The sequence below is a fragment of the Monodelphis domestica genome, chromosome 7 (genome assembly GCF_027887165.1).
Source record: "Monodelphis domestica isolate mMonDom1 chromosome 7, mMonDom1.pri, whole genome shotgun sequence".
NCBI lineage: Eukaryota > Metazoa > Chordata > Mammalia > Didelphimorphia > Didelphidae > Monodelphis > Monodelphis domestica.
Genome location: NC_077233.1, coordinates 7,598,381 through 7,886,738, shown reverse-complemented (window position 1 = coordinate 7,886,738; position 288,358 = coordinate 7,598,381). Strand labels below are relative to the sequence as shown.

At 43.2% G+C, this 288,358-nt stretch overlaps 2 protein-coding genes and 5 gene segments (V, D, J or C); all 7 read right to left on the bottom strand.

Annotated features, from left to right (window-relative positions):
* Positions 1–9,451: 9,451 nt before the first annotated feature.
* Positions 9,452–10,247, bottom strand: LOC130455582 (probable non-functional T cell receptor gamma variable 10). The segment is given in 2 exon segments: positions 9,452–9,942; positions 10,039–10,247. Coding segments are annotated over 2 exon segments (534 nt in total).
* A 7,640-nt stretch (positions 10,248–17,887) lies between these two features.
* On the bottom strand, positions 17,888–18,688 carry LOC130455581 (probable non-functional T cell receptor gamma variable 10). The segment is given in 2 exon segments: positions 17,888–18,375; positions 18,472–18,688. Coding segments are annotated over 2 exon segments (531 nt in total).
* Positions 18,689–37,676: 18,988 nt separating this feature from the next.
* TRGV1.5 (T cell receptor gamma variable 1.5) lies at positions 37,677–38,234 on the bottom strand. The segment is given in 1 exon segment: positions 37,677–38,234. A coding segment is annotated over 1 exon segment (558 nt).
* A 5,657-nt stretch (positions 38,235–43,891) lies between these two features.
* Positions 43,892–45,580, bottom strand: LOC130455580 (nematocyst expressed protein 3-like). Its single transcript, XM_056806257.1, has 3 exons — positions 45,516–45,580; positions 44,969–45,369; positions 43,892–44,880 (listed from the first exon to the last, which is right to left on the bottom strand). The coding sequence occupies exons 1-3, from the start codon at positions 45,578–45,580 to the stop codon at positions 44,534–44,536; spliced, it is 813 nt and encodes a 270-aa protein (XP_056662235.1). The 3' UTR covers positions 43,892–44,533.
* Positions 45,581–56,114: 10,534 nt separating this feature from the next.
* Positions 56,115–56,906, bottom strand: LOC103103840 (T cell receptor gamma variable 8-like). The segment is given in 2 exon segments: positions 56,115–56,653; positions 56,775–56,906. Coding segments are annotated over 2 exon segments (582 nt in total).
* A 12,702-nt stretch (positions 56,907–69,608) lies between these two features.
* On the bottom strand, positions 69,609–73,815 carry LOC130455573 (T cell receptor gamma variable 4-like). The segment is given in 2 exon segments: positions 69,609–73,332; positions 73,421–73,815. Coding segments are annotated over 2 exon segments (399 nt in total).
* An 8,622-nt stretch (positions 73,816–82,437) lies between these two features.
* On the bottom strand, positions 82,438–277,709 carry AMPH (amphiphysin). Of its 3 annotated transcripts, XM_056804142.1 has the most exons (22): positions 276,215–277,709; positions 183,751–183,831; positions 161,275–161,329; positions 152,973–153,067; positions 145,421–145,516; positions 141,879–141,986; positions 141,158–141,243; positions 140,214–140,289; positions 139,462–139,544; positions 134,399–134,537; positions 132,277–132,405; positions 122,470–122,586; positions 120,900–120,923; positions 118,183–118,206; positions 117,424–117,912; positions 115,142–115,174; positions 113,408–113,464; positions 112,247–112,357; positions 97,325–97,537; positions 91,103–91,363; positions 88,664–88,765; positions 82,438–83,994 (listed from the first exon to the last, which is right to left on the bottom strand). In XM_056804142.1, the coding sequence occupies exons 1-22, from the start codon at positions 276,878–276,880 to the stop codon at positions 83,887–83,889; spliced, it is 3,153 nt and encodes a 1,050-aa protein (XP_056660120.1). In that variant the 5' UTR covers positions 276,881–277,709; the 3' UTR covers positions 82,438–83,886. The 3 variants fall into 3 exon arrangements, with proteins under 3 accessions (XP_056660120.1, XP_056660121.1, XP_056660119.1); XM_056804143.1 differs by lacking the exon at positions 117,424–117,912; XM_056804141.1 differs by lacking the exons at positions 82,438–83,994; positions 88,664–88,765; positions 91,103–91,363; ... (2 more) ...; positions 113,408–113,464; positions 115,142–115,174 and having other exon boundaries at positions 115,182–117,912.
* Positions 277,710–288,358: the final 10,649 nt, after the last annotated feature.

The following is a 288,358-nucleotide window of genomic DNA, read 5'->3' as shown; positions in this document are numbered from 1 at the left end:
ACTCATGTCTTCTTGGCTCTGAATGGCCAGGAATTCAAATCTGGACTCAGAGACTTCCTAGTTGTGTAACACTGGACAAGTCACTTAACTCTGTTTTACCTCAGTTTCCTCATTTGTAAAATGGGCTGGAGAAGGAAATGGCAACCCACTCTAGTATCTTTGCCAAGAAAACTCCAAACAAGGTCACAAAGAGTCAGACATGACTGAAAATGACTGAAAAACAATAATAACAACTTCTTGTTCCAAGGCTGATGCTCTCCCCTTTATACTAGGCTGCCTTTCTAACTAATATTCCATGGTGCCATAATTATAGGACACTATGTGAGAAGAGCTCCTTCCTTACTACCACCACAGGGTCTGGTTAGAAATAAGAAAAATAGGGGGCGGCTGGGTAACTCAGTGGATTGAGAGCCAGGCCTAGAGACAGGTGGTCCTGAGTTCAAATCTGGTCTCAGACACTTCCCAGCTGTGTGACCCTGGGCAAGTCATTTAATTCCCATTGCCTAGCCCTGAAGGTAGGAGTTAAAAAAATAAGAAAAACATGTCAGCTTCCTGCTAAAATATACTGACCTAGTGGCTAGATGGAAGTCATTCATTTAAAAGATTAGTTGGCTAGTTCATTTGGAGTGACCAAGACCATTTTCAGTGCACACAGGATCATAGATTTGGAGCTGAAAGCAGTCATAGAGTTCAACCCCTCATTAAACAGATAAGGAAACTAAGGCACAAAAATATTAAGTAATTGACCCAGGGTCATAAAACTTGGAGCCTCATATACACTCTTTCTTCCGGCATTACTTTCCACCTTATAACCTCCTAAACCCTGAAGAGCTCTTGATTCCTTAAGAGCATGCCTAACTTTATTGAGGATCTGCTGTCTCGCCTTTTTGCTGAAAAGCTTCGATCTGCTCCCATCTTTCAATAGAGTGGATTAGAGAGGGTTCATCCATGACATCATGAAAGATGCAGAAACACTGACTAATCACCTTGTATGGTCATTTTTAGCAACTTGGTCCAGTCCATAAGAAAACTGGAGGCAGGGCGTGAGCCTTCACCCTTCTTTTCTGTTGGACCCTCAGTCACGTATATCTAAATTCTACACTTCAAGTTTCTGCCCCAGATAAGGGGCATCATGGGTGACACAAAGAGTACAGCAATAGCCTCAGCCCTGGTAAAGCTCCCCATTATCATCAGCTTAGTGCCACTGCTAATTTGTTTGGTGTTATGATCATTAAAACACTACAGACAAATGGAAAATGCTTGAAATCACTTTTAGTTAGAGAACTACACATCAAGACGGCCTGGAGATATGAGTTTTCAGACACAATAAGGAGTGGGTATGATTAATATGAATTTACACAGATATCGCCTCACACCCACAACACTGGCTAAAATGCTAAAAGGGGAAATGGCAAATGTTGGAGGGGCTGTAGGAAGATGGGCACAGTAATTCGCTGCTGGTAGGACTGTGGCCTGACCCAGCCATTCTGAAGAGCAATCTGGAATTATGCCAAGAGAGTTGTAAAACTGTAAATCCTTGGACCCAGCAATATTGCTGTTGGGTCTGTTTCCCAAGAAGATCAGGGGAAAAGGAAGGAATGTGTGTGTTCCAAAATAGTGACAGCAGCTCCCTTGGTGGTAGTAAAGACCTAGAAAGTGAGGGGACGTCCATCCACTGAGGAACGGCTGACCGAATCGTGGCTTATGACTGTGACGGGATACTCCTGTGCTGTAAGAAATGATGAGCAGACTGGCTAAAAAGAAAACAAACTTGGAAGGATCTGCATGAAATCATGAAGAGGAAAACAACTCGAACCAGGAGAACAGTATACCCAGCTACAGAATTCATATTTGAAGAATAACTTGTGAATGTCCACCACCAGAGAAAGAACTGATAAGCGAAAACATGAAAGATATCATTTACACAAACATTTTTTCTATGGTGCGGGGAGAGGAAGGGGCAGGGGGAGCTGCCTGGGAATGTTAATGTAACCAACCAACAAATAAATGAATACAAATTAAATAAAGCTACCCTCTCCTTATCCCCAGGTGTGTCTGCCTCCCTCTCCTTTATATCCCATGTCAACATATTATTCAAAATCGTCCAGTCTCTCTGGAGTAATCTGATCTCTTAGGAATGAGCAGTCTGTTTTGGTATAGTGGAAAGACTGCTGGACTGCTTGACTGCAGTCAAGGTCTTTGTTTGAGGTTCACTTTTCAGCTCTGAATCTGTTTTCTCATCTGCCAAAGGAAGGGGTTAGTTAGTCCTCATGTCCTCTTGGGTCCCTCTTTAGCACTGAATTCTATGATCTAATAATCTGGTAAATGAGGACGGTCCCTGTGGAACTGCTGGCCTCAGTGTATGGGACAGGGCTTGGGAGAAGGAGGCGTCACTCCTGAAGCCCAGTGGAGAAGGGAGCTAGCTGGCACCGTTGTTCTGTGAGACGTCTCCTAATCAGCTTACAAAGTAAAAGGAGCTCAATTACCTCTCCAGGGGCCATATCTGCCCACACCAAACTCTTTAGGTCTTCTGTTTTGTGGAGTCTCAGTGTTCACAGAAGGCAGTGGGAATTCCAACTGTGGATCCTAGCCAAGAACCAGGGAGTCAGGAGAGTGTGTGTGTGTGTGTGTGTGTGTTTAAATCAATCTAGTTTATGTGAAGTCCTTTCTCTGTAAAAGTATTTCAAAAGTGTGGATTTGTCAGGGATCTCAGGAGTCACTTAAACAATCCTCTTGTTTTATAAAGGAAGAAACTTAAGGCTCAGAGAGGTGACCTGACTTGTCCAAAATCACTCATATAGTAAATGGCAAACCAGAATCCAAATCCATATTCTGGGCTTTCAAAGTCAAAATTTAAACCCAGATCTTAGGACTCCAAAGTCAGGCCCTGGTCCTATAAAGAAAGCAGAAAAAAGCACTCACCACTCTGAAGAATTACGAGCTGAGTTCCTTCTCCAAAGTTTTTGATCCAGTCATTGTTATCACAGTGATTACCTGTTAAACAAAAATATTGTGACCACTACAAGACTCTTCCTTGGGCATGAACAGAGGCAACACTTCATCCAAGACTTCAAACCATGAGTAGGCAGAACTCCCAAACATCTTTACCTTGGTAATGCAGTGGCTAGGTCATAGGGCAAGTCCAGAGACTTATCGTTTCTTGGAGTCCATATGACTGCAAGCAAGTCTTCCTCAGATGGATTGGATGGATTGTACTTTTCTCAATAAATGAGCTGGTTCAGAGCTCATGTGGAGGGAGGGAGGAAAGGAAGGAAGGACAGGCCAGGTGTGTGTGTGTGTGTGTGTGTGAGAGAGAGAGAGAGAGAGAGAGAGAGAGAGACAAAGACAGAGACAGAGACAGAGACAGAGACAGAGACAGAGACAGAGACAGAGACAGAGACAGAGACAGAGAAAGAAACCACATAGAACTTTAACAAAGAGAAGATCACATTTGCTCTTACCAGTAGGCAATGTGGGAGAATGGGGACAAAGAAAATGGAAGATACTTAGATCATGGGAAAAGATTACATTGTTATCATTAGACTTAAATACTTCTGTTACCCATCAAGCAAACTTTGAGGTTTCTTAATTGGTTTGTTCTGTTCCTCTTCTCTGGCATTGTTCTGCCATATGGGAAGATCTTCCTGCAACAAAGTTTTATTTTTGGTTTTGTTTATTCAACAGTTTAACAGTAACTTCAGTGTTCCTTGTTTTCTGTAAGTAGACTCTTCACCATCTCTGCTCTCATTTATGATCAGTTACAAAGTTGTGCTGATTCCAGTTCCATGGTCCCTCCCCTAGCCACCTATCCCTTCCAATGCCATTGCCACCACCCTTGTCTGACCCTCATTCATATTCACAACAAACAGTTGCCTCTTTTCATCTTTACTCTTCCCAAAATGACCTTGTTCAAATGTTGTATATGTAAGTGACCCATCAAAATAGGAATCCACAGTCATTGGGCTGACCAAAATGAAGTCTGTTAAAGACAGAAATTTCTCTTCCTTTTTAAAAAGAGAAACCCTTTGGTGAGAGATTTGAGACTTGGAATTTGTACCTGATCTAAATAAAGAAAAGAAAAAATTGCTTCATCAAACCTGGAATTCTAACAATTTCTATATTGATCCTAGTAACATAAAGGAAAACAACTGCATAAACTTCAGACTTATGATCAATGCAGTTATCAATCATGACTTCAGAGGACTGATGGTTAGGCATGCCTCCTGCCTTTCATTTGAGAAAGTGGTGAAATAATGATTCAGAACAAGGCACACTGACAAATCAAACATAGCCAGTTCTTCTTAAATTGAATCCTTTTTTAAAAAACAAAACAAAACAAAACAAGGATCAGTCCTTTTTGGAGAGAAATAGTAATTGGGAAGTATCAGTGATGTCCAAAGTAGAGTATTAGTAAGACTTTTATTTTTTACTTTATAAAGATATTTTTATCCATTACATGTAATAACAAATCTCCACATAAGTTTTCTAAAATTATATGATTCAAATTATGTCCCTCCCTCTCTTCCCTCCAACTCCTGGAGTTGGCAAGCAATTTGATCTGGTTTACACATGTATTATCATGCAAAAAATATTTCCATATTGTTCATTTTTGTAAGAGAATAATCATGTAAAACCAAAACCCCCAAATAAAACAAAGTAAAAAATCATCTGCTTTGATCTGCATACTGATTCCAACAGTTCTTTCTCTAGAGGTAGAGAACATCCTTTGTCATAGGTTCCTCAGAATTGTCCTGGATAATTGTATTGCTGAGAGGTCAGTCTATCCCAGTCGATTATTCCATAATATTGTTATTACTGTGTGCAATGTTCTCCTGGTTCTGCTTTTTTCACTTTGCATCAGTTTATGTAGATCTTCCCAGATCTTTCTGAAATAATCCTGCTTATCATTTTTTATAGTGCAATAGTATTTCAGCATCATTATTATACCACAATTTTCCAAAGCCATTTCCCAATTGATGGACATCCCTTCAGTTTCCAATTCTTTGCCACCACAAAAAGACGATATCCATCCATCCATCCATCTATCTATCTATCTATCTATCTATCTATCTATCTATCTATCTATCTATCTATCTATAACTGTCTGTCTATCTGTCTGTCTGTCTCTCTATTCATCTATCTATCTACCCATCCATCCATCCATCCATCCATCCATCCATCCATCCATCCATCCATTGATCTATCTATCTATCTATCTATCTATCTATCTATCTATCTATCTATCTATCAAATATATATATGTATATATATAAGAAGGTCTTCCACAGCCCCTTTTTTATATCTTTGGGATACAGACCTAGTAGTGCTATTACTGGATCAAAGGGTGTGCACTGTTTTATAGCCCTTTGGGCATAGTTCCAAATCACCCTCCAGAATAGTTGGGTCAGTTAACAGCCACATCAACAATGAATGTGTCCCAATTTTGCCACATCTCCTCTGACACATTATGTTCATTTAATGCCATATGGGCCAATCTCATAGATGTGAAGTGTTTACCTAAGTCTTGTTTTAATTTACATATCTCTAATCAAGAGGGATTTAGAATATTTTTATATGGTTATTGATGGCTTTGATGTCTTCATCTGAAAATTGCTTATTCATATCCTTTGACCATGTCAATTGGGGTATGGCTTGTTTTCTTATAAATTTGACTTCATTCTCTATATATTTGAGAAGCGAAACCTTTATCAGAGAAATCTGTAGAATCGCTTCACACACACACACGCCGCCATTTGTTGCTTCCCTTCTTATCTTGGTTGCATTGGTTTTGTTTGTACAAAATCTTTTAAATTTCATATAGTCAAAATTATTCATTTTATCTCTTATGCTGTTCTCTATCTCTTGTTTGGTCATAAATTCTTCCTTCCTCCATAGCTGTAACAGGTAAACTGGTCAATGTTCCCCTTATTTACTTACTGTATTACTCTTTATATCTAAACCACATACTCATGGTAGAGGGTGTGAGATACTGTTTCTGCCACGCTGTTTTCCAGCTTTCCCAGCAGTGCTTGTCACACAGTGAGTTCTTATCCCCAAAGCTGGGCTCTTTGGGTTTATCAAACACTGGCACAATCTAGTCCATTGATCCAGGAATGTACGTCTAGGCCAGTATCAGATTGTTTTGCTGACTACTGCAGTCTTCATGGTAGAGATCTGGGACGGCCAGGCCACTATCCTTAGTAAAATAGATTTTAATTTAAAAAAGAAATTAGTATTCAAAACAGTGTTTTAATTCATTCCTTTGGTCTAGCATATGCATTTTTTAAATATTTTATTTGATCATTTCCAAGCATTATTCATTAAAGACATAGATCATTTTCTTTTCCTCCCCCCCACCCCCCAGAGCCGACACATAAATCCACTGGACATTACATGTTTTCTTGATTTGAACCCATTGCTTTGTTGATAATATTTGCATTAGAGTGTTCATTTAGAGTCTCTCCTCTGTCATGTCCCCTCAGCCGCTGTAGTCAGGCAGTTAGCATATGCATTTTTAAAGCATTTTCTGTGGTCTGGTGCTGGGCTAAGGGCTAGGAATCTACATTTTCAAAAAGGAAAGGGGGAAAAATCATTGTCTCTACCCTCAAGGAGCTCCGAGCCTAACCGAGGGACAATATCCAAATAATTACCTTCATGGGCCACACACAGTGGCATGGAAGGCTGTCTAAGAGGGAAAGCTGGGGGATCTAGTCAGCATTCGGTAAGGGTCTCCTTTGTGCCGGGCACTGGGCTAAGCAAGCAATTCTGGACAAACCAACTTTATAGCGGATTATTAGGAAGGAACCCACAGAAGGAAAGCACTAAAATGAAGAGGGCTTGATGGAGGCTTTGGAGAAGAGGAGGGTTTAGCTGGCACTTCAATGAAACCAGGGAAGCCCAGAGGTAGAGACTGGGAGGGAGAACATGCCTGGCAAGGATGGGGGCAGCCACCTAGAATGCCCTGAGTGGGGGGTTTGGAGTTCTTGTTTAAGGACCATCAAGGGAACCAGTGATGTTCCCCAAACAGGTGTGACTCCCTGTTACCATTAAGATAAAATGAAAACTCCTGCTAGGCATTTAAGAGCCATCATGGCCTGACTCTAGCCTGCTTCTGCAGACTTATCCCACATGATCCAACTTGTCTTTGGGCACTGGGAAGTCCAGCCAGACTGGCCTCCTTACTGTTGCTCTCCACACACAATACTGATGTCCCGTCTCCATGACTCCATGACTTGGTGACCCCTACTCCACCTCACCCCACCCCCAACCATGACACCTTTTCCTCTAGCTCAGTGATAGCAAGCCCATGGCAAAGATGGCATGTAGAACAATCTCTATGGGCACACGGCCACTGCCCCCCCCCATCCCTCACCCCCAGAGTTCATTACTAGAAAGGCAGAGGGACTCGAGCAGAGCTGCTCCCCTCCCCATCTCCACCACACCTGATGACATTTTTTCACATCACCCACCCCTCTGCCTAGCAGCCCAATGGGAGTGCATGGGGGGAAGGTGGGCAGCTCATAGGCAGCAGAGCTGGAAAAGAGCAAAGCATTCAGGCCACTCCCCTTCTCCCTCTCCACTGGGCCTGAGGACATTCACCTGCCCCTCCACCCAGGAGCCCAATGGGAGCGCTTTCTCCCTTCCCAGTGTGGGGTAAGGAGTGGGGGCATGCCCAGTACTCAGTGGGGGGGCAGGCATGGGACATGGTCTGGGGGGTGGTTGGGGGTAGGGCCTGGCACTCCATCTCTAAAAGGTTTGCCATCACTGCTCTAGGAATTCCTAGTATTCTTCAAAGATTGGTGCCAACTGTGTTGTCTTAGAGGCTCTCATGAATACTTCCCACTGCCAGTGCCTCCCAGAAACCCCCAACTAATTTGCATTTCCTTTTTATGAGAGGCAGCCTGCAGGAAAGGAGAGAGAGAGCTGTTCTCAAAATCAAGAAGACCCCAGTTCAAATCATGCTTCTGACATATGGCATCCGAGACAGGTCATTTAGCCACCCAGGAACCCAGGTAAATCTCGAAGGCTAGATGTTGCAGAGAAGGCTCGGAACTCTTTTGACAGGAGTTTCCTTACCTGAGAGTTCCTGATAGAACTGAGACCAAAGGGCTAGTCTCTGTGTCATACTTTGTACATATTTCTGACTCTCTTAGTGGTTTGCACATGTTTCCTCCCCCCAGAACAGGAGGTCCTTCGGGCCAGAGAGGGCTTCATTTTGGTTTTGAATCCAGAGCTACTCCCAGAGCCTGGCAGGCATTTTTAACTAACTGGACCTTTGATTTCACTGTGATAAGGAATTCTCAGTGAGGAAGACCCTTGGCTAATGTAGATCAATGTATTGAAAACCTTAAGATCTTAGAGAATTACCTGGGACATCGAGAGATTGCCTAGAAGGTGCCCTAGTTAATGTTTGCTGATAAATGGAAACGGTGAGAGTTTTGTTATTAGAGAAATGCTTTTAAAAGAACAGATGGTCATGGGGAGGGAGGGGGGGACTCATTTCCTGCAGAGAATACTAACGGAGTATTTTCTCAAGGAACTTCCCTGATTCTCCCTTGTTTTAGTTGCAGCTGTACCAAAAGGGGTGGGGGGAGTTTGATAGCATTCTTGTTCATTTCCACTTTTAACTTCGATCCACGAAATCCTTAATTTTGCACAAATCTCCCTCCATGAAACCCCCTTGGTTTCCATTTGATGACAGATCTCCCTCCCTCCTACCCCAGCTCCAAACCTGTGGTGTCTATAGCCTTGGGATGATCTCTTTCAGTGATGGAGGTCTGATTTCCCCGAGGCTTTTGGTAGGTTCTTCTTTCATCTGTCCCACAGCACTGGACACATTCCACCTGAATCAATACTTGTTGACTGACCACAGGTAGTGAAAAATGCCCAACTGCACTAGCACCAGCAGCAGCAGCAGCAACACCATAATTAATGTTGACAAATAGGATCTCACAAATGGAAGGTATTTCCCAGGGCATTTATTCAACATTCTATCTGCAAAGGCTTTCCAGTTGGTTGAGAGATTTAAGGAACCAAGAGATGCAACTAATGGCTTCCTTCTTCACATTTCTCTTCTTTTCTCATGAGGAATAGTGGATCCAACTACCAACTTTGGTGCAAGACTATCTGGGTTCAAATTCTGCCTCTGGCACTTGCTCTCTAGGTAATGCTAGGTAAGTCACTTAATCTCTCTTGGTTTCTCAGACTCTGGTAAATGGGAATGCAGAGAACCTATTCCAGAGGATGCTGGAGAGGGTGAAGAAACATGATAAAATGTAAAACTCTCTGCTAAAAAATAGAATGACATAATCTGACTGTTGAAAGGAATCTCAGCAGCAATCTAGTCCAACTCATAAACCTAGTGAGAACCTTAAAGCCTTTGAGACGTGTGAATGATGCTGATGGTGATGAAAGAAGGTTGGAAACTCTATGAGTTGGAGAAGAAATGTGCTCAGCTGTGGACAGCGGCCATGTTGGCTTGAGAAGAAATGCAGGAGGAAGTGCTGCAGGCAGGCTGAGGATGGGAGCCAGAATGGAGGAGGAGGTGGCCCCTTTGGAAGAGGATGTGGGGAGGGACTGATGAGGGCAGGATTCTTGTATGTGGGGTCACGGAGTGTTCATTGCTGTGGTATTCCCAGATGGCACAGTAATAGGTGGCCTCGTCCTTATGTGTTATGGAGTTTATTGCCAGGACTGAGGTGCTCTGAGCATCATTCTTTTCCCCCACAAATTTGTTCTTTTGATCATCTAATGATTTTTTGGTGGGGACCCGGTTCAATACGACATAGAGAAGATGCTCTAAAGGCTGGTTTGGTTTCTGTTGGTACCAGTGTATGTACCTATCGGCAAAGTTGCTGCTGGACACCTCACAGATCACGCGTGCTGTTGTGCCCACATATGCAGTGATGGAGCTCTGAGGCTGCTTCAAGGCTGCGTGTCCAACTGGAAAGAAGAGAAGAGAACAGGGGAGCCATGAGCTTATCCTTTTGTGAATTTCTTCTGGCTCCCACCTTATCTAAAAAGAAGAAGGTAACTCACAGGCACAGAGGGCAGCCACAGCAAGCACTTCGTGGAGGCCCATTTGGCTGGGCTGGTTGTCAGCCTGAAGAGAAGACAAGGAAACAAGGAGGCTGTCTGATGGAGAGAGCAGGTCAGTGGAAAGAGTGGTGGGAGGTGGCCTGTTGAGGTGTCAGCAGAGGAAAGGAGCTGCTCAAAGACTGAGGCTCACTGAGTGCATTTGACCTTTCTAAGAGGAGCAGACCAGGGCTGTCCCCGTGGGTGTGGGCCAGGCGTGGTGATGTGAATGGTGATTGGCCTTCCTGTTTCCTTTGCCCCCAAATGAAGGTAGTGAGATATTGCCTTGACACACTTCTGCCTCCTCCACCCCTAGAGCCCTGAGAATGTCTGCTGATGGCTTCTCAGACACCACTGAGCCCTCTAAAGAACAACTTGCATTTCTTTAAGGTTGTCACTTGCGTGGCCTTGTAGTGGCTACTGAGAGCTAGACTCAGTCAAGAAGGCCCAGACCAGTCCAGGGGCTGTTTGATTTCAGACAAATGGTGACCTCTCCATCTTCTTGGCAGCTCTCCAAGACACCAAAAGTCAAGGAGAAGGTTCCAGCTTGCTTTGGCAGAAGGAGAGTCCTCCTCTGGGAGGCCCATAAACTAGTGCAATGCCAGGGCCAGTCCCCATCCCCTTCCTCTCAATAACCATGTTGGACAGAAGTGGAAGGATTCTATCCTACATTGCACAGATGAGAGAGCTGAGGCTTAGAAAACCGAGATCACTTGCCCATGGTCCCACTGTTAGCAAGTATAGATAAAGTGTAGTAATTTATTCCTTTTTCTTTATAGTTTGTAAATTGGATAAATCCCATTCCACCCACGCTTATCTCAGTCTATAGGGGCCATTTCTATTCAACACTGCAGAGTTTATCATTGGATTATTTACCATCCTCTGGTTTCCTACAATATTTTCATGTGTATCACTCAGGTCCCCAAGTAGACTACGCTCCTTGAGGGCAGGGACTCTGCCTCCAGATTTCTTTTGTTCCTCAAATAGCTTTTATTACCAAGACCCAGTTGAGTCTATTCATCTATTGTCCTTTCATGATTCCTCCATCAGCATTACTGGGCTTCATAATTTCTTTGGGCTCTCTGGAGGGATCCCATGTTTAGAGACAATCTTCTTCCCTACGGAAAGAATACAGACATTGACTGCCCCTCTTGCATTTACGGGGAAGATGGGCTCAATTCTTGGATTATGAGTGAGGGCCTATTTAGTTTCCTGTCTGGATCTTTTGCAATCCAAGAGGCTCTTCCCTCCTTCCTGACATGGCTTAGGCTTTGGTTTTGGTGTCCTTTTCTAATGATAATAAGAGTGAACATTTATTAAGCATCTTAGAACTTACAAAGTGGCTTATCTCAGTAACCTTATTTGATCTCATAATGACCCAGTTAGGTAGATGTTATTTTTGTTTACATTTTACAGCAACTGAAAGAAATTAAGTGACTTGTCCAAGGCCACACAAGTATTGGTTAGAGTACTGGACTTGGCATCAAGGAGATCTAAGTTTGTGTTCATTTTCACCCATTGACTAGCTGCTGTGTGACCACTGGCAAGACACTTAAACTCTCTCAGCTTCAGTTTCCTCATCTCTAAAATGGGGATAGCAATAGCATCTATCTCTCAAGGTTATTGTGATGTTCAAATGAGCTGATGTGAAAATCCCTTCGTACAACTTAAAGTATTATACATCATATTAGTATTATATTTGTAGAGCAGTTTGTGAACCTCAAAATGATAAAGAAATGCTTGTCAGTATTATTGGTGGTGGTGGTAGTGACGCTTTTGTTAACTTGGCAATCTCAAAAGAAAGAAGATTTCAGGGATCCCAAAGAGCTTTGGAGAGATGCCTGATCAGCCTGAGTAATAATAACCCCCATTTAGGTTACATTCTAAGGTTAGCCAAGTACTTTCTTCATGACTGCTCTGAAAATATGATTCTTCCCATTTTTTACAATTCAGGAAACTGAGGATCACAGAGAGGAAATGAGTTGACCATGGACAAACATTTCAAATCCAATGGATCCAGACTCATTGCCAAGGAAGACACAGACAGTAAGCAGGCACTTAAAGGACACACTCAAGCATAGGAATGGTCAGAAAAGGAAGCTGGCTAATCACAAAGCAGGAGGGAATGATGGTAGGTGGGAACTCCAAGGACTGCACTGGTAGTCAGGGGAAATCCTATGACCCAGAGAAAGGGTATCCCACTTCTTGACTGAGTCCCCTAAGAAATATTTATTGTAGGGCACAGATAGGTGCTGGGTGAGTTGAGAAAGCAAAGAGGGTCCACAATCAGCATCAGTGAAGTGCGAAGATCATGTATCATCTGTGAAAATCATCCCAGAGCTCAGATAGCTGTGTACAGTGTTCTCCTGTTTCTGTTCCTTTTGCCCTGCATCAATTCCTGGAGGTTGTTCCAGACTCCATGGAATTCCTCCACTTTATTATTCCTTTGAGCACAATAGTATTCCATCACCAACATATACCACAATTTGTTCAGCCATTCCCCAATTGAAGGGCATCCCCTCATTTTCCAGTTTTTGGCCACCACAAAGAGTGCAGCTATGAATATTCTTGTACAAGTCTTTGTGTCCATTATCTCTTTGGGGTACAAACCCAGCAGTGCTATTGCTGGATCAGAGGGCAGACAGTCTTTTAGTGCCCTTTGGGCATAGTTCAAAATTGCCCTCCAGAATGGTTGGATCAATTCACAACTCCACCAGCAATGCATTAATTTCCTGACTTTGCCACATCCCCTCCAGCATCCATTACTTTCCATTGCTGTTATGTTAGCCAATCTGCTAGGTGTGAGATGATACCTCAGAATTGTTTTGATTTACATCTCTCTGATTATAAGAGATTTAGAACACTTTTTCATGTGCTTATTAATAGTTTTGATTTCTTTAACTGAAAACTGCCTATTCATGTCCCTTGCCCATTTATCAATTGGGGAATGGCTTGATTTTTTGTGCAGTTGATTTAGCTCTTTATAAATTTGAGTAATTAGACCTTTGTCAGAGGTTTTTGTTATGAAGATTGTTTCCCAATTTGTTGCCTCCCTTCTAATTTTGGTTGCATTGGTTTTGTTTGTACAAAATCCTTTTTAATTTGTTGTAATCAAAATTATTTATTTTACATTTTGTGATTTTTTTCTAGCTCTTGCTTGGTTTTAAAATCTTTCCTTTCCCAAAGATCTGACATGTATACTATTCTGTATTCACCTAATTTATTTATAGTTTCCTTCTTTATATTCAAGTCATTCACCCATTCTGAGTTTATCTTGGTGTAGAGTGTGAGATATTGATCCAAACCTAATTTCTCCCATATTGTCTTCCAATTTTCCCAGAAGTTTTTATGAAATAGTGGATTTTGGTCCCCAAAACTGAGATCTTTGGATTTATCATAGACTGTCTTGCTGAGGTCACTTACGCCAAGTCTATTCCACTGATCCTGCTTTCTGTCTCTTAATCAGTACCATATTGTTTTGATGACCACTGCTTTGTAATATAGTTTGAGATCTGGGACTGCAAGGCTTCCTTCATTCACATTTTTTTTCATGATTTCCCTGGATATCCTTGATCTTTTGTTCTTCCAAATGAACTTTGTTATATTTTTTTCTAATTCAGTAAAAAAGTTTTTTGGAAGTTCAATGGGTATGGCACTAAATAAGTAAATTAATTTGGGTAGGATAGTCATTTTTATTATGTTAGGTCATCCTACCCATGAGCAGTTAATGTTTTTCCAATTATTTAGATCTAGTTTTAATTGTGTGGAGAGTGTTTTGTAGTTGTGTTCATATAGTTCCTGTGTTTGTCTTGGCAGATAGATTCCAAAGTATTTTATATTGTCTAGGGTGATTTTAAATGGAATTTCTCCTCCAATTATTTTTTGAAGAACATCACTCAGTGATTTGACCCAGTCATCCATTCAAAGATGCTTCCTGTGGTTTGTAGTAGCCTTAGTTGAGTCAGAGACTTTCCAAGCATTTGGGCAGGTGTGGGAGAAGGGAAGGAAGATAAGAAGAGACCCAGAGCTAGCTCTGGCACTCATGCTAACATTGATCAGAGCCCAAGAACAGTAGCAAGGCTTCCTGTGCTGTTATGCACCAGCCACTGCAGCTGGTATCTGGATGTTGACCCTGCTGCTGACAGTGAGGGTCTTCCAGGTGATGGAAATGCCCAGTAAGAGGGTTTTTGTTCAGCATCTCCATGATTTTGTCTTAGAGTGCCATCCCAGCAGGCACAGTAGTATAGACCCCCATCTGCCTCTGTGACTTGGTGGATCCTGAGGCTAGCCGAGGAGTCACTTTCCCTCTTCTTGGCCTCATACCTCTCCTCACTAACGCCGTCCTCATGGATGACATTATCATTGGACGAGAGATAGAGAATCCGTTCCAGGCGCTCTCCCGGCTTTTGGCGATACCAGTGGATGTAAGCATATTCAAAGGGATTCACGGTCACTTGGCACTCAAGAAATGCCGTGTTACCCCTTCTCTTAGTGTTGGAGGGCATGAGCTGGGCCAGCATGGGTTCTGCACTTGCACCTACAAGACAAAGAAATTGATGTCGAATTGCAAAAGACTCAAGAACTCCCGAGTCCCAGAAATCACAATAAGGAGCTGCTCACGTTGACCAGGAGATGGCCTTTAATAGGTCCACAGTACAAGTTTAAGCCATAAGAGTGGTTAGTGAGAGTATTGAAAATGATCTTAGAATACATACTTCAAAATGTTGGCCAAAGGAGGCTCCAAAAAAGCTTTTTTGAAGGAACTCATTGACTACTTTAATCAGTTAAACATGGTTAGCATTAATTACACAGAAAAGTCGTTGCTAGGCTAATGATTGCCATGTTCCTTATTCATTAAATGGACTTCCTTGGCCTTTTTACTTGCCATGGTTTGAATGGATGAAGGGGTTTCCTTACACTGGTCTGACAGTGCTTAGAGACCCAACCTTCGAGCACGGAGGGAGCTGAAAGGGACATGTATGTAGGTTTCTGTCTCTAAGTCTGCACAGTAACTCAAACAAGGCTAACAAAATCCACTTTTTCATTCAGCCTGAGGCTCGGAAATGGCTTCCAGGGACCCTTAAGCCCAGCCAGTGGTCTCACGATATAGATGGAGGCCCAGACAGTTAAATGGGCCTTTGCCAGAGCCAACAGTTGGGTTAGTGATCTCAGAAGCCAGGTGCCAGCCCAAGTCCTCAGCCCAGCACACCTCCCTAAATCTCTCAGAGGAAGAAAGATGGCATTGCTTTAATAAGAAACTCCAATTCAGTCTTGTTTCCCCACAGATCCCAGTTGGCTACCTCTGGGAAGAAAGTATTAGGTTTTTGACCCTCAGCCCCTTTTTGGCACCTCCATGAATGGATACCAAGCAAGTGACAAAAGAAAGAACTCACAAATCCCAAGAAAAGTCAAGGTGAGAACTGGAAGCAGTAACACTCTTGTGCTGCCCATAATGGAGAGGACGAGGGCCTGAAGTTATGCGTGAGAGGGGAAAGGATGCCTGTGCTGGAGGGGAAGGAAATGACTCTAAGCAGGCAGCAGCTAATCAGAGATAAAACCCCTTTTGGCCTCAGCTGTGCAGACACCCCCGGAGGAAGAGGGATCTAGGTTAATTCATTAGTGATGCCCCATTGAAGAGGACTCATTAGCTGTTTACAAGCAGCAGCATTGTATAGGAGTCTCCTTGATAGGAAAAAGGGGTTCTTCTAAAGAAAGTGAGGTTCTTCTGTTGGTCCCCAGAGCTTCATTGGGAATCATGAACCTAAGTATAACCTTTGCCTTGTATCATGCCACATCTGGAACAGAGCTCTGATGCATGCAGGCTGCCTGTTTTCTCATCACATCTGAGAAGTGCCCACAGGTTCCCCCAGCACCAGTACTAGAACATCTCTCTCTTGAATGTTAGCAACGGCATCTCGGCTGCAAACACCTGATGGTTTTCTCATCCTCATCCTCACAGCCACTCTGCAGAACGGAACACAGCTGAGCACCCTCTTCTTATATGTGGGGTTAAATAGAACAGAGGTAGATCGACAAGGGGAAAAAGATGAAAAGCAACCCCATCTGGTTCCCCCACCCCCAAGAGGCTGAAGATTCAAGGGACATTTTAATTATGCAGAGAAAACAAATGGGAGTTTTTTTAAAATGTGTGCTTTTAGAGAACTACCTGGAATATCAGGAGGATAGGAGATTCTGCACAGAAGATGCCTAACAAATGGTCATTGATAAATGGAAACGATGTGAATATTTAATATTAGAGAAATGCTTTGAGAAGAACAAATGGTGATCCCAGATGCCTCATTTCCTGCAGAAAATACTAAGATTTTCTCAAGGTAGTTCCTCTCTTCTTCCTTGTTTCAATTGCATCTGTTGTACTAGAGGAGAGAATAGATAGCATTGTCATTATTTTGCATTTTTAACTTTGGCCCAGGAAATCCTTATTTTGTTTAGATTTCCCTCCATGAAACTCTCTTGGTTCCCCCTTCCTGACCACAGATCTCCCTCCCTCCTTGGCCCTGCTTTGGGCCTGGGGCATTTATAGACCTGTGTTATTCTCTTCCAGCACTGGGAGGTCGGGTTTCCCCAAGACAATATTGGTAGGCTCTTGAAGGGACCCATGTCTTGTACACCTGTCATTTGTCCCAAAGCACTGGACATACTCCACCTGAAACAATACTAGTTGAACGATCAAGATGAACAACCAGCACCATAACTAATGCAGAAAAATATCACCTCACTATTAGAAAGCACTTCCCTGGGTATTCATTCTGAATTCCACCTGAAAGAGCATTCCAGTTGGTCCCATGATCCAAGGTATTAAGAGATGTAATCGTCTTCCTTCTTCATGTTTCTCTTCTTTCCTCATGAGGAACAGTGGATCCACATTTGCCAACCTTAGTGAGATTAGGACAAAAGGTCAATCCTGTAGTCAGGAATACCTGGGTTCAAATTCTGCCCCAGACAATTGCTCTCTTGGTGATGCTGGGTAAGTCACTTAATAGTTCTTGGATCCTCAACCTGTCAAATGGGAATGGAAAGAGAACCGATTCCATATTTTGACATAATAAATAATTACTGTAATTAATTATATTCTTCATTAGCCATTACTTACTATTATCAGTGGGAGTTGCAGGTTCTCACCTAAAAGCCTATGGGATCTATACCTGGAGGGAAAGTCCTATCTTCCAAGATTTGGAATTTTTCCAGGAGTTCTAGAATCTGATGGACATAAAATCTCACTTAGGAATAGTCTATCTGTGAGAAGTAAGGGACTTTTACCTAATTTTACACCTGCACTGTTTTGATCAAGCAGACTCAAATTGCAAATACAGATTAGCCTTTCAAAGATATTTGACCTTGAAAAAAAGATATTTTTTGGTGGGCACATGGACTAGTTTAACATAAGTGATAAACTGAGTCTTGAGAACAAATAGGATGACATCGAACTGGGTGACATGCATTTGAATTGCAGAAGCCAGGCAAGGGGTATAGTTGAAGTAATGATGCTGATGACACAGGTCCCAGGGCTTACTTTCAATATCAGGGCTTACTCAGATGTTGCCTCTGCCTCATTACCCATCATTACCTCTCTTCATTCCCTACCTAAACCAAATTAAATAACGTGATTTCTCCAGCTAACACCAAGATCTCTGTCAAAAAAGAGAATGCAGAATTTGAGAGTTGGGATGGACCTCAGCGCCTGCCTATTCCAACCCATAAACCCCATGGAAACCTCAAAGTCTGTGGATATGTGAATGATGCTGATGGTGATGAAAGGAGGTTGGAAACTCTATGAGTTGGAGAAGAAATGTGCTCAGCTGTGGACAGGGGCCATGTTGGCTTGAGAAGAAATGCAGGAAGTGCTGCAGGCAGGCTGAGGATGGGAGCCAGAATGGAGGAGGAGGTGGCCCCTTTGGAAGAGGATGTGGGGAGGGACTGATGAGGGCAGGATTCTTGTATGTGGGGTCACGGAGTGTTCATTGCTGTGGTATTCCCAGATGGCACAGTAATAGGTGGCCTCGTCCTTATGTGTTATGGAGTTTATTGCCAGGACTGAGGTGCTCTGAGCATTATTCTTTTCCCCCACAAATTTGTTCTTTCGATCATCTAATGATTTTTGGGTGGGGACCCGGGTCGATACGACATAGAGAAGATGCTCTAAAGGCTGGTTTGGTTTCTGTTGGTACCAGTGTATGTACTCATTGGCAAAGTTGCTGCTGGACACCTCACAGATCACGCGTGCTGTTGTGCCCACATATGCAGTGATGGAGCTCTGAGGCTGCTTCAAGGCTGCGTGTCCAACTGGAAAGAAGAGAAGAGAACAGGGGAGCCATGAGCTTATCCTTTTGTGAATTTCTTCTGGCTCCCACCTTATCTAAAAAGAAGAAGGTAACTCACAGGCACAGAGGGCAGCCACAGCAAGCACTTCGTGGAGGCCCATTTGTTTGGGCTGGTTGTCAGCCTGAAGAGAAGACAAGGAAACAAGGAGGCTGTCTGATGGAGAGAGCAGGTTAGTGGAAAGAGTGGTGGGAGGTGGCCTGTTGAGGTGTCAGCAGAGGAAAGGAGCTGCTCAAAGACTGAGGCTCACTGAGTGCATTTGACCTTTCTAAGAGGAGCAGACCAGGGCGGTCCCCATGGGTGTGGGGACCAGGCTTGGTGATGTGAATGGTGATTGGCCTTCCTGTTTCCTTTGGCCCCAAATGAAGGTACTGAGATATTGCCTTGACACACTTCTGCCTCCTCCACCCCTAGAGCCCTGAGAATGTCTGCTGATGGCTTCTCAGACACTACTGAGCCCTCTAAAGAACAACTTGCATTTCTTTAAGGTTGTCACTTGTGGACTTCCAGTCAAGATGGCAGCTTAGAGAAAGCTAAAGTTCAGATCTCCTGAAACCCTTCCTTACCAATCTCAAACTGAATGCTCTTAGGGCACCAAAATTCAAAACGATCAACAGCATAGACCCCAGGAGTCCTCCTCCTAGACCTGGACCTCGATCAAAAGGTATGGCCCCCCCAAAAGCCAGAACCTGAGACCACTCGGACCTAAGGGGTAGGCAGAAGGAAGGTCCTAGGACCCATCCCCCCCAACCCAGAGCGCTGAGTCCAAGTCTGAGGCAGCAGAGGCAACCTCAGAGCCCCATGGCCTGCTATTCTGAAGGCTGCTTCCTGAAAACAACCTAACCCAGTCGAGGGGGCACCCAGACAGCAGGGAAACAGAGAGAGAGGGGGGAGCTTGTAACCCCCTGGCTGGATCCTTCCCTCGGAGTCTCACGAAAAAAGTCCCTGCCTCAAGGCATACTAAATTCAACCCAGGGAAAGCTAATCTCATTAGGAGCCCTCAGAGCTCCGGGAAGCCGAGGCCCCTCCCCCCCGCAGAGTGCAGGAGCTGGCCAGCTAAGGCACAGGAACAAGGGCCAAGCTAGGCTTAGAGCGTGGAAGTAAGGCAACAGAGAAGCATCAGGAGGGTGCCGAGGAGAGGAGGGCAGTAACAGGGACACACCAGGAACTCCTGGCTTCCCGGGAAGACAGAACAACAACTACATAGAAAGGACAATCTGCCTAGGGCTAAAACCTCTGAACACCAGACAGAGATAAGAAAAGCTAATCCCCCCCCCCACTCAGATAGAGATGGCAAACTCCACAGAAGCACAAAAGTCCCAAAATTAAAAAAAAAAAAAAACAAGAAGAAGGGGGCAACTTTGGACACATTTTATGGAGCAAAAATACAAAACACAGAAGAGATAGAAGAGGAAACACAAGCAAATGCTCCGAAACCTTCCAAAGGAAATGGAAACTCTCCACAAACCCATGAAGAATTTGAATCTGAAATGATCAAAAAGATGGAAGCCTTCTGGGAGGAAAAGTGGGAAATAATGCAAAAGAAATTCACGCATCTACAAAACCAGTTTGACCAAAATGTAAAAGAAAACCAGGCTTTAAAGCAAGAACTAATAAAGCAAAGCCAAAAGACCAAGAAATTAGAAGAGAACAAAAAAATATCTCACTGACAAAGTGACAGATTTGGAAAATAGAGGGAGAAGAGATAATTTAAGAATAATTGGACTTCCAGAAAATCCAGAAATAAACAGCAAACTCGACATCGTAATACAAGAGATAATCAAAGAAAATTGCCCAGAGATTCTAGAACAAGGGGGCAATACAGCCACTGACAGAGCTCACAGAACACCGTCTACACTAAACCCCCAAAAGACAACTCCCAGGAATGTAATTGCCAAATTCTAAAACTCTCAAACAAAAGAAAAAATCCTGCAAGAAGCCAGAAAAAGACAATTTAGATATAAAGGAATGCCAATCAGGGTCACACAAGACCTTGCAAGTTCTACTCTAAATGATTGTAAGGCATGGAACATGATCTTCAGAAAGGCAAGAGAGCTGGGTCTTCAACCAAGAATCAGCTACCCAGCAAAACTGACTATATACTTCCAAGGGAAAGTATGGGCATTCAACAAAATAGAAGATTTCCAACTTTTTGCAATGAAAAGACCAGAGCTCTGTGGAAAGTTCAATATCGAAAATCAAAGAGCATGGAATACCTGAAAAGGTAAATATGAAAGAAAGGGAAAAGGAGAAAAATGTTATCTTCTTCTTTTACTCAAACTCTCTTCTATAAGGACTACATTTATATCAATCTATGTATACTAACATGTGGGGAAAATGTAATGTGTAAATAGGGGGAAAAGAAAGACCAAATACAATAATCGTTCTCACACAAAGATTCACACAGGAAGGGGAGGGGAAGCAAACTCCTATAAGAAGGAGAGGAAGAGAGTTTTTACTTAAACCTTACTCTCAGGGAAATCAATTCTGAGAGGGAAAAACATCCAGATCCATTGGGATCTTGAATTCTATCTTACCCAACAAGGGTAGGGAGAAGGGAAAACCAAGGGGGGGAGGGGGAGAGGGAAAACAAAAGGGGAGGGAAAGAGGGGGGAAGGGGAAGGAACAAAAAGGGAGGGACTAAAAAGGGAAATATATCAAGGGAGGGGACAAGGGGGACTGATTTAAAGTAAATCACTGGACTAAAAGGTAGAGCCAAAGAAGAAAAGGTTAGAACCAGGGAAGGATATCAAAATGCCAGGGAGTCCACAAATGACAGTCATAACTTTGAATGTGAATGGGATGAACTCACCCATAAAACGTAGACAAATAGCAGAATGGATTAGAATCCAAAACCCTACCATATGTTGTCTTCAAGAAACACACGTGAGGTGGGTTGACACCCACAAGGTCAGAATTAAAGGATGGAGTAAGACCTTCTGGGCCTCAACTGACAGAAAGAAGGCAGGAGTGGTAATCATGATATCTGATAAAGCCAAAGCAAAAATAGACCTGATCAAAAGGGATAGGGAAGGTAATTATATTTTGTTAAAAAGGATTTTAGATAATGAGGAAATATCACTAATCAACATGTATGCACCAAATAATATAGCACCCAAATTTCTAATGAAGAAACTAGGAGAATTGAAGGAAGAAATAGACAGTAAAACCATATTAGTGGGAGACTTAAACCAACCATTATCAAATTTAGATAAATCAAACCAAAAAATAAATAAGAAAGAGGTGAATGAAATCTTAGAAAAATTAGAATTAATAGACATATGGAGAAAAATAAATAGGGATAAAAAGGAATCTAACTTTGTCTCTTTCAAAGTTCTGCAAGTCCTAGAACTGAGGCTAGTATTGATGTAACTAAATTATGAATCAAATAGGCTTTTGTAATCTAACCTAGGAAATATAACCACCACTAATTGAATGCTTCATTGGGAAAAGGTATTCTGATTCTTTTAAAATCAACTAACAAATTTTCAAAAGTAGATGCATTCCTAAATTGAGGACTACTTACACTAGAAATCTAATGCCAAAAATAAAGTAGTGCAACTTTTTTAATCCACCCACACTCTACTGGAAGACAGATAAGATTAAGGGTTCCATTTAAAAACCATCCCAAAAGATGTCTATAAAAACATCATTAGAAAAAGATGTGTTGGATATGAACTTGTTCACAAAATTGCAGAAAAACAAAATGATGAATACTTTTAAGTTCAAGAGAGTAAAATTCAGTATGAAAAAAATTTCTTCTTCACATATAGGGAGTACAGTTCTGACCTAGGAGAGAGACAAAGTGGAGAAGTCCTCGCCTTGATCTCTTATTACTGACTATACTGCCTGACAATATAGAATATGGAACTTATAGTCACAGATTCCAGAGCCAAAATGAGTAATAATGAAAACATGGAATTTGGTATAGGATCTGATCATGTCATTAATCTGCCCCAAATCTTCAGTATTAGGTTTATATATCAAAGAGATTAAAGTAAGAAGAGAAGGACCCATACATATAAAAATATTTATAGTAACACTTCTGTAATTGCAAAGGGAGTGCCCTTCAAAAAAAGAATGAACAAATTATGGCACTTAAATGCAATGAATACTAATATGCTATAAGAAATAATCAAAAGGAAGATTTCAGAGATTTATATGATTGAGAGACATAAGTTAGCAGAACCAGAAATACAATTTAAACAATAACATTCTAAAGATAAACAATTTTAAATACTTTACAAATAACTAATAAACACAATGATCAGCACAATTCCAGAGGATCAATGTTGAAGCATGATACTCATACCCTCTGCAGAGAATGAGACATATTTAGATACGGCCAATGCAGGGATTTGTTTTCTTTGACTGCACATTTATTATAGGGGTTTGTTTCAAGTTTTCCTCCCCGAATGGGAAGAATAAAAGAGACGAACAAATAATTTTTATTTGAAAAAATAAAACAAAGTTTAAAAAAAAAAGGTTTTCACTTGTGTGGCCTTGTAGTGGCTGCTGAGAGCTAGACTCAGTCAAGAAGGCCCAGACCAGTCCAGGGGCTGTTTGACTCCAGACAAATCCTGACCTCTCCATCTTCTTGGCAGCTCTCAAGACTGAGTCAAGGAGAAGGTTCCAGCTTGCTTTAGCAAGTTGAGTCAATCCACAAACATTTGTTAGTCTTCCGCTCTATGCCAGGCACTAGATGCCCTGGAAATAGGATTTGGCTTCCAACATAGGTCTCTCTGACTTTGAGTCTTGTGCCCCTTGTCCTGACTCCAGGCTACTCCCAAATACGAGTCAGTTTCCCCATGGTGGCAGGTGGGGATGATCTTCCATTCTGATAGAGACCAACTGTGACCTGGTCCCAGCTCTGGTCTGGAGGGGCAGCACACAATTGCTTGCCTCAACTTCAGTCTTGTCCTAATCTTAGGCAGTGAAGCTGCAGGGAGTCCATGGCTAGCCCTGGATTTTTCCCCAATGTCTAAGTAGGCCACACCATGGTCCTTCCATATCATGCCCAGTTTGGGCTAAATAATGCCAATTATTTCAAAATATAAGTTGAATCTCCTGCCAAATCTGATTTCCTACAACCTCATTAGCATAATTTTTGCCTGTCTCATGCTTTATTTGCATATGCAAATCACATTCAGATGAACGCAATAATGTATAAAGAAGCCCCAGCCAATTTGCATGCTTCTGACAAGGGTTTGCAGGCACATCTGATTCCTTTGCCAGGACCTGGCTGGTCCAGGTATAGGGAAGACTGTGAGCAAAAATACAGGAACCAGAAAGTCTAAGGGCTCAGAGGGAAATAAAGAAGTACTTGGAAAGGCATTAAAGGGAGATAAGCCTTCAAAAGGAGGGAAGGTGCCAGAATGTGGAGGAACATGAATGCCAAGTTTAGGAGAATGAATTTCAGTTGAAAATAGTGAGCCATTACAGGATTTTGAGCAAAGGAGTAGCTCAATCAAACCTGACCTAAAGAAGGGATAGAAAACATTATCTCCACCCCCTTCCCAGTAGTAATCTAGACCCAACTCACAGTTCTCTTTGCCCTGATAAATAAGCTTCTTTTTTCTTTTGCACAGAATGAGACCCCTCTAGTGCTCTCTAGCCTCTATCTGGATCACACTGCTTCTATCTGGTCCTTCCCTTCTAGATATCCTTTATATGTTATCTTGCCAACTAGAAGGCAAACACTTTGTAGTTCAGGGATTTCTTGATGTCAATGTAGTATTTGTACCCATAGCACTTAATGCAATGTCTGCTACTGTAATGGGTGATTATTTGAGTGATAAATAACTAAAGATCAGATCTGACAATCTTCTTCCTTCCTCCCTTTACCCTCCCTGGTTTTCTTCCCTCCTCGTCCTTCCTCCCTTCTTTCCTGCCCTTCCAGTTGGTTACTCTACTGGTCTCTCTAAATCAACAGGGTGAGTTTTATGATGTCTCAAATAAAATACTATTTCTCTTCTTTAAGATTAAGTAAGGGTTTGGGGGGGGGAGAAGGGAAAGATAAGGAAATGGAAGGAAAGAGGGTTTTAAGGTTTCCCTAAACACTAGAATAATTCCTAGGTTGGAGAATGGTGAAATATAGTTCAGATTGAGAAAATGGGTTAACAGGTCTGGAAATTCAGTCACTGTAACACAGCAGAGCAATCAGAGAGAGCTGGACTTTGCCCTTCTTTCTTTCTGTCCCCAAGCCAAGAGACCCTTCTCCCTTTTGTCTCAAAAGCAAAGAGACCAAGATTTCAGTTTGTTCTGATGCTTCTCAATAGTCTTTTCTGGTCCCCATTCTAATTAGAATGTTCTTCTTGAGTGACAGCTCTGGAGTCTTTGCTTTTCCAGCCTTTTCTGCAGACTTCTTTTTCTCTCCTCCACACTACATGGTAAGCATTTGATAAATATTCTGTTATCTCTCCATCTGTCCAACTCTCCTATCTCTCCCTCTCCCACTCTTTCCCTCCTTCTCTACCTCCCCCCTCTTTCTTTCTCTTCCTTATGCCCTCCATGTCTCTCTCCCTCCATCCCTCATCCATCATCCACCCATCTACCATCTATCTATCTCTTTATCTATCATCTCTATCTACAAATATCTTTAATCTCTATGCATCTAAGTATATATGCATATTTTTCTCTATCCATGATCCATCAATGTATATCTCTACATATATACTTATTATCTATGCATAGCTATCTTGCTATCTGAAGGTTTTGCTCTCTTGATCTCTCTCTCTATGTATTTATCTATCTCCATCTATCTTTGTATCTGTGGAAATAGGTGGCAGAGTGGATAGAGAACATAGGCCTGAAATCAAGAAGACTCATCTTCCTGAGTTCAGATCCAGCCTCAGAAAATTTCTAGCTATGTGGTCCTGGCTAAGTCACTCTACCGTGTTTGACTTGGTTTTCTCATCTGTAAAATGAAATGGAGGAGGAAATGGCAAACCACTGTAGAGTCTTTGCCAAGAAAACCCCAAAGGGGGTCATGAAGAGTCAGACAGGACTGAAAAATAACTGAACAACAACTTGGTATATATCTCTCTATGCATTTACCTATGTATCTATCATCTATGCATGAGTGTAGGTTTCTAGCTTTCTCTCTCTCTATTCATATTTCTCTCCATTTCCCCTGCCTTTGGATCCTGACATTGGGCTTTGAATCATAGACTTTTAATAACTCTGACAGGCTAGTGCCTCTGATGGGAGGTAGTAGAGCTCCTATATGGCATTTTTGGCTCTGGTATAAAGACTTGGCCATCCTATTCACATATGTTCTCTATGTGAACACCCTCATCACCAGCCAGGCATCCTGGAACTGCCATGGGATCCCCACCTACCTTCAGGGGTCCTCCTCTGGGCCCTTCATGATTTCCCCAATTGCTAGTATTCTCCTGATGCCCCAAATTATTTAAAATATACTTTGTTTATGTATCCATATACATTTTTGGGCACCACTTGGAGTTAGAGGTATGACTCTTACTACTTTGATGACCTTGGGAAAATCATTTATTCTTTCTCAACCACCCTCAGTTTCCTCATCTGCAAAATAAGGTATGCTCTCTGAAGTCCCAACTTTGAAATTCTGTGGCAAAAATTGTTTTGCTTTTCTCTCTGTAGTCTTCATGCCTAACCTAGCACCGGGCCATCAAGCAACAATAACCATTCATTAAGACTATCCTGTGTATTATATCCTTTGTTAAGTGGTGGGAATATCCAGAAGAGTGATAAAACAGTATCTACATTCAGGAAGCTCATATTCTAGTGAGAGAGAAAGCATGTAAATAATTAAGTTCACACAAGATATATACAGAACACAGATGGATGACAATTTGAAAGGAAGGATGCTAGTGTGCTGGGGGGGGGGGTATCTAGAAAAGACCTCCTGTAGAAGAAGGGATTTGAACTAAGTCTAGAGGAAATTCAGGTAAGTTGGGAGGCAGAGAAGCATTCCAGGCATTCCAGCTAATGAAGAGGGAAAGAATTCTAGCAAATGCAAGGAGGTCAGTGCCATTGAATTCTTAATATATAGAAAGGATTAAAGTGCAAGAAGACTAGGAAGGCAAGATGCATTATCTATCTATCTATCTATCTATCTATCTATCTATCTATCTATCTATCTATCTATCTATCTATCTATCTCTGTCCATCTCTGTCTCTATCTATCTGTCTGTCTATCTTTCTATCCATCTACCTGTCCATTTCTCTGTCTGTCTATTTATCTATCTACCTATCTATCTATCAATCCTTTCATCATTTATCATCTCTCAATCTTTATCTTTCACTTTATTATCTCTCTCTATCATCTCTTCATTCATCCACCCTTCTATCTTTCTTTCTCTCTTTCTGGCTCTCATCTCTATTATGTATCATCCCTCTATATCTCTCCCTATATAGACATATTATGTATAAAATGAAATATATGAAGATTACATTTGTCATTGATTTAGAACTGGAAGAAACCTCAGAGACTGGTAAGTCTACACCTTTCACTGAACAGTTGAAGAAACTGAGATAAGGGAGGTGAGATGATTTGCCTGAAGTCACAGAACATAGATGGCAGAGCTGCACTTTGAATCCGTGTCTCAACAGTAATTTCAGGGCATAAGAGTGCTTGGTCAGGAGGTCTGAACTCTCTCTGCCTCTCTGGTAGATAATGGAAAGAACTATACCATTCTCTTTCTCTCTCTCCCTCTCTCTCTCTCTCTCTCTCTCTCTCTCTCTCTCTCTCTCTCTCTCTCTCTCTCTCTCTCTCTCTCTCTCTGATGGGAAGGAGGGATTGCTTTGTCCCCTAGAGATGCAGGAAGCTTAGGAAATGAAATGATTGGGAGTAGATGTTGAGGCTGGACCCTTCTCTTCCAAGATCACTTGCTGAGCTTCCTGTTTAGATGGGAAAGGAACAGCAGCACATCCTGTTCTGTTAGAAAGAGGATGCTGGTGGCTTAGTAAGGTGGGAACAGGATGGAAGGACTTTGATAAAAATCTGACATGGCAGCCTGTTTTAACCACCAACTGGCTCTGTGTCTGGGGGCAAAGCTCCGTTATTAATACTACATCAAGAGCAGAGATGCCTGATAAGAATGAAAACTGCTGTTTATAACTCCTGCCTCTCACCCAGACAGCATCAGGATCTTCTCCTCATCTTCCTTTCTTATGTAGGAATGTGGACAGGACATCACATGGGACTGGACAGCCAACCTGCCTAGGTCACTATATTTAGCTTCAAGGATCCATCTGGTTCCCTGGATCAGGGCTCCCCTTTCTATGGTTGGAAGTATAGAAGCCTCCCCTGTGCCTTCAGCAAAGATGCACAGGACAAGGCAGATGCCAGGGGTCTTTCCCCCTCTTCTTGGCTTGTAGGTGGATGCTTTGAAAAGAGGAGCATGATAAGTCATGAAAACATGATATTCTATAATTTGGTTTTGTCAAGTCTTTGATGGCCTTTGTGTCATAGAGGAGGAGGCAGAGAACCCCAGAGCAGGAAGGTTCTTGACTCCAACAACTGAGTCCAACACATACCTGAACAAGAATCTCTGCTACAACATCCTTAACACGTATCTGTCTAGTCTCTCTCTGAAGACCTCTAAGGAAGTGAAGCCTACCACCTCCTCAGGCAGCCCAGTCAACTTTGGGATGCCCTCATTATTGAGAAGTTTCCCCCAACATCCAGCCTTAACTAACCATAGCAGCTTCTCCCCATTGCTCCTGGCTCTGTTCTTAGGGTCAGGAAACATGGAATCCTTCCACATCTTTAAAATCCCCAAAGATAGCCATCAAGTCCTCTCTCTATGTTGCAAGCTCCCAAAGGACATGAATTCAACTAAATGAAACTCAAGTCAAGTTAGCAAGTCAACAAACATTTGTTAAGCAACATAGCAATCATTCTGTCTCTTACCACCCCGCACTCCCCTCACATCCCAGGGGATGCCAAGGTCTGTGGGTTTCACCTCTGGAGTATCTCTCAAACACCCCCTTCTCTCCTCTGACACCACCTTTACCCTGGTAGAGATTCTCTTTCCTTCATCCCTGGACTGTTGTAATACCTACTGGTGCTTATTCCTGCCTCTAGTTTCTCTGCACTCTGATCCACACCCCTAATTCATCCACTAAAGAGATTTTCCTAGAGTGCAAGTCTGTTCACAACAGATTCAACAAAACCCAGAGGCTCCCTATTGCCTCCAGGAGCAAATACAAAATGTTCTGTCTGGCATTCAAAGTCCTTCATAAACTGGCCTCATCTTACCTTTCCAGTTTTCTTAGACCTTATTCCCAGACAAGCACTCTTTGATCCAGTGGCACTGGCCTCCTCACTTTTCCATGAACAAGACCTTCCATCTCTGGCCTCCAGGCATTCTCTCTCACTGTTCACCATTCCTGTAACAGTTTTTTTTCCCTCTACTCTGCTTACAGACCTCTTTGTTTTCCTTTGTCTCAATTAAAATCCCACCTTCTATAGGAAGCCTCTCCCCAACTCTCTTACTTTCAGTACCTTTTCTTGGTTAATTATTTTCTATTTCCCTGACTTTGTACATTTCTATTTGCATGTCATCTTCCCCATTCTACTGTCAAACCCTTGATGGCAAGGATTGCCTTTTGCTTCTTTTTGTATCCCCAGAGCTTAACACTTAATAAATGTTTGTTGATTTATTAATAGTTACTATGTGCCAGATACTGGGATAAGTCAGGGGATACAAGTTAAATTAGAAAGGAAGACAGATCCTGCTCCCAAAGAACTTATATTCTCATGAGGGGAGACAATGTATAAAAGGGAGCAGAAAATCCATCCATCCATGCATCCATCCACCCATCCATACATCTACCCACCCACCCACCTACACATCCATTCATCCGCCACCCATCTACCTACTTACCTGCCTAGTTACCTATGTATGCATTTATGTATCTTATGTTTTTTTTCTCTCTCATTCATTTCATTTACTAGCTCTTTCTGAAAGCTGATGTCCCCTTGAAGTATTATCAGGATCCTAAGTGTCCAATAAAAGGCAGATGTATCACACTGAAGATTAGCGGTCTTCTAACAACTTAATGTGAGTCCTGAGGTAGATGTTACATTCTTTTATTCCATAAACTTTGGATACATTAGAATATTTTTTCGTTATTAGGCAGCAAGTTACACAAATTGGTTTTGTATAGAGTGACCCTCTACATGCAAGAGGGGCTGAAATGATCTTGAAATTGAATTGAATTGGGTGAATTTGTCCCTGTTCTCTATCATGAAATTTTCACCCTATCTAGGCCTCAATTTCAATGAGAGCAATAATATTTATGCTACAAAAGGCACAGGGAGCTTGTCAGGAAAGAATAAATGAATAGAAAGTATTAAGTGCTTACTGTGTGCCGAGTACCCTACTAAGTGCTGGGGATACAAACCTGACTCAAGAGAAGTAATTAAAAATTTCAGTATGAATATTTACTCTTCTAGACAAACACTGCAAGTCAGGGCTTGATTTATTGCTTTGGTGATTGTCTAGACTCAAGGAAATGATGGAAAAGATGTTAATAATGCAAATTATTACGAAGCATGCTGTATGCACTTTTTTTGAAACTCAGCTGTTAAACATTCACCAGTGCATCATTGGGTAGAGATCACATCTTGAAGAGAGGCAACAAGGGGAGAGAATAGGAGTTTGATACAGTTTTATTAACCAGGCACTATGGATAGGGTGTCAGGCCTCAAGTCAAGAAGACTCGAGTTTGAATCTGGCCTCAGACACTTACTAGACTGGGTGACTCTAGCTAAGTCACTTCACCCTGTTTTCCTCAGTTTCCTCATCTATAAAAATGAGCTAGAGAAGGAAATGGCAAATCACTCTAGTATCTTTGCCAAGACAACTCCAAATGGGGTCATGAAAAGTTGGACATGACATGAAAAAATGACTGAACAACAACAGAATCATAATAGAAATGCATGATTGGGCTCTTTCTCCTCTTTAGTAAAATGAGAGAATTCAAAGAGATCATCTTTAACATCCCTTTTAGTTCACTCTTCCATTTTGGGACTTATCTTTCAATCTAGCAGTCGATCAATCTGTCTGTCTGTCTATCTATCTATCTATCTATCTATCTATCTATCTATCTATCTATCTATGTCTGTCATATTGTCTGTTTTTCTAGCTATTTGTTTATTCATCCATTTATTTATCAGTTTGTCATTTTATCAGTTCTAGCAACTCTTAAGCAAACAGGAATTCTGCCTGTTTCTTGTGTGGACACCTGCATGCTGACTTTGCATGTGGCTTCCCTAATATCCCACAATTACTTTGTTTTCAGGTTATTTTTTTTTTAATGCCAGGAAAAAGTCCAGAGGTTAAAATGAGATAGGTGTGGATTTCTTGCATATTCCCTTCATAGTGAGATGACCTCATACACTTGTGGGTTTCTCTAATCTTACACTGTGTCTAAAGTTCTAAAGTAAGAAATTCAGTAACACTCGCATGTTGGGTGAAGTATGTAAAAGGTGTGTGTGTGTGTGTGTGTGTGTGTGTGTGTGTGTGTGTGTGTGTTAAGGTGAGGACATGAGAGCTAAGATTATTGGCGGATAATTCTGCAAAGACCATGTTGCTAAACTAATGAAACAGGAAGCAATTATTTATGAAGAGGTGGGGCTGAGGATTACAGGCAACAGCCATTCCAGGACCTTGGAGAGCTCAGCAGCCTTACCAACATGCTCTCTGGGATTTGGAGAAGTGGACCAATGTCCCTGTTTTGATGATGAACAGAAGTTAGATAGTGGCCAGCAGGGCCCAAGGGGGTTAAAGTGTTATGGACTGAATTTTATCCCCGAAGTAAAAAAAGTCATCACATTTTTTGAATAATAAGGTTTTAAAGATCATAGAAAATGAGAGTGGCATCTCATTTTTTTTTAAGGAGGAGGAGACTAAAGCCCAGAAAGGTGGGTACTTGTCCAGGGTTTTATGTGTAATCAGATTGGCCAGTTAGATGAAAGCAAGGGCTGGACATGATGATGATCATGATTTGATAACAGCTAACTTTATTCGAAAGCTTCCATATACATTGTGTTTGGTCTTTAAGATATCCTTGTAAAATAGTCTAGACAGGTATCATCCCCATTTCACAGATTAGAAAATTGAGTATTAACGATGTTTAAGGACTTGTTTATGGAAATACTGAATAGAAAGCAACAGATTGAGGACTCAAAGACAAGTCTATAAGCCTCACAGTTTTTTTTTCTCCTGAGGGTGAAGGAATATGACATGTACAAAAATAAATATTCTACAAGGTGATAGGAGCTTTTAATTTAAACCTTCAGACAAACAGGACATAATTCACAATAATCTCCTTTCTGGAAAAACTCCCAAGCACAAAACAATCTGAAAAAAAAGACAAATCAGCTAAGGTGGCATGTGCCCACCTTATGAGAGGGATAGCAGATGACCCAAGGAAAAATCAGGCTAAAACTTAGCTCCAGCTTGAGTAGAGACAACTGATTGATGGGGAAGGTAGTGCTCAGCATGAGGCTTTAAATATAGTGTGGGCTTACGGAATGCTTGTCAGATTGCTTAGTGTAATATTTTTAGTATGAGAAATATGGAGTAGCTAGAAGGGCCCCCAAAGACCAGAACATCCAACCCCTTCATCATATAGATGAGGAAATGGAGGCTGGACTAGTGGAATACATCATCCAAGGTGCTAGAATACCTCAAGTATCCCTGGAAGAATTTGAATTCAGGCTCTGATTTCAAAGTCAGGACTCATGGTGCCTCTCCAGTAAATGGCAGCTCTGAGTTTTGAACTCAGGCCTTCTAACTTCACCCCTAGTGCTTTTCCCACTCAGCACACTGCTTCACTGTCCTTTAAGCAGTGGCCATTAAGCTGAAGGTAGAAGATGCTTGGGTCTCTCATTGTCTACCTCAGTTTTTTTCTGAATGGACTATGACTCAGCAGTCAGTCCCTGCTGTTCTCTTGGGGAAGGACCTTTGAAATCCCTTGGTCTGCTTCCTGGGATTCAATGGATCTTTATTAGGTGATTCCTCTGTGCCTGGCACATGGACTTGGGCCTCAGGCTTAGAAGCTAAAAGAGCCAGTCCCTGCTTGAGGGAGTTTGCATGCTCCTGAGGGGAAAGAAAGCATGAAATACACAGATGTACACACATGGGGAATCTGAGGAATGGGAGACCATTAAGAATTAGGGGGATCATTAAGAGCCAGTGTGTGGAGAGCATTAAATAGCAAGCTGAAAGGTTTGTATTTTCTCCAGGAGACAAGAAAAAACCACTGGAACTTCTTGGGCAGGGAGTGTGACAAGGGCAGAAATGGGAAATTTTGAAGAAAATGACTTATTTTTCTATAGAAGCTGAATTGGAAAAGGAAAGACTTGCTAGCAGAGAAACCAATTGGGAGTCATTGCAACAATCCCATTGAAGGTGATGAGATCTTGACTTACTCCAGACACCTGGCAGGAGGAGAAGCGACCAGGGAAGGGAACTAGGGTTTGGGGAGGCTTCGGAAACTGGAAAGTGCAATAGAACTGTGAGTTTGTGCTCTTTATTCTGTGTCCTCAGGAGGAAAATGAGGCACTTGGAAGGGATGCTCTCCAATATCCCTTCCAATTCAGCCATTTGCAGATTTCTCCTTCCATCTCCACCAGCTCCAGGGACTCTGAAGACAGCAGCAATTATGCCAGTTTTCTTTTGCTCTGATTCCTGCTGACTTTGCTGTGATTTCCCAACTCTGCTGACTTTCCAGGGCTCGATTCTGGCCTCACCTTGTGTAATGCACCAGCCTCCACCCTGTACCTTCTCCATTCCAAGTTTGACTGTATGGGTGGCCTTCATTTGGGGATGGAATGAGTGTCCACGTCCACAGGCTAAATGATGTAGTCATCGATAAAGGACTGGGCGCATCTCCTCTCCAGCTTCCCCAAAGCCAGTCTCTGGATTTATCTGACACCTGGGAGTGTTCCTCAGGCAACCCAACCGGATTCCCTTATTCTCCATCTCTCGATTTCCCATGATGCCACCTGCTGCAGAGTTATCCATTGGTCCCGCCTCCTCTTCCGGTACTGTAAACGGTACTGTGTTTGAGTCACACACACTGGCACCAGGCCTCACTAATGATTCTTGGACCCAAACTGGCTGTTCCCTGGTGCTGCCGATGGGACTAGGCAGTGAAATGGTGCAGTTGGCAGAATGTGGACTTGGAGTCAGGAAAACCTGAGTTCAAATCCTGCCTTAGCTATTTATTAGCTATGTATTTGGACAAGTTGCTTACCTTCTCCTTTCATTGGTTTCCTCTTCTGTAAAAGTGTTCATAATAATTGCTACAAGATCAGGCGAGATATTATTTGTAACATCCTTTGTGAAACGTGAAGTGCTATATAAATGCTAGTTATTGTTAGTCTAGTCCTTTATTCCCACTTAGTTCTGACTCTCTTGCGCCCTCTGGTGGCTCATTGAAGCACTACATAGCCTAGACTGCAAGTTAACTCTGTGTGTGTGTGTGTGTGTGTGTGTGTGTGTGTGTGTGTGTGGCTGGAAGTATCTTAAACAGGTGATCCTTGTTGCACCACTTCATTTCAGCCCAAGAAAAGATATTGATCTGAGCTGAAAGAATGATATTTACTGGAGATCAATATGGAGACAGAACCACCGGATTTCCGAGCTGGAGGGGATGGCAGCAGCCTCTAGGCCAGCCCCCAAGCACAGGGAATGGCCCTCTCTGAGGCATCTTCAAGGGTTTTCCCTGGTTTGCCTTGAAACCCTCCCATCCCGGCTCTATCCCTGAGTCTTCGCTCCTCCACTACGGCCTCGTCCCGTACAAGGCACCGACTCCCTCACCTTCACCTCCCTTCCAGGTTTACCTGTCCAGCTGGGTCTGCCTTTGGGAGGAAATAAGTGTTCAGAGTTCCCAGGTGAAATGATGTCATCATAGGCAGGAGCTGACAAGCAGTCAGGAAAGGACCAGAGCTCAGATCATGCTTCTGATTCTCAGGGCTTTGGGCACAGGGACCAGTCCCGTTTCTATCCCGAGCCTCAGTTTCCTCATCTGTCAGACAGCACGTGCCTCCCCCACTCGATCGCTGTCTTGACATTTTCCCCACGTAGATGCTGACACGATCTTTAGTAATCATCTCTGACATCTTGGGATCTCTGTTCTCTCATCCCTCCCTCCTCCCCGAGATGGCAGCTAATATGTTGCTGCTTATACCTGTGCTATTACGCAACATGTATTTCCATGTTCATCGTGTTGTGAAAGATCACAGAGTGCTTATGCTAGAGAAAAATCTGTGCAGGAGATGACACCAAAGTAGTTTGCTTCCATCTGCATTCATCCAGACTCTATGCATTCCTTCCAGGGCAAGGGCAGAGTCTTTCACCACGAATGTCTTGGAGTTGTCCTAGATCCCTGCATTGCTGATAATACGTGAGCCATGTAAAATTGAGATTTGAACTCTGGACTCCATTCCCCAGGAGTCCTTGCTAGCTCCCAGAATGCCCTCTAATCTCACTGAATTCTCACCTGGGACGAGAGCAAAATTTTATTTAAAGGGTCTTCCCCATAGGCAGGGCTCGCTTGGACTTCCCTTTTGGAGCAGAAGCGTCTCTTCCATGATGTGAGGTTATCTTGTCTAGGCCACTCTGGACTAGGCACGTGTTTCTTATCCTGACTTTTCTTTAATCCTTAATCTTCAATAAACCTCTAAAAATATAATACTCCTTGCAAAGAGAAACTAATATCTACCTGCCTCAGGCTCCCCATATCCCTAAATTTTAACCTTTACAGCCACACACAGTGGATCGCCACACATTTTGCTGTTTCCATGTCCAGTGTGCTCCTAGTTGTGCCCATTTCACTGTACATCATTTCATTTGGCTTTGCAGGTTTTTCTGAAATTGTCCTATTTGTCATTTCTTGTGATGCAAGAGCATTCCACTGCAATCATATTCCACACCATGTTCAGCCATTCCCCAATGATGGACATCCCTTCAGTTTCCCATTCTTTGCCACTACAAAAAGAGCTGCTAGAAATAATTTTTGGGGTACAGGTAGGTTCCTTTCTGCTCTCTTGGATCTCTTGGGATACAGAACCAATAACGGAATTGCTGGGCCAATGGGCATGCAGAGTTTTATGGCCCTTTGGACATGTTTCCAAACCACTCTCCAGAATGATTGTATCAGTTCACAGCTCCATGAATGGTGCCTTAGTGTCTCCATTTTTCCACATCTCTTCTGACTCTATTATCTCCGTTTTGTCATATTATCCAGTCTGAGGTGGTATCTCAGAGTTATGTTGGTTTACATTTCTCTAATTCATAGTAATTGGAACATTTTTTCATGTGACTAAAGATAGCTTTAATTTCTTCATTTAAGAACTATATTTTCATATCCTTTAACTATCTATCTATTGAGAAATGAATGACTTGCAGGCTTATAAATTTGAGACAATTCTCGACAGATTTGAGAAATGAGAGCTTTGCCATAAAAATTTTTCCCCATTCTTGTGGTTTCCCTTCTAAACTTGGCTGCATTGGCTTTGCTTGTGCAAAACCTTTTAAATTTAATATAAGTCAAAGTTATCTTTTTTACATCCCATATTATTCTCTGCATTTTGTTTGGTCATAAATTCTTCTCTTATCTGTTAGTCTGATGGGCCTCTAATTTGTTTAAGATATCCACCTTAATTTCTAAATCATGTATGTATTTTGACTCTGTCTTGACATATGGCATGAGATGTTGGTCTAAGCTTCATTTCTGCATACTATTTACCAGTTTTCCCAGAAGTTTTTGACAAATATGGAGTTCTTATCCCCAAAGCGTGGTCTTTGGGTTCACTAAGCACTTGATTATTATGACCATTTGCCATTCCATGTTGAGGGCCTAATACATCCCATTCACGCACTACTCATTTTCTTAAGCAGTACCAGATTGTTTTGAGGGTTGCCAGTTCATAATAAAGTTTGAGATCTGGTACAGTTAGGCCACATTCAGGCTGTTGTGAGTCTTAGAGAGCCCTCAGCAAGTTTACTTTGAAAGGAGACATTAGTTGTTTTTTTTTAATCTTTATTTTATTCCAGTAACACATTTACATATAGGTTACATGATTCATGTTGTTTCCCTTCCTTCTTCCCTCCCATATCCCAGAGCTGACAAGCAACTCCTCTGGGTTATACATACATTATCACACAAAACCTACTTTTAGATTATTCCTTTTTGTAGGAGAATAATCAGATAAAAGCCAAAACCCCCAAACATACCCCCAAATAAACAAGCAGTAAATCATATGCTTCCATCTGCATTCGTACTCCAACAGTTGCTTCTCTAGACATGGAGAGCATCCTTTTTCATGAGTCCCTCACAATCCATCCTGGATCCCTGCATTGCTGTTAGCAGTAAAGTCTGTCACATTTCATCATTCCACAGTATTTCAGTTACTGCCTAAAATATTCTCCCAGTTCTGCTTACTTCATTGCACATCAGTTCATGGAGGTCCTTCCAGCTCTTTTTGATATCAAGGAGTTCATCACTTCCTACAGCACATTAGTATTCCATCACCATCATATGCCACAATTTGGTCAGCCATTCCCCAATGGAGGGGCCTCCCCTCAGTTTGAAGGGAGGCACTAGTGAAGGAGTAGCTGCTCCCTGGATCCACTGGGCTGGTTGTTTCCAGGTTGTGGCATTTCAGCTGATAGGCCAATCCACCATCAGGCTGACTTCTCCCTGGAAGTGGATAATGTTGTTCTTGGCATCAGCCACTCTTGATGGCTTTGATGGCTCTTCCAGTCTCACCAGTCACTTGGGTACTCCCTTCTTGGAATATTCAATTGTCCAAGACCAGGAAAGAAGAAACACATACCAAAAGAGGTGCTGTGTGTTCAAGGACACGTGGCAAGAGGGTGGGAATCAGGACATCCACAGCTCCTCTCCCACTTTGCAGCTCTAAGGAGTTCTTGGGTCCATCAAAGTCAGGAAGTAAACAGACAAAGGAGCCAAGGGAAGACTGTATCCATCTTTTGGTGTGTAAGCTCGCTTCAGAATTTAGCTCCTTTGGCATTCCTCATGTAATCCATGAGAGGGGGCAAATCCAAGCTTGCTCCAAGGACTCTCCCTCCACTGGCCAGTCTTCTTATTACATTGTGACCTTTAACCTTACCTTAGAGAGTTGTCCAAGCATAAACACTTGGTGTTCAGTTAGCCTTGGGGAATTTGAGGATGGACTTGTACATCCTCAATGAATTTTCTCAAGGGTTTAGATGAGAGGAGGGTGGTGGGGTATGTTGGGCTCAAGGAAGGACTTTCCCCATCCATGGAGGGAAGATTGGCTGAGGTCCTGCACAGGCTGAGGAGAGTAAGGACAGGGTAGGGTTGAAGCAGAAGCTTTCCCTGCTTTGTTCAGCACTAGCTGCTCCAAGTTGTTTCCAGCAGGGCCTTTTGTGTGGGGAGGAGATGCATCCTGGTGCACTGTGGTAGTCCCAGTCCCAGATAGCGCAGTAATACGTGCCACTGTCTCTCACTTCCAGCTTTTTGATTAACAAGATAAACTTCTCACCATTAAACTGATCCTTAAAAGCATGAAATTTATTACTGCCAAAGCCCTCATCAAAACGCAGCTCGCCTGATACCCGGGACAAGTAGAGAAGGCGCTGTGGGGGCTTCCCATCCTGAAACCGGTACCAGTGTATCCAGCTGGAAGCAGCATTAGAGACCTGACAGGTCATTCGAGCTGAGTCTCCCTGAATGCCTGTGACAGAGACCTCCTGCTTCATGTGGGCACAGGACAGGTGAGCTGCAATGAGAATTAAACCATCAGGAGAGAAGAGGATAAGGAAGCCTTGGGTCATCACCCAACCCCAGTCAACCAATGTGTCATCATCCAAACCCCATCTCCAATGCCACAACAGACTTACCAGGAAGTAGGGAAAGCAAAAGCAAGAGAAGGGTTCCCCCCATGCTCCTAGCTGTAAGACACCAGAGAGATTCTCTCTTGACCCTTTCTTCTGGGTCCTGGTTCTAAACTTGCTCCAAAGACTCTCCCTCTATTGATCAGTCTTCATATTACATTGGGATTGGGATGGGAGGAGCCTTGAAGGTTGGGACCAAAGAGCAGAAAGGCCACTCCCAACTCTGCTTTCTTAGAGGCACTTCCTTTTGGGCTGGGGGTGGGCAGAGATGCAGGTGCTGTGGTCCAGGGGCCCACACTGAACACAGGCCAAGAGCCAGCAAAAGAGATAAAAGAGAGAGAAACCAAAGGGTGGGTAGACCTCCTTCAAGAAGGCCCAATTGGAAAGGATAAAACACCCCTCTGCTATCCATGAAGGGAAATAATAATGGATTGAGTTTCCAGAGTGAGTCCACAGACAGTGAACATCCATTAGTTAACAAAGAAAATGACCCCCTTCTCACTTGATTTAGTGCATATTCCACCTAAACTTGGCCATCTGCAAGCCTTCTCATTCCCACTTTCTCCATCCTTTCTCCCTTAACTCATTGCCCTTTCATAAGCACTCAACTAAGGACCAGGCACTATCACTGATCCTTTAAATGTATCCATTGGGGGGCAGTACTGGGCTTTCTCACATTCTTCTAAGGGCATCTGAGTGTATTAGAATATTAGTGATAAAAGGCCTCTTTGAATTCAGCTTCTTGCTCTATAGACTCAGGAACAGAGACACAGAGGGATCTGTGTGGCCTTAGGCACACAGTGAGACAGCAACAAAGCACTGGGCACCATGAAGTCTGATGGCCTTTTCCTTACACAGAGCCCCTCTCGTGAACCTGCTGCATGCCCAACATCTTCATAAATCCCCAGCGCAGAAATGGGGCTCATTTGGGGTTCTTTAGTTTGAGGGATGTGGGGAGACTTGACCAATGGCTCAGAGGACCTCTGAGCGTTCTTATCTGTGTAATGGGCACCCAGGGTGCCTTCCCCACAGGACAATTGTGTAGGATCAAGCTAGCGACGCTGTGAGATACTCAGCAAATGCCTCTTCTGCCTTCACGTCCTACATGCTTAGTTTAATGGACGTGCTTGTGGTGAACTCTTCATTCGTGATAGCTTTTTGTGGTGTCATTGTGTACTGGTATTGCTGCTGAGTTTGGGCTAGATCCAGAACTGCATAGAAAGGGAACTAAGCTGCCTCCAGAAGGAAGTCACAAATTGGAGGCCGCCTGGTTCACTCAATCCCCACATTTAACCACTTGCTCTCTCTCCAAGTCTCACACAAGGGGGTAAAAGAGTGATTGTCGAAAGATGCCCTTGTGGACGCCCCAGAACTCACTAAGCACCTTACATTCTTTAAAGACACATAAAGAAAACATAAGCAAGAGAAGGCAATGGAGAAAGAATGCCACCAACAGGACGGGATCTTTTATGGGAAGCTTTGAGGTGCTCCAGCTGAGAATGGAGTGGAGGCTGCTGAGAAAAGAAAGATAAGGATGACAAATTGGTTTCTTAAAAAGCTACGTTGGGGGAAAGAGATCAAAGAATAAATAGGAACCCTTCTGGAGGGAGGGATAGACAGTAACTGATAACTCTGACAGCAGAGGTGGATAACTAGTGTGTGTGTGTGTGTGTGTGTGTGTGTGTGTGTGTGTGTGTGTGTGTGTGCATGCACGGAGTGCGTGAGTGCGATTCCGCCAGTGAGAATGACCTCTGAGCAGGAAAGGATCAACCACTAAGGAGTTGTAAGGGAGCACTAAACAATCCCTTGCTACCTTTGGTGAGTCTGTAAGCTCTCCTAGCTGAGTTACATCCTTGGGTACTAAAAGTATAGTCAGACATGGCAGGGGAGCCATTAGCAGGGATCTCTGAGAGATCATAGAGAATAAGAGAAATACCATCAAATCAGAGAAGTTCCAATTAAAAAATACCATAGCCCAGAATATGATCTTCAGAGTATAGGCCAGTGCTCCTTACTTCAATTACTGATACAATTCTAGAATGTATTATGATGGTTTTAAATCCTTACCTTCTGTCTTGTATCAGTTCCAAGACAGAAGAATGGTGAGGGTAGGTAACTGCAGTTAAGTGACTTGCCCAGGGTCATACTACTAAGAAGTGTCTAAAGTCCGATTTGAACCAAGAACATCCTGTCTGTAGACCTGATTCTCTGTCCCCTTAGCCACCCAGATGCCCCTAGAATGTGTTATTAAAAAGATCAATGAATGAATGAAAGGAAAGGAAGTGATGATTTAAAGAAACCAACCAGCTTCATTGATTGCACTTATATAATATTTTAAGATCGTCAACACCCTCCACATGTATTATCTCATTTGATACTCATGAAGACCCTGTGAAATACATGCCATTATTACTTTCCCCCCTTTTTCATATGAGGAAACTAAGACTGAAAGATGTTAAATTACTTGCCAGGGGTCACATGACTAGTTTCTGAGGCAAAATTCACACTCAGGTCATCTTGACTCCAAGCCCAGCACTCTCTCCATTGGACCACCTAAATTCTTCATCAAGGAGAGATCAAGCTGGGGAAAACTAGTTGATTTAATGGATGGAGAGCCAGGCCTACAGACAGGAGGTCCTGGGTTCAAATATAACCTCAGATACTTCTTAACTGTGTGACCATAGGCAAATCACTTAACTTCCATTATCTAGCCCTTGCCATTCTTCTGCTTTGGAACCCAGGCACAGTATTGATTCTAAAATGGAAGGTGAGCATTTGAAATAACATAGACCACACTAAATTAACTTCATTTCCCTTCATGACAAGACTGCTAAATTGCTAAAAACAGGGCCACTCTATAGCTATAATTTATCCTTATTTTCAGAAATTATTTGGTAAAATATTTCATACTGTTCTTATACTTATTTTAAGATCTTAATACAAAAAGGTGTTAAGTAACTATGAAGGGTAAATTAATCACAAAACGGTTAAGTAACTCACAAAAGGTGAACTTAACAAAGAAGTGTGAAGTAGCTCAAAAGATATAATCTAATCAAGGAAGATGAGAACTAAAAGTATGGGCAGTCCTGGAGAAAAGCCTCTGATGTGATTGGTAGATGTGAAAATTCAGAGGAGGGAATACAAGAGTAAAAGGTCTATATATTTTGTGTCACTTCCTCTCTCCACTACCTTTTGCAGCAGAGAGGTGGCTGGTGGCAGTATGCTGGGCCTTTCAGCATCTTGGCTTGGCTACAGCTATTGTCCAGTTCGGTGGTGAGTTTCTGACTGAGTTTTTTTCCTCCTTTACTTTCCAATCATTATCCTCTTAGATGCCTCTAATCTCCTTCAAAGACCTAGCAGTGGCAATCTTGAAGTCCCCCTGGAACAGGCCAGGCAGGAGAAATCCTATACCCTCTTCCCTCTTTCTCCTTAAAATCCTTCCCTCCACATTAATTAAAATGACCATAAATTTCCAGACTGACTTGGGGATTTTATTTGGGATTATTCCCTGGTGAACAATTAATTTAGATTTTAAGTCAGAACCCTAAAATTATCTCCACAATGATCAGGCACAAATTGTTCTTTGGAAGGAAGTCATCATTGGAGTCCTCAGGCCTTTGTGTATGGCTTGGTGCTGTTTAACATTTTTACCCATTGTATATAAAGACATAAATTGCATGTTAATTAAATTTGGCGATGACACCGAGCTTGGAGGGAGAGCCAACATATTGGCAGACAAGATCAAGATTCAGTAACCTCTTATGAAGTTTATATGTAAGGCTAAATAAAATAAAATGTATCTGGATGAGATAAACAAATCGTTATACTTGGGCATAAACAATCAGCTGTCCAAGTATAAGAGAGACAGCCAGAAAGCAGCTTGTCTGGAAAAGGTTGGAGATTTTTAATGTACTAATGTCCACTGAATATGAATTAATATAGTAGCCAAGGAAGGCAATTTGAACTCGGACAGCATTAAGTGAGAAAGTGGATCCAGCAATAAGAAGAGATTTGCTCTTTCTACTTCTCTGGCTTCAGCACTTAGCATAATAAACAATAAATGCTCTCTCTCCCCCCCTTCTTCTCTCCCTGTCTCTGTCTCTCTCCCTCCCTCCCTTCCTTCTTCTTCTTCTCTCTCTCTCTTTCTCTCTGTCTGTCTCTTTCTTTCTCTATCTCTGTGTCTCTGTCTCTATCTGTCTCTCCCTACATATGTATATCTGTACCTTTGAGGCTGTGTATCTGTCTCTCCAGATTGTTCTGAGTCCTCCATAATCTAGCCCAGCTCCCCCATGTTGCCCCATGGACATCTTCAAAACTTGCTGCCACTGTTATACCTGCTTAGTCTAATGAAAGCCATGATATCCTTAGAAAATTCATCAGTTATCTATCCTGTGACTCCACTCATCATCTCCAGGATTCTCAGCCCAAAATATCCTCCCCTCCTCTCCTCTATTAGTCCCCATTGGTGGGGGCTCAGAATCCATATTGTTCGGTGGATTTGGACTCACCCAGTGGGTGATAATGCCAACACCCTTTTCTGTGAAGCATAGGTGTCGTCCCCAGGGACATACATTTATTGTCAACTATACACATATGATTGTAGCTTATCACATAATTTACCAAGTGAATTTGAGATGTGCAGAGCAATTTACCATGTAAGGTTCAAGGAGAAGATTGTTATCTACAGAAGAGATTGGGGGGACTTGATGGAGCAGGTAGTATGTGAGCTGGGCTTCAAAAGATGGGTAGGAATTCAGGAAATGAAGGAGGCAGGGGCATGGGGAGGGTATGAGAAGCTATAATTTTTGGTGGGAAAAAGAGAGAAAAAGGCCTCTCTCTGCCCAAGTGATTTCCATCTCCAACTTCTAGTGCCCACAGACCACTCCCCAGAGTCAAGCAATCTCTCTTGTGGTGGGTGATAAACAATCTACTTTTGAGCACTAGATCTAACCAGGGAGGGACGATGCAGAAAAAGACATCTAGCCTCCTCTGTGGAGAAGTTCAAAATCTCAGGATTTGAGACTGAGAGTTGGAAGGCACTGCAGAGGTCATCTGGGATAGCTAGATTTGAAGTCAGGAAGACTAGAGACAAAATCCTGTTTCAGAAACTTATAAGTACAGCCACCCTGGGTAAGTCACTTAACTTATATCCATCCCAGACAGAATGAGCAGAAACCTCCCAGGGATATTATGAGTATGAAATAAAATAATGTATTTGAAACATGATATAAATGTTAGCTATTATTTTTTCTAGTCCAACTCCCTCCTTTTACACATGAGGAAACCTCATGAGGCTCAGGGAGGTTGAGGAATGTAGAGATATAGGCTTGCAAAGCAAAGATCTAGATCAAGAAAGAACCCCCCTGGCCATTTCATACAACCTCCGTATTTTATAGGTGGGGAAACAGAGTCCTGAGTTTAAGTAGTGAATTATAGTAGACATATATTATTTAACATGATTACATAGGTAAAGTCTTCATTAGATTACTTACCATCTCAAAGGAGTGGGGAGAGGTGGGAGAGAAGGTGGGACAAAGAGAGAATTTGGGACTCAAATTTTTTATAAAATGAATATTAAACTTTTCTTGTACATGTAATAGTGGGAAAATAAAATTTTATTTCATTTGTATTTTGTTAAACCTTGACCTTCTATCTTAAAATCAATACTGTTTATTGGTTCCAAGTCAGAAGAGTAGTGAGGACTAGGCATTGGGGGTTTAGTGACTTATTCAGGGTCACACAGCTGGGAAGTAAAATATTTCTTTAAATTACCATTCATTAAGTACTTAGGTGCCAGGCATCATGCTAAGCACTTTATAATTATTAACTCATTTGATCCTGACAACAACCCTGGGAGAGTGGTGCTATTCATATTCTCATTTTGAGGAAACTGAGGCAAACACAGGTTAAGAGACTTGCTAGTCAGAGTTGAGTCTGGGTCTCTCAGACTGCAGACCCAGCCCTCCATCCACTGTACTACCTGGCTGCTCCCTCCTCCACAAGGAGTACACATTAGGACTGGATTTGAACCCAAGTGCTTTGAATTCAAAGGCAGTGCCATGCAGAGTGTAAGCGGAGGAAGGAGTGGGTTCCACCAACCTCGGGGACGCCAGCTCTCCAGCATTTGGCCAACGTTCCCGGGCTTGTCCTGGGGCTTGAAGTGCAGTGAAGGCTCCGGGGGCCCAGCCTTTAGTGACTTGGGGGCTTGGCTGGAAGCGCCAGCTATCGCGGAGGAGATTTTATGCTGGGGGGCTGCGCCGCGCGTGCCGCTGTGGTCCGTCCCAGCTGGCGCAGTGATACACCCCAGAGTCGCTCACCTGCAGGTCACTCACTATCAGTCTACAGGTGTCGTCCGCCCCCTTGTAAGCCCGCACTTTGTCCGCGCTGAATCCTGGGTCCGGGACGGACTCGGACTTGCTCCTGGAGTAGACGAGCAGCCGCTCGGGGGCCCTGCCCTCCTGGGAGCGGTACCAGTGGACGTAATCGGAGACGGGGTTCAGAATCTTGCAGTTCAGACTGGCGGACTGCTTGGCATTTCGGGTGAGGGAGATGGGCCTCTGCTCCAGGGCGACGGCCGTCCGGCCAGCTGCAGGGGCGGAGAAAGAAGTGGGGCAGGCAGGAAAGCAGCTGCGCCTCTCGGCAGGCTTCCCTGCACGCCCCCGGAGACAACTTACCAGGAACCAGGGCGGCGGCGAAGAGGAGAACCGGGACGAGGGAGCCGGACATCTCGGCCTTCGGGAGAGAGGGAACAAGCAGAAGGCCCTGGGGAAGCTGGGGCTGGCTGGGGAGCCGCCGTGGGCCGGACCTCTGCTCCGTTCGGGGAATCGCTTCATCTTTATCTGCGGTGGGGCAGGGGGCGGGGGGCGGGGCTGGCGGCTGGGGGCGGCGAACCTTGACAGAGCCCGCAGGGCGGCTGCGCGCAGGTGCTGTCTGGGGGCTCCGCTTGTGCGGCGTCCCAGAGCTAAAGGCGGGGGACGCTGCTACTACCGGCCGGGCACTGAGGTTGCAAGCGCGGAGGGAGGGAGCGCTCCTGCCCTCTAGCAGCTGCCCCACCGGGCGAGCCGCGGACACAGACCTTTGTTAGGGGCTGATCACGTGCAGACGCTGAGCTGGGCACCGAGACCACAAGGGGACGGCCCTGGCCTCCAAGAGCCTCCGTTCTAGGGGCATCGGGGCGCTCTCACACACGAGTCCCCTCGGCTTCTGCTCTATTTTCCTGACTGAACCCCCGCTGTGCGCGCTGTAGCCTTGCAGCCAAAGGCCAACATCTCCAAGGCATAGACCATTTCGGTTTAGTCTTTGGATCTCTGTCAAAATTATTTATTTTACATTTTGTGATTCTTTCTATATCTTGCTTGGTTTTAAAGCCTTTCCCCTCCCAAAGGTCTGACATGTATACTATTCTGTGTTTACCCAATTTACTTATGGTTTCCTTCTTTATGTTTAAGTCACTCACCCATTTTGAATTTATCTTGGTGTAGGGTGTGAGGTGTTGATCTATTCCTAGTCTCTCCCACACTGTCTTCCAATTTTCCCAGCAGTTTTTATGAAATAGTGGATTTTTGTCCCAAAAGCTGGGATCTTTGGGTTTATCGTATACTGTCTTGCTGAGGTCGCTTTCCCCCAGTCTATTCCACTGATCTTCCTTTCTATTTCTTAGCCAGTACCAAATTGTTTTGATGACTGCTGCTTTGTAATATAGTTTTAGGTCAGGGACTGCAAGGCCCCCATCATATGTGTTTTTTTTCATTATTTCCCTGGATATCCTTGATCTTTTGTTCTTCCAAATGAACTTTGTTATGGTTTTTTCTAAATCAGTGAAGAAGTATTTTGGTAGTTCAATGGGTATGGCACTAAATAGATAAATAAGTTTGGGTAGGATGGTCATTTTTATTATATTGGCTCGTCCTATCCATGAGCAGTTAATGTTTTTCCATTTGTTCAAGTCTAGTTTTAGTTGTGTGGCGAGTGTTTTGTAGTTGTGTTCATATAGTTCCTGTGTTTGTCTTGGGAGGTAGATTCCTAGGTATTTTATTTTGTCTAAGGTGATTTTGAATGGGATTTCTCTTTCTAGTTCTTGCTGCTGAGCTGTGTTGGAGATATATAGAAAAGCTGATGATTTATGTGGGTTTATTTTGTATCCTGCAACTTTGCTAAAGTTGTTGATTATTTCAATTAGCTTTTTGGTTGAATCTCTAGGATTCTTTAAGTAGACCATCATGTCATCCGCAAAGAGTGATAACTTGGTCTCCTCCTTGCCTATTTTGATGCCTTCAATTCCTTTATCTTCTCTAATTGCTACTGCTAGTGTTTCTAGTACAATGTCAAATAGTAGAGGTGATAATGGGCATCCTTGTTTCACTCCTGATCTTATTGGGAATGCATCTAGTTTATCCCCATTGCAGATGATATTAGCTGTTGGTTTTAGATATATACTGTTTATTATTTTTAGGAATGACCCTTCTATTCCTATGCTATCTAGTGTTTTTAATAGGAATGGGTGTTGTATTTTATCAAAGGCTTTTTCTGCATCTATTGAAATAATCATGTGATTCTTGCTAGTTTGCTTGTTGATGTGGTCAATTATGTGGATGGTTTTCCTAATGTTGAACCAGCCCTGCATCCCTGGTATGAATCCTACTTGATCATGGTGAATGATCCTTCTGATCACTTGCTGGAGTCTTTTTGCTAGTATCCTATTTAAGATTTTTGCATCTATATTCATTAGGGAGATTGGCCTATAGTTTTCTTTCTCTGTTTTTGACCTGCCTGGTTTTGGAATCAGTACCATGTTTGTGTCGTAAAAGGAGTTTGGTAGAACTCCCTCTTTTCTTATTATGTCAAATAGTTTGTATAGTATTGGGATTAACTGTTCTCTGAATGTTTGATAGAATTCACAGGTGAATCCATCAGGCCCTGGGGACTTTTTCTTAGGAAGTTCTTTGATGGCTTGTTGGATTTCAATTTCTGATATGGGATTATTTAGGAATTCTATTTCCTCTTCTGTTAGTCTAGGCAGTTTGTATTTTTGTATATATTCATCCATTTCTCCTAAATTGGTGTATTTATTGCCATATAATTGGGCAAAGTAATTTCTAATGATTGCCTTAATTTCCTCCTCATTGGAGGTGCTGTCCCCCTTTTCATCTTTAATGCTGTGAATTTGCTTTTCTTCCTTCCTTTTTTTAACTAGATTGACCAGTACCTTGTCTATTTTGTTTGTTTTTTCAAAGTACCAGCTTCTTGTCTCATTTATTAAATCAATAGTTCTATCACTTTCGATTTTATTAATTTCTCCCTTAATTTTTAGGATTTCTAATTTGGTTTTCTGCTGGGGGTTTTTAATTTGATCGCTTTCCAGTTTTTTCATTTGCATTTCCAATTGATTGATCTCTGCTCTCCCTTGTTTGTTAATATAAGCATTCAGGGATATGAATTTACCTCTGATTACCGCTTTGGCTGCATCCCAAAAGGTTTGGAAGGATGTTTCGCCATTGTCATTTTCCTCGATGAAATTATTAATTGTTTCTATGATTTCCTCTTTAACTAAACGGTTTTGGAGTATCATATTGTTTAATTTCCAATTGGTTTTAGATTTGGTTTTCCATGTACCATTACTAATCATTATTTTTATTGCCTTGTGATCTGAGAAGGCTGCATTCATTATTTCTGCTTTTCTGCATTTGTGTGCTATGTTTCTGTGACCTAATGTATGGTCAATTTTTGTGAATGTGCCATGTGGTGCTGAGAAGAAGGTGTATTCCTTTTTATCCCTATTTATTTTTCTCCATATGTCTATTAATTCTAATTTTTCTAAGATTTCATTCACTTCTTTTACCTCTTTCTTATTTATTTTTTGATTTGATTTATCTAAATTTGATAATGGTTGGTTTAAGTCTCCCACTAGTATGGTTTTATTGTCTATTTCTTCCTTCAATTCTCCTAGTTTCTCCATTAGAAATTTGGGTGCTATATTATTTGGTGCATACATATTGATTAATGATATTTCCTCATTGTCTATAGTCCCTTTTAACAAAATATAATTACCTTCCCTATCCCTTTTGATCAGGTCTATTTTTGCATTGGCTTTATCAGATATCATGATTACCACTCCTGCCTTCTTTCTATCAGTTGAAGCCCAGAAGGTCTTACTCCATCCTTTAATTCTGACCTTGTGGGTGTCAACCCGCCTCATGTGTGTTTCTTGAAGACAACATATGGTAGGGTTTTGGATTCTAATCCATTCTGCTATTCGTCTACGTTTTATGGGTGAGTTCATCCCATTCACATTCAAAGTTATGATTGTCATTTGTGGACTCCCTGGCATTTTGATTGCCTTCCCTAATTCTAACCTTTTCTTCTTCCTCTCTACCTTTTAGTCCAGTGATTTACTTTGAAACAGTCCCCCTTGTCCCCTCCCTTGATGTTTCCCTTTTTAGTCCCTCCCTTTTTGTTCCCTCCCCCTCCCCCCTCTCTTACCCTCCCTTTTTGTTCTCCCTCTCCCCCTCCCCCCCTTGGTTTTCCCTTCTCCTTACCCTTGTTGGGTAAGATAGAATTCAAGATCCCAATGGATCTGGAGGTTTTTCCCTCTCAGAGCTGATTTCCCTGAGATTGAGGTTTAAGTAACCCCCCCCCTCTCTTCCTCTCCTTCTTATAGGAGTTTTCTTCCCCTCCCCTTCCCATGTGAATCTTTGTGTGAGAATGATTATTCTATTTGGTCTTTCTTTACCCCCTATTTATACATTACATTTTCCCCACATGTTAGTATACATAGGTTGATATAAATGTAGTCCTTATAGAAGAGAGTTTGAGTAAAAGAAGAAGATAACATTTTCCCCTTTCCTTAATATTTACCTTTTCAGGTATTCCTTGCTCTTTGATTTTCGGTATCAAACTTTCCACAGAGCTCTGGTCTTTTCTTTGCAAAGAGTTGGAAGTCTTCTATTTTGTTGAATGCCCATACTTTCCCTTGGAAGTATATAGTCAGTTTTGCTGGGTAGCTGATTCTTGGTTGGAGACCCAGCTCTCTTGCCTTTCTGAAGATCATGTTCCATGCCTTACGATCATTCAGAGTAGAACTTGCAAGGTCTTGGGTGACCCTGATTGGCATTCCTTTATATCTAAATTGTCTTTTTCTGGCTTCCTGTAGGATTTTTTCTTTTGTTTGATAGCTTTGGAATTTGGCAATTACATTCCTGGGAGTTGTCTTTTGGGGGTTTAGTGTAGAAGGTGTTCTGTGAGCTCTGTCAGTGGCTGTATTGCCCCCTTGTTCTAGAATCTCTGGGCAATTTTCTTTGATTATATCTTGTATCACCATGTCCAGTTTGGTGTTTATTTCTGGCTTATCTGGGAGTCCAATTATTCTTAAATTATCCCTTCTCCCCCTATTTTCCAGATCTATCACCTTGTCGGTGAGATATTTTATGTTCTCTTCTAATTTCTTGGTATTTTGGCTTTGCTTTATTGATTCTTGCTCTTTTACACGATCGTTGTCTTCCAGCTGCCTGATTCTGGCCTTTAAAGCCTGGTTTTCTTTTACAGTTTGGTCAAACTGGTTTTGTAGATGCGTGAATTTCTTTTGCATTATTTCCAACTTTTCCTCCCAGAAGGCTTCCATCTTTTTGGTCATTTCTGATTCAAATTCTTCATAGGTTTGTGGAGAATTTCCATTTCCTTTGGAAGGTTTTGGAGCATTTTCTTTTATATTATCTTCTGTCTGCTCTGTATTTTGTATTTTGGCTCCATAGAATGTGTCCAAAGTCGCCCCTTTCTTCTTATTTTTCTTGGTATTTTGGGGCTTCTGTGGTTCTGTGGAGTTTGTCATCTCTGAATGTGGAGGATTAGTTTTTCTTGTCTCTTTCTGGTGTTCAGAGGCAGTCCTGGGCAGATAGTTCTATGGGCTTTCCCTGGGTTAAACTGAATATGCCTCACTGGAACTGGAATGGAAGGGTCGGACCACGAGGTCACACTCTCCCCCCGGCTCGCTTTCCGGAAGTTGCCTTCAGAATCGCTGGCCGTGAGGCTGTTTCGTCGGCCTGCGGGGGGATGGGCTGCAGCTAACCCAAGCTCTAGGGCAAGGACTTTCACTGAGACTTGGATAGCAGGATCCAGCCCGTGAGGCTGTCTTGCCCGCCCTGAGGGTTGCTGTTGTTTTGACCAGCTCTCTGCAGCGGAGGCCCCAGGCAGTAACTTTCACCCGGACCGACAGGCTCTTTGCAGCGGAGGCCCCAGGCAGTAACTTTCACCCGGACTGGGACTTGGGTAGAAGACCCTGAGGGTTGTTGTTCCTCAGACCCTGCTCTCTGAGCCCGGCGCGGCTGCCGCTTCCGGGAGCCTTGGACTCTGCGCTCCTACCCCTGAGGTCCGAGGGATCTCGGGTTCTGGCTTTTAAGGGGAGCCGTACCTTTTGAACCGGGTCCAGGTCCAGGAGGAGGGTTCCCAGGGTCTGTGCTGTTGATCGTTTTGAATTTCGGCGCCTTAGGAGCTTATCGTTTGAGATTGGTCGGGAAGGGTTTTCCGGAGATCTGAGCTTTAGCTTTCTCTAAGCCGCCATCTTAACCGGAAGTCCTCTAGTCTTTGGATCTCTGGAACCCAGCAGATTAACAGCCTTTCAACAAGCACTTATTCTGCACCCACGGGTGCCCGACCTGTAGTGTCTGTGGAAGGGAACTTCCAGTGTGGAATTTCTTCTATGAATGTTCATCAGCCCCTGATCTGCCGCTTAGAAGGTTACCTGCAGTACTGAGAAGGGAAGTGACTTGTCCAAGATCATCCAGCACTATGTGGCAGAGGTGAGCCTTGAACTGGGGTCTTCCTCACACTGACTGCTATCCACTGAATCATATAGTATACAGACAGAATGAACTCAGAGTAATCCCAATTAGCAGGAGGGAAGGATGTGTGGGTGAAGTCCTTCCTCCTGAGGCATCCTGCCCCAGGGCCTCCCGCAGACAAATGGTGGATACCAGATTCCCATAGAGAGGGGTTAGATGCCCCCCTCCAGGGGACTCAGTTCTCTCCCAGTCACCCCCTGCCACAAAGTACCAAAGTCTGTTTGGGGCCATTTTCCACCTGGCTCTCCACTCCCCACCCCCTACCCCCAGTGCTCTGAGTCTGAAGGAAGGATGGGAGTAATAAGTAAGCTGGGACAAAGTTCTCTATGTGAGTGGGGGTGCGGGGGGGGGGGGGGATGGGGCCAAAGAGAAAGTAGAGCCCTCCTCTAAGCCTCAGGGAAAGGCATCCACTGTGGGCCACCTGAATGTTCTGACCACCCAAAAGCCACTGAGGGTAGAGACAGTCTGCTCAACTGTAAATGTCTCCCTTTGAAAGGAGGCTAAGACACTTTGAGATCCAGCCCCAAAGGAAAGCATGAGTAGAAGGGAGAGAGTCAGAAAGAGAATGATAGTGAATAAAGAAAGGTGTGTGTGTGTGTATGGGGGGGGGGGAGGCTGGAATTACCAAAGATTTTGGGGCACATGTACCATGTCTTCCCCAACATGGGAGTAGGGGATGGATCTCTGGCACAGGTTGTAGGAGGAATACTTGGAATAACCAAGGGGTGAAAAGTGTTTTTAAAAAATGAGTGCAAGTTAAAGACTCTCTTAATACACTCTCTAGTGGCACAATGGGTAGAGGATTGAACTTCTCAACAAATTCTGTTTCATATTAGCTATGGACAAGTCATTCAACTTTCTGAGCCTCAGTTTGCCCTGTCAGTGTCAGTTTCCTCATCTGCAAAATGATTTGAGTAGGGAAATGGCCAACCACTCCAGTATCTTTGACAAGAAAACTCAAAAGGGGTCATGAAGAATTGGACATGATTGAAATGACTCAACAAGGACAAGCACATAAGGTGGCTTTGTTACTCCTGACTGTTGGACCAAATGCCTCGTCTCTGCAGAAGGGATTGCTTCCATTGGTGCCGCAGCCAGTAGGTCTAAGTAGTTTTCCTTCTGAGCTCTGACTTCTCTTTCTTGACCACAGACACCTAGACCAGACATATTTGAGGTGCAGCAGAGACAGAGAATTCTAGCCCAATGCCCTTCCTAGAGACAGATGCTCCTGTGCCTTCCTGACTCAGTGGGACCTTCCTGTCTGGTGTGCTGATGTCTCCAGCCCAGTTCTTGCAGAGAGGAGGCTTCAGATCACATCTCTGCTTGCCACCCACAAGTCATGTCTATACATTTAGTCCTCCCCCACCATGTGGTCAGGCCTCTCTTACAATATAGCATTGTTTCCCCAAGTTCTGCTGGGACATTGTGTCATCTGAGCCTGACCACAGCCTTGCCAGACTGGTGCAGGGTCAGAGTCCCCCTGATGAACGCTCAGCCTCATCCATCATCTGCAGGGACATTTAGCATCACTTATTGAACAGTCCAGGTCTTTAAGATATCCCTGTAACAGTCTGGGCAGGTATCATCCCCATTTCACAGATTAGAAAATTGAGTATTAAATATGTTTAAGGACGTGCTTATGGTAACACTGACTAGAAAGCAACAAGTTGAGGACTGAAAGACAAGTCTATAAGCCTCACAGTGCTTTTTTTCCTCCTGAGGGTGAAGGAATATGACATGTACAAAAACAAATATACTACAAGGTGATAGGAGCTTTTAATTTAAACCTTCAGACAAACAGGACATAATTCACAATAATCTCCTTTCTGGAAAAACTCCCAAACACAAAACAATCTGAAAAAAAAAAGACAAATCAGCTAAGGTGGCAGGTGCCCACCTTATGAGAGGGATAGCAGATGACACAAGGAAAAATCAGGCTAAAACTTAGCTCCAGCTTGAGCAGAGACAACTGATTGATGGGGAAGGTAGTGCTCAGCATGAGGCTTTAACTATAGTGTGGGCTTACCGAATGCTTGTCAGATTGCTTAGTGTAATGCTTTTAGTATGAGAGATCTGGAGTAGCTAGAAGGGCCCCCGAAGGCCAGAAGGTCCCACCCACTAATCATATAAATGAGGAAATGGAGGCTGGACTAGTGAAATACATCATCCAAGGTCCTAGAATACCTCAAGTATCCCTGGAAGAATTTGAATTCAGGCTCTGATTTCAAGCCGGGACTCATGGTGCCTCTCTAGTAAATGGCAGCTCTGAGTTTTGAACTCAGGCCTTCTAACTTCACCCCTAGTGCTTTTCCCACTCGGCACACTGCTTCACTGTCCTTTAAGCAGTGGCCTGTAAGCTGAAGGTAGAAGATGCTTGGGTCTCTCATTGTCTACCTCAGTTTTGTTCTGAATGGACTATGACTCAGCAGTCAGTCCCTGCTGTTCTCTTGGGGAAGGACCTTTGAAATCCCTTGGTCTGCTTCCTGGGATTCAATGGATCTTTATTAGGTGATTCCTCTGTGCCTGGCACAGGGACTTGGCCTGGGGCTTGGAAGTTAAAGAGCCAGTCCCTGCCCTGAGGGGGTTTGCATGCTCCTGAGGGGAAAGAAAGCATCAAATACACAGATGTGCACACATGGGGAATCTGAGGAATGGGAGACCATTAAGAATTAGGGGGATCAAGGAAAAGTTGTCCTCAGAGGTAGCACCTCAGCCAAGCTTGGGGGGAGAAGGCAAGGCTACTGAGGTAATCATGAGGAAAGATGGCATGACAGGTCTGGGGCACAGTTTGCACAGAGGCATGGAGATGGGAGAGGCAATGAGGAGTTGAGGGGTAAAGCAAGGGGACCAATTAGACTGGACCATGAATGTATGGAGTGGAGTCATAGAAAACCTGGAAAAGTGAGAGGGAGCCAGTGTGTGGAGGGCATTAAATAGCAAGCTGAAAGGGTTGTATTTTGTCCAGGAGACAAGAAGAAGCCACTGCATCTTCTTGGGGGGAAGGTGTGAAATCAGAAATGTTGAAGAAAATGGCTTTTATTTTTGTATAGATGGATTGGAAAAGGAAAGACTTGCTAGCAGAGAAACCAATTGGGAGTCATTGCAACAATCCCATTGAAGGTGATGAGATCTTGACTTACTCCAGACACCTGGCAGGAGGAGAGGCGACCAGGGAAGGGAACTAGGGTTTGGGGAGGCTTCGGAAACTGGAAAGCGCAACAGAACTGTGAGTTTGTGCTCTTTATTCTGTGTCCTCAGGAGGAAAATGAGGCACTTGGAAGGGATGCTCTCCAATATCCCTTCCAATTCGGCCATTTGCAGATTTCTCCTTCCATCTCCACCAGCTCCAGGTACTCTGAAGACAGCAGCAATTATGCCAGTTTTCTTTTGCTCTTATTCCTGCTGACTTTGCTGTGATTTCCCAACTCTGCTGACTTTCCAGGGCTCGATTCTGGCCTCACCTTGTATAATGCACCAGCCCCCACCCTGTACCATCTCCATTCCAAGTTTGACTGTATGGGTGGGCTTAATTTGGGGATGGAATGAGTGTCCACGTCCACAGGCTAAATGATGTAGTCATCGATAAAGGACTGGGTGCATCTCCTCTCCAGCTTCCCCAAAGCCAGTCGCTGGATTTGTCAGACACCTGGGAGTGTTCCTCAGGCAACCCAACCGGATTCCCTTATTCTCCATCTCTCGATTTCCCATGATGCCACCTGCTTCAGAGTTATCCATCTAGAAAACCAGTAAAACTCTTTTTCTTAACCAGTACCAGATTGTTTTGAGGGTTGCCAGTTTATAATAAAGTTTGAGATCTGGTACAGTTAGGCCACCTTCAGGCTGTTGTGACTCTTAGAGGACCCTCAGCAAGTTTACTTTGAAAGGAGACTTTTTTTTTATCTTTATTTTATTCCAGTAACACATTTACATATAGGTTGCATGATTCATGCTGTCTCCCTTCCCTCTTCCCTCCCATCTCCCAGAGCTGACAAGCAACTCCTCTGAGTTATACATACATTATCACACAAAACCTACTTCTGGTTTATTCATTTTTGTAAGAGAGTCATCAGATGAAAGCCAAAACCCCCAAACATACCCCCAAAGAAACAAGCAATAAATCATATGCTTCCATCTGCATTCTTACTCCAACAGTTGCTTCTCTAGACATGGAGAGCATCCTTTTTCGTGAGTCCCTCACAATCCATCCTGGATCCCTGCATTGCTGTTAGCAGTAAAGTCTGTCACATTTCATCATTCCACAGTATTTCACTTCCTACAGCACATTAGTATTCCATCACCATCATATGCCACAATTTGGTCAGCCATTCCCCAATGGAGGGGCCTCCCCTCAGTTTGAAGGGAGGCACTAGTGAAGGAGTAGCTGCTCCCTGGATCCACTGGGCTGGTTGTTTCCAGGTTGTGGCATTTCAGCTGATAGGCCAATCCGCCACCAGGCTGACTTCTCCCTGGAAGTGGATAATGTTGTTCCTGGCTTCAGTCACTCTTGATGGCTTTGATGGCTCTTCCAGTCTCACCAGTCACTTGGGTACTCCCTTCTTGGAATATTCAATTGTCTAAGACCAGGAAAGAAGAAACACATACAAAAAGAGGTGCCGTGTGTTCAAGGACACGTGGCAAGAGGGTGGGAATCAGGACATCCACAGCTCCTCTCCCACTTTGCAGCTCTAAGGAGTTCTTGGGTCCATCAAAGTCAGGAAGTAAACAGACAAAGGAGCCAAGGGAAGACTGTATCCATCTTTTGGTGTGTAAGCTCGCTTCAGAATTTAGCTCCTTTGGCATTCCTCATGTAATCCATGAGAGGGGGCAAATCCAAGCTTGCTCCAAGGACTCTCCCTCCACTGGCCAATCTTCTTATTACATTGTGACCTTTAACCTTACCTTAGAGAGTTGTCCAAGCATAAACACTTGGTGTTCAGTTAGCTTCGGGGAAATTTAGGATGGACTTGTACACCCTCAATGAATTTTCTCAAGGGTTTAGATGAGAGGAGGGTGGTGGGGTATGTTGGGCTCGAGGAAGGACTTTCTCCATCCATGGAGGGAAGATTGGCTGAGGTCCTGCACAGGCTGAGGAGAGTAAGGACAGGGTAGGGTTGAAGCAGAAGCTTTCCCTGCTTTGTTCAGCACCAGCTGCTCCAAGTTGCTGCCAGCAGGGCCTTTTGTGTAGGGAGGAGATGCATCCTGGTGCACCGTGGTCGTCCCAGATAGCGCAGTAATACATGCCACTGTCTCTCACTTCCAGCTTTTTGATTAACAAGATAAACTTCTCACCATTAAACTGATCCTTAAAAGCATGGAATTTATTACTGCCAAAGCCCTCATCAAAACGCAGCTCGCCTGATTCCCGGGACAAGTAGAGAAGGCGCTGGGGGGGCTTCCCATCCTGAAACCGGTACCAGTGTATCCAGCTGGAAGCAGCATTAGAGACCTGACAGGAGATTGGAGCTGAGCTCCCCTGAATGCCTGTGACAGAGACCTCCTGCTTCATGTGGGCACAGGACAGGTGAGCTGCAATGAGAATTAAACCATCAGGAGAGAAGAGGAGGAAGAAGCCATGGGTCATCACCCAACCCCAGTCAACCAATGGGTCATCATCCAAACCCCATCTCCAATGCCACAGCAGAATTACCAGGAAGTTGGGAAAGCAAAAGCAAGAGAAGGGTTCCCCCCATGCTCCTAGCTGCAAGACACCAGAGAGATTCTCCCTTGACCCTTTCTTCTGGGTCCTGGTTCTAAACTTGCTCCAAGGACTCTCCCTCCATTGGTCACTGGTTTTATTATATTGTGATTGGGATGGGAGGAGCCTTGAAGGTTGGGACCAAAGAGCAGAAAGGCCACTCCCAACTCTGCTTTTTTAGAGGCACTTCCTTTTGGGCTGGGGGTGGGCAGAGATGCAGGTGCTGTGGTCCAGGGGCCCACACTGAACACAGGCCAAGAGCCAGCAAAAGAGATAAAAGAGAGAGAAACCAAAGGGTGGGTAGACTTCCTTCAAGAAGGCCCAATGGGGAAAGATTAAAACACTCCTCTGCTATCCACTAAGGGAAATAATAATGGATTGAGTTTTCAGAGTGAGTCCACAGACAATGAACATCCATTAGTTAACAAAGTAAAATGGCCCCCATCTCACTTGATTTAGTGCATATTCCACCCAAACTTGGCCATCTGCAAGCCTTCTCATTCCCATTTTCTCCATCCTTTCTCCCTTAACTCATTGCCCTTTCATAAGCACTCAACTAAGGACCAGGCACTATCACTGATCCTTTAAATGTATCCATTGGGGGGCAGTACTGGGCTTTCTCACATTTCTCACATTTTAGCCCTACAACACTCAGCATCAGAATCTCCTCGGGTTTGATGGGAACCAGGGATTGCCTTAACCCTCGCAGCCATCCTTGGATTGGCAGGGACAGGTACAGGTATCACCTCCCTAGTCCTTTGCCAAATCGATATGACAGCATCACATCAGGCCATAAATACTGATCTTAGGAGGTTTGAAAAATCATTGGAAGACCTGGAAAAGTCCCTTATTTCCCTTTCAGAAGCCATCCTGCAAAATAGCCAAGGTCTTGACGTCCTCTTTCTAAAAACTGGGGGGCTCTGTGCTGCCCTTCTGGAGGAACGTTGCTTTCACGCAGACCATACTGATAGAGTTAGGGAATCAGTGGCCGCAATTAAAAGAAGCCTGGACTCCAGTGAGAGGGGGCGAGCAACAGGCCAGGCATGGTATCAGCAGTTATTTCAGTCGTCCCCTTGGCTCAACACACTCATTTCTACCCTCCTGGGTCCCTTGGTGATTCTTATCCTCTTGCTGCCCTTTGGGCCCCGTATCCTTTAGCGCTTGGTTCAGTTCATTAAGGATCCTATCAGCACTGTCCAGCTCTTAGTGCTTAGGCAACACTACCAACCCTTGGACATCATCCCTGAACTATGTACCAACAATATGGCCATGAGGAAGATTCCTCATCGAACAACCAGAAGTGGGGAATGTTATGTAATAAAAATCAACTGACCCTCCCTCTGTAAGGGGCAGCAGAATGTCACACAATGGAGTGTTCTGGGCAAGGTCCCAGGAGTTATGGGACCCCAGTATGCCAGTAGTCACCTAGTCACCTACCTTTCCTGTCTTCCCGGCATCACCCACCTGTTATGCTAACTTAGCCAACAGTAGTAACAGAATGTTCTCTTTTCATGTAACTCAACTATGCCCACTATAACCTATATAGACCCTACTCAGACTGTGCTTCGGGGGAACTCACCTTGCTGAGTTACCCCTAGTGCACTAGTAACAAAGGCTTCCCTTTGCCTGACTTGCACTGCCTCTGTGTGGTCCTTGGCTACACTCAGGCCCTAACAACAAGAAGAAGCCCCTGGAACTTCTTGGGGAGAGGGTGTGAAATGGGAAATGTTGAAGAAAATGGCTTTTATTTTTCTATAGAAGCTGAATTGGAAAAGGAAAGACTTGCTAGCAGAGAAACCAATTGGGAGTCATTGCAACAATCCCATTGAAGGTGATGAGATCTTGACTTACTCCAGACACTTGGCAGGAGAAGAAGCAACCAGGGAAGGGAACTAGGGTTTGGGGAGGCTTCGGAAACTGGAAAGCACAATAGAACTGTGAGTTTGTGCTCTTTATTCTGTGTCCTCAGGAGGAAAATGAGGCACTTGGAAGGGATGCTCTCCAATATCCCTTCCAATTCGGCCATTTGCGGGTTTCTCTTTCCATCTCCAAGAGCTCCAGGGACTCTGAAGACAGCAGCAATTATGCCAGTTTTCTTTTGCTCTGATTCCTGCTGACTTTGCTGTGATTTCCCAACTCTGCTGACTTTCCAGGGCTCGATTCTGGCCTCACCTTGTATAATGCACCAGCCCCCACCCTGTACCATCTCCATTCCAAGTTTGACTGTATGGGTGGGCTTAATTTGGGGATGGAATGAGTGTCCACGTCCACAGGCTAAATGATGTAGTCATCGATAAAGGACTGGGTGCATCTCCTCTCCAGCTTCCCCAAAGCCAGTCGCTGGATTTGTCTGACACCTGGGAGTGTTCCTCAGGCAACCCAACCAGATTCCCTTATTCTCCATCTCTCGATTTCCCCTGATGACACCTGCTTCAGAGTTATCCATCCGTCCAACCTCCTCTTCCTGCCCTGTAACCATGGGCTGTGTTTGAGTCACACACACTGGCACCAGGCCTGACTAATGGTTCTTGGACACAAACTGGCTGTTCTCTGGTGCTGCCGATGGGACTAGGCAGAGAAATGGGGCAGCTGGCAGAGTGCTGGACTTGGAGTCAGGAAAACCTGAGTTCAAATCCTGCCTTAGCTATTTATTAGCTATGTGATTGGACAATTCTTTGGTTTCCTCTTCTGTAAAAGTGGTCATGATAATTGCTCCAATATCAGGCGAGATATTATTTGTAACATCCTTTGTGAAACGTGAAGTGCTATATAAATGCTAGTTATTGTTAGTCTATTCCATTATTGCCACTTAGTTCTGACTCTCTGGCGCCCTCTGGTGGCTCAATGAAGCACTACATAGCCTAGACTGCAATTTAACACTGTCTATGTGTGTGTGTGTGTCTGTGTGTGTGTGTGTGTGTGTGTGTGTGTGTGTGTGTGTGTGTGGCTGGAATTATCTTAAACAGGTGATCCTTGTTGCACCACTTCATTTCAGCCCAAGAAAAGATATTGATCTGCGCTGAAAGAATGATATTTACTGGAGATCAATATGGAGACAGAACCACCGGATTTCCGAGCTGGAGGGGATGGCAGCAGCCTCTAGGCCAGCCCCCAAGCACAGGGAATGGCCCTCTCTGAGGCATCTTCAAGGGTTTTCCCTGGTTTGCCTTGAAACCCTCCCATCCCGGCTCTATCCCTGAGTCTTCGCTCCTCCACTACGGCCTCGTCCCGTACAAGGCACCGACTCCCTCACCTTCACCTCCCTTCCAGGTTTACCTGTCCAGCTGGGTCTGCCTTTGGGAGGAAATAAGTGTTCAGAGTTCCCAGGTGAAATGATGTCATCATAGGCAGGAGCTGACAAGCAGTCAGGAAAGGACCAGAGCTCAGATCATGCTTCTGATTCTCAGGGCTTTGGGCACAGGGACCAGTCCCGTTTCTATCCCGAGCCTCAGTTTCCTCATCTGTCAGACAGCACGTGCCTCCCCCACTCGATCGCTGTCTTGACATTTTTCCCCACGTAGATGCTGACACGATCTTTAGTAATCATCTCTGACATCTGGTGATCTCTGTTCTCTCATCCCTCCCTCCTCCCCGAGATGGCAGCTAATATGTTGCTGCTTATACCTGTGCTATTACGCAACATGTATTTCCATGTTCATGGTGTTGTGAAAGATCACATAGTGCTTATGCTAGAGAAAAATCCGTGGAGAGGATGACACCAAAGTAGTCTGCTTCCATCTGCATTCATCCAGACTCTATGCATTCCTTCTAGGGCAAGGGCAGAGTCTTTCACCACGAATGTCTTGGAGTTGTCCTAGATCCCTGCATTGCTCATAATACGTGAGCCATGTAAAATTGAGATTTGAACTCTGGACTCCATTCCCCAGGAGTCCTTGCTAGCTCCCAGAATGCCCTCTAATCTCACTGAATTCTCACCTGGGACGAGAGCAAAATTTTATTTAAAGGGTCTTCCCCGTAGGCAGGGCTTGCTTGGACTTCCCTTTTGGAGCAGAGGCGTCTCTTCCATGATGTGAGGTTATCTTGTCTAGGCCACTTTGGACTAGGCACGTGTTTCTTATCCTGACTTTTCTTTAATCCTTAATCTTCAGTAAACCTCTAAAAAATATAATGCTCCTTGCAAAGAGAGACTAATTTCTGCCTGCCTCAGTCTCCCCATATCCCTAAATTTTAACCTTTACAGCCACACACAGTGGATCGCCACACATTTTGCTGTTTCTATGTCCAGTGTGCTCCTAGTTGTGCCCATTTCACTGTACATCATTTCATTTGGCTTTCCAGGTTTTTCTGAAATTGTCCTATTTGTCATTTCTTGTGATGCAATAGCATTCCACTGCAATCATATTCCACACCATGTTCAGCCATTCCCCAATGATGGACATCCCTTCAGTTTCCCATTCTTCGCCACTACAAAAAGAGCTGCTAGAAATAATTTTTTGGGTACAGGTAGGTTCCTTTCTGCTCTCTTGGATCTCTTGGGATACAGAACCAATAACGGAATTGCTGGGCCAATGGGCATGCACAGTTTTATGGCCCTTTGGGCATGGTTCCAAACCACCCTCCAGAATGGTTGTATCAGTTCACAGCTCCATGAATGGTGTCTTAGTGTCTCCATTTTCCACATCTCTTCCAACTATATAATCTCCGTTTTGTCATATTATCCAGTCTGAGGTGGTATCTCAGAGTTATGTTGGTTTACATTTCTCTAATTCATAGTAATTGGAACATTTTTTTATGTAACTAAAGATAGCTTTAATTTCTTCATTTAAGAACTATATTTTCATATCCTTTAACTATCTATCTATTGGGAAACGAATGACTTGCGGGCTTATAAATTTGAGACAATTCTCGACATATTTGAGAAATGAGAGCTTTGCCATAAAAATTTTTCCCCATTCTTGTGGTTTCCCTTCTAATCTTGGCTGCATTGGCTTTGCTTGTGCAAAACCTTTTAAATTTAATATAAGTCAAAGTTATCTTTTTTACATCCCATATTATTCTCTGCATTTTGTTTGGTCATAAATTCTTCTCTTATCTGTTAGTCTGATGGGCCTCTAATTTGTTTAAGATATCCACCTTAATTTCTAAATCATGTATGTATTTTGACTCTGTCTTGACATATGGCATGAGATGTTGGTCTAAGCTTCATTTCTGTCATACTGTTTACCAGTTTTCCCAGAAGTTATTGACAAATATGGAGTTCTTATCCCCAAAGCGTGGTCTTTGGGTTCACTAAGCACTTGATTATTATGACCATTTGCCATTCCAGGTTGAGTGCCTAATACATCCCATTCACCCACTACTCGTTTTCTTAAGCAGTACCAGATTGTTTTGAGGGTTGCCAGTTCATAATAAATTTTGAGATCTGGTACAGTTAGGCCACGTTAAGGCTGTTGTGAGTCTTAGAGAGCCCTCAGCAAGTTTACGTTGAAAGGAGACATTAGTTGGTTTTTTTTTAAATCTTTATTTTATTCCAGTAACACATTTACATACAGGTTAAATGATTCATGTTGTCTCCCTTCCTTCTTCCCTCCCATATCCCAGAGCTGACAAGCAACTCCTCTGGGTTATACATATATTATCACACAAAACCTACTTTTATATTATTCATTTTTGTAAGAGAGTCATCAGATGAAAGCCAAAACCCCCAAACATACCCCCAAATAAACAAACGATAAATCATATGCTTCCATCTGCATTCTTACTCCAACAGTTCTTTCTCTAGACATGGAGAGCATCCTTTTTCATGAGTCCCTCACAATCCATCCTGGATCCCTGCATTGCTGTTAGCAGTAAAGTCTGTCACATTTCATCATTCCACAGTATTTCAGTTACTGCCTAAAATATTCTCCCGGTTCTGCTTACTTCATTGCACATCAGTTCATGGAGGTCCTTCCAGCTCTTTTTGATATCAAGGAGTTCATCACTTCCTACAGCACATTAGTATTCCATCACCATCATATGCCACAATTTGGTCAGCCATTCCCCAATGGAGGGGCCTCCCCTCAGTTTGAAGGGAGGCACTAGTGAAGGAGTAGCTGCTCCCTGAATCCACTGGGCTGGTTGTTTCCAGCTTGTGGCATTTCAGCTGATAGGCCAATCCACCACCAGGCTGACTTCTCCCTGGAAGTGGATAATGTTGTTCCTGGCTTCAGCCACTCTTGATGGCTTTGATGGCTCTTCCAGTCTCACCAGTCACTTGGGTACTCCCTTCTTGGAATATTCAATTGTCCAAGACCAGGAAAGAAGAAACACATACCAAAAGAGGTGCTGTGTGTTCAAGGACACGTGGCAAGAGGGTGGGAATCAGGACATCCACAGCTCCTCTCCCACTTTGCAGCTCTAAGGAGTTCTTGGGTCCATCAAAGTCAGGAAGTAAACAGACAAAGGAGCCAAGGGAAGACTGTATCCATCTTTTGGTGTGTAAGCTCGCTTCAGAATTTAGCTCCTTTGGCATTCCTCATGTAATCCATGAGAGGGGGCAAATCTAAGCTTGCTCCAAGGACTCTCCCTCCACTGGCCAATCTTCTTATTACATTGTGACCTTTAACCTTACCTTAGAGAGTTGTCCAAGCATAAACACTTGGTGTTCAGTTAGCCTTGGGGAATTTTAGGATGGACTTGTACACCCTCAATGAATTTTCTCAAGGGTTTAGATGAGAGGAGGGTGGTGGGGTATTTTGGGCTAGCTGAAGGACTTTCCCCATCCATGGAGGGAAGATTGGCTGAGGTCCTGCACAGGCTGAGGAGAGTAAGGACAGGGTTGGGTTGAAGCAGAGGCTTTCCCTGCTTTGTTCAGCACCAGCTGCTCCAAGTTGCTGCCAGCAGGGCCTTTTGTGTGGGGAGGAGATGCATCCTGGTGCACTGTGGTAGTCCCTGATAGCGCAGTAATACATGCCACTGTCTCTCACTTCCAGCTTTTTGATTAACAAGATAAACTTCTCACCATTAAACTGATCCTTAAAAGCATGGAATTTATTACTGCCAAAGCCCTCATCAAAACGCAGCTCGCCTGATTCCCAGGACAAGTAGAGAAGGCGCTGTGGGGGCTTCCCATCCTGAAACCGGTACCAGTGTATCCAGCCGAAAACAGTAGAGACCTGACAGGTGATTCGAGCCGAGTCTCCCTGAATGCCTGCGACAGAGACCTCCTGCTTCATGTGGGCACAGGACAGGTGAGCTGCAATGAGAATTAAACCATCAGAAGAGAAGAGGAGGAAGAAGCCATGGGTCATCACCCAACCCCAGTCAACCAATGTGTCATCATCCAAACCCCATCTCCAATGCCACAACAGACTTACCAGGAAGTAGGGAAAGCAAAAGCAAGAGAAGGGTTCCCCTCATGCTCCTAGCTGTAAGAGACCAGAGAGATTCTCCCTTGACCCTTTCTTCTGGGTCCTGGTTCTAAACTTGCTCCAAGGACTCTCCCTCCATTGGTCAGTCATCATATTACATTGGGATTGGGATGGGAGGAGCCTTGAAGGTTGGGACCAAAGAGCAGAAAGGCCACTCCCAACTCTGCTTTCTTAGAGGCACTTCCATTTGGGCTGGGGGTGGGCAGAGATGCAGGTGCTGTGGTCCAGGGGCCCACACTGAACACAGGCCAAGAGCCAGCAAAAGAGATAAAAGAGAGAGAAACCAAAGGGTGGGTAGACCTCCTTCAAGAAGGCCCAATGAGAAAGGATAAAACACCCCTCTGCTATCCATTAAGGGAAATAATAATGCATTGAGTTTCCAGAGTGAGTCCATAGACAATGAATATTCATTAGTTAACAAAGAAAATGACCCCCATCTCATTTGATTTAGTGCATATTCCACCCAAACTTGGCCATCTGCAAGCCTTCTCATTCCCACTTTCTCCATCCTTTCTCCCTTAACTTATTGCCCTTTCATAAGCACTCAACTAAGGACCAGGCACTATCACTGATCCTTTAAATGTATCCATTGGGGGGCAGTACTGGGCTTTCTCACATTCTTCTAAGGGCATCTGAGGGTATTAGAATATTAGTGATAAAAGGCCTCTTTGAATTCAGCTTCTTGCTCTATAGACCCAGGAACAGAGACACAGAGGGATTTGTGTGGCCTTAGACACACAGTGAGACAGCAACAAAGCACTGGGCACCATGAAGTCTGATGGCCTTTTCCTTCCACAGAGCCCCTCTCGTGACCCTGCTGCATGCCCAACATCTTCATAAATCCCCAGCTCAGAAATGGGGCTCATTTGGGGTTCTTTAGTTTGAGGGATGTGGGGAGACTTGACCAAGGGTTCAGAGGACCTCTGAGTGTTCTCATCTGTGCAGTGGGCACCCAGGGTGCCTTCCCCACAGGACAATTGTGTAGGATCAAGCTAGCGACGCTGTGAGATACTCAGCAAATGCCTCTTCTGCCTTCCCGTCCTACATGCTTAGTTTAATGGACGTGCTTGTGGAGAACTCTTCATTCGTGATAGCATTTTGTGGTGTCATTGTGTACTGGTATTGCTGCTGAGTTTGGGCTAGATCCAGAACTAGATAGAAAGGGAACTAAGCTGCCTCCAGAAGGAAGTCACAAATTGGAGGCTGCCTGGTTCACTCAATCCCCACATTTAACCACTTGCTCTCTCTCCAAGTCTCACACAAGGGGGTAAAAGAGTGATTGTCGAAAGACGCCCCTGTAGACACCAAGAGAATTCAGTAACCCTCTTAGGTTAGAAGAGGTAAGCAGGAGAAGGCAATGGAGAACGAATGCCACCAACAGGACAGGATCTTTTATGGAAAGCTTTGAGGTGCTCCAGCTGAGAATGGAGTGGAGGCTGCTGAGAAAAGAAAGATAAGGATGACAAATTGGTTTCTTAAAAAGCTACGTTGGGGGAAAGAGATCAAAGAATAACTAGGAACCCTTCTGGAGGGAGGGATAGACAGTAACTGATAACTCTGACAGCAGAGGTGGATAACTAGTGTGTGTGTGTGTGCATGCACGGAGTGCGCGAGTGCGATTCCACCAGTGAGAATGTCCTCTGAGCAGGAAAGGATCAACCACTAAGGAGTTGTAAGGGAGCACTAAACAACCCCTTGCTACCTTTGGTGAGTCTGTAAGCTCTCCTAGCTGAGTTACATCCTTGGGTACTAAGAGTATAGTCAGACATGGCAGGGAAGCCATTAGCAGTGATCTCTGAGAGATCATAGAGAATAAGAGAAATACCATCAAATCAGAGAAGTTCCAATTAAAAAATACCATAGCCCAGAATATGATCTTCAGAGTATAGGCCAGTGCTCCTTACTTCAATTACTGATACAATTCTAGAATGTATTATAATGGTTTTAAATCCTTACCTTCTGTCTTGTATCAGTTCCAAGACAGAAGAATGGTGAGGGTAGGTAACTGGAGTTAAGTGACTTGCCCAGGGTCACAGTACAAAGAACTGTCTAAAGTCCGATTTGAACCAAGAACATCCTGTCTGTAGACCTGATTCACTGTCCCCTTAGCCACCCAGATGCCCCTAGAATGTGTTATTAAAAAGATCAATGAATGAATGAAAGGAAAGGAAGTGATGATTTAAAGAAACCAACCAGCTTCATTGAGTGCACTTATATAATATTCTAAGATTGTCAACACCCTCTACATGTATTATCTCATTTGATACTCATGAAGACCCTGTGAAATACATGCCATTATTACTTTCCCCCCTTTTTCATATGAGGAAACTAAGACTGAAAGATGTTAAATTACTTGCCAGGGGTCACATGACTAGTTTCTGAGGCAAAATTCACACTCAGGTCTTCTTGACTCCAAGCCCAGCACTCTCTCCATTGGACCACCTAAATTCTTCATCAAGGAGAGATCAAGCTGGGGAAAACTAGTTGATTTAATGGATGGAGAGCCAGGCCTACAGACAGGAGGTCCTGGGTTCAAATATAACCTCAGATACTTCTTAACTGTGTGACCATAGGCAAATCACTTAACTTCCATTATCTAGCCCTTGCCATTCTTCTGCTTTGGAACCCAGGCACAGTATTGATTCTAAAATGGAAGGTGAGCATTTGAAATAACGTAGACCACACTAAATTAAATTCATTTCCCTGTATGACAAGACTGCTAAATTGCTAAAAACAGGGCCACTCTATAGCTATAATTTATCCTTATTTTCAGAAATTATTTGGTAAAATATTTCATACTGTTCTTATACTTATTTTAAGATCTTAATACAAAAAGGTGTTAAGTAACTATGAAGGGTAAATTAATCACAAAAAAGTTAAGTAACTCACAAAAGGTGAACTTAACAAAGAAGTGTGAAGTAGCTCAAAAGATATAATCTAATCAAGGAAGATGAGAACTAAAAGTATGGGCAGTCCTGGAGAAAAGCCTCTGATGTGATTGGTAGATGTGAAAATTCAGAGGAGGGAATACAAGAGTAAAAGGTCTATATATTTTGTGTCACTTCCTCTCTCCACTACCTTTTGCAGTGGAGAGGTGGCTGGTGGCAGTATGCTGGGCCTTTCAGCATCTTGGCTTGGCTACAGGTATTGTCCAGTTCGGTGGTGAGTTTCTGACTGAGTTTTTTTCCTCCTTTATTTTCCAATCATTATCCTCTTAGATGCCTCTAATCTCCTTCAAAGACCTAGCAGTGGCAATCTTGAAGCCCCCTGGCACAGGCCAGGCAGGAGAAATCCGATACCCTCTTCCCTTTTCTCCTTAAAATCCTTCCCTCTACATTAATTAAAATGACCATAAATTTCCAGACTGACTTGGGGATTTTATTTGGGATTATTCCCTGGTGAACAATTAATTTAGATTTTAAGTCAGAACCCTAAAATTATCTCCACAATGGTCAGGCAGAAATTGTTCTTTGGAAGGAAGTCATCAGTGGAGTCCCCCAGGCCTTTGTGTATGGCTTGGTACTGTTTAACATTTTTACCCATTGTATATAAAGACATAAATTGCATGTTAATTAAATTTGGCGATGACACCGAGCTTGGAGGGAGAGCCAACATATTGGTGAACAAGATCAAGATTCAGTAACCTCTTGTGAAGTTAATATGTAAGGCTGAATAAAATAAAATGTATCTGGATGAGATAAACAAATCGTTATACTTGGGCATAAACAATCAGCTGTCCAAGTATAAGAGAGACAGCCAGAAAGCAGCTTGTCTGGAAAAGGTTGGAGATTTTTAATGTACTAATGTCCACTGAATATGAATTAATATAGTAGCCACGGAAGGCAATTTGAACTCGGACAGCATTAAGTGAGAAAGTGGATCCAGCAATAAGAAGAGATTTGCTCTTTCTACTTCTGTGGCTTCAGCACTTAGCATAATAAACAATAAATGCTCTCTCTCCCCCCCTTCTTCTCTCCCTGTCTCTGTCTCTCTCTCTGTCTCTCTCCCTCTCTCCCTTCCTTCTTCTTCTCTCTCTCTCTTTCTCTCTGTCTGTCTCTTTCTTTCTCTATCTCTGTGTCTCTGTCTCTATCTGTCTCTCCCTACATATGTATATCTGTATCTTTGAGTCTGTGTACCTGTCTCTCCAGATTGTTCTGAGTCCTCCATAATCTAGCCCAGCTCGCCCATGTTGCCCCATGGACATCTTCAAAACTTGCTGCCACTGTTCTACCTGCTTTCACAGCACTCATGCATAGGCACTCCACTTACATCTCTTAAAATAACAATCAAATGAAAGTGATGATATTCTTAGAAAATTCATCAGTTATCTATTCTGTGACTCCACTCATCATCTCCAGGATTCTCAGCCCAAAACATCTTCCCCTCCCGTCTATTAGTCCCCATTGTTGGGGGCTCAGATTCCATATTGTTAGGAGGATTTGGACTCATCCAGTGGGTGATAATGCCAACACACTTTTTTGGGGGAAGCATAGGTGTTGTCCCCAGTGTGTGAATCTTAAAAATTCTCAGACCCAACTTCAGAACACTTGGTTAAGACCATTCTCCATTTTAAACAATGAAGGGACTTAGTCAGAAATGTGAGAACTCTACTCCACCCATACTTAAGCATACTTTAGGGGAAGATAAAGTTGTAAAACTCTTTACTGGACAATGAAAAAGTACTTAACTCATACTTATAGTGAAGCAAAATTCTTAAGTTAAGTCTATTTTTAGGAAGGTGCTAAGTACCTATGAAGGTCAGGCAACTTGCAAACTTATAAGGGACAAGCCTTAACAAAAGAGATGTGAGGTTTTAGTCTACTCAGGTGTGAATTCCTCAAAAGTTTAGTCTACTCAGGTATGAATTAAGAATGGTCTGTCCTTTGGAAAATGTCTACTGTGATTGGTAGATGTGAGAACTTAGGAGAGGTGACATAGGAGAAAATTCTCTTTAAAAGGAGGTCAGAAGCTGAGAGAAGAAAACTCTCTCTGAGAAGGACTCTCTCTGAGACCACTCTCTGAGGAGGAATTCAGCCTTGGAAGCTGAAGTGGAGCTCAGGAGCTGAACTGGTGGGTTTCTCTGAACACTAGAATCTTGCTTGGGACAAATCTTGGGGTGAGTGGATTAAAGACTGACTGATGTCTCTCTTAGGGCTTGGGCCTAGGCTGGCCTAGCCCTTATCTCATTGTTTCCTCTTACTCTCCGTTTTTCACTAATTACTTATTTGTATTAATTAAAATCTCCATAAAAACCCAGCTGACTTGGATATATTTGATATTTGGAAATTTTTCCCTGGCGACCACTTTATATTTGATTTAACTCAAGACAATGTCTTGAAACCATATTTCCACGGTCACAATTTAAGGCAACCACTCTTTTAACTGTTACAGTTTATGCCAAACAGTACTTTAATTGTTACAGTGACACAGATTTATTGTCAACTATACACATATGACTAACTTATCACATAATTTACCAAGTGAATTTTTGAGGTGCAGAGCAATTTACCATGTAAGGTTCAAGGATAAGATTGTTAACTACAGAAGAGACTGAGGGGACTTGATGGAGGAGGTGGTATGTGAGCTAGGCTTCAAAAGATGGGTAGGAATTCAGGAAATGAAGGAGGCAAGGGAGCATATAAGGAGCTATAATTTTTAGTGGGGAAATGAGAGAAAAGGGCCTCTCTCTGCACAAATGATTTCCATCTCCAACTTCCAGAGCCCACAGACCACTCACCAGAGTCAAGCAATCTCTCTTGTGGTGGGTGATAAACAATCTACTTTTGAGCACTAGATCTAACCAGGGAGGAAAAATGTAGAAAAAGACATCTAGGATAAAAGTCTTTTCCTTGTCCTCCTCTTTGGAGAAGTTCAAAATCACAGGATTTGAGACTGAGAGTTGGAAGGCACTGCAGAGGTCATTTGGGATAGCTAGATTTGAAGTCAAGAAGACTCAGGTTCAAATCCTGCTTCAGATACTTACAAGTACAATGATCCTGGGTAACTCACTTATCTTATGTCCACCCCAGAAAGAATGAACATCTTGGCGTGGCTACAGCTATTGTCCGGTTTGGTGGTTTGTTTCTGATTGAGTTTTTCCTCCTTTACTTTCCAAACTTTATCCTCTTAGAAACCTCTAATCTCCTTCAGAGACCTAGCGGCAGAGATCTTGAACTTCCCTTGGCACAGGTCAGGCAGGAGAAATCCTACACCCTCTTCCCTCTTTCTCCTTAAATCCTTCCCTCTACATTAATTAAAATTACCATAAATTTCCAGACTGACCTGGGTATTTTATTTGGGATTTTCCCTGGAGACTAATTAATTTAGATTTTAAGTCACAACCCTAAAATTATCTCCACAATGGCCAGCCACAAATTGTTTCTGGGAAGGATGTCATCAGTGGAGTCCCCCAGGCCTTTGTGTAATGATTGGTGCTGTTTAAGATTTTTACCCATAGTATATAAAGGCATAAATGGCATGTTAATTAAATTTGAAGATGACACCAAGCTTGGAGGGAGAGCCAACATATTGGTGAACAAGATCAAGATTCAGTAACCTCTTGTGAAGTTAATATATAAGGCTGAATAAAATAAAATGAATCTGGATGAGATAAACAAATTGTTATACTTGGGCATAAACAATCAGCTCTACAGGTATAAGAGAGACAGCCAGAAAGCACCTTGTCTGGAAAAGGTTGGAGATTTTTAATGTACTAAAGTCCACTGAATATGAATTAACATGGTAGCCAAGGAAAGCAATTTGACCTTGGGCAGCATTAAGTGAGAAACTGGATCCAGCAATAAGAAGGGATTTGCTCTTTCTACTTCTGTGGCTTCAGCATTTAATATAATAAACAATAAATGCTCTCTCTCTCTCTCTGTCTCTTTCAGTCTCTCTCTGTCTCTGTCTCTGTCTCTCCCTCCCTCCCTCCTTCTCTGTCTCTGTCTCTCTCTCTGTATGTCTTGTCTCTTTCTCTCCTTACATATGTATGTCTGTATCTTTGTGTCTCTGTATCTGTCTCTCCAGATTCTTCCAAGTCCTCCATATTCCTAGCCCAGCTCCCCCATGTTGCCCCATGGACATCTTCAAAACTTGCTGTCCCTGTTATACCTTCTTTCATAGCACTCATGCATAGGCACTCCACTTATATCACATAATTTACCAAGTGAATTTGAGAGGTGCAGAGCCATTTACCATGTAAGGTTCAAGGGGAAGATTGTTATCTACAGAAGAGATTGGGGGGACTTGATGGAGCAGGTAGTATGTGAGCTGGGCTTCAAAAGATGGGTAGGAATTCAGGAAATGAAGGAGGCAATGGAGGGTATGAGAAACTGTAAGTTTTAGTGGGGAAATGAGAGAAAAAGGCCTCTCTCTGCACAAGTGATTTCCATCTCCAACTTCTAGTGCCCACAGACCACTCACCAGAGTCAAGCAATCTCTCTTGTGGTGGGTTATAAACAATCTACTTTTGAGTACTAGACCTAACCAGGGAGGGACGATGCAGTAAAAGATATCTAGGATAAGAGCCTTTCCTTGACCTCCTCTTTGGAGAAGTTCAAAATCACAGGATTTGAGACTGAGAGTTGGGAGGCACTGCAGAGGTCATCTGGGATAGCTAGATTTGAAGTCAGGAAGACTCGAGTCAAAGTCCTGCTTCAAATACTTACAAGTACAGTGACCCTGGGTAAGTCATTAACTTATGTCCACCCCAGACAGAATGAGCATCATTATAGCACAAACCTCCCAGGGATATTATGAGTATGAAATAAAATAATGTATTTGAAACATGATATAAATATTAGCTATTATTTTTTCTAGTCCAACTCCCTCTTTTTACATATGAGGAAACCTCATGAGGCTCAGGGAGGTTGAGGAATGTAGAGGCTTGAAAAGTAAAGATCTAGATCAAGAAAGAACCCCACTGGTCATTTCATACAACCTCCCTATTTTATAGATGGGGAAACAGAGTCCAGAGTTTAAGTGATGAATAATAATGGACATTTATCATTTTACATGATTACATATGTAAAGTCTTCATTAGATTACTTACCATCTCAAGGAGTGGGGAGAGGTGGGAAGGAAGGTGGGACAAAGAGAGAATTTGGGACTCAAATTTTTTATGAAATGAATATTAAACTTTTCTTGTACATGTAATTGTGAGAAAATAAAATTTTATTTGTATTTTGTTTAACCTTGACCTTTATCTTAAAATCAATACTGTGTATTGGTTCCAAGTCAGAAGAGTAGTGAGGACTAGGCATTGGGGGTTTAGTGACTTATTCAGGGTCACACAGCTGGTAAGTTAAAAATTTCTTTAAATTACCATTCATTAAGTACTTAGGTACCAGGCACAATGCTAAGCACTTTATTATTATTAACTCATTTGATCCTGACAACAACCATGGGAGAGTGGTGCTATTCATATTCTCATTTTGAGGAAACTGAGGCAAACACAGGTTAAGTGACTTGCTAGTCAGAGTTGAGTCTGGGTCTCTCAGACTGCAGACCCAGCCCTCCATCCACTGTACTACCTGGATGCTCCCTCCTCCACAAGGAGTACACATTAGGGCTGGATTTGAACCCAAGTGCTTTGAATTCAAAGGCAGTGCCATGCAGAGTGTAAGCGGAGGAAGGAGTGGGTTCCACCAATCTCGGGGACGCCAGCTCTCCAGCATTTGGCCAACGTTCCCGGGCTTGTCCTGGGGCTTGAAGTGCAGTGAAGGCTCCGGGGGCCCAGCCTTTACTGACTTGGGGGCTTGGCTGGAAGCGCCAGCTATCGCGGAGGAGATTTTATGCTGGGGGGCTGCGCCGCGCGTGCCGCTGTGGTCCGTCCCAGCTGGCGCAGTGATACACCCCAGAGTCGCTCACCTGCAGGTCACTCACTATCAGTCTACAGGTGTCGTCCTTCCCTTTGTAAGCCCGCACTTTGTCCGCGCTGAATCCTGGGTCCGGGACGGACTCGGACTTGCTCCTGGAGTAGACGAGCAGCCGCTCGGGGGCCCTGCCCTCCTGGGAGCGGTACCAGTGGACGTAATCGGAGACGGGGTTCAGAATCTTGCAGTTCAGACTGGCGGACTGCTTGGCATTTCGGGTGATGGAGATGGGCCTCTGCTCCAGGGCGACGGCCGTCCGGCCAGCTGCAGGGGCGGAGAAAGAAGTGGGGCAGGCAGGAAAGCAGCTGCGCCTCTCGGCAGGCTTCCCTGCGCGCCCCCGGAGACAACTTACCAGGAACTAGAGCGGCGGCGAAGAGGAGAACCGGGACGAGGGAGCCGGACATCTCGGCCTTCGGGAGAGAGGGAACAAGCAGAAGGCCTTGGGGAAGCTGGGGCTGGCTGGGGAGCCGCCGTGGGCCGGACCTCTGCTCCGTTCGGGGAATCGCTTCATCTTTATCTGCGGTGGGGCAGGGGGCGGGGGGCGGGGCTGGCGGCTGGGGGCGGCGAATCTTGACAGAGCCCGCAGGGCGGCTGCGCGCAGGTGCTGTCTGGGGGCTCCGCTTGTGCGGCGTCCCAGAGCTAAAGGCGGGGGACGCTGCTACTACCGGCCGGGCACTGAGGGTGCAAGCGCGGAGGGAGGGAGCGCTCCTGCCCTCTAGCAGCTGCCCCACCGGGCGAGCCGCGGACACAGACTTTTGTTAGGGGCTGATCACGTGCAGACGCTGAGCTGGGCACCGAGACCACAAGGGGACGGCCCTGGCCTCCAAGAGCCTCCGTTCTAGGGGCATCGGGGCGCTCTCACACACGAGTCCCCTCGGCTTCTGCTCTATTTTCCTGACTGAACCCCCGCTGTGCGCGCTGTAGCCTTGCAGCTAAAGCCATCCCCAAGGCATGGACCATTTCGGTTTAGTCTTTGGATCTCTGGAACCCAGCAGATTAACAGCCTTTCAACAAGCACTTATTCTGCACCCACGGGTGCCCGACCTGTAGTGACATTGTGGAAGGGAACTTCCAGTGAGGAATTTCTTCTATGAATGTTCATCAGCCCCTGATCTGCCGCTTAGAAGGTTACCTGCAGTACTGAGAAGGGAAGTGACTTGTCCAAGATCATCCAGCACTATGTGGCAGAGGTGAGCCTTGAACTGGGGTCTTCCTCACACTGACTGCCATCCACTGAATCATATAGTATACAGACAGAATGAACTCAGAGTAATCCCAATTAGCAGGAGGGAAGGATGTGTGGGTGAAGTCCTTCCTCCTGAGGCATCCTGCCCCAGGGCCTCCCACAGACAAAAGGTGGAGACCAGATTCCCATAGAGAGGGGTTAGATGCCCCCCTCCAGGGGACTCAGTTCTCTTCCAGTCACCCCCTGCCACAAAGTACCAAAGTCTGTTTGGGGCCATTTTCCACCTGGCTCTCCACTCCCCACCCCCTACCCCCAGTGCTCTGAGTCTGAAGGAAGGATGGGAGTAATAAGTAAGCTGGGACAAAGTTCTCTATGTGAGTGGGGGTGCGGGGGGGGGGGGGGGGGGATGGGGCCAAAGAGAAAGTAGAGCCCTCCTCTAAGCCTAAGGGAAAGGCATCCACTGTGGGCCACCTGAATGTTCTGACCACCCAAAAGCCACTTAGGGTAGAGACAGTCTGCTCAACTGTAAATGTCTCCCTTTGAAAGGAGGCTAAGACACTTTGAGATCCAGCCCCAAAGGAAAGCATGAGTAGAAGGGAGAGAGTCAGAAAGAGAATGATAGTGAATAAAGAAAGGTGTGTGTGTGTGTATGGGGGGGGGGGGAGGCTGGAATTACCAAAGATTTTGATCATAAAGAGATAAATGAATACAAAAAATGGCAACAGAAGGAAATATGGCCTCCAGATTTAGAAAGTGGGTTCAAGTATCTATGGAAAAAATACAGCCAAGCAAAAGATGATGATCTAATACTTGATGTAGCAGAGGATGCTGTGGAATTTGAGAAGAATGTGGAACCCCAACCTACTCTTCCTGAATGGCTTAAGAGAAATGTGAATTATGAGATAGAATTGATGGTCTGCATAGCAAAAATAAAGGGCAGAATAAAAAAAAATTAATTCTTCACCAAGGAAATAAAAAAGAGAAGAATGAATTAGGAATGCAAATCTACAAAAATGAAAGAGAACATAGAAGAAGAGATGCAAAACAATAACATCAAAAGAATCTATGCAAGCAAAACACTGACTTTGAAGAAAGGATGTTTAGAGATTACTTAAGGACTATAGATCGCCCAGAACAAGACAGGTCAAAGATTTCAGCATCAAAATGAAGGTAACTATACAAGAATTAAATTCAGAAACAACAAATTCTGCAAGTGATCAGAAGAAAGACTTTCAAATACAAAGGAAAAGTCAGTTGAATAACATGACTCTTCTGCACTCACTAGAAAAGGTAGATGGGAGGAGAATAAGGTGATCTAAAGAATAATGAATCTAAGAATGCATGCCAGGGTGACCTCTCCTGAAAATCTGAGCTTAACCACACAGGAAAAAAGATGCACATTCAGGAGTAGGAAATACTTTGAAATATTTTTAGCAGGAGAACCTGAGCTGAAAAGATTATTTGCTTCTCCACACTCTGAACAACAGAAAGGCAGGCATTGTGAATAAATGCAACAGGCAAGGATGATAACAACCACTACAGAGTGACCACAGAGTGCAGTAAGAGGCTTCTTGGTAAATAAACACAGGGAGACAGAGGTAAACCAGAGAAGATAGAGCCTACTGGTGAATCATATTTTTGGGGGAGTTAGGGGGTTGCTACTTTACAACAGGGGAGAGTAAATGAAGCAGGGAGAGAGGGGAAGGCAGAGAGGAGTATGTGATGTGTTGGGATCCAATCAAGGGCTAGTATAGGGGGGAAGGTGACCTCTGTGGTCTCAGAAAGAGAAGAAACTACAGGGGGCTGGAGGAGGAGGAAGAAAGGAAGGATTGAAAAGGGGAGAAGGAAGGAAGAGGCCTTACTTTGGTTGTGGGAGGATGTTCCATTGATGAACGCTTCTGTGGGTGAAGAGAGATGTTTCCTGTTCAGATATGTGGACCTTTTACTGGGTGTAGCCTGGGGAATTTGGTGCTTGAAAAGTCTCCTTCTCTTATATTTGGAGGGGCAGTTGGAACACCAAGGGACACCTGGCAGCTGGGGGAATGGAAGAGTATAGACACAGGGAAGACATTTTGAGGGAAAAATGGCAGGAGAGAACAGTAACCAAGGGAGAGAATGGAAATCAGTATGGGTTGGATAATCAGGGACACAAGTGTGAAGGGCTCTACCAGTTTAAGAAAGATGAAAATTACTGAAGAGACAAAATATTGTATTTAGATCGGAAGAGGGAAAAGCATAACATGAAAAATATTGAATATTAGAGTCATGGAAGAAAACCCAAAACCAATCCATAACTTGTAAATGGGTTAAACAATCCAATAAAACAACAACAACAAAAAGGGTGACAGATTGGATTTAAAAAGTCTTAGAATCTATTGCTTAGAAGCACATTTAAAAAACAAAGACATACAAAATAAAAATGAGAGGATATGGAAAATTTTAGTATACATCAAGAGAACCCCCTGCCACGCCCCCAGCACAAAGCAGTATTTGAAATCATGCTATCTGATAAATCAAGAACAAACATTAAAAAAGATAAATAAGGACCTTATATTATGCTGAAAGGAACTATAAACAATAAATCAGTTTTTGTAATAAGCTTATAGGCTTCAAATGTCTTAGCATCTAAATTCATCAAGGAAACATCTGAACTTCAAAAATAAATTGTTAATAACAGAATAGTGACAGGAGACTTCAATATTCCTTTATTCATTTTGGATAAACCTAAGAGAAAGAAAAATATGGAATGGAACAAATTGCTAGAGAAACTACAATAAAAATAATTATATTTTTGAAATAAGTTAGATATTTTTCAGTATCACATGAAACTTTTACTTAAATTGACCATGTATTAGGGCATAAAGATATTTTAAACAAATATAAAAAAGGCAGAAATGGTTAATATATCTTTTCTAGACCATACAACGATAAACTGAAATTTATTCAGGGACCACAAACAGAAGATGCAGAACAAAATGAAGAATTAATAATGAAATCTTAAATAATGAGTCCATCAAAGAACAAATAATAGAAAAAATAACTATTTAAAAGAAAATTTTAATGACAAAATAGCATAAAATTTCTGGGCTGCAACTAAAATAGTTCCCAGAGGGGAAAATAAAATTCTGAGAAATATATCTGAACAAAATTGAAAAAGAGGATTAGTGAAATGAATATGGATTTTAAAAAATCATAAAACCAACTAATAAACAAGATTAAAATAAGCATAAAAGAGGAAATATTAAAAATTAGGGAAAAATTGGAAACAAAAACTCTCATTGAAGTAACAAATAAAATTTAAAGCTAGTTCTTTGAAAAGATGAGTAAAATTGACCAACCCTTAGCTAATCCGATGAAAAGAAGAGAGCAGAAAATCCATTCAATAGAATAGTAAATGGGAAAGGTGAAATCACAAAGAATCAGAAGAAAGTAAACATAATCAGAATGTAGTATAGTATGCACATTAATACGCTAACAAAACTTAAAACCAAAAAATCAAGGAATCAAGGAATAACCTCAAAAATAGAAAATATCTAAACTTTCAGAAGACTAGATAGAAATCGTTAGTGACCCAGTTTCAGAAGAAAACATTTAGTTGTAAAGAAACTACAAAGAAAAAACTCTTAATTTTGATGGATTCACAGGAGAATTCTATCAACATTTTAAATAAATGCATGCTCGATAGATTATTTTGAAAAACTGAGAAAATGGCCTTCCAGAAATTTTTTGATACAATTATAGACAATATCTAAAATAGGGAAAGATGAAAGACAGAAAGAAAATTATAGGCCAATATCATGAATGACTATTAACTTAAAAACCTTAAACAAAACTCAAAGAGACTAGAGTGACTTATCCAAGAAATCATTGATTATTATCAAGTGAAATGTATACCAGGAATGTAAGGATGATTAAATATTAGGAAAACAATGAACATAATCAATCATATTAAAACCCCAGACATCTAAAACAAGATGATCATGTCAGTAGATATAAGACAAGCCTGATTATATGCAACACACTTTTAGGCTAAAAACTCCATAGAGCAACCTTAACCTAACACTTTAAAAATATCACTAAAAGCATCTATCTAAACCTCCAATCAAATATATGCAATGGAGATGCCCAAGAAACTTTTCTAATAAATATGAGGGTGAAGCAAGAATGGCCACTCTCCAGGCTTCTATTTGATATAGTTCTGGAAATGCTAGTAATAGCAAAAAGAGAAAGGAAGTAAAAGAATAAAGATACATAAAGAAGAAATCTTAATCTATCTTTATTTGCTGCTGATGTGATGGTTTACTTGGACGGTAATTTCTACAGGACTGCTTTCCGGTTTTCCCAGCAGTTTTTATCACATAGGGAATTTTCCCCTAGGTGACATATTTTCACTTGGATTATTAATTTCATTTTTTCTGCTTCTCTCTTGTTATTGATGCACTTTCAATTATTTAACCAAGACCAGATGGTTTTGATGACTGCTGCTTGATGATATAGTTTGAGATCTGGAAATGCTATTTCTCTTTCTATCTCTTTCTTTTCATATTTTTCTTTGCTATTCTAGATCTTTTGTTTTCCAAATGAATTTTGTTCTTATTTTATCTGTTTCTATAAAGTATTTTACTCATTTTTCAGTTGTGTTTTTCTCTTTATGACCCCATTGGAGTTTTCTTGCCAGAGAAAGTGGAATGATTTGCCTTTGTTCATTTTACAGATGAGGAAACTGAAGAGAAATAGGGTTAAATGACTTGGTCACAGAGCTAGTATGTGCCTGAGGGCATATTTGAACTCAGTTCTTCACATATCTGGGCCAAGCACTCTATCTACCATATCACCTAGATGCCCCCAAAGTATCCTTTTGGACAGCCACAAAAACAAGAGAAAATGAATATACAAGAAAAACAAATCCAAAGGGAACTCAAAAGCAGATGGTGTCTATATTAGCACACATATACGATCTTCATATTTTAAAACAAATTGTAAACAATTTGGAGTTTGTGGTTTTGCACATGATTTTCTTTATACATTTGTTCAGTTAAACTTTTTTGGTGTTGGCGATGGTTACTAAATATATCATTTTAAAAAAGAACTTAAAAACAGAAAGTATCTTCTGGTACTCCTGGTGACATCCTGGTGACTGCTCAGCCTTATCCATCATCTGCAGGGACATTTATCTTCATTTATTGAACAGACCAGGGAGGGATAAATGGAAGTAAGGCACCTAATCAATACTGGGTGGCTGGGTGGCTCATACATTGGTCCCACATAGGTGTGTATGTGCTACGTCAGGAAGAACTACCTGCTTCCAACAAAGGTTACGTGGTGGTGAGTCTCTTGTACACATTCCTATACAAGCTGTGTGCCACCCACCTGGCCTGAGCACCCAGTGGTTTCAAGCTTTGGGAACATGGTTGGAAGTTGAGAAGGAGCCTTCACAGATCCCTCTGTGTGGGTTGAACGTCTCAGAGAGGTAGCCTATGATCATCTTGCTGAAGCTTGACACATTTCTTGTCCCCCCTCCTTTTTCACAGACCCTCAGAGAGGACCTCAAGGTGGTTCTGGAATTTGGGGAGACCATAATAAGAAAACTCACATGTGACTTTTATACATCTTCCCTCTTCATGTTCCTTCTACTGATTTAGGCTTCCAGAGCTCATGGTCCACGCAATGGGTTTGAGACTCTTTCCATCAATACAGGTTTGAGGTGAGAACTGTGGGCACCCAGGGCCATCCTGACTTGGAAAGGGGACTACAGCACCCCTCCCCCAGATAACGAACAGGCAAAACACTGGCCTCAACGACCACCCGAGGATACCCAGTTGCTGTGCTCTCTGGGGAACCAATCGTGTGATAATGAAGCACGTGGGTCGGAATGGTGCCTCTGCCTCTGGGGGATGCCGAACAGGTCAATCCCCCTTCGCAGACCTCAGTTTCTTTATTTTATAAGCAAGAAAAAGTGGGACTGGTGAATCTTAAGGACTCGTCCAACTCTAAGTCAATTTGATCTTTTGTTCCAAATGGGTCGAGTGAGAGTTTGGGGGAGGGAGGAGAGAGTATAAGGGAGTGGTTGTAGGGTTTCCTGGGCTCTCTCAGAACACAGGCCCTTTGTCTGGGGACAATAAGTCACAGAGATTCTTCAGAGTGTAGGGAGGAGGAGGCAGGCATCAGATGGTGCTTCTGAAGTCACCAGGACTCAAGGGAAAGAGGGTTGGTAGTTCACCAGCAAAGCAGGGGATACAGTGCCAGCTTGGGGGCCCCAAGCTTGCTCTTAGCTGTTACTAACAACAGAGCAGAGGAAGAGATTGTCCTTTGTAGCAGAGGAAACAGCAAAGAGAAGGAAAGTGGTAACACCTACCTTTGGAAAACTCATTTAGTGAGTCAAAAGGAAATGCCATTCCATGGTCCTCCTGGACTACTCCAATATTCAGATGAAGCTGTCTGGGATGAGCCTCCCAGTGATGCTCATCCCTATCCGCCCACCCTGGGTAGCTCTGCTCTCCCATTAATTCTTCATGGGGTCGGAGGCTTCACACACCTGGGGTAGACATCCCCCTAACTCTCCAATGGCTTTGAGGCCTGTTGGTTACCCTCAACCTGGTTTAGGCTGCCTCCTCAGGCAGTTTTATCAGTGTGACCATGTCACATGCTACAACTTCTTAAAGCCACAGGTGAGAGTTGGGTGAAAGATGGACACCAAAGGTGGATGAGCGTCTCTGAAAATGGCTCAGGAATTTCACACCACAGGTGCTAGTCCTGCTTGGGCCGCTGGGTGGCACCATAGTGCACAGAACCCTGACCCTCCAACCAGAAGTGTTAGTCCCCCTTGGGCAGCTAGAAGGTGCCACAGGTGCACAGAACCCTGACCCTCTCACCAGAAGCTGCTGATCCATTGGCTCATTCTTGTGAAAATCATCACCTGGCCTTGAAAGTAGCCAGGCAGCCTTCGGGACCTTGGAGAGCTCCAGGGAGAGGGATTTCCAGGCGCCCCTGACAGTCCCTGAGAGTAATAGCATGGCTTCTGGTGGCTTAGGGTTGGTAACCCCTGTAGAGAACCCAGGAAAATCTTTGCTACTCCAGCTAATTTTTCAATGCTGGCTTTTAGGACCCACAGTGCATTGCCAAAAAGCCGAGGAATGACTTCGGACCTTAAATCTCCCTTAATTCCATTTATGCAGAAGAAATAATGCTGTTCTGTGTGGCATGTCATTATCCTTCTCCATTCTCACCATATGTGATGCCCTGCCCCTATCATAAATTAGTTCCAGGAAAGAAATTGACCCTAATAATAGCTATTTCCCTGCACCCCATAAAGTACTGGAGTCATTGCACAGGGAGTTCTAACCATGAATCATGGGCACATACAAAGCAAACATGTGGCAAATACAGATGCTTGGTCACTGTATATCCTGGAGAGAGTGCTGTGAGATTAATACATACTCAATCACCAGAAAGTCCTTTTGCTTGGGTGAAGAATTATCTTCTGCAGACAATGGACCCACTAACTGACTTTCCTATTTCCCTTGATCTATTTATCTATAGAGCCAGTGACATAAAAATGCCAGAAAGAAATGTGGTCCTGAATGGGGCTGGAATGAAAAGGAATTACTGATTATAAGGCAGTAAACCCAGATTTGCCAATGATATCCAGCCTTGGTGCTCACAAAGAGAGCCTTGGAGAGGGCCCTTCCTCTCCAGCTGGCATCCCAGTGCTGCTAAAGGCTGTTGGTCAGGAAGGCAAGAGTGGATCGAGGTCTCTGTCAACCAAAAATGGATCTGAGCTCCCTTCTTTGTCCTCTGTGCCCTAAGGAGCAGAACTGAGTCCCCACTTTGAATGTTTACAAGAGAGTAAAATAGCAATTTCTAGCTGGAAGGGATGCTGAAGGCCATCTATACCAAACTCTTTTGACAGATGAGAAAACTGAGGCCCAAGGTCATGCAAGAAGCAGAAACAGGCTCTAGAGCCAGGTCTTCTGAATTCAAATCCAGCCCCCTTTCCATTGTACCACACTTCAGATGGGTTCAAATCCTGATTCAGAGACACAGATTACGCTGAGCAAATCCCTTAACCTGAGCCCCAACACCTCACTCTGTCAAATGGAAATTTTCCGCTTCTCACGTGATCTGACTTCAGGACTGAACCAAGCTTTCAGAAACATCACTCCTCAAGAGGAACACGGCTCACGTTTAGAGGATCAAAGGTTTATTTGGAATGCCACAACACTGAAGAACATAATCATACAGATGACTTCTGATACACGATACATCATTGATTTTTTAAAAGGATCTGTGAAGGCGAGCTGCATGGATATCAGGAATGAAAGGAAATGGGAGATTTCATTTTCGGAGAGGTGTCTTTGGGGCTCCGTTCTTTCCCCCAGCTTTCAGTCAATCTCCTACAAAATATACTCTTTAATGTCACATGAATGATAGGGAACATCTTAGGTCCTTAACCAAGACTCGCTCATCCCCAGCAACAGGAGTCACTGACGCCAGGTCCTTTTGCAGCTTCAAAATCACGGTTCATCATCTCGCCGTGAAAAGTGCACGTTTCACACACAGACACTGTCTAATGCTTTGGCAACGGAGCAGCTGGTTTTGCTCAGAAACAAAACCATGTACTGTAATGCCAGACGGGATAAGAGCAATACACGTCCCCATGACACACAGAGGCAAAGAACCACAGGGGAGGCAGAGCAAAGGATCCAGGGGAGTCTGTGCAGCTGGATGTGTGCACAGAGGGCTAGGAATCTCAGGCTGTATTGGGGGGGGGGCTCAGTGTGTTTGTAGATATATGAGATATAGAGATATGGCAGAAAAGAACATAGAAATCATTTGCAGCAGTTAAGGTTTAAACTCAGAAAACCCAGAGTGAAAGATAGACAGGGAGAGAGCAAGAGACAGAAAAAGAGAAAGAAAGAGAGGTAGAAAGACAAGGGCAGGGGAAGAGAAACAGAGAGAAGAGAGGAAGACAGGAGGGAGAGATAGAGGGGGAGAGACAGAAAGAGAGAAACATAGAGAATGGGTAGAGAGAATGGAGACAGAGAGAGAAGAAGAGAAATTGTGAGAGCAAGGAGAAGGAAGGGGATAAGGAAAAGGAGGAGAGGGAAGAGGAGGAGGAGGAGGAGAGGGAAGAGAAGGAGGAGAAGAAGGAAAAAAAGAAGGAAGAGAAGGAGGAGGAGGACTATTACCGCCTTACTATAGGATTATTCATCAGACCTTCTGCAGCACAGCAGCTCAATACAATACACTTAGTGCAGAGAAATTAAGGTTCTGGTCTTGAGGAAGCTAATTTAGACTTTATGGGGGCAGGATCAAGTATAGGATTCACCATAGCTCAGAGAAAGCACAAACAAACCTGTTGTCACAAACAGAAGGACAAAGGAGGACGCCCTCCCTTGCTGCTTTGGAGGAGTTCACTTTACTTTTATAATTTTACTTAATTTCACTTTTTCAACACATGCTCCTTGAATACATCTCCTCCAGCTTTGACGGACACCAGCCAGTAAAGCGTTAACAGCGGAGCTACCAAAGCGGGTTCCTCATTGTCCCGTTGGTTTGGAAAGCCACTGGCCAAGCTCTTGGTGGAGCAGCTTCACCTCGCCCCATGGGGGGTGGGGTGGAGGGAAGGGTGACTAATCCAGGCGGTGGGTGAAGTTCTCTGGGAAGAGGCCCTTGTAGGTGTCCAGGTCTCTGTACTGAAGCCAGTCTGATTCCTTGACGCCTATGAGCCAGCCCGCATCCTGTAAGGGAAAGGACAAGTTTCTCAGGGTCACTGGAGAGGGGGAAGGAGAAAAGAGTATCTAGAAATGGGAGGGACCCCACAAGCCAAGAAGTTTGCCTCCTTCACATTCTCCTAAGGTAACTAAGAGCCTGGGAAGTTGAGGAAGCATCGGAGGCAAGATCTAAGCCCTTGTTTTCTGACTTCAGTCGAGGCGCTCGCCATTTGAATTATACAGAAAGAGGAGGAGGAGGAGCTACAGAGATGTTAGATGTCATCCAGTTCAACCTCCTCATTTTATAGAGGAACAAACCCAGAGATGCTAAGAGACGTGGCCAAGGTTACACTTCAGGTATGTGGCAGAGATGGGATGCAAACCCAGATTTTTCTGAAGCCAAATCCTGTACTTTTTTTATTAGAACATAGGAGGAGAAGGAGGAGGAGGAGGAGGAGGAGGAGGAGGAGAAAGAGGAAGAAGAGGAGGCAGAGGATGATTCTTTATTATTTGATAGAGTGGTTTTGTGATCCAACAATCCAACAAGCATTTTTAAAGCCCCTACAAAGTGTCAAGCCTTGCACTAGGTTCTGGGGTGCAAAATAGGAAACAAAACATTTCCAGCTCTCCCAGAACCTGATTCTTCTAGGGGAAAACAACTCCTGTGTATTCAAGTAAACACAGGCTAAACCCAAAGCCAATTCTCATGGACTTTCAACAAGGTAGACAGTGAACCCTCAGTGCCTGGCATATAGTAACTGATTAATAAATGTTTGCTGACTTGATTCACCATAAGGTAAAACTTCACAAGCTAATTGACACTCTCATAAGATTGAGAGATCAATCCCTAAACAGGCCATCTATCCTTGCATTAGCAAAAAATGGAAATGACAAGAGAAATGGCCTGAGAATCATGGAAGCTGGGTACTAGTTTGGGTTTTACTACTATCTGTGTGACCTTAGATAAGTCATTTAACTTCACTGGATCCTCATCACTGTTTCCTCATCTAGTAAAAGAGCTAGTTGGACTACATGAAACTTTTTAGAAGTTGATAAAATAACAACAAATTCTTTTGGAAAACCTAAGTTCTAGAATATTAAGAGAAACGATAAGAGGAAGAAATGATGAGGGAATGGCACTCCAGACTCCAAACTATATTATGAAGCAGCCATCATGAAAACCATCTGATCTTCATTAAAAAAATGGACATAGGTCTATGGAATAGACAGGGAGAATCAGAATGAAGGGGGTGGTGGGGCTTGATGACCATAACAGTCCCTTCAGGTTCTGAACCCTATAGTATTGTATGGCTTGTTGGAAAAACTCTTGGATATCAAGTGACAGGCGTCAATCAAGTCTTCTTCAACATTCCATCCTCTCCCTTGCACCCTGCTCTTACACAAGTCAAGGGACTTTGGTGAGCTGAGAATGAAAGTGGATCTTGTTAGGAGACATTAATCTTATCAGCCAAGTTGACCTCCCTTCAATCCTCAAAGGAATGGCAGGTTGGGGTGAATAGATTCAATCTGAGCCTGTCCCCCACATAGCGCAAGCGCATTAGAAGGGAGGGCAATGGAAAGATAAACACAAAACTTCATTCATTCGCATCCCTGATAATAGGGGCATATAAATAGAGGCTCCCCAGCAGACAAGAAATGCAAGCCTTCAGACAGGCTAATTTTGAAGGAGGAGAAAAGGAGGCATGGAGATAAAAGATTCAAAAAGAACTGATAATATCCTGGGTGGTGAGAAAAACACCCTTCGGGAAATTAGGATGTTATCCATACAAAGGACAAATATGTGTTTTGAATAACAGATGATGGGGAATGTATTCTGACCAATTTTCCCAAGCATATAAAAGGTCCATTTTTCTCACCAATGCCCATATCTAATTTCCCCAATGCTCATGGGATACATAAAAAGAAAAACAAATAAAAATGGTGGTCAAGGCTAAGGATTTTTCTTAAATGACACAAATGAGAAAAAAGTCAGGCTTGGCATAAATATGTTTTCAATAGACTCTTACCAATAAATTCTCCTGACCAGCTGATGGTGGGAAGACGTGAGAAGCATTAGCCAGAATGCTTTCCTCATGTGAGAAGGCCCCGGGAAAGCAAATATGCCCTGGGCAAAAAGGTGGCAAAGAAACTCCTGGGTCATTTGCTACAATTGGACATATTTCTTTACCCACAATCCTGCATGTGGGAATGGGGTTCATCCATTATTTCAACTGTTCTTTTAAAGGGGCCAGAAACATTTCAAGAATGCCCTTCCCCTTGAGTCACTCCCTCCCCACATCTTTGGGAACAGAAATACTTTTGTCCATTCTTTGACTCCCCAGCATCCAGACCAGGACCTGGGACACTAAGTGCCAAATAAATATCTGTTGATTGGTTGCTTGTCTATGTTGTACCTCAGAGGCCTGGCACACAGTAGGCACTTAAGGAATAGTTGCTGATTGGTTGCTTATCTTTGTAGTCTAGTATCTGGCACAAGACCTGACACATAGTAGGTGCTTAAAAAGTATTTACTGATTGGTCGAGTGATGAAAGGAAGTGGGCAATAGAGCTCTGAACTCCCAGAGAATATTACTTCTTAAAAAATGGAATCCTGGGGTCATCTTAGCACATCATGGCAGGGTAAGTGAGGTTTTCCTCTGCCAGGAAGACCTTGTTGGCTTCCAATTATGATACCTATATGTAACCCATTTCTAAGGGACTTGGGTTCTGAGCCACAAATTCTGTGGCAGCTCGAAGGTATCCTTTTTTATAGAGTGGTATATAGGGCATTGCTCAGTCTCTCCTGTCCCAGCCTATTGCCATAACCTTCTCTTCCCTTCCCCTCTCCCCCACTCCCAGTTCTTGCAGTACTCAGAAAACGTTCTTTTTGAGGGTGTTCAGCAGTTTCTAAAGGCTACATGCAGCAAATTTAATCAATAATTGTTGATCTCCCTCCCTCCCTCAACTCATGCAAAGTCCTCCTGTCTCCAAAGATGAGACAAGCTGTGCTTTCCTGCCTCACGATCACACTTTTTTCATAGTTCATAAATGACAGGGTGGGCAAGAGAAGAAATGCCATATTTCTGTACCAACTTCTCATTCAAGAAGGAATAGTTGTGCCTCATTCAATTCCTAATGAAATTAAGAGGGATATTTCGGATCAAAAACAGTTCTGGATAAGAAAAGTTCATCAGTATCCTAGAAGATTCTATCAGGGAAAGGAAGGAAAGGGGAAAGAAAGACAACACAGCCACTGGTCACTGTTCTTCATTTTTACTTGTCTTGCATTGTCCTGTATTTATCACAGTTTCTGTTGAACAGGTTTTTTTTTGTTTTTAAGTATCTGGGAGGGGTTTTTGCTTGCCATCTCCCCTCTTAGTCCTCTGCACTCACCCGTCCCAGAACAGATTATTCTGTGTCCTGTGACTTTAGGAAAGAGAGGGGAACTTTTTGTTTTATTTGTTTTTTCTCCTTAGCAGTAGGACTTGATATTTTCAACTTTGGAAGAACGAAAAGATGAATAAAATGTGTTTTTTGTAAGTTTTATTAAGAAACACTTTCAGGGTTATTTTGAAGTCTACAGGGCTGACAGTTCCAAAATGAAGCTGTTCCTGGCCTGGTAGGTGTTTACACCAAAACTAGGCTCAGGAATCAAAATGAAGAAGAGAGGGGAAATTGGAATGTTTTCCCTTTGGATTCTGAGCCTCTGGCCTGGGAAGCATGGTGGGGCAGGTGTGTATCCAATCAGGTTAATGCTTTCCTCCCATCTGTCACCATTGCCCAACTTGTGGTGAGACAGGGGAGGAAAAAGAATAGGAGACAGGAGGGGAGGAAAAGCGATTGTGAGAAGGGGACAACTTGCCTTTGGAGCCCTCACACTGACTGGTAGAGGCTGGGACAGCCTAGCAGACCCTGGAATTCTACATCTGTGCTCATGGACAATGTCTGCCTGCCTGTCTGTCTGTCTGTCTGTCTGTCAGTGTAAATGCTCTGTTTCAGAAAAGGTTCACATGCTCTAAAGGAAGGCTGGGGCCCAGTAGAACATGAGCTGCTTGAAGGCAGGGGCCACGCTCTTTTCCAAAGGCTCCTACATAGGGTTAAAAGCTGAAGGAACCTTCAGGGGTATCCAATTCTCTCACTTTAAAGAGGAGGAAACCAGAGTCCTTGGTTTGCCCAAGCTCACCTTGATGGCCTCTGAGGTCCCTTTGAATGCCACGTCTATGAGACAGAGCAAACACAAGTCCAAGTGATCACTTCTGGGATCCCAGAACTTCTGAGCTGGAGCTGTCCATGGTCAACTGGACAGGACTCTTCTTCAGTATTCTGGAAACACGGCCATCCAGTCTCCACTGGAAGACCACTGGAAGAGGAGGCCACTTCCTCCTTCCCAACATAGTCTGTTCTATTTCTGGACAGTCTTCCTGGGTAGGAAGCTTTTGCTTGAATGTGGAAGCTAAAGCGCAGCCTTCTGTCATGTCTGTCTATTGCTCCCCCTTCCGTTTTAGAAAAACACACCCGAAAGAGACTTTCCAAAGTCTCTCCTTCAGCCCAACCTCCTGCCTTCTAGAGGACAAATGGATGAACTCTGGGGCTATTCCCTACATGAAAAGATTCAGGGATGGAAAAGAGCCGTAACCACAGAAGGAGGATTAGGTGCCTGGAAAAGCCAGCATGCCCAGCTCTGCCTGGGCTTTACCTGTTCAGCCTCTGCCTCTGCTGGGATCACCAGGACCACATCACCCCGTTTCAGGTTAAGCTCATCAGAATTAGCTGCCTCAAAATCATGGAGAGCTTCCACCTGAAAAGAACAGATGAAAAACAAGCAGGTCATCTGGGAAGGAAGGCGGGAAAGGGAAATGAGGTCCTTCCAAGTTCATTCTCCAGTCTTTGAAACCCACAGTGGATAGAGCACCAGACTCAGAGTTAAGAAGATTTGGATGTGATACCCAGTGGAATTGCGCGTCAGTTATGGGAGAGGTGGGGGGGGGGGGAGAGGAAAAGAAAATGATCTTTGTCTCCAATGAATAATGTTTGGAAATGATCAAATAAAATATTGTTAAAAAAGCATAATTAAGGAGAGTTGACCACTGGGATCAATAATTTCTACTTTATCAATTATATAGTGTGTCCTAAAAGGTTTTAAGTTGGGGAGTAAGAATGATTAATTGGGGAAAAGGGCAGATTTAAAGATATCTTTGTCTTTTTCCTTAAACCCTTACCTTCTGTCTTAGAATTTATATTAAGCATAGGTTCCTAGGCAGAAGAGTAGTAAGGGCTAGGCAAATATGGTTAAGTGACTTGCCCAGGGTTACATCGCTAGGTAGTATCTGATGCAAGATTTGAACTCAGGACTATCTCTAAGTCTTAATGAAAATATCACAGGGGACAAAATTTCCCTCCTAGCCATTTATTGGTCATTTATTAAGAACCAGCTAAACTGCAGTGCTCTGTGTAAAATACTGCCAGTTTCCTTCTAAGTTCTGATCATACTACATGCCCATTTTTCTTCCTTCCCCCAAAAGACCTTGCATTGATTGTATAATTCATTTTTTACATGCAAAATAATTTGTTACATTTCTGCCTTTGTATCCTCAACACCTTTATACAATATCTGATCCATACTAGATACAAAATAAATGCTTTCTTTAAATAAAAAAAGAAGATTTGGGTTCTGATCCTGCCTCTGACAACCTACAAGCCGTGTGATCCTGGGCAAATCGCTGAGCCTCAATCTCTTCATCAGTAAAATAGATGTAGCAATATTTCTGGTACCTTCCTTACTGGGTCTCTAGAATCCATTTAACCTTCAAAGTGCTTCTTAGAACAAACGAACCATCCCATAGTGAAGTCCAGTTCATAGAGCAGAGAGACAACAAAACCCGGCCCTAGATGGGGCACTTTGAAGGATCAGGATTTGCCGAATCCCTAAAGGCTATGTCAGTTTTCTAGGTGTTGTGTCGTCTATGACTAAAGTCACATTTATGAAAATGATAATTCAAGCCATTATTTTTGGCCAGTGACTCATCCAGCCTATGTTACCTCCCTGCTTTTACCAGATTATAAGCTCCATGAGGGCAGGGACTGGGACTTAGTGCCCTTTTCTTTCACCGCTAGTTCATAATAAGGATTTGCCAAATAAACATTGCCTTAATTTTGAGTGTCAGAGACCCTGCTTTGGAATCCCATCTCAGCTCTGTGGTTGTTGGCATCATTTTCTAGACTGCACTCAGTGATCTGATTGTGTAAAATGAAAGAGTTCAACTTTCTGGTTTAGGCATCTAGATAATGTAATGGAGAGATCCCTGGGCTTAGAGTCAAGAAGATGTGAGTTCAAATCCTGCCTCCAGCTCCTGACTAGCATTGTGACTCTGGATAAGTCCTTTAACTGCTCTCAGCCTCAGTCGCTGCATCTATAAAATGAAGCAATTAGACCAATGAATTCTACAATCCCTTCAAGCTATAGATCCTAAGAATCTCTCTGAATTCATTCATTCATTTGTTTATTTTGCTAGGTAATATAGATTCAGATAGATCCTGCTCTCAAGAAGCTCACATTCCATTGGTAGAAATAACACATGCAGAAATGAGCAAGTATAAAATACATAGGAAGAACATTAAAAATAATTTGGGGGGAGGTTGAGGGGTTAGCTATGACAAGGAAGATCAGGAAAAGGAGGGGAAAAAGCATGGAGGAGGGGGCAGCTTAGCTGAGTTTTGAAGGCAGCTAGGGATTTTAAGAGTTAGGGGAGGAAAGAAGTCTAGGTCTGGAGCCAAGCAAAGCCACTTCTTTTTTTTTTAAACCCTCACCTTCCATCTTAGAGTCAATACTGTGTATTGGCTCCAAGGCAGAAGAGTGGTAAGGGCTAGGCAATGGGGGTCAAGTGACTTGTCCAGGGGCACACAGCTGGGAAGTATCTGAGGCCAGATTTGAACCCAGGACCTCCCATCTCTAGGCCTGGCTCTCAACCACTGAGCTACCCAACTGCCCCCCAGCAAAGTAACTTCTGATCTGAGGTAGGTGGGAGCAATTGCTGAGGGCCAGGTGATGTTCTGTGTCCCAGGGGGCTCTTAGGGAATAATGCTTTAACTGGCTCCTACTCAGAATGGTTGTTCAATTGGAAGGCCATCATCCCACCTTGTAGAGAAAGCCTGGAGGTACTTGTGCAGCTTCACTGCTGGGTGGGAGGGGTGTGGCCCCAGTGGGAGCCACAGTCTGAGCATCCTCCAGTGTCTTCTGGTCACTGACCAGCACTGAGGTCTCACTGGAGTCGCCTTGAGCAGACATGGCTTCACTTGTCTCCTTGACCTCCCCAGCCATTCCCAGCTCAGGTTCCTGCTCATCCTCCCCTTCATGGTTCGAAGCTGGCTCAATGACTACTGAAGGGATGACTTTCTCCTGAAAAACAAAAGAAAACTCTTAGAAAATCCCAAACCTATTATTTAGCTAGGGAAAAGAACAGTTCAACAAACATTTATCACAGAATTTCTGGGGTTCAAGGGGGAATCTCAGAAGCTGCTGATTTTACCTTTACTGAGAGATAGTATTCCCTCTTCAGGATCCCCAAAGGGAGTCAGGACCTGAAAACTTGGAGGGAGGGTGAGCCACAAACTTCAGAGAAAGCACAATAAACTCAGCCAGAGGTGTACTCACTGTGACCCCCCCCCCTCCACAGAATTAAAATCAACCTTTTTACAATGTCTCCTAGCTCAGCCCTTTGGGACTAAGAAGGATATGTTCAAATAATGGAACTCAAATTCTTAAAGTCAGCTATCAACCTAAGTTTCCCCTTCTCTTCTGAAGAAGGAAAAGAATTTGTTTAGATAAAGGAGTGATGGAAGAAGTTCCTTCCCACTCTCTCTCTTTCTCTTTATTCCTTTCTTTTCTTTCTTCCCTCCCTTTTCCTCCCTTTCTCCCTCCCTCCTTCCCTTCCTCTTTGTGCCTTCCTTCCTTCCTTCCTTCTTTCTTTCTTTCTTTCTTTCTTTCTTTCTTTCTTTCTTTCTTTCTTTCTTTCTTTCTTTCTTTCTTTCTTTCTTTCTTTCTTTCTTTCTTTCTTTCTTTCTTTCTTTCTTTCTTTCTTTCTTTCTTTCTTTCTTTCTTTCTTTCTTTCTTTCTTTCTTTCTTTCTTTCTTTCTTTCTTTCTCTTTCTTTTCTTTCTTTCTTCCTGACAATTTGGTGATTTAGTAGATAGAGTGCTACCTGGAATTAGAATGACCTGAGCTTAACTATAGCCTCTGACAGTTAGCTTGTGACTGCGCAAGTCACTTGACCTCTGTATGCCTCAGTTTCTTCATCTATAAAATTGGGATAATAACAGAACCTATCTTACAAGATTGTTGTGAAGATAAAATGAGAAAATATTTGTAAAACATTTATGGCAGCAAATTCACAGCATTAAAGATGAAAAGGGGGACAGCACCTCCAATGAGGAGGAAATTAAGGCAATCATTAGAAATTACTTTGCCCAATTATATGGCAATAAATACACCAATTTAGGAGAAATGGATGAATATATACAAAAATACAAACTGCCTAGACTAACAGAAGAGGAAATAGAATTCCTAAATAATCCCATATCAGAAATTGAAATCCAACAAGCCATCAAAGAACTTCCTAAGAAAAAGTCCCCAGGGCCTGATGGATTCACCTGTGAATTCTATCAAACATTCAGAGAACAGTTAATCCCAATACTATACAAACTATTTGACATAATAAGCAAAGAGGGAGTTCTACCAAACTCCTTTTACGACACAAACATGGTACTGATTCCAAAACCAGGCAGGTCAAAAACAGAGAAAGAAAACTATAGGCCAATCTCCCTAATGAATATAGATGCAAAAATCTTAAATAGGATACTAGCAAAAAGACTCCAGCAAGTGATCAGAAGGATCATTCACCATGATCAAGTAGGATTCATACCAGGGATGCAGGGCTGGTTCAACATTAGGAAAACCATCCACATAATTGACCACATCAACAAGCAAACTAGCAAGAATCACATGATTATTTCAATAGATGCAGAAAAAGCCTTTGATAAAATACAACACCCATTCCTATTAAAAACACTAGAAAGCATAGGAATAGAAGGGTCATTCCTAAAAATAATAAACAGTATATATCTAAAACCAACAGCTAATATCATCTGCAATGGGGATAAACTAGATGCATTCCCAATAAGATCAGGAGTGAAACAAGGATGCCCATTATCACCTCTACTATTTGACATTGTACTAGAAACACTAGCAGTAGCAATTAGAGAAGATAAAGGAATTGAAGGCATCAAAATAGGCAAGGAGGAGACCAAGTTATCACTCTTTGCGGATGACATGATGGTCTACTTAAAGAATCCTAGAGATTCAACCAAAAAGCTAATTGAAATAATCAACAACTTTAGCAAAGTTGCAGGATACAAAATAAACCCACATAAATCATCAGCTTTTCTATATATCTCCAACACAGCTCAGCAGCAAGAACTAGAAAGAGAAATCCCATTCAAAATCACCTTAGACAAAATAAAATACCTAGGAATCTACCTCCCAAGACAAACACAGGAACTATATGAACACAACTACAAAACACTCGCCACACAACTAAAACTAGACTTGAACAAATGGAAAAACATTAACTGCTCATGGATAGGACGAGCCAATATAATAAAAATGACCATCCTACCCAAACTTATTTATCTATTTAGTGCCATACCCATTGAACTACCAAAATACTTCTTCACTGATTTAGAAAAAACCATAACAAAGTTCATTTGGAAGAACAAAAGATCAAGGATATCCAGGGAAATAATGAAAAAAAACACATATGATGGGGGCCTTGCAGTCCCTGACCTAAAACTATATTACAAAGCAGCAGTCATCAAAACAATTTGGTACTGGCTAAGAAATAGAAAGGAAGATCAGTGGAATAGACTGGGGGAAAGCGACCTCAGCAAGACAGTATACGATAAACCCAAAGATCCCAGCTTTTGGGACAAAAATCCACTATTTCATAAAAACTGCTGGGAAAATTGGAAGACAGTGTGGGAGAGACTAGGAATAGATCAACACCTCACACCCTACACCAAGATAAATTCAAAATGGGTGAGTGACTTAAACATAAAGAAGGAAACCATAAGTAAATTGGGTAAACACAGAATAGTATACATGTCAGACCTTTGGGAGGGGAAAGGCTTTAAAACCAAGCAAGATATAGAAAGAATCACAAAATGTAAAATAAATAATTTTGACTACATCAAACTAAAAAGCTTTTGTACAAACAAAACCAATATAACTAAAATCAGAAGGGTAACAACAAATTGGGAAAAAATCTTCATAGAAACCTCTGACAAAGGTTTAATTACTCATATTTATAAAGAGCTAAATCAATTGTACACAAAATCAAGCCATTCTCCAATTGATAAATGGGCAAGGGAAATGGATAGGCAGTTCTCAGATAAAGAAATCAAAACTATTAACAAGCACATGAAGAAGTGTTCTACATCTCTTATAATCAGAGAGATGCAAATCAAAACAACTCTGAGGTATCACCTCACACCTAGCAGATTGGCTAACATAACAGCAAAGGAAAGTAATGAATGCTGGAGGGGATGTGGCAAAGTAGGGACATTAATTCATTGCTGGTGGAGCTGTGAACTGATCCAACCATTCTGGAGGGCAATTTGGAACTATGCCCAAAGGGCGACAAAAGAATATCTACCCTTTGACCCAGCCATAGCACTGCTGGGTCTGTACCCCAAAGAGATAATGGACACAAAGACTTGTACAAAAATATTCATAGCTGCGCTCTTTGTGGTGGCCCAAAACTGGAAAATGAGGGGATGCCCATCAATTGGGGAATGGCTGAACAAACTGTGGTATATGTTGGTGATGGAGTACTATTGTGCTAAAAGGAATAATAAAGTGGAGAAGTTCCATGGAGACTGGAACAACCTCCAGGAAGTGATGCAGAGCGAGAGGAGCAGAACCAGGAGAACATTGTACACAGAGACAAACACACTGTGGTATCATCGAACGTAATGGACTTCTCCATTAGTGGTGGTGTAATGTCCCTGAACAACTTGCAGGGATCCAGGAGAAAAAAAAAAACACCATTCATAAGCAAAGGATAAACTATGGGAGTGGAAACACCGAGAAAAAGCAACTGCCTGAATACAAAGATTGAGGGGACATGACAGAGGATAGACTCTAAATGAACACTCTAATGCAAATACTATCAACAAAGCAATGGGTTCAAATCAAGAAAACATCTAATGCCCAGTGGACTTACGCGTCGGCTATGGGGGGTTGGGGGGGGGAGGAAAAGAAAATGATCTATGTCTTTAACGAATAATGCTTGGAAATGACCAAATAAAATATATTAAAAAAAAAAAAAAAAAAAAAGATTCAAAAAAAAAAAAAAAAACATTTATGGCAGTGACTGGCATATAATAAACATAATATAAATTTAGCTATCCACTAATCCAGCAATTCCCTCATTGAACAAGCACTTATAAATTCCTACTAATGTAGTATCAGATAAGAGAATAGAGGCAATATGATATAGTGGATAGAAAACTGGTTTCAGAGACAGGAACATTTTAGCTCAATTTCTGCCTCTGATACATATTTGTTGAGTAACTCTGGGCAAATCATCTGCCTCATGGTACTCCCCAACAACTATGGAAGACCAGAAGTTGAAGAGAAGGTTCACTCACACTCGCACACACACACACACTCACACACACACTTGCACACACACTCACACACTCGCACACACTCATGAACACACACTCGCACACACACACACACACATGTCCTTTGTTTCAAAGAGCTGATCTTCTGCTAGGAGAAAAGAGTATATTAGCCACAGCAAATGAAACACCAAGTACCCACAGAAGCACCGAACAAGAGTTGGAAGGTGCCTCTGAGGTCTCCACTTGCACTCCTCCATGAAAGGACTAGCCATCACAATACACCAGTCTTTGCTTCCAGACCCAGAAGGCAGGACCCCACTCACTACAGGGCGGCTCTCCTGGTGGATATTTTCCTGATGTTCAACCTGAATGACCCCTTTGTACTTTTAACCCCATTGTTCTTCCTTCTCCCTTCTGGTCCTAGACAGAACAGGTCCTTCCTCCCAGCCCTTCAAAAATACTTCCACATCTATCACACACTGCTTCCCCTCTTCTTCTCTTCTCCATGCTATGAATCCCCAGTTTCTTTCATCAGCCCTCAAGAGGCATGGACTCTAGACCCTCCACCATCCTAGTAACCATCTTCTGGCTTATCCATGTTCTTCTTTAGCTATGGTATCTAGAACTGGTCATAATAGTCCAGAAGAGGTCAGACTGAGGAAGAGTATAATGAGAATCTCACCGCTTTGTTCTTAGAAGCATTTATTCCTCCAAAGACAGTCTAAGATTGCATTCGTTTTTTCATTTCTTTTTTATCTTTTTTGGCTCTCATATAACACTGCTGATTCATATTGAGCTTGGGTCCACTAAAACCTCCAGATCTTTTTTCAGAACAACTGTGGCATACCATGTTTCCCTCATATACTTGCAAAGTTGATTTTTAAAAAATCTAATGACAGATAATAGATAATTCTATAAATAATAATAGAAGACAAAATTTAAAAACCCTTACTTATCGTCTTAGAGGCAATACTGTGTATCGGTTCCAAAGCAAAAAAAAATGGTAAGGGCTAGGCAATGGGGGTCAAGTGACTTGCCCAGGGTCACTCAGCTAGGAAGTGTCTGAGGTCAAATTTGAACACAGGACCTCCTGTCTCTAGGCCTGGCTCTCCATCCACTGAACCACTCAGCTGCTCCCGCAGATAATTTTTAATAATCCCTGTTGACATCCATTCCAATACTTTAGCCCATTGGTTAGCAAACCATTTCCCTTGGATCAGACCTGATTTTTGGTAGGATCCTTGAGCTATAATTGCTTTTTAGATTTTAAAATGAAATTATTTAAGAAACAAAACAAAACAAGCAACAGGCTGAAACTGGCCCTAGGCTAGAGTTTGCTGACCCTTGCTTTTTTCCTGTTAAGATAATTTAGAATCATAACTTTGTCATCCTCTGGTTTAGATAAGCCTCTCAGCTTTGTGTCATCTGCAAATGTGATTAATATTCCATCCATGGCTTCATCCAAGTCCCTGATAAAATGTTAACCAGCAAAAGGCCAAGTCAGGTCATGGGTGAGACTACCAAGCTGACATTGAATCATTAACCATCACTCTTTGAGTCTGACCCTCCAGGCAACATATCTGGGAATTTACCATCTGCAGGGATTCTTGCTATTTCACAATACATGATGCTTTGTCTTACCACACTGGGTTGCCATTTTCCACCAGAGCCTTTACCTGGATCCCGACTGCTTCCATTTCTTCTGTCCCAGCTCTGTCACTCTCTGTGGCCTCCCTAGTCTCTGGAACAGCTTGGGTCTCGACAACACTCACTCCTTCAGCCAAGGGAGGGGCCTCCCCTTCTGTGACAGCCTCTGAGGCTCCCTCAGCTGCCACCACTGGGGCTCCAGCAGCTGCAGGGGCTGTATCAGTATCCTGTGCAGGCACCACCTACAAACAAGAAGATGCCCAAAAGGTCACATTTGGCCATTTGTGTGGGTGCAAGTTCAAATTTGGCTGAAGACTGCTTCCTATTTTTATTCTACTTCAGAGAACTCTTTGGGGCCCTAAAACTTGTTGGACCCTAATGTCCAGTTGAAATAGAAATGGGTAGATTTGTAATAAACAACAGGTTTTGGGAATGACTAGGTGGCACAGTGAATAGTGTGCCAACTCTGCAGCCTGGAAAACTCATCTTCCTGAGTTCAAATCTGGCCTCAAATATTTACTAACTGTACAACTCTGGACAAGTCACTTAACTCTGATGGCCTCAGTTTCCTCATCTGTAAAATGAGCTAGAGAAGGAAATAGAAAACCATTCCAGTATCTTAACTAAGAAAGTACCATATAGGGGTCACAAAGAGTCAGACACAAATGAAAATGATTGAACAACAACAATTGGGGTTGGCTCCCAGGGGATGCAGTGATTACTTGGAACAATTAGGTCTTCTAAATTCTTAGCCACAACAGAGACCAAGTTCCTCTGGGCCAAGGTTACCATCATTGGTGGGGCAGACAAAGAATGAGTTGGAAGTGGGGAAAGATGCTTTTGGATGGTGCTGTTTATCCCTTCTCACTTTATAGCCATGAGCAAAGATCCAATGGCCCTCCCCTTGTTATAGCTTTGGAATTAGGTCCTTTATGCACTCAAATCAATTCTTAAAACAACTCTGGTATTAACTTGTCTTCCTTGGTGCTTACCAAAGTGGTTGGTATGCTACAAGTACTTAATAAATGTTCATTGAGTGATTGAATGGCAGACTAAATAAAATTACATATATAATATATTTACATAAGCAATATATTTATTCCATTTTGCAAAACTTGAGGCCTGCAGAAACATTAGCAGCAGCAGCAGCATCATCATTATTTCTGGTGTCCCCAGGTATTCAGTTGCACTCATTGCAAAAAATACTCAACTTCCTATTAAAGGGAAGAAGCCGAAGATCTGAGCTATTAGATACTAAGTCTCTGTACAAAGATCATCAGTGAAAAGACTCAAGGCAAGGATGTTGATCTCTTAATTAGAACAAGAACAAAAAAGAAGAAACAGCAGAATTTGCTTTGGAGGATTGGGAGGAAGGACAGTAACTCACATGTTGGTTAATGTATTCAGTTAAAGCAGAACTCTGTAACCTGGATACAGTAAGATATCACCTATTCAGAACTTTTGGGAGAGGAGAACTTCTTAAGAGAAAAGTTTTCTGGATAACTGAGTATATTCCTTTAACTTGAACTTTTGGGTCACATGATCCTTATAAAATGATAACATCGGTTTGTGCTGGCAAGGCTGTGGGAAGATAGGTACATGTTAGTGGAGCTGTGAAGTGATTTTAGTATTCTGGGGGAAAATAGAGATTAGGTAAAAAGTCTTTTCATCCTCTTTGATTTCCGGTGTCTCCCTAATGGGCATAAGACCCCAAAGAAGTCAAAGATAGAAAGGCAAACCCGATAGATCCCTGAATACTCCTAGAAATGTTTTTTAAATTAAAAAAAAACTGAATTGGGGACCGGTTGAACCATTTGTGTTCTATGAATAGAGTATGACTAAACCACAGGGAACGGCATCTCGAAGGAATTCAGAGAAGCATGAGAAGATCTGTGTGAACTGGAGGGCAGACTGAGGAAAGAAGCAGAACAAAATACACCATGACCGCAACAATATAAACAAGCCCAACAATGGAAGACACCTACCATCGGACAAAGTGTTATAGCCATGTTGGCTCAGGACAACAGGTCATGGAACACAGGCTCCTTCTCTCAGGACAGAGAGAGGAGAGGGTTGAGTGTGTGAGTCGGGCATCGCTTGGCAAATATGGCTACCAAGATATCTGGTTTTATTGAATCCTTTTCTGTTTCAGGGGATGATTCAATGGGGAAGTGGTAGCACATGCTGGGAAAGAGTTGTGATAGAGAAACGAAAGGCATCGGTACAGCTTTTAAAAAATAAATTAACTTTGCCAATGTGAGAAATGTAGTTGAAATCCTTTTTAGTTGGTTCAGGGTTTTATTGTTGTGATGATGATGATGATTTATTATCATGAACATCTTCAAACACTTCTGTTTCCTTCCTGGTCTACAGGAGCAGCTGCCCCCCAAATCCCAGAGACTCAGTTTCTCCAGCTGTAAAGTGAAGGATCCTTTTTTAATGGGAGTGTTTGGATTTGTTCTATAGGACCCCAGCTTGGCTGCCCCTCCATAGGCAGCAGTTGAGTCAGCATCATGGAGACCCCTGCAGAGCAGCATGAACTCATTTCCCCCAGAAATGAATTGGCTGACCGATGGCCCATTTAAGTGGCCAGAGCGGGAGGTTCACGAAGGGGGACTCGGCTTTTCGCAGGTCCGGCCACCCCAATTTAAAAAAAAGGAACTAATGGTCAGTGGTCATTTGGCTGCTTCACGGAGCTCTGGGTTCGTTGAGTGTCAAGAAGAACGATCATATTTTCAAACAAAGCAGCCTCTTCCCGTAGTGTGACTTAAATTGTGTGTATATGTGTGGTGCGTGCGTGTGTGTGCGCGCGTGTGTCTGTGTGTGCGTGAGTGTGTCCGTGTGTGTGTGTGTGCGCGCGCGCGCTAAGCCCGGGTCTCCTGATCCCTCCCAGGTGGGAAGCGCGAGGTCGAGGCTCCGTCCCGCTGCCATGGGAGAAGCCCTGGCCTTGGAGCCTGAGGACGCGGCTTGGAGCCCTTCAGCTCCCCGGGGTGCCTCCGTTTCTCTTTGGTAAAACGAGGCTGGTGGAGCTGGCGGATCTCTCGGGTCCTTCGCAGACGCTCCCCAGAGCAGCACCTGCAAAACTCGGCTGGCTGAGGTGGCTGTTATGAAGCCGGCAGGCCAGCAGAGGGCGGCCGTGGAAAAGAACTTCGGGCTCGCTGCTGGCCTGAGGCCTGGGGGCGGGACTTCCTTCCGTGGGGTTGGGGCGGCCGGAGCCCTACCAGGAGGAGGTGGCCCAGGAGACGGGGCGAGCGGCCGGGAAAAGGCTGTGGGGGGAGATGACGGGCTCGATTTCCTGGCCGCGTCCCTTTGGGGTGACTGAAGGGCTGCACGCTACAGCCGCCTTTTCCTATGTGCCTGGAGGCTGCTGTCCATCTGGGCTTCTGCCGGCTTCTTTGGGTACTTCCTCTATCCAGCAGGGGTGCTGGGCCCCAGGAGGAGCGAGCTCTCAATCCTGTCCCGGAGACTTTCTGTCTGTGTGGTCCCGGAGAAGTTGCTTAAGCTCTCTGGGCTGAATCCGTTGCAGGGCTCGGATATGGAAGCCAAGACAGGATCCATTTAGTAGTCTTCATTTTGGTCCAAAGGACGTGGGGTGGGGGTGGGGGTGGGGGAAGCTGGGTGGCTCAGTGGATGGAGAGCCAGGTCTAGAGACAGGAGGTCCCGGGTTCAAATCTAACCTCTGACACTCCCTAGCTGTGTGACCCTGGACGAGTCACTTAACCCCCATTGCCTAGCCCTGACCACTCTTCTGCCTTGGAACCAATACACAGTATGGATTCCAAGATGGAAGGTGAGGGTTTAAAAAAATAAAATAAAGGACCGGAGTGATTTGAAGAGCCTTTCCTAGACCCGCCCCCCCTAATCTGGGGCCAAGTGATAATAACATCCCCTTATGTTTACTTGATATAAGCATTTCTATTTACAATTATAACAAATCAGTGCAAACCAGTATGTGCAAAGAGCTTACACACATATTCAGACACACTCACAGACATGCTCTCACTCCCATCAACATGGCTTGGACTTAGAATGAGACAGCTGCTGTTAAAATCCCTCCCACAGTGCTGCCTAGCTGTAGAACCACTGGCAAGCAAGTCTCTTAGCATCCGTGAGACTCAGTTTCTCCAGCTGTCAAATGAAAGAAGAGAGCCACAGGGTTGTTGTGAGCAAGTACCTTGTGAACATTAAAAACCTGGCACAAGCCCAGGCTATCATCCCTTTAACAGATACAAATCTTGAAGAAGTTTATCATTAAGTTGTTGAGAAGAGAAGATAATGGCGGACTAAAAACAGGAGCACATTGGTTTAGATTAGATTCGTATCAGGATCCTAAGTCGAGGGCTCGGGAGGACCCTAAAGATCACTTAGTGAACCCCTTTGGTTTGTTGTTCAGTCAGTTCAGTTGTGTCTGACTCTCCATGATCCCAGCTAGGGTTTTCTTGGCAAAGATCCTCCAGTGGCCAGTCATTTTCTTCTCCAGCTCTTCTGGACAGACCAGGAAATGGAGACCAATAAGGTTAAGTGACTTTCCTAGGGTCACACAGCTAGTAAGAGCCTGAGGCCAAATTTTAATTCAGGTCCTCCAGATTCCAGGTCTGGTGTTCCACCTAATTGCCCTCTCAACCCCCTCATTTTACAGGTAGGGAAACTGAGGCATGGGGAGGCTAAGTTATTTACTCAAGGTCATGGAATGGATGGTGGAAGGTTTTATCTCATAGATTAGGCTGCAAAGATTTTCACAGAATCTCTTAAACTTTTTCAACAAAATAAGAAGTTAATCTTAAATGTATTGCTATTGTCACTGCCATTATTATTGTGATCACTATTATTCTTCTTCTCTGGGTCTGCCGCTTAGGGAAAGAATGCTGCATTCTAGTCCCAGCCTGCTTTTATTAGAAATAATCCTAATAAAAGATTCTACTCGTTGTTTTAAAGAACAGAGAAATTAATCTGCTGAACACATTTCAGCCTTTGGGAAGCCACATTAACATATTTTTCTTTTATTTATTTTTTATTAATGGCATTTATTTCCAAGTATCTCAACCTTCTGTCCCCTCCCTGCATCATAGAAGGTGCCATCTGGCATTTCCCCTTTATTTTAAAAGTCAAAAGAGATGCCTTTCCACCCACTCCTGCCTTTAATTGTGTTGTTTGGAGTTCTGAAACCTTTACACTAGCATGGGGACTCCAGTTTGAAGAGGATTCTAAAATGGTCCCCATTGGAGGCAGAGGAGGTCTATTTGGGAGATCCCTAAGCAATCAAGGGCTCCTCCAAGAAGCCCCTTAGTGGCTTACATGGGAATCCTATGGGAATTCCATGGAGCAACATCAGAGAACGACCCCTAGCACTAGATGTGACACAAGCCCTGTCCTAGATCTCTAAGCATCTTGCTAGGGCAGTTCATGGCTCACTCTCTAAGCACATGCAGCTGCCTCCCTCTTCCCCACAGCCTTCCTCATGGAAAGGAAATATGACAATGGCATTCACAGTAGGCTCCTTAACCAAGGCAGAAGTCGTTAGCAACACTTAACAAAGGTGACATGGGGAAAAGGATGACAAGAAGCCTGTTGCAAGGAAGGCAGGCAAAGGAAATCAGTCTTGCTCCCAGGAAGCAATGTAAAAAGGCATTGGCAAAGCCCAAGACCCCAAATTATGAGCGGTAATGATAGGCTTCGAGGGCATTTCCCATTTGAAGATTTCCTCTATCGCTGCTGTGTGCCGATAACGGTAGCTCTGAACGGTGCTTCAGAGCAGTTTGCCGATTGTGTGGCTGGCCTTTGGGAATTGGGCAATCTCATACTGCCATCATCCTTTGGGTTCCCTGGTCGCCCTCTCCTCTCCATTCCACTTGAGCTGATTTTTTTCTTTTTTAAGTTCATGATCATTTCCTGGAAATGCTTTGGGGGCCTCTATTCCAAATGATGAACAAAGAAAATGAAAATGTCAATCATTCGGAATGGAATTACAGTGGGAAGAGACAGAAGCATCCTGTCAGTAGTATATAAGGGATATCCTTCTTCTCAGGAAGTTCCAGGGGTTCCTCCTATCTTTGCAATCCAATATACAATCTGGCCCCACCCTACCCTTCCAGTTTTCTCTTGTCCACTAAGCTCCATCCGTGCATTCTCTGGTCAAGCCAAACTGGTCTTTTTGCTGTATCTTACACACGCGCAACAAGCATTTTCAGGAAAATGCTTTCTGGGTGCTAGATTCTGATCATTATATTCTTAAAGCCTAGGGAGTAGTGGGGGTGACTCAGTCACTTTGGGGGGCCCTAAATAGAAGTCTTCAATAGCCCACGGGGAAGGATATGGTGGTGGTGGAGGGGTGAAAACCATAGTCGTTGTTTCTTCTCTCACATGGTTTAGACTTAAAATATCACAGGTCAGAACTCTCCTTCAGGGTACCTCAATCTGCTCCTGAACATGCTGCATCTTTCTAAAGGGGAGGGAGACTGTCCCTTCCCAGTTCGTTGCACCCCCCCCCCATTTCCCCCTATCCTAGAGAAGCATTTCTGGGTTTCTTTTCCAATAAAGAAATCCTGGGAATATTTGAACTTTCCAGTCAATCCCCTCCCCATTTTAATCTTCTGGGGTTCCATCATAGACCCTGGGTCTGGCCAGATGCTCAGTGAATTTGTATTGAGGTCAGCACTGTTGTCATGGTGACTCCTAACAGCTCCATCCAGTGGAAATGCCAGGTGTTTAGCATCACCTCTGTGGAAATGGGAGGATTCTTCTGTGGATATACTCAAGTTCATTTCCCTGGGTTTGACTGTATCATATGCCCAAGGGAAAGCTGGGACTATGATGACTTCTGGGATAGATTTAAATCTCCTATAATATCCCCATGCCTGGATAAAGAGGAAAGGAGACAGGGACCTAGGGAACTTGTAGTCAAGTGGATCAAGACGGTGGCGGGGAGGGGGGGGAGGGGGGATGGCCCCAATTGTAGTCCATAGGGTTAGCTTTTTAATAATAAGAGAAATTCCTGAATGATTCCTTATTGTAAAAAGTCAGTAAACTGCTTATCTGAGTACACTGGGGCTCACCAGGGAAGAACTGTGCTCTGTGCCAAAGCACAGCACCCAGAATATCCAGAGACAGACAGTGAGAGTCTGAAATGGGGATCAGAAAGCAGAAGAGGCAAATGGAAGCTCCCAAAGGGTTGAGGTATTCCTGAGGGGAAGGGAGAGATGTTACTGTAGATGGTATCTGGGAATCAGTGTGTCAACCCTCTCCCATCTAAGACCATCTTCAGTTAAAAAGAGAACTCCAGGGAGAGGGTAGTGCTGGATTTTTCAGCTTCTCCCCTAAGTTGCTGATGTCTGCTCTGAAGAGTTTGTATTCATTGCATTTCTACTCTGGATAAACTCATACTATAGTCCTCTTGTCTCTCTGTTAGGATGAAAACTCCTTGAGAGCTATAAATTTCTTTCTTTCTTTCTTTCTCTCTCTCTCTTTCTCTCTCTCTCCCTCCCTCCCTCCCTCTTTCTTTCTTTCTTTCTTTCTTTCTTTCTTTCTTTCTTTCTTTCTTTCTTTCTTTCTTTCTTTCTTTCTTTCTTTCTTTCTTTCTTTCTTTCTTTCTTTCTTTCTTTCTTTCTTTCTTTCTTTCTTTCTTTCTTTCTTTCTTTCTTTCTTTCTTTCTTTCTTTCTTTCTTTCTTTCTTTCTTTCTTTCTTTCTTTCTCTCTCTCTCTCTCTCTCTCTCTCTCTCTCTCTCCCTCCCTCTCTCTCTCTCTCCCTCCCTCTCTCTCTCTCTCCCTCCCTCTCTCTCTCTCTCTCTCTCTCTCTTTCTTTATCTCACTCTTTCTTTCTCTCACTCTTTCTCTCTTTCACTCTCTCTGTCTCTCTCTCTGTCTCTCTCTCTCTGTGTCTGTCTCTCTCTCTTTCCTTCTGTTTAGAATCAATATTCTATATTGGTTCCAAGGCAGAAGAGCAGTAAAGGCTAGGCCTTGGGGCTTGACCATCTAGGAAGTGTCTGAGGTCACATTTGAACCCATGACCTCCCATCTCTAGGCCTGACTCAATCCACTGAGTCACCTACCTGCTCCAGAAAGCAATAACTTTCTCTTTTGCCTATGTATCCTCAGTGACTAGCAATGTTTAGAACACAGTAATTGCTTATTTAATACATGTTGTATTCATTAGTTAATTAAGAATCACTGTATAAGTATGTAGTAAATCTCTCCCTATTGTGTGCTGGGCTATAGGGAGTACAAAGGAAGGGTAACATAGTTAGACCCACCAGGAACTTATGGTCTGACTGACTTGCTGCCATGGAAACAACTGGATTTGGTTCAGTAAAGGAAATGATCCATCATTAAATCCTGTCCCAGGAAGCCCAAAGAAAGCTCAATTTCCATTTTTTCACATCAGAGCTACAGGCTGGATGGATGACTGAGGACACTTTAATTAAACATTTAAAATTGAAAACTGAATCCAAGAGGGGAAGCTAATGTGGTGGATGAAAGACTCAGAACCCAACAGTCTTATCACAAGGTAGACTGTGGAGCTGAAGCCAAGAAGAAAAAAATGGATAGGGCTAAATGTCAAGTTTTAGAGGTGGGTTCAAAATCCAGAGGTCTAAGCAGAGAAGGGGAGAATCCTTGCTTGATAGAAACAAAGACAAACAAAAACTCCCCCCTGGGGTACTAGTGGACTAACACAGCCAAAGCAGGCCACAGTCTGATATGGGAGACAAGAAAATCCAACATGAGCTTTGGCTTGGTTAGTGGAAGCCTAGTGCCCCAGGCAAAGTGGCTATGGTGTCTCTCTCCTCTGCCCCAGTCAGACCCTCCTGGGAAATTATATTCAGATCCAGGTGTTCCTTTAGGAAGAGCATTGACAAGTTGGAGCAGGTCCAAGAGAGGTTAACCAGGATGGCTCCAACAGGTAGGTTGGAGGAACTGGTTGCTTCATTTGACTGAACTGCTCTACCTCTCTCGATCTCTGTTTTTCTCTGTCTCCCTCTTTGTCTCTGTCTCTGTCTCTCTCTGTCTTTGTCTCTCTGTCTCCCTCTCCCCCACCTAAAAGACAAAGAGAGGAAAAAATCTATGGAAATTCCAACTGGAAAATGCTAAAATGTTGTTTAAGCCTTCACTATTTCAGATAAAAATTAATTTACTAAAACAAAATGGAACCCCCATTATGGAAGATTGGTTCATTTTGGTAAAGGAGGATCTGCTTATAAATGAATGCATATCATTTGCTTGTTCCATTTTTCTATTCTTCACTATGAATCCATGGATTTTTCATGGAAATTAATATTGGAACCATTCTCCCCCTTTAGAGAAGATTAGTTTCCCCTCCAGGGCCAGATTTTACCAGCGAATCTATACCATGCACTATTGAAAGCCACAGAGTTAGCTTTTCATTTCCCACAGGCCTTGCTGTTATGCAAATAAGTAAAGACAGTGTTCCTGGCACCAGAAAGGAAATTAAATCAAAGAAGGCAAATGGAGAGCCTGTCTAGTCTTCACATTAGTCCCAGGGCTCTCTAGGAACTTCTGCTTTTTTCTTCTGGCTTCATGATTGCATTTGTCTTCCCTTTTCATAATAACATCTCAATTTTTGCTTCATCCTTTTGGAAGAGAATGGAAAATAACTCCCATGTCAAGCATGGTTTCTGGAAGAACGCGGGTCAGCTCTACAAATGACTGATGTCAGATCTAGCAGTGGTTAATTAAAGTTTCAAAGGTCAAAAGGATTTGCATACTTCCCCTCCTAAATAGCTCAATTTTCACTTAGAAATAGATTTGTGAATTTTTCTTTTGAGAAAAAAAATTCCAAGGTGGCTAGCTCAGATAATTTGGCCCAAAATGAGAAGTAAAGCTCATGCCTTTTTGGTGGACTGGAAATATTTATTTAAATATTTATTGTCTGTAATCCTGTATGCCTAGGACTGTCTGACACATCTTGGTGTTGTTCACTTGTTTCAGTCGTGCTCAACTCTTCATGACCCATTTGGAGTTTTCTTGGCAAAGACGCTGGAGATGTTTGCCATTTCCTTCTCTAATTCATTTTATAGATGAGGAAACCGAGGCAGACAAGGTGAATGACTCACCCAGCATTACACAGCTAGTAAGTATCTGAGGCCAGATTTAATTTCAGGAAGAGGAGCCTTCTGGCTTTCCATCTGGCTTAGAGTTGGTCTTTAATTCGTTGATGGTTAATTATTGAGAAAATCAGATTTAATTTAGCAGATGTAGGTTTAAATACTGATTTTCCACTGACTACTCCTGTGTGATCTTGAATGTCATTTTCCCTCTTTTGAGTCTCAGTTTCCTCATCTGTAAAATGAAGGATTCAGACAATGCTCTCTGAGGTCCCTCCCAGCTGTGTTCTTTGGGTCTATGATGTTATGTATGTACAACAAAGGAAGCAGACAAGATGGCCCTCCATCTTGGACCGCCATTATCCCAAGTCACATTTGGGATCCTTAAGTAGAGAAGAATGTGACACTATTCTTCCATGGAGAACAGACCCAGGGAGAGAGTGAAACTGGTTCTTGGTTGTCAACTTTAGCAACCTGAATGTTTGGCAAATCAAGAACGTGTGAGAAAATTGAGCTGTATGTGCACGAAGAGCACGTTTTCTTAACGTTGCAACTGTTATTTATAGTCCATGTTAGGAAGGAAAGAGAGAGCAAAAGGAAAAGCAGTTTAAATCCCACAAACTCCAGAGGCTCAGAAAACCCAGAATAGGTTTCCTTGGCAGTGATGCCATTAGAACATGATCATCCCTCCCTCATCTCAGGGGCCGCTTGTGACACCAACAACAGCGAGTGCTAGGACTATGAGGCTCGTGCCAAAAGGCAAGGGATGAGTCATGCCACCATCACAGGCTTGCAGAGGAGAGCTCTTTTCTGAACAGGACATAGAGGGCATATGAAGAAAGGACAACAGCAGGCAAAATTGGAAACGATGGAATTATGAAGACAAGAAGAGATGAGAAAAAGCCATTTCCATTTCTTCTTTGCAGAAGTGGGGGGGGGGGCTAAGGAGATGAAACATGGCCTAGACTGTCCCCCTTGTTTGGTGGGTTGCTTTTTTTGACTGCACTGTTCCCTGCTCCCTGCCTCCCCACACTTTCTTGTTAAATTTCTTGGTATAACCGAAGACTGGCTGGGCTGAGGGGAGAGAAATCTTTAGAACTGAAAGAGAAATAAAATATGAATAAATACAAAGTTAAAAGGAAATTAGCATGCAACAGGGGCCATGATGCCAGTTGCCCCACCATTAATAGATGCTCCAGGGTTAAGCTGCTTAACCCACATACCCTGGCGTGAATGGCAGCTCACCAGAGATGGGTGAGCCAAGTTATGGATTTGGGATGTGGTTTCCAACAAAACAAGGAAGGGGTGCCACCATTAACTACCACTATAACTGGGGAACAATAACAATAATCCTGTTCCTCTGGTGTTTGGCAGCATCTTGGTGAGGTCATGGTTCCAGGCATCCATTAGAATGAAAGCTCCTTCTTAGGATGGGCTGTTTTTTGCCTTTCTTTGTATCTGCTAGGGTTAGTACTGGGATTTACCATAGAGCAAGTCCTTAATACAGGGTTGCTGATTGATTAATTGATTGTTATCTCCATTTAATGTTCATGAACATTCTAGATCTCACCACTATCTTAGTCTCCCTCTACAGAATATAACCACTTTTCTAAAGAGGAGGGGCCACTTTGGGTCTGTGTTCCCTAGCACATTGCTTGGCACATAGTAAACACCAGGAATTGTTAAGTGCTTCTTGGTTGATTGATTTTATAGATGAGAAAACTGAAGCTGACAGCAATTAAAAATGACTTGCCCAGAGTCACACAGGTGGTAAATTATTTCAGAAGAGATTCAACCTCAAGTCTTTTTGAATTTATTAGGAAAGCTAGTGGATAAGGCACCAGGCCTGGAGGTGGGAAGACCTAAGTTCAAATGTGCCCTGGAACTTACTAGCTATATGACCCTGGGCAAGTCACTTTACCCCCTTTGTCTCAATTTCCTCATCATGTCAAATGAGATGAAGAAGGAAATGGCAAACCACTCCAGTACCTTTGCTAAGAAAACCCCAAATCAGGTCATGAAAAGTCAGACACGACTGAGAATAACTGAATAGCACCACTTTCTTGACTGAACTGAAAAGGCCTTTTACATTCTCTGGGCCCCAGTTTCATTGGTAAAATAAGGAGGTGTATCTCATAGATTATTTCCATCTCTAAAACTATTAGCATTCAGTGTAAAGGGAAAAGAAAAACTAGAGGCCTTTCCAATAAGATCAAGATGAAGCAAAGATGTCTGATAGGACCACCATTAGTGCTAACTACAGATGCAGACAAAGAAGAAAGTAAAGAATTGATTTTTTTCAGATGATACGATGGTCTACCTAGAGAGCCCCACCAAGGCAAGCACCAAATTCACCAAAATAACTTCAGCAAAGTAACAAGATAAACCAAAGCCACATAAATGATTGATCTTTTTCTATATTGCTGTCTCAAAAACCACTGGCCTTTAAGTTGCCTTAGCTAAAAGAGTTGTCCCATCTTACTCTACTCTTTTAGGGGTATCAATGACAGCCTACTGGCCTCAATGGTGGTATTTCTGAAGATTTGCCAGACCCAGGGGGAGGCAGAAGAGCAAAGAGTTCTGCGAAATGCAAGCCTCACTGACCTGCAGAATCTCAGAGCTGGGAGGGAATTCTGAGGCCATCTAACTTAGCTTATAACTGAATAAGAACCCCTTTAATAGCCTGCCTTCTACAACCACCACCACTGTCACCACTTCAATCACTATCTTCCCACAGAATCTAATGGAGATCCCTGAATCCAAGAGCCGTGGAATGGAAATGCTTCTCCCTATAACACCTCAGACTATCTGGATCAACCAGTAGCTGAGGTCAAGCACTTGGGTTCAAATTCTAGCTCTCCTTCCTACTGCCTATGGCCTTGGCCAAGGACTGCACTCCAGTAGGCTTCTGCTTCCTCATCTGTCAAATGAAGTTGGATCAGATGCCTTTGGGGTCCATTTGAGCTCCAAGTCTATGATTGTGTCATTTTATGATCTCCATTAAGGGACTATATATACACAACCTCTGCTTGAAGACCTCTTTCAGTGAGGGAGAACCTGCCATCTTGAAGGCAGTCCATTCAATTTGGGGACACAATTATTGGGAAGTTTTTGCTTCCATCAGACTTAATTTTGGCTAAGTGGGACCAAGCGGAATGAAAAGGGCAACATTTTATAGAGAAGTACTATTCGAACAGAACGTGTGGACTTTCTTGTCTTCCCAACCAGCAGAGGAAACAATGCAGGCAAAAATAGATCAAATTCCTTGGGCCCTTCTCTATCCAGTCTTCCCGCCATTGCTTCATTATTTATATGACATTATCCTTTATTCTTTTAATAAATGGCAGATTGGACAGATGGTCCACACATCTTTTTGCCAGGATGGCCCAAGGCAGGTACAGCACGAACTCTCAGTTTGCTACCCCTCCAATCTCAGAAATGTGATTTTGAGTTACAAAGAGATTGTTTTCCCTCTTGATATGATTTCTTGTGGAAGCCTGTAGTAAATGGCACACTGATTAAAATTCTTCAGAGACCTTTCACTGCCTTCCAGGAATAAATGGGTTTTCCCTCCCTGGGGCATTTTCAAGTCAATTTCCCTTAATACCACTCCTGGACCTTCATATGTGTCACATTATCAAGTTCCCCTCCATTCGGCATCTATCCATTCACTTTCCACCATGTTTTGGTATTGCACACCAGCTAACATGGACAGACTGACATGCTTGGGAGCAGGTAATGACACAGACAGGAACTCTCTACAACCCTTCATGATTCTGTGTTTTAAATGCTGATTGGTCACTTGCCCATCCAGAAAGTCAAAGTGACAACCCAGAGTATTCGGATATTCGAGTTTCCCAAGGAATTTCATCAGATTTCTTATTGATTCTTTGAACTTTGGGGTCAAAGACATTTCTGTACTCACAATAGGTCATTCTGGACATGGTTCTCCAGAAAATGTTCACTCAGAAGGGGGATATAAGCTGTGTAGAGGGTGATTAAAGGAACCTTAATGCTACTGAACAGAAAGCCAACCTCCAAAATGGGAAGACCTGAGTTCAGGGCAAGTCTTGGACTGCAGGTAAATCACTGACTGTCTCAGTGCTCTAGGAAGCTCTCTAAATTCCTGAATGGCAAAGAAGGTGCTCATATAGATGGCAGAAGAAGTTTCCTCACCCAGGAGTTCCTTATCCCTATGAAATCACAGATTCAAATCCTATCCCAGTCCTGGCTACATATGGGAATTCCTACCCTGGGATCTGTGCAGTTAAATTTTGTTTTTGATAACTGTATTTCAATATGGTCGATTTCCTTTGGAATCCCAAACACTTCATATATTTTATAAAATTATTCTGAAAAGCTTATCAGATCTGCCAAAAGGATCTCCCACCCCCCCGTCTGTCTCTCTCTCTGTCACACACACACACACACACACACACACACACACACACACACACACATACACACACAAGCATAGACACACACACATACAGCTGAGAACCCTTTGACCACAAGCACATTTGGTCTCACAGAGTTTCAGTGGCCTAGCATGCTTTATCCAAGAAGTCAGATCTATGGCCACTTGAACAGAAATGCAGTCTTCCAGTAGTCTGAGCAACATCACTAGAAAATCAGGGTCATCAGGCACTGAATGAATGAAGAACATGGAATGGAAGGGAGTTGAAAGGCCATGGGTACAACAAAATGTACTTGAACTCTCTCAGCTGGGGGATTCATGGTGGAAGCTGGTATCCTCAGTGATGTGGAAAGCAGAAGGCTAGCATGGAAGATGAATGAATGAATGAATAAATGAATGAATGAATGAATGAAGAGATGATTCTAGTGGTGGGGATGTAAGAAGGGGATGGATGGGGGGGAGTGGAAGCTGACACTCACCTCTGCCTCCTGTGCTGCCTCACTAGGTTGGATGTCTTGACCCTCAGCAGGAGCTCCAGCCAAGGGCTCCTCAGCTTTGGGTTCTGTGGGGGGTACTTCTTCCGACTCAGCCTTTGTTAGATTTTATTTTTTAGATGGGCCAGGAGAAAGAAAAAATATGAAGAGTGAACCCAGATCACCAAGGAATGTTTGGTAGTTAAGGCTAATGGTATCCTACATCTGACTGCCTTTGGTAAATGTTCCATATTTGACACCATTGGACTTCTTGGTAGGGCTTCCTTTTGGCATCAAGACCTCTGAGGTCCCCTGAGCTGACATAAATGCTCATTTTGTGAACACTGTGCTGAACTGGGAATGTGCTACAAAAACAAGGTCTCCATTTGGCAATTTCCCTGAGGATCAAAGGCAAATATTTCCAGAAGGGAGCAGTTTACAAAGAACTTTGCATGTGGGAAATGTGCCGTGAGATCTCTCAGTTCTGGGTGATTGAAAGCAGAATGAGTGTTATGAAGGCCTAGGCTAACAAGTCCAAGGTAGGTGAAGATGGGATGTCTTCATGGGAAAACAATATCTCTAAGTGAAAGCCATTATATACACAGTGCTCCATATAAACAGGATGGGGCATGTAGGACAGGAAAGATCATGAGAGAGGCTGCCATGTGGTCCAGGGGAGATACAGTGCTGGGCTTGGAGTCAGGAGGATGCAAGTTTTCATCCTGCCCTTTACACAAAGTAGCTGGGTGTGCTCCTGGGCAAGTCACTTGGCCCCAGTAAAATGAGGGGCTTGGATGTGAAGGCCTCTAACGACTCTTACAATATTCATCTATATCAATATTAAATCTACATAGAAGAACGGTTTTAAGTGCATCAAATCAAATGCATAGGATTGCCAAGGAAACCAGTCAGAGTGAAAAAGAAAGGGATGCTTTTCCCATCCAAGTCCACAGACCCAGGTCAAGAATCCCTATCCTGGAGGTAACAAGAACAAGCTGAGAAGGCCAAACCCCCACTCCTCAGCCCTCCTGCCTATTTAGGTACAGAAGAGGTTCCTGGACACGTACTAGTAGGAATTCCCATCCCCAAGAGAGTGAGTTGGCAGCAGAAGGCAGGGGAGAAAGAAACGGCTGGTGTTTCCTTTGATCATGAGCCAGGACTACTTACCTGGATATCCATCCCTGTCTGACTGGCAGGCATGTCGAAGAGGGACGTGTCCTGAGGCTAGGCAATGGGAAGAAAGAGAGCTCTTAAGTCATCTGCATTTTGAAAATTCCCCAAATAATGTCACCTCAATGGCTGTCATTAGAAATCTGCTATGTATAAATAAAAGTTTCTAATTTTGAAAAACCAACCCAGATTCAACACAGATTCTCTTGTGTGCTTACACTAAATTTGCATCTGGGTTTGAAGAAACAGCATAAGGAAAAGAAAGGAACTGCTAAAACTATGGCCTCTTCAGAGCCTATCAGCTGCCAGCCTCATTCTGTACACCTGCTGAAGCCCAACTTGGTGCCTCTCGGGCCCAGACATGGCGCATCTACTAGAAAGAAGGGAGATCCTAGAGCCTGGGCTAACATATTGTGTCTGTACCTGGGAGCTGGCTCATCCTGTGCCTGGGCGATTGTGTGTGTTCTCTCTTTGCTGGTGACAACAATGTCTGCCCTTAGATGAACACTCTGGCAGCAACTCCATCCTCTTTAGCTTGGTCGGGTTTGACAGAATTTGCACCATCCGGGAATTGTGGGATAGCCTCCATCCCCATTGCAGTGGAGCCAGATGAAGGCATTAGAGGCCCTGGATGCCAGCTTCAGGGAAGAATCCCAGAACCTCAGCGTTGGAAAGGGCCTTCCTAGCCATCTGGTCCATCCAATCACTACCTAACAAGGCATCCCCACTACAGCCCAGGCTGAGAAGTCATCATCTGTAACTGAGGCAGCCCATTCCACTGGGGCAGGGTAGCTCTAATTGTTTCTGTCCTGGCACCATGCCCAAATCTATCACTTTGGGACTTGTTCCCATGGTTTCTCGTTCCGTCTTCTTCGGGCTACTTCCTGGAGGTGACTCTCCTACTTCCCCTACATTCCAGGTGAAATGACCTCACTTCCTTCAACTTCTATTCATAGGACATGGAATCATTCCCAATTTGTCAGTGTCCTTCCTGAAATATGGCACCCAATTGAATACAGTTGTCCACTCTCACCTTAATGCTTTGGGCAAAGGACAGGGGCAACATCTCTTCCCTGGACACACTGTGGCTCTCATTATTTTTTGTTCCCATACTTCTACAGTAAGCTTCAGGGTGGATTTTTTTCAGAAACTTTGTGAGAGTCTTCCTCAAAATTTCTCTCTTCCCCATTTTTTTCTCCTGCTCTGTCACTTCCCTCTTTTGAGAAAAGAACTTGATAAGCCTTTCAGACTAAGGAATCAAGGGCAGCTGGGTGGCTCAGTGGATTGAGAGACAGGCCTAAACATAGGAGGTTCTGGGTTCAAATTGGACTTCAGATACTTCCTAGCTGTGTGACCCCTTAACCACCCCATTGCCTAGCCCTTACCATTCTTCTGCCTTGGAACCAGTGCAGAGGAGTGACTCTAAGATGGAAGGTGGAAGGTAAGGGCTTTAAAAAAACACTAAGGAATCATTTTCATGCACTTATGACCTTAAGCAAGTCACAAGCTTCCTGGGTATCTGTTTCCTCCTCCACAAAATGCGGGAGCTGATCTCTCTGGCCTTTGAGGCTTCCTTAAGCTTCAAACCTTGTATCCTATGATTCTATCATTTATGTATGATCTTCATTTTGGCCTAAATAAGAGGCACTTGATCTCGTCCCTTGGAGACCCATCTGGGCAGGGTTTAGTCATTGCTGTCCCACAGTCACATTCGACTCATTTATTTCTTACCTGGGTAAATCCATTGAAGGTGCCACTGGATGCCTAAGTGGAAGTGGAGACCAGAACATATTACTTGGGAAGTCTTCATTGCCCTGGTTAACATTCATATCGTTTTATGTGTGGACATGGAATAGACAACTACACACTACTAATGAAACCAACATGGAGAGAAAGGGGGAAGGCCATGAGCAAGAGTACGTATGAGTTGGAGGAGGCCACAAGGGAGGGAGCACATCCAATAGGCTGCAAACAAAAAAAGGGCCACTGCTCTTTCCAGCAATTTCTGGTGGCTATTTCATGGTCCTCGAAGACTCCCTCCCTCAGCAATGGTGGGATAGCCCTCTGGGGCGAGCTCCCAAGGTAAGCCTTGGGGTCTCCCCACCATCAGGCCATAGCCATCGCTGTCCTAGATATTATTAGAGGAAGCTTCCCTGAGATGTCAGGATTTTACCCAGAGCAAGATTTTCCCAGTTTTTGTGTGTTTGTTTTTATGTGTGTGAATACAACTCATTCATACTTTCCTTGACTGTAAGTGCTTTGAGGGCACCAATATAGTGCAGAGGGAAAAAAATCAACAGTGATCTGAGAACCTGGATTGAGTATCTGGGTTCAAATCTAAGCCCTACAACTATAGTGTGACTTTGGGCAAGCTACTTATCTTTTCTGGGTCTCAGTTTCCTCCTCTGTCAAAAGCAGAGTTTGGAGGGGAGGACATCTATGGTCCTGTTCTAAATCTGGCCTCCTGGGAAGTGTGTCTGCTCTGTTCATTGTATGGCAGCTTGTAAGGCAAGCATTCAAACAGTCATCTCCAGCCTTGGTACCCAGGATGGGGGCACGGACTAAGACTTTATAATGATCATCCTTTTTTTGGTCAACCTATTTGTACAGTTGGGCTGCACAGAGTTCGAGGGATGTAGGGTAGTCTGTCAAGGAGGTCAGCAAGGGATTACTCAGAGAAGGAAGGCAATGGACTGTGGAGGTGTAGAAGACAGACACAAGGTAACAGAACCTAAGGGGATCTTGGGCTAGGCTAGACTACACACCAGGGTAGGTACCTCTTCTTTCTGAGCCTCTACTTCTTGGTATAACATTCCATATCTCCGATTAGCAATCTCATCTTCAGATAGGTCTGAGTTGTTGGTCTCACTGTCTTTAGGACTATTTGAACTCTCGGTGCTAGCATTTGGGGAGCTGCCCACGTGGAAGAGAACCATGGGTCTCTCTAACTCCTGGCTTTGCTGATAGTCACTGATGCTGGCCTGCTCCCCAGATAACCCTGATTTCAAATGAGCCTCCAACATCCTCCTGTTGGCTTCTAAGCCTACATCTTCCCAGTAACTCCTGGAATCTCCTATGTCTTGGGTGGGCCACTGATTAACAAACTCGGGCCAGTTATCCAAGCCATTCTTTGGGCCATCTGGTAGACCACTGAAGTCCCAGGAGTCCTCATTATTCACAGTAGGATCCCAGTTGGGCAGCCAAATCTGATTTGGGTCTGGCCCCCAAGGATCTGCCTCTGAGTCTCCTGCCTTGCTACTACTACTAATTCCACAGGCCTGAGGGACTGCAGTTCCAGTCCCTTCTCCCAATGAATCTTCTGCTTGACCTGAACACAGGTTATTACTACATTTGGCCACAGTATTGTCAGAAGAGGCAGACTGAGCTCTGACCGGCAGGACCATTTCATCCTTGATGGGGATGAAGGCAACTTTATGGTCATCAACGAGGTCTGCCTTTTGGAGGGTGCTGACACTGTCCTCTTCAAGCTCCTGAGCAGTCTCCCCTGTACTGCTCAGCCCTGCCGGACACATAGAATCCTGTCCTGAGTGATGCATCATCTCTAGGTCGGAAGAACCTGCAGAAAGGATTGTTCCTCCCTCCATAGCTAAAGTCCATCCTATGGTGCTCAGACCCTCAATATCTGCCATATGCACTCTCTGGTCCTCTGGACTCCAGATGCCTAAGGCATCCTCAGGTTCAAATTCAAGGCCCTTCCCAGCTTCACAAGGGCTAATTCTGAGTGGCACCACGGTCTCTGGCCCTGGGGCTCTAACTCTAACTACTTCGGCTAATTCTTTATCTCTGTGGTCCCTTCTCTCAAGAGCGCCTTCCCCCGGGGAGGCCCCCATCACACAAACAAGGTCCTCCTCTGGGCTTTGCAATGCTTGTTGGCCTCCCTTTTCTCCTGCCTCGGGCTGCTGTGTGTCTCTGCTTCCTCCACTTTCCCAAGCTTCCGCTTCACACTCCTCAGCACCTTCTATCCCTTGGGAGTTAACATTGCCGGTGTCTACCTTTTCCCAGGACTCCAAGCTTTCCCCCATCGACTCTTCTCTATTTTGTCTCTCTGGCTGCTCCTTCGTGCTTTCCTCATCTTCGTGGCTTTCTTCTCGGAGGCCTCCACTTTCCCCAGGAGGCATCTCGGGAGGCCAGGAGGCCTCGGAAGGCCGTTCTGTCTCTGGACTCAGAGCCGGGGCAAATCTAGCTTCGGGCTCAGCCTCTTCTCGGACGGCTGGCCCTGGCTGCCGGTCACTCTCCATCACATGAGCAGGCGGCGCTTCCGTGGGGCCTCCCATGCTCTGGTCTGCCCCAGGCTCAGGTAGCGATTCCTCTCCAGAATCACCGGCCGTAGCCTCCTGGCTGACACTGTCTGCACTAAGGTCCAGGCCCCAGAGGAATGAGCCTGGGCCCCTTTGGGGGTCAGGAAAGTCTTCAGCTGACCCGAGCTCTGGAGTTTCCTCCATGATCAGGTTACACAAGGAAAGGCTTTTTGAAGCGTCAGGCTTTAGAGCAGGCGGAAGAGCAAAGGGGGAGAAACAAAGTAAGATGAATTGGAGCATGGCAAGAGTGGACGAGAAAACACAATGAGCGGCGTCGGCCCGGCCGCACCAGCGCAAAGGGGAAGCTGGCCGGGGCCTCGGCTAAGGCATCTCAGACTAAGGGGTGCCTGGCAACGTCACGAGGAAAGCCGCGCATCCTGGGCATGGACAAGAACACAAGCACCGCGCGCTCATCACTACAGTAAAGCGAGAAATCTCAGAAAGGTGACCTACCGGCTGGACCAGCTCGCTGCTTGTCTGTAGGGAGGAAAAGCAGACACGTGAGGCAAGAAAGACACGGCTGGACACGACAAATTCAAGGCACAAAGATTTGGGAAGGGCCTACGGTGTGCCGGACACCGGAGACACAGGGACAAACTACCCTCCTGAGGCTCACATTGGACAGGAGGGAAATGGCCCCTTCGCAGCGAGCTCAAAATAGAGGAAATGTCGAGGATGCTTTAGAGGGAGAGAGAGCCGACCCACAAGGAGAGGACAGTGGCCAGAGGGGGGGAGCCCCTTCGCTTTGTCTGGGAGGAAGAGAGGCCACAGGGGCAGAGTTTGGCCCCAGCCCTTCTCCCGACAGAGAGGGACGGAGGGTTGGCTTCCAGAGCCAGGGCTGACTTCCCTTCATCCAGGTGGCCACAATCTCTGCTTTAACAGGGAGTTACAATGGAAAAGGGTCCAGGAGAGTCTGGAGGGCACCTTGCGGAGGCTATCAAAGCCCACTTAGTTTTTTCTGTAGTCAGAGAAAACCTGGTGCACCTGAAAATGACTTTGACTTTAGTCCCAAGGGATAGCTTTAAGTCCCTTGAACCCGGGCAAGGGAGTAGAGCCTGTCCACCCAGGACCACGAGGCTGTCTTCACGTGTCCTGTGATGGGCTCCCATAAGCTTGTCAGATCCAGCAAAAGCCCTGTGGGATGGGGAGATGGAGCCATTCATGAGCAGAAAGGGCTCGGGTTCTAGGCAGGAGAGCTGCCCTTCTTAGAAGAGTCCCTGCCATTCATTACTAGTCACTGCTTACCCAGTCTGAGTGCTGCGTCGGCTACTGAGGGTCCTTGGGTGGTCCAGCCAAGGGGGAGCTTCCTCCCCTCCTTCCATGCTGGGATTTTCATGAGGCTCAAATGAGCTGGCATTCGCAAAGGCTGCACTCTGCTTTGTAAAGCCGGGGGCACAAGACGAATGCCATGCGGCATCCCCCCCTCACTGTCTTCCTTTGGCAATCCCACCCTGCGTCCAGAAACCCCGACCATCACCCAGAGCCAGCAGAAGGACGCATCCTTCATTGCTATTCCTCCGGTACTTTCCCCTCTGAAATGCTGGGGGCACTTGGGGAGCTGAGCACCCCGTTCCTTGGCACTTTGTAAGTTTTGGGGACCGAGGGAAGGGCGAGGTGTCCTTTGCCCCATTTCCCAGAGGCCTGGAGAAATGAAATGACTTGCCCTTGGCCTCAGGCTGGCCCCCAGGACGTCAGTCCATCTAACCCCGCAGAGTCTGACTCCGTCTAATGGGAAGATGTCCCCAAATGGCAAGCCTTAACCCGAGGTCCGCGAACTGATCCTTCGGAGATTTTCATGTTAAAGTCGAGTATTTCTCTATTGAATATGTAAAGCTATTCCGATCTGCGCTTCAGTACGAGAGGTTTCCTTTGCAATTCCGTGGATTTTATGGATTTAAAACCCTCATTCACGGAGGGGAGCGTCTAGCTTCACCAGACCGCTGTCAAAAGGAGTCGGGACACACACAGGGGTGCAGTCTCTGCTTCTGGAGGATGATGGGACAGCAGTTGCTTCAGAGGCAAAGCAACCTGCCTTTTAGAGACTTCCCATTCTCGTTCTGAAGCCCCTGTTCAGGAGTGGGGCCCCTCGCCCCACCACCTCTGGGTGACACGGTGCTAACGAGAGTGGTGACAAGAGGCACAAAGACTTCGGTGCCCGCGATCTAACCCCTGTGTTCCAGCGTGTGGTATTGATAGACGTCCAGATTTGAACTCAGGACGGAGGGAGCTTAAACACTGCCAGGCAAAATTCCCAACTATCTCTCAGCCTGACTTCCCAGTGCGTGGAAGGGGGATAATAATGGCCCCTGCAGCACAGGGCTATTGAGAGGACCCCAGCAAGTGCTCTGTGCACTGGAAGCCTGTCATGATTCCTATTACAATGCCATTCATCTTGCTGTACTGTACATGGCTTTGCTCTGCCAAGTACACCTTTGTTCCCTCTCATCCTTTTTTTTTTTTTTTTTTTTTTTTTTTTTTTTTGAAATATACCCATTCTTTATTTCTTCCAGGAATTTTTCTCTAATGTAAGCAATGTGTCTTGTTTCACAACAAGACTAACATGGAAATATGTATTATGTGATAACATATGTACAACCTATATCATATTAATGGAATTCTTGGGGCCCTCTCATCCTTTTTTGTCCTTTTCCTCGGCCATTCTCTTGGCCATCTCAGAATCGCCCGACCCAAGGCGAGTGAAGTTTGGGCAACTCAAGGCTGAAGGTCAGGCCAGTCGCGTAGAGAGAGCTGGCCTTCCTTCGAGCCACCCACACTAGGGGACAAGGCTCAAGCCCTTCAGAGTCTCAGTCGGCTCCCTCCCAAGGGCTACGAGTCAAGATGAGCTGCTGACTGTGCCAGGGGAGGGATCCCCCCACCCTGGGGATCCCCCTGCCCATACAGCTCCAGCCCAAAAAGCAATCAAACAACCCGACTAGAGGCGGCCAAATGGTGCGAATGGATGGCCTGGTCAGCCTCTTTGGGGACCTCCAGAAACACAAAGTGCCTTTCGCTGTCTGGTAAAGGCTGGAGGGAGAATTATAGACAACAACCTGTAACGTAATTTTAGCTTTCCAGGCACAAAAAGACCGGATGAAGAACACAAGCATGGAGGGCTCTCCGGAGAGAGACTCAGAGGTACCCGCACCCACGATGCTTAAGAAGAGCCTTACCGTCCACAAGTCCCAGGGCAATGTCTGAAAAGAAGAAAAGGAGAGGTTGTCAGTCCGGTCGAAGCAGGGCCTTTGGGGATGGCTGGTCCAGTGGGCTCTTGGGCTAAACGTCACTCAGGGACTCTGGTCAAGCAGCTTTTTGGCTTCTCCCAAGGGTGAGGGATGGGGGAGGTATTCCATTTGAAATCTGACAAGTGGGATGACTTTCCTCGATGCGCACATCTAGAAAGGGGTCTTGGTTCCTTAAAGGATAGACTCACTGCTGGGGACAGATGGCCGAGATCCCAAGAGGGAAAGCTCAGTTAGGAGGAATGTTGATCCTGAGCCCTGAGAGGAGGGAAGGGAATCTATTTTGGAGAGAAGTAAAGGTATGCTGGCAGAATAAAGGTAACGGGACAGTGTCCTGGGACCGCAGGGCTGAATTCTTTCCTTAAAGTCAGGAAAGGTGGCTGTCTGCCTGGAGTTCAGACACTAAGATGGGCTCTGCAGCATGTGGTCCAAGTTCATTATCTGGAAATGTGATGGAGATCCTAAGCATGTGAGCAGTCAGGAGATAAGAGGGCAAGATGGATTCCGTGGTGGCTCCTTCCTTCTCTTGTTTCACAATGGAGCCTCCTTTCCTGCTTATGGGGGCCAGTTGGCTTGGGGGTTGAAGAATGAACACGGGGCACCCACTTATAGACAAGGATCTATGAACTCCAAGGCCTGTGGAAAACCCCTGCTCTGTGGCTTGTTCCAACAGGGTTTGAGAGGCAGGAGTGACTGCTTGGGTTCAAGTGGTCAAACAAAAGTGCAATGAGATGTGGTCCATGTGGCATCTCTGCACACACACCCCCAACCCGCAACCTTCTTATAGTCCTTGGTTCAGGGGAACTTCAGACAGGGGAAAGCCGGAGGGGGAGTGATGCATCTTGGAGAGAATCTTTACTAAAAAGGAGTTCCCTGAGCAGAAAAGGCAGGAGTGATGATACCCAAGGCCCTCCCCAGCTCTGTTGGGGCATCCCGGTCCACTGCGTTCTGCTAAATTCCTTGCTCCGTTGATGTCTGAGGCTCTACCTATTCTTCCTGTACACGGAGCTGGGAAACATTTGGAAGGCCATGTGGGATACCTCTGTTTGGGCCACGACCCCAAGAGGCATCTCTATCTGCAGTGAAAAGCCAAGAAGGCTTTATCTGCGGCCATGAGATGGCATCTCCTGAGCTGAGCTGAGCCGTCCCAAGATGGCTCAATTCTTTGGTTGCAAATAAGTGCCAAAGGAACAGATAGATCCATATTTGAGTGGCCTTCCGTGCTAAACACATTTAAAAAAGATCGTAAAATCTCGGCCCCTTTGGACGCACCGGACCTTCATCTCTTTCTTCATTCTGATAGAGGTCAGTGGGGAGGACAGGGGTATCCTCGGGAGGATCCTCTGGGAAACTACCATGAGACAGGGGATCCCCGGAAGGGCAGCGTCCTTTTCATAAGCTGGGCAGCCCTGTTCCTCGTTAGCAAAAAAGTGACCAATGGGGGTCTGTGCTTGCCACATCACCGCCCTTCCTCTCCCCCCACAAAAAAATGATCCCTTACCTGAGACATGGGTGAGGGGGCAATTCCTGCCGATCCCACGGGGGTCACATCCGGCTTGAAAGGGTCAAAGTCCAGATCGAGCAAAGACTCTTCTTTCTTTTGCTCCGGAACTTCATTCTGGGAGGGAAGAAGTCAATGACTTGAAACTAGTGTCAGGAGTCTGCCGGGGTTCCCTGCTCAGCTAGTCATGGCTTACTTCCCAAGCCCAGAGCCAGACAAATGGCCCGAGGGCTCCTCCAGCATTGGAGGAAAGGGCTTGGCTCCGTCTAGTCCCTCCTCTCAGGGGGTTTCCAGAAAGTTCCAGACAAGAGTCTCAGAGGAGGAGAAGACCCAGAGGGATGGCTGACGGCCCACTCTTAGGACACCAAAGAGTCGGCTCAATCCAAATAAATAAGTATTTAATCAGCGCCTTCCAGATGCCAGGCCCAATGCTGGGTGCTGGCGACAGGAAGATCCAACCGAAATGGTCCCTGATCTCACCGAACTCGTACCACCCCCGCCTGATACAAGATGCCCAGGTGCCAAGTAATCCAGAATGCTTAGGAAGCCAATCTGGAGAGTGGTGAGCCCGCTGACCATTGGAGGAGTCACCAGGAAAGGTGTAGACCAGGGAAGGTGGCATCTACATTGAGCCCTCCAAGGCTAAAGAGATCCTAAGAGCTAGGGATGAGAGCGAGTGGATTCCAGGGCTGGGGACAGCCGTCTAGACAAGAAACAGAAAGGAGGTCATTTGGGCTGGAAGGTGGAGTGGGTGAGGAGCAGCCTGGAAAGACAGCTCGCACCCAGACTTTCAAGGGCTTTCACACCAGAGAGGAGCTGATATTTTCTGCAGGAGACAACAGAGGACCACTGAGGCTCGAATCCTGTTTCTAAATGTATAAAATAAATAGAGCGGGGCAATGGCATGGCTGGACCTGTGCCTTAAGAGCCAGAAGACCCCCAAAGCAAGCTGGCTCTCGTACTCACATTTAACCTGTGGGGAAAGGGACAAAGGAGAAGGTCAGCCACGGCCAACTGGCTGACCAGTCCTTGGTCGTGGACAAAGCTTTGCGGCCCGGGATTTCCTCTTTGCCTCTGATGATTCCTCAAGCCTTGGGAGTCAAGGCTCTTCCTGGCCCAGGCCAGCATCGCCAAGTTGCCAGTTAGGAAATGCCCCAAATACCAAATGGGTGCCCTTTAGGAAACCTGTGAGAAACGGGGAAGGCTCCTAATTCTCCCAGTAAGTCTCAAAACACAAGGAGGGGCTGTCATTTGGGAGTTATTTTTGGGACTAAGTCAAGGAGAAAATAGCAGCTAATTTTGGCCCATTCCCCACACCCACGCGGCAGTTTTAATGGAAACAACGACCCTCCTCCCCCATCGCTCCCCTCCACTGGAAGGCTTCTCGTTGGCCTCCATCTTGAGGGCTTCTTTGCAATGGTTGAGCTGGAAGTCGCTGTCTGAACAGTGATTCGGATTCAGGCTGGCAGTAAGGGAAGCCTCCAAAGACCAGAGACGCCCCAAAGCTCCCCGTCCCTCCAGTGGTTCAGGGGGAAGCTCAAGGCTCCGCGGGTCAGGGCATCTGAAGAGTCTATCCACTTCCTTGGACTGCGGAGCTGACCTGGGCTCCCAGCGACTTCCAGCAGTCACACTCCAGCCCATGGCCGGGCACAGCATGCCATCCGGGGCCACATGAGTTCTTTTGTCATTTCTTCACCTTCTGCCTTAGAGTCCGTGCTGTGTGCTGGTTCCGAGGCAGAAGAGCAGTAAGGGCTCAGCAATGGGGGTAAGTGACTTGCCCAGGGTCACCCAGCTAGGAAGTGTCTGAGGCCAGATTGGAACCCAGGACCTCCCGTCTCTAGGCCTGGCCCTCCATCCACTGAGCTCCTCAGCTGCCCCCTCCAAAGATTTCTAATAAGTGATTGGGCCTCAGGTTCATGTTCTCCAAGAACCTGCCTATCTTGAAAGGTAAAATTCTCAAAAGTAAAGAGGGCCTTCCTGGCCTGGCCTGTGTCCACACAGAGACGCGTGCAGAGATCACAAAGCCAAATCCCCTCTGTTACAAATAAGGGCGGTTGATGCCACCATGGAAAAATGTCTTGAAAAGCAAACCCGGCCCCAATGGTGGTCTGGGGGCGATTCCGGGCCAGCTGCCTCCCGGACTATTTCCGTTTGCTCTGGAAGCCCCAGCTGACCCCGTGTGCAGTGCGAACTGGTCCTCAGCCTGTCATTGGTCAAGAGCTAATCAGGAATTTGATGAAGAGAAGCTCAAGTTTCTTTAAGCCAGTTTCCAGAAGGAATGGACTCTGCCACCATGATCTGGACTCGGCCGGCCGCCTGTTAGATTGTCCAATAAACCGTCGAGGGAATAAGGCTGCTGCTTTCACGCTTTCACATTTCGAAGGAAGATCCGAAAGCTTCACCGCCGGGCGCGGGCGCTTGTCACAGCCCCCTCGTTGGAGAGCACCTTGTCAACACCCATCTGGCAGAATCGCAGCATGTTTCGGTGTGGGGGGACTTTACTCTGCCTCCCTCCTTGGAGGAGACGTCCGGAGTGCCGGCGCTAAGCTGCCCCGTGCCCAAGGCAAGCTGCCCACGCCCACGTTCTGCCCCTCAGGCCACCCCCAAAGCTGGTTCTCCAGCGGAGGATTTTCATTTGTGTCGCTGTCAGTGAAGGGGCTGGATCTGTTTGCCCTTATTGCCAGCCCCACAGACGGCCGGAGTCGATGGGGCAGATTGGAGACTAGTTCGGCAAAGTGAGGTACCACAAAGATCCGAACATCCAGTGGTTCCCTCACCCTCCGGGGACGTTCCAGGCTAAGTGGCTGCCAAAACGGAATCTTCTGCTCAACTCCTAATCCTTCAGGGAGAATATCTTCCAACTGGGCAAAGCTCAGCCAGTCCCTGTCTGCCCTTCCTATGCGATGTTCACCGCATCCTCCCAGAGCAGCTCCTCCCATAGTGGCTCTTCCCAGCGTTCTTTGCTTTTCCTTGACATCACAAGGAAGCCGATGGGCACCCTAAATGCCCACAGCTTATCTCTTGCTCATTGCATTAAACTGGAAGGTGGCTTAGATGATCCCTTACATATTCTGGGGCATAAAGGACATAATTGCTCCAGCAACACCCTCCCAACATCACTAGGCACTCTAAGGTCACAAGATGGCGCACTGGATAGAGCACTGGCCTAAGAGTCAGGATGACTCCAGTGTGAATTCAGCCTCAGGCACGTTCTAGGTGGGTGACCCTGGGCATGTCATTTTATATTCCTGTCCCTTCTTTTCTAGAAAAAGGAGAGTGGTGCACAGGACTGTTGCAAGTAAAACATGGCAAAAATGTGACCTATCACAATCAGAGAAGGCCTGTCCTCAGAAGCTTCCGGTTCCATTTCCTAACAAACACGGGGCAGATTCCTTAGATGAAGGGAGCATGGCTTAGGGAGCATCCTGGATCTTAGCTGAAACTGTTACCAAGACCTCAGGGCACAGAACTGTAGGGAAATGGCGCCTCCCCCCATTCCTCTCCATGTGGGGACTTCCGTCATGCCCACACGGGCATGGCGTGGGCAGGGTAGGGTGCCCATAGATGGGCAGCCTGTTTTGAAGAAGCTTTCTGAGGCTGACCTATCTCCAGACCGAAGCAGGGAGTGAGCTGCTGGCGGGGAAGCTCAGCAGCCTCCCCCCAACAAACCTTTTCCTTGGTGGGGCCTCATCCCTAAAGGTTAGACCCACCAGCAAAGGCCATCGCTGGGGTCAGAGATGCTCCAGGGAGGCCAACGGAAGGGCAAACGTTCTGGAACATTCTTTTTCCTTTTTGTTTGAGTTCTTCATTTGGGCAAGAAACAGACGCTCTGGGAAACGCTGACGTGTGCCCTGACCTAAGGGATTCGCATCACTCATGAAGCTCAGGGAAAGGACAAGGTGACAGTCTCTCAGGCTGTCCAAGTGGACATGATGGGACGATAATCAGCTCCATCCCTGAGCCCAAACAGTCATCAGTAATCCAGCGTCACCTGGGAGGAAGGCTGGCTGTCTAAGACGATCTGATAGGAGTGAGGAATTGGCCTGGGAACTGTCTGCTCCACCGACAAGGGGCACATTTGAAAAAGATGTGTCTAAGTGAGGAAGGGGAAAGCTAGCTCATTGCCACAACTGACCGCAGAGCGGTGGCGGCCACTTGGAAAGGCCCAGGTTGCAGATATGTTAGCAAAGGAATAAAAGTAACTCATTAAATAGCCAAGCTTCTTCTCCCCTGTCCCTGCCTTGGACGAAAGAAGAGTGAAGGTCAGGACTAGAAGAGACCACTGGGGAAGCGGGGGATCATAGAACTAGAGGGGGAGAGCTGCAAGGGTCCCCAGAGACCACCCTTTAACAGAGGAGAAAACTGAGATCCACCAAGTTAAGTGATTTTTTTCAAGGTTGCAAAGATCATATCAAAGGCAGGATTTGAACCTGGGTCATTAGACCCCAGAACCACTTTCTCTACAAAGGAATGAGCTTCCTAGAAATGTTCCAAGAGAGAGTGGATGGGCCCTTGTGGGAGTCTTGGGGGGGGGGGCGTGTAGAGGAGGCTTCATCCATAGGACAAGGAGTTGCTCCAAGTGACTTTTAATGCCCGCTCCCCAATCTGAGCATGTCAGGAGAGTAGCAGTAGCTATTGGGGAGAAGGAGGCATAACTCATGGGAAAAGCAGAAGAAACCACTTTGGGGTGTCTCACTCATCTAGGCATTACTCTTGTCTCTTTGGTGAACCTTGAATGATTCACAAGCAGGCCACACTGACAGATGGTCAGGACCGATAGCCACCCCGGAAAGAACGGGAATGATGGAGCTAGCTTCTTCGTTCGGCTTGCTGGAGAGCAGAGTCCAGGAAAGAAGGCTCATCTCTTTGGTGATCCAACAAAGGGGTCAGGTGTAGACTCAGAACAGCCTGGGGGTGGGGGGTAGCCAAGAGATCTCTTTCTTTTAAGATCTTCTCTACCCACATTTCCATCCTTGCAGATGCCCGCTCAATCTGGTACTGAACACTCTACATTCCAGCTCCCACCAGGCTTCCCAGATTCATTCTGTCACCTCTTCTGGTCTCAGCCTCCTCGTTTGTAAAGGGTGGAGTTTAGTCTCAATGACCACCATGATCCCACCCAGGTTTAAATCAATAACTTCATTGCCCTTCCTTCACCGAGAATCAGTCAAATGGGCTCATTTTCTGCTCCGTGAACTCAATATGCCATTTACCACCTCTGGGCTCTTGTCCAGGTCATCCTTCATGGCTCTCAACCTTCTCTGCCTCCTAGAATGTCTAGTCTCTTTCAACATGCAGGTACCATGATTCCCTGAAAAGAGGAATGAACCTGAAGTAATAGAACCTGAGTTAAAATCTCAGCCCTTCTACTTCCTCCCTGTGTGACCCTGACTAGGACATTTCATCCCTTCTGACTCCAATTTCTTCATCTGTAAAATGGGAGAGTTGGGCTCTCTGAGTTCTAAGTTTTCTTTCAGTTCTAGCTATTTAATCCTGGGAACTAAGGGACCGCCTCCTACAGGAAGCCTTCCCAGATCACTTCCTTTCTCCCTTCCCAGGTGTCAGAACTCTTCCTCTCCTCAAATTACTTTGTATTTCCTTCTCTGTACATATGTGGCTTCTCCTCAGTAAAATGGAAGTTTCTTAAAAGCAGGAGGTGTTACATTTTTGCCTTTGTATCCCCAGCACCTAACACAGTATCTCACCTTTAATAAATGTTTGGTGAAATAAAAACAAAATCCCCAAGATTTGAGGGTGTTGGAAATGGTTTGTTGTCCTGACAATGAGATGAGATTCCTCCTTCTAACCCCTGTATTTGTCAGAGAAGGAAATCGAGGCTGTTATTGCTAAGTAACTTGCCCACGATCAAAAGGCATGCCAACATCTAAGGCAGGATTAGAACCCAGGTCTCCCTGAATCCAGGTCTGGTGTTCTCTCCACTAAGATGCCCTCTGAAGTCTCTTCCAGTTTCAATCCTGTGATGCCATGACTTCTGCAAACAAACCTCTTCTCTATTCAAAGGGGAGGTCCCTTTGGAAAGAAGCCCTTCCAAGAATGAGTAGAAACTTAATTGAAACAGAACCCTCTGCTGAACACACACACACACACACACACACACACACACACACACACACACACACACACACACACACGTTTTTCAGGAGAATAAAAGCCCATTCCAAGCCATCCCAGTGCTCTGATGTCCGATATCCTGTTTCCCCACAGCTGCTTGCTCAGCTTCCCTTTGTGCTTCAGCTTCTTCTCTCTTCTCTCTTCATCTGCGCACTGCTAAAAATAAACAAGAGCTCCTTGTGAGGAGGAGTTGTGTGTCCCAGCTCGGTGTGGAATTCTGCCCATGTTCCTAGGTCATGCTTAGTGCGGGTGCCCTGGTGTCCGGTGACTTTACACTTTACATTCACAGCAATACCTTCCCAGGGAGGTAGGAACTACCAGTATTTTTATCCCCATCTTGCAGATGAGGACACTGAGGCTCTCAGACCTGATGACTTGTCGATGGAGACTTGGTAGACTCATAGGATCATAGAACTTAAAAGGTCATCCAGGCTAACACAGTTGGAAGATGATATTTTCTGGGAAGTCTACAAGAACTCGGCTCCCAAAGGGATGGAAACATGTTGGAGTTGACCCAAAGCTGGTGCCTTGGATGCCATTTTACCACTGGGCCTCCTGCTCCATTTTTCAAACCAAGGAACTCAACCCTCCTGCTTATATCCATATGGACGGTGAGTGGGTTTCTGAAGCAGGCATACTATAGATTAAAAGTTAGTAGAGATCTTTGGGGTCATTTAGTCCAATCCCCTCAGAGACCCTGGGGAGCCAAGTTTGCTCACAGTCACACAGGAACCAAGTGTTAAGTTAGTATTCAAACTCAGATGCTCTGACTTAAAAAAATCCAATTATCTGGGGCAGTTAGGTGGCTCAGTGGATAGACAGCCAAAACTGGAGACTGGAGATTCTGGGTTCAGATCTGGACTCAGACGGTTCCTAGCTGTGTGACTTTGGGCAAGTCACTTAACCCCAATTGTCTAACTCTTACCACTCTTTTGTCTTGAGACCGATACTTAGTATTGATTCTAATATTGAAGGTAAGGATTTAGGGGTTGGGGGAACAAAACCAGAAATAAACCCAATAACCTTTCCACTTCACCAACAATGTAGATCAGAAAAAGGGATCCAGATGTTTTAAACAAAGTGATTTTTCTGGCCTGTCTTATCTAAATTAGGGCTCAAATATGATTGGGCTGCTGCCTCAGTCATCTACTTTGCATGTGACAGTAAGCTCAGATATCATTAGGAGAAAAGCTTCAAATCTTGGGCTCTAATCCATCTGCAGCTGCTAGATTTTGATAAATGATAAAAAATTGAAACTAAGGAAAATGTGTAAAAATAATGGAAATAAGGCAAAAAAAGAGCAATGGTGAGCTTAAAGCCATGGCATTGCAGAGTTGGAGGGGACCGCAGTGGCCGTCCCCATCTCATCTGACTTGGATCTAAGCAAGAATGCCTTCAAAATGAACCTGAGTACCCTTGGCTGGAAGCCCTCCAGTGAGGAGAGACCCACTGCTCCTCTAGGCACTGGACCCCCTGGTGGGAGAGCCCCAAACTGAAGAAGGTTCCCCTGACATCGTGACTAAGTCCAGCTCCCTACAACAGGATCCACTGCTCCCAATTCTGCCTCTGAGGGAGAAGAAGATAATAAATCTGTGCCCCATCCATGTGGCAGCCCTTCAAACAGTGAACACAATCGTTAGGTCTTCCCTGAGTCAGAACTTCTCTATGGAATCCTTAGTCTCTTTCACTGATTCTCATAATCATTCTCCCTGAGGCTATTGAGACCCTATTTATGCCACTGCAGCTGCAGCCATCACCACCACCAAATTATTACTACCACTACTACTACTACTACTACTACTACTACTACTACTACTACCACTACTACTACTACCACTACTACTATTACTACTACTACTACCACTACTACTATTACCACTACTACTACTACCACCACCACTACCACTATCACTACTACTATTACTACTACTACTACTACTACCATCACCAGCAATAACAAAAATAGCTAGTGTTTACACAGCAATGTAAGTTTTCAAAGTGCTTCCCCTAAGTTTTCTTACTGAATCTGCCCAACAACCCAAAAGGTCAAATTGTCACTTTAGAGAAGAGGAAAAGGAGGCCTAGAACAATTAAGGGCTTTCCACAAGATCTCATCAGGACTATGGGAGGTGGGCTTTCTTCTTAACTCCCAAACTCCAACCACTTTCCTGTCCTGCCTACCTACCTAAAATGTACCTCTGGAAGAGGACAAATGGGCTTACTGTAGAACATGTAGAACATGGGTCTGGCCATGACATCAGTCCTGTTATTTGGGAGGATGTGCCCCTATTCTTTCCCTTATACTTATTTGGCTTTTTGACCATTTTCTTACCATTGACCTGGCTTCTGGAGCCTTAGACTATGACCTAGAGAATTTCACCTTTCAGCTTGGGACCTCCTGCACTGGAGCCTCAGTCCCTATTGCTGAGTGTTTTTCATTGCCCACTCTATGAGGCTCCAATCATGCCTCAGTTTCCTTTTCAGTCATTTTCATGATAGCTCCCTTCTGGATGCACATCTACCCTCCATGGTCCCTTTTCCAAAATGGAAACATTTGGGGATCCCTCATTAAATCAATGAGCTTCTTCTATTGGAAAGGCTGCATCAGTGTACTAATGTATGGTTCTACTGACCCCCTCCAGAACTCTCCAAATCAAAATCTCCCTCCAAGACCATCATTTCCCTGTGTGCATTGTTTCCCTCATTAGAACAAGGCTCTCTGTGGGCAAGAGTTGCTTTCACTTACGCATAGCTATCCAGGCCCCTTAACCACAGTGCTTGGAATAAATTAAGTGCCTGACAGAAGCTTTCTTGCCCATCCATCCACCCATTCATGCATTCATCCATCCATCCATCCATCCATCCACCCATTCATGCATCCATCCATCCATCCATCCATCCATCCATCCATCCACCCATTCATGCATCCATCCATCCATCCATCCATCCATCCACCCATTCATGCATCCATCCATCCATCCATCCATCCACCCATCCATCCATCCATCTATCCATCCACCCATTCATGCATGCATGCATCCATCCATCCATCCATCCATCCATCCATCCATCCATCCATCCATCCATCTGTCCATCCATCCACACATCCATCCATCCATTCGTTCTTACAACAGTCCTCTTGCTTTGTGCTTCTTGCTGGCATGAGTAACTGTAGCAAGTATTTATTGCAAAAGAGTGTGAAAGAGCCTGTGGCCCCTGGGGTTCTGAGGGCAATTTATGGGCTCTGCCCTCCGGGGTTTTCTCTTAGACCAACATTAGGAGGAGCCACACCCCTTAGATCCTGTTCTTCACACCAGAGCCATGCCAGGATGATGCAGACATTCCTCATCCAGCCATGGGGATGGCTCTTTAGAGAGGCCACGGCTGCCTCGGGGTGTTCAGAATCAGCAGCAGCCTCCACACAACCCCCCCCCACTGTCCATTTTCTCTTCAGATCTCTTGGATAAAGCCATGGGGGGTGGTGAGAGATGGTAGCCCAAAGTGGACCAGGCAGTCGTCACAGCAGCTCAAACCCCTCTCCTTGGGTCCTTTCCTTCATATGTGAGCGTGGGGCAGCACACACACACACACACACACACACACACACACACACACATATACATGCACATTCTGTGGCCCCACCCAGGCCCCCCCATCACAGGTTGCATCCCTCACCTGAGAAGGAGTTGTCACGCTGATTTCTGGGACAAAGTTGTCCTCAAAGAGGCTGATGATATTCTCCTGCTGCAGTTCCTTGGTGGGTGTGACTTTGGGTAGAGGTGGGACTGGGGGCCCTTTCCGCAACTAGGAAGAAAGGATGAGACCCTGGTAAGTGTGAGCATCCAAGTCCTGTGACCGACCTACACCAGCAGAAATAGCCTCTCGGGGTTCCTGTGGTTCCTCTATAAAGCACTGTGACCTCTTATAGGGAAGATGCTCTCCTGGTTGGTGCAGAATAGAACGTGTACACAAGAAGGTACCAGGGTACAGTGAAAGAATGTTGGCTCAGGAACCTGGGTTCAAATCCTACCTAAGCTAATGCTTAACCTATTTGTGCTACTTTGGTCAGTCACTTGTTGGACTTGATGGCCCTTGAGGTTCCCCCATCCCCAGTTCTTAATCAAAGAGGCATCTTTTCTATACCAGAGGAGCTTGGTCAGAGGCTCCTGCTCTGGCCCAGAAACCCTTTCTTATGTGCCCCTGAAGCCTAGTCTAGACCAAGAAAGTCCCCAAGGCATGGGTCCATCATTGTTGTCATTGTTGTTGCTTGGGGGTGGGGGGTGGAGAGTTTGGGAGTCTCAGACCTGAAGTACTACATGAATGAATGAATCTCACAAACAGAGTGCATGAAAAAAGAGCCTTGTTCCAATTGGTCTAAAAGAAAAGATGGGTCATTTCTTAAAGTCTAGATCTACACTTTCAATGGCTTTGGGAACTCTCAAAGTAAAAACTCTCTCCACTTCTGTGAATTGCAATGAGTCCCTAGTTTGTCAATCAACAAACATTTATTAAATATCTACTGTGGTATCAAAAATCACTGCCCTTAATGAGCTTTTATTCTACAATCAAGAGAGGTGACAAATTCAAGATGGAGAATGGAACAGACATTTTCATATTTGGACTCAATGGGAATTGGTTTTGCCTGCGTATTTCTTATAAGGATTTTTTTCTTTTAAACCACAGAGGGTGGGAGAGAAAATAAGTATTTGTTCATTGAAAAATAAAATAAATTGTCATCTGGGACAATGACCTGGGAAGTGACTTCCCTAAGGAGACTCAGCTAGTTTATGTCATTGGTGAGAACTGGATTCTGGTTTCCTGATCAATGTGCGAAGAGTGTGTTTCCATCCAGGACATGATAATCTCTCTCCCTCCCTCCCTCCCTCTCTCTCTCTCTCTCTCTCTCTCTCTCTCTCTCTCTCTCTCTCTCTCTCTCTCTCTCTCTCTCTCTCTCACCCTTACCTTCTATCTTGGAATCAATACTGGGTATTGGCTCCAAGGCAGAAGAGTGGTAAGGGCTAGGCAATGGGGGTCAAGTGACTTGCCCAGGGTCACCCAGCTAGGAAGTGTCTGAGGCTAGATTGGAACCCAGAACCTCCCATCTCTGGGCCTGTTCTCAATCCACTGAGCTGCCCAGCTGCCCCCAAAGTCACTCAGTTCCAAGGAGCTTCAGGCTTAGGTCAATGGAGAGAATGTTCACGCTGAGCATTGGTGATGCCAGTGAAAAGCCAGGTGGAGACCAAATGAAACCAAGAAACAACTGGAGGGCTTCTGTGGGTGGTTCCCAATGTGCGGGCAGACAATGGTTGTTTTACCAGGTCCCTGGTGTCACCGACTACGGCTCAGCACAGAGTACTGAGCGAGTTGCAATGGAAGGTGAAAAGTTGTGAAAAACGGGGTCACTCCATTGAGGTCCTGGGAGAGAGTCAGTATGGGGAAATGGGCAAAAAGGACAGAGAGTCAACCCAAGGGTTTGGGGAGCTCAGAGGGGGGCTGTTTCCACTGAGCCCTGACAGATGGGTTGGGTTTGGGCACATGAACATTGTGAGGACCAACATGGCGGCACGTAGAGGGGATTTCGGAGAAGGTTGTGGAAATGGAAGAGAGCCGAGCTGAGGCGTGCGAGGGGGACCAGAAAGGTCACTCTCAGCAACCATCTTTGTGATGCTCTGTGGGACGTCTGCAGTCCCAAGTAACCTCCACCGACGTGAGTGGCCTCCAGGGGGAGGCTGCCAGGGAGTCTTCTCTGGCCATGTCCCCTGCACATCCCTCCTGAATCTCTCCCTGCCCCTCCTACCTGGGAAGGCGACTTTGGCCGGGCTGGGGCAGGAGAGGCAGGTGCCAGGGTGTGATTCGGGCTAGCTGTTGGACTGGGCAAGGGGGAAGGCTCCTCTGGTGGCGATGGCGTCTTTGCGATGCGGAGAGGACCAGAATCGCTAGAGAGAAACGGAGAAGTAAGCATTTCACAGCCCAAGCACGAGAGGGGATTTCTTCCCTCTTTTGAGTAAATATCCAAAATCAACCTTCATGGAATAATAGTGATAGAACTTCCTTTCTTGGAGCCCTTTACGTTGTCCAAAGCATTTTTTTTTCATGACAACCCTGCGGGGTGGGCAGAGCAATACTATTCTCTTCAGGTTACAGTTGAGGAAACTAAGGCTCAAGGGCAAACGTCTCTATTGGGATTTGAACTCAGACCCCCAGGCCCCAAGTCTGGTGACTGTTTCAAGAGTCTGATGATTCTTTTTTTTTTTAAACCCTTACCTTCCGTCTTGGAGTCAATACTGTGTATTGGCTCCAAGGCAGAAGAGTGGTAAGGGCTAGGCAATGGGGGTCAAGTGACTTGCCCAGGGTCACACAACTGGAAAGTGTCTGAGGTCAAATTTGAACCTAGGACCTCCCATCTCTAGGCCTAGCTCTCAACACACTGAGCTACCCAGCTGCCCCCTGAGTCTGATGATTCTTAACTAAGGGTCTGAATTAAAAAGATATATTTAGATAGCTGTATTTTTTTCTAATCTTTACCTTCTGTCTTAGAATCAATGCTAAGCATTGGTTCCAAGGCAGAAGAGAAGCACGGGCTGGGCAACTGGGGTTAAGAGACTCATCCAGGGTCTCACAACTAGGAAGAGTTTGACGCCAGATTTGAACCCAGGATCTCCCATCTCTAGGTCTGACTTTACAACCCACTGAGCTACCCAGCTACCCCCTTGATAGCTGTACATTAAATACTTGGCTTCCTTTGAAATCCAATGGTTTAGAACATGACTCTGAGAAGGGTTCCATTGGCTTCACCAGACTGTTACCTGAGGAGTCCAGGACACAAAACTTGATTAGAAGCCCTGCCCTAAAGGAAGCCCCCTCTTCTAGTCTCACTGCCATCTTAAGCTGGCCACTTGAACCATATTAAATGTAGCACCCCCTGCATCCTCATCACATATTAAGTGGGGCTTTTAAAGCTCCGTACCTGACATTGTTTGGGTTCCAACTTAGCAAAGTCTTTTGTTTAATCCCAAGGAAACCTCACAAGACCCTCAGGAGGTAAATAGGTTTTTTTTTTTATATATATATACCATCATCTGTATGTTACAGGTGAAGAAATGGAGGTTTAGCTCATCAAAACATTTTCTTACACCAAGTAAGTGTTAGTGATGGGATTTGAACTCAGGTCTTCTGGACTCCTGGTTCAGCTCTCCATCTGTTTCCTGAGTGACTTGTTCAGGAACTCCCCCATCACAAAGTTAGTTAGGATTCTACCTTCCCGGTGCCTGACCAGCTGTTGTTTGATGAAGGGGCCTGAGGGGAAGCATCCAAAGTGACCCAACGCCATGACCATTCCTGTCTTCAGACTAGGGAATTGTGGGCCCAACCCAATGGTGTGAAGCAATGCAGGACACCATCCAGTGACCAGGCTCCTAAGAAGGGTAGCCAGAGTGGACATCTGCCAAAGGCTATTGCTAACGGGGATGCCGGGAGCCCCTCTGCTCTCTAGGGCTCTACATATTCCAGCTCAGGAGAAAGCGGCCTTTTTGACCTAAGACAAAAGCACGTGTGGTGCCTTGGTCCAGACTCAGCAAGCTAAGGACGCTGGGTCCTCGGGGTCTTTGGAGAAAGCAAGCGAACACTGCCCATGGTTGTGGACCAGTCATCAACTGGCCATCAACCATGGCATCTACAAGCCAAGCCCAAGGGGATGCTTTGAGAAGGGTTTCTGGGAGTTCACTCACCACCTCTCTCTGGGGAGACATTGGGAAAATGAAAGAAGCAGATGTCAGTAATGAGGTCTGTCCTCCCACCCCGCATCATCTTTCTACCTACCTCCTGAAATGATCTTCTGTTTACTTGGCATTTTTTATATTTATTTGCCTGCATAGATGCTGTTTCTCCTAATAGAAGGTAAACCTCGTTTCATTTTTATCTTCATCATCTCAGGACCCAGTCCATGGCCTGGCACACAGTAGGCACTTAAAACACTTGCTAATGGATTTGTGTTCCTACTACCAATAGAAGCAAGCTTCTTGAAGGCAGAGACTATTTGCATTCTGTCTTTGTATTTCCAAGGACTAGCACAGTGCTTGGCACATAGTAGGTAAATGCTTGTTAATTGCTTTGGTTTCAGTTGGCACAATGCTTAAGAAATGCTAACTGAATGAACAAATCTAAACTCTTTAATGACTGAGATTGCCTTATTTTAACCCTTTGTCTCCTCACTACATAGCTCAGTGCCTGCTACATTGGAGATACTTAAATTCTTTTGATTGATTTCTTCTCATTTGGTAATCTTGAAGTTTAAAAATGACAGTTATTGGACTTCTTCTATAGTGGAGCTATTGCTAATCTCCTCCCACCCTTCACCAAATAGAATAACAACTGATATTAAGGGTGGAGGGACTGTGGGAAGAGCGTATGCTAATACATTGTTGGTGGAGCTGTGAAAAATCACAGCCATTTCAGAAAGCAACATGGAATTATGCAAATAAAGCCCAAGAGGCCATTGATAAGAAGGCAAGTCTTTATATACACTGGAAGAGTAAGGGCAGCACTTTTTGTGATAGTCAAGAATTGGAAACAAAGTAGATACCCATTAGATAGGGAAAGACTAAAATTGTGGCAGATGAATGTAACAGAGCATTGTTGTGTTGTAAGAAACAATGAATAATGATTATGGAGAAGCATGGACTTGGATGAACCAAGGCAAAGAGAAGGCAGCAGAGCCAAAAAATGAGATACACGCAAAGATGACAACAATGTACATGGAAAGAACCACAGCACCCCAACACCAAAAGTGGAGGTTGTTGCAAAATAACTAAGAACAAACATGGCTCCAAAGAAGATGGGGGGGGGGGGATCCTCCTCCACTGCTTTGAAGAGACAGGGGTCAATGTAGGCAAGACCTTGCATGGCTTTTTCAATGGATTTATTAGTTTTGCTGATTTAAAAATGAATGGTTTTCTTTAAAAAATATTGTTCGATGGGATAGCTCTTTGCGGGAGGGGGCACACTGTTGATCTGTTGGTTATCTCGAATTTATTCTGTATGTATTGCACTTGGACAGAGTTGTTTGCATATTCTCTCCTCCACTAAACTGGGAACTCCTTGAGAGCAAAGACTGTTTCCACCTTTCTCTGATTCCCTAGCTCTTAGCACAGCAACTTGCATATAATAGGTACTTAATTAATAGGTACTTAATTAACAGGTACTTAGACTCTGGCTCCTCTCTTGTGGATCCCAAATCATAGAAAAGGGCTGAAGAAACATTTTAGTCCATTGCCCTTATTAGTAAGAGGGGTTTAGTGGTTTGCCCAATAACACTCAAGGAGTCATGTCTGGGGTGGAATTTGAACTCGGATCCTCTTAGCTCAAATTCCCCGAATCTGATCAGGACAGATGCCATCTTTAGAATTTTGGGGTGCTGCAGATATAGGTGGATGCTGCTTGCCCCCCCCCCGTTGGCAGGAAGCTCTCTGCTGAGCCATCCCTAGAGTGGGCATAGCTGAGGCACCAGTGATGGAGGGCAATGATGTTTCACAGGGACATTGTAGATGAGGAAAGGTTGCTGGCACTTGACTGGGGAGAGATGGACTGAGGACCACCGGACGCTCAAGTAGATGCACAGAAGGGGAGTTCATGTGCTTGTGCACATTACAGGAGAAGTTGGGAGGAGAGTTGGAGGTCAGCCAAGTCTATCTAGCTCAGTGACTTTTGACCTTGATCCTGGGCCATCCCATCTCCTCACGTTAAGACCTGCCTCACTTGCTCTCATCATAAATGTCTCCCCTATCTACTGGGGTGGTCCTGAGGGAATACAAAAATGGCCAGAGCTTTCCCGTCTTTAAAACCTTGACACAGCCCCGGACTGGCACACAGTAGGCTCTTAATAAGTACATGTTCCCTCCTCTCTCCCTTCATTCTGAAGCTCTCCTCCTTTTCCCAGCCTGGATTGGCCCGTCTACACTTGGTGTCATTTACTTGTCAAGGCTGGGTAAAATGGCTCTGAATCCTAGCGCTTGACTAAAAGGACCAGCTAAGGGTCTCGAAAGAGCTTAGGCCAATGTCCTTCTCTACTTCTCATCCTTCTTGACTTCTCTGAAGCTTTGGATGCTGCTGACCACCATGATCCTGCCTCCTCTCTCTTCACTTGGGCCTTAAGCCCTGCTTTCTCCTGGGTCTCCCCTCTCCCTCTCTGACTTCTTCTCCCTGGGGAGCCCAGCAGGAATAGGCACCATGGGACCCTCTTCCCTCTCAACACTGGGTTCCCTTTCCTGTTCTGGTTGCACCATGACACCACACCCTTCTCCTGCAGAGGGAACCCAAAGACCCTGCTGCGCAGTTGGGGTGAGCCAGACTCTCCTTGTTCCTGATGACTTGCTGAGTCAATGTGGCTCCACACACCATGTGGATGCCATTAACTGCCATCTTCCTAGCAGGGCCCACCAGGCCTTATCCTGCCTCATATAGCATCCTTCAGACCTCCAGGTATTGCCCGGTGGCCTGCCTATTTACCTGGGCACCCTTGGGGCTCTTGAGGACTGCCAGACCGCCTCATGTGCCTCCCCCGAACCTTCTAAGCTGGGTGGTCTCCCTCGGTTACAATGGGAGCTCCTGGACAGGAGGGACCATCTTGCTTTCCGACTTGTATCTCCAGGACTCAGCCTGGTGCTAAGTGTACATAGTGAGCCCTAAATGCACGCCTCACTCTTCTCTCATCCATCCATTCATTGCCTCACTTCCTCCTTCTTCCCTATAATGGATGGCCCCTCTTCAGGAGGGGAGGTGAGAAAGAGCACTGGGAGCGCCATGAGTCTGGCTTGCGGGAGCTGCAGGTCTCCAATGGGGCTCCCAAGGACTGCAGACACTTACCTGGGGGCTCCCTGGATGGTGAAGGCCTTGTCTGCATGCTGCTCTCCCAGCTTGGTCATCACCTCATACAGTTTATGGCAGAGCTGAGGAGACAGAAGACACTGGTCCACTGGCTGCCAATGAGTCCAGCCCAACTCACGAAAGCTTGTGATTGAGGGACCTAAACCAAGCCTTTGGAGGCCCAGGACCAGGCAGGTGGAGATGGTGGGAAGATGCTGGCCCCGAGGGAGCTCTGCGGTTAGGGGTGGGATGTCCCTGGCACTTAGAAGGTACTTAACATGTTTTTCATGGCCTGATGGATGGATGTGGGTGCCTGAGCAACGGCAGCAGAGTGTCCTCCTGGTGAAACTCATCTGCAGTGCTCTGAAGGTCTTTGGGAACAAGGGGGACGCTTGAAGCACTCATCTATCTCCTCGCATGTAAAATGAAGGACTGGGAGAGCGGGCTCATGGCGGCCCCCCAACTCGAAGTCTCTGGCCCTGTAATTCGTGTCAAGCAGAGCCTCCCATAGACTAAGAGGGGACCCCCAAACAGAGAAGGGCTCACGGCAGAAGGGCATCCTGGCAGTGGGGCAGGCAGAGGACCCTCATCGAGATGGACGTCCCCGTCCCATCGCAAACACGCTCCCGATCCAATAACGAAGAATGAAGGCCGGTTAACAGAAAGACGCAGACCTACAGCCATAGGGTGACCACACGCCTGCCTGTCCCAGCTAAGAGAGCTTACTGAGGAGGATGACCAATGCCGCTTACCAGGGCGATTTCCTTGTGGAACTTGGCTTCGAGGCTAGACACGTTCTTGAAAGTATTGACATAAAATCCCACTCGCCTATGAAGAGAAAGCAAAAGAGAAGGGAGAAGGCCTGAGAGAGGGGGAGTCGTTGAGTAACCGGGGCCTGGAAAGGCTAAGAAACCGCCCCGCTTCCCTGTCTTCATCTGGGTTTTGAATGCGAGGGATAAAAGGAGGCTTGATCTTTCTGGCGATTTCCTTTTTTCCTTCAAGGACGTTCTTTTTAAACAATCTCTGCAATGACTAAATTGGTCTCATATGGGTTTCTAGACAGATATTTGTAGGATTCACCACTTCATCGACCTGGAGAACTCCCAGTGAGGAAGCTCTCTTCACCACTGCAGATTTAGGCAGATAATTAAAAACCAGCAATCCTTCCCAGGATTGCACTTTCAGGAGGGCATATTCTAATCTTTTAGCCTTGATCGACTGAAGGATATCTAAGATACAGAGTAGGCCATCAGTAAGTACCTATTTGCAGAAATGGGGAGTTCTCCAAATCGTCCAAAAGAACATAGATTATTTCCTAGAAAAATAAATCAATTGGGGGCAGCTGAGTCGCTCATTGAATGGAGCGTCAGTCCTAGAAACGGGAAGTCCTGGGTTCAAACCTGGTCTCAGACACTTTCTAGCTGGGTGACCCTGGGCAAGTCACTTCACCCCCATTGCCTAACCCTGACCACTCTTCTGCCTTGGAACCAATACTTAGTATTGATTCTAAGATGGAAAGGAGGGTTTAAAAGAATCAAAACAAAACAAAATCCCTGAATGAGTCATCAATCGATCAAAATGAATACTCGCCATAGAACTAGTACTGGCTAGACCTCAGGGATTCAAAGAAAACAGCGTCTGCCCTCTTGGCAGTGACACTGGACCAGGGCAAATAGCATGCAGGCAATGGCTTTACCTAGACCACAATGAAGGAAGCTCTTCTTGTAGATCGATGTTAAACTCTTCAAACACTTTCTGGGCTTTCTGAAACTCTTCTTCTGCCTAGAAGAAGCAAATCACTGTTTATGGCCTCTCGTCTAAAAATGACGGGACCCCATTGATATAAAATAGTGTCACTGGATGGGGAGACTGAGGCCAGGCTTGTGTGGCCGCCTGAAGACTTCTGGACCACGAGGCAGGCTTGCTCAAGGTCTGGCTCCCCGAGATACCAGAATGGCTTTCATAAAAACTCATCTGAAGCTAGGGCGGCTGGTAGGGTGGGGAGCCCTCCTCGGGCTTCTGGCTCTCCTGCTTCCCATGTGCCAGCCAGCCCTTCAGGCGTCATAGGTTCTGGCCAGTGGAGCCCTGAGAGGGAACTGAAGAGGGGAGCTAAGGGTGCCGTTGGCCACCTCCCAACCCCACGCAGAGTAGATCCTTAATCCAGGATGAGTCCATCAGACATTGTCAGAGCTGAGCCAAGATGGACAAACAGCAGTTTACCAATGGGCACTCCAAATGTCTCAGAACAAAATGTGTCCCAGTGGGAGGAATAGGCTCATTTTCCACCAGGGTGTCGGGAATGGGGTCAGACAGCCCAGCAACAGCCCAGCAGAGCTCTGGCTTCATTATCACCCCCGAAGCCATCCAGGCACAAGGGCAGGCTGAGAGAGTCCTTGGAACCTCCTGGCTCACCTTACCTTTGTGATACGGCTCTCATCTCGCCTTTTGGAGCTCTGCAGAGCTTCCAGGTGGTGCCGGGCACTGTCATAATCCACCAGCTTTCTGCTCCTCTTGGCGATGCGCATCTGCCAACAGAGGGAATGGCGGCCTTTACTAACGCAATCCAGCCCCAGTCAAATGGTCAGTTCTCTTTTTACATGTAGAAGCTGCTGACCAGGAAGGCTAAGGAAGAGGCTGTAGACAGACTCCTAAAGGGCTGCAATGCTTCGTTTTTTTAATCTCTGTAGCCCCAGGGTGGGAGCCCAGGATGTGCAAGGAGGAAGGTCTTAGTAGTGGCTTGTGGGAGTGTCCTGGATAGCAGATGGGGAGGGAAAGAAAAGGTAAGGGGGAGAGGAGCAGGATCCCACATCTGGAATGCTCCAGAGGCGCCTTGTTCAGCCCACACCCAATCAAGAACGCCCTCCTTCCATACCAGAGTAGCGTCCAACCTTGGCTGGAAGACCTCCAGTGACAGAGAACTCACCACTCCCCAAGGTGGCTCTTGGACCTTTCAGACGGTCCTATTATTAGAACAATCTCCCTCTCCCTGTTATACCTGGCTTAGGCTCTGGTTGATCAAATCTGCAGCCAAGCTAAGTGCGTCTCAGCCTGCTGTGCCTTTAACAGTGCAGAAAGCATAAATGCTGGAAAACTAACTGAGTGCTTCATCGATCACAATCCCCCCTGCCACACCTCCAGCCCACATTCACTCAGCTCCAGCTCAGTCACTGAAAATAAGGAAGACATGAGCATGGTGGCTGAGGGCAGCGATAGGCACACTGATGGCATTCTTTCTTTCTTTTTTTTTTTAAACCCTCACCTTCCATCTTGGAGTCAATACTGTGTATTGGTTCCAAAGCAGAAGAGTGGTAAGGGCTAGGCCATGGGGGTCAAGTGACTTGCCCAGGGTCACACAGCTGGGAAGTGGCTGAGGCCAGATTTGAACCTAGGACCTCCCGTCTCCAGGCCTGACTCTTCATCCACTGAGCCACCCAGCTGCCCCCGATGGCATTATTCCTAACAATCTATCGTCCAGCCTGTGATCTCCCTCTGCCGGTAATGGAGAGCAGCCCATCTAAGGTCCTAAATAGCTTCAGGAATTACCAAAGCTATTGTTTGGGAGGCAAGGTCTGGGTTGCAAATCTCTGTGTCCTCAGAAAGTGGGGCATCGGGGCTGGGGTCAGGGAGGCCTGGGAAGGCTCAAGGATGTGAACGTGGGATTCCCTTGATGGTATCTGCAGTGCTCGGCTTTGTTCTAAGAATCCATTATCCCAGAGAGAGCTTGGCTTAGTAGCTGGAGAACTGGAAGATGAGTCTGAGGCCTTCCTCTGACCCATCTTGTCTGTATGACTTGGACAAGTCACTTAATGTCACCAGGCTGCAGACAACTTTCTGACCTAGTCAGAGATCACCTTGGATCCTGATCTGCATTGGGAGGTGTTTCTCTAAGGGAAAGTCCTCCTATGAATGAGATCACAGGTTGGTCCAAACCAGCAATTATTGCTGAAAACAAAGCAAGCCCTCTCTAGGATGGACACAGGATGGGAGGAGGGAGGGTTCTTGAAGATCTGTGCATGAGGAAGAGGGATCTCTCTCAAGGTGCAGAGTCAGAGGGCCAGAGGAGAGAACATGGGATTTGGACTCAGTTAAATGGAATCCCAGTTCTGTCAGCCTCTCCCTGTGTGACCTGGGGCAAGTCAGTCCCTTTGCCTCTTGGTTGCAGGAGGGCAATAGACCTCCTCCAACTTTTAAGGACTGTGTGCTGTAATCAGTGAGCTTGGTCAGAAGCCTAGAGGATGCTACCCCATTGGCCAATGGTCAAATGAGGGCAAATGAGTCAAATGAGAGCCAAATAGTCAAATTTGAAGGCAGAGGTAGCAGAGACCCAGGCCAGGCAATCTGGGGTATACTGAGGCAACACTCTGTAAACAAAGCAAGACCAGGAGCAAGAGGACAGAACAACTCCAGCAGTAAATAAGAACAGAGTGCTGGGCAGGTGAAGAGCTTTCCAGGCTGGTGTGAAAAAATAGATTAGGCAAGGTTATATCTGAGGTTCTAGAACAGCATTGGCGAAGGTGTGGCACCCATGCAGAGATGGCATTCAGGGAGCTGCTCCATTCCCCCTCTTCCCAGTGCCTGAGGACATTTTTTTCATGCTCTGTCTCTCTGACCAGCCACCCAAAGAGAGCACTTCTTCCCTCTGCTCTTTGGGGTAATGCAGGGGGCTCATTGGCAGTTCAAAGTGACAGTTTGGGCATCCGAACTTGAAAACCTTTGCCAATGCTTGTCTGAAATATCCTTTTTCATGTGTGTTCTCTACATTTCCTGCCTCAGGAATGTTCTGAATGTTTCTGTCTAATCTGTATAGCAATATGGATAGGGTGGTACTTCTCCTTCCTTGCCTAAACCCTCCTGCTGTGGGATGTTAATAGGGATCAAATGGTTAAAAGGCAGAAAAGGAGATCATCAATTTAGAGCCAGGAGTCACCTCAGAGGCTGTTTAATCCAAGTCCTTCATTTTATAGAAAAGGAAAATGAGACCCAATGAAGTTAAGTGACTTGTCCAAGGTCTCATAGTGGTAAGTAGCAGAGTCAGGTTTTGAACCCAGGCTTTTCCATCCTAAGGCCAATGCTCCTTCAATGGAGAAGAATTGGGAAGGACATATAATTCATTTTCTAGACAATTATTCTGCTCAGGCATCAAGGTTTAGTGCTTAGCACAGTGTAGGTATTTACTAAATGTTTATTGATTCGATGTATTGATTTCCTACCCATCGGCTGTACTGATCTTCAGCTTATCTATCCAGGGCTAACAAACACTTCCAGAAGAAGCACCTAGTACCAGGGGCCGCCCTGAAGGTGTTCATTCAGCTCCTCTGCTCCCCCAGCTCCAGGACCTTCCAGGGATTCTCAGGAAGAACCCAACATCAACTCCATTCAAAAGATAGTTAATTATTGGGAGTTTGCAGTAGGGATGCTGTGACTGGATTGATCCCAGGCTGGGTTGGAAAGTTGGAAAGGAGCTCAGGAGCCACATAGGCCAGCTCCTTCCTCTTACAAAGGGGGAAGCTGAAGCTCAGACAGGGAGAATTGCCCAAGTAGTAGGAGGCAAAAGCTGGATTTGAACCCGAGTGCTCTGATTCTAAACCCAGCCCACCTTCCATGGAGAAGAGGGGAAAAAAGAGCCCGGATAATGCCCAAGAGGGAATAATCCTTCTGAGTCATAGCAAGGCAGTGTGGGGTAGTTGAGTTAAGCACTTTGGCTTGATGTTTCTGGGTCCAAAAAGCCTCCTCTCAAGCAGCTGAAGCTCCAGGGGATGAACTGCAGGAGAAAATGAGATTTCCTTAGCCATAGCTGTGATCAGCTGCCACTGGGCAGGGAACCGAGGCTGGAGGCAATGCCTGCCTTTTCTGCCTTGGCCTGGAGGACATGGTCTCCTTCTTCCTTTCTTTCCCCTCCACCCCACTGGGATCAGAGACCCTTGACCGCCCCCCCCCTTAAGAAAACAAGGTGCCGTACTTTGATGTCAGGAAACTGGCCCAGGTATGTGTCCAGCGTGAGTAAGGACCCATCCACTAGCTTTTGGTGGAAGTCTTCCCAGAGCACGTCACATTTCTGAAAAAGACAAAGCGGTTCCAGAAAGATTAGCCTAATTCCTCTCACACAACCAAGAATGGAGGGAAAAGTGACTGAGGGAGCCTGGAGGAATAGCTGCTCAAGGATGCCCTCCCCAGACACTTAGAAGCTACACCTTAAAAAAAGATAGGGATCGTTTAATAGCATAATTAATTTTAAACACGTTTTGGCTACCTACTGGTTCTCAAGTGTAATTTAATCCATTTGAGATGTCAGATGGAGAAAAGGGACTCATAAACCTTCCGAATTCCCAACTAATTTGTCAGTTAACACAGCACGTTCCTCATTTTCTTCAAACTCCTCCAGTCAGGCTGGTAGGGTACAATTGCTGTGCCCATTTTACAGATGAGGTGACTGAGACTCAGAGGAGTCAAGTGACTCATTCGAGGTAAGTGACAGAGCTATGATTCAGACCCAAGCCTCCTGACTCCCTGGTGTCCTCATCATGCCCCCACCTTGCCTTTTTCTCTTTTTACAGTTACATTGCATTTGATTTTTCAAAAACCAAAAGCTTTAGAAAGGTTTGGGATGCCCAACATGGCTCTTTGGGTAGGGAAGAGTTCAGTAGCTCCTCTCTCCAGGTAATTCTGGAAGCCATTCACAGTCTCTCAGCCCACAGGGAACCCTTTGCCAAGGATGACATGGGGGCTCAGAGCTAGATAGGCAGGGGTGGGGTGCGGGAGTTGCTGATAGAATTTATCCATGTCTTTCATGAAATCCTTTTGAGCTGTGGGGCTATGGGAGAGTCCTCAGATATACTAATGACCCCAGATTCCAACAGAAGGCTGGCTTCCTTTAAGGTTCTAAAACTGATTGGAAGCTTGTACGGAGAGGGGTGGATTGAGTTTTGGACTTGGATCCAGAAAGACCTTGGTTCAAATCCAACATCTAGATGCTTACTTGCTGTGTGACCTTGGGCTAGTCATTTATATTCTCTGGGCCTCAGTTTCTTCATCTGTAAAATAAGGGGTTTGAAATTGAAGACCATTTCATTCCCTTTAAGCTCTAGAATACAGATTCTTAATCGGGAGTTCATGAATGAATTTTTGATCTTTTGATGATGGTATTTCAATATAATTGGCTTCCAATGTGTTTTTTTTTTAATTGAAAAACATTATTCTGAGAAAGGGTCCTTGGGTATCTCTACACCATCAAGGGGTCCAGGACACAATAATAATGATTGCTAGCATTTATATAGTACTTTAAGATGCAGAAAAATATCTCACAAATATTATGTTGTTTGATCTTCACAAAAACCTTGCAAGGCGGATGCTTTTATTACCCTTATTTTACAGATGACAAACTGAGACAGCAGAGGGTAAGTGACTTGCCCAGGGTCACACAGCTAGGAAGCATCTGAGATCAGCTTTGAGCTTAGGTCTTCCTGACTGTTCCAAATAGGGATACAACACAAAACGTGGTTTTGGCCGCCTGGTCTCGATCCTTGAGTCTCTGAACTTCTCCCCCACTTCTGCTGCACAGAAAAGGATGCAGAGCAAGGCTGGGCCAGGATGCTCTGGATTCAGTAGCATCTCTGGGGAGATCCGAGGAGTGCTTTCAATTTACATGACTTCACAACAGCAGGCCCTCAGCATCATGTGGAGCCAGGGTCCAGGAGCGGGGCTCAGAGCTCATTTCTTCAAAGAGATCTTTCTTATGGAATCCTGGATAAATTCCGCCAGGTCTACCATTATGTAATCCAAAGGGCTGATCTTCTGGCCATTCTTTCTTTAAAAAGAATCTTTTCTAAAAAGAGCAAATCTTGGGGGCAGCTGGGTGGCTTAGTGGATTGAGAGTCAGACCCAGAGATGGGAGATCCTAGATTCAAATCTGGCCTCAGACACTTCCTAGCTGTGTGACCCTGGACAAGTCACTTAACCCCCATTGCCTAGCCCTGACCACTCTTCTGCTGTAGAACCAATACACACTATTGATTCTAAGACGGAAGGGAAGGGCTTTAAAAATAAAAAATAAAAAGAGCAAATCTTGTTCCCACACACAATGCCCGCCTTCATCACGGCCTCCCCAAAGATGCTGCTGCAGCAGCTCCTTAAACCACCCACAGCAGCGAGGAAGCCCAGGCAAGAACGGAAGCTATTTAACAACTGAATTTGTAAATGATCTGTGTCTGGGGGCCAGCTTCTGCCAAATCCAGACCCTGGAATTTTCCACAAGCTGGAAAGGAGCCCAACAGCCCTTGCCACAGTCCTGAGTTTCTCGTTTCCTTGCCTCTGTCAAGCCTTCCTGAGAATCAAGGTCATGCGGATGGCAGGACTTCCAAGGGGCAGCTCAGGAACCTGGACCATTGATTCCATCCTCCCCCCAACAAGAGTCCAGCCAAGTCTCTTCCCCTGCTCCCTTTGGGCCAGGGCTCTGGCTGGCATCAGAAAACACTCTGGGCAAAAGAGATGGCAGGAGTCAGGGGCCACCTCCGACACGATTAGAACCCCAAATTTGACGTAGCCTTCCTACAGGTCTTCCATGTTCAAGGTAGTGGGACCGTATCTTGGTGCTGGTGGGGAAAAGAGGAAGAAGAGTTGATTAAGCCTTCTCTTACAGTCTAGAACAAAAGCCCAAGATGTGAGGACACATTCCTGATGGCAGAAACTGGGAAGGAAAGAGATGGCAGAGGAGAGCACCTTTCCACCAGGAAGGAGTCAGGGGATCAGAGCTGGTTTGGTGGAGAAGGGATCTCTGGAACTAAACTTTAAGGGGTCATTCAGCACAGACCACAGAGGACGTCAGAGGCTATCTAGGCCAGCTCCTCTTTTTACAGAGAGGAAGTGCAGGTCTATCAAAGTTAAGGAACTTGCCTAAGATCACCCAGGAAGTAAGTGTCAACAGTGAGATTTGAACCCAGGTCCTTGGGCTTCTGTTCACTCTTAAATGCCACCTCTTTTGTCCAGGAGATACTAAAGGTCTGCTCTGAAACAGCTAGCAGCAGTGGAACCAGAAAGAAGGGAATAATTGCCAAGTATTTCAGAGGCAGAACAGATCGGCTGGTGACTCTTTGGGTATGGACAGAAGAAGATGCTTCGAGGTAGTAAGTCTCCGTGCCTGAAGATGATGCCATCTTTACCAGGAAAGAAAAGGCGCTGAGAAGTGCTTCTTAAATCTGCTGAATCGGAGATGCTGGGAGTCGGGGGGAGATATCGAGGTAGATTATGCCCAAGACTGAACCTGGGAGAATGCTTGCATCATTTAGTGGGGAGGCGAAGGGAGGAGGAGAGCCAGCAGAGCAGCCAAGTCTCGCCTCCTGCTTTCTAGGCGTCCTTCAAGGCCAGCCTGACTCACTGTGGGAGGAGACAGCTGTCTCTGGTTCTGTCTGGGGATCCAAGAGATGAACAAACCAGCAGGGAAATCAGTGTGTCTGCTTTAACTGCTACCTGAAATTCCCCTAAATGCTGAGGAAATCTTTTATTCCTTCGGTCCCGGGAGGGATGACACGGCTGGAAGTACACAGCAGGCAGAAGATTCCAGAATCGGCTCGTCCCAAAGAGAACACGTTCTGATGGGTCTTCAGAGGGTGTAGAGAGGGGCAGAAATCTAAAGATGGGAGAAGGATGTACAAAGAAGGGGAAAAGCCGAAGGGCTAACGATCAATCTATGAAATTTGGAGCCAGGGAGAGGTGGGTTCAAATCCTTCTTTTGACACCTACTGGCTTGTATGCCTTCTGCATCTAAGATAGTTAATCAGCATTGATTAAGCACCTACTGTATGCCAAGCTCTGGGCTAACCCCTGGGGATATAAAGAAAATCCAAAGACCGGGCTCTGTTCTCTAGGGGCTCAAGGTCTGATGGGAGAGACCACCTGACAGGATAAATTGGAGATTTCTCAGAGGGAGGCACCAGGGTTAAGGGGGATTGGTTGGGGACGGCTCCTTGTGGCAGATGGGCCTTGAGTGGAGATCTGAAGGGAGGGAGGAAGCCAGGAGGGAGGACACTCTAGCTCTAGTCTTCGATCCTCTTCGCTTTGCTTCCAGCTCCTTGGGTGGAACAACTTTGGAAATCCCTCTGCCTCCTGGACACTCACACACGCACACACTCACCCACACACTAACACACACTAACACTCACTCACTCACACACACACTCACACACACTCACACACACACTAACACTCACTCACACTCACTCACACACACTCTCACTCACACACACTCACACACCCACACACTCACCCACACACTAACACACACTAACACTCACTCACACTCACTCACACACACTCTCACTCACACACACTCACACACCCACACACTCACCCACACACTAACACACACTAACACTCACTCACACTCACACACACTCACACACACTCACACACACTAACACTCACTCACACTCACACACACTCTCACACACACTCTCACTCACACACACTCACACACCCACACACTCACCCACACACTAACACACACTAACACTCACACACCCACTCACACACACACACAATCACTCACTCACACACACTCACACACCCACACACTCACACACACTAACACTCACTCACACTCACACACACTCTCACACACACTCTCACTCACACACACTCACACACCCACACACTCACCCACACACTAACACACACTAACACTCACACACCCACTCACACACACACACACAATCACTCACTCACACACACTCACACACCCACACACTCACACACACTCACACAAAATCACTCACTCACACACACGCACACCAGACAGGGTGAGAAGCCACGTCCAAAAGGGGTATCAGACCAAAGCTGGCCTTGGTGCTGCCTTTGATCCTGACCCAAGGAGGGGGATAACCACGCAAGACTAAAGGGTGCTTCTCTTCTGCACTAGAAAACTCCTGCCCTGAAGCCGGTGGGATGAAGAGCTCCGGAGAGTCTTGTTCCCTCTGATGACCAAGATGGCCATTGGATGGACTGGATGGCATCCATGGCAACTCGGAGCAATTCAGTTTAACTCATTCTAACATAGTCAAAGCACCTACTAGGTGCAGGACACAGAGCATCTAAAGGCAAAAACAAAGCAGACCCTGAGCGAGAGGAGCCGACGCTTTACCGCGGCGTGCGGTGGAGGGTTAGGAGCCAACACAAGAAGAAGTCCAGGCAGGGAATGCCAAGACCTTTCGAAGAGAGCTTCATGGCCCGGGAAAAAGCCATCAAGGCTGGGGGGGGGGGCAGCATTGGAGCAGACTCTAAAGGAAGAAGGAAGGTGGACACGGGGGAGACCCTGGGCAAAGGCTCGGGGCTGTTGTCCTGCATGAGGAACAGCCAGTTTGTCTCAGTTTGGCTGAGACAGAGCATGAGCCGAGGGAAGTCACAGGAGATCGAGCTAGAAAGGGTGATGGTAGATGGGCTGTGGAAGGCCTTCAATGCCAGGCTGAACATCGAATGCCTCACACAGAGGGCAATGGGAGCCAGGGATGGTTGTTCAGCAGAGAAGGGACGTGGTCATATCTGTGCTTTAGGAATATAAAAAGCTTGGCAGCTCTGTGGAAGATGAATCAGAGTGAGGAGAGTGTAGAAGGATGGAGACCAGTGAAGAAGCCATTGCAGGGGCAGCTGGATAGATTCAGAGCTTGATCTGGAGATGGGAGGTCCTGAGTTCCAATCTGGACTCAGACACTTCCCAGCTGGGTGACCCTGGGCCAGTCCCTTCACCCCCATTGCCTCGCCCTTACTGCTCTTCAGCTCTGGAACCAATACAGTTCTAAGACAGAAGGTGAGGGTTTGTCATGCTTTTTAAAGAAGCTATTGCAATAGGTCAAGCAGTGATGATGGGCGCGGGTGGGGAAGGAGGAAGGGAATGAGCTTTTATAGAGCACCTATTTATATAGGTGCCAGGCACTGTGCTAAAAGTTTTATGAATAGTTTTTCATTTGATCCTGACAACAGCCTTTAAGGTAGGTGCTATTATTAACCCCATTTTGTGGGTGAGGAAATGAAGGCAGATAGAGGTTAAGTGCTCGGGGTCACATAGCTACTAAGTGACTGAGGAGGATTTGAACTCAGTCAGACCCACTCTTCAAGAGAAAGTACCACCGGGCTGCCTACTAGTGAGGGCTTGAATGAGGGTGGTGACTGAGCGGAGGGAAGGGGACGGCAACTCGAGGGATCATTGATTGGATACGGACTGTGGGGATGGGGAAGAGCCGAGGATGGTTCTGACGTCGCTGACCTGGAAAGATGGCGGCACCCTCAGTGGAGAGGCAGCAGCTTGGAAGATGGAGGAGTTGGTGGGGGGAGACCCAGAGCCAGGGCTGAGTCGGAGACACCTTTTATCCAGCTAGAGATAGATCAAAGGCTCAGATTGGGAGAGATGCCAAAATGAATGAAAAGGACTCGGGAGCCCCAGCTCGCCAGCAGTGAGCTGAGGATCACTTCGAGCTCCTTCTCCCAGGCTGTAAACCTCAAAATTTCTTAGACTTATAAATGTTGGAAATTTCACCATTGGGAAATTTCATACTTGAAAAATTTCCTATTGAGAGTGGGAACTCTATTGGAATGTGAACCCCATTGGCAAGGGAGGTTCCTCCTCCTCCCTTCTTAAGATTACTTTAGGACAGAAACCTTTTGCTGAACAATGGAAAGGACTTTGACCTATGCTTAAGCATAGAACAGGAATTTCTTTGAGTCATGATTGATTTTAGAATTGATACAATGGAGATACTTGGAATCAATCTCCACCCTATTCAGTCCTAACAGGATTGAGTAAGGGCTGCAGCCTAGATCAAAATTTAATTATTCCAATCTCCACCCTACTCAGGTTAACAGGATTTAGAAAGGGCTGTAGCAAAGGATCAAAGATTTAATTATTTGAAAATATGACCTTCAACAGACATGTGCAAAGCCAGAGACCTCTGGGCGGTCCTGGGTTAAGCTAGAGCCTCCATTGGCACAGGGAAATTGATGGACAGGTGATTGGTAGATGTGAGGACTGAGGGGAGGGAACTTGGATGGTTTCCTTAAGGATAGGGGGGTTTGAAGACTAGAGGTGGTTTGGAGGAGTTTGTCGGAGTGGTTGCGGTGTGCTCTGAGAAGCTTGCTCTGAAGGAAGCTGAAGGTGGGGGCTCTGAGACTGTTTCTCCATTTTGGTCACGTGAGTAATAGGGACTGATCTCCTTTCATTGCCCCAGCTATCTAAGGGCTTGGGCCTTTTGGCCCAGCCTAAACAGAAGGGGTATTTAAGCCCTATTCCCTTCTCTCCCCTTTCTCTCTCCCTCTATCTCTCTATCTCTAATTCCTTTCTTCCTCCTGTTTGTAATTAAAACTCCATAAAAGGTTGACGGCTGACTTGAGTTTTCATTAAGGAATTACATAGCTGAATTCCTTGGCAACCTTAAATTAATATATATCAGTCTTTTAAAAGTGATTTCCTTGTCACACTAGGGAGGGGGTGGGGGCTTCTCCTGCTCACCCCTGCTGCCAGAAGCTCTTACCTCACCCACCATCTTCACGTCTTCGCGTCCGTACCAGTCGGGCTCGTAGACTTCATGGAGGGATTCGGTCAGCTTCATTGAGGCTTCTTGCATGCCTGGTGGGTGAAAAAGACCCGACATTTTCATAGACGCCAACACGGATGCTTTCTGCCCGATCTGACCACCCAAAGAGCTGCTGAGTCCACAAATGAGTATCATTCTGAAAGAATTCTGGTGATATTCTAGGGATGGTGTTAAAATTAAATTTAAATCTTAATAATAAAATACTACATTTTAGGAGATTTATTAATGATCATTAGAAATCAAGAAATAAAGAGGAAACAAAATAAAGACCATGTGCCCATAGCCGATTAGCCATTTCAAAATCTCCGCACTTAGCTTACCACCACCACCGTGCTGGCTGCAAGCCCAAGAAAGAGGCCCAAGAGGACCGCCCACTCACTAATATCCTCTGTCTATAGGAAGTACATAATGACAGGAAGTCAGTGGTCTCCTGGGAAATGTAGTTCTTTTTTTAGGGTAACACATTTTCAATTACACAATGGGATAGGGGGTCCTAAAGGTTAAGGTGCTAGACTGGAAGCCCAAAGGACATGGGTTCAAATCCAACCTCAAACATCTCTCAGCTGTGTGACTGTAGGAACATCACATCTTTTTTTTTTTTAAGACTCTTTCCTTCTTTGTAAAATAGGGCTAATGAGAGAGCCTCCTTCTCATGGTTGTGAAAATTAAACAACATTATTCCTTTCTTTTTTTTAAAGCCCTTAACCTTAGTATTAGTATTAATTCTAAGGCAGAAGAGTGGAAAGGGCTAGGCGATCAGGGTTAAGTGACTTGCCCAAGGTCACACAGCAAGGAAGTGTCTGAGGTCAGGTTGGAACCCAGGACTTCCTAATTCCAGCCCTGGTGCTCTAATCACTGCCCCACTTGGTGGCTCTAACATTATTCCCACAAAGTGCTCTGCTCGCTTCAGACCCAAGTGCTTGGTTGGCTGAGGGGCCTCAAAGGCTCGCTTGTACACCTTCTATACCACTCCTAGTGACAGTTTCTTTGGAAGGGAAAGATGACTAACACATGCTTGATTTCTATTCACCAAGTTCAGAAAATGCCATTGGAAGGGGCCTTGGCAGCCAGCTCAGGCCCCTCATTTACAGCAGAGGCTGGGAGAGGCAGGGTGACTCCCTCAGTGAAGGGAGGAGCCCCAGATTTGAACCCAGGACCCCTAACTGCCTCAAACCAAAATCAGGGACAAAGCAGAGGCCAGCACTTCACTCCTACCCACGGTCTTCAGTGATCTCAGAGGGGACCCTGATGTCAAAACAAAACGACTTCTGATTTGCTTTAATCCTAACATTAAGCTCTGCCCCAGCTTTCAGGAGACAAGAATCAGTGCTGACAAGATCTACCCAGGGCCAAGGTTGCATAGAGCTTAGAGGCTGTCTTATGCAAAGCCCTCCTTCCACGGAGCAGGAAAAAGAAGCCCAGAGATGAATGACTGACCTAAGGTCAAACAGGCAGGGATGGCAAGGCCAGGCTTTGGCCCCCCTGAAACTGTGGCTCTGGGAGACAGCAAGCCTCTGAAGCTGGACTTCTGTTGGAAAGAGAAGCATCATTTCCTCAACTGACCATTGGTTAGAGAAATAGATGGCGGGCCTGATCCCCAACCAGACCTCGGGGCAGCTGAGGCTTGGCCAATGGCTGTCGTGGAAGGACACCACACCAGGACCAGCATTGCACATCCTCAGTCTTCCTGTGGCTCTCCAGGGGAGAAGATCCAGTGGTCCAAGTCAAAGATCAGCTCCCCAACATGACCAATAGCCTCAGAGAAGTCACAGGACTTGCCTAAGGCCACCCAGGCAGGAAGTGACCAAGCTAGGATTTGAACCCAAGCCTTCTAAAGGAACTAGCCGGAGCTCTTTCTGCTGTCGCTCTCCAGAGGACGGTGCCTGGAACAATGCTCATCATTTACAGGGCACCAAACCAGGCAGCCCCGACAAATGTTTATTTTCTGTCTCGATTCCCTTCTTTAAAAGCCACAGATTACCCTGAGAGCTACCAAACCCGTCAGTGACGCCCTCCTCAGTCTGCAGGCTAAAACGGCTGAGTGTCAGCCCCATGGGCAGTACAAGGAATGGGCCAACACAGCTCCTGCCCCCAAGGAGCTCCCTAAATATGTGCCCACAACCACACGCAAACAAGCCAGAGACGGCTCAGCCAGGAAGCTCCTAGCAGGGAGAGGGCTTGGGGAAGGCTTCCTGGAGGAGGTGGGAAATGGAGAAGGGAGGAGGCATGGCTGTTCCTGAGGCTGAGCTTGACAACAGCTTGACTGTGGGCTGCCAAACTCAGCAGCTAAGTAGAATGTGAGAAAATCTTGGAAAACTCATCTGTCCTTGGGCTGAGCAAACAGAACTCAAATGTGGGTTTGAAGCTGCGAGAAACACCCATGTGTAGACACACACACACACACACACACACACACACACACACACACACACAGATATTCTTCTCATGCCTGGCCAGCATGAGTCATCTCCCATTAACTGTGGTCAAGGGGTGAGCGAGGTGGACAGTTGATGGACCGCTGGGTCTGGACTCAGGAAGACCTGAGCTTAAATCCAAACTCGGACATGCATTGGTGGAGTGACCCTGGGCAAGTCACTTCAGTCAGTTTTGTCAGCTATATCATGAGAGAGTCAACCAGATGGCGGGTAAGTTGCCTTCCAGCCTCAGACAGTTCTTAGCTGGGTGACCCTGGGTGAGTTCTTTAACTTCTGTCTGCCTTGGTTTCCTGAACTAAAGAATAGACCTCACAATAGCACCCTCTCACAAGGCTGAGATGCTCTCTGAACAGAGCCTTTCAAAACAGATTCTTTTGAAAAAGGAAATTCACAGAGGAGCCTGGCTCGGAGTTCATCCTCCATTTTTTCTCCTTCAGGTTTGATATCTGGACAGTTCTTTAACAATTGGAGCTGTCCAGCAGCTGCACCTCCCCCTTCCCACTCAATGGAAGTCCCCAAACAAGGAAGAGCTGGCTGGCCCCTGGCAGGGGAGTCTGTGGAGGTGCTGGTTAGACCAAATGGCTTTTGAGGGTCCCTCAGCTGGGGTGTGGAACAGTCCCGTTTCCAGAAGGATAAACTTGCATTGGGAAACTGACCACGTGAAGCTGACATCTCTTCTAATGGAAATGATGGCTTTTATGTGGCCCTATTATGAGATAGCAGCTGCTCCCACCCTGCCAAAGCCTCGTAGTCACATGTAGACCGTGTGGGACACTCACTGGGGGGGGGGAGCGGGCAGGGGGGCCACAGGGTCTTTGTAGGGAAATGCACAGGAATTCTGGCTCCAGGACCAAATTGCTCCAGATTGCATGCTTTCTTGGCTCCTATATTTGCTCTTTATAGAAAGAGAGAGAAACAGAGAGAGCCAGAGCCAGAGAGAGCGAGAGAGACAAAGAGATGCAGAGAGAGACAGAGACAGACAGAGAGAGACTGAGGGGAGAGAGAGAGATAGACAGAGAGACAGACAGACACAGACACAGACAGATGGACAGAGAGGATAGGAACAGGTCCCTGCCAAGTTCACATATGCTCCTATTTCACGACTTGCTCCTGAACTTGCACTTTCAATACAGAAACAGGGAGAGAGAGAGACAGAGAGAGAGACAGAGAGACAGAGACAGAGAGACAGAGACAGAGACAGAGACAGACAAAGAAAGGCAGACAGAGAAAGAGAGAGGAGAGAGAGACAGAGACAGAGAGACAGAGACAGAGACAGACAGACAGACAGAGAAAGGCAGACAGAGAAAGAGAGAGAGAGAGGAGAGACAGAGACAGAGAGACAGAGACAGAGAGAGACAGAGAGACAGACAGAGAGAGAGAGACAGAGAGAGAGAGAGACAGAGACAGACAGAGAGAGAGAGAGACAGAAAGAGAACGAGAGAGAGAGAGAGAGAGAGAGAGAGAGAGACAGAGAGAGAGAGAGAGAGAGAGAGAGACAGAGAGAGAGAGAGAGAGAGAGTTTCCTCTTGCTGTAGTTCTGACTCTCAGTCATCATTTCTCATTGCTCTCAATGTGTCTGACTCCTGGGAAAACAGTTACCCCAACTACTTAGAATTGTTTCTAGAGAAATAATAAATGGGGTCTGGTTGGACCCTACAGGCTCACTCATGGGCAAAGCACCTGTCTAGGCTTTCCCAGCTCTGTTCTTGGCTGAGTTCTGAATAGTTGAGTCTTAAATGGAATCTAAAGATTATCAGTTTGGAGCTGGAAGAGACCTTAATGGACATTTGATCCAACACCTCCATCTTACAAGATGAGTAAACTGAGGCATGGAGGAATTAAGTGATATGTTCAAGGTCACCCTGGATCCACTGACTTAAACTCCCCATATTATCCTCGTGCTTCCTTCATGGCCGGCTCCACCAGTAAGAGAGCTCCCCTAACATTCTCCAATATTTCTGTGTCAAGATTTCCTCTCCCTGTTCTGTCTGTGCTTCTGACATGCACCCAAGCTCTTGGTGGCCATCCTGATGGTCCCGAGTGCCCATAATCCAAAGGACATGTTTGCTGCCCCCTCAGGGAGGACATTTCGGGCTGCTGATTTGTTGAAGACAAGAAAGCAGCAGCTGTGGCAGGAGCCCTCCAGAGGGTGCCAGCGCCTCTCATTCTAAGTCTGCCCCCAGATGAGAGGAGAAGCAGGGAGAACCTGGGCCTCTGACTGTTCATCCTAAATGGGCCTTTAGATTGGAGATGTGGATCTGAGGGTTGACAGGAGAGAGAACAAGAGAGCCAGGAGAGACCCAACTCAGCCCTGGCAGGGCAAAGCCATGCCCTGACATGAAGGAGTCTGCTTGCCTGGGCGCTTTCCCCTGTGCATTTCTTTCCCTGTTTTATGTGTGCCTGGGTAAGTCTTGAGCCCTGGATCCCATCATAGGCTGCCGGAGGACGTCAGCACAGGGAAGACTAAGGAGTCGGGAGATGTTGACTGGCCGCCATTCCTCTCCTGGGAAGCTGTTCTTCCTTCCTCCCTTCCTTCATCTGCCAGGCTCTAAGCACTGCTTCGCTCCTCCATTTCCCTTGTGCCAAACTGACTGTCTGTATTGTGCCTCTCCTGGGAGGATGGAAGCCCCTCGAGAGCAAGTTGTGTCTTGTGTTTGGTGTTTGCTTCCTTGACAGTTCATTCTGAGTCCTGAATAAGTGTTTCTAGAATTGACTAGAGCCGGGAGAAAGGCCTTGCTGACACCCCTTCCTATCCCCTTCCCCAGTTCCCTGACATGCCAACCTCAGAGGCCAGAACCTTACAATCTTTTAAAAAGATTTCTTTGTCTTAGAAAGGATACTGTGTATCCGTTCCAAGGCAGAAGAGTGGTCAGGGTTAGGCAATGGGGGCTAAGTGACTTGCCCAGGGTCACACAGCTGGGAAGTGTCTGAGGTCAGATTGGAACCCAGGACCCCCTATTTCCAGACCTGGCTCTCTACCCACAGAGCCACTCAGCTACCCCAAACCTCATGATTCTTTTTTTTAAACTTTTATTTAAGTATTTTTCCATGGTTATATGCATGATTCATGCACTTTCCCTCCTCTTTTCCCCTTGCCCCTCCCAGAACCAACAAGCTAACCCACTGGCTTATTCATGTATTATCACTCAAAACCTCACAATTCTTGAGAAAAAACTTGAAATCTCAGAAGCTTTATGCCAAAGTGGAAAAAATTAAAAAAAAATGTAATGGTGGGGAATTATTTTATATGAAGTAAAAAGGAAGTTGGGGGCAAACTATGACTGTAAAAAATCTTCGCTATCCAGTTTTTCAGCAAAACTCTTGTCAGTGCCCTGAACTTCCAGATGTCCCCTGAGCTGGCCATCATCAGGGCGGGGAAATTCATCAGCCCACAGCTGGCCTCCCATCTTTGAATATACCGCATGCACGCGAGGGCTGATTGCCACATACTCCACAGAATTATCACCCAACCCACCAGATGCTGCCGATGTCATTCTTTCTTCCAGCCACGAGCTCTCCCCCTTCCTGCTAGCAGTAAAGGTGACAACTCCTCTAGGAAGCCCTCCATTCGGATTTGAATCAGAAGCGAGCCCTCTCATTTCTGGATGCGCTTTCTTGGGCACCCCAATATTATCTTGCAGCAGCTTTTGTCTGCTGTGATGCACGAGGGGCCACGTTATCCCTATTCTAGGGGGCTGAAGCCTCCTGTTAGCCTTGGCAAGAGTTGCCCATATGTACTTCATTGTGTTTGGACCTTCTGCTCAAAACCAAACATGGTGGCAGGGGGGGGGTGCCTGTCCCAGAGAGCCCAGAGGTGCTTTCTCCTTCCTTTGGCTTCATTACAAAAGGGGTGGCTCTCTTGTCCTGTCTTGGATCAGGGCTCCAGCAGTGAGTGGTCCAAGGTCAGTCAGTTTGGAATTTTCCCTCATCCTGCAGGATTAGCCACAAAATGATCAGCTTCCTGCCCTCTCACTTGAACCTAACATCATTTTTAAAGAAGTTCAGGGTTTCCCAGGCTCCTTGTGGCTGGCTCTGGCTCCTTTTGTCATTAATGTGCTGGCGAACCTTGTTCATACCATTCCTCTGGTTTCTGGCTGCTGCTCGGCATTATTCTGTAAATGTCTGAATGACCTGGGAGCTCCTGGAGGGGAGGAATGGGGTCTTAGGGGTCGCCAGTCCTCTGCATTTCTTAGCACAGAGGATTTATCGAATGAATGATAGCTTGGGGCAAACTCCAAGTGCTCTAAGTCAATAGCAACATCGTTGGAATACATGTGGAACCCTCCAAAGGGAAGATGTGGAAGTCAAACTCATTTAGGTGGATGTTTGTTTAAAAAATCAACATCGGCCATTGGAAGCCCAGGAGAAGGGAGGAAGTCTCGAGGTGGCAGGATCAGAGCTGGAAAGGACCCCAGAGGTCTCGTAGTCCAAGCCCTTTGTTTTATAGTGAGAAAACTGAGTCAGAGCATCTCTGCTGAAGTCCCTTCTCCACCACTTACTGGATGGGCAAATCCCATATCCTTTCACAGACTCAGTTTCCTCATTTGTAAACTTGAGATGCTATTCTTTCTACTTCAATTTATTTCACAGGGATGTTAGCAGGAGAGCACTTTGTGAGCTCTGGTGTGTTAGAAATGGCGGCTGCCGTTAGGAGGTCATTCTTCACTTCTTGTACTCAGTGTGAGTGGACAGAAATGGGGTCTGGACGAGTCGCTTTCCAGCTCCTATTTGTTTGTGTTGAATGCTCTACAGGCACTTGCTCAGGGGGGTAAAATAACTTTCTGAGGGTTGAATAAGAATCCTCTGCAGGTTCACTACAAGCAACTCCAGCAAATTATTAGTAGCCACATTAGCAGTAATACTAGTGTTAGTATTGGGAGAGGTAGTCAACTAGGAAGAGAAGAGCCCTTGTCTTAAAATCAGGAGAGCTGTTGGAGTCCCAGCTATCTCTTATCCTGTCTGTGTGACCTTGGGTAAGGCATTTCAATATGAGCCTCAATTTCTTAGCTCTAAAATGGGAATAAACATGTTTTAAGTTAAAAAAAATAAAATGGGGATAATAATTCATTTAAAAATATTTTTGGTTTCCCCAATTACAAATAAAAACAATTTTAACATTCCTTTTTAAATTGGGAGCCCCAAATTCTCTCCCTCCCTCCCCCCATCTCCCTGAGACAGTAAGCAACCTGATAGAGATTTTACGTGTCCTCCTGTAAAAGAGATAACTTTTACTGCCTACCTCAAAAGGCTGGAGTTGGGACAATGCTTCCGAGATCTATCACCATCCTAGGAATGTGTTGTTGTTATGATTATCATCACTGTGTCCTTGAGGTCTTCATCTCACTTTTATTTTTAGCTTTATTTTATTGATTAATTAAGAATATTTGTCCATGGCTCCATGATTCATGTTCCTTCCCTCCCCTTCCCACAACCCCCTCCCGTAACCAAAGCACAATTCCACTGGCTTTTGCATGTGTCATTGGTCCAGACCCATTTCCATCTTATTAGTATTTGCACTGGGGTGATCGTTTTTAGTCTAGCTTTGCATCATGGTGCAGAGGCGAGCCTGCATTTTTAGGGTCTAGATTGATGGAGCAGGGGTTGTGGTTGGCCAAATACCGGTAGAAAGACTTTAAAGACATGGCAACGTTTTCCATGGCGGCTTAGGTGAAAGATCCAGCTTGCCCACCCACGCTCCTCTGTGGGGTGCCCTCCCCGAGCTGCCCTCCCCAAATCCATTGTGAGCTCCTTCTCCAATGTCTTACAGGGCATTTCTGGCAAATATCTCAGAGACAATTCATTACCTTTGATAGCAGCTAAATATCCCCGGAGTTCTCTCTGAAGTCTCGTACCCTCTGCCTGAAAAATACAGAAACAAGAAGCTGTACACTCGTGACTGGAATTAAAACACAGCAAGGAGAGGAGGCACAAATCAGAGGCTGTCATTCCTTTCAAAGACCTGCATTTGGGATCCAACATATAGCCCTACTCTTTGCTCCCCCAGGCAACGGTTGAGGCTCTAAATTAGTGAGCAGTGCCCATTGGCATTGGCAGAGGGAATTTCCCCACCAGGAGACCCCTACCAAACAGGCACAGAGAGTCCAGACACACTGATGTTCACTTGCTCAGGCTTTAGGAGGCAGAAGATTCAGTCTAAAATTAATTAAGCAAAGGGGAATGAAGGGTGACCAAAAAAGGGACTGCTGACGGCGTGCTTTCTTCCTTCCCCCAAAGAGAAAAGAAGCTCATTGATGACTCTTTCATTTTTGTCTATTTATACCTGGAGCCTAGTACAGTGCCTGGCACCCAGGATGAGTTTAATCAATGTTATCTGTACTGAACCCAGGCTCAGGTGCACACATACACACACACACATGCACACGCACACGCACACGCACACGCACACGACATGCATATTCACTTCTTCAGGGTCTTACTGTTAGTAAAGTTGGAACAGTTTCCATTTTGGAAATGGTTTCCATAACACACATGTGGCATCGGCTCCATGCATGTTGCAGCCAGCTGGATAGAGGCCATCTTTACCTAGTTTATCAGTTACCAAGTCTTGTTGATTTTACCCTCCTGGCATCTTTTAGGATTAGACCCATTCTCTCCAACCACAAAGCCCCAACAGGCTCAGGGCCAGGGCATCTCTAGCTTGAACTACTGAAATTGTCTCCTAATTGGTCCTTCTGGTTCCTGGCTCTTCCCTTTCTAGTCCATCTTCCATGCCAGCTATTAAAAAAAAATCTTCCCAAGTCGTAAGACTGAGGCAGCTTGGTGGCATTGTGGCTAGAGTGCCAGGATTGGAGTTAGGATGACCTGAGTTTAAATAATTTCTCAGACATTTATTAGTTGCATGAGCCCAGGCAAGTCATTTAACCACTGTTATCTCAGCTTCCTCAGAGAGTATTAGAGGAGAAGCTAAGTAGCATAGTGGATAGAGTGCCAGGCTTGGAATCAGGAGGACTTGTGTTCAAATCTGACCTTCTACACACACACACACACACACACACACACACACACACACACACAGAGACAGGATAGGAATAGGGCATTGAATGCATTGAATCACACCATGCAGAGTGTGATTCTTCTCTCCTTCTCCAGGCTCATTTCCCATTGCTTCTCCTAGCACACACTCCATTTTCATCTAACTGACCTGCTAGCTGTTCCCTGAGGAACTCTGTTATTACGTGACATTCCATCTCTTCCTTTATGCTTCCCTCTCACTCTCCACCTCTGACACTTCCCCCTCCCTTCTCAAACTGAGCTGAAGCATCCAAGAGCCAGTTGCTCCTAAATTATTCTGCCTGGAGATGCTAAGTCAAAGGTAGCTCTAAAAAAACCCATCTGTCTTCAGAAGACCATGAGACGACCACTGAGTGTGTGAGGATAAATTATTCATGGGCCGAGCCGAAAATCAATAAAACTTGAATTGGTGACATTTTCTTAGTGGTAATGGAGCTTCTCCCAGGTAGCTCATAAATCCGAGGCCAAAAGAACAGCAAAATCAGAAGTCCAGTGCGCTCAGGTGGAAATGAAGACGCGCCCCCCCCCCCAATGAAGGGACTTCCACGGGGGCCCATCAGCAGTTTGCTCACAATTATCACCTTAATAATTCACATTGATTCAAGCCACATTTATTAAGTGATGATTTTGTCAGCTAGTGTGTTGAGTTCAGGGAATACAAAGGCAAAAATGAACAGTTCCTGCCCTCGAGGGGCTTACAATCTAAGGGAGGAGATAATATTACACAGAGAAGTACATGCAAAATATTGACTCAATAAATAGACAATATGGGAAGTCAATCTTCAAATAAACGTCCTCTCAAATCACATGTATTTTTTAAAAGAGCACAGATTTTAACAAAAAATGTGATGGAGAGAGGGAGGGAGGGGGAGAAGAGAGAAAAAGGGAGAGATGTAAAGAAATAGAAGGACGGAGAGACAGACATAAGGGAAGGTGAGCAGCTGTCATCTGTCACACCGACCATACTTTGGGTGAGCAGTGGCATGAAGACTTTCTTAAGTAAATGTATTTTTCTTCTTGTAAGTCCTTCCCACTGCCCACCTTCTAATAACACCCTTCCTTAGACTATTATATACCAATTTAAGGCTGAGCTCAGGGAAAGAGTAAAAAGAGTAGATGAAAACAATTACTCGAAATTGAGTAGGTCAGAGTGAATTTGGAGAGCTATAATCTCTCCAAGAATGTCTAGAAATGAAAAAAGGCAGGAAGAGAAAGAGTAAAATGTATTAAGTTCTGGAATCCCAGATGGGATCTGCTATCTGACCCAACAGTAAGCCTAGAATATAGACTAGTTAATCGCTTTAAGATAAGCTGGAGTGGGTTGCAATAAATACAAGATGACTTTCTACGTAGATGGGCACCAAAGGATATTTCCCAAGTGATGGAGAAAAAAGGAAATGCATCCTGGGAGGCCCATTGAAATTGTCAGCCCTCAACAAGTAATGCGTATAAGGCTGTAGTGGTTGAGGGTGGAAAAATGGAGATTGTAAAAGTCATCATTAAAATACCAAATGAGATTCTCCAGGCCATCTTTATAATTCAGTGAATCCAGGAAGATGAATTCCATGAAATCAAGCAAGCAACCAATTGGTCACCAAATATTTGTGCAGCACCTCAAAATAAAATGACATCATTTTGTAAAGCACTTAGCAAAATGCCTGGTACATAGTGGGTCCTTAATAACAATAGCTAACAGAGAGACTCTGCTACATGCCAGGCACTCTGCTTAGTGCTTTACAATTATGATCTCATTTGATCCTTATAATTCTGAGAGATGGGTGCTATTATCATCCAAGTTTTATAGATGAGACAAACAGTAGTTGTCTTGCCCGAGAGCTAGTAACTCTCTGAGGCTGGCTTTGAACTCAGGTCTCTCTGACTCCAAGCCTGATGATATATGCCTTGTGGCATCCCTAGCTTGTTGTTCTTTTCCCTTGCCTCCTATATTGCAGGAAACCCTGTGAGGTGTTGAGAATAGAAAGACAAGGAATGAATGACTTGCTATTCTGGAGGGTTAAATTTGTGGTATATGGTCCCTTGGGATAACTGATGAACTGAAGAGATATTGGGAGCTCTTGTTTCCACCATCAGCTCTAAGAGGCAGATTCTTGTGAAGGCAGATGCATGAGCTGACCAAAATGGGTTCTGTCTCTAAGAGTCAGACAAAGAGGATGGGTCACTGAGAACTCTCTTCTGCTGGGTCATCAGGCTTCACAATGGCACCACCCATCCAGTTGAGATACCTGGAAATGGAATGAATTGGGTGGGGTGGGGAGTCAAGAAGGAATTACAATGGAATTTTTTAAAAAAGAAAATATTAGTAAGAAATGCCTTCTTGCTTCCAAGTTGCTCAGAATCTGGGAGGGAATGTGATTCTTGTCCTTTTGTTGATAAAGTTCTTGATCACTCAACAAGTGTGTGTTAAATAAGAAATAAATGCTGGACTCTGGGTGAGGGGAGAGGAGAAAACCAAGCTCTGAAGGATTCAGTTCCTGCCTTCCGGGAGGTGTCTATTCTATTAGGGATCAAGGTATCTGTTGGAGGTATGGGGGGGAGGGATAAAAAAAAGTGTGTGTGTGTGTGTATAAATAAGATATCTTCTATGATATGCACAAAATATATAGAATAATTCCCCAAGGTGTTTAGTGAAGAGGAAGCACTAACTCTGAGAAGATAAAGAGAGGCTTCAGGTCATGGTTTTGAACTGACCTTTAAAAGACATTCAGGTTAAAATACCCAAGAGGCAGTTGGTACACTGGGCTGATGTTTTAAGGTAAAGGGTTTGGGATATGGCAATCATCTGCATAAAGATGATAGTTTAAACTCAGAGGAGCTGATAAAAGGGGCAAAGACAGAGATGAAAACCAGACACAGAGAGACAAAGAACCAGGGCAGAGAGTCAAAGCAGATTTGTTAAATTGGGGTCTATTAATTTATTTTTTTTAATATTTGCTTACTGGGTTTTGAGATGATAGGTTGTTTTGTCTTTTGTTTTTTGGTAATCCTAGGTACTTTATTTTATGCATTTTGCAACCCAGTTCTGATAGGCTTTATCAGGAAGCTAGAAGGGTCCAGGTAACAAAAAAGCTTAGAAATCCCAGCTGTGGAGAGAGAAGAGGGAATAGGTGAGTGACTTGTGAAAAGCTCACAGGTAGGAGGTTTAATATGGAGGGTGAACCAATAATATAAACAAAGAAGGAACGACCAGAGATGTAGGAGAACATTGGTTGTCCAAGCTGTCCAACCAAGGCAGAGAAGTGTCTAAAACCCAGAGAGGAAGAAGTATCCAGGAAAAGAGGGTGGCCAACAAAAATAGACACTGCAAGAAAGGACAAACAATTGAAGAATGTGAGAAAAGACCATCGGATTTGTCAGGTAACAGATCCTTAGTAACGTTGGGGTCTCAGTCAAGTGATGAGGTTAGAAGTCAGATTATGGGCAATTGAGAAATGGAGGCAATAAGAATAATGACCTGCTCTTTCTGACAGGGCTACAGTTCAAGAGGATGTCTTTCAGGCTCATTCTCTATCTACCAGGGAGTGGTCATCTTGGCCATAGTAGATGTCTAGCAGATTGTGTTCACACGGTTGATTTGAAGATGTATTTTTTTGCCTCTTTCATGGCAGTGTGGGACAGTGGAGAGAGAGCTGATCTTAAAGTCAGGATGATTTGGCTGTGTGAGTGTCTCAGTGCTCCAGGTAACTCTCTAAAACTACATTGAAGAGAAGATACTAGCTTTCAATGGAAGAAAGCACTCCTCCCCTGAAATCACAAGTCCAGTCCTTAATACTTCTTCATATTTTGTTCATTTAAAAAGCATTTATTAAGCACCTACTATGTGCCAGGCACCAAGTATACAGAAGCAAAAATGAAACTTCCCTTGTCATCAAAGAGTTTCTATTCTATTGAGGGGAATTTTGTGCCCATAAAAGTAATTTCAAAATAGATACAAAGTAAGGACAGGGCAAATGGGCAGCACTAACAATTGGGGAAAATCAAAAAAGGTCTCCTAGAAAAGCTGGGACTGGAGGTGATGCTTGAAGGGCACTAAGAGTTACAAAAGGTAGGAACAAGAAGGGAGAACATTCCAGTCATGGGGGACAACCTGGGCAAAGACCTGGAGGCTGGAAATACTCAATGTGGCAAGGTAGGAAGATGACTGGGGTGAAGCATGGTTGAGGTTTGGGGACAAGTTAGATATTGTGGGTTCTAGGCTTCTACTGATCAGGACAGCATGACCCTCAGATGTGATTTCCAAAGCTGAAAGGTTTAGCTCCTCCAGGAAATGTACCTAGGAATCCAGTTTGGAGAGTATAGCCCAAGGAGTTCCATGGCTTCCTTCTCAAAGGGGTACTTTTTTTTTGAACTAGCAAATAGCCAGGATTAGATTAGAAACTATAGAATAGCCTGGACCAATTCATGTTCTAGGGAGGGTTCTGGGACTAGATAAACGTATTAAAGATAAAGGACCACCTGTCCCTCTGATGCAGTACGTATTGAAGCACATATTTTATGAATCTTTGAAAAATTCTGGGTGAGTAGTCAAACTTAATGGTATAGTCCAGAATCCATAACGGCCACGTGAGGCCTTGAAGGCAGTTTTCTGTGCCTCCTTTTTCTGGATCTGGACCGGATGACAGCTCTCCCAGGGGGGATTTGGTGACCCACACTGATCTTCTCCAGGCAGCTGAACTAGGGGTGAATGACAAGGATGGGGGCACCACTTCCAGATGGTGAAGTTGGTCCCTATTTATGGCAGAAGACGAGTATTCAGCTGCCTCTGACTATGAAAATAATTCTAAGCTTGCCCAGAAGAGAAAGTGGGCAGAAAGCACTTCTTCCTTTCAGGAGGACGACCCTCCGTGTGGCCAACAACTGGCTCAAATCAGATCATCCACATTGGAGAGTTCTGGCAGGCGGCAGATTGCCCAGACGTGTGACTAAAGTCAGGGTAGTTTCTCTGTCTTGGCTGGACCGGACACAGCCCTGAATTCCAGGTGTTGGAGAGGGATCTAGCTTGGGGTCTAAGCGTAGCAAAAAGCCAAACAAAGTGGAAGCAAAGTGGTTTGGACTCAATGACGGCAGGAATGCCAGAATCTACGGTTATCGAACTGTAGTATTTCACAGAAAAAAATAAGTTATTTACTAAGAGCTCCTTCTTTCCCCTCCACATTGTAGAAGCTTCTATCTGAGGCAGGAGGTAAGATGGTTAGATCTCTATGTCCCCTCTCCCCACCCCTAATCCCCAATGGGAAAACTACCAAAATCACAGAATGGGAGAGCTCAGGCGAATGTTAGAGACCATTCAGTCTAAACCCTTCTCCTAACAGATGAGGAAACTGAGGTCTAAGACTTGCTTCAAGTTCCCTAGAGAGTTGTGACAGGCCTGGGCCACAGATCAAAGCCTGGATCCATTACTTTAACAGCTATCAACAGAGTCAGATAGAGAGATCACAGGATAAAAATGAGTGAATGGCCAGGAACCACCAGGAAAACGAGGCTCTGGCAAAGCCAGGGAGTCACTCAAACAGCCAGTTCAGAGGAATGGGAAGGAACGTGGACTAAGAACAAAGGGAGAGTCTGCACAGCATGTCCATGGATGGAAGGCAGAAAGGAACGACTATGCAGAGGAGACAGAATCACCATGGAAGGGAGAGCAATGTGAAAAGACCATGGAAGAGCTAGCATGGAGGCACCATGGAGGAGAGGAGGCAGAAGAGCAGTTCCCATTGAGAAGACACTGTTTCCCTTACATCAAGCACAAATTCATCTCTGGACTTTGTGCCCACCATTCAATAATCAGACCAAGACCAAAGCTCAAGGTCCAAGGTCCCTAAAGTCCTCCTGACCAGGGGCTGCGATGAAAGGTGGCTTTAGGGCTGGTAGCCAGAAGAAATTCTGGACTCTTCTCCATCCTCTTCTCCACCCACCTGCAAGTCCAAATCTCCAAGACGTGCAAGACTGATAGAAGAATGGCAACGATGACTCAAGGATTGAACCAATCCATAAAGCGGAGGACAGCTAGCCTGAGCTGGTCCACCTGTCTGCCTTCTTCAGCTTGTCCAGCCTTTGCCCTCTATCTGTCTCTGGCATCTGCGCCCAGTCTGCAAGCAGACTTCCATTTGCTTGGCAAACACGGGCTGTTGCAGAAGTGGTGGCCCCAGGAGTTATGCGCTTATTTTTGGTATTTGCAGAAATTTCTCCCTTTCCAAATACGTGCAGGAGGAGAATAGAGTTAGGAGCCAAATAGCAAATGTCAAATTGGCTTAATCCCCCAGAGTTAAATTAAATTGGACTCGGGCTTAAGATACGTGTTAACCAAATCTCTGGAAACATTTGAAGTTTGGAAGGAAATAAATGATCAAAGAGACGGGGCTTAATGAGAGCAGAATAGGGACCTCGCTAACCGATAACTAATACGGCTATAATTCTGCAATCACCTGGGATCAAAGGATCCGTTAGCGGCACATCTCCGAGCTCTGGAGACGGAGGCAATCCCCAGGGCTCTGGAGCAGGCCTCACAGTGTGACGAGTTAATAGATCACTGACAAGCTAGAGGACAACAGCTTGTCAAAGGAGAAGCCTGCAGGAGCTCTCTCATTTACAGTTTCCCTGGCTCGTGGTGAGCCTTCTGAAGCAAGGACAGCAGCCCCGTAAGGGCCGAATCTTTTATCTTTTGTCCCAGTTTTAATGAGGAAGCGAGGAGGGGAAGATGAAGGTGATGAAGGGTGACATTTCCCCCAGGAGGAAGGGGCAAAATTATCCGTGTGAACCTGGGTCCTTGAATATCACGCCAATGGAGTTCTGTCTGGTTTTCTGAAGCTAGAGGGGCTTTGGGTATGGGCTTGGAGTCCGTCTGTTGGCCATGGAACAGCCTAGTTAGAAATATAGGGTCCTCCTTTCCTCCCTCCTAGGAACACTTCCCTAGAGATGTTGTTGCTACAATGAGGATGTAAGCTCCTTCAGGGGAGGTCCATTTGGCTTTTCTATGTGTATTCTTAGCACTTGTTACATTGCTTAAAGCACAGTAAGTCCTTAATATATGCTTTTCATCATTCATTCATGTATCTCCATGATTTTCCACCTCCTCTCTCTGCCTGTATACAGGTTGTGTGCCCCACAATTGAAATGACCTCCCTTTCTCATCTCCACCTCTTGGAATTCCAAGTTTACTTCCTAGCAAAACTCACATGGCATCTCCTACAGGAAGTCCTCCTTGATCCCCCCCTTCCTCGGCCCTTCCTCCCCTCAAAATCCCTTTGTCTATATTTCATATTTATGAATCTGAGGACAAGTTATGTCAATAGAAGGCAAGCTCCCTGAGGACAGGGGCTGGTTTATTAGTGTTGTGTTTTGCCTTCTTTTTTTTGTGTTTTGATCCTCGGACTCTGGCCCAGTGCATGGCACACAGCAGTGGCCTAATAAACGCTTGCTGAATGAATAAATGGGCAATTTGGTCTTTCCCAAAATGGAAAGATTTGTCTTCAGATGTGGCAGCTCTTAATTAAAGGCTCAATGAGCTCTGAAGAGTTTCCTGTTCCACTACATACTGAACTCGATGGCCCCTGCTGTCCCTTCCTGCTCTGGAATTCTGGGTGATCCTGACTAATGGCCTTAATGGATCCCAGAGGGATGGCCTAATAGCGTGTGAGCTCAGATCCAATGAGCACAGTGGGATGGCAAAGTTTCAGGGAAATACTAATCCATGAAATGATTGAGATATTATAGCTCAAATATTAAATATGTGACAACTGTTGTAAGGGAAGTGGTGACATTTTGCAGGGAAGTGGCATGAGACCAGCAGGAAGATTCTAGAACTTTGGAAGGGTATAGGCTGGGAAAAAGACAGTTGGGGTCTCTAGAACATCTCTGGAGGTGTCAGCTGCGTTTTCTTGGAGTCTATCCTTTTCCTGATTTCCTGGCTTCCTGTTTGTCATCGAGGCCATCCCTGGTAAACCTGAACCAGCTATAAGACCGTGAGATCAAGCTGGATCCTTTTGGATCTAAGACCTTCCCTGGCCTTAGCAAAGCCTTACACAGACCCTTTCCTTAATTCTAACAAAGGGGGGGGGTATAGTTGAGGGTTAGTTAAGATTAGGGAAGTGAAAGAGCAACCTGGGGAGAGCCAGGCAGGACCAGAAAGGAGGACAAGGTCTTTTCAAATGGCAAAATGAGCCATCACAAATGAAGCATCTCCAAAGGGTTGAATGGGAGCAGCTCCATTAAATGGTAACCTAATTAGGTAGCAGGACAATAACCCGAATAGCTAGCATTTACACAAGCGCGTTAATATTTGCACATCAGATCCTCCAACCACCCTGGGACACAGGAGCTGTTATCATCTCTGTTTTACCAAGAAACTGGAGTTGGATGAGATGAGATCATTTGCCCAGGATCAGACAATCACCTGTTGGAGGCAGGATGCGAACCCGGGTCTTCCCGACTCCAAGTTTAGCTCTCTATCCACTAAGCCACCTATCAGAATTTTAGGTAAGCCCAGAGAGGTCACATAGGCAGTGAGCATACAAGGGAGGCCTGATTCTTTGTTTCAAGATCCCCATGAAATCAAGCAACTTCGTATTCTAAGCACTCCCTCAAAAACTTGTGCTGCCAAGGGTCTGCTACAATTTAACCCTGGGGACTACTTTTCAAATAAGATCATGGATATGGAGGTGAGTTTTCCTGGCTGCCAAGGGACCTGGGTTCAAGACTGTTTGGCACTTCTCATTGAATCAAATAAATTCTGTCCTATAGATTTAGAGTCTGTTGGTTTGAATCCTTACCCAGGATTGTGACCCCCCCCCCTCCCATAGATATCTCCTGGATTTCATTGGGTGAGGCAATATACTAGGATTGGGAAAGAACTCCCTCAGAAATCTTACTACAATCAGCGGGATTTACCCCAACATTTGGAGACCAACTGGTCCCAATATTAAGTAAATTATTTGAAATAACAGATAAAGCAGGAGTTTTACCAAATTCCTTTTATGAAACAAACATGGCGCTGATACCTAAACCAGAAAGAGCAAAAGCAGAGAAAGAAAATTATAGACCAATGCCATTACCAAATGTGGATGCGAAAATCCTAAATAAAACACCAGCCAGGAGACTACAACCATACATCGTAAAAATATTACATTGTGACCAAACAGAATTTATGCCAAAAATTCAGGAATGGTTTAATGTAAGGAAAAGTATCAACATAATTGGTAATATCAATAACAAAAATAATGAAAACCATGTGAGTATATTAATAGATGGAGAAATAGTCTTTGATAAAATATCACAGTTATTCCTGTTAAAAACAAGGGAAAGTACAGGCATAAATGAAGTTTTTCTTACAATGATATGAAGTATTTACGTAAAACTACTGGCAAGAATGATCTGTAATAAAAAGAAGCTAGAAGCCTTCCCAATAAGATCAGGAGCAAAACAAGGATGCCCATTATCGCTAATACCATTGAACATAGTATTAGAAATGTTAGCAAGAGTACTAAGAAAAAGAAATGGAAAGAATAAGAATGAACAAATATAATAAAACCATCTCTTTTTGCATATTGTGAGAATTTATTTTTCATATATGGAATTCCTACATATTAGGGAGAATTACTGTATATTCCTATGTCTAGGATCTGGGTCAGTGATACCATCTAGTCTTCCTCTTTTTGCATTTTCTTTGTCCTTAGGAATTCCAAGGAATGTCAACTTCTTTTTTTTAAAACAGAATTTGGCTAATAAATGAAGGAGAAAAGGGTTTCTTCTGGCTTACAATATGACATGGGAATGGGAACAGGTAGAGAGGTTGATGGACCACCTCTTAATTAACTATCACCAATTAAAGAAGTCTTGGGATGATAAAGGGAAGGGCTGAAAAATGAGCTCGTAAAAAATCTGTTTATTAGACCACTGTATCCAGAATGTGTAGTCCCTGGTCTTGAGAGAACCATGGAGACCTGCATCACTTTACTGGTTATGATGCTAGTCTAACCAATAAACCTGATGTAATCAATAAACTTACATACTTATCCCAAAAGCAGTCTCTCAAGATAATTTTAATCATAAAAATATGATATGATATATGTAGAAAATCCTAGAGATTCAAATAAAAAGGAAGTTGAAACAATAATTTTAATAAAGTAGCAAGATATTAAATAAACCCATACAAATCATCAGCATTGTTATATATTAGTAACAAAGTCCTATAAGAAGAGATAGAAAGAGATATTCCACTTAAAATAACCATAGATGGAATAAAACACCTGGGAATATATCTGTCAAAACAAGCCTAGGAACTACATGGACATAACTATATGAATTTTTTATACAAATAGTTACATTTAAATAATTGAAGAAACATTAATTGTTCATGAATAGGCAGAGTCAAGATAATTAAAATGACAATACTACCTAAACTAATCTACTTACTCAATGCCATCTCAATCAAATTGAGTTAGAATAATAATAACATAATAACAAAATTCATTTGGAAGAACAAAAGCTCAAGGACATCAAAAGAACTGATGAAAAAAATGTAAAGGAAGGAAGCCTAAGAATATTGGATTTTAAGCTGTATTATAAAGCAGTAATTCTCAAAACTATCTGCTACTGGCTAAGGAAAGAAAGTTAGATGATTAGTGGAACTGAAAAGACACAACAAACAATAGTTTATAATAATCTAGTATTTGACAAAAGTTTGGGTCTAGGCTCTTGAGATAAGAAATCATTATTCGATAAAATTGGCTAGAACTACAAAGTAGCTTGGCAGAACTAGGTATAGACCAATGTCCTACTTCATTCACTAAGATGAGATCAAAATGGATACATAATCTAGACACAAAAAGAGATGTAAGCAAATTGGAAGAACACGGAACATATTACCTATCAGATTTATGAATAGGAGAAGAATATATGAGTTAAAGAAGAAATAGAGAGAATTGAGATGTAAAATGGGTAATTCTGAGCATATTAAATTGAAAAGCTATTGTACAAATAAAACAAATATTGCTAAGATTAGAGGAAAAGAAGAAAATTGGGGGAAATTCTTCACAATCTCTCAGATAGAAGTCTCATATCTAAAATATGTAGAGAATCTTATCAAATTTATGAAAATAAGAGCCATCTCCAATTCATAAATGGGCAAAAGTTACAAAAAGATAGTTTTCAGATGTAGAAATAAAAGCCATATATAGGTATATGAAAAAATGCTTTAAACTGTTACTGACTAAGGAAATGCAAACCATAAGCATTGTGAGGTATTGACTCTAAGGATAATTTTAGAGTTGTGACCTAATCTAAATTAATTTTGGTCACCAGGGAATATCCCAAAGAAAATACCCTAGTCAGTTTGGAGATTTATGGTGGTTTAATTAATATAGAGGGAAGGAATTAAGGAGAAGGGAGAGTGAAAAAGTATAGGATTTTTTTCAGCCTGGCCTATGCCAGGGGGAATTCAAAGTCATCCGCCATGAGGTCTCTGAAGAAGATTAGTGGCTTTCTAAGAGGATAGTGTTTGGAAGGTAAAGGAGAAAGAATCAGCCTAAAACTCCGAAAAAGCTCAGTAAAGATACCCCACCTGAACTAGGCTACTCAGCTTCCTCCAGTATGGTATCAAGGAAAACTCATCACTAAACCTGGACAATAGCAATCATCACGCCAAGATGCTGAAACGCTCAGCACTCTGCCACCAGCCACCTCTCGCTGCCAAAGAAGCCAGAAAGAGGAATTGCTGCGAAATATATAGACGGTTTTTATAACACTTTCCTGCGTCTCACATGTACCAATGGTAGTTTAGGACTTAGGACTTGGGACAGCCCAGGGGGGAGTCTGTCAGTTGTTTCTGATTTGTCATTTGCTAGCACATGTCTATCATAGGCCATCCTCCTAAGTACTTAATCCTTAAGTATGGGTGTAGACATTCCTGTTTTTATTAGACTAATTAGGGTGGAGTAATCTAAAGTTCACATATCTCACACCCATCAGACTGGGTAAAGAGACAAAAGGGCAAAGGGACAAATATTGGAAGGCATATGGAAAAGTGGGGACCCTAATACTCTGGTGATGGAACTGTGAACTGGCAAAATCATGCTGGAGAGCAATTTGGAATTACAGCCAGAGAGCTATAAATCTGTGTATACCGAAGATCCAGCAATACAGTTGCTGGGTCTATTTCCTAAGGAGATCAGGGAAAAAGGAAAAGAAACTAAATGTTCCAGAATATTTATAGCAGCTTTCTTGTGGCGGCCAAGAACTGGAAATTGAGGAGATGTCCATCAATTGGAGAATGGTTAAACAAAGTGTGGTATATGATTGTGATGGAATTCTACTGCACTGTCAGAAATGATGAGCAGGCTAACTAAAAAAACAACAATAACAACAACAAAAAACCTGAAAAGAATGACATAAGATTACAAAGAGTAAAACAAGTTGAACCAAGAGAACATTCTACCCAGCTACAGACTGAATATTTGAAGAATAACTTGTGAATGTTCAGCTCCAGAGAATGACTGAAAAGTGGAAACACCAATGCCACAATCTATATATACACATCTGTTGGCTGGATGATATCTTCTATGATGTGGGGATGCAAAGGAGGAGTTGAGATGCCTGGAAATACATTCTATTAATTAAAAAAAAAAAACCTTACTCCAATCCACATCAGAGGCTACCGCCCAAATGATATAAAATTTTACATATGTCACCAAAGTAGTGCACATATTTCTCCTTATGTTAACATCATTCAAAGATATATACCTTTATTTTTTCTTTCATGGGTATCTTTGTCCCTCTATAGAGGGGTCCAATCCTAACCTGTCAGTCCTATAAAAATGTCACATGATTTTGAGAAGAATGTTAAAATGTGAGAATGAAAGAAAATTTCTGTAAATAATAAATAGGCAATTTCAATCAGATCTGACCAGCAGGTTCAGTAAGCAACTCCAAAGAGAATTCCACTGAACTTGGTTTTAATGTCTCTGTTTGAGTGTGCGTGATGAGGCTCATCCTGCATGAGCTCTGTCTTGCTAGATAGTGTGTAAGCTCTGAATCATTTCTCCACCAAAGTAGACTAGTCAGTGTTCAGCAATTTATGGGTTTAAAGAGTTGCCCGAAGGCACTGAGGGGTTAATCTATTTGCCCAATGTCACCCAACCAATAGGTGTAACAGAAAAGATTGAAGCATTCTTACTCTGAAGCCAGTCTTCTGTCCATTCTATCAAGCTGGCTTTCTAGGGGTCGGTTGTCATCACAAGGCCAGCAAGAATGGTCAAGTAGGTTCCAGGAACCTGTTCAAAGACTTGGAGATAGGAGATAGGATATCTCTAGTGATTTTTAGGCAGTACTAAGAATAATCGGTAAAAATTTCAAGGAATTATTTTCTAACAATTGGAGGGTGTCCCAAAGTGGAACGGACTGCCTGAAGAGGAGGGAGAAAGGGGTTCTCCTTCTTTGAAGGTCTTTGAGTGGGAGAGTTGGGAGGGAGGCCATTTGTTGGGTAAGATTTCCAGGGATCCTTCTTTGACAATGGCCAGATTCCATGTCTGCTGAGGGAATTCTGGGATCTGGGATTCTGTTTTCTCTAATCCTTTGACCTTTGAGTGTAGGTGGCTTCCAAACAGTATACCCTGCAACCAAGGAATTTGTTTTGTTTAACTCTGCATATAAATGTTTTGACTTTCTTTTTCTTTTTCAGTGTGTGTGGGTGGGTGGGGAAAGTGGGAAGGAGATAAGATGAATATTTGTTTACTGAAAAAAATGAATTATAATTTATTTTATTGACTTGCTATCATTCTTTGTGCAGAATGATCAAGGATAAATTCAGCCTTAGAGCCAAAGGAACTTCAAAATACTCCATGGGGCTGAGTTCATCTCAGTTTTTTCTTTCATGAACTGTATTTATGCCTTTCCATTTCAACACTGCACACACACACACACACACACACACACACACACACACACACACACTCCTCCTTTCCCCATACACATCACAGATAGAACCACAGGCTCATACAAAGGCTGGCCGTCCTGTGAATGTGACCAAAACCCCTTTATCTAGCCTTTCCAGGCCCTAAATTGTGTCCTCAGGAATCACTGGCCTTCCAGCATTTAAAGAGAGTGCACAAGTCCCAGCCTTGATCTCCATGCATTTTTAATTCCCATCTCAGAGACCTCAGCACAGCTGGTATTTTATAAGATCATTTATTTCCCACTATTTCCATAAGAACCTGACTTTATTTGCTTGTTAAATCCCTACCCCCCTCCTCCCTGCAAGGCCCACATATCACTGTAGAAGCAGTAGCCAATGGGTTGGTATTGGCAAGAAAGCCAAGGGAATATAAAATAGTGAGTTTTCTAATTAGAAATCCTGAATCTAACCATTTGTTCTTTGAGGGCTGGAGGCTTATTTATTCATGAGCTCCTGAGAAACAGAGTCCCAACCCTACTGGATGAGTCAACCATAGTCTATGCAGAGGTTTTCACATCTCCAGGCATTGTTTATATCCAGCTTTGGGGGGTAATCAATTCAGTTTAATTTAAGAGACACTTACTAGACTCATAATTGGGTCCTGGGCTAGACAGTAGAGATATTCCAAAAACAAAAACAACTAGAATTTATTCCTTTCTTGTTCTCAAGAAGTTTCTAATTTAATACAATGGAGATGGAAATAAGAATGGAAAACAAATATGAAAATGACTGTGCTCTAAAGAGTATCACATCTCTGGAGTCAGAACAGAACCCCAGGTCATTGTTGCATGGTAGTAGGACCTTGGACACCAAGTCTAGCACAGGTCCAAATGCATGCATCCCATAGGAGATGATAATACATTTTGATAATTCCTCACTCTTCAATCAATGTGCATTTATTAAGCCCCTACTATGTGTCAAGCACTGGGAAAATAAAGACAAAAGTGAATCGATCCTTGCCTTCAGGAGACTCATGCTGTACTATAGAGAAATAGCATTTACATGTACAAGTATATTCAAATTCCACACCTAATGAAGAAAAGGGAAATTCAGAGGGAGAGACTTGACCAGCATGGCAAAGGGAAAGCCTTCAAGCAGAGGTGGCATTTGAGCCAAGTGTTGACATTATAAGAAAGGAAGGAAGAAGGAAAAGGTTCATTTGAGGAAAGAAGGATAATCATTTCAAAGGATTAGAGGATGGAATGTCAAGTGTGAGGAAAAGCAAGGAGACCTGTTGGCTAGAGTCTAGACAGAGTGTGTTAAAGACATAATAGTAGGTTGGAGCAGTTGTGATGAGCTTTAAATGAAAGACAGAAGAGTTTGCATTTGATGGTAGAGGTAGTAGGGAGCCAGAGATATTTACTGAGTAAGGCAAACCCCATTAAATCTATCCATAAACCTCTAATAAAGAAACCATTACCTATGAGCGTTAAAAGTGCTAAATCCAATAAGTTCTTCTCAGTGCTCATCCTCAAAAGCTCTGAAGCCTTTAATACTATTGATCACTGATCTCTTGCTTGGACACTCTCTTCTCCATTGACTACTATGACATGATTCCCTCCTGGATCTCATATGGACTACTAAGACTAATTATTTCTTTTTTTAAACTCTTATCTTCCATTTTAGAATCAATGCTATATATTGGTTCTAAGGCAGAAGGCCTTAGGCAGGTAAGGGCCAAGCAATGGGGGTTAAGAGACTTGCCAGGAGTAACCTAGCTAAGAAATGTCTCAGGTCACATTTGAACCCAGAACTTCCTATTTCTGGGCCTGTCTCTTAATCCATTGAGCCACCTAGCTGACCCTGGTATAATTACTTCTAATCCAACTTTTACCCAGTCAACAACACAATCTTCTGCATAGGTTTGCTACAGTTGTGTTCCTTACTCATTAAACTTGACTGGCTCCTCATTCCTTCTAAAATCAGATAAAACCCCCTCAGCCATGTAATCAAAATACCCTACAGTCTTACCCTAAGACAGCCAACTTCACTTCATAGCCACATTGAACTATTAATTATTCCCCAAGCTTGAAACTCTTCTTTTACATGAGCTATCTCCCCTTCCCCTCCATCTTCATGCCAGCCACTCAGAAGCCACATGCTTCTTCTTTTTTTAATATTTCTTTTATTCTTGTATAGCCACATGTTTCTTCAAGGCTCAGGTCTTAGTTCTGAGAAGTCTTCCCTGCTCTCCCCAGTTTTTGGTGCCTTCTTCCTCTTCAAATTACCTTATACCTAACTTATATGCCTAACCAAGTATGTTGCCAAGATATGTTGATGTCTCCCATCTCCAAGTCTTTGGACAGGTTCCTGGATCCTTCCTACTTGGCCATTTTTTTGACCTTGTGATGACAACTGACCACTAGAAAGACATTTCTCAAACATACCCCTTTCTCTCCTCTGATTTTTCCCTCAGCCTGGCACAGATACTTATTACCTCATACTTGGACTATTTTTTTTTCTCATTCAAAAATGTTTTATTTTCCCAATTACATATAATAATAATTTTCAACATGTTTTCCAAAATTATAAGATTCAAATCATCTCCCTCCCTTCCTTCCCTTCCCCTACTTGGATATGGTAAACAATTTGACCTCTGCCACACATGTATTATCATGCAAAATATACTTCCAGATTGGTCACTGTTGTAAGAGTTCACTCATACAAAACCAAAACCCTGAAATAAAACCATAAATAAACTGATATGAAAGATAGTATGCTTTGATCCACATCCATTTCACTCCTTCCTCTGGAGGTGAATAACATTCTCTGTCCGAAGTCCTTCAGAATTGTCCCAGATCATTGTATTGCTGAGAGTAGCCAAGTTTTCACAGTTGATCATCAAACAATATTGCTGTTACTGTGTACAACGTTCTCTTGGTTCTGCTTATTTCCCTCTGCATCGTTTCATGTAGATCTTTCCAGCTTTTTGAGAAATCTTCTTGCTTATCGTTTCTTATAGCACAATAGAATTCCATCACAAACATATACCAAATTGATCAGCCATTCCCCAGTTGATACGTATCTCCCCAATTTCCGATTCTTTGCCACCACAAAAAGAGCTGCTATAAATATTTTTTGTACAAGGTCCTTTTCCCTTTTTTAATGATCTTTTTGGGATACAGATCCAGTAGCAGTATTACAGGATCAAAGGGTATGCTCAATTTTATGGTCTTTAGAGCATAGTTCCAAATTGTCCTCCAGAATCATTGGATCAGTTCAAAACTCCACCAACAAAACATTAGTTTTCCAAGTTTGCCACATCCCTTCCAACATTTATCACTTTACTGTCATATTGGCCAATCTGATAGGTATGCGGTGGGGGTCTCAGCATTGTTTTGATTTGCATATTTATAATCAAGAGAGACTTGGAACATTTTTTCATATGATTATTGACATCTTTGATTTCTTCAATTGAAAACTATTCATGTCCTTTGACCATCTATCAGTTGGAGAATAACCTGTATTCTTATCAATTTTACTTAGTTCTCTATATATTTGAGAAATCACTATTACTTTATCAGAGAAATTTGTTATCAACATTTCCCCCCAGTTGGTTGTTTCCATTCTAATTTTGGTTACATTAGTTTTCTTTGTACAAGAACTTTTTAATTTAATATAATTAAAATCATTCTTTTTACATCTTATGATGCTCTATATCTCTTATTTGGCCTTCTATTTGTCATTCAAAGCCCTTCATAACCTGGCCCCTTCCTATTCTTTCCAGTCTTTTTATACCTTGCTCCCAGACACATACTCTTCGATCCATTGACGCTGGCCTTTAGGCTGTGCCATAAACAAGATACCCCATCTCCAGAATCTAAGCATTTTTTTCTGTCTGCCTCCCAGGCCTGGAGTGCCCTTCCTCTTGATTTGGGTTATCTGGTTTCCTTGGCTTCCATCAAATCCCAACTAAAATTCCATCTTCTATAGGTAGCTTGTCCTAATCTGCCTTAATTCTAGCATCTTCCCTCTGTTAATTTCATCTTATTCATCCTCTTTATAGCTTGTCTGTACATAATTATTTGCATGTCATCTACCCCATTATACAGTGAATTTGAGAGTAGTGACCCTTTTTTGCCTTCCTTTTTATCTCCAGAGCTTAGAAGAGCACCTGGCAACACAGTAGGCACTTGTTAAATACATTGATTGACTATATCCATCCCAAAATGGCTCTTACGGAATAGGGTTTCTTGTTCAAATACCCCTAAATTTACACTTCTAGCTAGAATTTCTGAGAATATTAAAATCTCTGAGAATGAAAGAGTTCAATTATTCTTCCATAATATAAAAAGATTTCTTGACCCAGAAAACTTAAAACTAAAATGGCACCTTTACCATCCCCATTTTCTCACTAATCTTCACCCTAGAAACAAATATAAAAATGCTCTATTTGGCATTCAAAGCTCTTTATAACCTAGTCCCTTTCTATATTTCCAATCTTCTTATACCTGAAAGCTTTCCTCCATGTACTCTTCCATCCAGTGGCATTGGTTTACTATTGCTTTTCAATCAAAACACACCATCGCTTCATCCAGGTCATTCTCTTTGGCTGTTCCTCATGTCTGGAATTCTCTCACCCACCTCACCTTCATCTCTTAAATTCCATGACTGTCTTCAAGTGCCACATAGCATGCAAGAAGACTTCTGCAAGAAGACTCATTCTTTCCAATTTTTTTTATCCATAGACCATTTGTATGGAGTTCTTTTTGTGCTATCTGGCCCATCAGATTTTGAGCCCAATGAGAGCATGAGTTGTCTGTCTATCTATGGTCTATCTTTGTATCCCTAGCACTTAGCCCAGTGTCCAGTATAGTATAGTAGATACTTAATAAATTCTCATTGTTTTGATTGTCATTTTCATTCTCTATTGGCTATAATAAATTCTGGAGAAGTAGCATAAAAATCCATCCTCTTCTGCTTTTGGAAGGAGGAAAAGATGATCTGGCAGTCACTGGCTAAACCACATCCCTTGTTGTCTTACTCTGCAGAGATAATCATCAGTCTGAGTTGGCCCAGTCAACAGAACTCCAGACAGATGCAGTGAAAGGTCACCTTACATAAAATATGCCAAGTGCTTCCTTCTTCTGGAAATAACCAACTCAGCTTGGTACATTCAAAGGTTGGGCTTTTGGATTACTGCGATATTAAAATATCATTAAGAAGGCATGTTTTATAACAAGAAAAATCCAAGTGAAAATAGCTTGTTGTCTCTGAGGGATGCACCAACTCCCAGTATACTTACTGGAATATTTTTAAAAGGGCAGAGGATAAATACTCAAGCTAGGTAAGCTCTAAACAGGGGCACGCTGACTTTCCTCCATGTTTACAGACTCTTCCCCATTTCCCTCTCCCAGAATGGGCACAGAGAGGGAAAGATGACTAAATTTGAGACCTCCTTGCTCAAAAGGTTCTTGTCCAAATCCCTCCTTTTACAAATAAGAAACTGAGGTCAAGGGAGGTTAAATAATTTGTCTAAGGTCATAGAGTAACCAGAGGTGAAACTAGAACTCAAGCATCCTGACCCACAGTTCGGTGTTCTTTCTTGAACTCAGGTCTTCCTGAATCCAGGACCAGCATTCTATCCATTACACCACTGAACTTCAGACTGAGTCTAAAGAATCTGGAAATCTGCTTAACACTAGTGATCTTTGCAAGGGAAGCCTGTTCTCAGTTTCTTCCTCTTCCTGTGAGTGTGCCTATGTTAAAGGCCACCAGATCCTCAAAACCAGGGACAGAGAGGTCTTCCCCCTCAATTATTGAACCCAAACACCTTGAACTGCCTGCTCCACAGGGCTCAATGGTATTGGCCAGGCAAGCTCTTCCTGTGGAAAAAGGATAGAGGGACTCCCTATGATCCAAGACAATTACCTCCACCAAGGGAAGGAAGTGATGAGATGGGACACTGCTCAGTTTGGGCACAATGGAGTCAGTCTCTCTCTTAAGTTCAGATGCTATCTCTGGGACCTTGGAGCCTGGCTTTTAAGCAGTCCTATTTTGCTGTTGTTTTCCACGTGCCCATAGTTCCCAAGCCTAGGGTATACTTTGGATCAGGCTAGCCCAAGCAAGGGACTAACATACCCACAGACTGTCTAAAACAGATTTAGGAGTTCTGTTGATGACTCCCAGGTCTCCCCCCTTATTAAAGTTGGGTTGATTCTCTTCAATCAGTCAACTTCCAATGATCCCATCCCCCAAATATAGGGAGACTTCTCGTATTACAAAAATTGTCGAAATTAAGCAAAATCAACCAGCATGCCAATTGTAAGTGAGGGAACATGGAGCGGTTCTCACTCCAACTCCCCACCTCATTTTGGGGAAATATCCCATTCTTTATTTTTTTCTCTTCTATTGGCCTCCCCATCCTCCTTACGCCACTGCCATCTTTAGCCTAGCCATCACATTCATATGGTAAATGGTGATTTCATTTCCTGGCCATCACACTTAGTTTTTCTTTTCAAAATAACCCTTTTCTCTCTATTTTCAAATGCAGGACATCAGCAGAATTGAATTTCTGTTTATTGCAATTTAGCCAGCACCTGACCACATTGGGCAAAGCCTTCTGGGAAATTAAGCTTAAAAATCTAGTTTAGAAAGACCCTCTGAAAGAGTCTCATTTAACTCCAGAAACCTTCCTTTGGGGCGGGAGCTGGGGGGTATGGGCTCTCTGCATTTGGACGAGCTACAGTACAGTGATAGTACTATACTGCGCATAGCAATTGACTGAAGGATTTTTGCAAGAGACACAATTTTCTGGAATTCTTATGTGAAAGTCACATCTTACCAAAAGACCCGCCATTCATGTTAGACTAGTTGGTTATCAGCTTTGCAAAAGTCGGGAGCTGTAACCCTCCTAAATTCGAGCTGCTCTTCCTGTTCAATCATTTGGAATTTACCCCAGTTCCTATTAAACATTTGAAAAGGCCCTGACTGGGGGCAGCTGGGCAGCTCAGTGGATTGAGAGCCAGACCTAGAGATGGGAGGGTCCTGGGTTCAAATCTGGCCTCAGACACTTCCCAGCTGTGTGACCCTGGGCAAGTCACTTGACCTCCATTGACTAGCCCTTACCACTCTTCTGCCTTGGAACCAATACACAGTATTGATTCCAAGATGGAAGGTGAGGGGTTAAAAAAAAGAAAGAAAAGGCCCTGACTGATATCAGTGGACATGTGGGAACCTCTCCCACCTTCTCTGATGAGTTTGAATGGATCTGAGTCACATGCAGGAAGAAAAGCCAAGCGCAAACCACTGGTGATCACTGAAGCAGATCAAACAACCTGGAACTTACCTCTTGTCGCTTGAAGTTCTGCACATATTCCTCAAACTGCTCATCTTTCGTTTCGTCAGCTTTCCCGAGTTTCTGAAGAACCTGAAGGTGCACAAATAAAAGAAAGCCTCAGTCTACTGGTGTTCTTTAAGGAAAACAAGTCATTTCAGTCCCAGGCTTAGGGCAGGAGAACTTCTCTTAAAGAGCCCCCTCATCTAAGGGGAGCAGCATTCTCTGACGTTTGCAAATAGCCCTTATTGGATGACCAGTTGGGTTTCCGGAGCCCAAAGCCTTCATCACCTCTTGGGCGACCTTCCAGCAATCCAGCAGTCGGTGAGCGTCTGGCCAGGCTGGCCTTTGGAGGACAGACCCCTGGCCAGGACCAAACTTAAAGGCTTTCCAGCTTCAGAGAACCCAAGTATCATTTATTCAGGCATTTTCAACTTTTCATGCCCCCGCTCAGGGTTTTCTTGGCAAAGATACTAGAATAAGTTTCTATTTCCTTCTCCAGCTCATTTGACAAGTGAGAGAACTGAGACAACCAGAGTTAAGAGACTTGCCCAAGGTCATAGTTAGTGCCTGAGGCCAGATTTGAACTGAGGAAGATGAGTCTTCCTGGCATCGTGTGTGTGTGTGCCACCACCCAGCCAGCCGCCCAAGGCTGTCTAAGAGCAATCTTAAAAGGTGTGTTTGATGGGGGAAAAGGAGGTAGACTGTCATGCAGCCAGAAGTATGGGGAATTGACAAACATCCCGAGGGCTGACCTGGTGTGCAGGACACATTAAGAAGTTAGGTAGCATAGTGGCTAAAGCAATGCTCTTGGAGTTACAAAGCTCTGTGTTCAAATTCGACCTTAGACACACTAATTGTAGGACATAACTATCAGTTAAATCACTTCTCAGCCTCAGTTCTTAATTTGTAAAATTACAGGTATCCCTCCTATATCAAGACTTTTTTTTTATTAAAACCCTCACTTTCTGTCTTAGAATCAATACTGGGTTTTGGTTCTAAGGCAGAAGAGTGGTAAGCGCTAGGCAACAGGGGTGAAGTGACTTGCCCAGGGCACACAGATAGAAATGTCTGAGGCCAGATTTGAATCTAGGATCATCTGTCTCCAGGCTTGGTTTTATAGCCACTGAGCCACCTTGCTGCCCCCACAAAGTTTCTTTTGATTTTTTTTAAACCCTCACCTTCTGTCTGAGAATTAATACTGGGTATTGGTTCTAAGGCAGAAGAGTGGTAAGGGCTAGGCAATGGGGGTGAAGTGACTTGCCCAGGGTCACACAGCTAGGAAGTATCTGGGGCCAAATTTGAACCCAGGACCTCCTATCTCTGGGCCTGACTTTTAATCCACCCACTGAGCCACCCAGCTGCCCCCTCAAGACTTTCCATCACAGTTTTGATACATTGCAGGTCACCATAAGATATTCACTGAGAATTTGGGGGGAGTTTTGAGGAAGCTGCCGATGAGATGGGAAGGCAAACAGATGACAGAGAAAGTTTGGAAACAGAAAAACATCAAACATATGTACAGTATTGTGTGAGACCACTGTACAGTACTTTATCTTTTAAGGCCATAAATATATACAATTTCTTTTTTCAAGTTAAAGTTGGAGACATGAACCTTTGCCAAAGCCCCAAAGGTTGATGAGGATTTTCCAGACCACGGGAGCGCGGCCACCCTCGCTCCCGTGGTAAGGAAGGGATAGCTGTATTTACCTCACAGGCACAAAAAGGCCAATGTAGGGGTTCTGGAAACCTTGAAGCCCTTTGCCAATCAACCTCCACCCTCACCCCATCGTTATTCTTGGTGTTGGCAGAAGGGCTCCTGGCCTGCTGGACACACTGCCTTGGGAGGCAGATGGAGAGATCCAGGCTTGCCAAATGCTCAGGTGACAGAAGCATCTTCAGGGATGAGGTCAGAATCCACCTCAGCATCAGTTTCTAAGCAGGATTGCTACGAGCCATCTGAATGCTACCCACCTACCAGCCAATCCTGAAGGAGCCGAAAGGTGCCAGATGGGAAGGACGTTCTATTCCTCCGACTCGGCAATAAGGGGGGCCCGGGGGCCCAGGGGGCTCTCCCTAAATCCTACAAGGGCACTATGTTCTTGCAAACCAGAGTCACTTGCTAAATGGAGAAGATGGGGCTGACTTGATTTCCAGAAACTGCAAAGCTCTTTCACTGATCCGGAGCTTCTCATGCAGCAAAGGGCCATCTTTTCATTGTTATCAGTGATGCTACATCAAACAACTCTGCCTCCATAGGACGCTGCAAGAGCATTGTGACCATCGGCCATGGCAGGAGGGAGCCGGCTGCAACACAGAATATCCAGAAAGCCAATGACAGAGAGAGAAGAGGGGCCGGCCATGTGCTAAGAAGAAGGGAGGAGAGGCAGGCAGCTAGATTGCTCTGTTGTACTTGTGCAATGCCAGGAGAAACTGAGGAAGAGCTCCAGCACCGAGAACTTTGGGGAGAACACGGACAAGCGAGTTACAGGATGGGGCTGAGACATGCTGCATTGGAGGGAACTCCTAAATGAATGTGATGACATATGCATTGGGAATAGAATTGGCGTGTACCCATTTGAACAATCAGCAATGTCTATGAATGTGGGAGCAGCACAAAAGATCAGGGGCTCCCATGCCCAATGCACCCCACGACGTAAAACTTCTGGGTCGTTAGGAAGTCGGGGGCTTTCCATTCAGCAAGGCTGTGGAAACAAGCTCAGTGCACCCCAAATTGCAAGGCCTCTGGGTAGCCATTCACTTACAAGCAGTAAGACACATAGCATGAAAAAAGCAAACATTTCCCTCTCCCCAAAATTCTGGATGTCCGACCAAGAAAATAATAAGCAAGAGTACTGTAAGAAGAACATACCGTATTCTGTACAGAACTGGGTCATACGTTGACATGTTGAATTGATGTGCTACTTGTGATTTATCATCCTACAGAAAACACTGCTTAGGGCCACTGAGGCAATCTGCATCCATTGTTTCTATCTTGTACATCATTGCCAATCACTGTTCTCACAAAAGGCTTACCTAATTCTTTAGCCTGTCATTTTACCAATAAATTGTGCACCTCAAATCAGTAAACAAAGTCACCGGCCAGCCCTCCTGAGTCCGTCTGCATTCTTACCCCTTGGGACCCCCATGCAGGGGGTCCCCAGTTGGGCCTGACATAGGAATAGGTTGCTAAGGACTGTGAAGTTCCAGGAAGGGCCTAATCTTTGAAATCATCACTTTCCTAATCATTAAAATGATCAGATAAATACAAAGATGCCAGATACAGAAGAGGGGGACAATACTCTGAAAAAGTCAGTCTGTTGTTGGTTCATGTATGGTGGTGCCATTTTATATGACACAAAGCCACACAGAAGCACGGACTATGAAATTGGGAATGGACACCCGAGGCCTTCTAGAATTCTCTCTCCAAAGTCCCCAACAACTGATCATGCAGCCTTTACTTGAACATGTCTTGTGAGGGACACATCCAGTAGGTCCTGGGGCAGCCCATTCCATTCTGGGGAACTTTTCTTTGTTAGCAAGTATTCCCATAAAAATGAGTCTGAATCCGTATCATACAGCTTCCACTCACAGCTGCTCCTTCTGTCCCCTGGGGACAAGCAGAACAAATGGAATCGTCTTCTCCCCAAGACAGCCCTGCAAATTCTTAAAGTCAGTTTTTATGTCCTCAGTTGGTCTTTTCTTCTCCCAGATAAACACTTCCATTTCTTCCGATAATCATCATGGAGCATGATTGATCCAGTGTCTGTTTGTCAGAGAGACCAAAGAAAGGAGAAAGGATCTATTTGTACAAGAATATTTAAAGCAGCTCTTTTTGTGGTGGCAAAGAATTGGAAACTGAGGAGATGCCCCATCAATTGGGAAACTGCTGAACAAGCTGTGGTAAATGACTATGATGTAAGAAATGATGAACAGGAGGATTTCAGAGAAATGTAGAAAGACCTCCACGAACTGATGCAGGATGAACTAAGCAGAACCAGGAGAACATTGTACACAGGAACAGCAACATTGTATAGAGAACAGCTGTGAATGACTGGGCTTTTATCAGCAAAGCAACGATCCATGACAACTCTAAAGCACTCACGATACAAAATGCTCTCCACCACCTGACAAAGACCCGATGGAGTCTGAATGTGGATTAAAGCACGCCTTTTTTCACTTCATCATGAGTTTGTTTCTTATATGTGTCTTCTTTCACAACACGATGGATATGGAAATATGTAATGAATCATCTGTATAACCTACATCAAATTGCTTACTGTCTCCAAAAGGGAGAAATAGAGTTTTAGATGGCTAAATGTCAGAAAACAAATGTTAAAAATTGTTCTGCACATAATTGGGGGGGGAAATCTAATAAAATCTTCCTGAAGGAAAAAGCAAATGCTTGATGGCTGATTAATGCTATTGGTGAACAAACTGAGAACAAAACTGAAATGGATAAATGACAATCACTTGGTGAGATGACTGCTTTTTTGCTTAATTAAGTAAAAAATAACTTTCATCTTTGTAGTCCTGACTGGAAGGTGGGCTCTGCTCACAAGAAGATCTAAATATGTGGGTTTTAAAAATTGAATCCAAAACAAGATGTATTAAAATCAATTCAACAATGTGGAGTCTAGGGTTCAGTCCTATATTTGGGGAAGGCCATTACTGGACTAGAAGAAGGTCTATGGGAGGCACCGGTTGTCCTTTCTATGCAAGAGGATCAAAATGACATCACTTTGTCAGGGCCAATGTACAGTGTGTCTGCCTATGGCTCATCAAGCTCTACCACAGCTTGGGGACAATAGCCCGTGTGAATGCTTGGGACGGAGACGTCTCTAAACTTGCACATCTCATGTTTCTTTTGAGCTGCTGCATTTCCACAAGAGACCACACGGAGCATGGACCACAGTGCTTTCTTTGATGCAGGCGCTCCATGCTTTACAGTCATGGCTCAGTATCTCCCACGTCTCACAATTGATACTGAAGTTCTCCAGAGGGACCTTTAGAATGTGAATCTCTGCCATACAATAGTCACCTAAAGGAAGTGGTGGTGTCTGACCTGAGAAAAAGAGTACTGAGGGCACGGAGTCAGGGATGGGAGCTGCTTTGGAGTATTTATTAGAAGGACTCTTATGTGAAAATCAGTCTTGATTTGCTTGGAGTAATGGGTGGCAATTGCTAAGAGGTCCTTTTCAACTTGATGTCAGGTATAGCCTCCGATTGGCCTGGGCTGCTACTCCTCACTAAAGGTCTTTGATTCCTCATTGGGCATTTACCAAAAGGATCCTTGCCCAACAAAGGGCTGCTCTGGAGGCCAAAGGGGGGCCTTTCAACTCTTGGCTTAGAAGTGATGGTTCTCCTGGCTAGGAGTCTTCCATTGGCATGGAGCTTTACAACTTCCCGAGCATATTCACATCGGTGTTCCTGCTTGATTCTCACCTACACAGGACAAGGATTGTTCCCATTTGCCAGATGGAGGCCTGCCCAAGAGCAGTCCAGCAAAGTATGCAGGAAGTAAGGGTTGTGCTTAGAGTTCACTACTATGACTCCTTTAGTTTATGTAAATTTGGGGTTAGGTGTGCATTTATGAGTTTCTAAACCTTTTCTGTGTCATCTGCTGGCCTTCCCTTGTCATCTGCAGCTTCCACAAAACTAAAAAAGAAACCCATTTAATTCCTTATGCCAACTGGAGATACAGCGGAACCTGAGATGGGGAAAGTTGTCCTGTGGACATGAGCACAGCAAATGTCATATACATAGACATACATATGGGTGGATAGTACAAATAGCATTATATACCACTTCTGTGCCAGGCACTATTAAGCACTTTGTTATCTCATTTGAGCCTCTCTGGAAAGAGGCTGCTATTATCATCCCCATTTTACAGACAAGGAAACTGAGCAAACAGAGTTTAGAGTGACTTGTCCAGCATCATAGCTAGTAAGCGCCAGAGGCTGGATTTAAACTCAGGATTCAACCTCCTGACTCTATTCACTTGCTGCCTATAAACATTTGTGAGTGGTAATGTTAACCCCCCACCAAGGTTTGTCTGGGTAATCAGAGGGAGATCTGGGGTCAAAGGAAAGTGAGGCCCCAAACTGGCATTTCTGATGGTTCCTTTTACTTAATAATTTCATATCGGAACATTCTCACAGTGGCTTTCAGGGGCTCTATGGGTCAATTCTTAAGAACTTCTCCATGGACTTCACAAGCCTTCATTGTTGGGGAGATGGAGAGGCTGGAAACTAATTGGATGCATCTTCTCTGACACCTCAGCCCAAGAACACTATTAATTTCAGACCCACCTCTGGTAAATTTCTTTCCTCCTCCTCATCTCTCCATTTTTCCAAAATGGCTCCTTATTTTTGTAACTCTGTCTCCCCTTTGCCTCTCAGCATTTATATGAACACCCCCCCTATTCTAGAGACCTTTCTAGCAAAGCCCATCTGTTCTTATAATTCCCACAGCTAATATTCCTGATAATTCTACTACATTCAACTAAAGTCCAACCTTAAAATAAATGAATGTATATGCACACATATTAATAAATCTGAATATATAGATAGATACTAATTAAGGTATTATCTTGGATAGATATTAATAAATCTGAATATATAGATACTAATTAAGGTATTATCTTGGATAGATATTAATAAATCTGAATATATAGATACTAATTAAGGTATTATCTTGGATAGATATTAATAAATCTGAATATATAGATACTAATTAAGGTATTATCTTGGATAGATATTAATAAATCTGAATATATAGATCGATACTAATTAAGGTATTATCTTGGATAGATATTAATAAATCTGAATATATAGATAGATACTAATTAAGGTATTATCTTGGATAGAACACTGAGTCTGGAATCAGGAAGATCTGAGTTCAAATCCAGGCTTAGACACTTCCTATCATATGACCCTGAGCAAGTCACTTGTACTCTGCCTCAGTTTTCTCAACTATAAAGATAATAACAGCTTCTATCTCTCAAAGTTATTGTGAGGATCAGATTATATAATATTTGTAAAGCTTAGCAGTGTCTGGCACATAGTTGGTGCTAAATAAGCTTATTCCTTTCCCCCATGTCAATATCTACATATATATAGTTATATATATATATATATATATGTGTGTGTGCAAATATCTGTGTACTATATGTTGATATGTATCTATGTATGTAGATACATTATACATCAATACATGTCTATATAGATATTTAAATATCTGTATCTCTTCAGAGAGACATAGACACCTATATGTATAGAGAGAGGTATTGGAATTTGGGGTTAGAACCTGTGATTATCCCAGAAATTCTGGTGTAGAAAGTCCCCCTAAGAATGTAGATCATCAGCTCATTTATAAATTAGAGTCTTGGTAGATGCCTAATGAATTGGGAGGGTAATGCCTTGCTCAGGGTCACACAATCAGGATAAGTCAATCATCTTCCAAAATCTATGGACAGCTCTTTATCCATGAAGTCACCCCACCATCCCCCTTCTCCTTTCTACTTATTGATTTTTAAAAATAATTCAATAATTAGTGATTTACTATGTATAAATGTTTTCATTCTTTACGTGTATTCCCAGTGCCTAGCACAACGGCTGGCACACAGTCAGCTCATAATAAGTACTTTTTGGTTGACTGATTGATTGATTGATTGATATGCATGTCCTCCACTCATGGAAATAATGCAGCTCTTCTTTGTCTTAGCATATGGTCTTTGAGTATTGCTGAGGTTGAAAAACTAATTATTCTACACCCCAAACACAGGCTTGTGAGCCCCCCCCCAAACCTGGCTGGGCTGCTCACTGATTGGCAGCCATTTTTTCAAACTGCCTTCTACCTGCCCCCCACTAGAATGTCAGCACCTTGAGAGGAGGGATTGCTGAGTTTGGGCATTTGTACTCTCAGAGCCCAGCAAACTGCCTGGCCCATAGATGCTTGTTTCCTGAATTAAATACTTGTCAGACTGGTCATAATGTGGTAGGCATGATGATGGGTATCATGAACCTGCCAATGACATGGCTGTAATGTGGCCTCCCCAGATCAGCCATCTTTGGCAATGTTAGAGTTAAGAAGTAACACCCTTCTTCTGTTTAAATAAGGCAATGGTGTGTGCGCCCTCTTAGTTGGTGCCAGCCTGCATGGAGTAAAGAACGCCTATTGTACAGATTATGAGATCAAGGAGAAGGAGAATGGGATGAATGGCCTTTGGGAATCTGTGAAGATGTTTTAGTGAGCCCAAGCTTCTCTCTGAAACAAAGGTCCATCTTATTACCACCATTCTTTTAATGATGCTCAATGACTTTGAGTCAAGAAGAACCCCAAACTCTGAGGAATTAAAATTCTAGGTCACCCAAAGGGCAAGGCTCCATGTATATTTGTATTCATTCACATTATATTTATGCTGGATATCTTTTTTATTTCATTTTTTTTATTTGTTACATTAAAATACCCAGCTAACTCCCTCCCTCCTTCCCCTCTCCCTGTTGGTTTTCTTCCCCATTTGAATAAATGCTCATTGTGAGTAGGGATTATTTAGCTCTTTGAACTTGTGTCCACAGCATTTGGCAAAGTGTCTGACACATATTTGGTTCTTATTAAATATTGTTTGAACATCAGATCAGAGGAAATGCATAGATAAAATCATACAACAAATATAAGCTTGAGAGATTCTCTTTGAGTTCGGTTATGTCAGAATCAAGCCAAAAATGACACAAATGCTTCACTTGAACGTTCCAAATCTTGTGTCACTTTCATCGCATCGGACCAGCATTGAAAAATGATAAATGCCATTTTAAAAAATGATAAGTTCCATTGTTCCATGTCACAGAAGGAGGTAATGAAACGCTAAGGAAAAAGAGGATAGAGCCCAACTTTTTAATCAGTAAATCTGTGTTGTATTTAAAAAAATGTCCCTTTCCCAGGAAGAGAAAAATGTCATTGCCCTTTTCTGAAACTACAGGGTGATCACTGGTGGAAGGGAGGAGGAAGGTGTGCATGGAACATGAGACACATGAGAGGGGAAGAGAGGAAATGCCAAACAATTGGTAGCAGCAAATGAGCAGAATGACTAATGAGATGGTGATGAGGAACCTTAGAAGTACCTGGGAAGAATTAAACAAAGATGGCTGAGCAGGAATTGAAACCCAAGACAAGTACAAATGTGGTAAGAAGGAAGGGCATTCTTCATGGTTCTCAGTGAGTTCAAGTCCTCAGACCACGATGAACAAAACATACCAAATGTGTGCCAACATATTTAAAGAACCAGTAAATATGAACTGTTGAAATATTATGGACGATGGGACAGGGGTCAGTTTTCAAACAAATTATGAAACTGGCATCTACAAACTAGAAGTTGGGGAACTTGACTTTCGTTGCTGGCAAAATTCTAGAACAGAGTATTTCAAAAAATGGTTGGTGAGTATTTGGAAAGGGAAGCAATGATCATCTGGAATATATCATGTGGGGGCAGCTAAGTGGCTCAGTGGATTGATGGCCTAGAAATAGGAGGTCCTGGGTTCAAATATGACCTCAGATACTTCCTAATTGTGTGACCCTGAGCAAATCATTTAACCCCCGTTGCCTAACCCTTACCACTCTCCTGCCTTGAAACCAATACACAGTATTGATTCTAAGATGGAAGGTAAGGATTTCAAAGGAAAAAGAATGCCTCAAGCCAGTCTAACCCTATGTCCTTTCTTCAACAGAATAATTGGCCTCAAAGGATTAAAGACATACTGTAAAAACAACATACCCTGATTTCAAGAAAACATTTAACAATGTTGTTCATTCAATTCTTGTTGACAAGGTAGAGAAATATGAGTTAGATGATAGAACAGCCCAGTGTATATAAACTTGGTTAAATGTATAGACCCAAAGAATTGTTATTAATGGATGTCATCTTGAAAGGAGATCTCCTTTAAAGTGCCCCAGGAATCACTTCTTGGTTCTATAATATTCAACTTTTTTATTAAATGTTGAATAAAGACATAGATAAGCTGGATGGCATTGTGGATCCAGCACTGGCCCTGAAGTTAGGAAGATGAGTTCAAATCCCACCTCAGACAATTACCAGTTGTGTGAATTTAAACAAATCACTTAACTTCTATTGGCCTCAGTTTCCTCAACTATAAAATGGTTCAATAAATGGCACCTACCTCCCAGAGTTGTTGTAAGGACAGAATGAGATAATATTTATAAAGTGCTTAGCACAATCCCTGGCACATAGTAGGCATTATAGAAATGATAGGTGGTGGTAGTGGTAGTTGTAGTAACAGTGGTAGTAGTAGCAGCAGCAGCAGCAGCAGCAGCAGCAGCAACAGAAGAAGAACAAGAACAAGAACAAGAACAAGAACAAGAACAAGAACAAGAACAAGAACAAGAACAAGAACAAGAACAAGAACAAGAACAAGAACAAGAACAAGAACAAGAAGAACAAGAGCAAGAGCAAGAACAAGAACAAGAACAAGAACAAGAACATAAAACAACAGCAGCAGCCATAGTAATAAAAGTAGTAATCACATGTGCAAACAATGAGATCTTTAGTTAAATTGAGATCCATATAAATCCCTACAGGCTAGGAAAGCGAGTCAGATCTGATAAAATGTAATAGATATAAATGCAATTCAAATATAAACCCAGGTTTACAAAATCACTTCCAAGTGAAAGATTGGGGAGGCATAGGCAGATAACAACAGTTCATGTAAAAAGAATGTGGAATTGAAAACTCAAAATGAGTGAATATAGTATGGCAGCCAAAAAAGGCTAATATGAAACTGTACTATCTTAAGAGGAGGACATAGTCTAGAATTAGGGGTTTTATTGGCCTTCCATGCCCTACCCTGGTCACACCACTTCTGGAATTTTGGAGTTCATCGTGGCATATTTTAGGAATGATACTAGTAAACTTCAGTATATCCAGATGAAGGTGACCATAATGATTGGAAATGATGAAATAGAATAATCACTAGAAGGAACGGGGGCTCTTTAGCTCACAGGAGAGAATACTCCAGGTGGGACACAATAAGTCTAGTCAAGTATTTGGAGGGCAGGTGAAAGAGTGAGTAGACTTGTCTTGCTTGGTCACAGAAGGTAGAACCAGGAATAATGAGGAAAGTTGCAGAGAGAAAGATTTGGGCTTGATGTCAGGAAAAACTTCCTAATAATGGCAGCAGATTCAAAGTAGTCAATTTGGCTGCTTGGAGGTCTTCAAGACCTCCATGTACACAGTAACAGGAATAATGTATTAAGATGAGCTGTAAATGACTTAACTCTATCAACAAGGCGAGGATCCAGGACAACTCCAAGGGACTCATGACAAAAAAAGGATATCCACAGAGCAAATAGAGTCCAAATGCAAGTTGAAACATGCCATTCTTCACTTGATTTCCTCCATGAATTTTTCTCTAGTGTAAACAATATGTCTTTTGTTCCCTAACATGATAAACAGGGAAGTATATATTATATGATAGTATCAGTAAAACCTCTATCATGTTACCTGTCTTCTTAGGAAGGGGAAAGGAGTGGGAGGAAAGGAGAGAACATGGATTAAAAATGTCTGAAAGTCAATATTTAAGATGGATAGAAATAATATGGAAAAATATATATGTTTTAATTTTTAAGAAAGTTGGAAGACAACACTGATCATGGATTATATTGTAGGAAAATCCTGTTCATATATGTTTAGTGACATTGTCTTAAGATCTCTTCTACCTTCTAAAATATTAAAGGACTCTACTATGAGAAAAGTTTAAGATCCCAAACAATAACAGACATCAGAACCAAGAGCTGAAATAGCTGAGGATAGACCTTCTTGCTCTTTGTGTATTTCTCCCTGCTCAAGTGGTTTTGTTTGGCTACCTTCTGATGGCCATCTCCTCAATGAGGCAATAATTCACCACTCAGATCTAGAAGAGCAATGTCAAGAGGGCTATAAAGAACATCCATTAATTTCCCTAGTGCTGAAGATTTGTCAGTGGGTGGCCTCTTATCCACCTGCAGGCACTTGGGAGATAGAAAGAAAGAAAATTCATTATCTGGAGGTTCTGACCTTGATACATTGTAGATTTGGGTCTAGTTCCTGGTATTTCCACTATGGAGCAAATTAATTGTTTTGACTAAAAAAATCAAGAGAGACTTAAATAAATGAATCAAAGACTCTCAGAGTTGGAAGATACCCTGGAAGCCAAGGAATCCAACTTTTCCATGACAAAGAATCCCTATCCTACAATTTTCTTGACCAATTATTGTAGTCTTCAGTTACCACCCAAGCTTCCCAAGGCAGTCCATTCCACATTGGGATGTTTCTCATTGCCAGGACATTTTTCTCCTAACATCTGGCTGAAATCTATCTCTTTTCACCTTCCTCAATTTTCTCCTGGTTATCTCCTGTGAGACCAAACAAAGTCTAATCTCTCTCCCACCAGACAGCTTTTTAAATACTCAAATACAATCATCATGCTCCACCTCTCCAACTTCTGCTCCAGGCTTACCACTTCCAGTTCCTTCAACCACTCTCCATAGATTATGGATCCAAGGACTTTCACCATCCTGATTGCCCTACTCTGGACACTATCTCCAACTTAGAACTGTACGTCCTAAAATACGGTATCTAAAACTGAACACAATGCTCCACAAATTATCTTGAGCAGAATACATCACCTTCCTATTCCTGGATGCTGTCCCTCTTTTAATCCATCCTGAGAGAATTCACCTTATTTTGGTCACAATATCCTGCTGCTGGCTCATGTGGAACTTGTGATCCACTAAAACCCCCAGATCTTTTTTTCAGATGAACACCAGTCTGATACATGATACACACAATGTAAAATAAGAATTTAAATTGATCTCTATCTTGACCTCTTTAAAATTCATTCTATGTGTGCAATATTAACCATTAGAGGAAAGACAAGAAGATGCTGAGAAGTTCCTTTTAAGATGACTTTAAAAGGAGGCTCAGAGGAGAAATAACACAAACATGGAGATGTTTATAAATGAAAAGCAGAAATCTAGTCCTGGTTCTAAAACTGGGCTCTTGACTTAAGAGATGGGAACTACTTTTCCTTTCAGAAGGGTCCTCTATCAAAAACAGAGTCGTTAATAAATGCTTGGCTTGCCTTAATGACCATTTCATCTTTGAAAAGGTGGAGGGCAGCAACAAGAGAGCCAGGAGCAAGGGAACACACTGGAACTGATTCTGTGGAAGAAGAGGGACCTGATTGGTAAAGAAGTATTTGGAGGAAGTAGTAACTCTATTTTAGAATGCAGAATAGAGGAGGGGGAAAAGCAAGGCTGAATTTCACAATCATTCTAGATACAGGGAGAGAAGGTTTTAATGAGTTTAGAAAAAAGATAGGTAGGATTCATTGGCTAAATGTTGTAAAGGGGGTGGCATCCAAAGAGAAATAGGAAGTTCTTAAGAATATATATATAAACAGTTCCGATGAGTAGGAAAAGGAAAATAAACTTAGACTGATGAAGAAGATCATTGGAGAAAAGAGCAGAATCAAGGCAGGTAGTATGGCCATAACTTCGTGGGGATGATGTGATTATATAGGCAATTTAGAGAAGTTAGAGTGAGAAGCAGCATAGAATTGCAAATAGAGTGCTGGACATCCTGTCAGGAAGGACTCAATTCAGATTGCTCCTTGGTTTCTTCCCAGATCTAGTTGTTGGGTCTTTGTTTATTTATCTGTAAAATGGATATGATAATGGTACCTTTGGTAACCACCTCACAGGGTTGTTAAGAAGCTCAAAAGAGATCATATTAACTTTTGCACATGTGAAAAGAGTGTACAAATGATGCTGGTTGTCATCTCTAAGCCCTTAATTTGACTTCTGTTCCTTCTCTCAAGGAGAATGAATGAACTTTGAACTAGAAAGGAGAAAGAAAAATAGCCAAGATAGAGTTGAAATCAAAGATAAGGGAAAAGAGGATCCCTAGATGCCCTTTATGATTTTGAATCACCTGATCTGGACAAATTAGATCCTAGAGAACTTGGAGGGATAAGCCAGTGTGGTTGCTAAGCAATTGCAATAATCTTTGAAAGATTTCAAGAACATGACAGGAAATGATTAAGGGCTGAAGGACAAAAGCTCTCAATAAAACATGTAAAAAGAAGAAAAAAGGAAACACAGATCACAGTGAAGGGGAGAGATGTTGCAGGCCTGGAGAAGGGCATTTGTTCCGAGTTTCAAAACAGGAAAGCTAGAGTACTTTCTGTGACCTATAAGCCAGTGAATTTAATTTCCATTACTGCCAACAGTCAAGAAGATATTATTAGCTTACAATGTATTTTTAGATACAAACATCTAGAAAAGGAAGCAGCGATTACAAAAAGTCAACATAGCTTCATTACAAACAGGTTGGGTCAGACTGGCCTTATTTCCTCTTCCTCCTACCTAACAAAAATGGTGGCTCAGAGAAATGTCCTGGACACAATTTACACAAAAAAACCCCCAAGGTTTTAGCCCAGCATCTGACACGGTCTCTCATGTGATGCTGGTCTGAGATGAAAAGAGGAGAGTTCATTCACACTGCGGGTAAATGGATTTGGAATTGGCTACATGTATGGATCCAAATGGCTCACTCAATGTCAATGAGGAGACTGGTCTCCGCTGGAACACTCCATAGGTCGTCCGTGGTTAATTCCATGTGCTTTAACACTTTTGTTAAGGAATTGGATGAGAACTCAAAGAAGAGTTGGCATTTATAAAGCATTCTAAGTATTTTGTCTCACTTGATCCTCACAATAACCCTGGCAAATAGGTGCATTTCCTATATTACAGATGAGGAAACCAGACAGAGAGAAGTTAAGTGACCTGCCCAGGGTCAGTCAGTAAATGTCTAAGGCAGGATTCCTATTTAGCTCTTCCTGCCTCCAAGTCCAGCACTCTATCCATTGCACCATTTAGTTGGCTAAGCAATTTACATTAGCATTGACATTAAACTGAAATTCATAGCGATTGTGCTCTATGGCCACCAGGATACCATGAGATCTCAATGGGCCAAATTTGATAAGATGAAATTCAGTGGGGAATAAGATAAGGCCATAGACTTCAGTTAAAAAAAAATCAACTTCAAATATGTAAGATGGGAGCTATGTAGAAAAGACTATGATAACTATTAAAATAATCTGAGGATTACAGTGTCCAGCAAGCTCAGTGGCCTTCAAAGATGACGTGGCAGGTAAAGAAGCTTGTGAAATCAGAGGTCCACAAACATTATCCAGAGCTACCTATGTGCCAGGCAATGTGTTAAGTGCTGGAGATATAAAGGAAGGCCAAAATAGGATCCCTGCTTTCAAGGATCTCAGGCCAATGGGGAAGTCAACATGCCAACAACTATGCATATATCAAATATATGTTGTGGGTGGAGGCAGATAATGGGAAATGATTGTGGGCTGCAAGATAAGAGCAGTCCCTCTCGGAGGAAAGACACCAGCATTCGGGAGAGAGGAGGACCAGGAAAGCTTTCCTGCAAAAAGTAAAATGTGAGCTGAATCTCCAAAAGAATCCAGAGAAGCCAGAATTTGAGGTGAAGAAGGAGGGCATTCTGGGCATAGGAGACAGCAAAGTTAAAGTCACAGAATTCTGCGGGGGAGGGAGGAGTGTCTAAGAACGTACTAGAAGGCCAGTGCCACTGGATCATGGAGTAAATGGAGTGGAAGAGAAGGAAGGTAGAAAGGGACAGATTTTGAAGGTCTTTAAATGCAAAATACTCGATTTTATTTGAAGTCCTGGAGATGCGAGGGAGCGTTCATCAAACATGGGGGTGACCAAGACAGATCTGCATCTTGGGCAAATCGCTTTAGCAGCTGAGTAGAAGATGGATTCGATTGAATAGAGATGAGGTAGGAAGACAAATTAGTAGGCTATTGCAATGGTCCAGGCCCAAGGTGATGGGCGTGTGAACTAGGCAGTAGCTCTGTGAGAGGAGAGAAGGGGCATAGAATTCCATCTTAAAGGCAAACGGACTGAGTATCTGGAGATGCTTACCCTGGAGGAAAGAAGATGTAAGTAGTTAGTGTAAGAGGCTTCCAAATACTTAAAGGACTCTTGTGTAGAAAGAGGAAAGATTAAATTTACTCTATCTGGGATCCAAGCACAGAACCAAGAGAAGTGGGTAAAAGTTCCAACGAGGCATCACTCATTTATCAGAGTTGTCGCTAAGTGCATTTCTGTCCCTCAGACAGAACCCTTGGGATAGCTCAGAGTTGGTCCTCCACATTTTCAGAAACCCCAAATGAATACTGCAGGCCAGCTCTTAGAGATTTTTGCTCCTGCTCTTTGCTGCTTTGCCAAGGGCCACTTCTCTTCTGTGAAGAGACATGTAGGTCAGCAGGAGGGGCCGTTGCACCAGGAGGGCCATCTCTCAAGCCAGAAGGCCAAGCCCTGCTGCGGTACACTTCCCAGAATGACTCTGTGCCCATGGAGCTGAGTGAGCATGGCTTAGCTCGTGCCAAAGAGAACTTGGCTTTTTTTCCGACGGGTCTCCCTGCACATAGCCCCCAGGGCTGATTATCCTTCAAAGGGTCCTGGTGAGCCCCTAGGCGAGGGCTTTTCTGTTTTAAACTCTGTGATGGCTTAGTTCAGGGTTTTCTGCACAAGTGATAGTAAATTAGCCAATAATAACAGTAAGAAAGAGAAGAACTGCCATTTATACAGAGTGTCAAGCTTTGTAACATTCTTTACAAACAACCTCACAACAGCCCTCCAAGGTAAGGTCACAAGAACTTCGGTTCTCCTTCTATAAGTGAGGAAACTGAGTTTCAGAATAGTGAGAAGACAGATAGAATGGGCCTCAGAAATGGTTCCACCCAATCCCCCCCATCCCGTTTTACGGGTGATAAGATTAATACCCAATGAGGTCAAAGAACTCTCATATGGTTGTACAAGCAGAACCACAATTCCAAATCAAGGCATCAGATCATATGGTCACAGTAGCTTTCAGCCCCTCTAAGCCACTGAACTCCATTCAACCCTCCTTTTATAGATGAAGAAATTCAAGTCCCAAGAGGCTTAATTGATGGCTTGAGATCACACTGTTAGTAAGTGGCAGAAGGAAGCAGGATTTGAATTCAGACTCTTTGACTCCAGGCCAAGGGCTCTTTCTATTGTATCACAGCTTCAGCTGGACTAAAGAGAATTTGAACCCAAATTTTCCTAACTGTTATTCTAACAATCTATTCTATCTGGCCTATACAGTAGAAAACAAACTGAATTTGACTCTGATATCAAATCCTGGATGGATAACTATGGGCAAGTCACTTTCTCTCTGGGCCTCAGTTTCCACATTTGTAAAATGAAGGTGTTAGATGAGGTGCCTCTGATGTTCTTCCAGATTCAACTTTTGAGTCTATGGTCCTAATGTTCCTTTAATAAATCCTTAAAGAATTAAACCAAATGGAATTGAATTCTAGCACAATAGCATCAAGTGGGGAAATCTCAGAAACTGGGCATCAGAAAGCCTCGAGTTCTCTGGCAGCCAGTTCTGTGACCTTGGGCCAGTCACGCTTTCTGCTTACCTTGCTCCCTTGGTAAAAAGGGTGACTAATAATACCTCCCTTCTTTCTATCTCGTGGAGACAACAGAAGGAGTGGGGGGAAGGGCGGTATCTGCAAAATGTTTAAAGCATCTTTGGAAAAAAATAATGGTCTTCCACACACAGTTCCTGCCTGGAACTGTTGTCCAAAATAGAACAAGCTCTTTAAATGGTCCCCCCGAGTCCACTTTCAAGACAACTCAATCTGGCCCTGACATTAGGGTCTGCCAATAGCACAGGACCCAGAAGAGGCCAGCAGCAACCACATCCTCAGCCAGCCAGCCCATTGGGCACTGCTATCCTTGAGGTCTACTGGACCCAAACGAACCAAATGGGGAGAAAGGAAAGTCACTAAACATTCCTATTGAGATTTGCAAATCACTTTGCACAGAATATCTCCTTTGATCCTCACAAGAATCAGGTCAGGTGGGTACCATAATTATTTCCATTTTATAGGAGAGGAAACTGAGGCCCAGGGAGATCATTTTTTTCCCAGTTGACAAATCCAGTAAGAATCAGCAGAGAGAGGAGAAAATAAGATAACTCAGTGGATAGAGAGCCTGGAGAAGAGAGGTCCTGGGTTCAATCTTCTCTCCCATACTTCCTAGCTGTGTGACCCTGGGCAAGTCATTTAACCTCAATTGCCTAGCCCTTATTGCTCCTCTGTATAGGAACCGATTCAGAGTATTGATTCTAAGAGAGAATGTAAAGGCTTAAAAAAAGAATAAGAAATGAAATTAGAACTCAAAAGATGTCATGGGTGGAGGTAAGGAAGGAGGATAAAGAATAAAGGCATTTTTTAAAAAGGGCATTTGTTAGATGTGGGCTTTTGGGAAATATGCCTGTGGGATCACAGGATTGGAAATCTAGCTATTGTTAGAAAGAGGCCAGAATCTATCTATTCCTAACCCCTTATTTTACATATGGGGAAACTGAGACAAAAAAAGTTCAAATGACTTTTCTGGAATCACACATGAGACCATTAATCTCTAAAGCAAGACAGGACCTCATAAGCCCTCTAGTCAACCCCCTCTTTATATAGATGAGACCCAGAGACGCTCATTGATTAGCCCAAAGTCACACACACAGGCTCTACAGCTAGAGCTATCAGGAACTTGAGAGGCTACTTAACCCAGCTGCCTGTCAGTGTCACTGAGATGGTAAATGAACCCAGATCCTCTGTCTACAGCACTCTAACAAGCTTCTCATGACCGAGGATGAGGCCAATGCTTTCTATCACCTGGCTCCTAGGGCAGGCTATTCCTCACTTGCCAGGACTAGAAATCTTCCTAGCCCATGACCATCCCTACCCTTGCCTTCTTTACCAAAAGCCAACAAGAAACTGTTGCCTCTATGAGCCCACGATGAGCTTCCTTCCATTAACCCCGCTCCCTCCCCAGGAGCACCAATGCAATAGCTACCTCAAGGGAACCACCAGTCTGCCAGCCAGCCTGGAACCCTGTCCACTCTGCCACTGTTCAGAGTACTTCTGGAAAAGGATGAGCTCCAGAGAGGAGGTTTCTATGGGGCTTAGAGGGATGGTGGAGCTGGGAAGAGGGTAAGGAAGGGGATGTGTCCCATTCTCCTGCCTAGCTGTCCAGCTCTCGTCACCCCAGCTGAGAAGCAAACAGTGGCCATTGAAGCCTTATAAAGCAGGATTTGAGTTCAGGTTTCACCTACAGTCCCTTCTGTTCCAGGGATTCCTTCTCAAGGCCTTTGAGGCTAAGAGCATGAGTTTCTTGGTTTCCTCCACACAAAGTGGGGTACAGAACCCTAGCATGAAATAAACTACCAATACCTTGGGCAAGAGACCTCCCTGATATCTTTCACTATCATCACCTAGATGTTACCTCCAGGCTTCAGGATGCAGAGGGGAGAGGGACAGAGACAGACAGAGATAGAGAGACAAGCAGGCAGACAGACAGACAGACAGAGAGAGAGGCAGAAAGAATAGTGTTGTCATGGTCTCCCAAGTTCTGGGGAACTCTAGACAAGATCTTAAGAAACTCTGGGAGGTGGGGAAAACATGGAAAGATTCAGCACACCTCCAACAACAAGGGTGGGTCTAGCACAGGCCAGGCTCTCCAACCTACTCAGATTCTGCCCTCTAACCTGCCTCATCTTCTTTCCATCTCTTGTTTGGGAACAGTAATTAACTCAACACCATCATCACTGTTGGAAAGGGAATGTCAATCAGAATGACCTATGGCTCCAAAGGATTTCAAATATTCCTTCTCTGAACACCACCATTCCCCTATATTTATCATCTCACCTAATTAGAACGTAAGCTAATTGTGGGTGTGTGTATGTGTGCGTGCGTGTGTACATGTGTTGCTAAGTCGTTTCAGTTGTGTATGACTCTGGGGTTTTCTTGGTAAAAGTCCTAGAGCAATTTGCCATTCCCTCCTCTAGCTCATTTTACATATGAGGAAACTGAGCCAAAAAGGGTTAAGAGAATTGCTTATGGTCACATAGCTAATAAGTGTCTGAGTCCAGATTTGAACTCAAATCTTCCTGACTCCAGGGCCAACTTTCTATCCACTGCACTATCTAGCTGCCCAGTTTATATATACATATCTCTGTGTGTATACAGTGCTTAGAATATGGTTAGAATATGCTGAATTATATATTTTTATTAAATATATATAATAAAATTTTTATAAATTTAATTTTAATAATAATATTTAATTTTAATAAAAATATATAATTCAGCAAATGAGTAATGAAGAATCTTGTGCACAGTAGGAGCTCAGCAAATAGCAAGGGCTCCTTGGCTGTTTGTTAGAGTACTTAGTGGAAGTGCCTAGTCCAGTGTGTGTGCTCCTTGTTTATTGCTAATATCATGTTGCCATTTACAAAGTCTTCCACTAATAGTTTCTTGTTCCATTAAAAATAAATCATCCTAGGTCTGTTCATGCTGAAAAGTTTAGTGAACCATCTGAATTTGAAATCCCTGGGGTGGGAACTGAGAGGTTTAAGCAAGCCATCCCTTACTTATCTTTCTGGAGAAAATCCAGGAAACATGGTACCACTGCAGCTGGGCATTGTTGGTGTGAACTTTGCTAATATATGAGTTTGAATTTCAAGTGGAATTCCCACCCAAAGTAGCCTGTCTTTTAGTCTTTGGTTTTTCATAAGGGTTATGTCACATACATGCAAACAAATTAACTAGGGAGCAAACATAATAAGAGAGGTACCAGAGCCCTGGAGGTCACAGTATTAGAGATGCCCAGGGGCACTACCTTGAGCCTTTTGCTCTCTATATGCAAGTTTCAAATCTTATTCCTCAGATACCAAAGTCATTTCTCTTTCCATTACATCTCCTCTCCTCTCCTCTCCTCTCCTCTCCTCTCCTCTCCTCTCCTCTCCTCTCCTCTCCTCTCCTCTCCTTCTCCTTCTCCTTCTCCTTCTTCTTTTCCTCCTCTTCCTCCCCCTCCTCCTTCTTCTCCTCTTCCTCCTTCTCCTCATTCTCCTCCTCCTCCTTCTCTCCTCTTTTCTCTTCCCTTCTCCCAGATCAGGGTGTAGCGAACAAGGCAAGGAGTATAAAGGTGCTTCCCTCCCTAGTCTTTCCCAGCCAAAGGGATAACAGGATCACCAAGCTAGACCTGGAAAGGACCTTGGGATCAACTAGTGAACTTTACAGATGAGAAAACTGAGTCCCAAGGAGGTTTAAGGCATTGCCCATGACCATATGCATTGGAGGCAAGATTTGAATCTAGGTTCCCTAATCTCTGAACTAGTGCTCACTATACCAAGCTGCCTCCATAGTAGAGGCTAAACCACTAGGGGGTGTTTCACTTCACTTAGGAACAAGGAACACTTAGGAACATCCCTAAATGGCCTTGTTATTTCCCCTTTTCATTAAAGTTACTGGGTTTTAATGAAAGCCTTAAGTGCTGTCCAGAGATGGTTCCATGAAGCCTGCTGGGCTCAGGAAAACCCAATTTCCCTAACACCCCAGTGTTTCATTGTATCCATTTAATGACTTCATGGGCATTCTTCTTGGAGATTTAAAATTAAAACCCCAGCATCCATCAGGAAAATATGTGCTATGATGCCACAGCCTTTGACTCTCCCCAAAGTGCTGAGACAAATGCTGACTAAACCAATCCAGTGTTACAACGTGAGGCTTTGTGGCCTGGCAGATCAGGAGAGTTTCGAATGGACTCCTTTTGCCCTGTCCACCAAGTATGCAAAGTGCAGAATTTCCTACTAGCGTTGTGCTATTACTCAAGTTGGGAATGTCCTCTGTCCTTTTTTCTTCTTCTCAGTTCCAACTGCTTCAGCCCTTCCCAGGGATGCTGCTTTCTCTTTCCAGAGTGCTGTGAAGAAAACACTTTCTAATACTTACTTGGTGAACCCTTCAGGGGTCTTGGATTTTGTCAGTGAGGTTGCTCCCTTAAAAAGGCTACTTCTTAGTAAGCACCTACTATGTGCCAGACACTTTGAGAGACATTTTGATACATCCAGTAAGAAACATTGATTGTGACTCTCCCTATCTTGTAGCAACTTAAATTCCATGTGAATATTCCCATTATTGTTAACTATTTGTCAAAAACCAACTCAAAGTCTTCATCCTCTATGGAGTCTTCTCTACTGTTCCATGCTAAGAAAGACCTGAGATATCGTGCAGGACTTACTTTGCATGGGGTTAAAGGATTTCCCATTTTTTAAATTTTGAAGTTCTGATGCTACTTAGTGACTGCATTTTAATCCATTCAGAGATTGTGGAGCTTGATGGGGTATCAGAAGCCAGTGAATTAGCTCCCTCATTTAACAGAGGAGGGAACGGGTCTAGTTAGGGGGAAATGACTGACTCAAGGTGCAAATAAGTAGTAAATCAAGGATTTGAGCCAAAAGTCCTCTAACCCCAATTCCAGGGTTCTCTTCACTGATCTACAGAGTTTGGCCTTATATAACCTCCTTTTATCACTCCAGGTCAAAATGATCTTTCTGTGACCTTGTAGAGAATTCTATACCCCTTTGATGTTATCATTGAGCCATCAATAGACATTTACAAATCAATTGCTATGGATCATAGTTCTGGAGCAGGAAAGACCCTCAGAGAACCATCTAGTCCAATGCCTTCATTTTATAGATGTGGAATGAGAGGCCCAGAGAGAGGAGTGACTTTCCCTGGGCCCTAAAATTAGTGTCAGGTGTGGAATTTGAACCCAGGCCCTCAGATTCCATATTCCAATTTCTTTATACAGTATTACATTGCCTTCTTTGTATATTTAAAAATCTCTTTCTAATGACTGATGATTGTTATTTAAACTTTTAAAGTATTTTAAATGCATTACTTCACTTGAGCCTCATTGCCATTCTGTGATGTAAATGCTGATGTAATTACCCACATTCTAGAAATGATGAAATCAAGACTCAGTTAGCAAGAATTTGAACCGTAGGTTTTTCCTGATTCTAAATCTAGTCTCTTTCCACTGCAATATAATGTTATCTATCTCTCCTACTTGATTTAGGTCCATGTGGGCAAGGGCCAGACTTAGTAATTTCTTTGTATTCCTCCTCCTCCTCCAAGCCAGCACCTGAATTCGTGCCCTTCATATAGCTTATGTCAGGCAATAAGTCCACAATCATTTGTTAAGCATTTATCATGTACTGGGCACTGTGTTAAATAATGAAAATAAGGCCAGAAAAGATAATGAAAAAATATTTGTTGAATTGGGGAGAAATACATTAAATTATCACAATTGAGAATAGAGATTTTCTCTTTCCTAAAGACAGTTCTCAAGGAAAATGTCCAAAAGATAAGAACATTTCCCATCATAAGATTCCTTGATATAAAGAGATAGTCCACAGAATCTGGTGTTGGGTTTAGCCAGAACTCTACCTCCAAATCAGGAGGTATGCTCCCAAGTGAATGGGCTTGACATTGCAAGGCAGCTAGCTACATGACAGCTGGTATTTGATGCCACCAGGTTTGAAGATTCAGCAAATCATCAGTTAGGGTGGTGAGGGTCAAAAGAAGCAGGCTAAAGGGGCCACACGTGCCTAAAAAGAGGTGAGCAATAGGTCAGATAAAGCATGTAGTGGCACACCAGCATCCACAATCTCATCTCTGAAAAGTACCGCTTCTATGATCATCATTAAGTGCCTTTACTTTCCTAGACCTCAATTTGCTCACATATAAAATGATAGATTTGGGACCAGATGGTCTCTAAGGTCTCTCCAAATTTCCTGTGATCATATTTTTTTGATTCTCAATTTGTTCCTATCTATCTAAGATCTCTCCCAGCTTCTTATAATTATATAGTTTCTTGGAGCCTCAGTTTCCTTATTTGCAATATAAAGGATTTGGATCAGATAGGATTTGAAGTCCCTTCAATCTTAAGGACTAGAATTTATGATCTTAAGAAACATCAAAAGAGGCAGAGGATGGCCTCCAGTACATTGAGTAACTTTTTAATGGGTGGGGTTATGGACAAAGAACAGGAATTAAAGTTGGATTGGTAAAGAACTTCTATATGAGAAACTTTCCTGTATTAATGAAGGTCATGACCTCCTCTGCAACACAGAATCTTAGAGTACTGAGAGGTTGAATTGTCTGGAGTCAAATAGTCATTAGATTTCAAGATAGAATTCAAACTCAGTTCCTCCTGACTTCTAGACCAGCTGCCTGTCCATGATGCCAACTTTCCTCTATGTGGAAAAATATGGACAATAAGACAATGGACAAGAAGAGAAGTCACAGATGTATTGTAATCTGCACCAGTTCCAGGAAGTCCACATCAATGTGATCATGGGGCAAACCAACCAATATCCAAGTCATTGTTAGCTTGATAAGGATTCTGTAATCTTTTAGGCCTAGAACAGTTTCTTCATCAATCAATTCTTCTCATATTAAATCTCCAAGAACCACCTCTTAAACAAAGTATATTTAAACACTACTTTTCCTCTATGGGGATGACAAAAAGAAAGAAAACATGATGTGCAGGTAGTAGGACATATAGTTCAGTAAGCATCTCACTAAGAATGCTAGGAGTTAAAGAAGAGGATGGATGGGGAAGTTTTAAAGATAAAAGATGTCACAAAACCAAGGAAAATGTATTAAAGTAAAACAAATGCAAAGAGAACTAAAAAAACAGAAGGTGCTTATATTAGAACACATACATAATTTACATATTTGTAACAAGTTGTAAACAATGTAGAATTTGTGGTTTTACACATTTCTTATTTAAATGTTTTTTGCTGGTGATGGTTACTAAATATACAATAAAATTTTGAAAAATGTTAAAAATGAGAAAAAGAACATTAGAGAAGTATGCTCAAATAATAAGGGATGTTCCTTTAAAGTATACTAGAGTTGACCTACAATCCAAACCCATTTCTTTTCCCAAAGACTCAAGGCTTACCCAGATTCAAGTTCTAGGCTTAGAGACTTGACTCCAGGAGATTAAGTTTCCTTCTTTGGTTTATGCCTTCATCCTAGAGCAAAACTCTGGGAAAATCCGAATAAAACTTTGATATATTGCATAACAACAACAAAAAAGTACAGGAACTTTTTTTGTTTCCTTTCATTTTATCCCTGGCATAGAGCTTAATAAATGGTTATTGACTTTATTAGGGAAAAAAGTATGCTATTGGGTGCCTTTATATCTGATGCAGTCTTCATGGGTAAAGCTGTGTTTTTGAAATAATGCTTATTTTTATCCATTAGATCAATGAAAGAAAAGAGGGCCATTTATGATTTCTAACTGTTGGCAACATCAAAAAGGACTTGTGCATTAAGAAGGTCATCTTCAATGCCCCCTTGTTTGAAGCCAGAAAGTTAAACAGGAACTATGCTTGCCAAATGAATTTTACTGTCTTTTCTGGGAGGTTTATTGGTCCAATAGCTCTCAGCATGCTAACAATTGGTCAGCACCATGGACAGAGGCAGGAGCAACTTTGCTCCTTGTTCAGTTTTCAAGAAGTCTCTATCGTTCCAATCCCTGTAGAAGTCATGTGGAAGTGAGTGAAGTTATCCCAAGGTATTTGGTTGGGAGGAGGAAGAAGGGGGTATAGAAAAAAGGTCATTATCAGTGCTAGTATATTTAAGCAGACTAAAGGACTTTAGTGACTTTAAGCACTTTGGATTAGGATGAGACAGGCTAATCTTTGGGACTAAGAGAAGATATGTTTTTTTTTTTTTTTTAGCTCCATGAAGAAACTGTGTTCCCATGTGGGCATGTTTCTATGACTCTTCTCCAGGGTGCTAACCATCTCGAGGGGCCTTTATAGGACAGTAGTGTGTGTTTCTGGGTGTCCCTCCCATGGGTATCTGGTGTCCTGTAGAAACACATATTACTATTCCCATATGGTGAAGTGTTAATATTTTCACAAGGGGTAAGTCTGCAATGAAAAAGCTTGTTATAAAGTAACAAAGAAGTCCATCACCCTTTATCCCAGGGATGCCTCTGCTGGGAATAATTAGTCACAAGAAAATCAAAGACAGAAAAGTCTTACATACAACAATATACACAGCAGCACTTTCAGTGGTAGAAAAGAATTGAAACAAAGTAGATTTCTAGTGGTTGGGGAATAGCTAAATAAATGGTGGTGCATGGAGGTGTGTAGAATTTTACTGTGTTCTAAAAAAGGATGAATATTAAGAATCTAGAGAAGCATGGCAAGACATGACATGTGAACTGGTACAAAGAAAAATAAGTGCATCTATTCCCCAGCTCTTCATCACAAAGTCTCACTCCAGCCATTGAGGCCATCGTTTGGATATGTTGCCTGCTCCTGCAGTCTTTCCTTTGAAGGTTCCTCTAAAAACCTTTATTTAAGGAGTCATGTCATGTCTTACTCTTCTCCAGTCTACACTCAGGACTTCCTTTACCATGCCCCCAAATTGGGTACTTTTATCTCCTGTCTTCATTCATTTCTAGATTCCTTTTGTGGTTTTCCCCTATTAGAATATAAGTTCCTTGAGAGCTAAGGCTCTTTCTTTCTATTTGCATCATTAGTATTACCATTGCTTATCACAATGCTTAGCATATAGTCAGCACTTAAAAAATCCTAATTAGCCAACTGACAAATGAGGAAAACAATATGCATAATGACTACAAAGATGTCAATGTAAGGCTTTCCCTGTATGCTACATAATTATAATGACCAAACCTGGTCCTAAAGAAGAGAGGAGGAAGAGCATTGCCTTCCCTTCTTTGCAGATATGAGGGCCTATGGATTCAGAGTATTTTCTAGGCTATCAAACTCAGATGACATGTTGGCTAATTTTGTTGAACTGGTTTTCTTTCTCTTTTTCATTTTTTGCAATAGGAGGTAGCTCTCTGAGTAAATTAGGGAGGAGAGAGATTTTTATAAGATTCACAAGCTGGAATGGTTCCAAAAGATGACAGCAAGTTTTGGGAGGTGACTCAAAATCATGCTAATATGGGTTCCTTTAAGGCTCAATTCAAGTGCCATCTTCTACAAGAGTTCTTTTCTGATCTTTCTTGCAGCTCCTATTTGCTAGTTCCTTCCCCTACAAAAGTACCTAGTATTCATTTTTCTATATAATATATGAACCTACATATCTTCATATTATCACTCCTATTCAAATTAAGATCTTTCTCAAGGTCAGAGAATGCTTCACTTTTGACTTTGTGTTCTCAGGATTGGCACAGTGCTTGGTACCCAGTAAGCACATAATATATGGTTGTTGATAAACACTTTGCTTAATTGAAAGAAGGCTAGGTGAAGACATCATAACTCTTATGCTTCTGAAGAGTTGTCATGTGGGAAAGAGACTATTCTTGGCCATGGGTGCCAGAACAAGACCAATAGGTAAAACTTGTTGAAAGGCAGATTTTGAGTTAATATCACTCAAACGAAAATTACCCTAACCATCAGAGCTGTCCAAAAATGGAATGGTCTGTTTTGGGAGATTCAGTGAGCAGTGTGATGTGGGAACCAAAAGAGCAAATGCAATACTGGGCTGTGTGAGGAGGGACACTTTCTAAGATTAGGGAGATGAGAATAATCCTGTACTCTGCCCTCATCAGCTGTACTGTGTTCAGTTCTGGGGGCCACAGTTTGAAGACATTTATTATCCTAAGAATGTTGTGACAAGGAAAACAGAATGGTCCTTGACTTCATGCTGTATGAAGATCAGTTGTAGGAACTGGTCAGGTTTAATTAGAAAAGAAAAGATTTAGGAGCAATTGATAACTGCCTTCAAATATCTGAAAGGCTGTTACACAAAAGAAGGATTAGATTTCTTTTTCTTTACCCTAGAAGACATCTAGGAACAATGGTAGAAGCTGGAAATAAGTAACTTTAGTCTTAATGTTAGGAAAAGCTTCCTAACCATGAGAATTGTCCCATAGTGCACTGGGTTGCTTCTGGAGGTAATGAACTTGGAGGTGCTAAAGCAGAGAATGGAGGATCACTTGTCAGGCATGATATTATGGGGATTTCTTCTGCATGTGAATGAGACTACATGGCCAAGAAAGTTCCTCTCAGTTCTCAGATTCTGTGATCTTGTGAACCCTGAATCACTGGATTAAGGCAAAGTCTTCAAGCAAAGGCCAGATGAGGACTTTTGGGGTATGTTCAGGTGTACCTTACAATCTCTAAGATTCTGCAATTCTATTTCCAACACTGGTATAGGCAGAGAGAGAGAGAACTGTCTTTTATGAAGGGAAAAGCAGTTAGTTTAATAAAAAAATGTAAAGTCACTGAGAGGATGCTCTTTTTATGTTCCTATTGTCAAGCAGTGTCATTCATATGTTTTCCAAACTTCCCAGCTCCCGTGAAGTATATAATGTGCCACATGCCAGCTGCCATTGTTTTGTAATCTAGCTCAAGGGCCAGCTAAAGTACACCAGAAATCATGTTGAGATGTCAACCTGCACTCCTTGAGTTCTCTCTAATCTCCTGATGACCAGGACAGCAACTAAAAAAGCAATCTAAGACTGATAGGAGAAGTTCATAACTAACACTATGCCTGAGAAAGTAGACCAAAGCCAGGTACAAAAGGCTCTTTAATGAAGATAGCAAAAGATGGGGAAGACTGCCACCAACTCTCAAAGTTTGACAGAGGAATGAGTTGGGCTGTGGCTGTCCAGGGTCCTATTTACCTTCTCATCTCACATTTCTGGGGTGAGTTAGAGCTAAAAAATTGGTTTCATTATAGCACTCCTGTGAGTATTATTGTTTCGTTCACAACTGAAATCCATGGAGCTCAAAAAGGTTAAGTGACTTACATGGCTGAGCCAGGAGACAATACACATCTCCAGACTCCATGTGTCCTTTCTAAATAGCATGCTGAGTCAGCCAGTGAAATTCCTCTGCTCAGAGATCTAGGAGGCTTTATTATAACAAAGCTCCCCAGATAACAAAGTAAAAGTTATTTCATTTCCTTGGCATTCTGGACTTGCTTAAGTCCAGCACAGAAACACTGACGCTGGCATGCAAGGAGGAAAAGAAAGGAAAGGTCCCTATAGAGTTGATATCCATGAACCTAATCAAGATTTTAGAACAGAAAGTGCCCTTAGAAACAATTCTACCCGAGTGCCAAAATAGAGGCAATGTTGTAGAAAAGTGATGTTTCGGAGGTCCAGAAACATGGGTTCAAATGCTGACTCTAACATGGATTATGTGACTTTGGAAAATTCATTTAGCCTTTTTGAGCCTAGTTTACCCCTTTGTAAAATCAGAAGTTTGCGCATCAAACTAAATATCATAGAAAGTACCTATTATGTAGAAGGATAATAATATATGAGAAAAACAGGGTTTACAGAAGAAAAAATATAAGGGGTCATATCCCCAAAGGTCTTTAGGCAACTGTACAAATTATAACCCATAACTGAGATAAACTAAATTATCTAACACAAGGGGGGCAATTTGTCCTCACAAATATTACTGAGATTTGGGGGAATGGATGAGAATGATGACTACAATGACTAGAATATGGTTCTGGATGGATATACCTAATGCAAAAGAAAAAATGTATTCATGTACATGTGTGCACACGTGTGCATGTGTGTGTCTCATTCGAGGAAATCTTGGAGCTAAAATTAGGTGGGTATGGAGGAAAGCATTTGGGTAAAGATGAATAGGGAATTAAGCAAAGTAATTTTTCCATCAGAACCTACTATAGACTACCTGAGAAGAAAGAAATAGATTCAGAATCTGGGAAACATACCCTTATAAAGCTGGCACAGATGCCCGGTATAGCAATGATGGGAGACTTTAGTTACCCAGACACCTGCTGTGGCTTACTCCTTCCCCAAAGCAGTGCAGTTAATAACTTCCTGAATTGCCGTAATTATATTTTCATCCTTCCTAAGCAGGGAAGAATTAAGAAGGGAAAAATTACATGCTAGATCTGATTCTCAGCCAGAAGAAAGAACTGGATGCTGTGGTTGACATGGAGGGACTGTGCAGAAAAAAATGGCCACAGCTTTCTGGAGTTTTATCTATAAGCCTGGCATTGACTGACATGCATCCTATACTTTAGAACAGATTTCAAAAAATCCAGAGGAAGCATATATAGGATTCTGTGGCCTAAAATTCTATTCAGGAAGTCAGATGAAGAGAGATGGAAAACATGCAAGAGTAAAATTCTTAAGACACAAAGGGAAGTAATTCTGATGAGGAAGAAAAATGGGAATTAATTGAAGAGATTAAAGTGGATACACAGAGAATTTGCCAGCCAGAATGAATTTGAAAAGCCTTGTACAGATGGCAGAAACAAAGGCAGGTTGCAGAGAGTGAATATACTAAGTTTTGCACATATTTATATTGATGACAAGAGTTTTGAAGCTCTGGAAGACCTAGAGACAGGAGGTCCTGTGTTCAAATCTGGCCTTAGCCACTTCCTCGCTGTGTGACCCTAGGCAAGTCACTTAATGTCCATTGCCTAGCCCTTACCACTCTTCCGCCTTGGAACCAATACTTCGTATTGATTCTAAGAGAGAAGGTGAGGGTTTTTCAAAAGTGCTGAAGCTCAGTCAGGAAAGCTAAGAACAACAAAAAGGCTATTTTTAGTCACATTGCTATGAGTGTCCAACACCAGAACACTGCAAAGGAGAAAAAGAGAGAAGCCTCAGAGAAGAGCTATGGATGCTGCTTTAGGCAGATGTAAAGAGAAAAACTGACAAGAGAGAAGCAAGAGTCCCTTTAAACTTCTTTTGCTTCAGTTTTCTCAGCCAATCAATCACCAGGCACTCATTTGGCACCTGCTCTGTGCCAGGGACTGTACTGGGTGCTAGAGTTACAATGACAAGAATAACAAGATCAATTCTGCCAGGAATAACCTTCAGATAGGAAAAGACAGAACAGAAATATCCAGTAAGATGATTCATATCTATAACCAGATCTGTGATTTCATTGGCATAGAGAGGTCTTGGGGAGGAACTTCTAATAAGGGGAATTATTTCCTTCTCAATAACTTGGTGTCTTCAAGAGTTGTCTATAACCCTAAGAGATAATGTGATTGATTCATCTAAGGTCCTACAATTAGTAAGGGTCAGAGGCAGAACTTGAAACCAAGTCTTTCTGACTCTCGAATTGGCTTTCTATCTACCAGGTCATGGTGTTTCCCTAGGAATTAGTACTCAATGTAAGTAGGGAGGTTTGTCCTTCAAGAATTTAAGTTGACTAATCCAGATGAATTATTGTTGGATACTAGAAACAGTGACAGATGTGATATACTGATTATAATGGATTTTGTCAAATTATGGAAAATGAGAAATGTTTTATAGGACTACACAAAGACAAATATAGATCTGATTTTTTTAAAGGAAGAGAATTGGATATTGCAATTCCAGGTGATTGAGGTTAAATCTTATTCTTGGAGTAATCTAACTATTATGAAATAGATTATTAAGCATATCTAAAAAAGGAAGTGATGAGAGAAACCAGCCAAGATGGCAGAGAAAGCAGAAGCCATACATCCTAGATGCTTCTTACAGTGACTCCACCAAGAACAAAAAAGTGCACCACACCATGCATGTCTTAATTGGAAATCAAGGAAAATCAAGGTTGATAGCACACAAGATTTAGCAGCCATCACTTTAAAAGAACTGAGAACTGGGAATATGGCATTCCAAAAGATAAAAGACATAGTTTTACAATAAAGAATAACTTTCCAGAAAAAATTGAATATAATCCTTAGTAGGTGTATAGTAGGGCAGGGTATAGAGAGGAATGTATTTTTAATATAAAACTTTTAAGCATGCTTAATGAAAAAACCAGAGTTGAGTAATTTGAAATACAAATATGAGACAGAAGATGATAAAAAAGTCAATATGAGTGAAGGATAAGAACTGAACAAGAATGAAGTGTTTACATTCTAATAGGGGGAAATCACACAGATGTTTCTTCAGAACTTTAATATCATCAGGTGTCACAGAAGAAGTCTTACAAGATGAAGAGTTAGGGAGTGGTTTATGTTTTTATTTTCCTAAAAGAAGGAAAGATGGGGGAAAGGAACACATTTTAGAGTGAGGGAAAAAGAAAGTCAGGGTAGGGGATTATGTCTAATATTCAGACATTTAGAAGATTACATAAACAAGATACAAGGGTTGGAGGCAGTGGGAGCAATTTGAAACTCACTTTTATCTAAACTGTTCAGAGGAGAATACAGACAAAATCAGAGGCAGAAATATATACAAAACAGGTGGAAAATGGAAGGGAGAAAAAGAGGAAATAAGAGGAAGAGTTGCAACAGGAAGGAATTAGTCATTTTAAAAAAAGAAATTCTAAACCTGGCTATTGGATCATTAGAAGGGATTTAAAAAGAAATAAATTATAAGAACATGTGGATGGGTTCTGGGTGATGGAACAATAAAAGAGACAGGAGAGAAGAAGCAGATTGTATCAAACATAGAGCACTGTTGTTGAACACCCTACTCATGTAGCACTCCTTTTTTCCTTTTGAAAGGGGGTTAGAAAACAGACAAAAATAAAAGAATAAGTTGGATGGAAATAATCATCATATGAATGGGATGAACTCACCAACAACATGAAAGAAGATAGCAGAATGGATTAAAAGGGAGAATCCAGCAATATCACATTCATAGGAAATGCACTAGGAAGAAACATACTTCAAATATAACAGAGAATTAAAATAAGAGCCTGGAGCAAAATATATTGTGCCTCAGTTGAAGGTAAAAAGAAGTAGTAACATCCCAAAGAGAAAGCAACAAAAATGGATTTGATTTTGAGATAAACAAGGAAACTACATTTTATTCAAAGCTATTATGGACACTAAGCATATATGTATCAAATGGTACAGTACATAAATACTTAGAGGAAAATTTAAATTAATCACCCAGGTAAATAGATAATAAAACTATAAGTGATTAGAGATTTCAATGCATCCCTTTCAAATGCAGACAAATTTAACCACAGCAAAAATGGAAAATCTATAAATGTGTATAAAATAAATGTGAACATTTATCAGTAAAAGACAGAAAGAGCAGATAAATAAACTGGGCACATATATTTTTTTAAAAGAAGAAAATAGGGGGCAGCTGGGTGGCTCAGTAGATTGAGAGCCAGGTCCTAGGTTCAAATCTGGCCTCAGACACTTCCCAGCTGTGTGTCCCTGGGCAAGTCACTTGACTTCCATTGCCTAGCCCTTCCCACTCTTCTGCCTTGGAACCAATACACAGTATTGACTCCAAGAGAGAAGGTGAGGGTTTAAAAAAAAATAAGAAAATAAGTATCTTTAAAAGTGCCAGTTAAACATCAATACAGTAAATACTGAAAATCCAATAAAAGATTGGCCCTAGACACTTCCTAGCTCTGGGACCCTGGGCAAGTCACTAAACCCTGTTTGCCTAGCCCTTGCTCTTCCATCTTAAAGCTGTTACTAAGACAAAAAGTAAGAGTTTTCAAAAATCCAATGAGAGAGTAACAATGTTGAAAGTAAACAATTGAATTAATATATTTTTAAAATTAGGGTCTTTTTTTTTTTGGCAAAACAAACACAAATAAACATATCACTAATTAGAGGCAGCTGGTAGTACAGTACATAAAGCTCTGAGAGAAGATTTGAATTCAAATCTGGCCTCAGAAATTTGTGACTGAGTGACTCCGGGCAAATCACTTAATCTCTTTTTGCCTCACTTTCCTCACCAAAAAAATGGAGATAATAATCTTCCTAGATCATTGTGAATATCAAAAGATAATATTTATAAAAAGCTAAGTGTTTTTTAGCTTTAGTAAGCAGTATAGAAATGTTTTCCCCCTTCCCTTTAACCCCAATTTGATTTTTTAAAAGAAGAGGAAGAGGGCAGCTAGGAGGCTCAGTGGATTGAGAGCCAGGTCTAGAGATGGGAGGTCCTAGGTTCAAATCTGGCCTTAGACAGTTCCCAACTGTGTGACCCTGGGCAAGTCACTTAACCCCCATGGCCTAGCCCTTACCACTCTTCTGCCTTGGAACCAATACATCGTATTGATTCCAAGATAGAAGGTAAGAGTTTAAAAAAATAAAATAAAATAAAAAAGAAGAGGAAGATCAATTTGTTGACATCAAAAATTAAAAATTCTACATGAATGAAAAAACAGAGGAAATTACAAGAAACCCTTTTGTGAAATTACATGTCAATAAAACAGACTTTAAAATTAAATGACTATATATTTTTAAAAATATAAAGTTCCCCTATTAACAGAACAAAAACTTGAATATTTAATTTCAGAAAAATAAATTAAATAGGTCATTAATAAGTTAAGGGGAAAAATTCCAAATCAGATGAATAAGAACTGAATTCTATCAAGTATTTTAAAAAACACAAGACCAGTATCATATAAGCTATTTAAAGAAATGAGAAAAGAAGGTGTCCTATAAAATTCCTTCTATGATGCAGATATGGTTCTGGTGCCTAAACCAGGGAAAGTCAATAACACAGAGAAAGAAATAACACTAATGAATATCAGTGCAAAAAATGTTAAATAAAATATTAGCAAGGAAACTACAACAGATCACAAAAACCATACTCTATAATTGGGTTGGATTTATACCAGGAATACAGAGTTTGTTCCTTAATAAGAAAATTATCAGGATAACACATATTAATAACAAGAAAGAACAAAAAATACATGGTTACATCACTAGATTCTAAAAGCTTTTTATACTATACAATATTGATTCCTTTAAAAATCACTAAACAAAATGGGAATAAATACATCTTTTCTTAATATATTAAATATTAGCCATCTAAAACCAAAAGTTAGAACTGTATGCAATGGGAATAAACAAATAGCCTTTCCATTAAGATCAGGAATAAACCAAGAATATCCATTATCATCATTATTATTTTCTTTAGTCTTTGAAATGGTAGCTATAGCAATAAGACAAGAGAAAAAACTGAGAGAATACACATAGATGGGGGAGGAAAGGTTTTTGCAGGTTACATGATGACCTATTTGAAGAACCAAAGAAAGTCAACTAAAAATTAATTGAAACAATAATTTTACCCAAGAAATGATGTAAAAATAAGTCCATATAAATCATCACCAATCATGATTACAAAGGACTCAGGTTGAGACCTGTTCCCTACCTCCAGGAAGGTCATGGACTTAGAATGAAAAGGTGAGACATTTTTAAAAGGATGTGGTCAATGTCATCAATTTTTTTTTGCTTAATTATGCATATAGATTGCAAGTGTTTTGTTTTTCTTTTGAACAGCGTTGAAGGGAGAGAAAAGATTTTTGTTCATTGAAAAAAAAATTAATTTAATTAAAAATGAAAATGAAAGCAAGTAGTGCCCAGAAAGAACCACCAGGGATTATGCAAGATCATGCCAAACAAGATCAATGTTATTTTCCTTTTGACAAGCTTTGGATTTCCCAGCCAGTGATAAAGGGAGTGTTAAAAAGTATTTCTATATAGATTTTAACAAAGAACTTGGTCAGAGTACTTCATGCTATTCTCTTGGAAAAGATGGAGACATCTGGATTTTTAACTCATGGAATGGACTCATAGAACAGCTCTTTTCAAGGAGTGTGATGGCAACTAGACAGGAAGTCTCTAGTAGAAGCCTCAAAGACCTATACTTGGCCCAGTGCTCTTCAGAGTTTGTAGTAATAACTTAGGTAAAGAAATAGATGGTCAGTGGAAAGCAATAACAATGTAAAAAAAAATGCTAAGGTTTAAATAGCACTTGCAGGGCACTTGTAGTGCCCTTTATATACGTTGTCTCATTTTATTCTCACAGAACATTGGGAAGTTAGTATTTCCATTTTATAGATAAAGAAATTGAGGATGAGAAGGGTCATGTCCACTTGGCAGGATCACATAGCTGTTAACTGTATGAGGGGAATTTGAACATAGACCTTCTGGACTCTAAGCTCAGAGCTCTATCCACTGGACCACCCAGCTTCCTAACAAAAAATGAGAATATCGATGAAAAATATTTGAAAAATACCTTAAATGCTTACTAATGCTACATATGACAAAATTGGGAATCATAGCTAATACACTAGAAAATAAGATAACAATGCTAGCTGGAAATTACATAGTGTTTTAAGGTTTGCAAGCATTTGATGAATATTAATTCATTTGATCTCATAACTCCCTAAGGTAAAGGTATTATTATTATCATCCCCATATCACAAAAGAGGGAGGATTTGTAAGTGCTACAGGAGAGGTCCAAACCAACACTCTGGGAGGGTTTTAAGAGAATGGAGAGAGAGGAGCTAGAGTCTATCAGCTTAGCTGGGAAGAATCTATTTTCAATGGACAACTCATTAGATTCTAGTTATTTGAATGTTAACTCTCTCCAGAAGGATGAGCTCTCTTCTATTTTTCCTCCACGTCTCTCCCTCTTACTCCCTCTTTGTTACAGATACTTGTGTGCATCTTCTCTTTTGCACTAGATTATAAGTTTCTTGAGAAAAGGGAGTGTACTCTGCTCATCTTTCAACGTGGGGTGGGGGCAGGAATGGAGGTCTAGAGCTAAAAGGAAGCCCACAGACCACCTAGTCCAGGCCCCTCCTTTTAGATGAGGAAACAAGGGAATCTAATAACGTGCCGAATGCCTCCCAGGTAGTCAGTGTTAGAGGAAGGATCTCTGTTCTATAGGAATGACTAGCACAGCCCCTCAAATGCCTCACACATAGATGCTCAATAAATGGCCACTGAATGGAACTTCATTCCCCTAAGACATGGAAAAAGCCTGAAGTAGATCAAATTTGTCTCCAGAATCTCCAGACTCCTCCTTCGTACCCCCCTGAGGCTATAGATGCTATTTTAAATATTGCGCAGCACTTTACATATTGTTATTTCACCCTCATATTCTGTTTATTCATCCCCTCTCCAACCCTCTTCTTTAGAAAATGATTTTGTAAATTTGATCAAACTACCCCACCTATGAGGTTTCAAGATATAAGATACAAGATATAAAGACACCCATTAGTACTAGTGCCCTTCCTTCCCTAGGACTGGAGAGGGTGAAGGATGGCAATTAGGGAGCTCCTTCAGGATCTTCCATTTAAGGAAGCCTTTTCCTCATTTCCCACCTGCCTACCTACCCCATGCTGAGAATACTTTAATCCCCCTCACCTTCCCTTTTCAGCTTCTCTTTGTGTATTGCCACATTCGAATGTAAATTCTTTGAGGGCAGGGATTGTGTTTTCCCTTTCTTAGCCCCGACTTCACACAATGCCTGACACGTAGTAGGTGTTAATTAATGTTTATTAGCTCACTGACTAACAAACCAAAGAAATTAATCCCCAATTGTGACATTTCAAAGCTAGTAAAAGAAATCCTGGAGGCAGGGAAGGAGTGGCAAAGAGAGATGGAGGCTGAGTCACATCAGGGAGTCAGGTCCCTCCTAGAGGTATATTGGCTTTGCCCACCGAAGCCCAAATTTCGGGAGAGAGGCATTGCATGAAAAGCCCAATTAGCATGAGAATTCACCTGTCAGCTTACGTCAAGTGTTTGCTGGGATCACAGGTGAACTCAGAACTGCCTGAAGCTTGCTTTCACATTCAAAGCTGTCATTATATTATTACAGTTTGATAGAAAAATTGCCCTCGATTAATAAATATGCTACAGAGCCCTCAGAATTAAAGCAGCATTCAGTTCCTTCTGCTGTCTCTTCCTTAATATTTTGGATCAAGATGTTTCTAAGGCTGTAATTATAAGAGAAAATTAGCTTTGCCAGAATTTTAAACTCCAAGCTTTTGCCAGGCTCGGCTGACGCTCTCCTTTTGGGAAGTAAAAGTGATTTGAACTCATTGGTCAGTTGTATAATTTACTAATATACAGTACGAATGAAAATGTTATTTCCGTGTTCTAGGATTTACAATGTGCTTTCCTTGAAGTAGCACCTTGAGGTAGATGGTATAGCTATGATCATCCTCATTTTATAGACGAGGAAACTGAAGTTTGGAGGAGTTACATGACTTGTCCAAGATAATACGTATGGAATTTGTTAATGGGATAACGCAAAGCCAATTCTTCTGAACCCAGATTCAGTCCTCTTTCTACACTATTCAGAAAATGTCTACTGTAGCGAGGAACTATTTCTAGTTAGAACTAGAAACAATCCTATAGACTAACTTCTCCAATAGTTTTCATTTCCATCATGAGATTTTACTTTAATTAAACCGAAAAAATAACAGCTCATGAGGAACCCAGTGCCTAATCTCTGGGGTCCAGTTTTCTCATCTGTGAAATAAGGCAGTTAGGTTAGATGGTCTCTACGGTCCTTCTCAACTCTAAGATTTTATGATTCTAGGAACAACTTTCTAGGCTATAATTATAAAACTGAGTCATTCTCCTTTGACTTACTCACATAACCCATTTCTTGGGCCCCTGTTGAAATCAAACAATTGGTTGGTGTCTAATGAAAATTGCATAACAGAATAAAGCCCTGGGTCCTCAGCAATGCATAACAAACCTTTGGCTCTATCCCTGTCCCTTCAGCAGTTATCTCATATCTCTTTTCTCTTCACCTCCCAGCCACCTTCTTCCCACTTTTTGTCAGTAGAGCAACTCATGCTCCACTTTTCGGACACAATAAAGGCTATCCATCCTTCATGTGTCCCCTCTTCTTCCCTGCTACATATTTCAAAACCACTAAACATCATTCAAAGGCAGCTAGATGGTTCAATGGGTAGAGAACTCCATCTGGAGACAGGAAAACCTGAGTTCAAATCCTGACTCAGGCACTTAGTAGCTGAGTGACCCTGGAAAAATTACTTACCACTTACCCTATATCCCTTACTCCACTGGAGAAGGAAATGGCAAATTACCCTGGTATCTTTGCCAAGAAAATCTCATGGACAGTAAGTATTGTCCTTGGGATCATTAAGAGTTGAGCATGATGCGTGGCTCAGTGGATTGAGAGCCAGGCCTAGAGATGGGAGACGAGAGGTCCTAGGTTCAAATCTGACCTCAGACACTTCCCAGCTGTGTAGCCCTGGGCAAGTCACTTAACCCCCATTGCCTAGCCCTTACCACTCTTCTACCTTGGAGCCAATACACAGTATTGACTCCAAGATGGAAGGTGAGGGTTTAAAAAAAAGGATTTGAACAAGACTGAATAAAAACCAGTATCCACTATAGTCTCCTCCTGTGCTCCAATTTTAGAGGGTAAGGTAGTCTTTCTCTTTGCCAAAATCAAACTCTGTTCTAATGTCTTTATCCATCCCCTTCCATTTCTTGCAGGAGTTTGTCTTTTTACTCATTCTCTTCTCTTCCCTTTCTCCACTTTCTCCTGTCTACATCTTCTCCCCCTTCTTCCTTATTCCCCCCTCCCCTTCTCTTCTTTTCCTCCCATACTTTTCTCACTTTTTATCAGTCATAATTTCTTTATCATTTTACTATTATTGAATCTTCCCCTCCACCCCCCCCCCACTGCCAATTCCTGAATATTTTCTCTTCCAAGGCTTCTAAGACATTCCTAGTACTTCTCCCATCCACCTGACTGGACCATTTCAGTTTTATTTACTGGATCATAATTCATTCCCTGCACTACCACTGAGGATGTCTCACATGGTTCCATTATGGGCCCTCGTCTTTTCTCTTCCTCCGGTCTCTGTTATTAATCTCATCAGGTACCATGGGTTCCATTTTGATTTGTAGGCAAATGATTTCATCAATATAGCAGACTCTCTCTCGAATTGAAAGCTACATTAACAATGACATTTCAAGTTCAATATATCTAAAGCAGAGCTAACTCCTTCTTCTCTAAATCCTACCTCCCCTGAACTTCGATATTTTCCTTGAGAGCTCTACTTCCCTTCTAGTTACCCAGTTTCATAAGTTATGAGTTATTCCCAATAGCCAATCTGTTGCCAAGGGATCTCAATGCTAGTTCCACCACATCACATATCCATCATTTCCCCTAATCATATTGCCTCCTTTTCACCACACCCTCCTTGAATCCCTTGAATCTAGAGTTGTAAAGGATTTGTGAGTTCCATGAAGTACCTTGACCCTCCACTGATACAGATTGCAACCAGTCTGTGTTGACTCATCCTGGACAACCCCCATTAATCCATCGTGGTCAGGGTGGTATGCACCCAACATGTTAGAGACTTTCCATGTGTTCTCTGATGTGGAGACCAGGAGGCCACGTGAACTCTTTTTTAGCTCTTTTTTTGGATGACATCCACTTCTGCATAATTTCTGTCTTGTGATGTGATGTTTCCCATGATGCTCTCCAGTGTACTTCTTTGGGTGATTTTTAAAAAAACCTTCACCTTCCATCTTGGAATCAATACTGGGTATTGGTTCCAAGGCAGAAGAGCAGTAAGGGCTAGGCAATGGGGGTCAAGTGACTTGCCCAGGGTCACCCAGCTGGGAAGTATCTAAGGCCAACTTTGGGTCATTTTTAACCTCACTTCTTTAAGGTTACAGAATTCCATGACCTGCAATCATCACCATCATGGGATTCTTGTTCAAGTCTGGCCTGGCTCATCCACAGTAAGTTCTTGCTCTTTATTTCACAAAGAATGTAGAACACAGCTATAACCTGGGTTGACACCTCTGTTGTGGGAGCCTCTGATTACTCAGATTTCAAACTTCAGAATCATCTTTGATGCTTCCCTCTCCCTCATCCCTACATTCATCCATTTGTCACAGTTGTCTCTTGCCACAACCCCAAGTCAGATTCTTGTCGCCTCTCCCCTGTACTACTATAACCAGTCTGCACTACTGGAATTGGTCTGCTCCTTCTCTTTCCTCTTCAACCCACTTTCCACATAATTCTCAAATAAACATAAAATGCACAGATGTGACCAGTCACTCCTCTGCTCAAAACCTCCAGTAGCCCTCCATTGCCTCTACAAAAAAGAGTCAGTCTCCCCAGACTGGTTTTTGCAGACTTTTTAGATTATTCCAAACTGTCTTTCAGCATGATGTAACACTTGCTTCTTTCAAGCCATATTCCACCAAACTGGACTTGTCATACCTCAACATATTCTCCCTGGTGCCCCTCCCCATTCTTAGGACATAATCCTTCCACAATTCTTCCCATTAAAATCCTTTAAGATCCAGCTAAAGAACATCTCCTTGAAGCCCTCCATGATGCCTCCATGATAATTTCCTAGAACACTTTGGTCTACTCTTTTGCTTGCAATAAATGCTTATTTTTATTTTTTACTTGCCCGTATCACCTTATATTCCAATTATCTGTCTATATGTCACAGCATCATGAGTTCAAGGTAGGAGGGACCCTATAAATAATTTTGTCTAACTCCTTTACGAGGGAAATGTGAAGTTTAGGAAGAGGGAGTGATTTATGATAGGATACTATATTTATAGGTAGAAAGGGCTTAAGAGGTAATCAGGTTGAACCTCCTCCTCACCTTATAGATGAGAAAACAGGTCTAGAGAAGCTAAATAATTTGTTCAAAGTCGCTGAGTTATTAAGTGTCTGAAGCATGATTTGAATTCAGCTCTTTCTGATTCTAAATCCAGCCCTTCATTGACTGGGCCACCTAACTGCACAAGTGGGTTTACACAGGTGGAAATGTCAGTTGTGCTGAATCCTGGCCTCTTCCCACTATCCCACATCACCTCTCTGTATCCTTCCAAGAGATCCTAAGATCCTTGGAAGCAGTACCTGGCTTGTCAGCTCTGGCTATAAGCACCGAGAACAGTAGGAGGCACCTTAGAGGCCTTTGGATACTTTATACCAGGCAGCTCACCTGGATGCTGTGGCCAAGCAGGGCCACAATTGGCATTGGCTCACGACCAGTCCTTTTCCAATCAGAGCCCTGCATTTTGAGGCCTTTCTAAACCAGGATGATACTACTTAGAACAGGGAGAATACCAGGGACACCTTCACCTCATAAATATTCATTGTCCTCCATTTATTCAGCATCCAGAAGGGAAGGGAGGAAATGAAAGGAGACTCAAAAGGTCTTTCCCACCCTGGGGCTAAGTCCAAGGCACAAATCAGAGCTCTTCTCAGAGGGATGACTAAGTGTTCAGAATCACAGTCTAAGCTCTAGAGGCCAGATTTGGACTGATGAGAAAATGCGTGAAGGCGTCATGACTCAACAGAAGAAAAACAGCGTCTTACCTGGAACACAGTGAACAGCAAAGTCTCCACCTTGTGATATGGGAGGCATAAGGATGCTGCCTTCAAACTAGAGGGGGATGGAAGCCCAGGTGAATGCATACCAAGAATCAATATTCATTTCTCCCAAAGGGCAATGGAAAGTAACTTGGGTGGAAGTAGGGGGCTTCAGGATATCATGTATGATGTGATTGTGACATCAGATGGGTGAGATTGGACTCCATTCCCTCCTGGGTCCCTCTGCTTCTAAATCAAGATCATATTAACTACAAATGAACAACACAAAGGACCCGGAACCAAACAAAGGAAGAGAGTGTATTAGATAGCCTTTGAGAAATTGCACCACTCCTTAAATGAGCCAAAGGTTCTCCCTGAAACAAAGGCCCATCCTTCGATATATAGCAGTACTCATCCCATGATGGTGGTGACTGCAGGTCATGGAATACTGTAACCTTAAAGAAGTGCGGTTAAAAATCACCCAAAGAGGTACACTGGGGAGCATCATGGGAAACATCACATCACAAGACAGAAATTATGCAGAAGTGGATGTCATATAAGACATGAACAACCCCTAAAAAAAGAGTCCACGTGGCCTCCTGGTCTCCACATCAGAGAACACATGGAAAGTCTCTAACATGTTGGGTGCATACCACCCTGACCACGATGGATTAATGGGGGTTGTCCAGGATGAGTCAACACAGACTGGTTGCAATCTGTATCAGTGGAGGGCCAAGGTACTTCATGGAACTCACAAATCCTTTACAATTCTAGATTCAAGGGTGTGGTGGAAAGGAGGCAATTTGTGGATAGAAGTCTGATTTGGATATATGAAATGGACTACACAAAGGAAAACTTGATGCAGAAAAGAGACACCAAGAGGAGGAATAGATTGGACTAGGAAGGGGCCAAAGATGATCAAGGGTTCAAGAGATGAAGCAATAGTTTATGAAAGAATGTGGAAACAAACCCATGATAAACATTGAATTTACTTCTAAAAGTGTCCAGAGACTTATATGTATATATGTGCATGGGTGTGTGTGTGTGTGTGTGTGTGTGTGTGTGTGTGTGTGTTCCTGCAAGTCTGTGTGTGAGTGAGTCATCACTGATCCATGCTCTTTATAGAAACTTAAGAATGGAAGCAATTTTCCACCAAATTGGGAAGCAGGCTGCTCTCATTTGTCAGGGCACAGGTTTCCTGGAAATAAATCACTAAACAAATGTCTTGTATTCCTCATAAATGGTAATTCACCATGTCAGGAACAATTCTGCCCAGCAGATCAGACGCCAAGGACTAATACTCCCAACCCTTCCCAAGTGTCTGGTAACTCAGAAAGCTGCAGCCAGCCCCCAAATCAGCCTAATGTTCTTCAGAAATGAGACATGAATATCCAGTCTACTTATTGAAGGTCCTCAGCCCAGACCCATGAGGAGCCAGGAGGAAATAGAACAAATTCACCCCAGCTAAGTCATGCCTTGGGGAGCCATTAAGGTTCATTTATTTATTTTTTTAACTTACCTTCCATGTTGGAATCAATACTGAGTATTGGTTCCAAGGCAGAAGAGTAGTAAGGGCTGGGAAATGAGGGTTAAGTGACTTGCCCAGGGTCACATAACTAGGATGTGTCTGAGGCCAGATTTGAACCCAGGACCTCCTCTCTCTAGACCTGACTTCTCTATCCACTGAGCTACCTCGCTGCTCCCAAGGTTCATTTATTTAAAAACCTCCTTGGAATATATAGGCTCTCCTGTTGTGGATGAGAAATCTATACCTAAGTAACTAAAAGGACTGAAGATCAAGAGATGTCAGCGGCTATCTAGTCCAATGACCTTATTCTGTAAATGAGGCAGATGAGGAGAGGGAGAGGTTAAGTAACCTGGTTAAAGTTACCTAGAGAGTCACCGTCAGGAGTAGGATTTTAACTTAAGCCCTCTGACTCCAGGGACCTTGTTCTTTCCACTGTAGTACACTACTAAGTATGTTTGAAAAACCTCAAGGATTCCTTGGCTGCCAGGTCACCCACTCAACCACTGAATTTTGGTGATCTCCATACGATGGCTGCGAAAACATCCAGGATATTTTGCTCCTTTTATTTTTCTGCCTCTCCCCTCATTTTATTGTTAACAGTTGAAGAGATTGTGTGTGTGTGTGTGTGTGAGAGAGAGAGAGAGACAGAGAGAGAGAGACAGAGAGAGACAGAGACAGAGAGAAAGAGAGAAGCAGAGAGAGAGAGAGGAGAGAGAGGCAGAGACAGAGAGAGACAGAGACAGAGAGAGACAGAGACAGAGAGAAAGAGAGAAGCAGAGAGAGAGAGAGGAGAGAGAGGCAGAGACAGAGAGAGACAGAGACAGAGAGAGACAGAGACAGAGAGAAAGAGAGAGGCAGAGGGAGAGAGAGAGGCAGAGAGAGAGAGAGAGAGAGAGAGAGAGAGAGAGAGAGAGAGAGAGAGAGAGAGAGGCAGAGAGAGAGACAGAGACAGAAACAGAGACAGAGAGAAAGAGAGAGGAAGAGAGAGAGATGGAGAGAGAGATGAGGTGGTAGAGGTGTATCCATGGGAACTTCCAGGTGGTCAAAGGCAAAAAGCTCTAGCACACTATATCTTAACTGGCTAAACTGTAAGCTTCTTGTGGGCAAGAACTTTTTCAGTATCATTTTGCTTAAATCTTAAAATTGATACAGTCATCAAAACATTTGCCTACAAAGTTCTTTTACATTGGCCTGGACACATATGGTAAGCATGTATCTTTATGACTTGTCTAAAGGATAAAGTATAGTAGAGGCAGTTAGGTGGTACAGTGAATAAAAAGCTAAGCTTGGAGTTAGGAAGACCAGAGTTCAAATTTGACGTCACTCACCTATTATCTTCATGACCCTGGACAAGTCACTTAGCCTCTATTGTCTCAGTTTCCTTATCAGTAAAATAGTGATAAAAATCACACCAAACTCTCAGAGAACATAGTTTTATATAAAATGTTGAATCTATATTGAAGAAAACTAGAAAATGAAGGCTTCAAGCTTGAATCTAAAAGTCATAATGTACCATTAATGGGTGAAGACAATACCTAGAAATATCTGGTGTTCTCTAGGCATGTCACCTTGAACATAAGACTCTCAGCAGGAAATTTAAGACTAAGTATAGAAAGATACACATTAGCACAGGTAACAACTATGCAGTACCAATTTAATGTACTCGTTCAGAAGATGTAAAATGTATGTATGTAATTTGGAGGATGACAGTGTACAGGATTGCAGCATGTATGTAAAATGGACCATAACAGATTTGGAAAATATACTAAGAAAAGCTTATACCATATTAAGGAAACAGAGAGCCCTTCAACCCAAGGCAGCTCTAGAAAGATAAATATTTTTTCATCAAAAAGAAAGAAGACTGTCAAGCACTCTCAGAACACATGATAAGCAGGTCAAAGAATTTAAAATCTATTTTTGACAAAGTAGACATCACTTCCCTCCAGTGATAGTAAAGCCTAATGACCCCATGCTAGCAGATTTGCCAACTGTAGCGGAAAGTTTCTCTCCAAATGGAGTCTAAGAAACCACTAAGACCCAAAGGTGAAAGAAAAAGGCCTGCCATAGGTAACATTCCTGCACACTTAGGCAATACATTAATATTTTTTAAAGGGGGAAGAAATGGGTGTCAGATTAATTTAATTGTGAAAACTAGGATGTGCCATGAAAAAAACTCAAGACCAGGTCGTTGCTACCAGAAATTGCAGATGTATTTTTCTAGAAGAGCCCAGATTTAGTGCTAAGAGAAAACAATTATCCTTATGACAACCACAGACCCCAATATATCCTGGACAACTCAGCCAATAAACTCTTTTGAAATCAGAACCCTATGACAGTCTGGAGTGTTGTCCACCATCACCCACATACAACATGAATCCTTAAAGGCGGAAGAACAACAGTTTTAATGATGGCATCATACCAAATATTCAAAATGAAGGAAGGAAGGAATAAGGATCAATTCAGTACAACAGGGTAAGGTCATTGGAAGTTCCAACAAAATCAAACCAGCTAGTTTTGAAAGTAGTAATGAATGAATGAATTGTAGCATCCCAAGCATATTCACATCTATGAAATATAGATGACTGTATGATTACTGTGTCTCCAAGCATAAGGTTATACCAATGAGGCTTGTGAATGTAACCTTGAACTGGCCATGTGGCCCTTGGCTAAGACAAACTCATTAGCATGCTCGGAGTCAATTCCCCGGGAAAGCGCGGTTTGCAATCTACACGCCCAAAGGTGTTCCCTCTACCTTGCCACCCAATCTTAAGTGTCTATACTTTGTGATGTGGTTACTACGTCCTTGGGAGTACCGCCCAAGCAGGACATGAATAAATTCAGAGGCAATCCCATGAACTTCCTCTTGGCCTTTCTCCCTTCCATGGAGCTCCACTGGGCTCCTCAATGACTATGTCTCTCTCTTCTTGACCTTCTCCTTCCCCGAGGCTGTAACCATCTCGGCCTGCATTCTCTATCTTAATCTCCTCAACCACCTTGTATTCCATTATCCTCATTTTCCACCTTAAGGAAAATCATAGGGGTTGCCTGCCCTATCCAACCACTGACTTGTCCCTGTCTTTCATTTCCACCCTGGTTCTCGGTTCCTACCTCTCCTCGGGTCCCATCACAAAGGTGAGCCCCTTCCCTTGTGGGACCCTGCTGGTCAGGGAAGTCCATTAAGGAAAACCCCACATGAATGAAGCATTGAGTAGGTGCTTACCAGGTGTAAAGCATGTGCTAGACTAATAGAAAAGTAAACCATGCCCTGCTCTTGAAGGCTTCCTATTCTAATGGGGAGATAATATCTATAGAAAGTTTCAGCTGCATGTCAAGTGGAAAAATCCCATGATGTTTTGGGTGCAAAAGGAAAAGTGCATGGTCATTCCTCTTCTTCAATGTCATTTCCATTAATAAAATCTCATCCACTTCTGATGGTGAGTCATTCGGCAGGGCCAAGGACTTTAGTAGCAGGAGTGTGTTTTTCTGGGTCTTCAGTAGCTATGGCTACAGCCCAGGCAGTAGTTATCAGTACATCTTTCCAGTGAGATGGCTGAGGATAGTGGGTTGGAAGCACTGCTTTTCCCTAGACTCTTGATTTCAGATCCTAGGCTATCTTCACCAGGCTTTGAGGGGAGATAGATGGTGGTAAGGTTTGACTTTCTGGCAATGCTACCTTCTGTCTCTCTCTTTTGGGGTGCCTTGTTGCTTCAGGAAGGCTGGCATGGCTGCTTTGGGTGTGAAAGTTGACTGGCAGCTTGTAGAGATGGCGAACTCTTTCTTCCACAGCTAGCAAGGAGGGATCAATGTTCTAAACTAACCCTTAATTAGGGGGGTCTAAGCCTACAGTAGCCAATTTTTCTCTAGATCAGAAGCCCCATGCCATGGATTCATGCCCCCTTTTCTCTGGTGCTACCCACCTTCTCCAAAACTATTATTTTAGGGTACTCGAATACATTGTTCTATAGGTGTGGCTAGATGTCATCTCCCTGATTGAGACAAAGGATAAAGATAATTACTATTTACACAGTTCTGGTACAGTGCCAGTCTTCTCCTCAAAACATCATGGATCTAATTTGGTAATGTAATAAGGGATTATTTTGAGTGGTAAGTGGTAACTAAAGATCAGGCTGTTATCTTCTTCCTCCCTCCCTTTTTCCCTTTTTCTTTCCTTCTTCCCTTCTTCCCTCCCTTCACCCTCCTTCTGTTGGTCTTTTAAATCAACTCAGGGTGAATTTATGATGTCTCGCGTGAAATATTCTTTATCTTCTCTATTTTAAGTAAAGGATTTATTGTGGAAGACAGGGAAGGATAAGGAAATGGAAGGAAAGAGGGTTTGGGGGGTTCCCTAATACTAGGATGAGTCTTAGGTTGAAGGATGGTGGAGGTAGATCTGGAAGTTCAGTCACTATCACAACAGAGCAATTCAGAGAGAGCTGGACTTTGTCCTTCTTTCTTCTGTCTTCAAAACCAAAGACAACCTTCAGGCTTCAGTCTCCAAAAGCCAAGAGAATAGTCTTCTGTCTTCCAAGCCAAAACCTCAGTTGGTCTGCTCCTTCCTCCAACTGCTTCTCCCAGTCACATTCCAAACAGAATGCTCTCGTTTGACTGACAGGCCATCAGCCTCAGCTACTCCAAGCTCCTGCTACAAAACATTCTCAATTTCTCACTTCCACAGTAATGAATCTCATAATCGGCAATTGGTCAGTAGACTTTGCTGGATTGTTTTCCATTTTCCAGAGCCTTCCCAGGCACACAGGAAGCCTTTGTATTGCATGGCAAGTCTTTATTATCATACAAACACTCAACTGACTTAGTAGTGGAGGAAGGGATGAAAAGAAAAAAATTATATAAAGATTTTTGTAATCCTCAAAAGTTAAAATAATTCTTCCTGATATGCATGGGTGATCTCTAGATTTCACAAGAGTCAAGCCCTTTCCTTCTTTCAGTTCATCATAAAAATGAATTCTTCATGGATGACTTAGAGTAGGGAAGAATCTTAGAGACCATCTCATGCAAATACTTCATTTCACAGAGGAGGAGAAGGAGAAATCCCAAAGAGATTAGGGGATTTTCCCAAAGTGATGCAAGTAGGAAGTAATAGAACCCAAGTCCTCTGAGTCCCAAGCCTGTGTCCTGTTCACTATATCCTCCATCCTCCATTTTAACTACAGATACTGTTTTATTCCATTCCCCAAAGGCCAAAGTAAGAGACTCCTCCATTAAAGGCCACGTTCATGGATCTGGGACTCTCATCCCATCTCTACTTCTTTTATAAAATGGAACTCTCTGGCACCCAATTTATTCATGTCTGCATGGCCTTCCATGTGTGTGACCAGATGTTGCTATCAGACTACAAACAGCAAGAATAATCATATCTGCCATTTCTATAGTACTTTAAAAGTTACAAAATACAATAAATGGATGACCCCATTTGAGTCTCACAATGATCCTGTGACATGAATGCTATTACTCCCATTTTATAGGTGATGAAACTGAGTCTCACAAGGGGATTGTGTGACTTGCTCATGTTCACACAGCTTGCAAAAGTCAGAGATGGAATTTAAACTCAGGTATTCCTGACCTTGGTCCTAGCACTAAATCACTGTGTCCCCATGAAAGGATGAGCTGAAGTGTGAACCTTTGTCTAACTCTGCAGTGCAGTAACCCGAAGGTGCTGCACTCATAGGTGGTGCCCTTGAAACGACATTCCATGCTTAATTCTCTTCTGGAGAGAGTAATCATCACTGCAGAACATTCAAAGGAGTGAAAGAAAGCCACTTCGATGCTTTCCTCTCCAGTTTTTAAGCTGAAATGGAATATGAAGCAAGGATGGAGTGTGAGTTCTCTCTTCTCCCCACACAGATGGCCCAAGGGCACTTTCAAGGCAGGGGAGGTGGAGGGAGGCCTCCCTGCAGGTCTTTTGATGTGCAGCACTAAAGAGGACCCAAATAAGAGCACTGAGTCCCTGCCCAGTCCTACTTTCTAAGGAGGGAGGACCATCATAGCCTACGAGGATGTAGTGTCTTCAGAGGCTTGGAGAGAATCCTGGAGGAAAACAGAAAAACCATGTATTGCCTTGAGCAGGGGTTGACTTTCTTCCCTTTGGTGCCTCTGAATGGAAGGGAAGAAGTCAGTGCCAGAGGTCAAGGGATTAGTCAACCTTAGGTTCAACTAGGCTCACTTCTGGATTTTAAAGCCTCTAGAAGTGACATGACTCTCCTAGGTCACAGAGGTAGTAAATGACAGTTCCAGGAATGGAACCCAGTTCCTTTGACTCTGAAATCCACACTTTCACCATCATTTAGCTAAATGATAATGGGGATTTTCAAGTGAACCAAGGGATATTTGGCCCCAAATGTGGGAGTAGGGTAAATTTCAACAGCACTGTGGGGTATGAGGAGACCTGAGGAGGGCTCTGTGGTTTGAAACATTATGGAGGGAGAGCAGGACCAGAGCCTAGTGAGAGTTCAGAAAGAGAGTTCAGGGGGGCAGCTGTGTAGCTCAGTGGATGAGAGCCAGGCCTAGAGATGGGAGGTCCTAGGTTCAAATCTGACCTTAAACACTTTCCAGCTGTGTGACCCTGGGCAAGTCACTTGACCCCCATTGCCTAGCCCTTACCACTCTTCTGTCTTGGAACCAATACACAGTATTGATTCCAAGACGGAAGGTAAGGGTTTAAAAAAAAAGAAACTAGACAGGCAAATTAAGTAAGCCTGAGAATCACCCAGGAGATACTTTTTTCCTTATAAATGAATTCTAGAAGAAGTATATCAGGGGGAAGTTAGGTGGCTCAATGGATAGAAAACAGGTATAGAGATGGGAGGTCCAAGGCTAAAATCTGCTCTCAGACACTTCCTATCTGTGTGACAAGTCACTTCCTCCCAATTTCCTAGCCCTAATTGCTCTTCTGTCTTGGAACTGATGCTTAACTTAGTATTGATTCTAAGACAGAAGGATTATAAACTGTTAAATGTAAAGTATATCAGGAGCCAAGAGCATCCTTGAGGGAAGAAGGAAGAAGGAATAACTAAATCTCTCAAGAGGGCAGCAAATTGGGATTCAGAGTATCCTATTACCATTCCCATGGAACCTCTTCCTAAAGATAAAGCGCTGAGTGCAGCGACAGCTTGGATTTTCAAGTCAAGGTGAGTGATCAAATGTTTAATAAGTGTTTTACAGTGTGCCTGGAACTGTGCTAAATACAGGCAGAAAGAACAACAGTGCTTGTCCTCAAAAAGCTTAAATTCTAATGAAGGAAGATGACACATAAAAGAGAGTTGAAATGTGAGAGAGGGACGGGGATGATGAAGAGAGCCTGAACAGGAACGCTACCAAGAAAGTCTCAGAGAGTCCAGAGTACAGGCTGGAGAGGAGTAAACATACAGCTGGCCTATGTGTCCTCCTTAGGATGGAGGTTTTGGGAAGAGCCAGCCAATCAGAGGAACAAGCCCTCAAACATACCATTGCTCCCATTTCATCTTCAAGGTACTCTGTGCCTTGTTTCCAGAAGAGCCCAGAACTCCATTGCAGACCTTCCAAGGAGCAAGTGCACATATGCCCCCCCAACCCAACACACACACACACACACACACACACACACACGGTCCCAATTGCCCTTCTTAGAGGTTCAGCAGTTATTTCTTCATAACACAGAAGGATAGTGGGTAGGTTCATGGATTTAGAAGTAGGAGAGACCTCAGAGACCTAGTCCAACACCTTCATTTTAAAAATAAGGAAACTGAGGGCCAGAGGAGACATGCCTTGCACAAAATCCTACAGCTGGCATAAGTAAGAAATCAAGATGTTACATCCAAATCTAATGCCAAATCCAGAGAGCTCTCTTTCCTGTGCCACCCACATTGGCTGCTGCTAATTCACCCCCATTCTCTGCCACACACCATGGTGACCTCCTCCCCCAAATAGTCCAGCTTGACAGCTATGTGCCAGTGCTCCCTGTTACCCCGTCCTCACTCCAATCAATTCTCTGGCCAGCTGAGACCCTGCAGTGATCACTAACACATAGCTCGAGATCAATGTGGCATGATATTGACTTTCTGTCAGCTCAGACCTTTAAACCAGGGTTTCAGATACTTAGAGATTTTAGAGAGGAAAAACCTCAGCACCAAGATGGCTCATTTCAGGGCTAATCCCTGGTCTGGAGGCCAACAGAAAAGCATGGGTTTTAGGTGGGGGGGGGGGGTCATAGAATATTTTCCTACCCAATCCCACCAGGCCATCTTCTCTGTAGGCTTGTCTAAGACCAGAACTTGATCCTCTGATCTTTGACTTAGAGCAAGCCACTGTCCTTCTCTTCCTTAGTCAGAGATTTCTACAGGGACCAGAGAGGAAACTGGGGCTATTGACCAAGATGCTTCAGCCCATTTGCTGGGAATTTTATTGATCAAATGCTTTGTTATGCTCAGATAGAAGCAAGTAACAAATAAGGGAATGTGGTAGAAAAGAGTGAGAAGAATGGTGAGGAATGTGCCTCAGTGGTCACAGGAGGTGGGATATCATGACAAATGCCTGAGGTGTGGCCACTCCTAACCTCCACTGGCCTTTGGAGCACTGGGTAGCTGCCCTCTCCCACATGATGCCATTCCTGGGGCTCCTGCCCTGAGCACCTTTGGCCTCTAGATAGGACTTCACATATCTTCATCCATACTTTGTACTCATTTTTTCAGGTATAACTTATACTTCTGTCAAGTAGAACAGAAACTTCTTGAGGGCAAGATGCATTGTGGTTTGATTTGTATCCCAGTGCCTTGCACATAGGAAGTTTTTCATACCTGCTTGCTGAATTGAATTGAAATAATAATCGAAATAATAGAACCAGTGTTCTATTCCCACTGTTGCTGCCTAATCACTTTTCAGTCATATCTGTCTCTTCATGACTCCATTTGGGGATTTTTTGGCAAAGATACTGCAGTGGTTTGCCACTTCCTTTTCCAACTCAGTCAGCTAGGAAGTATCTGAGGTCAGATTTGAACTAATAAAAATGAGTCTTCCTGATACAAGGCTCAGCAGGCTATCCACCATACCACCTAGCTGCCCATTCATATTCCTTCTGATAATTAGTTGGGGGAAGAGTCTTAGAAAGAAGAACCTAAGAAAGACCTAGAAGAGTCATTGAAACACTCTGGCTCTTAATTTCTTTGGTTCTTTGATTCATAGATGAGGATACTGATCCATTGTTCTCCAATTTGCTTGTTGTGAAGGGGGAGGTGGAACCAAAAGATTGTAGGGGGCAGGGTGGGCATGACACCTAAAGCAGGATTAAATTTGTTCTATTTGTCACCAGAGGGAGGCATCAGAAGTAATGGAAGATGTAAACAGTCAAATTTAGGTTCTCAGGCAAGGAAAAACTTCCAGATCAGGAGAGCTGTCCAAAAATAGGATAGCTATCTAAAGAGGTGGTGAATTCCCCTCCTTACGGACCAGCATCAGAACCCTGGTCAGATGGAATGCCATTGAGATTCATGGTCAGATGTGGTTTGGTCTGGAGGGCCAACTCCCAAATTCCATGGCTACAATAGGAGAGGTGGGGTGGGTGACACAGAGGAGTTAGAATCTGTACCAGAGGAAGAAATAACAACACCAATTTCTTCATTCCTTCTGTTTGTCAACAAGCATTCATTAAAGACCTTCACCTTGCCAGAAACTGCACAAAGCCCTTAAGCATCAAAAGTAAAACTGAAAATTTAAAGTCTCAGCCCTCAAGGACCTTCCATTCTCCTGGAGAAAAGAGAAATGATGAATACAGATGAATACAAAATGATTTGGGAAGATGAGACTAGAGACTGGCTGGATGAGGAAACCCTTCCTGGAAAGGGTGGATCACAAACTTATCCTTAACAGAAGTGAGGGATGCTAAGAGACAAAGGCAGCCTGTGCCAGGCAGGCATACAAATGGGAGGTGGATGGATACCTGCAAGGCAACCAACTGAATTATGAAAACAAAGAGCAAGTACGAGCATGAGAAGAAAGCTGGTTCCCACATGGCAGCTCACAATTCCTAATTCCCTTCCCTGAACACCTGGCTGCAGCATCATATTTCTCAGCATTTATGACAGGGTCTGAACTGCTGGTTCTCAAGAGGCTAAATTCAACTCATGAATTCCAAAGAGCAATTCTCATTAACTTCAGCAGACATACTCTGAAGGGGAAATTCAATGTAAGGCAATTGGCCAAGTCATAGTAAATAGAATCTTGGAGCTTTGGGAGTTTGTTACTGGTGAAGACAGAAGTTTTCTTAGTAGTAGGCTCAAGTGAAAGGGATTCATCCTACTGAATTTTTCTCAAGAATTATATTCACCTGGATTCTTTCTTCTCCACATAAGTTCTGTCGAGGTCACAAGCACAATAACAGAGGTAAAAATCGAGGTGGCAGTGATAATAGCTATCCTTCCTTGTGAGCTTTAAGTCTTTCAAAACACTTTGTTATCTCATTTGATTCATACTATAACCCTATAAGTCAGGAGTTATTATTATTATTATTATTACATTGTGGCACCCATTTTACAGAAGAGGAAAGAAAGATTTCTGAGCTAGAATCTAAGGCAGAAGTGAAACTCAGGTATTCTTGATTCCAAATTCAAGTGCCAGTCCACCACACTATGCTGTCTGTATGGCACAAGAAACACTATAGCTTTGAAGACCAAGAGTTTCAGAGACTTTCTCCAGCTTCCTACAACTCCACTAAAGGTGCCTTACTCCTACATGAGCACTCTTTGTAACCTTCACTTTCCAGCTGCACACAGCTGTCTTATTACTTGGGAAAGGGCACTTCACTTGGCCTCTGCTGTCCTGCCTGGTTTCAATGCCCCAGAACAAGCTGCACCTTGCCCTCCCATCTCTCACATAAACTCATCACTTTTAAAATCACTACATTGTTGGTCCCATTCTTCTTTGTATAGAGTATGTGTACTGAACTCCTCCCAATGCCTTCCTTTATAGAGGACAGAAACTGGGCTCTCATTTCACTCCATTTAGCATATGGAAACTCTGCCTGGTTTCAATTCCATGGAATAAGATGCCTTCCCATTTTCCTGTCTCCTTTACTGTGTTTTTTTTCCTGCAGATTATAAGCTCCTTGGGGACAAAGACTATCTTTTTATTAATCATATCCCTACCCCTTAGCACAGTGCCTGGCACATAGTAGGTACTTAATACATACTTATTGGATTGATGGCAATAAACAAAACCCTTCTGGACAATGATATTGAATTCAATTCAAGAATGATTAACATTCTACCATTCCCATAATTCTTCCCTTTCCCAGTGATTCTAAATGCTCAGCTGTCATTGTTCACACCCTGTTCTATGTCCCCCCAGTGTTCACTCTCCAGTTACCATTTCCTTCAAACTGATTCCTCATCCCACCCTTTCAACTCTGCTCTCTAGAAGGCCTGGTGTATTGGTAACAACATGAGTTATTTTTTAACCTTTTCCTTTGTAAGTTTTTCCATCTTCTTGTACCCTCTGAGACCTGGCTGTTTCCTGATGACTCAGCCACCCTTTCAGGCACTGATCACACTTACACTTATTATTTTCCCTCTCCCTCCAACTCACCTGTCAAATTGGGAAAGTTGGAATACTCCTTGATCCCATGGCTGCCTCCATCAGTCAGTAAGCTCTCTCTATAGAAATTCATTCAATCCATTCTGACCACCCAATGAAGATTTGGTAGCTACTCTCTACTGACCTCTGGGGTTCATCCTTCCTTCTTCAACAAGTTCAGTGCCTGCTTCACCATTTTCCTCTCCTCCCCAATCCTTGCCTTCATACTAGGGGATTTCAGTTTACATACTGATGCTCTCAACTCTCAGTGCCTCCACTTACTATATTTCACATGACCCCCTTTTCCTCTGCCCACCTCAGCTACACCTAAGGAAGCATGGCACATTGTCTGGCACATAGTAGGCACTTAGGAAAATATTTATTGACATGACTTCATTCTAGGTGGATGAATCACAGGCCTATATATCCAGCCCCAATCCTCTATGACCTGTTGTTGCCCACTGAACATTTGAAACTGGAGGTCCTAGAATTATCTTAAACTCCAAACATCCAGGACAGAATTCATTCTCATTTTCCCTAAACTCTCCACTAAATCTTTTCTATTTTGTTGAGGACAACACATTTCTTCCGACCTCCTAGCTTTATAACCTTGTCATTACCCTTGACTCCTCACTCTTCCTCATCCTACACATCCAATCAGTCAAGTCACAGATATTTGCTAACTGCCTTTTAACATTTGCCAAATATTGCCCTTTCTGCCACTAGAATATCTCTCACCTCCAACTCCTGCTGTCTACCTACACTTTGTGCCTCAACTACCATAGTAGCTTCTGTAATAGGAAGAGGACATTTGCAAAAGGACTTTGCAATGCAAACTTTCAATGTGGCAGAGAGTTACATGGGAACCTAAGGGTCAAGACCTGGGTAAAGATTCTAAGGTCCCAACAGAAACTCATTTCTCTCCGGAAGGGCCTTGAAGATTGAAGGTTTTACATCAGGTTTCTGGCCTTTTGGTGATACCAGCTGAAGAGAGATGAATCCTAGAGCAGAGGACTAAAGACTCACTTCTCCACTGGACCTTCTTTGGACAGTTTTCATCTGAAGATCTTGGCCCATAGATTGGACTCCATTTGTGCGATTTTGTGTTAGGGAAACAATACTTTAGCTTAGATAAGTTAGGTTTAAGATAAGTTTGTAGAATTAGATTTGGGGATAAATGATAATGATTTTCCTTACCCTTTTCCCCCTTCCCTTTCCCAAAAATAAACCTGATTTTATATATTTCTTTCTTGTTCTTTCCCATAACAAAATCCCAGTATTACACCTCCAAATGGGTCTCAGCCTCAAATCTCCACTCTAATCCTTCCTCCATACGCTTCCAAAGCAATTCTCCTTACACACATCTGATAATGTCACTTCCCATTCAATAAACTCTAGTAGCTCTCTATTGCCTCTTGGGTATAATATAATCTCCCTATTAGACTTTGAAAGCCCTTAACAAACTTGTCCCAACCTGTGTTTTGCACCTTGTTATTAATTACTGCCTTACTCTCACTGTGTGGTCTAGTTTCTCCCTGTCCCTCAAACATAACACTATCTCTCCCATTTTGGCCATTCCACAAGCCTGGAATGCACTCTCTCCTTACCTTTATCTCACAGAGTCTCTCTTCTTTCAAGACTGAGGTTAAGTACCACATTCTACAGAACATCCTTCCTGATTCCTTTCCTGTGGGTGCTAGTGCCCTCCATCCCTACTTTCATTGACTAAATTGTGTTTATTTTGTACCTCTCTTGTATATACTTATTTGCATAGCTGTATATGTGTTCACACTGTCTTCTAAAAGAAAACAAGATCCTTGAGAGCAGAGATTCTTTACCCAATGTTTTGGCTTTGAATTCCTAACTCCTGGACAGAGCCTTGTATATAGGAGGTGATTAATAAATTGTTGTTGTTCAGTAATTTTCAGTCTTGTCCTACTCTTCATGACTCCTTTTAGGGTTTTCTTGGCAAAGACACGAGAGTAGTTTCTTATCTCCTTCTACAGCTCATTTTACAGATGAGGAAACTAAGGCAAACAGAGTTAAGTGACTTGCCCAGGATCACCCAGCTACTAAGTATCTAAGACTAGTTTTGAACTCGGGTTTTCCTCACTCTAGGCCTGGTACTTTATTCACTGCACCATCTTGTTGCCCCTATTTAATAAAAATTATTGATTTATTGGTTTATAGTCACTGAGGTCCCTTCCAACCCTGAAATTCTTCAGTTCTGTGATTCCCCGTAGACTGAATCTGGCCTCTAGGATATTAGTTAACCTTTGCAGTTTTTTTATCTGCAAACATGTTGAGTATGTCATCTAGTTCTTTGTCTAGATATCGTCCTGATTCTCAGAAACAGAATGAAAATGGAATTTGCAATTTGGGGAGCTCAGTTATGATTTCTGGCAAAATCCTAGAACAGGTCATTCAAGATATGGGTTGTGAACATCTGGAAAAGAGACCATGATCACAAGAGATAGAGAGACAGGAGGTCCTGGGTTCAAACTGGCCTCAGGCACTTCCTAACTATGTGACCTTGGGCAAGTCACTTAACCCCAGTCGCCTAGCCCTTATGGCTCTTTGTCCATGAAACTAATACTTAATATTGATTCTAAGACAGAAGGTAAAGGCAAAAGGAAAGAAAGGAAAAGAAAGAAAGAAAGAAAGAAAGAAAGAAAGAAAGAAAGAAAGAAAGAAAGAAAGAAAGAAAGAAAGAAAGAAAGAAAGAAAGAAAGAAAGAAAGAAAGAAAGAAAGAAAGAAAGAAAGAAAGAAAGAAAGAAAGAAAGAAAGAAAGAAAGAAAGAAAGAAAGAAAGAAAGAAAGAAAGAAAGAAAGAAAGAAAGAAAGAAAGGAAGGAAGAAAGAAAGAAAGGAAGAAAGAAAGAAAGAAAGATAGATCTGAGTTCAAATCCTGCCTCATATCCTTACTGATTGTGTGATCCCAGAACAATTCACTTAGCCTGAAATTTAGTTTCCTCATTTGTAAAATGAGAATAACAATAGCACCTAACTCACTGGGTTGTTGTGAAGATCATATTCAGTGCCATGAAGAGTGTTTCTAAGCCCCCTATAAATGTTGGCTGCCCTTATCCTCTTAATAAAAACAAATGAGATGAGTCTGGCATGCTCAGTTTGTGATGAAGCCTTGCTGGCTCTTGTGATCATGGCCTCTTTTCCAGATGCTCCCAACCCATCTCTTTAATGACCTGTTCTAGGATTTTGCCAGAAATCATAACTGAGCTCCCCAAATTGCAAATTCCATTTTCATTCTGTTTCTGAGAATCAGGACGATATCTGTTCCCCAACTCCCACCCTGGAAGCCTCTCCTGTTCTCGTGATCTTTCACATCAGCAACTGTAGCTTAGTGATAGCTGGAGAAGGAAATAGCAAAACACTCCAGTATCTTTGCCAAGAAAACCCAAAGGAGTCACAAAGAGTCAGACATGACTGGAAAATGACTAAACAACAACAATTAGCAATCATATCCACTAATTCAATTCTGTATTTGAGGATGTCGCTTATTTGGATTTGGTTTCTTGAATTTATCAAGGATAGCCAAAGAACTCTCTTATAACTAACAATAATTAGAATGGAGCATTTTTATAGTTCTTTAAAGTTGGTATAGCTTGTTATAATGTTATAATATAAATGTTATAAATATTTTCTCATTTTATACTCACTTCAATGGTAGGTGCTATTATCACTCTCATTTTATAGTTGAGGAAACTGAGTCTGAGAGAGGGTAAGGTGGTTTGCTCAGGCTCACACAGCTAATAAATATATGAGGTTGAATTGGAACTCAGGTCTTCCTGACTCCAAGTTCAATAATCTACATTTACTATGGCTACCTAGTTGACCATTTCCTTACTCTCTCCTTACTTACATTGGGTATTAACTTCCTATTTACCCTTTTCTGTTCTTTCTTTTTAGTTAGAAGGTTACTCCTTGGCAGAGACAACAGAAACCCAATGCTGTTTGAGCAGCTCTGCCTTCTCTCTCCTGTGGGTTATCCTCATCCCAACCACCCCAAGCCAATAGCCTCTTTTTCATTGACTCTTCCTTTCCTTCAATGTTAGCCTATTGGTGGTATGTGGACACCCTGGCAGGCAGAGTGTCAGCAGCCCTGTCTTGAGGCATTTCTGGACAACAGAAAAAAATCATCTCCTTTTCCCCAGCCCTTTTCCCCTTCCATATATCTGAGGGTGCTCTGCCAAAGCAACTGAGGACCTAAAGAGATTTCTTGGGTCCAGGATCAGCAAGTTTCACAGCACTCCTTGGGGGGGGGGCTCAACTTTGATGGCTCCCTATCACTTCTAATTTCCAATGGGGAGAAAATAAAGGGAGAACCCTCACCAGGTACAATGGAAGGAAGGACAAAGTCCTGAGGAGCCAGAAATAGGAGAGCCAAACAGCAAACTGTTACTTCACATGAGGGCACAATGCACAGTGTTATACTAAGAACACCAAGTGGCCTTGTCAGCACTACTTGGACAGTGGGCAAGCCCTTGGAGTGACCTAATTTTCTGTTCTCAAATCAGTGAATCACACAGCTGGATGGGCCTCTCCATGGCCTTCACATCACGCCTAGGTTTGTATAAGCATCCCCATTATAACATGGCCAAAGAATATTTATCTCCCCTTCCTCAAAAACTCCCACTAATGGGCCCCACCAACTCCTCAAGCAGTCCATTCCACTTTGGACCACAATTCTAAATGTGCCCATCTATTCCTTCAGCCCACTGTTCCTAGTTCTACCCCTGGGGCCAACAAGAGCATAATGAAACTTTCTGCTTGGTGGTCGCCATCCAAATACTGAAAGAGAACTAACATGTTCCCCCTAAGACTTTCCTTCTCTAGACCAAACATCTAGTCCTTCAGTTCAAGTTCATTTGGTCCAAACTCAAGGCCTTTCCCCATCCTGACTTTCCTCCTCTGGACATTCTAGTTTTTTGGTATCTTTCCTAAAAGGTAGAACCTGGAAACGAACACAGATGTGGTCCACAAAAAGGACAAAATACCCCACCGGCCCCTTACTTCTGGAAGCTGTGACTCTCAATGTAGCCCAAGCCAACACACACAACATGTGCCAAAAATATGATCCAGTGTAATACAATTGTTAGTTGTCTCCTTCAACTTCCAACAAATTATTTTGGGTTTATTGTAGGTCTGTCAGAGGCAGTTAGGTGGCAGAGTGGATGCAGTGCAGGCCTTAGAGTTGGCGAGACCTGAGTTTAAATCTGGCCTTAGATACTAACTGTATAACCCTGGGCAAGTCACTTAGCCCTGTATGCCTCAATATCCTCCTTTGTAAAAGACTTTGGAGAAGACATGGAAAATCCCCTATGATCTCTGCCAAGAAATCCTCAAATGCCAGGTGTGGTTTTTTTTTAATAAAAAAATTAATCTTGGTAGGATTTTTTAAAGTCTGGGAGTAGGTTATAGGGGGAGGGAAGTCAAATATAGCAAAATGTAACAACATTATTTTAAAACAATAAAATATAATATATGTAACAATATATTAGAACACATAAATATATTATATTCATGATATAATAAAAATATTTTTATTTTTCCATTGTTACTGATCATTTTGGTTTTGCTACTGAAAACAAAGTCCATGAAACAGCTAAGTAAAGGAATACAAAAGAAAGCTTGTGACTGTTTTCTGTCAGCTCCTAAGTGTAAGTCCAGGCAATCATGAACTTTGTTAGTTTTATGTTTGTGCAGAGATAGGACAGGCTGTGCTGGATAAGTCATTATCAACCTCATCCAGTATTGTTGATCCAAGTTTGATTACATTAAAATTGTCTTCACTCACAAAGAATGTCCCTCATTCCTGGAATCCTCGGCTACCTCATCTCCATTTCAAGAAATTGTAGCCTTTTTCACAAGAATAGAGGTCAAATGAGCCCTCTTTGACTCTATGACACTTCTAAGCATTCCACTCTCTGATCATATCTATTAGGCCTATTGAGGCAGCAAGGTGATACAATGGACAGAGTGCTGGGCACTCTCATCTTCCTGAGTTCACCTTCAGCCTCTGACACTTACTAGCTATGTGACTCTGGGCAAGTCACTTCACCCTGTTTGCCTCAGAGAAGGAATTAGCAAACTACTCCAGTATCTGCCAAGAAAACCCCAAATGGGGACACAAATAATAAGACGCAACTGAAAACAACTAAATAGCAACAGTGAGCCCTGGATCTGGGGTTCAAGTCTCATGACTGCTACATAACTTGTGTGTGTGGCCATAGGAAAAGTCATTTAACTTTTGTGAGCCTCAGTTTCCCCATATGAAAAAGGAGGCAGTTGGAACAAATTGTCTCTAAGATTTCTTTGAGCTCTGAGTCTCTGAACTTTATCTAGGAGAAGGAGTGAGTAAGCCATGGAGCCAGAGAAGGTCCTGAGAAGTCACTCTTCATCTTAAAAATGGGTAAAGTGAGGCTCTTAGAGGAACAGGGACCAGCAAGAAGTCATGTAAGTGGAAGAGAAGGCGACAGTCACTTTGGACTTGGGTTTAAGGTGGGCACTTCCACTTACTACTTGTGACTTTGGGCAAATCACTGACCCCTCCTAGTCCTCACTTCCTTCATCTATAAAAATGAAGACCTTAGATAAGATGGCTTCTTCTGTCCTTCCTGACCCTCAGACTAGGGGTGAGTCTCTGACTGGATCTCAGACTCAATACCCTATAAACTGAATCATCAGGCACTAGGAGAAAGTGCCATCTTTGCACCAAGCCTCAAACAGTCCCACGATGAGAGACTCTCTGAATCTTAGTCACACAGGACCCCAGAAGTCACCTAGTCCAAGTCAGGGGGAGCCTTAAGTGGAGGCATCCTCTTTTTTGGACTATAAGCATCTTTAAGGGTTGCCCAGATCTTTGGGACCTAGGGTTCTTCAGTCAATTGGTTATTTTTATTCTTTCACTAACAGTTTCTTCAGTGACACTGAACAAGACAGAGATTTTCCCAGCTTTCCAGAGTCAAAACAAGTTAGAGAATCCATCCAGAGTTTGTCTGAGCATCTTTGATTCAGGGCTTCACAATAATAAATGAGTCATTTGAATAGAGCAGAAAAGAAATATGCCCCCAGAATGGCTAAATAAGATGGGAGCCATGGAAACGTTTGCTCCCCAAATACCACCACACAAGTGACTATCAGACACAGACTTGGAAAAGAAGGTTAACTGAAAAACAGAGGCAGCCATCCCAGGCTGACATAGGAAGTTGTCTCTCCTGGGCATCTGGAGCTTGGGGTGGGGGACAAAAGAGAGGAAAGTAAGAGATGGCATGTTGAGGCATCAGGCAGACGTAAGTGCTGCCTTCTATGCCAGACGTTTCTGAGAAACAGCCTAGAAAAGCCACAGCTGGGTCTTTGTCGCTGTGTTTGTAGTAAACACACATATCTTCTTGGTGGAGGCTGCTGGGAGCTGAGAGGCACATCAGCACAATCAGGGCATGTGTGGATGAATAGAAAGAGCTTTTGGTATCTGTCCCTGTCTGACTGCGGCAATGGGCAATCATATGCTCCCTAGAAGAGAGTTCAAAGGGGCCTCTGAGGCCATCTCATCCAAGGCTCTCCTGAAAGGACTCCTGACAGGTTCTCATCGAATCTCTACTTAAAAATCCTCACAGCTGGGAAAGTCACCCACCTCGCCTGGCAGGCTGTTCCCCTGCTGGACAGCTCCCACTGCCAGGACATTCCTCCTGGCTTATCCTTGAAATCCAACTCTTTGCACCTTCCCTCCCTCTCCTAGTTTTGCCCTCTCAGACCAAGCAAAACTCCCTTTTTCAGAGGAAGGGACCGACCACCCCCCCAAAATATCCGAAAGGCAAAGACCATGCGCCCCTGAGGTTTCTCTTCTCTGAAAACCCAAACAAGCCTACCCAGTACGTGGGGGAGTGTTTTCTTTGAGCCCAGGAGGGTAGACCCCAAGGCCTCAAGTAATGTGGAGAGAGGAATGCGGCTACTTCCCCACAGTTAATTTGCCCCCCCCCCCGCGGTGTGGATGTCCAGGTACATGTATGTGTATGCATGTATGACTGTATCTTTGGCTGTGTGTGCATGGCATCCATTAAGTATCTACTATGTGCTGGGCATTATGCTAAGTGCTGGGAATATTTAAAAAAACAACTTCAAAAGGCAGGTCCAACACTCAAGTAATTCACTACCTAACTGGGCAGATAACATGTAAACAATTGTGCAAAGAATATACGGACAGGATAGGCTGGATTTCATCAACAAGCCCAAAGCACTGGCATCACATGGGATTGGGCAAGGCGAATTCCAGAAAGCTGGGCTTAATCTGAGGCTTCAAGGAAGCAGACAAAGTATGGGGACAACCAGGGAAAATGTCTGGAGTTGGGTGCTGGGGTGTCTTGTGCAAGGCCCACAGGGTCCCTAAATCCCAGACAATATGGAGGGAAGGAAGGCATAAAAGGGAGGGAGTGGTAAGGAAGCAGCTTGTCCTTGATCACACTGCTGGCCAGGGAGGTCAGAGAAAAGAATTGAATCCACGTCTTTGCGACACTGAGATGAATTCAGCCACTCTAATCAACGGAGGCTTCCAGTGTTCGTTATCACAAATCGAACAACTATTCATATTTAGGTCTTCTCTTCCCTTTAAAAAACATCCTTATGGCAGCCCTAACCCCAGGATCAGTGGGTCAAAGAAGATGCTCAGCTTCTGGTTTGTATCAGAAATACTGCAACAAAATGAGCCCCCAGCCTAATGACAGGACGATGTGTGTCTGTTCCCCATAGTTCAATCAAAATGGACTTTTATCATTTTAATTAGAATGTTCCATATTTTAAACTAAAAGGTTTTCACAAAAAAGGTTTTTAGCCATTCTGGGGGCATATTTCTTTTCTGCTCTATTCAAAGGCTTTCGCTTCTTAGATGACAAGGGTATTTGGACATTTAACAAGGCGAACATTTATTTCCTTCCAAATGTATATTATCCCTATAAAGAATGATCATTGATAAGAATAGCATTTATGTAGCAAGATTTGCAAAGCAATTTGCATGTTATTTCACCAACTGCTGCATCTGGAATTTGTAGTTTGAGAGGACAAATGGAGAACCCCCAGCACTGCTCCGCTTATAAGGTTGGATCCATCCATCTAGACTCTGATGTCAGATTTAGATCAGAAAATTTTATCCAAATATCTTCCCCAGTCCTTTTCTTTGGAATAAGTTAATTTGGGTTCTGCAATTTTTAAAAATTACATAATCAAATCAATGTATTTATTATAGTAATTGATCAAAAACATTTCTTCTTACTACTGGGATAAACATGTTATTCCTTCTCTTTCACCTGTTTCAAAGTATTTTTAAATTCATACTGTTACATAAAGGTTAATCATGCACATCTGTGAAAATAATTTTAAATTTTCCTTCCTATCACTCTTGGGTGTTTCTCAGGGATTACTCTGAGAAATATACATATATACACAATATACATGCATACAGACATATATACACATCTGCATGTATATATCATGGGAACAATTGAGATTCATGCCATAGATGATGTGAAGTAGATATTTGTGGGAGGTGAGTCTAATCTTTTATGCTATCCATATCAATTTTCTAAATATTTTTTATGGAATAAGAATTCCTTTCTTTAGTGTTTTGTAATCTTTGGTCACTCAAGTATTGGTATCATTTGCTTTTGGTTCTCTTTCCTTCCATTGATCCATTTCCCCACCTATTTTTATCCAGAGTTAGTCATGATAATTGCTGTTTTACAGGCTATTTGGAAACCTGGCAGACCAAGTGCTTCTTCAAAAATTTCCCTTATAATTTCCCTTGTATTTTTGCCTGAAATTCATTTTCTCCATCAGCATTTCATCTAATTCTAACAAAATCCATAAATCCATTTGGGGAGTATTGGTATTTTTCCTGTCATAGTTTGATATGACAATATGCAAAGATCATGTGGTATATAGCAGAGAGCTGGGCTCAAAGGCAGAAAGACCTTATTTCAAGTCCCACTTCGAACAGACGGGCTGGGTGACCACAGGCCTCTAGACTCCTGTACAACCCCAGTTAGAGAAAGTGTTGACCCATATTGGAAGAGAGTCCCTCACCCAGCAGGTCCTTATTTTTTTTAATTTAATTAAATTTAATTTCTTCCATATTGCTCATTTTGGTAAGTGAATAATCTTATAAAACCAAAACCTCAAAAAACATAAGCCCAAATAAACAATTGAAAAACTGTATGCTTTCCTCTGCATTCTGATTCTAGCTTACTCTAACTCCAACTGACTCCAGTTCTGTCTCCAGAGGAGGATTCTTAGTGCTAAGTTCCTCAGAATTGTCCTGGATCTTTGAATTGCTGAGAGTAGCTAGGCCTATCACAGTTGATCATTCCAAAATATTGCTGTTACAGCGTATAATGTTCTCCTGGTTCTGCTTATTTCACTCTGCACCAGTTCCTGGATGTCTTTCCAGCTCTTTCTGATATCACCCTGTTCATCATTCCTTACCACACTATAGTATTTCATCACCATCCTATACCACAATTTACTCAGCCATTTCCTGATTGATGGACATCCCTTTAGTTTCCAATTCTTCATCACTACAAAAAGAGCAGCTAAAAGCATTTGTGTACAAGTAGGTATTTCCTCCGTTTTTAAAAAATCTATGGGATACAGACCTAATAGAGCATTACTGCATCAAAAGGTATGCATCGTTTTATAGCCCTTTGGGCAGAGTTCCATTTACCTCCAGAATGGTTGAATCAGTTCACAACTCCACCAGCAATGCATTAGTGTCCCAATTTTGTCACATCCCCTCCAACATTTATCATTTTCCTTTACTGTCATATTGGCAGATCTGATAGGTGTGAGGTGGTACCTCAGAGTTGTTTTAATGTGCATTTATCTAATCTGGAAGGTCCTTATTATACCTTTGAAATCTCAGCATCAGTCCTTATCCCTAGTGCATGGAAGAACCCTTTATTTGTCCCATTTCGAGATCTAGACAACAGAGTTGAAAAAGTGTTGGACTTGGAGTTAGGAGACCTGAGTTCAAACTCTCTAGCTCGGACACTTTAGGTCTTTAACCATGGATTAAGCCAATCTCTTTGATCCTCAATTTCCCCATGTATAGCTCATAGAGTCATTGCAATGAGAACCCTCTTAAGCCTCCATTTGTTATATTAAAGAAAATCATTTTTATCTATCAAAATGATTTTAAAATTTCCTTCTTGTCAGTCTCTGGCATTTCCCAAGATAATGTCAAAGTATTTTATAGATTGTATAATTACTGAAATGACTCTTATCATTCTAACATCTTTTCCTGGTATTTTCTAGTAATATCTGCAAATGGAGAGGTTTGGGGATTTCTCTTATCCTGTATTTGAGTTTTAAGAACATCTTATATCCTACCAGGTCACAAAAATCAACCTGCCAATCAGATACCTCCCTGAGGTTTTTGGGTTTTCAAAACAGATAATATATATATATATAAAATTGCAGATGACATTATTAACTTCTTCATGCATATTCCTTTATTGTTTGTCATTACAGAACTTAGCTCTATAGAAGAGGTAAGAAATTACACCTTTCCCTCCACTCTGAAACTTGGCACCAGTGTTCCCCCATGCCTGTAATGCTCTCTCCCCTGGCTTCTTGGAAGTCTCTGCTTAGATCCTCCCTTCTCCAAGAAACCTTTCTGGATCCCCTTAACGCTAGTGCCTTCCCTATATGTATCTTACTAACACACAGCAATTTCCTCCAATAAAGCATGAGCTCCCTGAAATCAGGGGCTGTGTTTTGTCTGTCTTTGAATTCCTAGTGCTAACCACAGTGCTGAGCTCATAGTAAGCACTTAATATATGCTTGCTTCTGACTCACTGAAAATCACAAAGGCAGGGCTACTATCTGGGTCAGTTTGGTTGTATTGCTTGTTTTCTCTCCGCTTTCCTCATTATTACAAGAGCTATCTCCACTCTCTTGAAAGGAGAGAAGAGCTAGGAGGCAGAGCAAATCAATGAGATAATTTTAAAAGATATAGAACAGGGCCTGGCTTGTACTAAGTGCTACATAAATGTTAACTATCATTATTGTTATTATATATTTAGAAATGAAAGTGAGGCAAAAACAGAAGTTGTCAATGAAATTTTGATTTATTTAAATTTATTTTTCTAACATATAGAAAATTAGGTTAATGAAAATTGGTGACAGTTTCATACCTGTTATTAGTAGAAATAATGCTGATGTTTCTCTATCCTGTATGAGGCTAGGTACTGGCTCCTGCTTGTCATCCTTCTTCCCTAGGTTCATGATTCCATTGGTCAGGGCTCTCCCTATAATGACCCAGATCTCAAAAAACCCAGCTTATCAAAGATTTCAGAGAAGAACTTTATGGAGTACTTTTTAATCACTTCATAAAAATACTACTATTAACCATTTTTAAAAAGTATTTTTAACATAAAATCTGAAATAGAGAGTGGCATAGTAGAGAGCTGCCCTTAAAATCAGGAAGACGAGTTCAAATCCTGCCTCTGACACATAGTACCCATGAGTCTTTGAGCAATTTATTGTGCCTCTCACTGATCCAGACAACTCTCTACAACTATGAATTGTGGAAAAAGTATAGACCTACATTGGTAGAGGGCATTTCCTCATTTGGAGCTCCCTATGTCAAGGAAGTCCTTTTTCCAGGCAAAAAGGCAATTTCTGAATCTAATTAGATAATTGGATAATGTTATCATTTTTCAAATTCATAAGATTTATTGTGGAATACTCCTAATATTATGTTCTCATTCTTTGTGTAAATCCTATTTGGCTTTTAAAAATGGTTCATATACTATCCTGTTCTAGTTGCCAATAGGATTTTTAATTTTTTTTCACAGGTATACTTTAATGATATTAACTATAGTTGTTGCTTTCACTAGCTAATGAACAGTTCTTTGATAGCTTTGGGGATTATATAAGCTATATAAAGCATCTTTGCTTTAAAGAAAGACTTAGATAGCATGCTATTTTTCCTTATATGTAGTCTATGTAATATATGGATTACTCAGAAGATTTGGAAAATTTCATTCCTACTTCTCAATTCTAAACCCACAAAATTCCTGAAATACCTAATTCTATACCTGCTCACTCCTTCCACTGTATCCTCTGGAAGGCCTCTTCTAGAATTAACAGATTTCTTATTATCTCACATCTCTTCTTTTCTTGGTCCTTCCATTTTCTGCCTCTCGCTGTTACTTCCCTCACCACCCTTTCATTGACTGGCTATAATTTCCTCCATACTCTACCTACAGTGATTTGCTGATAAATGTTTAACAATCAGCTTTCTCTAAGGGAAAGGGGAGTGTGTGTGTGTGTGTGTGTGTATTTTAGTTTCTCAAATTTTTTATTTAAATTCTAGTGCACACAATTTCCAAATAATAATACAAGATACAATACTTTATTGTGACTCCCAGAGAGACTAGTAATTCTCACAGAATGATTTTGTTGATTTTTGTCAAAATCTTACATCCATAGACAAATTATGGTTGCAATTTGACCATGATTGCACCAGCGTCTCAATCTACTCACTCTTTTCCCACCCAGTAAGTTATTGTCCTTAAATGTGATATGTGATCTATTGTTAGACTGTTCTTATACTGGTACAAATTGTTTTCTTTAAATAAAAATCTCTCTCAGCTTCAGCTGTATTGATTACAGTAGCACTACCTATATTTGGGGGGGGGTGGGGTTGGGGTAAATTCCAGGGTTTAGAACATTGCTTGATTCAACACTTATTTACAAAATCCTGAAAATCATTCCAATTAATTTCATGTCTTAAAATTTCACTTAAATGATATCATTTTTCCCACTAGCTATCCATGGTAAGATTATTTTTTTCATAAGGCCAAGTAAATGATTTTAATAAATCAAAATAATTTAAAATGACTTTGTAGTTGTCTCTGCCCAACAAAAGACATAAATTAGTTCATGAGTTTTATTGTATTTTCTAGTAACTTATTCTTAGGCAGAGCATTACATTTATTTTTTATTAAATGGAATATCTTTAAATTTATCTGACTTGATCAAATCTTCACCAAGATATTCATGCGTTGCAATCCCAGTCTTTAGATTTTCCAAAACCGTCATGGTGTGCTTGATTAATTTGTGCACTTTCCAAATGTTGGTTCAACTGACCACAATGTAGGTGAAAGTAATGGAAATTCTCCAAGAATGTCAAACATTAAAGAAAGACCTTGAAGGAATAATGTTACATATTCTCTTTGCCAAACTCAAATAGGAAGAAGAATGAGAAAAATTCATGTGTGATGCAGGATATCCTACCATAGAGTAGTAGCAGCTAATAAACTGTATGCTGTTCATTACCATCCCAGGATTCAATCAATTTTCATAATTTCAAGTTCAAGTTCTTTAGCTATAATTTCTGGATTAGTTTGACTTTTATTAGACTGATGAGGAAAAGAAGAATGAATTTTATTCAGAACCATTTTAAAAGATTAACTTTAAACAGTGACAAATGATGTAGCTACTCTAGACTTTTTTCTCAGTATGCTCTCAGATATTCAAGATTAAATCCACAATCATTTAGAATATATAATAACATATTGAAGATACACTGTTGTGTTTGACACCAATTCTTTTACAGCAACAAATAACATGAGCTGATTCAGCTGAGTATTGACTGTGTTTAACTACCAGACTACAAAATTCCAGAAATTTTAACAATCATCTCTCAAAAGGAAAACTAAGCCTGCACTAGCACTCCTTCCATCATCACATACACACATGCATGCATGCATGCATTCATGCTAACACAGAGGTCATGATGGGAGAGCCAGAACATTCCTTGCTTCCCCTCCCTCTTCCAACTTTCCCTCTATTGTCATCATGCAGAAGCCTGTCTTCCTTTAAGATCCATGTAACCCAAATTTATTGCACAATTCAAATTCTGGTACCTATTACCTACCAACCCCAGGGCATTATCCCTCACCTCTCAATGAGTTCAGTATTGAGCTTACAGTCTTCCTCTACACCCCAACCCACATTTTCTTCAGCCATCCTACAACTACTCCTGAAATAATTCTCCATCAGAATTACCACAGCAGCTGTTCCAAACCTCTTTTTTCTTAAGACTCCTTTAGCTCCCTCTCCCTGACCTTCTCAGCTGAAGATCTCCCCTCATACTTTACCAACAAAATCGAGGCCGCCCACCCCAGATGCTTCTTTTCCCTTCATTCTTATCTGACACTTCTCTGACATCACACCAACACACACACACACACACACAATCTACTCCTTTACTCCACTCTAATGATGAGATTGTCCTCTTTGCCAGGGCAAATGGCTTCCCAAGTGGTTGCATTCTCTCCTGTACTCTCCAATTCTAAATATAGAATTGTAAGTATTGCCAGTATAATCCCACTCTCTTACCTTCCATCTCTCCTTCTCTGTTGGCTCTTTCCCTTCTTCTTTTTTTTTAAACCCTGACCTTCCATCTTGGAGTCAATACTGTGTACCATCTTGGAGTCAATACTGTGTATTGGCTCCAAGGCAGAAGAGTGGTAAGGGCTAGGCAATGGGGGTCAAGTGACTTGCCCAGGGTCACACAGCTAGGAAGTGGCTGAGGCCAGATTTGAACCTAGGACCTCCCGTCTCTAGGCCTGGTTCTCAATCCACTGAGCTACCCAGCTGCCCCCTCTTTCCCTTCTTCTTACAAATACACACAAGTTTCTCCCATTTTTTAATTCTACCCCCCCCATCAATTGCATGTAAAAACGATTTTGACATTCTTTTTTTTGTATTTCAAAATTCTCTACTTCTCTCCCATTCTTACTTTCATTCTCCCTCCCTGAGATACTGAGCAATCTGATAGAGATTTTATATGAACAGTCATGGAAAACATTTTCCCATATTAGTCATTTGGAGAGAGATCTCAAAAAAAGATGGAAGGAACAAATGAACAGATAAAGAAAAGAAGGAAGGAAGGAATGAAAGGAAGGAAGGAATATAGGAAGGAAGGAAGGAACAAATGAATGAATGCACAGATGAAGGAAGAAAGGAAAGAAGGAGGGAGGGAGGGAGGAAGGGAGAGAGGAAGGAAGAAGGGAAATATTTTATGTTTTGATCTGCATCCAGATTCTATCAATTTTTTTTTCTCTAGAGACAGATGGTATTTTTCATCATGAATCTTGGGATTATCTTAGATCACTGTATTGCTCAGAATAGCTAGGTCATTCACAGCTGTTCATTAACAAAATTGCTGTTACCATGTACAATGTTCTCCTGATTTTGCCCAGTTCACTTTGCATCAATTCATGTAAGTTTTTTTCCAGATTTTTCTGAAATAATCCTACTCATCATTTCTTATAGCACAATAGTATTCCATTAAGATCAGATATCACATTGTTCAGCAATTCCCCAATTGGTGTATATCTTTTCAATTTCTAATTCTTTACTACCACAAAAAAAGCTGCCATAATTTTTTTACAAGTAGGTTTTCCTCCCCTCCCATTCTTTTTTAAAATCTCTTTGAGGGTACAGCCCTAGTAGTGGTATTGCTAGATCAAAGATCATGCACAGTTTTAGAGAGCCCTTTGGACATAGCTCCCTATTACTCTCCAGAATGGTTGGATCAGATCACAACTCTACAAACAGTCTATTGGTGTTTTAATTTTCCCATATCCACTCCAGCATTTATTATTTTTCTTTTCTGTTATTGGGACTGATCTGATAGGTATGAGGTTGTACTGTTTTAATTTGCATTTCCCTAATCTCTCCCATCTTAAAAAAAAGTAATTTATTTGGTTTGACCATCCCCACTAGCTATCTCAAAGTGGATAAAGTACAGACTTGGAGTCAGTAAGACCTGAACTCAAATCCTGTCTCAGATGTTTATTAGCTGGGTGACCCTGGGCAAATCATTGAACTTCAGTCTGTCTCAGTTTCTTCATCTGTGAAATTGTAATAATCAAAGTCTCTATCTCCCAAAGATATTATGAGGATAAAAATAATACAATATTTGTAAAGTACTTTGCAAACCTTAAATAACTATATGAATGATTTTATTATTATTATCTTTACTCTTTCAAAAATCCATCTAAATTTGGTGCCTCAACTCCCTCCCTTTTCCCTCTATAATCCAGCTTCTAGCTTCATCATTCAATTTAAAATTCTGTCTCCAAAGCTGCCAGCGATCTCTTAATGATCAAATCTGATGACCTTTTCTCAATTTTCATCCTTCTGATCTTTCTGTAGCACCTTCTCCTCCTAGAGAGTTCACTTTCCTCTCTTGATTTCATGACTGCTGTCTCTGGGTTCTCCTTTAACCTGCCTGACTACTCCTTATTAGCTTTCTTTTTTTAGCTTTTCATTCATGTCACATCCATTAGCCACGTATGTCTATCAAGGCTCTGTCCTAGCGATTCGCCCCTTTTCACTCTCCAGTATCTCATTTGGTGATCTCATTAAACTCCCCTGGATTCAATTATCACCTCTGGGAGGATGATGTCCAGGTTTCGGTATCTAGCTCCTTTCTTTCTGCTCAAGTCCATTCCTGCTCTCTTCCTGTCTTTGGAGCATCTCAAACTGGATGTTCTGTAGGAATTTCAAGCTGCCCCGAACAAAACTGATCATCTTTCCCTGTAAACTCTCCTCTCTTCCAGACTGTTGATTTCTTTTGAAGATAGCCCTATCCTCCCAGTGTCTCAAGTTCAGAGCCTCTGTGTGATCTTTGCCCCTCATTCATGCTCACTGACCTATCCAACTGATTACCAAAAACCATATTTTCTTTCTTTCTAACATCATGATTCCATATTTCCTTCTCTCAAGTCGCAATCACTACTTTTACTCGAGCCCTCATCCCTTCTCATCTGAGCACTGTAAAACCCTTCGAACTGAAACTCCAATCTCAGGTCTCTTTCCACTTTCCAAATGGCTAACAAAGTGTAGGCCACTCCTTCCTCAAAGAATTCTGATGACTTCCTCTTGCCTCTGGAGTCCAATATAAGCTAGTCTGTTTGGTGTTTAAAGATTTTCACACTTTGCCCTTTCTTAGGTGTCCAGCCTATCGCACATTATTCCCCTCCAGGTATTCTATAATCCAGCCATACTGTCCTACCTGCTACTCCCCACATGACATTCCACCTCTCTTTCCCTGAAGTTTGCAGTGGCTATCTCCCTGTGCCTGGAATACTCTCCTCACTAGTGTGATGTAGCAACCGAAAGAACAAATGTGACCCAGCGCTGCACTGAGGCACAGAGAGAGCATCCAGGAATGGGCAGTGGAATCCTCTGCCCTGAGGGTGGGGCAGCTCAAGGACTGCTTTCAGTGATGGACCCCAAAGTCTAGGAGGAGATGGATAAATAGTAGAGGGTTCAGAGGAGGCAACTAGGATGGGGAAGAGTCTTGAGTTGAACCCAGACCTCCCATCTCTCAGTCTGGCTCTCTATCCACCGGACCATTTAGCTGTCCCTCCCACAAGAAAATTCAAAGAGAATTTGACCTGAAGAGATAAACTCAAGAGAAAATGGGATGGAAGGAACAAAGGGATGCTAGGTTCTGGGGATTTCACCAGCATGAGAGCTGGTACTTTAAATATTTAATCATCTGACTCTTCTAACTAGAATTACTGTACTGAAGTTGAAGCAGTCAGTTACTTTCCCCACTCCCCACCTCCCTCCAGATTTTATTGTTTTTAAATGGGCAATTTCCATAAAGTAAATGTAGAGAAATGCTCCATATGCTGGTGATAGCAGCCCCAGGATTAACTGGTAACACTGAAAGAGCCTCCCATATTATGGGTGAACAAAAGGAAACAGGAGCTGTGGCCAGTTTGGGATCCTGATGTTAACTGATATGCACAATGTCAGCCTTTTCTTCCAATGCTGAGCTGTCCAGAGTGCCTGCCTCCTCTCCGCATTTCATCCGGAATGTGACTAGATGGATTATCCTGAAATAGCAGGCAGAGCAATGCCTGCCCCTCCTCCAGTTGTCCCAGGGACTTTCCCATTAACCCAGGGCTTTAAGAGAGCTTCCCCCATTCCCTTTGATGATTCAATTCAACTAGCATTTGTTCATGGCCAAACCCAAGACACAGAGCTTGGTCTTTTAATGTGCTGATTGATCGATCAATTAACAAATGTTTACTAAGCACCTACCATGTGCCAGACACTATGCTAAGTTCTGGGAGGACAAAGACAAAAGCAAAATAGCTCCTGCCCTCAAGGAGCCTACATTCTAACAAGGAAGACAACATGCACACTTACACCTGTAGACATATGTGCATTTGTATACATACATGTGTATGTGTGTATGTTCAGTCATTTTCAGTCATGTCTAACTCTCCATGACCCCATTTGGGGTTTTCTTGGCAAAGATATTGGAGTAGTTTACCATTTCCTTCTCTAACTCATCTGCCATATGAGGAAACTAAGGCAAAAAGGATTAAGTGACTTGCCCTGGGTCACACAGCAAGTGAGTGTCTGAGACTGGATTCAAACTCATGAAGACAAGATTTCGACTCCAAAATTAGCCATCTTTGAGTCTGGGGGAAAGCAGCACAACATTCACTCTCAAATCAGTTCTGCGATTCATGATGTGGAAATAATACAAGAATGAATACAGCTAAGATTAAAGCCGTTGTGTAACAGGAGAGATGAGGTCACTGCAGTGGTTTTGACTGTTGAAAGAGGGTGTGTGTGAGTGTGTGTTCTCTGGTTGAGCTTCCCCTTTTCTGTGCTCTCATGTGAAATTCCAGCTGCTAATAAGAGACAGCCAAGTACCCCTGGCTTCAATACTTCCCAAGCCGGCTCGGCTCCTCTTCCCCTGGGCTACTCTGCTCATAAAGCCCCCAAATAGGATCTCCCTAGTCATTGAAGGCATCTTCTCTTTCTTTAATATTTCAAGGATGAGTAATCTCTTGAGCCATCCACGTGTGATCTCTCCAAGTTAAACATCTCCATTTCCTTGGACCAATCTTCATCGCATCTGCTAATAATGTCCCTCTCCAACATGAAAATCCTCTTCAGGACCAGCCTTAGAATGCCTAAAGACCACACAACAATGGACTGAACACATCACTGAATAAAATTCTAGTGATGAGATCTAACCTGGGCAGATACAGTGGAATTATTACCTTTCTTCTGGATGCGGATTCTATTCATGTCACCAAAGTTTCACTTTTTAGGTTTCTCTGTCATAAAATTGATTCATACTGAACTTGCAGTCAAATATGAAAAATAGCTAAAATCTCCACATATTTTACAGCTCTTTAGACATATCTTCTCCATCCCGTCTTTATGCCACTGATTTTCTCCATCTAGATCTCTGTCGCACTTTACTAGAGACATCCCTCTATGTTGGCATGTTTCAACAAATCACTTTTTCAGTCCACTTACTCATCATGTCCTTAATCTACCCACCCCTCCATCATATCCCCTTCTTGTTCATAGGGATTTTGTGAGGGGCTTTTTCAAAAACTTTTAAGAAGTTCCAAGGGGCAGCTGGGTAGCTCAGTGGATTGAGAGCTAGGCCTAGAGATGGGAGGTCCTAGCTTCAAATCTGGCCTCAGACACTTCCCACCTGTGTGACCCTGGGCAAGTCACTTGCCCATTGTCTAACCCTTACCACTCTTCTGCCTTGGAGCCAATACACAGTATTGACTACAAGACAGAAGGTAAGAGAGAAGAAGAAGAAGAAGAAGAAGAAGAAGAAGAAGAAGAAGAAGAAGAAGAAGAAGAAGAAGAAGAAGAAGAAGAAGAAGAAGAAGAAGAAGAAGAAGAAGAAGAAGAAGAAGAAGAAGAAGAAGAAGAAGAAGAAGAAGAAGAAGAAGAAGAAGAAGAAGAAGAAGAAGAAGAAGAAGAAGAAGAAGAAGAAGAAGAAGAAGAAGAAGAAGAAGAAGAAGAAGAAGAAGAAGAAGAAGAAGAAGAAGAAGAAGAAGAAGAAGAAGAAGAAGAAGAAGAAGAAGAAGAAGAAGAAGAAGAAGAAGAAGAAGAAGAAGAAGAAGAAGAAGAAGAAGAAGAAGAAGAAGAAGGAGAAGAAGGAGAAGAAGAAGGAGAAGGAGAAGGAGGAGAAGAAGGAGAAGAAGAAGGAGAAGGAGAAGGAGGAGGAGGAGGAGGAGGAGGAGAAGAAGAAGTTGTTCTAGTACAGTATTTCCCTCATCAGAGAGGCAGTATATCAGAGGAGATAGAGTGAGACAATCCCACATACTGACTATGTGACCCTAAGTGAGTCACTTTACTTCTCAATGATCAAAGCAACTCTTCAAGACTATAAACTGTAGAGCAGGTACTGGTCTACATGGGTGGAGGGAGTTTCCTCCCTTGGAGTTCCCTATACCAATGAAATAATAAATTAGGGCCAAGAAATGTACCTTTTCTCCAAGGCTTACTAGCAGGTATCCTTATACATGAAGGACATGAAGGGATTCTGGCATGATTTGTTATTCATAAATATGGTCCATTAAATGGACCCATCGCTGACCAGACAGACCAACCCTTTATTAGTGCCTTCCAGAGTTGTGTTATAAGATCTGAACTGGAAGGTACTTCAGATGCCAATCTAACTGTCTCATTGATTTTTACAGATGTAGAAATTGAGGCTCAGAGGTGACATAACTTTTATAAGGTCATAGATATAGTAAGTAATGTAGTTGGGATTTGAACTCGTGTTCTTTGATTCCCACATCAATGTTCTATCTATTACATCAGAGGGGCTCCTCAAATAGGAGGAAGCGGAAGTCACGGAAAATTCCTTTCTTGAGATTTTTTAAATCAAGCCCAACAGGGTCTGATGCAAAATAGCACACATTAGACAGCAAGTCAAAGCCTACTTTTTTATATTTTTCCAAAAGAAAAATCCATGATCTACTGTGGCCATTCATGTTTAGGATTCCCCTGAAACGAGGGAACCCTTCTTAATAGTTATAATTTTCCACTGTGTCAGTAACATGAAAGAACACATAGGTCCTCATCAAGAATTTTTATTTGAATCCAGCTTAACTCAGAAGAAAGAAAGAGACTTGCCTCTCATCAGCCCCTTGAAAGCAAGTGGGGTCAGATACTTGGTTGGCCACTACAAAAGGAACTTTGTATGGCTTATTATTTGGGGGTTGAGTCAGTTCTGAACCAGCTAGAAGGAGTCAAAGGGCAGCTGTACACCAGCAGGCTTGATTGTTAGATAAGACAAAGACAAACAAGGACTTCCTTTACATGGAACCAGCAAAAACATAACTGGGCCTCCCCCAAATGGGTTTCCCAAGGCAGCCACTTCATGCCAGCTGGGACACAATTTTCTCAGTTCCAGAGTAAAACTCCAGGGGAACCAGTTTATAAGCCAGTTTGGAAGAAGTAAAGCCTTATTCTGGGTTCAGAGTTGGCTTTTAAGGAAGTATTCGGTTCAATCCAAATCCAAGGGGCATTTAGTAAGTATTTACTGTGTGTCAGAGCCTGTGCTAGGTACCAGTGATACAACACAAAGCATGCCCCTGCCCTCAAATAGCTTCTGTTCTACTTCGGGGTCAGAGGAGGAGGGGAAGGGCTGTGGGTAATACAGACACAAGCCAGCAAAGACAATGCCCAAACACAGTCATTTCAAGAAGGAAAGAGTGGTAATGAGGGAAGGGAGGAATAAGGAAAGGTCTTGTTTAGAAGGAGGCTCAGGTGCAGGATTTTGAAGGAAGCATAACCTACCTTCATTCCCTTTTTCTATCAACCCTTTATGTGTTTTCTTCCCCCACCATGTAGAAAGTAAACTCCTTGAGGGCAAGGGCAGTCGTGCTTGCTTCTATCTGTATCCCCAGCATTTAATATAATGTCTGGCACATAGTAGGTGCTTAATAAATGCTCTGGCTGTTTATAAACCTAAGGATTCTACAAAATGGAGGTAATAAAGAACATTATTTGAAGCATGGGGGGGGACACTTTTGCAAAGGCATGATGATGGGAGATACATCATCATGTATATACCTGGAACATGTAGACTATGCAAAAAGGAATAATATGAAACAAAACTGGAATGGTGGGTGAAGGCAAATGGCAGAATGATTGAAATGCTGCAATAAGGAATTTGTATTTTCTTCTATAGGGAATAAAGAACCATTGAGCTCTTTTGAGTGAGGAAGTGACTTTTCCAAGGTTTAGAGCTACTAGATTGCAGAGGCGAGACTTCAAACCTAGGTCTTCCTAACTGTGATTCCAGCAGTCCTCTATCTAATGAAACTTCCAAATAGCCCTTGCTTCAACACAGGCTCATGACTTGCTTTGTTTCTCATATTCTCATCCCTCCTGAGCCTTTCTTTGCTCTGTTGTCATCATAACATCTGCCTCTTAGAGCCCAGCCCGTTCACTGAGGGCATCAGGCTAGTTCTATGGCCTTCAAACTGATCCCAGACAGCAATATCAGTGATGGATCCACCAGCACCCTTGAATCCTCTCCCTTATTTTTCCTTCTTCCTGTTGGACCCAGTCCTAAGGGAGCCTTAGCATTCATTTAATTCCATTTCCATGGTTAAGCAACAAAGCATTATTTCAGTCAGACAACAAGCACTTATTAAGTGCCTACTGTAGATGCAGACCAAAGCAAAAATGGCTTCTTCCCTGGGGAGTTTTACCTAACAATTCCCAAGAGGCAGAAGTGAGGACAGAGAGCTTTCCAGGTATGGTGGAGAGGAAATTTGAAGGCACAACAATGGAAGATCATGTGTAAGGAACCCCAAGCAGGCCAGTGGATTTGCATCACCAACTGTGTGAAAGAGAGTAAAGTATAAGAAGACTGTAAAGGTATGAAGGGGTGAGTCTGGAAAGGGCCTTAAATGCCAAACAGAAAATTTTCCATTTGATTCTGAAGGAATTTAGGGGTTACTAGAGGCTCCTGAGTGAGAGGAGGGTGATGTAATTAGACCTACACTTTAGGAACAATACTTTGGTCACCTGGATTAGAGTAGAAAGACAAAAGGCAAGGAATGCCAAACGAGCACACTGGCAATCCATGCCATCCAACCTCTGTCATGCCTTTCTATTATTAAGTGATTGTAATTCTTACCCTCTCTACCACCTCTGGGGATCTCTCCTAATTTCCCCTTTACTTACTAAATTTGCTTTGTAACTACTTTGTAGTTTGTATTTGCTCATCTGTATATATGTCATTCCCCGTCTCCTTGCATAGAATGTAAGCAATTTGAAGGCAGAGACTTCCATTGTTTTATCTTTGCTTCCCCAGAAACTAGCACAGTGCCTGGCATCATAGGTGTTTAATAAATGTTTGTTGAGAATGACTGAATAATTGTTGAATATGTGACCTAATCTATTCAGTACAGTGACTATTCAAATCTGATTCTATTTTCCTCAAGTTCTCAATCCTATTCCCATCCCTAAACCTCTCATGACCAACATATATGTTTATTTCCAACACCATAGAAAAGATAAAGGCCAGGGCAGAGCCAAGATGGTAGAGTATAGGCAGCAATGCAGCTGAATTCATCTAGAATTCCCCTCTTTAAAATAATACTGCAAATCAAATTGTGGAGCAGCAAAGCCAACAAAAGGCTATAGAGTGAGTCATTTTTTTTCCATCTAAAGACAATTTAGGAGGTACACAGAAAAGGTCTTTGACATAAGAGTCAGGACAAGCCCAGAGTATGGCACCAGCTCCAAAGGTGAGTCTTGAAGATGGCTATGACAGCAACAGCACAGTTGCGGGAGCTCTCAACTCTGAGAAATAAGAGGGTCAGATAACTGGTCAGAAAGAGATTACAGGTGACCTTTGCTGTCACTGGGTACAACTGGTGCTAATTGGCAATTCTATTGCCTATATACAATTCTGGGTTGCAGTTCCAGGGTAGAGAAGAGTACTTGTGGTTGGTCACAATGGATCAGGGGCCTTGGCCACAGTCCCAAGGAAAAGAGGAGCACTAGCTGTTATGAGAACAGGAGAGTAGGGGCCCTGGTCACAGTTTCAAAAAAAATAAGAGTGCTAGCACTTGTGGCTACAGGGGAACAGAGGCCCTTCCTTGGAAAAAACCAGAACACAGGATAGGAGAGTAGTAAGTACACTTATCTTCAGATGATACAACCTTCAAAACACTGAAACTTGAAGATCTTCCCAGAACTAGCTCTGAAAACAATAGTAAAAAATACCCTGACTCCAATGTAAGCAGAGTCCAATGTTAACATAAAGTAAATAGTAAAAAAAATAGGCTAGAAAATTAATAAACAATCAAAAAGAACTTGACCATGGAAAGCTACTATGATAGCAAGGAAGACCAAGACACAAACTCAGAAGACAATAAGCTGAAAACAACTACAAGTAAAAGTTTCAAAGAAAAGTGATAATTGTATCCAAGATCAACTCTTCCAGTTGAAAAATTAAAGAAAACGATGAGTGGTAGAGGAAATTTTGAGAAAAGAAATGAGACTGATGCAAGAAAATTATGAAAAAAGAACAAACAATACCACCTTTAGAGTATCAAAAACTTGTAGACCTTCAGAACTGTCTCAGAAAACATCAGCACAAAAAAATCCTAAAGCTTGGGATGGTGCTGCTCCACCCCCAAGAGAGTAGAGCTCAATTTTAACATAAAAAGTTTAAAAGTCAAGAAATGGACTAGGAAAATGAGCAAATAACCATAAAAACTGGCCATAAAATACATCAGTGGCAAGGAAGACCAAGACAAACTTAGGAGAATACAATACTGTGAAGATAGTTACAAACAAAGCCTCAAAGAAGAATGTTAATTGACCCACGTCTAACAAGAATTTCTGGAAGAGACGAATAAATAAATCAGTATTAAAAGGAAAATTGGAAAAGTATTGAGAGTAATGCAAGAAAATTATAAAAAGAAAATTAACATTTTGGAGAATAAAGGGGGCAGGAACAAAAATATTGAAGAAAAAATTCCTTAAAGGGTGGAATTGACTAAATGGGGGGATGGAGAAGCTGCAAAATCTCAGTGAAGAAAATAATTTCTTAAAAATGAGAATGGGGTAAGTGGAAGCTAATAACTCTAAGAAAGTTCAAGAAACCATAAGTCAAAAGAATAAAAAAATAGAATAAAATGTGAAATATCTCATCAGGAAAACAACTGACCTGGGAGATAGATAGAGGAGAGATCTTTTAAGAATTACTGGACTACCTGAGAGCCATTATCAGAGAAAGATGCCAGGTATTGTATTTCAATAAATTATGAAGGAAAACTACCCCTAAATCTCAGAATCAGAAGGTAAAATAGAAATGGAAAAAAATCCATCAAAAAGCTCCAGAAAGAAATTTAAAATTTAAAAGAAAGAAAATTAAAACTCCCAGAAATATTATGGCCAAATTCCAGAGCTCCCAGGTCAAAGAAAAAATGTTTCAAGAATCCAGAAAGAAACAATTAAAATATTATGGAGCCATAGACAGAATCGCCCAAGAAATACTCCAAAAATACTCAACATTACAGGAGCAGAGGGCTTGGAATATGATATTCCAGAAAGCAAAGGAACTAGGATTACAGCAAAGAATAATTTACCCAGAAAAACTAAGCATAATTCATTAGGGAGAAATAGATATTTAATGAAATAGAGAATTTTCAAACATTTCTGATGAAAAGACCAGAGCTCAGTAGGAAACTCATCATTTAAACACATGACTTAAAAGAAGCATTACTAGAGGAAGATGAAAGAATAATCATAAGGGTCTCAATAAAGTTAATTTGTTTAAATTCCTATATAAGAAGATGGTACTTATACCTCTTAAGAACTTTATCATTATTAGGTGAGTTAAATGAATTTTACATAGATAAGGGCATGGTTATGATTTAGTTATGTTTGAATGATCTCCAAAAAAATAAAGAGGTGAGAAAGAGATGCATTGGGAGAAGTGGGAAGGGACAGGTAGAATGGGGGGGGGGAGATTTTATAAAAGAATCATGCAAAGAAGAGCTTTTACAGTAGAGGGAGAAATGGGGGGCAGGGTGGATAATGCTTGACCTTACTCTCATTGATATTGGTTCAAAGAAGGAAGAATATATGTGTGTATTCACATATACATACATATATGTGTATATACACACACATTCAGTTTTGTATAGAAATGTAACTTATCCAATAGGAAAAAAAGGAGATAAGAGAAAGTAATGGGGGATGGGGAATGATAAAAGGCAGGACATTAAGAGAAGTGGTGCTTAGAAACAACTAGACTTTTGTGGAAGGAGAATATAAAAACAGACAGAAGAAGAAGAGTAGAAAATGGGATGAAGGGAAATACACTGTAGTCATAAATGTGAATGGGATAAACCCACCCATAAAGTGGAGGCAGATAACAGAATAGATTAGAAACTAGAATCCAACAATATGTTGTTTACAAGAGACACACTTGAAACAGAAATATACCACCAGAGTTAAAATAAAAGGCTGGAGCAGAATCCATTATGTTTCAGTTGAACTAAAAAAATAAAAAAGGCATGTGTAGTAATCATGGTCTCAGAAAAAGCAAAAGAAAAAATAGACAATAAAAGGAATAATCAAGGAAGCTACATTTTCCTAAAAGGTACAATGAACAATGAAATAATACATAAAAATGTTTACAGCAAGTTTATCTGATAAAGACTTCATTTCTGAAATATGCCAATTATTGAATTAAGTTAAATTTATAAAAATATGAACCATTCTCCAGTTGATAAATGGTTAAAGGATATGAACAGTTTTCAGAAACATTTTTCTCTCTCACACCTTCATTTTTTAAGATCATTCCAACATAAGCAACTCACAACTATACATTTAAGATAAAGAAATAAAAATTACTATAGTCCGGTGATGGAGAACCTATGGCACAGGTGCTAAAAGATGGCATGCAGAGCACTCTCTGTGGGCATGTGGCCACCTTCCCTGCCCTCCTCAGAGCTCATTACTAAAACGGCAGAGGACTTGGGCAGAGCTGCTCCTTCCCCCTCTCCACTGTGCTTGGTGACATTTTTTTCACTTCACCCACCTCTCTACCCAGTAGTCCAATGGGAGCAACAGAGGGTAAGTTGGCAAAGCTGGAGGGGAGCAAAGTACTTGGGCCACTCCCCTCTCCCTCTCTACACTCACTAAGGTCATTTCTCACTTTACCCAACCCTCAACCAGTGGAAGAGATTACTCCCTCCCTTGTGTGGGGTAAAGGGTGCACCCAGCACTTGGTGGTGGGGAGGGGCATGAAACTCAGTTGAGGGGGGGAAGCACTCCATCTCTAAAAGGTTCGTGATCACTGATATAGTCATATGAAAAAAAAATACTCCAAAACACTATTGATTAGAAAAAGGCAGGGCAGCAGTGTGGCTCAGTGGATTGAGAGTCAGGCCCAGAGATAGGAGGTCCTGGGTTCAAATCTTGCCACAGACACTTCCTAGCTGTGTGACCCTGGGCAAGTCACTTAATCTCCATTGCTTAGCCCTTGCCACTCTTCTGCCTTAGAACCAATACTTAGTATTGATTCCAAGATGGAAGATAAGGGCTTAAAAAAAAGAAAAAGGAAAATGAAACAACTCTGGATACCAATCACTTCAATTAGAAATGACAAATAATGGAGTAGATGAAGGAAAATAGGTACACTGTTGACCTCTTGGTGGAGTTTTGAACTGATCCAACCATTCTGGAGAGCAATTTGGAACTATGCCAAAAGGTCTAAGGAACTGATCATGTCTTTTAATCTAGCAATACCACTAGGTCTCTATTCCAAAGAGATCAGAGAAAAAGGGAAAGAACCTATATGAACAAAACTCTTTATAGCAGTTTTGTGGTGGCAAAGAACTGGAAATTGATACGGAAGCTCATTAACTGGGGTAATGGCTAAATAAGCTGTGGCCTTTGAGTGTGTAATATTATTGTGTTGTAAGAAATGACAGGAGGAGTTGTTTCAAAAAAAACATGGCAAGACCTACATGAATTGATGCAAAGTAAAGGGAGAATAACCAGGACATCACTATGCACAATCACAGCAACGCTTAATGATAATCAACTATGACACAACTGGGTACTCTGATCAATGCAATGATCCAAGACAATTCCAAGACATTCATGATAAAAAAAATGCCAGCCACCTCCGAAGAGAGAACTGATGAACTAAGTGCAAATGGAAGTATCATTTTCTTGCTTTATTTTTTGTTCGTGTTGTGACATGTCTAATATGAATATGTAAATATATTTTAATTATTTCATATGTATAATCGATATGATATTTCTTGCCTTCTTGGTGGAGGGAAGGGGTAGGAGGGGAAGAATTTGGAATTGAAAATTTAAAAAGAAAAGAATGTTAAAAAATAAATTTTAAAAGATAGAAGCTACTGATTTCTTGGATGAAATAACTGTATGCTATTGCTTTTGTTATATTTATAAACTAAAAAGAGGACTTTGGAAGACATCATTCAGGAAGATGCACCATGGTATAGTGAGAGGCACCAGTGGGAAGGATAGAGCACTTTCTTGGCAATCAGGAAGAGCCCCATTCAGCCTCACCTCAGACCCTTACAAGTAGTGTCCTAGGTGAGTAACTTAACCTTACTATGACTCAGTTTCTTTATCTACAAAATAGGAGAATAAACATGATGCTCTCTCACATCCTTTCTAGCCTTAAGTCTAGACTCCATGATCCTTGGGAACAGTGCCTTAGGAACTTGTAATAGGTAAACATATAGAGCCAGCAGCTGGCTGAAATAGATGGGAAATGTTAATTAAACCCAGCAGATTTGGTCTTCTCAGCCCTGCAAATTGGCTGGGCGTCTGACACTACTTGAAGACAGTTGTTGCCATGGAGAATAAAGAAAGTGGCAGTAGAGGAAAGTCTTCAACTGAATATTAGGTCTGGGGCTTTCAGTGTCCCAAGGGTGACTCAGGGTGTTGGGGACAAGTATTAGAGGAGCATTCCCTTGTCAGAAACACAGCCAAGGTTTTTCCGAGCATCTTCATCAGTCTGGACTACTTGTACCAAAACACTGAGCTCCAATCCCAAGAAATAATACCAAGTTTAGCCATAGTACACACGGCAATAATCAGTGTTGGTAAAGCTGTGCTTCTTCCAGAATGAATTTCTTCTGTTGCATTTGGATCATTTTGGCTGCCCTTCCTAACTTCCTCCTAAGTTCTATTTTCACTTCCCAACAGAGTATATGCTCATTTCCCATTACATTACTATCTTTACTTTGCAAAGCAGTGCTACTAAGCAATATGGTAATATCCTTCTCTGTAACTTTTCCATTTAATTGTCTAAATTAGTCTTTTGGGGGGGGCAAAGAGATGATATATTTGATAGGGTGGTTTCTGGTTTATTTTGGCTCCTTATTGTGGAAAATACTTTCCAGAAATTAAAATACTGTAAGAAAAGTTAATAATCAGATATCAGGTCTTTGCCTTTATCTATTTCTACTTTGTGTGTCCCTGAGCAAATCACCGAACCTCTGCCTTAATCTACTGGGGAAGGAAATGGCAAACTATTCCAGCATATTTGCCAAAAAATCCTATAGACCATATTGGCATGATATGGTCCACAGGTCACAAATAACCAGACATGACTGACAAAAGCAATGACATGGACACAGTATTTTTTGTCAATAATTTGTTTTATTAGATCAGTTTGGAGCTGATGTCTCTCCATCTTTCTAATATCTTAGAGACTGATGCTGAACTTGATCTTTTCTCTAACAGAGTTTAACTAATTCAAGTTTAATTAATCAACAATCCAACTGCCTGCAGAAAGGTGACCTAGAAAGGACTCCCACAATAACCAGTCCTTTATCCATCTCCTCCTAAACTTTGTTATCCATCACTTAAACCAGTCCTTGAGCTGTCCCACCATCAGGGCAGAATGTAGGGCAGAGGACTTCCACTTGCCCATTCCTGGATGCTCTCTCTATGTCTCAGTGCAGCCCAAGATCACATTTGTTCTTTCAGTTGCTACATCACACTAGTGACTATCATCAGCATGGGGAGACAACCACTGCAAACTTCAGGAAAAGAGAGGTGGAATGTCATGTGGGGAGTAACAAGTTGTAGCACATACAAAGAACTTGATGTGAATACTTTTTTTAAAAGATGCATTTGGTGTGTGTGTGTGTGTGTGTGTGTGTGTGTGTGTGTGTGTGAAGTTGGTCATTGCTGGCCTTGTCCAGCACCTTCTAATTCTCTTCTTGGGAAAGAAAAAAAAAGTAGTGATGATATACAGCCATGAAGCTTCTTGGAAGTGTACAAAACATAACCATTTCAAGTCTTCATCTTAAGCCCCGTTTCCTCTACTGCTTTTCAGTCCCTTCGATATGCCTCTCTTCACATCAAAGATGCCCAACATACATGGAATTGTTTTATAGGATCCCATCAAGTTCTTTGTATGATTTCTATACCTCTTTCTTTGCCCTCTAAAACAGATGTTAGTGAGCTAGAGGCAATTATTTTAAGGTAATTTTATTGTTAATTATCACTGAGAACAAAAGATGAGATGACCAAGGATTCATGAAATGATGTTCTTTGTTGCCTGTGGGCATAGGACAAAACCAACTGCATCAACTCTTGTATTTGCTGTTACATGGAGAATATGGCAACAGTCTCTTTGTTCTGTTTCAGTGAACTTACATCTTTGCTTTTCATTTGTAACATGAGCATCAATATTAAGTGTGGTTCAACTCCTCCAGTTGCATGTCAACTAGTTAGTCATTGGATAAGGATCCTATAGTTTGAGGATCAACATTTATATGACTCATAGAATCACAGAATCTCAGAGCTGATAGAGGACTTTGAAAGCTACCTAGTTTCACCCATACTTGAATTAGGTTTTCCACTACAAAATCCCCAAGTTGTCCTACTTCATATCTCTCGTTGAAGACTTCCATAAAGGGAAGCCCACAGCCCCCAAAGGAATCATTCCATGTTTGAACAGCTCCAATTACCGGGAAGAATCCCCTCATATCAAGCCTAAATCTTCCACCCTTTGCTTCTAATTTTCCCCCCATAACCATGCAAAATAAGCTGCATCCTTTTTTCATATAATGGTTCTTCAAATGCTTGAAAACAGCTGTCATATACCCCTTATCTTCCATTCTCCAGGCTAACCACCCCCAGTTCTTTTAATTAATCTTATTACGATTCCTTCTCCCCCTTGATTATCTTTTTCTGTGCACATTCCATCTTGTTGATTTCCTTCCCCAAAAGTGGAAACCAGAACTAATCATAGTCCTGTGATCTGACTGGAGCACTGCACAAAAGAATCTTCTGCCTTGTAGGAGACACTATGTCTACCAATGCAATCTAGAATAACATTGACCATTTGGGATGCCATGTCACTCTATGGACTCATCTGTACAATAAAACAACACCATTAAGACCCCTAAATATTCTTCATGCAAACTGTTTTCTTAGCCACATCAAGCTCATTCTGGACTGGAGTTGGGTTTTTTTTTATACATGAGCATAACAAATTGAAGCAAATCATTTTCTACTTTATTTCCTTCATGAATGTTTTATTTTGAACCCTTACCTTCTGTCTTAGAATCAATACTATGTGTTGGCTCCAAGGCAAAAGAGCAGTAAGGTAAGGGTTAGGCAATGGAGTTGAAATGATTTGCCCAGGGTCACACAGATAGGAAGTGTCTGAGGTCAGATTTGAACACAGCACCTCCCATCTCTGGACCTGTGCTTCAATCACTGGCTCTCAATCCTCCTAGCTGTCCCAAGTATTTTCTTATATGTATGATATGTGTCTTCTCTTTCAACATAACGAATATAGAAATGTATACTACATGATAACACATGTGTAACCTATACCATATTGCTTGCTGCCTCAGGGAAGGGAGAGCGAAGGAAGGGAAAGAAATTAGAATTACAAAATGTCAGAAAATTAATGTTGAAAACTGTTTCAGCTGGCAAATGTAAAAAAATAAATACTAAGGTCTTTGCTAGGGGAAAAAAGTATGACTGTATTTCCTGCGATTCAAGTTCATCTTCTTAAAGTCAGTCCCTGATTTTAGTCCTGTGATATCTTTCCTGATCTCATTCTCCAACATAACTATCTTTCCCACTTTTATGTCATCTACAAATCCAACCAGAATATGGCTTCATAAAAGCCAAATAAAAATGTTCAACTATACTAGACCATGGACAGATCCCTCGGATAATTCACTAGAGATTCCCTTTATTCCATTTCCTCCCCCATCATCTTGGCCTGTTGGAAGCCATACTTAACCCATCAGACTCTTAACCTAGGGTTTAGCACAGCAAAAGGCTCATAGTAGGCATTTTATAAATGTTTTTTGACTCCTTGTCAAAATCCTACCTATCAAAGCTCCAATTTAAGCCACCTCCTCAGTGAAGTCCTCTCAAATACAATTTTTCCTTTCTCCAAACCCCCTATTATTCTCCTCTTACAACTTTCCTTGCATTAATGATGGCTTATCTTGAGGGACAGTTGTCTTTTGCATTTCTCTCATTTGCCCTGCTAGAGAGGAAAATTTTGTGAGGTCAAAGTCTTTGTGTTAATGATGTCCCTGAGGCTGGGATGGTGCCTTTTACATAATAGGCACTCAGTTCTGTTCATTCAAATGAATGGAACTGATCTGAAGCTATGGGCCTTATCCTCAAGGAAAGCATCATCTTTTGGGGCACTGGCAATAGCATCACCACTATAACAATAGTTCAATTAAGATCCTCAAAGCATTTACATGGATCAGGTCATTTGATGCTTGTAACAAGCCTGTGAAGTGGTACTATTACTGGCCTCATTTTACAGATGAGGAAACTGAGGCTGGAAGATGTGAAGGGATGTGACTAAGGTTATGAATGTGATGAGATACTATTTGCCATAAGAAATAATAAATGGGATAGTTTCAGAAAAAACTTGGGAAGATATGAACATGAACTGATACAAAGTAAAGTGAAGAGAATCAGGAAAATGTACACAATAACAGTAATATTGTAAGGAAAATCAATTGTGAAAGACTTAAAAGGGAACTAGAGGGGCAACTGGGTGGCTCAGTGGAGTGGATAGAGATCCAGGCTTAGAGACAGAAGGTGAAGGTCCTGGGTTCACATTAGATCTCAGACACTTCCTCAATGTGTGACCCTGGGCTAGTCACTTAACACACACACACACACACACACACACACACACACCCACCACCACCACCAAAAAAAAGACAGCAACTCTGATTAATACAATGATCTACCACAATTCCAAAAAACTCATGATATAAAATAGAATGAATATATAAAATTTAAAATAAAATAAAAATGTAAAATAGAGTGAAGATTAAAGCATCTTTTCCCCCTTTCATTATTTTTCTTGGTTTTATTTTCCAGAATATGGCTAACGTGGAGATACATTTATATAATGTATATTTACATTAGACCTCGCTCTCTTATTATATATTTATTTATATTTATGATGGATATCATATTCCTCAAGAGATGGGAGAAAGAGTCAAGAAAATGAGAAAATTTGGAATTAAAAGGTAAAATTAAGAGGAAACAAAAATGATCATCAAAATCATTCTTTTTAAAAACATTCTTTTTTGCATCCCTCACTGACCAACATAACCTATATAAAATCAACTGCCTTCTTAATGAGGAGGCAGAAGGAACAGGGGAGGGAGAGATTTGGAATCAAAAATTGAAAAAAAAAAGAATGTTAGACATTTTAACATATAGTTGGAAAAATAAGAATATATTCACTAGACAAATATGCCATATTTTTCCCATTTTAGGTAAGATGTTTTTATCTACTCACCACTACTTCCATTTTCCCTTTTCATTATTGTTCTCTTCTTCCCTATCTTTCCAGAGTTTCATCCTCATCATCTTATAATTAGTAGTAGTAATATCAATAATAAGAACTTACAAGTCAGTTTTGCCCTTTATAAGGCACATGCGCTCTCTCTGAGTCTTCAAAACAACCCTTTGATCCAAGTGGCACAGAATTTTACAAATGGAGACAATGAGACTCAGAAAGATCATAGGATCATAAATAGGCATATCTGGGAGGGAACTTGGAGGTCACCTAGTACAACTCTCCTAATTTTTCAGATGAAGAAACTGAGGTATGGGGAGGTTATGATTTTCCCTGAGATCACACTAGCACAGGCAGAATTTCAGCCCAGATCTTCTGACTCCAGAGATTGTGTTCTCTCCATTCCTCCCCCAAGGCCACCCTAGTAAGCAGTCCAGCTGGGATTCAAGTTTGGGCACTGTCCAATATACCACATTGCATTTCTCCAAGAGAGAGAGGGAGATTTGGAGGAGAGATGGGGTGGGGCGGCATTAGGGAAGTGTGGAGGAGCAGACATGTATACTACTGAAACAACATGTCCCCAAATTCCTTCACAGATGAGAAAGAGGGAGACAGACAGACAGGAGAGAGGGAGGGAGTGGGAGAGGAAATGAGGGGGAGAGAGAGATGAATATACAGTTTTTAATTGGGGGGGGGTAAGGGTATGCTTCAACTAGACAATCCTTGTTAATTCTCAAGAAAGAGAGAGGAAAGGAAATAGGAGACAAGAGTAAGTACAGTTAGGAAAAATAAGGAAAGTAAGCCAGTTCCAATCCCAAATGGCCCAGTAGTCTAGTTACTGAGGACCGGAAACCCTGCAGGAAGCACTTCCAACAGTGGGTCACTCAGCTGCTGTGAGAAGCCCAGGAGACGGGTCACAGGTGTTCAAGAAGGGCTTGGGTGGATATTAAAAGAATTACAATCCTCTTACCAGGGTGGCACTGGGCATGTGCGGAGATGCAGAGCAGAGCCAGCAAGAGGGGTGGGATCAGAGACAGATGCCCTCCTTGCGGAGGTCGTTCCCCAGCCCCCATGTCTCCCAGGACTATAAATTTGGGGTGGAGGATTTGCCCAGAAGGTGCGAGTTAATTGCAATAGAGGAGAGAAAGCCAGCCTGCCTTCCAGGAAGAGAGACACTGCTTTGACACCTGGGGCCGTCCCCAGGGTGCAAAATACTGGCTCGGCGGCCTGACTAACCCGGCATCAGATCCCCGCCATTGTGATTCTCAGTCAGATTCCTTTTCTGGTCCCCGGCTCAGCAACAATGCCCGGGCACAAATGAAAATGTTAGGCGATGGAGAGCTGCAGAAGTGAGGCACGCTTACTGTCTATATCCCTGTGGTGGGAAGGGGGGGGGGGGGATTCCTACAGATTCCGGACTGCCTTTGCATTTAGACCTTCCTGTAGACAAGAACGCTCTGCTCCTTCTTCCTCCCACTGGAAGAAAGCATCATTGCAAAGGGGCTGGCCAGCATCTCTCAGAACCCAGAGAGGCTCTCTGCCCTTCTTGGGATGGACAGTTGGGCTTCCAACCTACTCATGGTCCCTGCCGGTCCTTTATGGGAGCGGAGGAGGGAGAGGGGAGAGTACAGGGCCAAACCACAGGGGTCTGGGTCCTCGTGCTTCGGACACACCGCACCAACGTTCCCCAGCCACACACAGATCAAAGATGCGCCCTGGATCCTTAGCTCTGAGTTCCAGGAAGTCCAGGCTCTGCCACTGGCTTCTCTCCCCTCTCCAAGAGGAGAGGAGGGCAGCATTTCCCTTGCACTTCCACATCCCACTGCAGCCAAGTTGCAAAAGGATGCCCCAGCAGTGAGAACCTCCGGCTTCCTCCGCATTGCCCCCTGTGCCCACTCAGCCCCGGTGTGGAATGCAGACCTAGACCCTTGTCCCAGCCTCTTGACCCGCACCACCACCCCCACCCCCAGTCATCCCCTAGGGAGGGAGGTCACCCGCGACCGCTGGGGGGGAGGGGCTCACCCCGGGCTGGGTAGGAGAGAGAGTGCGCCTGTGCAACTCGTGCGTGAGCCCCGCCGACCCGGGGGATGGATGCTTGCAAATCCCTCCTCCAGCCCGCACCCCCACCGCACCCTACCCCCCCCAAGCAGCTCCCTTCGGGCGCCCCGCCCCCCTCTAGTCCCCTCCTGGGCCACTCTCCTTCTCGCAACCGGGATGTCCTCCGGCCCGCTCCCCAGACACCCCCACCCCAAGGGAGTCAGGGGGAAGGGGGGGGGGGCGGCGCAGAGAGGGCAGGAGGGGGGGAGGAGCTCCTGAGGAGACCAGCCCGACCATCCCAGAGCTCAGAGCTTGTATTTGGTGGGTGCGCGTGTGCCCTGCCCCTCTGGCTGAGTGTGTGTCCCTGTGCCGGATCAAGTGTGTGGCTTGCTTGGTGCCCTGTGTGTGTGTGTGTGTGTGTGTGTGTGTGTGTGTGTGTGTGTGTGTGTGTGCGTGCGCGCGCGGTGTAGCAGCGCGGCGAATGCCCCCGTGGGTGCTGCGGACGCAGGGAGCAGGGATTCCCCAGCACGCTGGCCGGAGCCGCCCCCCTCCACGTCCCTCTCCCCTCGGGTCCCTGCCCTTCGCTCCCCCGCCCCGGCGCACCTTCTCCTGAGCCCGGTTTAGCCTCTTCTGCACGTTCTTGGCGAAGATGCCCGTCTTGATGTCGGCCATGGCTGGGGCTGCAGCTGCCACTGCCGCTGCTCCGGGAGCCTGGGGCTGGAGGGAGCAGGAGGGAGGGAGTCTCGAGCTGAGCCCGGCGGTTGCGGACGGTGGGCGGCGGGCGGCGGGCGGCGGGCGGCTGGCAGAGGCTAAGCCTGACCCACTGACAGATCCGGCGATCACCGAGCCGGCAGGAGCGAGCAAGCAGCGGCAGGATGGAGCCACCCAGAGATGCAGGGGGAGGGGGAGGGGAGGAGGAGCGGGCACCGGCGGCGGGCGAGGGCGGGAGGGGCCACGGGGAGGAGGGGGGAACTTAAAGGCGCAGCGAGGCCCGGGGAGTCTGGCCCTAGAGCCGGGGCTGGGGGCGCGGGGCGGCGGGGCAGCAGAGGAGAGAGCAGAGAAGCAGTGAGGAGCAGGAGCGAGCCGAGAGGATAGGGCAGAATGATGGAGAGCGAGAGGAGGGAGAGGCTCAGGGAGGAAGGGGAGGGGAGAAGGGAGAGGGGGGAGGGATGGAGAGACCAACAGAGACAGAGACCGAGAGAACACCGAGGGGAGGGGAGAGAAAGTCCGCCCCGTCAGAAAAGCTCCAGCTGCACCGCCCGAGGGCATTGGGTTTGCGAGGTGCAAGGACCCATCCGGAGAAGGTGGGGAGAATTCCACCTGAAGTTTTCTTTAGGGAAAGGGGAAGGAAACACCTCCCTAAGCGGGATATAATGAAGAAGAAGGGGAGGGGGAACTGGGTAAACTAAAATGAAATCTAGGGCTGCAAGGTCTCTGGGTGAAAATCCTTCGGAGGGAGCTGCTCTGAGAATCTCCTCCGGTGCCCCAACTCCTCCTGGCCTCTGCACCTGGTCTCCGACTCCTCCTCCCCTTTCCCTCTCCCCTCCCAGCCTCCAGATCCCCCGGGGCTCTGCTTGGTCACCTCCACGTCCCCCTCTGGGAAGGGTGTGTGTTGGGGAAAGGGGGAGAGGGTTGGGGCCCAAGTCCGAAGTGCCAGATTCTCCAAGACCCGCCCTGCCCCACACTACGGAATTCTAGGTGGGGAGCTGATTCCGCAGCCCGGAGCAGCGCTTCCCCGGGCTCGAGCCCAGCTAAGAAGGAAGGACGAGACCTTTAACCGGAAGGGCCACTTCTCAGCCTTCGTTTTCCTGGAGTTCTCCAATTCGGTTCAGTGGCCCAAATCCTTAAGTGACCATTGGTGTGCCCGTCCAGAGGAGCCGTGGGCAGAGCCTGCCTGAATATCCCGAGCTCTAGCCCACGGGCCCCTCCAGCCCGGCTGGGAAGGGACCCCAGGAGAATGGCCGAGGCAGCTCTCTAAGAGGTTAAATGACCGACCTCTCTGAGGGAGGAAGGATGCTACCGGGGTATTGTAATGCAATAAACCAAAAAAATGCATTTACATTAAAAGTAAGTGAATGAAGGCCAGAGCAGTAACTCATCTGCACTGAAGAGTTTCCTTATTTATTGAGTCAGTCAATAAAGCACCTACTACGTTCCAGTACTGGCGCTAAGTGGTACTGTTGCCTAGTAAAGCCAAACCTACTCTCTGGCCTCCACAAAAATCTACATCTAATGGGAAGAAGACAACACAGAAAAAATTGAAGGGGTGGGGCTGGAGGGGGGCAGAGAGAATCCCCAGCTAGGGGGGCACAACAAAGCTCAAAGGAGGGCAGCCAGATGGCAATGGAGAAGATAGAGATGACTCTCCTGGGAGACCTCTTTGGAAGGAGGATCTGGGAGGACTTTCCACTCTCCACTCTCTCCAATCAGAGAGAGAGAGGTGCCTGAGGCAATGAACATCAAGTTGGTGTGAGTTCCGAGTTTCCTTCTAATGAAGAAACAGTCACTGGTCTGGACCCAAAAAGAAGAAAAAATCAGGCCCTGTGCTTGGCTCTGAGAATACAATACACAACAGGAAGAGCTTAAATTCCCCCAACACATTTGGTCAGTTCTTGGTTTTTTCACTTATTTACTTATTTTTTTTTTAATCTTTACCTTCTATCTTAGAATCAATGTTTATTCGAAGGGTAAGGGGCTAGGCAATGGGGGTCAAGTGACTTGCCCAGGGTCACCCAGCTAGGGAGTGTCTGAGGCCAGATTTGAACCCAGGACCTCCTGTCTCCCATCTGTGGATAACACAGCCCAAAGCAACACTCCCAAGATACCCGCACACTGACTATGGGACCTTTCTCTTTGGGGGCAAAACAAAAGAACTCTAGCAGCCTTTGGCCTTTGTTTAGCACCACTCCCAATGATCTCACAGAACAGGGTGACAAGTGGCCAAGATCTATTCCCACAAAGCCCATGAGAACAGAGATCAGGAAATAGAACCCCAGGCATACTGATGGTGCCACCCCGCTCTGCCTACTAGAACGATAGAGGGAAGAGTTCTAGATGAGTTGAGAACAGTGATTTTCTTAGCCTGCAGATGCCCAAAACAAACCTTGTCCTGTATATGAGAAGCAGAGGCTGCCCTTGCTAATGTGATGCTGTAGGACCTGTGCCCTATGAGCATTAGGGAAAGGAAGTGGGGCTGTTTGGCCTGGAAAAGAGAAGCAGTCTAGGGAGTCCTCAAGCCTGTGCTCAAGCTTTTGAAGGGTGTCATACAGCAAAGACACTAGACTTGCCCTTTTTGACTCCAGAGGGCAGAGCCAAGACTTGTGAATGAGCAGAGGTTGCAAAGAGGCAGATGTCATGGGAGGTAGCCACACCTTCACCACCCAGCCCTCCTCCTCCTCCTCCTCCTCCTCCTCCTCCTCCTCCTCCTCCTTCTCACCCCAAGTCTGGTAGTCAACACTGGATGGTCACTTGTCAAGGATGTCCTGGCCGTAGCAGGCTGTGTTCAGCACACATGGCCTTCAGCCCTTGCTGATGAGATGGTGACTTGCTGGCTCCTGATTTGATTAAGCCCCTCACATGACTCTTTCTTTGCCCTTTCCAATGGGGAGGCAGCTTAGGATCCAAGAAACAACTCTGGGTGTGCCCAGAAGACCTGAGATCCAGTCACTGAATCCTGGAGTTTCAGAATTGAAAGTGGGTGGTCACTTAGTTCAATGCCACCAGCAAATGAACGGCTTTAGCGGGTTCTAGCTCCTTCTCTCCTTCCCTATCCAATGATTCGAAACCCAGGCCTGGATGGCTGGAATGGGGAGAGACCTGAGGCAGGCAAACCCTCCAGCAGCCATTGCAATAGCCCAAGCATGAGGGCAAGAAATGCTGCTCCAGGGTGGAGCCAGTGTGAGAGGAGAGAAAGGGGTATATTCCGGAGATGCTACAAGGGTGAAATACTGAGTCTTTGCCAACAGATTGCCTTGCTGGGGGAGGAAAGGACAATAAACATAGGGGGAAACGAATAGGCATCGATACAGTGTCTATGGGGAGCTATGCTAAGTCCTTCACCAAAATTATCTTATTTAATCTGCACAGCATCCCTTCAATGTAGATGCTGTTTTTATCCCCATGTTACAGCTGAGAAAACTGAGGTAGATCAAAGTTATATGACTTGTTTGGGGACACACTGCTACTAAGTAACTGAAATCATATTTGAACTCAAGTCTAGGGCTTGTTGCTCTATGGCACTACCTAGTGCCCTCTAGGCAACAAGTTGGGAGAGAGAATGGAGAAAATGTCTAGTTTGTGGTCCCTTGGCAGTAATAAGGAAATGGGGAAGAAGGCACCTTTTCTCATTTCGAGCCTGAATCTGCTGCTTAGGAACTTCTTTGAATTGCTCAAAGTGCTGCTCTCAAAGACCAAACAGAGCTGTCTTGTGCTCTTGTAGGTGACTTCTTGTGCCTTCAAACAGCATCCTCAGATTGCTAGAAAAGCCATGTGAGCCCAGGGCCCCCATGTCTCCATTTTGCATAGGTCCTTATCTGGCATTTTCTAGTATCTTTGGTAATTATGGAAATATCTGGCGAGAACTTGGTAATTTGATTTTGGTCCACACATCCATATTCTACAAGGGAAAGAGCCCCATCTCTGGAGTCAGAGGTGCTGGATGCAAATGTTATCTCTAATGCTCCCTGGGTGATGGTGGACAAGTCATTTAACTTCAATCAGTCCAGGTTTTCTCATCTGCCAAATAGAAGAGTCGAGCTACATGTCTTTGGACATCCTTTCCCTCCTCAGAGCTATAAACACTGTATAAATGGAGATTTTGAGCCTTTGGACTTCATCCCCCAGAAATCCCTTAGTATTTCCCAAAATTCCATTTTCCTGTGTCCCTGTGTCCCTGCATTTTTCATGATTGCATTTAAGTTGCTGTAAGTCTTCCCTCGTCCTCTCTTGGACCTGTGACTGGGCTGAAGTCAGGCAGTTCTTTTGTTTTAATTATTATTAATACAGCTTTATAAGATATAATACTTAGTTATTGATTATTAATTTTAAAACACACATTTTTGGCTTACCACAAAGAGATTACGAATTCTCAAAAAATTTTGAGCAGATAGCCTTACAGTAAAGATAGTAAGTTTGCCTGGTCACTGCCCACCACAAGGGTCTAGTGGCAGGGTGTGCCTGTGATCTTGCCCTGCCTTGCTGCCTGCTGCTGCCTGCTGTTTCTCCTGTCCATCTGCTTGACCAGCATTCCTCACCACTCTCCACCCAGCTTGGAGCCTCCTCTTGACGAGACCAGAACCACCACAAGAGCCTGCCAATCCCAGCCATTTTTTTTGACAGAGGGTGACGTATAATAATCTTTCTGCCCCACTCCCTTTCCACACTCCATGTGTGTGTTTCCAGTCTTCCATAGCCATTTTTCAGCATGAAAAAAGAACCCTACACCTTCCAATTTTCAAGCAGATTTTTTAAAGCTGATCCTGGACTCCTAGTTTAGAAGGCTGCTACTAAAGGTTTTTCACAGGGAGGGCAGTTAGTTCCAAATCAGTAGATTTAAAGTCAGTTTTGGGGAATAAACCTGACTTTTTTCCCCTTCTTTCTCTTGACCCAAAATACCAAGGAGAAATATTTTTTCTCTCATATGCAAATACGCTATTGTTTTCCCTCAAAATTTTGCTTCTTTGTGTTTACTCTTTAAACAAACCCCATTCAGCATCTTTCAGGAAAAATGCTATGCCAAAGCATGCTTGAAACTCTGAAACAGCAGTTTGAGTTGGTAGAGCTAAAAAGTGCAGTTTGGATCTACTTAATTCTTTTCCTGGGACTTTTTATTTTCATTGGAGATTTCTCACTTTATTTCCTTCTCCTCAAGAATATGCCACAAGCTAGGCTGCTTATGCTACAAACCAACCTAAAATATTTTGATAAAGTTTTTAAAGTCTTTAAATGCTCTCAACATGGAGAGTGGAGATTCTGACCTGTGCTTCTATGAGGAAATTCAGACCTCTGACCAACAAAATGTAAATGGACAATAAATACGGCGGGAGGGGAAGAAAACTTTAAAAGAGATCTGGAAGTTTCTTGCTAAATATTTTGAGTTTATTCTCCTCCTATAATAGTAAACAAGTCTATTGGGATTGGTGAAAAGGATTTTGACTGCACTGCCTGTCTGCACCTTCTCGTTGGTTTATATTATTGTATTTACTGATTGCTTTAAGGTTTAAATGTTTTTAAGTTTATCTGTTTTAATTTAATTAATACCTTTCTGTAATACTGAATCATTTTAAGCTACTATGTTTTGCCTATATTGATCTTTAATTTGTACTTCACCTTTGCTAAAGAGAAAAATATCACTGTATAAGCCCATGAATATCTTGCCTAAAACCCTTGTCACTATAGCCATCGTAGATCACATGTTGCCTTTGTTAATTGTCACATAGATGATGATGGATGGATTTCAACAAAACTGGCTCAAAGTTATATTCAGCCTTTAGAGAATTTAATAAGCTAAGAATTTAATTGTAATTTTAAGGGGTCTTCAGAAATAATTTTAGTAACTAGTAGTTTCTGAATGGATGATTTTTTATATTTATATATATATTATAAATAATATTCTATTAAAGGTAGAGAAACAAAGAAATGTTCCTACCAAGGTGTTTCATTTCTATGAATCAGGAAGCCAGAAAAAAAAGAGCTCCTGCAAAACTCTTCATTATAATTTACTTCCAGTGAACAATCTAGATTTCTTGATGATGTTCTAGACCCAAATAAATTTTACTTTGTTTAAAAATATGTTTGCCAAGGTTGAAATATTTGCTACATTTGTAAAAATTATGACAAATATCCATTAGTTCATAGGTTTTTTAATGTCATAGAGCAACTTATTTGAAATGTGATAGTGGGTTTGTTTGCTATTTTAATTAACTGGGCTATTGTGAATTTGGGGGGCTTTGGAACTTTTAATGTTCATTATTTATTGTGTTACTGTTTTATTCTGAAAATCATTTGTACTCACACTTGGATGAATCAGTGTGTCACTGATTTAAAGCAATATATTTCTTATTTTTAAAACTTTATTATTGTTTATCCTTGCATATGCAATATAGTATTTGAGTTTTAGTTTTTCTCTCCTTTTTGCACATGTCAACAGTATTGAGAAGATTTTTCTTTAATTTTTTTATTTTGCAGTAATATAAGTTTTAAATGCATTTGTTTTAATAATAATGCATACCCCAAAAGCTTTAGACTATAAAAATGATGCTCTTGATTGTTTAAAGAAAAATTTATGGAGACTTCCAGTCAAGATGGCGGTGTAGAAGCAGCGAAAGTTCAGACCTCCGAAACCCTTCCCTACCGATCGCAAACAAAGTGCTCCTAGGCCACCGAAATTCAAGCTGAACAACAGGATAGACCTGGGGAAACCTCCTCCTGGACCTGGATCAAAAGGTACCGCACCCCAAAAGCCAGAACCCTAGATCACTCAGATCTAAGGGGTAGACAGAAAGAAGGTCCCAGGACCCATCCCCCCCAACCCAGAGTGCTGAGCCCAAGGCAGCAGCGGGAACCTCAGGGCTCTGAGGACTCACCTTGAAAGCGACCCGAGCCAGTCTCCAGAGTGCCCAACACAGACTGCAGGGAAGCATAGAGAGAAGGGGGAAGCCTGTGGCCTCCTGGCTGGGTTCTTCCCTCGGGGTCTCGAGGGAGGTCCCAGCTTCGGGGCACCAGCTGAGCCCAATCCCATCGGGAGCCCTCAGAGCTACTGAAAGGACAGAGGGCTCAGGGCTGGCAAAGGGGTGGCTCCGAAGAGCCTACCTCGAAAGTAACCCGGGCCAGTTTCTGGGCACTCAACACAGACTGAGGAAGAGGAGGTTGCTGCTTTTCTCTTTCTTCTTTTTTGGCTCCGGGATCATTCGGCCCACACTACCTGAACCTAATCCCATCAGGAGCCATTAGAGTCCAGGCAAGCCACGACCCCTCCCCCCTTAGAGAGCAGGGTCTTCTGAAAGAACCAGCTGAACCTAATCCCATCAGGAGCCCTCAGAGCTACTGAAAGGACAGAAAACTCAGGGCTGGCAAAGGGGTTGCTCCAAAGAGCTTTCCTTGAAAGTAACTCGGCCAGTCTCTGGGCACTCAACACAGGCTGTGGAAGAGGAGGTGGCTGCTTTTTTTTTTCCCTTCCCTTTTTTGGCTCTGGGATCTTTCGGCCCACACCACCTGAACCTAATCTCATCAGGAGCCCTCAGAGACCAGGCAAGCCACGACCCCTCCCCCCTTAGAGAGCTGGGTCTTCTGAAAAAACAGAAACCTAGAGGCGAAGTCAAGATGGCAGCCTAGAAGGAGCATAGACCTGGCAGCCTGGCTAGAGCTTTAGAGATCCTCCATATCTGCTCTAGCCGTCCAGGAAGTTTAAAACTCAGAATAAACCCATCCCAAATAAGCTGAACTCAATCCCATCAAAAGTCTCCAGAACACAGGGAAGCCCAGGCTCCCCATCCATCTTCACTGACTGCTGAACTTTAAGCCAATCAAAAGCCTCCAGAGGACAGGAAAGCTCAAACCCCCAACAACCCTCCCTCAGAGATTACACCAAGAGATCCTCTGTTAAAGCTCCAAGAGGGGAGACTGATAGAAGTCCCTAAAAAACAAAAAAATGAGAGGAACAAGAGCACAGACAAATACAGGGAGGAAAGAAGGGGTGAATTTGAACAAACAACAGAAACAGAAGAAAGAAACTACAATAGACAGCTACTACTCACCAAATGGAACAGAGGGGGAGAGCTCAGCAAACGATAAACCAGAAATCCCAGCGAATTGGATACAGGCTGTGGAAGAACTCAAAACACAGCTAAGAGAGGCTGAAGACAATTGGGAAAAGAACTTAAAAATTAAGATAAGTCATCTGGAAACAGAGGCACTTGAACTAAAACAAGAAAATAGTGTCCTGAAAGCCAAAATCATCCAGCTGGAAAATGAGGCAAAGGAGATGAAAGATGAAGCAAAGGAGATGAAAGACGAGATAAAGAGGATGAAAGACAATCTTCAAAGAAATTCAGACCAGAAGGAAAAAGACGACCAAAAAGCCAAAGATGAAATCCAATCTTTAAGAACCCGAGTAAAACAACTAGAATCAAGTGACCTCACAAGGCAGCAGGACACTATAAGACAAAACAAAAAGAATGAAAAAATTGAGGAAAATGTGAAGCATCTCATTCACAAAACAGACGATTTAGAAAATCGTTCAAGAAGAGACAATTTAAGAATAATTGGACTACCAGAAGACCACGACAAAAGAAAAAGCCTGGACATAATACTAGAGGAAATTATCCAGGAAAACTGTCCCGAAATCCTAGAACAAGAGGGGAAAGTGGAGATTGAAAGAATCCACAGATCACCCCCTGTTTTTAATCCCCAACTGACAACACCAAGAAATGTTATAGCCAAATTCAAAAACAATCAGATAAAAGAACAGGTATTACAAGCTGCCAAAAAGAAACCATTCAGATACCATGGAAACATGGTGAGGATAACACAGGATCTTTCTGCATCCACACTGAAGGACCGAAAGGCATGGAATATGATATTCCGGAAAGCAAGGGAACTAGGCCTACAGCCAAGAATAAAATACCCATCAAAACTGACTATATTCTTACAGGGGAAAGTATGGTCATTTAACACAACAGAGGAATTCCAAGCATTCATAAATAAAAGACCAGACCTGAACAGAAAATTTGAAGTCCAACCACAGAATTCAAGAGAATCATCAAAAGGTAATTAAAAAAGAGGGGAAAAACAACAACAACAACAAAGGTTTTTTTTAAGAGACTCAATAAGTTAAAATGATATGTATCCCTATAAGAAAAGAGGTCATTGGCAACTCTTAAAAACTGTTGCTATCACCTAAGCAGCTAGAAGAACTACACTCAGAGGGAAGGGACAAACTGTATAGGATGAAAGGACAAGACATAAATAGGTATATAGAGATATGCATGCATAAATACATATACATGTGTATGTATATATATATATATACATGACTAAAGCTAAAAAAGAAAAGAGGATATGACTAAAAGAAATGGGAAAAGAAACAAATGGGGGTAAATTTATATGTCACAAAGAAGCTCATGGCGGGAGGGGGGAAAACATCGATACACTGGAAGGGTAAAGAGGTCGGAGATAGGAAATATTCAACTCTTACGTACTTTGAAACTGACCCAAAGAGGGAAGAACAATCCAATCCATTGGGGAAGAGAATAGATTTGTGCCCTATAGAGGAGTAGAAGGGTAAAAAACAGACTGGTGGGGAGGGAAGCAGTACAAGGGAGGGAGAGGGTGGGGGGGGGAATTTTTAAAAAGACTACAGGGGAAAATAAGGGAGGGAATTAGAAGGGAGGGGGGTAGAAAGGGAAATACAAGGGGGACTGATTTAAAGTAAATCACTGGACTAAAAGGTAGAGCTGAAGAAGAAAGGTTAGAATTAGGGAAGGCAATCAAAATGCCAGGGAGTCCACAAGTGACAGTCATAGCATTGAACGTGAATGGGATGAACTCACCCATAAAACGTAAACAAATAGAAGAATGGATTAGAATCCAAAACCCTACCATATGTTGTCTCCAAGAAACACACAAGAGGCGGGTAGACATCCACAAGGTCAGAATTAAAGGATGGAGTAAGACCTTCTGGGCCTCAAGTGACAGAAAGAAGGCAGGAGTGGCAATCATGATATCTGATAAAGCCAAAGCAAAAATAGACCTGATCAAAAGGGATAGGGAAGGTAATTATATTTTGTTAAAAGGGACTTTAGATAATGAGGAAATATCACTAATCAACATATATGCACCAAATAATATAGCACCCAAATTTCTAATGGAGAAACTAAGAGAATTGAAGGAAGAAATAGACAGTAAAACCATATTAGTGGGAGACTTAAACCAACCATTATCAAATTTAGATAAATCAAATCAAAAAATAAATAAGAAAGAGGTAAAAGAAGTGAATGAAATCTTAGAAAAATTAGAATTAATAGACATATGGAGAAAAATAAATAGGGATAAAAAGGAATACACCTTCTTCTCAGCACCACATGGCACATTCACAAAGATTGACCATACATTAGGTCACAGAAACATGGCACACAAATGCAGAAAAGCAGAAATTATAAATGCAGCCTTTTCAGACCACAAGGCAATAAAAATAACGATCAGTAATGGTACATGGAAAACCAAATCAAAAACTAATTGGAAACTAAACAATATGATACTCCAAAATCGTTTAGTTAGAGAAGAAATCATAGAAACAATTAATAATTTCATCGAGGAAAATGACAATGGCGAGACATCCTTTCAAACCTTTTGGGATGCAGCCAAAGCAGTAATCAGAGGTAAATTCATATCCCTGAGTGCATATATTAACAAACTAGGGAGAGCAGAGATCAATCAATTGGAAATGCAAATAAAAAAACTTGAAAGTGACCAAATTAAAAACCCCCAGCAGAAAACCAAACTAGAAATCCTAAAAATTAAGGGAGAAATTAATAAAATTGAAAGTGATAGAACTATTGATTTAATAAATAAGACAAGAAGCTGGTACTTTGAAAAAACAAACAAAATAGACAAAGTACTGGTCAATCTAATTAAAAAAAGGAAGGAAGAAAAGCAAATTAACAGCATCAAAGATGAAAAGGGGGACATCACCTCTGAGGAAGAGGAAATTAAGGCAATCATTAGAAATTACTTTGCCCAATTATATGGCAATAAATATACCAATTTAAGTGATATGGATGAATATATACAAAAATACAAACTGCCTAGACTAACAGAAGAGGAAATAGAATTCTTAAATAATCCCATATCAGAAAATGAAATCCACCAAGCCATCAAAGAACTTCCTAAGAAAAAATCCCCAGGGCCTGATGGATTCACCAGTGAATTCTATCAAACATTCAGAGAACAGTTAATCCCAATACTATACAAACTATTTGACATAATAAGCAAAGAGGGAGTTCTACCAAACTCCTTTTACGACACAAACATGGTACTGATTCCAAAACCAGGCAGGTCAAAAACAGAGAAAGAAAACTATAGACCAATCTCCCTAATGAATATAGATGCAAAAATCTTAAATAGGATACTAGCAAAAAGACTTCAGCAAGTGATCAGAAGGGTCATCCACCATGATCAAGTAGGATTTATACCAGGGATGCAGGGCTGGTTCAATATTAGGAAAACCATCCACATAATTGACCACATTAACAAGCAAACCAACAAGAACCACATGATTATCTCAATAGATGCAGAAAAAGCCTTTGATAAAATACAACACCCATTCCTATTAAAAACACTAGAAAGCATAGGAATAGAAGGGTCATTCCTAAAAATAATAAACAGTATATATCTAAAACCATCAGCTAATATCATTTGCAATGGGGATAAACTAGATGCATTCCCAATAAGATCAGGAGTGAAACAAGGATGCCCATTATCACCTCTATTATTTGACATCGTACTAGAAACACTAGCAGTAGCAATTAGAGAAGAAAAAGAAATTGAAGGCATCAAAATAGGCAAGGAGGAGACCAAGTTATCACTTTTTGCAGATGACATGATGGTCTACTTAAAGAATCCTAGAGATTCAACCAAAAAGCTAATTGAAATAATCACCAACTTTAGCAAAGTTGCAGGATACAAAATAAACCCACATAAGTCATCAGCTTTTCTATATATCTCCAACACAGCTCAGCAGCAAAAACTAGA

Excerpts from the sequence above, each read along its gene's own strand:
- LOC130455580 (XM_056806257.1), bottom strand. The coding sequence starts at position 45,580 with ATGGTCTATGCCTTGGAGATGTTGGCCTTTGGCTGCAAGGCTACAGCG. Across the intron at positions 45,370-45,515 it reads GCGCGCACAGCGGGGGTTCA|GTCTGTGTCCGCGGCTCGCC; the intron begins GTCAGGAAAATA and ends CCCCTAACAAAG. Across the intron at positions 44,881-44,968 it reads CGCCGCCGCCCTGGTTCCTG|CTGGCCGGACGGCCGTCGCC; the intron begins GTAAGTTGTCTC and ends CCGCCCCTGCAG.
- AMPH (XM_056804141.1), bottom strand. The coding sequence starts at position 276,880 with ATGCCCTCGGGCGGTGCAGCTGGAGCTTTTCTGACGGGGCGGACTTTC. Across the intron at positions 140,290-141,157 it reads CTTCCTTCATTGTGGTCTAG|GCGAGTGGGATTTTATGTCA; the intron begins GTAAAGCCATTG and ends TTCTCTTCATAG. Across the intron at positions 118,207-120,899 it reads TGCCCTGGGACTTGTGGACG|ACAAGCAGCGAGCTGGTCCA; the intron begins GTAAGGCTCTTC and ends TCCTCCCTACAG.